Source organism: Brienomyrus brachyistius, chromosome 20 (assembly GCF_023856365.1).
Source record: "Brienomyrus brachyistius isolate T26 chromosome 20, BBRACH_0.4, whole genome shotgun sequence".
In the NCBI taxonomy this organism is placed as follows: Eukaryota; Metazoa; Chordata; class Actinopteri; order Osteoglossiformes; family Mormyridae; genus Brienomyrus; species Brienomyrus brachyistius.
Window position 1 is genome coordinate 14,231,484 of NC_064552.1, and position 284,856 is coordinate 14,516,339.

The following is a 284,856-nucleotide window of genomic DNA, read 5'->3' on the forward strand; positions in this document are numbered from 1 at the left end:
AAATCCTGGGTGTGTAGCAACCCATACCAAAACCACTAACTGGCTAATCGCTAAATGCTAACATGCTAATTGCTAAAAAGGCTAACTTGCTAATCATGAAAAGGAAGCTGGAATATGCCAGGCTGGGCTTGGAGCAGAAGGAAGCATGGCGCCAAGGACCATTTATCACGTTGGAAAAATAAGACTCTTGCATATGTCGTTCTTCTAAATAAGGGCAGGCAGGGTGCTGGCTTGTCCTTTCCCAGGCGAGGCACAGATGTTTAACTCTCCTGTCTGGGAATTATGGGTAAAAAGGGTAAAGGGTACTGGATTTCGACATGGCTCACAAACAGCATTGCTTGCAGAGGAGTGCCATGCTGCTTGTCAAACCGACTGATGAGAAGGAGGCCGTGACCCTGACAGCCACGATCCCGTAATGGTTAGACGCATGTTTGTTTTATTCCCATGTGATTCGATGGATCCCTCCAGTTGATGTCATCAGACGTCAATCTAAATTGCCTGTAATGTGTAATGTTGCGTGTATGTGCCCTGTGATGGATAGGAATCCCATCCAAAGTGTGCCCTTGCCTTGTTCCTTAAGCTGTCTGGGATTGGGTCCAGGCTTGCAGTGACCCTCTACTGGATAAACATTTGGAAGATGGGATTTTATTCTAGTCAAACGATTTCAACATGATGCATAAATAGTAATAGCCACTAGATGGCGATAGTGGCTATAATGGAATCTATCTCACTTTAGTTGGCCCTGCAGAGTTGTACCTCAATTGTAAGTAAATGGATAACTGATCCATTCTGGATTTAGCTGTAACTGTGATGTTTCTAGAAAATAAAGTGTGTCACTTTATGGCAGGGCTCAGGTCTAGACTGGCCATCTGCCATTCTGGTCATTGATGGGTTGGCTGGTATCTTGAGAAAACCTCCCCACCCCCGGTTGGCAAAATTCATGGTGGGGTTGAGGGGAACCCCAGAGTCCCGTGGTGATTTTTAATCCCTGCCCAGGCCAATGTGGTGTGTGGCTCAGTGGATCGGACCTCTACGCCTGAGATCATGCCTGAATGTTGCTGATTTAAATCCAGCGGTCATTTCAGAGTGATGTCACCACTGAGCCCCTGAGCGAGGCCCTTAACCCCCAGTTGCTCCAGGCACTGGCTGACCCTGCTCTATAAATTTCCCGTCCCTTTGGATAAAAGAATCTGCTAAATGCACATAATGTGATGTAATGGTACAAATGCTTATTTACCGTCAGGACAAAAACACATTAAACAGGTCTGAGTTTGCATTGCTCACTGCTGGCGAATACTGAGATGTCGTCTTGGAGTTTGCCTCTCTATCACAACATGCACAGCACTCTGGTCCTGGATCACGGCATTTAACCCTCAGCTGCACCAGGGACAGGCTGACCCTGTCTTGTAGTGTACATAGCTTTGGGTAAAAGTGACTACAAATTATCCAACTAAATGCACCCTATCTGAGGAGCGGTAGATTGTAATATTGCATGTTTCGACTAACAGGGAAAGAATGTTCTAAATGACTGTCCGCCATATACTGTAATTATATATGCTGTAAGTATGTACATTTTAAGACATCGGGTCTTATGTTCCTTTAAGAAGGCCTGTGTGACTTGTAAAAGAATCGTAGATCACCCTTTGACCGGGCCTAGACGTGCCAGGGATTAAAATTAAAATGAATTAAAAAGCCGATTTAAAAAAATGCATATATCCAGTCAACAAGGAACAGACCCAAAAAGATTATTCTCTTTTAAGGATGACAATGAACACAAATATTACCCACAAGCAAAATGACATGGATAGAATATATTACCTAGAATTCATGCAGATTTCCATACGTGTGACAAGCCCAGGATCACAGCGAGACGTCTTCATCCTCATCCTACACACATGATTAGGTCGGGTAGAGAGATTATAGACCTTCCTCCTAAGTGCACCTTCACCACTAGACATCATATTGACATGTTTAATTTCATCACAGCTAATCACTTCTAATGATCTGAAGTGCGTACGGCTGACAAGATGAAATATGTGACTTAAGAAATACATAACTTAAGTTAAAAGTACCCATAATCCTTCAGTTTGACCAAAAAGCTAACGTACTGAATGATGTAGGGCAAGGAAACATTTTTACCCTTCTAATTAGAATGAAATGTTACATTTAATGTATCATACTCTTATTCTACATATTCTTAGGAATGAGAAACGTGAAAAATGTAATCTTTATCTAAAGAGGAGGGAGAACATTAAGAGCACTCAAAACAACACACACACACACACACATGCGCGCACATCTCACACACACACATACACACGTGCACACAGACACACAAAGCACTGGAAACTGAATATATGTTATTTATTCAAATTAATTTTAAAATTCTAAAAATTGTAGAAAATATTAAAGCCCATTTGTACTACCTCATATTGGTTAAAAACACATATTTAAACATGCTGTAGGTTTACATCAGTAAAAAACTGCTCCTTTTAAAAATATGTCATCCGGGTTTTATGTGCATATTTACGTGATTACAAAACAACATACATTAGGTTATAAGAGAGTGAACAGAGGACAGAACTGATGTGGAAAACTGGCTTATTGGAGAGGTGATTGGTAAAATAATTTGGCCAAAGGAATTGGCTAATCAAGACACACCCATTGCTAATACAAGCGTATAATTAAGAACACAGTGAAGCACAAAAACAAACACTGACAAGCAGAATGGGTGGTACAGAAGAGGTTAGTGGTATCCAATTTGGTACCATAACAGGACGCCATCTTTCCAACAAGTCAGTTTGCCAAATATCTTTTCTGGTCACTGTGATGTGGAAACTTGTGGGAGAAATTTAGTCTCAAAGGTTTGGCCACACAAACTACCAGAGAGGGAGCTGATCACCCAACATCAATGCTCAACCTGAATGGCAGCAGATCCCACATGCAATGTTCCAACATCTAATAGAAAGACTTCCTAGAAGAGTGAAGGTTATTATAGCAGCAAGGAGGAGACAATCTTCATATTAATGCCCTTGGTGTTCAAATAGCTACTTTTGGCCATATAATGTAGCATCTGATTCATTTAATCAGAAAAGGCTATAACTAAGAATTACTCTAATTTGTGTACAAGTGCAAAGATCTTGTGCTTTGTAGCAGAAAAAGCCCTCAAAGTGTATATTGCTTAAAGAGTTGACTCTTCACTAGCCCAGCGTATGACTGAAGGAGACTTTGTTTAACTTAGCACAGTGCTTTTTTTTCTCTGTCATTCATTAATTGTAATTTTGGGTTAAAAAAAGTAGAACAATAGCTTTTATTTCAATACTCTTAAAATCCAGTGTATGGGTTTATTTGTACATAAAAGCATAGCTAAGATGTTAGTTCTCTGAAACAATATCCTTTGTTTCCAAGGACGTAAAGTGCAAATGCTGCAACTTTCAGCATGATTTTGGGTCATATGGGATGCATTCTCCAAGACATTTTGTCAGTGTGGGACGTGCATGTCCGGGGGGCGGGGGGGGGGGGGGGGGGGGGGGGGGGGGTTGTGTTTCTTCTTTGGTGAAAGACTAAGGGACAAAGATTAAAAGCCAGCCAGCATTCAGAGACTGGCTAGAAGATTACAGGACCTTCCCATCAACACCATCTTGTCACTTTGATCCTGCTCCAGGGGGTAGCCCCCTTTGGGCTGTGCTGGGTGTATCAGGGCGTGATTTCCATTGGAATTCCTAAAATTACCCATTTTATAACAATGACTGCTGTGAATTGAACGGTGGTATCCTCACGTAAAATAATAGCAACCAAATAAAAGGGTAAGTAGGGAACTATGCAATGGATTATCACCTTACCTTATCAGATGGGATATTTTTAATATGATAAACCATGTGCCGAGTTCACGCAGTGCCGTTAGTTGCAGTTCTGATGAATGTTCCTAAGCAGCTGCATCATTTCTTTCGAGTGAGCACTGGAGCTCGCGGGCCAGATAAATGGGCAACACTGGAATGTGCCTGTTTTTCCTCTGTAACTTTGTTGTGTTGCTCACCTCGCTATAAATCCGTGGTGCTTCTGAAAGAAAGACAATGACAGGGTGGATGGTGTTCGGCGTGAAGAGTGAAGATTCCGATCATAGCGATAAAATCACTTGGGGCTCGGGTTGCATCTCTGAGTCTAATAATAAAGTAGGTAAGATAAATATTCAAATGCTGCTTCTCAGTGAAGTGTATGCTTATTAATTATGAGTCACTGGTAAACTCATAATTGTTCACGGGAAAATTCTTAATGGTGGGCAAGGATTATACTGAAGAATTATACAAACATTTTTAAGGGTATTTAAAGTAGAAATGTGGCTTTATCTCATTTATGAGCTTGTGCAAGAATTTCCCTAAGTGTATCAGCAGTACCGGTCAAGGTCCATGAGGCACCCCCTCAAAGTTGCACCCCCTCAAAGATGCACCCCCTCAAAGATGGTATCTTAGGCGGTCGCCTTTGTGTTGAATTGGGTTGACCAGCAATGTCTATCAGTATTTAGTATTTCAGGTACAACGACTAGTCCTTTCTAAGGAGTTTTGTAGAAAACTCAGTGTTTTAATTGCATGAAGTAAAAGATTAACGACAAGGTGTGCAAAGGGCCATACTATCTTAATTTAAAAATGACCTGTAGGGCCCTTCCTTGACAAAATTAAAAATGGTTTGTTTGATCAAATGTGAGTCCTGTGAGATCTGAGCGAATAAAGTAACATGGAAGGAGCATCAAAGAGTATGTACGCTCACTGGCCATCTGGCGGACGCTCCTGTGTGTGTGACAGATGTGTGGCGGGCGGAATCCACACTCCCACGGCGTAAAGCTCGCCTCAAGGTGCTCCTGGACGACAAGGTCCAGAGATCTCAGGGGCTTCTGGAAGGACCGTGAAACGTCGGCTGTCACAGGAGGACGGGGCGCCAAAGAGGCGCTGGGTTTGTGTGCTTTATAGAAATATATAGCCTTCCTGCGTGATCGTTCGCAAAGTTTCATAATGCGGAAGACTGCTCTGTGAGAACTTCCTTTGGACAGGGCAGAAATTACAGCTCTCGGGTCAAAATTAAGGGGGGGGGGGAGGGTAAGTTGGAGGGTTAATTTGTGCCTTTGCCCCTTCAACCCCCTTCAGCTGTGTCTCGAGGCAAAAAAAAAATGTCCCATGTGTGCATACTGACCTTTAAAGAGTTGTTCATTCATGAAGACACTTTTATAGTTTGTCAGTTGTTATGTTTATATGGATTTAGGGATCATTGACTTTTTAACTGCATGTTGACCCATTTCTGTCATCACGTGATGAAAGTTTCGCGTTAATAAACGCATAAGCCATACATGCATAAGGTGAGAAAGCGAAATAAACTTTTCATTACTGTCTGCGTAACAGCCTCCTTGATGACTAAAACACTTACAGGTCAGTCTGCTTACATGTACGATCAACCATGAAACTGGAGTACGAACCGAAATTTTAATTAAAAATCGATCATCATTAATAATTTTAAACATCGGAAATCGTTCCTTTTTTGCCTTGTGGGACAGCCTAGCTATTTCACGTACACGCCCTCTGACTCCTTTTGTCTCATCAAGTCCTTCTTCGGCTCTCTTCTCTCTTCAGTAGCGCCAACTAACTGCATTGGGTACTTAAACCGTATACCTCAGTAGAACTAGTTTTTAGCCTATTTAGGGTATCAGAATATTGTGTTAATAATGAATTTACAGCGACAGGGCTGGATCGTCTGGATTACCGTTCTTGCTTATGCTGTGACCGTAAAAAGCATTAGTCGGAGCGATCTTTTCCAGTATGGAGAGGACGTTGGGGACACTTTGCTGCAGCAGGGGACTGACCAGAGTCAAGAACTTGCCTTGGATAAACCTCTATTTTTCTACGATGGATCGTTTACCAGTGTATTTGTAAGTCATCAGTCATTCCACAAAACATGCGGTTCTTTCCGCATCACATTATTGAAAAGAAAAAACATATATAACTTTAAACAATCATTCGCCAGAAATGTCAAACTTTTGAATGTATTGAAATGTGGCTGTGGTCTTTTTTCCCCCCTGATTATTAAATGTTACAGTGAGATGTTCTGCCTACAAGTGCATTAGAGCCGGATTTCCATTGTAGCTCTAATTTCCTCCGAGGGCTGCCTGCTAGATATGACAGCAAGTCTTGTGGCGATCCGCAAACTGAGATTAACGAAATATCTTTTTTTTTTTTTTTTTGGAAGTCGAGTAAAATCTAACCATTAAAGCAGAATGTATTGTATTTTTAATCCACTTAACAGTTAACTTTTTTTCTTATAAAAATAAACGTTTATCCATTCGCATAAATATTGTTGAAAAGACGCATGATGATCAAAGATACATAACTGCCTATAAACAGGACTCAGTTGTTGAATTAAATTAGTTTTATAATTAAGGGAGGAAATTTAAGCATAAGGGACTGGGAGAGGGGGGGTCACGTGTTCCTTTCCTGGTGGGTTTTCACCCCGCCTCTGCCGCTCAATGCATAGAACAGCTGTGTGTCCTCTGGCTTTCGGATGGAGGCGTGGGGGTCACATCCTCCGCCTTCCTTCCAGGGTTAACACAGTTTTTATGGGCAGCAGTACTTTCGCGGTCTGTTTGCCCGGTCAGAAGTCGCTGCAGTTGCCCCAGCATTTGGTCATTAAGAGTTATGTGACATGTTTTATTATTAAGTTTACGGGGGGTCGTTATGAGTTCACAAATAGGTGTGATTTTTTGTGTGTATTTCTGAGCTCTTTGTCTCAGGTTGTTTAAAGCGAAAATTAAATGCTTTTGCCTTTTCGCATTGGTTTATAAGGTGAATTAACAGTGAAACCCAATGATCTGAAATTTCAGTATATCTCCCCAATTTTATTAATGACCCCTCTGACATACCACTTGTTATTATGCCTTTTACTGAAAAAAAGAAAACTTTTCACATTTCCACAAGCTACCAGACCCCGAAAAGAGGCGTATTATCTCTACCTGTCCACTCAGCGAAGGAACTGAAAACAACACATACTGGGATATCGTACAAAATAACTTTAAGACACAAACTGTCACAATATGTCACAATATGCAGTGGATATGAATCCCCAAGTACCCCTAAAAGATTACAGCAACTCTTATCTTGCTGATTCACTCAAGAACTGGCAGTTCTTAATGCAGTTAAGAATGGAATGTGCTTTAATAACCAATGGTTTAATCTGTAGATAGCTAAACAATGTATTAAACGTGGGATCTCCTCTCCATTCAAGGTCAATAGTTAACAAGAAAATACTGACAAAAATAAGTGCATGATTGGACGTCCCAAAGTGACTAGATGAGGTACACATTGGCACTAAATTGTCCTCCAAAAGGTGCATAAATGAAAATGGTCATTTAACAACAATTATTCTCTATGAAAATTGAACTGAAAATGCTAAAACTTTTTGCTAGCGTTACTAGCTTTAACTAGCTGTCGTACAACCTATTGTGATTTACTTCAGATAAATGAATTAAAACATCTATCACAGCAGATATTTGCTTTCACAGCTATATAATTTCCTTGGTGTTTGCTGGCTCATATTCTATACCAGTAATACACCTAGTAATACGTTTCATAAGTGAATCATTACACTTTGTGCAACACCGATGACCCTGTGCTTGCCATTGTTAAAATGCTCCCTTTGTGTTGAATGCCATCACTGAATTTTTATCTGAGTGACTGCTCCACCCACCCACCCGCCATCACCACCACCACCCTAACTCCAACAGCTCAGGGCCGAGGTTCTGTTTCTGTAGCAAATGCCTTTCTAGCTTTCCAGCTGGCTTTGATATTACCCCCCCCCCCCCCATCAGCTGCAGACCCTCTGGGACGCATACACGCAGGGGAGGGCTGAATGAGTGTTAAATCCTTTTTACATGCTGTGGGAATTTTTGAGGAGCAAACTTAAGTAGTCCACCTCTACCAGATGATGTAGATCCTCCTCAAAATGGCCAGGTCGTTCATCTCCTGCTGATCTGATTTACATTACAAGTACTAGTCCCCCTCAACAAAAAAACACCCTCTATATGCGTTGATTGTATTAGGGGGGTGTTTATAATTAGCCAGCTGGTTTCAAGTTTACTCTGGTGTGAGATGTAAACAAAAGACCCAGTAGGACTCGACTTCTTGCCTAAGAACCTAAAGATTACATTTCATGTGTCAACAGGTCAATTTAGGTCCAGATGCATCGAAGAGGGTCAACCACAAATCAGACCAAAGCTTTGCTTAACACTTAGGAATCCAGAGAACATGTGTAGAAAATGTCTTGGCACATCTGGAGGGGGTGGCATTGCAGAACGTTTCTCACGCACTCCCTCACCATGCTGTAAGATAGGCCTCTTTCTGTGTTTTGTCTAAACTTGCAAACCTTTTTAGTCTCACACCAGTCTTCAAGGGTATTGGTGGCTATAATGTTCACCTTCTGTAGCCTGATAGCTTGTCAACAGCCCAGACTCACAAAAAGAAAGTAAAAATTGCATCCTACTCAGCCATGATGGGTCTTTGCTGGGGATCTTCTGGAATATTCTTTAGTAAAGCACCTCTCTATTATATTTTTATCTGTAGTTCATGTCCTATTCATCGGAGATTGTCAATTATGCAGTAATTGGAGAATCGAGCATTAATATGCACTTAACAGTTCTACCAAACATATTAGGTCTACATTAGATTTGCATGTTTTTGAAGGTTTTTATTCTACAGTTCTGTCTATAACACCATTACAATATAAACCATTAGTTCTTCTCATGTTAATCTAGTTACCATCAACAGTAAATTATTCTGTAAATAATAGGCATAGACAGGCATCAATAGTCTTTTTCTGTACTTTGATTACTGATATGTACAAAAGACGACCGTAAAGCAGAGGATTTTAAAAGGGTGACATCATGTGAATGTTGATGATAAATTTGGAATAATGAAAGTTGCAGGTGTCAGAGGCAATGGGGCTCAGGCTGAAATGGGCCACTTTTCTCATGAAGTCTGTCTTAAAGGTGTATGCATTTTCCAGTACAACTGCTTTTCCTGGTCAGGGGGACTGGAGCCTCTCAGGCAGCATAGGGCATGAGGCTGGGGTCCCCCATGATGACCTTTTGCAGACCGATGGGGTGGGTTGGGGGTGAGCACAGTAAATGTTTCTGGTCCACATACCCTTCAGTCGGGTCAGCTCTACTCATAAGCTACTGACGATGAAGGCTCCTTTGAAATCATTTGTTTGTCCTTCATGTATCTGTAAGTGCTCCGCCGGTTGCTTGTAAGCAGAATAGCCCCCGAAAGCTGTGCCAATACCATTCAAGGCCACGGATTCTTTCGCAGCGAGCCGTACTGAGCGCGTTCAATGAGCCCACATTACGGCTGTCCTCCGGGGCTGCCGTTCGATCCTTTCCTTCAGGTTCTCTATATGCACGATCGAGATTTCTACACAGAGCATTCATGCCCTAGACAAAGGCAGGATTCATCACTGTAGAACCCACCCGTGAAACAAAGGACGCCATTGTCGGACAACGTTTCGGAGTTAACAATTAATGCGGTTGTTTCCCCCCCAAATTTAATGCAGTTCTTATGTAGCCCAGCGAACCTCAGGCACCCGTCATCCCCATGGTATGTGATGTCGCTAGAGGCCGTCGGCAGTATGTTGTTACAGACGGCATACATTAATTAGCAACCTATGTCACTCCACCCAAAGGCTGCTTTCCTGTGTTTTTGACTATGCCAGTTCTTCCGCACCAAATTAATTGCTACCATCTTAAGACTTTTTAGCTTGCTACAAAAGCACACCTCATACGCAGTTCTAGGATTTGACCCTTAGGACAAAATCGCTAAATGGACTTAGAATAATAATTATTAATGAAGAGTTTTAATTAATTAATAATACGTTTTTATCGTATAGAAATAAGTGTGGTGTGGTGCTTTTCTTCCCAGCTGTGTCTGACTGAGGATGTTTATTACATCACATTTATTTGCAGAGTATGGCAAGGTTCCAAATGGGATGACACCTAACTCCTAAAATCCCCAAATAGTGCTTCTACCTTCCACTGAATATTATATGGTAATGAGCATGCAGGAATCCATCTAAAAATGCCAGCAAACCAGGCATACATGCTCTGTGAATGAATCCACTTTAGACTAGGAAGTCACTCCTCCAGTCGAACGGCCTTTGTCTTGTAATCAGATTTCCACATTGCTGTGAAAGCCCCCCATTGAAAATACCCACCGGCGCCATTTAACCGTGGAAGCTGAGATCAGCAGTCATGACATGCTGACGTGGGCCACTTTTTTAGGCCTGACAATTTGAGGTACCCCTCTGGTGAACTGGTCCTGCTGGGTGTCAACAGAAAGTTTATTAGATTTCCATTTGAGCCATCATGAATTGTATAACCGATTTTTTCCGTTTTCATGGGTGTTGACTGTTGCAAATTGCATATATGACTGCTTACCTATTGCTTTTTCTGCTAACATATTACTTACACCATTGCATTTGTCAATGTCATCCACCTTGCCTTAGACCATCATTGCTCCCTTTGTCCCAGTGATGCCTGCATGCATAATATTCTTGCCCTGTCATTTCATCAACCAATTTGACGAGGTCGCATATCGTAGTGTTATACCTTGTTTACACTGTCTAGCTTGCTGCACTAAAATTACAGAACAATGTAATAACTCTTCAAAATGCTGACATGGAGCAACCTCTGCATGCAAAATGCGTAGATCAGGTGTTCATACCAGCCGGAGGCTGCTAATCTAGCTGTGTAAACACAATGTTCCGGCAATCAGTTAGACAGTGGGTTGTTACCACAGACAAGTTTCCAGACGTTCAGGACAACACCTGAGATACCTGCTGAAAGGTTTATTAGCACTCACAGAAACCTGGAGTGTTTTTGTACTGAATATGCGTAAAGGCTACGGGGGAACTGGGAAGGACACATTCTCATTGATCTTTGGACTTATGTCAATGTCCTTCTTTCAGTAAGGTGCTTGATCTCGAAGACTGAATTTAGTTGCATGAAAATATATGGTAACATTTTTCATGAATGCCTCATCTATAAGAATCTATGAACACATTCATAACAGATTATAGTAACACTTGTGTAATGGGGCAGAAATACTTAATGATAATTCAGTTACTACTGAAGTACAAATTATAAATAAATATAGTTGCTACAGGAAATAAAAGAAAATGCACCACAATTCATTAATGATGAACAAACATGTTCAATATTTCACTTGGGTTATTCATTACTTGTCCCTTCTGTAGTTCAGAAAGGTTTACGCAATTAAACGATATAGTAACATATAGTATGTTCTTGAGATAAAACATGCATCACAATTCATTAATGATGAACAAACATGTTCAATATTTCACTTGTGTTATTCATTACTTGTCCCTTCTGTAGTTCAGAAAGGTTTACGCAATTAAACGATATAGTAACATATAGTATGTTCTTGAGATAAAAGATGCATCACAATTCATTAATGATGAATTAACATGAGATTAGTATATAATTAAGACTTAGTTTATGGTTAATTAAAAGATAAGTAATAGTATAATACTATATTATTTGTGCCATGTTAAGTGGTGCCAGATAAAAATTCATCCATAAAGCACTATAAACATGACGATAAATATTTATAAAAAGCAATAACACATTATAACATAGTCATTTAATGATGCATTATGAAAGCTCAATGAAGCTCTCTTCTATAGTGCACTACAGATAACTTCATAATTCAGTACAAAGCATCCTTTTATACCAACCATTGTAATGGACTATGAAGGAATGTATAGTACATTATAGATGAGAGTTTCATTGAAGCTTATTTAGTATATAATCAACACTATAATGCCTTATGACTGTCATCCTGTTGTGATGCACTGAGAACACGACGGGAAGGGAAGCACCGGAATCCAGAAGTTAGGGTAAATTTGGGATTTAATGGAGGAATCACACACGCGGGAGCATGAAAAGATCCTAGCGATCAAAAAACGTCAATGACAGGACTGGGGGAAGACTAACAAGGAAGCACTTATATACAGAAACTTAATCAGACAAGACTAGGAACAGCTGGCAACATGGGTATTCCACACGAGGTTAACGAGGGGGCGTGGCACACCTGAGGAGTGGCACAATCGCGATGTGATACAATAGAAGATGCGGTAATGCTTTGTTAATCTTCATACTGATCATTATAATCCATTATGAAGGTATCAATACTGCTTTATAGATGACAGCTATAAAGGAAAGTGTTACCAAAAAGGATAAATAGGAACTTGCATTTAATACAAGTACCTACTGAGTATGCAGTACTGTTGATCTCATTCATGTACAGGAGTTGGATATTCCTTGGTATAACCACAACATGCCTGTGTGCTTTCAATTTCAGATCAACACAAATGGGTTTGTTGCCACATCAGAGCCAATGGAAGAGTCGGAGTACCTGGGGAAAATGCCCACCTCTTTTGGCATGATTGCAGCAAGTCTGGGGAACATGGATACCAGCGATGGCTTTGGGAAAGTCTTCTATCGCCAGGACACAACACCCCAAACCTTGCAGAAAGCATCAGATTATATTGCTAGGGCCTACCCAGAAGATGATGAGGTTGACCCTACCACTACTATAGTAGTCACCTGGGAGAATGTGGCACCCCAGGACACTTTACGCAGAGGAGACATGCTGGATATCAAGGTACCAACACTTTTAAACTCACCCTTCGGCAAAGTAGTACTCTAGCCTTCAACAAATGTTAATATCCATCATCTCCCTGTGGTTCTTGTAGAGGAACACCTTTCAGCTTGTTGTGGCATCAGCGGACACTGCCAGCTATGCAATTCTACTATATCCAAGGGACGGGTTGCAGTTCTATTCCACTCCTGTAGGAGGCGAGAATGAGCTCATACAAGTTGGCTTCAGCAAAGGAAAAGTGACCGGCTGGTTCACATGGCACCAAGGACCATACTACCGTGCCACTACCAGCGATGAGGCGTCTGTTAAGAATCTTCCTGAGTAAGCATTACATTTCATACTTACTTGAAGATAAATGTATACTAGGTAAGATTTGTTTGCTTAGATGTTTGTTTTCCCATATTTTTTTCTGGCAAACTTTCAGTAGGTAGCTGCAATGATCTGATGAATGCATCATCGGTCTCAAATGTGATTATTACTAATAACTTTCTTTTTTTTACATATATTCAGCTGATCCCTGTAGACAATCCATTTTTTTCTGCTCCCTTGCAGGAAGACAAACTGTGGAACACGAGGGGTGTGGGTGTTTGAGATCGGGACTTCTCCTTTTTTCACAGTAGTGGCCGCTGGTGAGGTCACTGAATTGGTTGAACCGTGGGAAAGATCTGACACGGAGGAGGGGGAAGTGGAGTTAGTCACCGAATTCCCAGATAATTACCCGGGACTACAGCACATCTCAGAGTGGGTCCCATCAAACTGGGATCAGCTGCCGACTCACCCGTCCCCAGACAACCTGGAGGAGACGCCAACTGTACCAGTCCCTGAGGTTCACTATGAAAATCCACATGAGAGCCCTTCCCAGTACACAGAAGCATTCCCACCTCAGCGTCCCCATTACCAGCCTGAAAATCCACAGGTAGTGGTGGTGGATGAAGGCAATATCAATGTAGATGGTGAGTGTGGCAAAGGAGAAGGTATTGCTACTGAAGAAAAATCTGGTATATTAACGGATAAAGGTTATAGCTCCAAGAATTTAATCTATTCTCTAGTGAAACTGTTTAGCTATACAAGTGGGCGTAAACTTTTGGTTTGGTTGATAAACATTTTTTAAAAGCTGCTAATGGATTGGAAATGACAACCCGAGGTAATTTTTAGGGTGTTTTAACGTTGACGTGCCCTCACTGGAACCAGCTAACCTCACATCCCTCTCCCTCCATACCTGCAGTGTTCTCCTACAATTATGAGACCTGCGCTAACAGACAACACAAGTGCTCCATCTTCGCCGACTGCAAGGACTACTCCAGTGGCTACTGCTGCCACTGCCGGCCTGGGTACTACGGCAACGGCAAGCAGTGTGTAGCCGAAGGTAGACCCCCCCCCTCACCATCGACAAACCTATAGACAGACCCTATAATACATAGATGCAGTATTCTCAATATTCTCGCTGTGTAAGACATATCCCTTAACAATCAATAATTGTGTTTCCTTCTTTTTGCGAGCTTTGTCCAGATTATTAGTAAATTCCGTATAAGTCAAAAAATATGTTACCATGAATGGATGTCACACAAATGTACTTACCATTTTTCATCCTGCAAGACTTCAACCAACCCAGAAATCCAAGACTGGATGACATGTGCTACACGTCGGCCAATTCACAATTTCTGTTTCCAAGTTTTGCAAATTACTTATTTTTCGACTTGCGACAAACATCACCTCAAGCAAACATCAGTTCTTTTCAGGGTTTTCGTTGAATGTTTCCATTAAGGGTTTTGTTTTTCAGTTAGCATCTTCAAAATACACAAAATGGAAATGCCACTTATGATGTTTAGGAGATATATTTCAGTCCAGAGTATAAACCTGATGCAATCAGGCTGTACAGGATTTGCCTGTCATGTCCGCATTAAGTTGTATTTATTAAATTTCAATAGGAGTGAATCAAGTGTTACCTGTCCGTCTCCAACCAGGTAAACCTCAACGGATGAATGGCAAAGTGAGCGGTAGGGTTTTCGTGGGAAATTCTCCGACACCCCTTGTATTCAACAATAACGACCTGCACTCTTACGTGGTGGCCAACGATGGACGAGCCTATGTGGCCATCAGTACCATCCCCTCCAACCTGGGGCCCTCTCTCCTCCCCCTCTCCTCCTTGGGCGGCATCATTGGCTGGGCCTTTGCCTTGGAGCAGCCCGGCTATGAAAATGGCTTTAGCATCGCGGGTAAGCTATCCTGCTGGTTGTTAAGAGCACAGTTAAAGGTTTGAGTAGCTTATTGTCGTCCTTTCATCTTGTGTTTCCTCAGATCTTTTCTTTTCACATGATGTCTAGTTTAGAAATTCCAAGCCTTCTTCCTGCTGGAGAAATCCACCATGTTTGTTGTTCTTCCTTACAAACCCCTAGGAAATGCTGCTGAAGTTCATTCATTCCAGTGGGTTGCTCATCTCCAAAGTGTTTTCTTAGGAAGTTTACTGCTGCTAGAGTTAGATCAAATTAAATCTGGGGCCCACCCTGGTGAGCAGGAGGTTCTCTGTGAGTGGTAACATCCGTCCCCCTTGCTTTGCCATGACAGGCGGGGAATTTACACGCCAGGCAGAAGTGACCTTCCAACCTGGGAATGAGAAGCTGACCATCAAGCAAGAGTTCAAGGGCATCGATGAGCACGACCACCTGGCAGTGAGCACGGAGCTGGAAGGCAGGCTGCCAGAGGTCCCCCTGGGCTCCACCGTGCACATCGAGCCCTATTCCGAGGTCTACCAGTATAGCAGCAACAGTAAGACTCCTTCCCATTTGTTACATTCCCAATCCAGCTCTGTTCTGCAACCTGAGCTTGAGGAAATGAATACTTAACTTTGCAGGCATGCTTATACCCTTTCATCATCTTTAATAAAGCCCCATATATCTGTATGTTTTTTTTACACAACTACAGCAGTTGTGGTTCTATCATACTTGGCGCTCTGGGCAAAACCTAAGCTGAGTCTACAGATGTGCAGTTGCCCCGAGGTGCTCCTGGAACATTGCCCCCCTTGGCCATAGCCCATCTTCCCTAGACTTGATACCCCCATAAGTACAATGATTTTAACTGTTTGATGACTTTAACAATGAACGCTGATCACATCCTTGCCCCACATACAGTGATCACCTCCTCCTCGGTTCGGGAGTACACGGTCACCCTGGTTGATGGCAGCGTCCAGTCCAAGTCCTACCACTGGCGGCAGACAATCGTCTACCAAAGCTGCTCTTACAGTGATGCCTCTGCACTGGCCCATCCCACCCAGCAGCTCAGAGTAGACCAGATCTTCGTGCTGTATGACGAAGTCAATCAGCTCATCCGCTACGCCATGAGCAACAAGATCGGCTCCATCCACAGTAAGCTCTGCATTTTGTGACATTCTGTTTGGGTGGGAGACATAAAACCCAGCTGGCTTCAGGGAAACAGGCATTAAAATGGAGCTCGCTTTGATTTCCTCGCCCTTATTTATATCGCTATTGTTATTTTTGTGCCATGAGGGTAGGGAATGCAAACAGGTGGTCCCAGCTGGAATTTACTGCCTGAAAAAAACTTGCATTGAATTCTATGTTCGAGCTTGACTTCCTCACAGTGATTGACTGCTGAGTACAAGTTGTGACTGATGTGTTTTGTATCTGTAGGAATCCTGCCAAAATAGTTTAAAATTACCTTTATTCCCAATGATCAGACCCCTGTTCACATGGTCAAGTGGTTGACCCAAGGAGGCTGTGAAGGACCCTGTTTTGGCTGTTTGTAGGTGGACCGGTCGAGCAGAACCCCTGCTTCACGGGCAGACATGGTTGTGATACCAACGCCGCCTGCCGCCCGGGTCAAGGAAACCAGTTCACGTGCGAGTGTGCAGCTGGCTTCACCGGGGACGGACGCACGTGTTACGGTGAGGCACTTTCTCATGGCCGCCAGCTCTGTGCACAGCTCCTGCCAGGCATCGTCTTGGGTGATGCCCAGGATCACATGCATGATTTCCTGAATTCCTGCGATTTTCTTGAAAGTTAATGACAATGTGTGTGTGCGTGTGTGTGTGTGTGTGTGTGTGTGTGGGTGTGTGGGTGTGCACCAGAGTATGCATACAGATGTATGTTTATATTAAGCCTGGTTTCTTCCTTCATCACTTCCTTAAGCATGACCCAATATTTTTTTCCCATTTAGTATGTGACAGTCTCCATTGACTCTCGGATCTGTCACAGAAACGTCCTCTCACCCGGTTGATGAAAATGAGCCCTGACCACAACATTCTTCATAACATTCTGCTTAAACAGCAGACTGATATCTCAATCCAAACTTTTCTGTTCTATCAAAACAGCTGTTTTGACGTGGGATTTAAAAGGAAGATCTAAATGGAAAAATGATCAACATGGAAACAGCAAACAGATAGTTTATTTTTTAATTAAGAACCTATTGTAATGAACTGTAATTCGATTAGATTATATATGGGTCCAGTTGACCAGTGTCGGGTTTTACTGTGGTGGAGCACATTGTACGAGGGCATTTGTCATCCACAGACATTGATGAGTGTAAGGAGATGCCCCGGATCTGTGGTCTTCACGCCATCTGCAACAATCAGCCCGGAACCTTCCGCTGTGAATGCACCGAGGGCTACCAGTTTGCCAGCGACGGGCAGACCTGCATTGGTCTGTATGCGTGTAGTCGCACGTGTTATCTGTATTTTGTCGTTTTTTTGGGAGGGTTGGGGGGCTGTTTTTGTCTTCTCCATTTCCTGCAATGTCTTCTTCCCCTTTCAAAGGGGGGGTTTGGAAGATAAAACTAGGATCTGGATGTTTTGTTTCAGTCTGGCCCTGGGTGCTCAACCCATATAGCGCCTGCGTCTAGAACACCTTTGATGTTTGTTGTGTTCTGTTGGAGTCACACCCCTGACTGTGTCACCCCTGTTGAATTTCCCGCATGTACAGCACTTAACTATTAAGTGTGCAGGAAGTGGAGGGGGGGGGGGGGCACTGCAGACAGCAACACTGAGCTCTTGAGCGAGGTCCTTAACAGAAATTTCTCCAGGAACACTGGCGAATCTTGCTCTCTGATCCTCACTTATATGTCACTTTGGATTCTTGCAGAGTCGGACCGGCCCATTGACCACTGCCAGGCTGGCACGCATGCCTGTGATGACCCGGAGCGAGCACGCTGCATCTACACCGGGGGCTCTTCCTACATCTGCTCCTGCCTGCCGGGCTTCGAGGGCGATGGCCGGACCTGTCACGGTATGTCCTGTGGATGTAGAGGCAACGTTCATTGAAGGGGATTTCACATTGACGGGTTGCCAGATTGGACTGAAAAGCCCCCGAACCTTACGGTTTTTCCCAGAACTGAAAATCTCCCAAATGGCATGAATAGTTAAACACTGGTATGCAAAGAAACATCACTGCTTGTATGTATGTAATAATTTCTGATGGAGTAAACACACTGTTCTAAGGAAATACACTGAAAAAACACATTGATTTATGTGTAAAACGAAATAAACAGTTGTAGTTTTTGGACGTGTACCATAGGAAAAGTGAGAGCATTTTAGGAGCTTAAAATAAATGATGCAAATGGTAAAATGCTGGATTGAAGCCGGAAGCACGTTTATGATATATTTATGACACTTATGTAATTAATGTTTATGCCATTTATTTGCTGTGCATGCATAGTTTTGTATTTGGTCTGTATTTATACATTGTAAAGAAAAGGACGTGTTGTTTTTTAAAAATTACATTAGAATCCTCACTCACTTCATTGGCTGCAGATTACAGTTAACAGTTCTGGCCACCCAGCCACTTATCATAAAAGTAGTTATTAATAATTGGCTCTCAGTGGGGTATTCAGTCTTTCTGGGAAGTGGGGTCAGACCCAAACAGGTCCCTGGGGACCCCAGCCCTCTTTCACAATCAAAGGATTTCAAAAACTTTATTTTCCATTTGCTCATGTATAGATGTACAGGGCATTGGAATTCTTGTACGGTTCTCAGCCAATGCAAAGAACAGAAATACACACAGTAACGGAAATACACACAGTAGATATGCATAGCAGTAGGCATAGTGAATACACATAAATACACATGATAATAATAAATATAACAAATATAACGAAATGTAAGTACATTCTCTGCCAATGTATGAATAATTATGTACCCATGTAATAAATATTGGACTAATGTAGATAGGTTGTGCAATATGTGGATATAGAGAAGGTTCTGGCAGTTGTGTGAGTGGTAATGGCGGAGTGCCTGCAGTTGTCAGAGAAGGGGTGGGGGCGGGGGGGGGGGGGGGGGGGGGCAGGGTATTTTATTCCAGCACGAATGTCTCTTGTCCGTGGTCTGACAGCCGTTGGAAAACACTGTTGTAAAAACACTTCCTGTTTGCTCTAATTCTCTTGGGTTGGTGGTGTTTTAGTGGATGTCTAGAGCTTCTCCACCTAAACAGAGAGTAGCCAGGGTGGTGCAGGTCACTGAGAATGACCCACAGCTTGTTCCTGGCGGGTGGAGGGGGGCTATGCTCCCAACGATCCTCTCTGCTGTCTTACTGCACCTCTGGGGGACCTTCCCCTCCCTGTGTGCGATGCTACTCCACCACACTGGTGAGGATGCTCTCTGCAGGTGCCTCCTTCTCAGTGGCCGAGGTATTTTCTAACCAGCTCAGGTTGTTGGTGATGTGCAGGCCCAGAAACCTGGAGCTGTTGACTCGTTCCTCCTCCGTACCTTTAATCCGCAGAGGTTGCAGAAGGGAAGCCTTCTTCCTGAACATCTAGGACTAGCTCCTTGGTCTTCTTGTTTTCCTTCCCCCAGGCAGGCGTCTCACCCACCAACTACCTTATAAAGCTGTTAATAAGCCCTACGATGGTTGTGTCATCTGTAAATTGTGTTTACGGATGGATATGCGATACGAGTATAAAGGGAAAAGAGTGCAGGACTGAGGCAGCAGCCACTAGGGACTCCAGCCCTGATGTTAATCGCCTCTGCTTTCCCCGGCACAGATATAGACGAGTGTCAGCAAGAGCGTTGCCACCGGGCAGCTGTATGCACCAACACCCCGGGAGCATTCAGCTGCCAGTGCCGGCCCGGTTTCCATGGTGATGGCTTCCACTGCTCCTCAGGTAGGTTTTGTTGGGGGGGGGGGTGGGGGCTGTAGGGCTTCCTCACATACCGACAGCCCCCCCAAACTTTCATTTGTATTTTCATGATACGCCACTAGCGAATGTATTCGCATGTGTTTGGATTTCTCGTGGTTCCTGGCCCCAGGTCTATAGAGGCTGCTGTTCATGCTGCAGTGGTTTAGGTGGGAGCGCTCTGCTCACAGGAAACACCCCAGCCGCTCTCTCACCGTCCTGCGCTATTAAACCGCCATCCTGCCTCTTAAAACTTTACACTGCCTGTCACCTCTGTAGACCCCTGCTTTCCAGGAAAAGCTGGAGTGAAGCCGGTACGTGTCGACGGCACTTGGGATTCACGGTGACCCCCAGGCTGTAGGCTAGGTGCATCTGGCACCATGAGTCAGGGGCTCTGCTAGAGATGCCATCAAAGCACGTCATACTGGACCCCCAACCTAGACCAATCTAATTCTGCCCCAGATTGTCCTAAATCCCCTCCCCCCTTCTACGGGTCCCCTGCTATGAGTGCATCAGTCTCTGGCTGCATTAATAAGGTCCTTGCTTTGCTCTCTGTCTGGAGTTTCCTAAATGGGCCCTTTCCTGTCATAAATAGGCCCAGAGGTGCCTCAGTGCCCTGTCTGCTCCCCACTAGGGGCAAACTACCCAACAGCAGAGTACTTAAGAGAGACATACCAGTAAGGAGTGGCATGTGGGATTCCTGGGGGAGGGGAATGTACCGTGTTAAGTGGAGCGCATGAATCTGTACTATCGCAAAGCCGACAGCCCCCCCTCCATCCCCCCCTCCCAGAACAGGCCTGTGATAATGCGAGCCTCGGGGAACATGGCAGAGCAGAGTACCAGAATTTTCTGGAATTGCAGTCTGTTTGAGGCCCGGGGTAGGAGTGTAGGGGCTGGCCCCCTGGCTCACAGCTGTTTCCTTTGCATTCTGTTGATTCTGTGTGCAGTGTAGCATGTACCTTTCAGCCAAATAAGCTAAGAAATGGTCTGTCTTGCATAAACATTTATTTTCAAGCCATATTACACATAATAAAATGCAATGAACTGGCTTGTTCTTCTAGTGCTTTCCCTCTTTTTTCATTCAGCTCTATCCTCTTCCTTTCTCGTCTAGTTTGGATCAATCTGCAGCAGCTTTTCTTTGCAGTCGTTGATGACATGGCGTCATAATGGTGTGTTTCTGTGTTTATTGTGAGGGACACAAGGTGACAGGTGTTGTAAGAATCTATTATGCTTCTGTAGGGCTCAAATGCAGAGTGTGAGGCCATCTGCAGTCATGGCAGTCATGTGCTCTCTGACGTAGCCGGTTATCTTGAAGACGTTCATTTCCTGTGACAAACACATGGATCGTGTGATTACCTGTTTGGTTATATGTTTATTAAGTTAATACGGTAATTGTTGACAAGCAGAATGTTTTGAAGAACATATGAAGCATTGTGGTATTATGGGCAGGATCCTTTCTCTGGAAGGCATTTATCAGAGTGATTATCGGTCTGAGCCCTGCTGCTCTTCCAGCCTTCCTTTAACTGTGAGCCAGGGGTGAAGCCTCTGTGGCCAATCAGAATCAGTAATTATTAAGCTAACTACCTGGGAGAGCTGAAAACAAGGCCTGGATTTGGAATTGAGGGCCAGATTTGACCTAACTCTCACTCTATAAGCATCTCTACCTAATAACCTGCTTCATGCTATGACCTATGACCATGTTACGAAGTGCCTTTCCTGTCTCTCCAGCCCCTGCAAAGACGCAGTGTGAGCAGCACCGGGAAGCAGCCCTGTCGGCCTCCTCCACGTTCGGCCCCCGGGGGCCCCGGCCCATCCCGGGCCAGTACGTGCCCACCTGCGACGCTCTGGGCCGATACGAGCCCATGCAGTGTCACCACAGCATCGGCCAGTGCTGGTGCGTGTACCAAAATGGGCAGGAGATCCCGAGCACCCGCACCGGGCCGGGCAGCGAACCCATGTGTAAGTCACTGGCCTGCTGGGAGTCCGCCTTCCCCCTCTGACGCCATGCACCCAGAGGAGTACGTCTACAATACTCCTTTTGGCTGCATTTCTCGGTGCCCCTAAGCTCACCTGGGCTCCCCTTGCTGTTTCTGCCCATTAGGCATTGACCAGGTGGTCCCCACACCAGTGGGACCCACGACCCGGCCTGACATCACTCCGCTGCCACCAGGAACCCACCTGCTGTTTGCCCAGAGCGGGAAGATTGAGCACGTTCCTCTGGCAGGACATGGCATAGAGAAGAACCAAGCCAAGGCCCTGCTGCACATTCCGGTAAGTTCCGATTGCCACTGTTTGAATGGTTTCAGCCAGTTCACCTGCTTCACAGGGACCCTCATAAATAATTTTGAATGGAACAGTCTTTGTGGTCGTGGGCTACGAGATTCTGCTCTCCGGTGGACATGTTTGCTCACCTTTGTTGAAATCTACTGTGTGGTCAGATACTGACATGAGAGAGCAAGGTTTCCAGAAACATGCATCCCTGTTCACTGCCACAGTGTGTCATTGGCAGCCTCACCAATCAAACCCGTCAAAGAGAACCATGTGAGGCATATTAGGAGGAATGGGGGCTGGACACTGGTTTAACTAAATATCGGGAAGAAATAAAACAATGATTCATCCCAGTGTGCTTTTCACCTCTCCCATTTTGCTCTCCCTGAAACACGCTCAGCCAGGTGACAGCAAGCTCAAGGGTCACAGCACTGGGGCGGCCAGTGTGCAGTGCCACTGGAGCTGGCAGTTAAGGGTCTTGTGCGACAGACACTGTGGCAGCAGACTTTCTAACCAGAGCCACAGAAACAAACACTCCTAACTCTCAGAACCAAATTTAAACCAAATATGGCTGTTTCAGAAAATGCGTAGGACAACAGGAAGGGTGACTCTCTTACCATTTTCTTTGATCTCTGTGCTTTGTGTCAAAAGTAGCATTAATTCACCCTCTGAGAGCAGGGGAGGTAATTCTGGGCGGCAGGATAATGTGACATAATAGGCTGTATCGGGACTGGCTGCTCAATTCTGTCCGAGTGACATCCGTGGTTCCTTGGGAATGCTGGACTTCCGAAACAACAGCTTCAGGAAGCGAATAGGTATCCGGTCCAGTGGAGATGTGGTGTGATGTATTGCAGCAGGCTTCTGGCAGAATAACCATCCACTTACATGAGTATCTAGCAGGTGTGGGAAACTCTGCTGATTGGCTGAGACAGTGTGATATCATGATAAAAACAGCCAATCAAGAGCTATTATTACATGATAGTGTAATGACCTGCAAGCTGGACTCTGAAGTTCACTCACGTTTGCCTGCCCTTCTGGTGTGTTTGAAAAATAAATCACAGCCCCAGCCTCACCAATACGGGTCACCGGACACGACAAGCAGATGTTTTAATTCTTCTGATCTTGACCATGTCCTGGCGATGAACGTCCCAGCAGGGAAAGACTCTTATGAAATGTGCATATATTTTATGGCTCAAGACAGGTGTTTGCCTGTACAGAGGTATTTAAAGATAATATTTTGGGGGAAATTATGTAAGAGAATGATGAGTGAGTCACTTTGAGGGTCCTTTCATTAAAAGGTCGTATTAATTCCAGACTTTGAGAGGGATCGTGTTGAATCCTTCAGCAGGATGTTATTAAAGCTTTCAAACTTATATCCGCTTATTAATTTTGATGAAATAGTCATTACAGTCAGACTCTTCTCTGGTTTTATTTGATTCCTTTCAGCAGTGAGGAATCCAAATAGTATATTTTACTCCATTGCAATCTTTTTCATAACATGAAATTCATATGAAAAACATCAGCCATACACTTCAGACCAGACTAAAGACACAGAGACACAGAGAGTTTGGGGTTTTCCGTGGGAGATGAGTTGAAGCTAAACATTTACACAAACGTAGTAGCACTGTAACTTAATGGAGATCTTGCTTACTCAATGGCTGCTACTCATTCTTACTGTGGAGATGAAGGTTGCGTGATGAAGACTGTAATACCTCTACAGCTGCACCAGATTAGCTTGGATTTAGTCTAACAGAGCCTGAAAAGTGACTCATTTGCATTCACAAGACACATTCGATTTCCCAGAACTTCCACAAGAAAAAATATCCTGGGTCCTAAACCCCTCTAAATATGAATATAACAAGGAAGCAATAATTGGAGCAGAGGTGAAGGTGAATGGTACTTTGTGACAGTGTCTTCTGTCCATCCATTATCCTCCGCTTATCCGAGGTCGGGTCGCGGGAGCAGCGTATACTCAACTAGTTGGTTGAAACAAAACTTGGTCTGGATTTTTACTTTATGGACCTGTCCCTCCACCGCACACACAGTGTTTGGCCATTCTTTTCCTGTTGCTGGGGAAGGCTTCAGAAACAACCAAGGCTTCAGCCAGAGTCTCGGAAAGCTGTAGATGCGTGTGGTACATGTGTTTTCCTCCATCTTGATTGTGTTGACGGTGTGTCAAAAGACCTACTGTATGATGATGGGTAATCTGATCATAAATAAATCTAGTGAACGAAAGCGTTCTTCAGGACGGTCATGGGTGATTGAGGGCCATGGGTGAAGGGCCTCACAGCTGGCGTGAGATTGTTTCGTGCTCTGGAACAGTTGCACCCACTTGAGTAATTTAAATGATGACTGTACGATCTGAAAGCTGATTTTTTTTTTTTTAGATTAGATTCACACATCGAAGGGGCCAAGCTTGACATTTTGGGTGGACGGGAGGTGTGCAGATGGCCCTGTTAAGGAATGAGCAATAGGACGCTTAGATCACTTGCTTGTTTCTTTGTTAGCAAACATTTATGCCTGAATTTTTTCCAGCCACATGTATCACTTTTGCTTAGCTAGTTTGCTTTATCTGAAACGAATTACCATTCCCCACAACATAGTCTGGCTGGTTTCCTCGTCTATACAGTGACCTCTAGACATGCTCTCTGCCTGTTCATAACTAAACCATGAGAAAAAAACAAGTGCTTGCTTATCCTGCAAAAAAAAAAAAACAGATAAATAAAACATTCGAAACTGACTTCCAAACAACTGCTGATTCCCAGGACAAAGTGGTCATCGGTTTGGCCTACGACTGCGTGGAAAAGATGGTCTACTGGACAGACATCACAGGACCATCCATCAGCAAGGCCAGCCTGCAGGGGGGAGAGCCCATCCCTATCATTCTGACAGGTGGGCCTTCATCGTACCACACGTATGTTAGGTGCCGGAAGATGTTTTGAGCTCAGGGTGCTGCAAGTTGGAACAACCAGTAGACTTTACTGCAGTTCTTTTGTATCAACAGAAGTTATCCACAGCTAACAACAAGATAACAAGCATTAATACATTGGCCACAATCACTCTCACTGCATTGCGAGCTAGTTAACATAATACTATGTTTTTCTTTGACGAAAACTATAGTCATAGGCAATTTCAGCTTGCCTACAGTATTCAGCCACTGCATTACCACCAACTACCAGAGGCAGAGCTGAAGCACATTGGCAACCCTACTTCCAGCCCTACTGAAAGCCAGTGTGATTATTCATGCATTTTTTTATTATTGTTGAAGCTCACCCAGCAACTACTTTTATCAAATGGAAAATAGTGCTCTTTCCATATTTACAGTCAGGGAAGTACTAACTCAAAATTTTAGTTGACGGTAACGTTTTTTTGACGGTTGGGATGTGAGGTATGAGTTCTTCTTGTGACGCCCATCTTGATCGGCCCTTGCTGGCCTCACCTCTCCCCTCAGATCTGGAAAGCCCCGAGGGGATCGCTATAGATCACCTGGGCCGCACAATGTTCTGGACGGATTCCATTCGGGATGTGATCGAGGTGTCGTCCTTGGACGGGAATCAGCGACGTGTCCTGATCGACACCGACTTGGTCAACCCTCGTCCCATAGTGGTGGACTCAGCACGTGGGTATGTGTTACATTTTCTTACAATCTCAGACCCTTTACTGCAGGGTTGTGGTCTGTCTGATGATCAGGAAAGAGCTAGTTTTTTGAACCTCCCGTCCAGATCATCCCCTACATTATTAACATGGTATGATCCAAACCAGGTATCTATACTGGGCTGACTGGAACAGAGAAGCTCCTAAGATTGAAGCTGCTTATATGGATGGGACCAACAGACGGGTGCTGGTGAAGGATGACCTGGGGTTGCCCAACGGCTTGACCTACGACCCCCAAACCTCCCTGCTATGCTGGGCTGATGCGGGTGGGTTCCACATATGGAGAACAGATAGCATGTTCAAAAGAATGAATGGCTTGATCACATGACTCTAGATTTAAGTTCCTTGTTTGGCATGTGAAACATTATAGCATTTGAGCTCATCAGACTGTGACCCAAGGATGGCACAGTACCTCAGTGGGTAATGTTGTTTCCTCACACCTCTAGAGTTGGGAGTTTGAGTCCTGCCTGCTTAGTTTGTGTGTCTGGCCTTTGCATGTTTTCCCCAGGCATTAGTAGAAAGTTCAGGTCCAGAAAGTAAAAATCCAGATGAAGAGTTTATTTCAACCAACCAGTTGAATACTCTGTGACTGACTCTTTATACTCAACCGATTGGTTGAAAATAACATCTTGGTCTGGATTTGTACTTTCTGGACCTGAACTCTCCACCTCCGTTCCCAAGTCACCTAGGTTTCCTCCCGCAGTCCAAAATCTTGGATGTGTACTCCAGCTGCATTCCCTGTACTACCTAGGATAGGTTCCAGCCCCCCTGTGGCCCAGACCAGGATAAGCATTTAGAAGACAGATGGACACACTCAACAAACAATACGCCAGTGTTTAGAGAGCCTGTCAGTGCATTGAAGCTTATGTTTGAAATCTTTGGCACTGTGCTTGCGGTTGCTGCCTTTTATTTGAAATAAAGACGTCAGTGGCTGAACTGAATGTCAGGTCATTGTTCTGGGGACAGTTCGCCATGTTGTTCTGTCTGTTATATGGGAAATTAAAATAATCAGGGGTGTCCTTTGGATTGTAGGTACCCACAAGGTGGAGTGCATGAACCCAAGCCTGGCAAACCGGAGAAAGGTGGTGGAGGGCACCCAGTACCCGTTCGGGATTGCATCCTACGGAAAGAACCTCTACTACACCGACTGGAGGAGGTAGTCACAGTGTGCATATGCTGACGAGCTGTCAGTGAAGAGTCTTAATTTTTTAATTTGGAATAATTCCTTTCAAAAGGGTTCAGCTTTCCAAACTAGCCTCAGGAAAGTCTCATTGACAAGAATGTGTGACCTTTCCTGAATTTCATGAGCAAAGAGGCAACAACAGGCCCATTCAGCAGCCGCACGGTGTTGATGTGGAAAGCAGCTTGACCGCACTTCCTTATGAAGAAGCTGTTAGCGTCATGCTAACAGAGAGAGCCTGTGAGAAGGTGACTGCGTTTGAAAAACGTGCTACTTCATCTAGGCTCCTGACTGCTATAGTAAATCAAGGAAATTTATCACGTGACTCAATAGTCCCATAAATGGTTTTTGGCTTAATAATAATAGTCAGTCTTCTACTTGAAATACAAAGTTCAGAATCTACCCTGCCAAGAGCCAGTCCCTCCAGGCCAGATGAAAGGATAAAACGGTGGACCAGACTAAAGTGCAGAACACAGAAAGGTTGGGCTATGGATGCATGACCCTAAGGTTGCCAGTTAAGCAGATCCCTCCTCATAGACTTCAGAGAAACTCTCCAGCTGTACAAATAGACCCTCCCCCCAAGTCTTTGTTCTTACTGATGCTTATGCATGAATAATTAGATAATCATCTTTAACCAGGCTGTGTGAGCGTGTTATCTTTAACATAATATTATGGTTTGCTGCTATTCAGAAATGTCAGGCTAAGAGCGTCTAAAGCAATGGTAACTATTCGCAATTTTCCGGTTTGAGGGCCAAGTGGTGGTGACTCATTCCGATCTAACCTTGATTTGGTCTGCGTTGCGCATCTCTCAAATTTTGTTTATTATTTTTAAAGTCTAACTCTCCTTACTTATGACATCTCTATTATATTTTCACTTTTAATGTCTTCATTTTTCTCTCACAGTTTTATTATGGCAGAGTTGACCACTTTGCATTTCACTGCAGGTTATATGCCTTGAATTTGACAAATCTTTGAATGCTTGGGAGGTGGGAGGTTTATCACCTGCAAAAACATGGCATCAGATCAATTATAATACAATAATAATAATAATAATATCTCAGGGGTGCTCATCAGACTGGGTGCTGTTTTCCAGGGAAGCAGTGATGGTGGTGGATCGGCCCGCTGAGAAGAACACGGACGAATTCGTACCCCAGAAGCGCTCGCGGTTATATGGGATCGCGGTGGCCAGTGTCCAGTGCCCAGCCGGTATGGACACCTCCCTGTTTTTTTGCTTATTTATGCTACTGTGGGATCTGGGGATTTTCAGATGCAAGATTTGGGCTTCCTGAAATCAAGTTCTTTGTAGTTTAATGAATATTAGTCCTATGTGATTAGGAGAAATAGGCGGCAAAAAGAAAAGATGAATCCTTGGCTAAAACATAGAACTAAGGTCCTTTTACTCTCTGGCTTGATGTAGCATGTAGATGGGGGGGGGGTTGGGGGTACTGCTGGCTGTAGGATATCTATGAAACATCTGGCTGTGAGTGGTTTAAGCCACTCTGCCCCTGCCCCCTCCCCTTATCTGGATGTAATTACCAGGGACTTTGGAGAATGCAGCCTTCCTGCACGTTAGCCTCAATGCATTGTCCTAATCTGGCTGTTTGTGTGAGGCTTTCCCAGCCTGATGCTGTGTTTATACCTTAAGGCTGCCCCGGATGCAAAGCAGAGTTCTTCAAAGCAGCACACACTAAACGATCATGACTAATAAGTCTAGTTTGCACCTCAGAACACAGTGTGGAAAGTTTAGGTTCAGAAAGTACAAATCCAGACTAAGATTTTGTTTCAACCAACCAGTTTGAGTATAAAGAGTCACATTGACAAAGAACTTATCTGGTTGATTGAAACAAAATCGTGGTATGGATTTGTACTTTTTGGGGCCTGAAGTTTACACCTCTGACTAGAGGATTGCCATCTGGCTTTCTGGGATGGTGAGTCATTCACTGGCTGTGTTAGTGAAGAACCATCTCTGTCTCGTTAACAGCTGGACTTGGATGTATTTTGTGACAAGAGTTTTAAGAACACGTTTAACACTGACATTTTCTCCGCAGGGCAAAACTACTGCAGTGTAAACAACGGCGGCTGCACACACCTGTGTCTGGGAACCCCTACTGGCCGCTCGTGCCTCTGTCCTGATAAAGCTGTGGGCGTGAGCTGTGTGGAGGGAGAGAGCGGATATTGAGAAGGAAGAGTAGCATAGGAGAGTTACTCCTCCTAACCACAGCCTGGTAGAAGCAGGCCATCTGTCAGTATAGTTATTCAAAACTGAATAAGTAACAGTGACGGACTGTTTTAAAGTGCCTTAAATTTATAACAGAGTTTGTCATAAGTTCCCTATCTCCAATTTACTTTAAATGGTGCTTATTTTAATTGTAAATAAATTCTGCGTAAACCTATTTGAAGATTTCTTTGTGGCGCTCAGCTAAAATAAAAAGACCTCAAGCGTCAGATATTACTGTGAATTTTACAACAGAACGAGAGTAGAGTGGCTGGGGTGACGACCAGAGATGGAGGCTGTGACGTCATACGCAGCAGTACGCCGATGCCTCGCGTGACATATGCTGTATATGCAACTGGTGTGTGAGTGAAGTTTACATTCTGTACAGCTATCCAAATAAAACAACTTTTTATACAGAACTTTGCTGTTTATTATCTTATTTTAAAGATGCCTTTGAAAACGAAAACTCTTCTTGAATGAAAAAACAGCAACAATAAAATGTTCAGGCATTATTATATTAGCACCTATACTTTATTGTTTTAGTTAGTATAATTACATAATTTAATGTTTATTCATTATATCTATCCACCCAGGACATTTGGGCATAAAGCTGTGAACCGGCTGAAACTAATGCTAGCAACACGCACAATTACACACTTAAAGCAGAATTGTAAATATTAAAGACTTTTAGTTAGATGTCAGCAAAACTCTATATATATACTCTATATATAGACGGGTTCGAGTCTCCGCCTGGGTTACATGTGTGTGGAGTTTGCATGTTCTCCCCATGTCGTCGTGGGGTTTCCTCCGGGTACTCCGGTTTCCCCCCACAGTCCAAAAACATGCTGAGGCTAATTGGAGTCGCTAAATTGCCCATAGGTGTGCATGTGTGAGTGAATGGTGTGTGAATGTGCCCTGCGATGGGCTGGCCCCCCATCCTGGGCTGTTCCCTGCCTCGTGCCCATTGCTCCGGACCCCCCGCGACCCAATAGGATAAGCGGTTTGGAAAATGGATGGATGGATATATATAGTGTGTGTGTGTGTGGTCCCCACAATGTAATAAAAATACCTTTTTTTTACATTGTGGGGACCATTTTTCAGGTCCCCACAAAGATCTGTGAATGCAATTGAAAAGCTAAAAATGCCAAAAGTCTCGTATTCTGTTTGGTTACTTATGGTTAAGGATAGGGCTGGATAGGGGTTAAGGTCGTCATGTTGGGATTAGAGTTTTCCCCATAGAAATGAATGGAGAGTCCCAAAAACATATAATTACAAACCTATTTGTGTGTGTGTGTGTGTGTGTGTGTGTGCGTGCGTGCGTGTGTGTGTGCGCGCGCGCGGCAGAATCGAGTTTTTAAAATTAAAAGTAAGTAACAAAAGTTAAACACTAGGTGTCGCTCTCCACCACCTAAACTTTTAAAAGACGGACGCATCTTTCGGAGTTACGGTTTGTTTCACAGCGACTGTTCGAAACTGATCGATAATACCAAATATAACGTATAGCGAATATAACAGTGGAAAAGGTGTGACGATTACAAGGTCCCCTGAATGAGGGACCATAAAAAGTACAACGTAATTGGATTGATCTGGGTTGGGGGGCAGTATAACCTTCCATGGGACCCAAACTCTCTAGTGCTGCCCCTGCCTCCACAACACAGGGTCCGTTATTTAGGAAATCATATATGTGTAAAAAAAAAAAAAAAAAAAAAAAAGATTTAAAAGAGATAATACGGGAACATTGTTTTTTGTTCATTCAGTTTCGCATTTAAATTTAATTACGGTAATTCTTGGACAGTATACTTCACTACCCGGTGTCAGGTGCTAATTACAATGTATTCTCCAAAAACTATTTGGATCTGGTCTTCAAAAAACCGGACTTAATAGACATTGAAAAAAATCACAGAATTTAAAACAGCACTAATTTTTTTGTCTGTGTTGTAGTTGATTAATCATTTGTGGATTTTAATCAAGAGCAGAATCAGAATGATTTTGTACATGAACAGGAAATGTGTACGCACAAAAAGGGCATTTTTGTGATATAAGTGGTTTGTGATTTCTTTTGGTAAAGATTCGCTGTCCTTAATTTATAAATGTAATCGACATAGATGCGCGTTACGTAATCAGTTAAATGAAATGATTGATATGCGGATTAGCCCTTCCAGCCAATTGGATGGAAGAGGCGTAGGTTGTGGGCGGGACTTCCTGTCGTCTTGAATTTTGTGTCAGTTTCACTCTGGCGGATTAATGCCCCGGTGTCTCCTTAGCCTGCGAGCGGAGCTGCAGCAAAGTCCATGTTTTACAATCGGCGATGCCTTTTTAGAACTTTGAAATGCACGAAGTGTTGACGTGAATCTGGGAAACGGATGAAGAACACAACTTGAAACAGTTAAGGCCATTTCTGGTGGTGTAACTTGTCAAGCTGTCTGGACAGGTAACTATATGCATGTACCTTCTTATTGGAATAGAGGTGTTTGCCTCGCTTGCCACTCTAGGTGATTTTAGCTGCTGTCAGTAACCACGTTTTATTGTGCTTGTTAAAATGCTGCAGCGTCGCGTCTCCTTAGTTGCTGGCACAGGCTAAACTTAGGAAGTCTGTGCGATTTTGTTATATCAGAGCCGGCACACTGGGGGGGGGACATTATTTGTTATCGCCATAAGATAATCTTAATGTTGGAAATGTGAGTGGGCGATCGTTGCTTTATCAGGATAACAAACCACCTTACAAGGATGGGCATTACTGAACACATGGGACCTCCTAGTGTAACTTAAGCTGGTTAATGACATAAACTAACACTTTCATTACAGTATGGTTTAATGAGCATCGCACCCGTTTATATACCCACTTTGTAACTGTTCTCGCTTTTATCGTCACCGAAACAGTCCTACTGTAGTTCTTTGTACTCCTTCATTCATAATCCAGCTTGCGATCCGTAGGACGTGTTTGTCTTGAGGCTCCTGGGCACATGGTCAGCAGTCGGTTCCTCCCTGCTTATGGGCGTCCATCGTACGCTGGGTTAAATGCGGGGGCCGCAGGTCTCAGGACCGATCCACCGGTCGGTGCCTCATCGCATGGTACCGCTGATGGTACCGGTTTTTTTTTTTACTATATTGAAAACCTTCAAGTTATGGTTAAATGCATTATGTGATAAAGTCACAGATCTCGTGGTATTATTGTGCTTCCAAATGGCCACCTTTTCTTGCTGGGTAATAATGCATAAACTACATAAAGAGAGTATATAAATATATGCAGCGCTTTCAAATGGGACTTTAGACAAAAGCTGAGAAGGGATTTTATTTGGGCGTTTCAGCTCATATTTCCGTTCTTGCCTCCTGTAGTGAGCTTGACTAAGTTTTCTAGCCATCCTTTGTATAACGTGTCCATTCTTTGTCGAAACACATGTGCAGCAGTCCTTGTGGTCCTTAATTTAGAATTTTTGGGATTTAACCCTTGAACCCAGCTAAGGGCCAAATATACAAATTATTTCTTCTGATTGAACTCAAGTAAAAGGTTCATATGATACTGTGAGTGATAAGAGGACATTTGATCAAAAAATCTTCAGCTCTAGCATTGCAGTTCATCGTTTTAGTGATTCAGGAGCAAAATGCAAGCACTGTGTGGCACCATAGCTCAGTTCTGTTACCACACACACCCCCTGGGTTTGGGGGGGGGGACTTTTCTTTAAGTAGTACAGTTTTTTCCCACAGTCCAAAGACATGCAGCGAAGCTAATTAGTGTCTCCAAATCAGCCCTATCATGCCGGTGCCCTGTTACTGGACTGGCATCCATCCATGTAGCTCTGCCTTGTTCCATATGATTCCTGCCCTGTGACTCTGTACTGGATAAAAACATGAATATAAGACAGATGTATAGCCTTACAGTATTACATGGCTTCTGGGACAGCACACTTTTGTAGTTCCAAAACCACAGTATAAGTAAAACTTATGGGAGTGCCTTATAGAGTGAGATGAATCCATTTTGTTGCTCCCTTCTGAAGTATTTTTAGCTTTCCTGAGGTTGAGGGAATCAGTAACTTCAGCTGAGTTCTGTCAAACTCACTGCCAGAAACTCCCCGTCGCAAAGTCCTGCTCGAGGTCCAGTTATATTGGGTTTCTTTTACTGCAAAATATCTGTCACGGCCAATCAAGTCCTTCTGGCGGATTCACCCACAGTGGAAACTGAATGAGGATGTTCTCCCAGGCAGCTGGGAATGAAGAGCCTTCTGCTTCGACTTGCCATGAAATGTGAAGCCCATCTTAACCAAATCAAGGAATCGCACAGCTGTCTTCCCAATTATGGAACAGAACGGTAGTAGGTTTTTAAATAGTCTTTCCAGACTCTTAAAAGCTGTGGTTAGATGAGCTGGTATCCCTAAATTTGCCCAAGTGCGTAAGTGTGTGTCCTTTGATGGACTGATATCACGTCCAGGGTGTCTCCTACCTCGTGCCCTGTGCTGCCTGGGGTGTGGTCCAGGCTGACTGTAACCCTGTATTGGGTAGGTGTTTATGGGGGCTGCTGTTTTTTATGTTTGGCTTTGTTTTTTTGCAAATAAATATGATTCAACATGAGAAGTTAAGTAATTAAGATGCATCAGGTCGTGCTTGATGGAATCCTGCCTTTTCTGTCCTCCAGCACCCATAATCCCTAAATCTCATCGCTCTCTGTCCCCCAATACTAACGGTGAAGTGATGGACGGGAGTTTACTCATGGGCTTGTATTCCTCGGGCCGGGTCCTTATCAGGTTTGAGGTGGAACGGCATCTATTTTCAGCAGTCCGCATCGTAGGACTGGCAGATGGGATCTGCATATATATGCAAACTGCTCCCGATTCTACACTCAGCAGAAAGCAAAGTGTCACATAATTTACCCTGGGTTCCCTGAGCAGGATCGCAATGATAATCCTATTACACAAGTCTGAATTGATATTGGCCAGTAAGGAGCCAGTATTTGCTGACTAGGTGCAAAAGATTACAGACACTATATGGCCAGATTTTTAGCTACACCTGCTTTCTAATGTAAACAGATTGTTCCTCAAAATGGCAAATCCTGCAGCTGTAACTGAATACAGACACTGTAGACAAGGTCAAGAGGTTGACTTGCTGTTTGATTGAGCATTAGAGTGGCTTAGATTCCTGATCTAAACGGATTACAATTTAATGTGAAGAATGAACGCACAACTCATCTACCGTTGAACTGGTGCTGGCATCTCCTACCTGATGCTAGGTAGGTGTACCTGATAAAGTAGCCAATAACTCTAGATATGTCTAATGACCTAGAGGCTATGGAACATTGATGTGTATGTGAATCTCTGTGAGTATGAGCCCTGTGATTGGGCGGCATCCCGTGTATGTCCCCGCCTTAAATACTGCGCTTCCCGGGATTGGCTCCCGGATCACATAACCCCGCCTTTATGAAGCAGTTATGGATAATGGATGTCGGAGGTTTATTTAAATCCGTGTCTTGACTGTTCATTAGCAGGTATTTTATTTCTGCCACTGTGATCTGTGCATTAATAATAATTAGCAGAAGAATTTTATGAAGTTGCTATGAACTGACAATGAAGGACAATTATTTAGAAACCATGTTGAGCTCCTGATGCTAATATCCATTAGTGCTTGAGGGCCTCTGTCTGGTGTTATTTTTAATAGTCAAGTTAACAAGCCCCAAGTTACAAGGTTCACAGCAGCCATCTACAGAGCTCTCCTGTGATTGGTGGTCACTCTCAAGAATTGTGGTTTGTTACATTTTACGATGACTGACAGCTTAGGTCATGGCACACCGGTGGGGCTTTGATAGAGGAAGAAGAGGGGAGGTCAGGTTGTTTATGGCGACAGTCCTTCAGTTATATATATGTGTGTGTGTGTGTGTGTGTGTGTGTGTGTGTGTGTGATGTTTAGTTAATTTTATGAAATGCAACCACAGGTAGCCCAATGTTTTCCCTAAAAAACAATGCTTTCTGTAATGGCTACAATGTTCCAATGTTCTGGCTACTTTAGGATACGTTGTATATTTTTGACATTTTGTAGCTGTTTAGCGCTGCTTCTTGGCGTTAAACCAGCAATGTTTCAAATGCAGATGGACAGATATCTTTCAGTATAAAGGTCATTGTAGTGCTTCCTGAACACATTTAGAATTTCGAAAAGATTCACTTCATGTCAATTAAAATGAAAAGGCTGCCAACTGCAGCCCCATTAGGGCGTCTGCAGTCATACCAGAAATGAGAAATGGCGGCCGGTCCTTCAGCTGTAGGTGCGTAATGCACGTTCTGCTAGCTGCGTGTTTCCCCCCTTCTCTCATTTTTATTATTTATATGCGACTCTTGAAAGCAAAGTGGCAGGTGAATATTGAATGTTGGGTAAATGTGAAGCTCTTACAGACGTCCAATGGTCAAGAAGGGTTGACGTTTCACCACAGGGTCTTGTCTTTGTACTCATTGTGTGTGTGTGTGTGTGTGTGTGTGTGTCTGTGTGTGTGTCTGTGCGTGTGCGTGTGAGAGATCCAGGAGTGTTTGCAGCAGGTGTATGTTACGGCCAACAGCTCATCCCTCTTCCTCCTAAGTTTTAAGTGCAACAACAGCATTGCTTCCTCTTTTTTTTTGGCTTCCTCCCCCAGCCCCCAGTTGATCTTGTTTACTTCTGTGTTGCTTAGCTGATTTACGTCTGAATTTTTAATTTCTTTTTTTTTGGCCTTTTTTCGGGGGCCTTCTAGCGTCGGCTCTGCATCACCCAGGCCTGGTCGGTTAGGCCCTGTCCGATTGATTGATTGCACAAATGGATTCCTTTACGTCTCAAGTTCCAAGCTTCCACAGCCTTTGTGGGCCTTAACCTGCTTCTTGCTCTATTCAGCCGTTGCGACATTTCATGACAGATCTCACACAAAGACCCCTTTTTACCGATACCTTGTTTTTACTTTGCTAACCGCAAGCCTCAGTGAGTCAGTGCCGCTCGGCTCGTGGTGCCATCACACAGGAACACGCAGTTACACGGTTGTCTCTGTCTGGAAAGTACGATGACCTTATTGGCCATTGCAGTTATGTAACGGTTTCCTTTTCGTTACAATTGCGGCTTTTTTTTTTAAAATTGCGGCGTTACGGTCACTGTTTTCATTCGTGGGAAAAGAGCCTCCCATCTAAAGACAGCATTTCTTATGCTGCAGCAGAGAATCTTCTCCAGCTCAGGGTAGATGATGTCGTCTATGGATTGTGGCAAGATGCAGTTTCTTTTGGATCTAACCTCTTGCTTGTACCTGCAGTCGTCCTTGTTCTCCTAGTCTGGTTTATGGCAGACCTTGCTTACCTCAGTCTAACAGCAGTTTTCTCTTTCCCTGTCATTATTCCAAAGCAAACTAGGGCTTAGCATTTGTTCTTATCCCTCCTCAATCCCCACCCCCCCCCCCCCCCCCCCCACACACACACACACACACACACACACACACACAGTGACCCCAAATAAATTTGACCTTACAGCTCAATAGGAAGTCTGTGCTTGTTTACTTCTGCACAGCTTATCAAAGTCTGGGGAAAATTCAGTTTTTTATGCCCCCACAGAGCTCTCTCTCTCTTTTTCCATCACCTGCACCCCCGTGCAATTCTTTCATGCACCCCCACAGTTTGCATACCACTGTCTTAGACGCTTATACTTTATCTGCCTTATTGCCTTATGGTGCAGAATTTCAAAGTGGTGTCTACTTCAAGATCAAAATAGTGTCGGCTGCTTCTATTTACAAAGAACGGGTTTGGAGTAGAAATCAAGTCTTTGCCACAAAAGGAACCAAAGTGTTTTGTGAATCTGAAACGTCAGGGTGAAGCTTGGTGGTCTTTGTAAGCGGTGTAAGGATGCACAGCCCTTACCGACAGGCTTCTGTTTAGCATGCAATGATGCAGTAGATTCTGCTTTGCGGCTGGAATACTGCAGTTAAGTGGAAAGACTTTATATTCTAGGCAGAAGGAAATGACCCTTGCTGGGGGATTTTATTAGTAAGAGAATGCGTCCTGAGCACTGTGTGGATGGTGAATCCTGCCTTTCGCTTTTCTCTGTACAATCCCGTATGTACTCCCAGTTATTCCTGCTTCCGTGTGACTTGCCATGGGGGTTTGGGGTCATGTGGCTCCCAACAGGAATGGGGTTCGGTCATGAGGTTGGTGGTGGTCATGCATGTTGCCGCACGTCCCCTCTGGCCTTCTCGCCATTATTGCTCATAGAGCAGCAGTCAGTTTCGAAAATCGGTGGGATCAAATAATTTATACCAGGTGTCACGTATGTCATGTACTCCTTTGTACTTGGAGGTGAGGAATACACTGCACGCCCCACATTACAAAGCCCTCAGGCGCTTAAACACATTTTTAATATATTGTTGGCCTTTTAATTCTATTAGGAAAATGTTTCTTCCAGTAAGTACTTTGCAAGATATTGTTATTTAGGTTAAATCAAGGGCAGTTATAGATGTATTTTTTTAAGAAAGCCAATGTAAAGCACCTTATTTAGATTCATATAACTTGCATGGTAATGATTTTATTGCTGTCTGTGTGTCTCTAGTTTTTACTTTCCCGTATTGCTGTCCCCCTGCCTGCCTGTCATTAACCTTTATGTGTAACTTACCTTCCACTATGAATATAGCCCTAGCTGTTTGCAGTGGGTGAAAATTCAATGAACTACATACTGTAAGTGCGTTGCAACCATGTAAGTGGTGGTCATTTGTTTGGTCAGAGGGAAAGAATTGCGGGTGCAGTGTTAAAGATTATGGGACGATACTGAAAGGAGGTGCAGTGACAGGGCTGTTTTGGCGCCTGCATTGATAAAATAGCATAAAACAGCATCAGTGATGGAAGCAGAGAGGCCAGCAGAAACACTGAAGCCTGATGGACCTCCATACAGACACAGGACAGCTGGAACAGAACCCAGACACCCACAGCGGGACACATCCCACTGGATCCACGCTGAATCCAGTTATGCCAGCAAATGCTGATCTTCAAAGGCACTAATTTCCAGGCATCCGTTCTCGCTGCTGCCTGGTACTAACCCAGAATGTTCAGCTTTTTTCCCTCAAGTTTAATCCACCTTCTTCCCCTGTTGACCCCGTTGCCCCCCAGGTCCAAAATTTTTTGGCCTCGTCGTCGTTGAGCAATACCGCTGTAATCGACAGATAAGACGTGCTCAGGGTCTGCATTTCATTGTCGGAGGTGAAGAAAGCCGGGCCCTGATTTCTCTGTCCGCCCTGAGCCCCCCGTGTTTGATGCCAGATCAAGAAACCCCAATGATGGCTCGGAGAAGGCGTGCATTGTGCCTGTTTCGGGTCATGAGGCTGTGGATGCTCCCGTTGCATTTTCCCAGCCCTGGGCCTTAGACATTTCTGGGACTGGGGAGGCATTGTGCCACAACGACGATTTTTTTTTTGGCAAAGTTTGATTCAGCTGAAATGTCATGGAGAGCAAAACTCAATGACTGGATACTTTGAGAAAACCATAGAATAAACAGGAATAGAATATGTTCGATATGGATCTGTCCGCTACTCAGACCAGGATAAGGGGTTGCCAGGTGGTCGGGTCCCTGTATTTGCATTTCTCTGCAGGACTTTAATCCCATGCCATGTTGACCTGCGAAGACAGTTATTGATGCCAAACTGTCTTCTGGCCCCTCATCAGCAGCTGAAATAACAAATGTCGGCACCATTCTCAGGGTCTCCGTACCCTGTTTCTCGTTTTGGCCCCAGGGTCCTGTCACTCTAGCATGTAGCCTGGGAACCAGGCGGTCAGTTTTAGGAAATCAGTCTTGCAGGGCATGTCAGCCTACAGAAAACAGGCTTGACTGAACTCTTCCTTACCTTTGGCCTCATGGTTTGATAAATTATATGGGTTGGCCTTAATTTTTTTTGTCATCTGTCAGTTTTGTTTACTTACAAATGCTTTTTTAGTTCGGTGTTTGGTTTGGCTGATGTGGCTTTTACAGTATGTTTGGATTATTTGGTGTCTTGAACCAGCTGGGCACTAACTCCCTTATTTAATGGGGGGTGGGGGGGGAGGTCAGGGCTGGATATATTTTTTCAGAGGCAAAATTTTACTTCTCCCTCTACCAAGATATTGATGATCAGTTGAATTCCTCCACAATGCAATACAGGTAATTCGAGGCCCTGTCCAACTGCCTGTTATGCCTGTAGTTAAAGCTGGCTTTGCATGTGTATATGCATGTATATATATTTTTTTCTTTTTCATGTCTTTGTCTGGAACCCCTTGTTCTGATCAGGGTCTAGGCAGGTGCCTATTTTACCTAGATTCAGCAGTTGTTATGCAAGCTACTTATTGAGGCTATTGTACTGTCAGAAATAAAGTACCAGTTTGTGCCTTTGAGGGTACAATTACTGTCACTAGGGCTGTTCCCTCATGACTCTACCAATTGCACCCTTACATGTAGGTAAATGACTCTGAGGATGTACGTTAATGTTGTTTTGTACCTTGGGGTTAAACTTGTACCAGGGCTGTACCCTTTTTTCTAACAGTATAGCAGCTCACTGTCAAGCGTTGGTGACCACTAGTCTAGAAGCTATCATCGTGATATCTTAAACCAGCTAGGTGTCAACACCCTTAGCTTAGGAGCTATCATCGTGATATCTTAAACCAGCTAGACGCCAGGACCCTTAGCTTAGAAGCTATCATCGTGATATCTTAAACCAGCTAGGCGCCAGCACCCTTAGCTTAGAAGCTATCATCGTGATATCTTAAACCAGCTAGACGCCAGGACCCTTAGCTTAGAAGCTATCATCGTGATATCTTAAACCAGCTAGACGCCAGGACCCTTAGCTTAGAAGCTATCATCGTGATATCTTAAACCAGCTAGGCGCCAGCACCCTTAGCTTAGGAGCTATCATCGTGATATCTTAAACCAGCTAGACGCCAGCACCCTTAGCTTAGGAGCTATCATCGTGATATCTTAAACCAGCTAGGCGCCAGCACCCTTAGCTTAGGAGCTATCATCGTGATATCTTAAACCAGCTAGACGCCAGCACCCTTAGCTTAGGAGCTATCATCGTGATATCTTAAACCAGCTAGGCGCCAGCACCCTTAGCTTAGGAGCTATCATCGTGATATCTTAAACCAGCTAGACGCCAGGACCCTTAGCTTAGAAGCTATCATCGTGATATCTTAAACCAGCTAGTGGCAGCCTCCCTTCACTTCTCTATCTGGTTCTATCTTCCCTCTCCAGGTCTCTTCTTGGTGTCCAGTGTGTCTCCTGCGTGTCAAGCCACCGCTGCCACAGTCTTCACCAGAGCCCCATGGTCTGAGAATGCTCTGAAGCTTGGGTTAGTCTCATTTTTTCTAGTTTCTTGAGGTTCCGCTGGGTTCCTCTCGCTTGCTTTTCTAGACTGATACTTTCAGTTCCTCACCTTTCACTGTTGCTCTCGTTTCAGCGTTGTTTATATGGTTTTAACTACAAACTCTACAACATGAAAGTGTGAGCCGGTGGGTGCAGGCAGGCACATTTTAGATGCAGCAATGAAGCAACGTTTGCTGCTTGTGGTACATTTTTCATTTTTCTGTCGCAACGGTTGATCGACATTTAAAGTTTAAACTAAGTGTAGGAATATGTGAAATGATGCAGTCATTTAGGGTTAGTTTTGACAGTGGCATGTAGGGGTGTCTAACACAGCTTGGAGGCAGGTTTACTTGATGATCGGTCTCGTATGTCTGCCATATGGTACTGCTGTGCCATAGAGCACTTCCACAGGAGAGCGAGTCTGCAGCTTTCTGCTTAACCCTGTTCCTGATTTGATTGGCTCAGATTTGTTCTGTCTGTGATGATTCACAACTGGAACTGCAACTTACTCGGCTGAGTCGCCTTCAGAACAAATGCGTGAGCAGTCTTGCATGTGGAAGCGGGTAGCTGGACGTGAGTTATGAGGACATGTCCTGAGGCTGCGTAATCAGCGGTGATTTGCACGTGCGTGCGTGCATGTGCGTGCGCGCGCGTGTGTTATGTGCTAAAATATTCCCAGGAAGTTGAAGCATATACCCATGTCACGTTACAGAATGAGCGACACAACAATTTGGGTTCCAGTTTGAAATAAAGATATTTATTTAGGGTGCAGTGTTGTTAGATGTATTCAGTTCCTGTGCTACAACAAAAAGTCTCGGTGTCACATTGAGATGAAAAGGCTTTAATGAGCAAATAAAAACATGTTTTATGGTGTCCGTGAGGTATATTTAATGTAGTACATCACTCTTTGACTATGATAGCATGAAAAACAACATCTCATTGTTACTGTTGAAACTTAATTTTATGGATTTAATTGTTGTGTAACTATATTTGTATCCAGACATGTCATCAGAATTCTATTATTAGACATTTTGTGAAGTGTTGATGCGGTCATGTGACTTTACAGTCATGTGACTGTAAAAGGGACAGCTTGGAATTGGAGCAGAGAGGACGCCCGTAGTTTCATTCTGGAACGTTGGAGGTCTGTGGCAGCAGTGCCTGCGAAATGGTGTGTGGTCTAGCGTGTCGAGCAAAGTGAAACTGAAAGTACAGAGTCCCGCCTCAGTCCTGGTCCCGGTGTTTGGCACGAGACTCGGCTCGGTTCCGCACATCCGTGGCGGTGTGACAGAGGTGGGTGGGAGCGGCGGTGAGAAGAAAACACTGCAAACTGGGTGAAAGCAAGCAGCCCGAGTGTGAGAAGATAAAGGTAGATGGTAATCTAACCCTTCTCAGGCTGTTTCTGTGTTAGTGCTTTTGCTGTTTAAGCCTCTGGCAGGGAAGTTTCCCAGGGAAAATCTTCCCAGCATATCATAAATCTCAGTGGCCAGGAGTTTGCATTATTTATTTGAAAAGGGTCGTTTTTGAGTAATTTTGGACGGTGTTTTTAAAATGGCCTGTCGTGGTAGGAATTCATCATGCAATGTATCTTATTTTTAGTCTTGTTTATTGGCTTATTTGACTGGGACCATGCATACTTCACAGCTTTGACATCTGTAGTTCTTGAGTTCTTCTCTCACAAAGATAGAAACATTTAAATACAGCAAAATGCAGCACTATACGATACAATAAATGCAAAAAAACTTCAGTCGTCTTGATATATTCAACTAAAAAGGGGGCATACAATTGTTATAAATGCATAAACGGACGAAGAGCAGTTAAGACTGAAACACATGACCCTGTTCTACCCTGCACAGATTTGATTACTTGTAGCAGAGGGGAGAGAGAGTATCCTTTTAGTTGAGAGGAGACAGAGCAGTAACTTGCATTACATCTTATGTTGCCTTCCGGTTCCAATCTGGTGGAGCTCCAACTGAAAAAGAATTCTGATCACTTTTTCCGCATTGGTGGAGCAAATTTCTCACTGACGAAGACGCTCTGGGTCTTTTGGTTATTTGTTTAATAAAAAGTGTAACGGCGGAAGTGCCGTGATGTTTGACTCTGGTGTGATCACACCTTAGGCTATCAGATTGAAAAGCAGGAGACCCTACGAAATGTTTCTGGGCGTTAAATACCGCTGCCAAATCGGCAGGACAGCATCATGACTGTGTGTTGTACTCTGCCCAGTAATGACCTGTCTGGCAGTGTTCCTGAGGCAGGTTAAGGAAGTGGTCGCCAACCACCAGTGGTAGGGGTACTAGTTAAGGGGGGCTCTGCAGGTCTTTCGCAACCTTTTTTCCAGGTTGGAGTTGCACTTAGCTTTGCAGTCCAGTTGTAGCTCGGCTTTGATGTCCAGCAAAGTCAAGCCCATTCACCACATGCATCAACGAACAAGTCGGTATTGAGAGTCCCGTGGTCATCGTTTTGATGCTCTGAAAGTAAACATAATAATAGATACTTAATTTTCCCACGGGATCAATAATCTTTATGCCTCCCTCACCTTGCTCTTTGTAGAGTAAGCTGTCCGCCAAGAGCAGCCACCTGTTGGGGCGCCCAGGGAGCTGGGGGTTAAGGGCCTTGCTCAAGGACCCACAGACGTGCTGAGGCTGGGTTTGAATCTGTGACCTTCTTATTACAGACATACAGGCTTAACCTACTGAACCACAAGCTCAGTCAGTCCTGGCATAATTCCTTGTTAGTTCAATCTTTACACTTTCTCTTCTGCGTTCAGTTTCTGGTTAATGTTCTGGTTCTCTGCAGCTCGAGTTCCTCTTGAGATTTTATCATTAAAACGCACGACGACGTCAGGCTCGACTTGGGTTTTAGCGCCTTAGGCGCTAACCGGCCGTCACCATGGCGACGTAAGCAAACCTGCTGGATCGGGGTCATTATCTGTGAAGAATGGGGAGGTTATGCTGCGGTTAAGCCACAGCAAATGTTTTTAAATTTAATTCTGCAGGTCATCTGCTGCTTGTGATTGTGGGTATAAAAGAGGCAGTGATATCGCATTTAACTTTTAGCTGCATTCCTTCAAGCCGTACCGAAGCCCCACCCATGCAATCGCAGGCTGAGTCTGCACGGCCCTCCTGAGCTTGCATGGGATTCTGCACATTTCTCGGGGCATTCGGGATCGCATCCGCATTCCGGGGATGTGCAGTTGGGATGAATGGTGACTGCGAGATGCCCTTGCTGTGAGGATATCTGCATACGGAGACTGACTTCCCATCAAAGGTGCATCCTGGCCTGACCCTGGTTTCCGGGACAAGCATTCTAAAGCGCGTGACTCTACAATGGGGATAAACAGGGACGGATCGGCCGACAGCTGAACGTAGAGAGCGCCTGCCTGTCCGGCACAGTGGATACGTCGCCATTTATATCTGATTTATATCTGATTCCCTGCATCGGATTGTGTCAGAAAAATAGCAACCTTATCAGTTGTCAGATTTATTAAACAAATCCCTCTCTCATTTGTTAGTTTCTTAATTAACAAAAATGTTTATGGTTCTGTTAACAGAATAGTTTATGGTTAATTAGAGATTCCCAGATATTTCACAGTAAAATCAGGGAAATATTAATATTACAATTATAAAAAATATATATATATGGTTATCAGATGCACACTTAAGTATCTGCATAATAATATTGACAATATTAATGTTTATAATTGGTCTGCTGCAGCTGTCGCCATAGCAATGAGGTGCCTCCCCAGTCGTGACTCTCCAGCCGTGCGGATTGGCCGCCCTCGCGGTTTCCGGCATGATGGAGTCCGTGCTCTGCAACAGTGAGTCTGTTCAGTACCGCAGTCCCATGGGGGGTCGTTATAATTCCTGAGCTCGACGAGAAGCCGGGGGGGGGGGTTGGCGTGGGGATGTGAGGATGTGGGAGTGCACCAGCTTCCCTTACCGGAGGACGTCCGGGCTGATCTCCGCAGCCACAGATTGTACCTCAAGCTCAGGTGCCCTTTGTCAGTTTGGTGTTTTTTAGAAGTGAAGCGGCTTCCCTTGCTCTCTCACTACCATAACATGGCCGAGTTAAATTGGCGTTACTGTAGGGCGTCTTAAAGTAACCTTGTAATGGCAGGAAAGTGGCAGCATGGTTGGAAATTTCAGAGGTATCTCGGTCCCTCTGTGTTTGGAACTGCATGCCCGTTCCCACACATCTTGTTCTGTTCTAATAAAGTCTATAAGTCATCCTTGTGAGCTGAAATCGGGGTGTGTCATATGACTGAGGTGGGGTAGGGGGCGGTTTCTGTTCACAGACCTCTGTCTTATGATTCTGCTTTTGGCAGCATTACTGCTTCTCTGGGGGTGTGTGCTTCTGAAAACATGCTATTATATGGCTGCTTGGCCCCTTCGACACCAGTGTCACTTATTTTTATTTATTATTTTACTTCTTCAGGTCCCCCCTCACTGTATGTATTGGTTTCTTCCAGCTGCTCCAGGTTAAACTAATTGGCATCTCTAAATTGGCTTTTGTGTGCTAAAGGTCGACCTCACGATAAGCCAGGAAAAAAAGGCCGATCTTTAAGCATTTCACGCCAGTCGCCATCGGCTGATTAATCAGACTGCATGGCCGATACAGTGATGGCTGTACAGCCTCAGGGCCCCTCGCTTCTCTGGGCTGTAGTGTGGCTTATCAGCACCTACAGTAGGGAACCTGCACAGCAACCAAAGGTTAGAGTGCTGGATTCCTGCAGCTTTCACTTGCTGTCGAATGCCGAAACGATCTCAGTTTTTAAGCATTTTGTTTTGTTACTTTTGTCAGAAATTGAATTATGAAACGTCAAACAGGTGGCACCAAAAGGTGATTATTCTTGTTTTTTGTTTTCTGCTACGTTTAAATTTATAGTGTGGTTAATTTTTTGAGTAAAATTATTAATGGTTTTATATGTTATTCTTTCTAAATAGATATTTAAAGTTAAGCATTTGTTACTCTTTTGCTTTTTAAAATAATCAGCCTAATCTCAGCCATCACACACCCTATACTCCCACTTCCCCCCCCCAAAAAAAAAAAAAAAAACCAGCATGAGTGAATAACCCATATCGGTTAACCTGTAATGTGTGCCCTGCAATGGGCACCCACCCAGCGTGTCCCCTGCCTTGTGGCCAGTGCATTCTGGGACAGGATCCAGGCTCTCCGTCACCCTGTACAGGATAAGTGGCTGTTGGACAGATAGCATGAGTTTAGGAAGTTATTGACTATATCTCCTTGCAGTAAAAAATTTTATGAAAAATTAAAATGAACAATCTGAGTTGGAAGCTCCCTGTAGCCTCAGGATATTTTGAAAGTAGACATTTGAGGATGTGCTGACTCAGAAAAGTTTGAAGTGAAGGGATATTTTATTTGTGCGTGGGTACGACACCTCAGGAAGTCTTCAATATAGATATACAGTGAGATGCCCAGATCAGCAGAGTGACTGAACCCTAATTCTAAGGACAATACGCTCAAAACACAACTTGCATACAAAACTGTATCCTATGTAAAGCCACTTAGACGCAGTATTGCCATGGTGTGTGAGAAAGGCACTAAATAATTAAATGTATTATTATGGTTCTCAGTTTCTTTTAGGTGTCTTTCCCTTCCTGTCACTCTGCCCTAAGTGACTGGATTTTCTTTGTTTTCCTGTTTCTCACGTAATACAGTGCAGGTTTAACCTTTTATGTCAGTGTTTCCCAATCCCTACAGCCGGTCCACGTTTCTGCTCCCTGTCACGCGCTCTGCATTTTTGCTCCCTCCCGGCCAGTAAGCTTGTGCGCTCTTTTGCCAGCCGTACGGCCCATGAACGCCAGTCTCTTCCCTCCCAGCCCCTCAGCAGATGCCCCTCTTTGGCGACTCCCTCTGGCCACCGGCTTGGACATGACCGGCGCCAGCAACGCCCTGGCCCGCGAGTTTCTAACGGACGTCCACCGGCTGTGCAGCGAGGTGGCCCGGCTGGCGGAGGAGGATGAGGCTGAGGGGGAGGACAGCGATGTCCACATGGTGGCGATGTGGAGCTACCTACTCCAGGGTAGAGGATTCCTCCTTCTCAGAACCCTGGACCTCGTCATTGACCAGGTGCACCTTCCTGCCAACACCACCCCCCCTCCTTTCTGATTTCCTCTGACTCAGTGTCGCATTGTATCGCGCCTGTTTACAGCCCCCCAGTTCGAGCCAGATTTGTTCTGGTTCTGCTTTTGGACTCAAATTGAATCTTTTGCTTGCAAGCGATGTCCTTAAATTCCCCTTGGGGATCAGTGAAATCTGTCTACTCATCTATGCTTGTCTCTGTATGTCTCCCTATTTCTTTGTCTGTTTACCTGTCTGTTTGCTTGTCTCTCTGCCTATCTTCCTCTCTGTCCATCTGTCCCCCTATCTCTCTATCTGCCTGTCTCTCTGCCTGTCTTTTTGTCTCTCACTCTATTCTCTGGCATGCATGTGAGTTGCTTCTGAAAGATGAGTTTTCTTCTTTGTGTGTGAGGGAGGAGATCCAGGTGGTCCAGCAGGATCCATGCGGGGAGCCTCTCTGCTGAATCACGAATTTCTGATAGGAAGCCTGTTCTAACCCCCCCCCCCCTACCGGATCTGAGAATAAATAACAGAGAGAAACAAGAGAAAGAGAGCCAGAGGGAGCAAGCAGATAATAAGGGTTCTGAAACTCGCAACCTGCCGGAACCTGCTATGGTTTCAGTCTCTGCCATTCGTTAGTGTTAAATGCGTCAAGGTATCATAGTGTGAAGTATCAGTTTTAGTCATTTCAATTTATATTTTGCTATAGGCATTGGCTTCAGATTGAAACCTCCGCCAGAATCGTTCAAAACACACACCGAGATTGGGAGTGTGCACCTTCCCGCCATGTTTTGGGTCACGTTTGTGCCGTTGCTCTTTGGGTGGCTGTGCTAACTGTAGTTCTGTCCCATGTCATTTTAACATTTCTGCTTAACGAGCCGTGCTCCTATCGAGACACCAAGCCGAAAGCGATATGATGAGCAGCTGGAGGTCTGACCCCTACCCTGCATCCCTCTCCCCAGGATCTCAGCTGCCGTGAGGAGCTGCTGACCCTGCTGCTCTCCCTGCTCCCCCTCATTTGGAGCATCCCCGTGCTGGAGGAGATGCCCCAGGGTAAGTTGTCCTCTCCGCTGATCCGCTCCTTAGCTGGTTTGGATCCACAGGGCTATAACAAAGTGGGTGGACTCAGCGTTCCCTCTCAGTTCCTTAATCTTCAGCCCGGTCACGCAACGCTGGTTTTGATAGTCCGGTCTCATCTAGCTCGTAGGTGCAGTAAGTGGTTTTTTCAGCATGGAATAAATGTATTCTTGACAAGATAACTCGCCTCGTAATTTCGTCGTTTCCTATTGGCTGCCTTATTTGTTGTCACATAGAAACTGTGTCACTTTTGACACAGTCCCTCTGCACAAGTGAATTATCTTTATTTCGTTGATTCCTGGCAGTGTATCAGATCCCTCATGTTTCTCAGAGGAACAGTGATTAGTTTAGTTACACATTTTCAAATGTCATGAATACAACTTAATGAACTGCTGCCAATTTATTTTCCTGTACTTTCACACTGGATCCCTGCAGTCCCTTCTAATGCTGCTGTTTCCTCAACCACCTGCTGGTTGACACCTGGAGGTGACAGGGATGTAATTTCACAACATCCCTTAAAATAAACTGAAATTGATCACCTTCCATCTGCGGTTGAGATAATTAATTAACCTGAGCTAACTCAGGCTTTTTCGTGAGAATGTGCTAACTCATAAATGCCAACCATATTAGTATAAGTGTGCTGGATGGGGTTCTGTAATAAGCAGTCTTCCTAAGAAACTAACATTAGATCCTAGTGGTGTTTAGTTGAAGTCGGCATGTTGTGGTAGACAAGCCGCCGATACTGAGTCACTTAGTAGTTTTCGCTTCTTGTGAAGTGTGCTACAAGATCTCCAGTGCTTGTTTTCTGAAAAAAAACACATTCTTCTTTTAGGTTTCCCACTGTCTTCCATTCCGGAATATTCTAACAGTGATGGATACAGCATGCTTTTGAGATCAGGGAAAGGGAAGGTAGTCTCTGAGGAGCACAATTCTGGAAGACAGTCCTCAAGCCGGAGGAAGTCTCGGTACCATCGGTGCTCTGCAAGGTTTGCATCCCCGACTCAGATCTCCACTTCGGACTCAGACGGTAAATCCAGCAGCCAGACATTGGGATCTGGAGGAAAATATTCTCACCCCAGTGGCCATGTCTCAAGACTTACTTGTTTCCAAGAGCCGTTGAAATCTTTACAGCCTAAGTCCTCTGCAAAGGAGACCACAAGCACCCTGGATGCAGTGCAGCCTGGACAACATCTTTTAGGCCCCCATTATCTGAGTTCAGAGATACCAAAAGACCACGCTACCATTCCAGCCTTCAGCAGTGTGGCTAAGTCGCCTTTTGACCTCTGCCAGGTCCTACTCTCTCTCTTGGGGAAAGTGTACAAATTTGGCACATCCTTCAGACACACCCCCAGCGTGATGGTCACCCTGGTGCCCAGTCTTATTGAGATGCTTATAGACTTTGGGGATGACTGCAGCCGGCACAAGTTGGCAGGTGTAGGAAGAGAAGTAGCCCAGGGCTGGACTGAGGAACCCATCGCCTTGGTCCAAAGGATGCTGCTTCGTGCCATCCTCCACCTCATGATGATTGACATAGCCCAGGGGGAGGCCATGTCAGACCACTTGTTTAGGAATCTGACCCGCTTGCTGCAGGCCACACTGAAGATCCACAGCTATATGAAGAAGGTAGATCCTATTTCCCCCTCACCTGACTTTTCCAGGTATCAGCACTGTGTGCTGCTGCTCTCAGAGTTACTGGAGGGTCTGCTGCATGTCCTACTGGGCTACCTGCAGGCTTCCACGTCAAACCCTGCTATCTTCAGCAAGGTGCTGCAGCTCCTTCATGGGTTTGTGGAAAGCCAGGGTCTGAGGCTCCTGGAGGCTTCCGCACTGCAACTGGAAAGTTTTGCTGGTCAAGACTCGGCAACCAGTGAAAAAGCCTTGGAGCAGGTCAGGGATCTCGTTGGGGTCCTGTTGAGCGTCATTGCGGCTGTCAAGAAGGCCGCCTCGGAACAGCTGCACCAGTCGATCTGCCACCGGCGTCGCCACCGTCGATGCGAGTATACTCGGTTGTATCACCATCACAACATCACTGGTCTTCCGGGTTTGGCTTTGGGGCATGATGATTGCAGTGACCTCTTTGACCAAAAACTTATGCAGGATAGAGATGCACTTCATCCAGGCCCTGGCTGCTGTGTGGCAGCCTGTGCCCACCAATGCCTTCATCTCCTCGAGATCCTCCCCTCCAAGAATTCAGTCTGTTTGCAGATCCTGACTGGGCTGCAAGCAGCTGGTGTCTGCTGCTGCATGGATCCTCGCTCAGTGTTGGTACCCCTGCTACATGCCTTTCAGGCCCCAGGTCTGCTACCCTACCAGTCACATGTGCTAAACATTCTAAGTCGCCTCCTCCTGGAGCAGTTGGGTGGGGGCCAGCTGTCTAAGACCGGCAGGCAGGCTGCCTGCAGTATCTGCACACTAGATGACCGTCAGCTGCTCCTCATGGAGAAGATCATGCAAGGAATCTGTGCCAGTGGCCTCCACATTCCCACGGATATCCCAGATGGTGTTAGGGCCAGAGATGTCCTGTGGAGATGGGATGCCCTGGAGGCCTACCGTGATCTCATGTTCGACAAGGACCGACAGCAGGGCCTGCTGATTGCTGGGCATGTCTGCTCCCTGCTGCTTCAGGGTAATAGTTTGGTGCAGGGTCTGCTCTACACCCATGTTTTCAGCCCTGTGCTGCAAAGGGGAGTTGGCTTGGCTAACTACTCCCGGGAGCTTTGCATTTCCTCTGCCAGTGACCAGTCTCACAGTTTTCACTGCCAAGGCCTGTCCGTGGAGGTGCTGAGCGTCTTCCTGCAAGCTCTACCCAGCCTACTCAAACACAGGTGAGTCACCTCCTTGGATTATGCTTCTCAAGAACCAGACCAAATTGTCCTTTTGTACTGAGCTGCTGGAATTCTCTCACATCTCTTGGTAGAACTTCACAACAGCAATTCAGTTCAAACTGCTATATAATTTAATTTAGAATTGTTCCTTGTATATCATTTTCGTGCAGTCAAGGAAATGGTGCTGTTGCTTTGTTCTGCGGCTGTTTGACGTTTGAAGGGTCTCGCAGCGTAGTTACTCCTTAGCTTTCATTTCCCCCCGTTCTCCAAGTCATGTAGCTTGACACCAAGCACTCTGTCTTGTTGCTGTTCTCCTTGACCCCATTTTGTGGTGTATCCGCAGGGTGATTCGGAACCTATTCCTGAGCAGTAATGGGCTCCACCAGGTGACAGAGCTGATCCACCTGGACCCAGTGAGAACATTCACCCTCAGAGTATTCGAGACGCTGATCCTCCACACAGGAAACCAGCAGGCCAATCCGGCCTCAGGGATGAGACTAGAGACTGAGGAGGTTACTAGTTTCCATAGTCACAAAGAAGACGTGCAAGGTCTCAAGCTCGGCAAGGCCCACCAGAATGGCAGAGCTGAATCTGATGCCTGTAGGAATGATGCCCACCTCAGTGCTAGTAGTCTCTTCCTACGCATGGCTTTCCTATGTGTGAGCAAAGAGGCCGACTCGGATAGGGACTCAGCCAATGACTCAGAGGACACATCCGGCTATGACAGCACAGCAAGTGAGCCCTTGGGGGGCCGACTACCGTGCCTTCCCCCTGATGATGTGACTCTGCCCGCTAAGGACCAGTTGTGGCGGGTGGCTGACGTGTGGTCGGCTTGCCACTGGATCTACCGCTCCAGCCATACCTTCCAGAAGCAGCTCTTCAAGCTGGGCGGCTTTGACATCTGCTCCCGTCTCATGACCCTAGTCATCCAGAAGCTGGCCACCAAGACCAAGGACAGCAGGGGCAAGAAGAAGAAGGATGCCAAGGGGAAGCCAAGTCCAGGCCAGCAAGATTCCCATGACCCTGACCCAGGCCCTGGATCAAATCAGGCCTTTCCAAGTGGTGAGCAGACCGAGTCCAAATGCCAAGAGCAGGTCCGAAAGCTGGAGGAGGAATGGCCGTTCCAGTGTCTACGGCTACTGGAGGCCCTTCTGGCTATATGTCTTCAGGGTGCTGGCTCCACTCTCCAGAAGGTGGACCTCGAATCCTCTTTCCAGGTATGTTGGTCTGTTTGATAGCTCTAATGCCGTCTGGTGGAATTATGTTTTGACTGTGTGATTTCCCCCCCCCCGCTTCAGCCGCAGTCGAAGCAGGAAACCCTGCATGATCTACAGGAGCAGCTCTCCCTCTCCGGCCTGGTGGCTTCTGACCTGGCCATCCCGCTCTTCGACTGCCTGCTGCGTGTGGCTCTGGCTGAAGGGAGCCCCAGCCCAGATGTGGCCGTGGGGAAGGCCGAGAGGGTGAGTACTCCATGTGCGATTTCCCCCCCCCCCATGTTTCTGTACGACATTCATCAGCTTACTTTGCTGAACTCATGTGAGAATTCACAGTACTAATTACAGTGTGCTGAAATCTGACACAGTACTCATTATGCAGAAGCGTGACAGTGTTATCATTACAAAAAAGCCTGACACAGTACTCATTACACATTACATAGTGCAGTAGTGTGTGATGGGGATGCAACCAGCCAGAAGGTTTCACGTTCACGTCATAGTGCTGTTAAGCACCCAGCATACTTCTCTGTGTTGCTTAATGAAGTATAAAGTAGAATCAATCCATAATTTGGGTACTGCCAAATAAATTGTACTCTGCAACATTCTTTTAGCTGTTTTCTGTACACAGCATCCACAACATTTTTAGGTGCAGTGTGTTTCATTTTATATCGTTTCTGAAACTGTGAACGTAGATTGGCTTGAATAATCCTTATTGTTTTTGGTGTGTCCTGAACACAAACACGTCACCTGACTGAAGGCTTTATTGACGGAGACAAATTTGTAGGTTTCTGGTGACATGTGGTGATGTTCACCGTGGCTGTGCGTGTGCGTCACGGCAACAGCAGCCCGCCCCCCCAGCTCCTCGCGCTGTGCTCAGTTCCATGCGTTTTTGTAGGAGCACTTGGGGATTTTTCAGCTGAGCTTCTTCCCTTTGGTCTCATAGAAACTCCAGTCACGCCGGGGGGCCGCGGCCCCAGACGGTTACCAGTCAGAAGAAGCGAGCGATTCCCAGGACCCCCCCGATCAGGTGACGGCAGAGGAGGGCTATGAGGGTGATGCTGAAAGCCACACTGAGGACAGCAGTACTTGGGATCAGGGTAAACTTCCGGATGGATTTTCATTTCCTAATTTTTGTAACATGTTACATGGGAGCTTTCTCACATGGCAGTGATACAAAGGGCAGTTAAGCAAATTCTTGTCTTTAAGTTGCATGTTGTTTGTTTGTGTGTGTGTGTGTGTGTGTGTGTACCTTTTGATGGACAAGCTCACCATCACCCTGTACTGGATGGTCAGTTGGAAGATAGATGAATGTATGGCTGTTATGTGGTTCGTTCAGCTTCGATGTCTTCATTGCAGGTTTCCTGGCTGTGTGTCTGTGTAGTAAAAAGGTCGTTACCATTTTCTGACTCCATATCATGGGACGCTGGCAGATGCTTCTACTTAAGCCCAATTGGTGACCAGGGACAGTGAATAGAAGTTTTGAGGAATGTGCTGGATCCTTGGAGAAGTTATTCTCATCTCTTGGGCACACAGATCAGCTGGCCTTAATCTGCAGTGTGGGACCATCTCCAGTGGGGTAGATGTCGTTTACAGGGCCAGTGTTTCTGCCGCTGCTTTCTCATCGCTGACGTAATTCGTCCCTCGCCGCCACCGTTTTGTACCTGGTTCGTTTTCTTTATTCTGTGGACAGTTTGCATTGATGGGGTCATTGAGTTTATTTGTAGAAGCGTTGCCTGGGTAACCTGTGTCATAAACACAGCTTGCTTTTTTTTCTACTATGGATGACGGTGGATGTCATTGATGTTTTGTTTTATATTGTCTCCATGGGTCAGAGAAGGCAGCTGTTGATGCGGAATGAGATGATTGCCTTTAGGTGCTAAGTTGTCCTTCTTCCTCGATGACACCCTCCTTTGTCCCATGGGCTTTTACTCTGCATTAAATTCGGGATTAAGTGCTGACAGCACGTGGGTCTTTGCCTGGTCTGCAGTCTTCATCATGAGTAACCAATGACAAGATCTTTCCACTCGATAAGCATCCCGAGGCCAGATGAGTTTCTATATTTCTGATATAACCAGTTGGGAGGTTTTTTTTTTTAATAGATATCTGGTCCCCTCTCCTGGTTATTTCTGAACTGCTTCCTTGCCAGTGTTTCCAGGATAGATTGAGGAGGGAGGTGGACTTTTGTAATCGAAGAGTCAAAAACGCCTTTGCACAGAAAAGTAAAATGTCAGACTCCATTCGATAGCAAGACGCCTATTACAGGTCATGCGGCTTTGGTGTCCGTCTGAGCCCTGAGGTTAATGTACCACCTTCCCACGTCAGTGATGCACATCTCCTCCGTCTCCAGAGGGCTACGAGCGGGTCTGGATCTCGCTCTCTGTGTCTGGCTCATGCACCGTCACTCGCATCAGTGAGGTGTGGGCCGCTGACGTATGCCCGATCGGCTCACCCGCGGTGACTCATCCTGCACTCGTCAGTTGCCGACCACAAGGCTCCCGGAGAAACAGCCCATTGCCTCGTGACTCCCTTGTCGACGGCTTCGTTAGTAACAGCTTTTTACACGAGGAGGTGTGGCTTATGGCCAGGACTGCAGTCTTATGAACAGATGCGTGAAATGGCCATAAGGACAAGGATTCCGAGCCTCGGGGAACACTGCTCTGTAACCCTTAACCATTTAGCTACGCCAGCGACTATATGGTACCTGTATGTAGTAGCTATGCTGTCCTAGCTGTGGTTAGGTCTAAAACATTCCAGCTGCGGCAAGATTACCGAGAGCTCGCCACAGTGATACGGCACGTTGCCCCGCATCAGACCCAGTTATCTGAACCCGTGCGTTCTTTGTGGGCCCAGGGCTCATTGCAGAAGTCTGATTGGCCGCCTGCGACCCCACGGCTGATGCTTGTGGAGCTTTGTCAACACGTGGCACCTTTGAGAAAGATTTTGGGCAGCTGGCAGGGGCTGAGGGGGGAGGAAGGATGGGGAGTTCCACAGCCAGCTGCGATGATCTGTGAGAGCTGTCCTCCCTGTCGTCGTGGAGAACGGAGGCAGAGGATCGCCACGGACCTCCCAAATTCTCGCTAGAACCGGAATGAATCAGCGAGCGAGGGGGGGGGGGGCACTGAGATCTCTGTCTCTGTGATCCTGTGGCGCGATGGCGTGTGATGGGACTCCTCTTTCAGGGTGGATTAGGTCTCTCGTGAACTGATGCAGTTGCGCTGTGCTGGCTAGTTCCGTGCCAGTGAGGAGCTTCCAGTGAAGCTGCCAGTGAGGAGCTTGCGTTTCCTGTGAAGATGCTTGGAGGTAATGCACGTAGAGCTGTGTGTGTGGTTTAATACATGTCTAAGCTGCTTTCGCTCTCTTTTTATGTCAGGATAACCTTCTACTTTGCTGTGTGCCCTCTACAGCAGTGGGAGCAGACGCAGGATCCTCGGAAGAAGGCTCGTCCTGGGGTCCCACAGAGAGCCCGGGCCTCTGCGAGCTCCGGAACCCAGAGGTGTGCAGCATGCAGTTGGCACTGCTGGCTTCAGGCTCGCCGGACCTGGGAGTGCTGACCCACGTGCTGCGCGGCATGCTGCAGGCGCTCCGCGGGAACCCCCGCAACGTCACGCTGCTCTACCGGCAGGTGAAGCTCAGTCCCCGTTTCCCATGCTGCCCTGTACCTTTGCTGTCACTGGGGCTGTACCTTCAAGGGTACGTGTACCCTTTTAAGATACAAAAATGGACTTCAAGCAACATTTTTGTGCCATTGGGGGTACATTAATATTGTTTGTACTTTTGGGATGTTCCTCAGAGCCCATTTCTGTACGTTAAAAAGTACAATTACCTACAGCTAAGGGTACAATTAGCAGACCCTCGAGGGTACAGCCCCAGTGACAAGCAAAGGTACAAATTAGTTCCCTTTTTGATGTCACCTCTGTTCTTTCAACCCGTAGCTCACACACCCTCCCAGTTAAACTCTAGCTTCACAAACTATACCCCTATCCTTTCATTCACATTTCCCTTGTTTCTCTCGTTTTTGGTGGATTTTTCTTTATTTAGTAAGTCCTTTTTGATCCCAAACATCTTTGCATTAAATCCTATGACGACTCATTTTCTGCTGCATTTACCATACTGTTAAGGGGTGTTTTGGTTCTGAAGGCATTCTGCACCTCCGCAGGGTGCCGTGAAGACACTTTTGAACGGTTTCCAGCACATCCTGAGCCGGGCCGACCCTTCCTATGAAGGTCAGTGCAAATCTCCGCGTTGGCATGGAGGGCGCCCCCCAGTGGCGGAAGAACGTGACGCCAAGCTTCTGCGTATCCACACAGAGTGTCAGACTATGTTGGTGGAGCTGCTGGTTGCCATGGCGAGCAAAAGTGTCACGCAGGAGGAACTGGTCCTGCTCGTCCGTCTGTTCCTGGAGAAGGCCCCCCCTGTCGTAAGTGCCCCCACACCGCTGCCTCCTCAGAGCCAAAAGCTCACCCCCAGAGCCTTCTCTCTACATGCCACTATTGTGGGACTCTCACTCCCCCCATGCCCAGCCTGGCCTTTATGTAATTCCTTTGCCGAATTGCATGATAGCCCTAATAGATCATCACTTTATGCGTTTCCTTACAACTAAAGATATATAAAGATATATATATATATATAAAGTCATTAAAACTGTTTGGATTTTGATAATCAAAAGAGCTGGGTTTTATTAAAATAAGAATTAGTGAATGAGGTTCCCAAACAGAATCATTTAGCATTCAGAGTAGATGTCACATGACCCACCCCCCCCACCCCCAAATCGATCCCTATGTTTAATGCTAAGAAGTTTGCTGTGCATCCTGTATAGTTGGCATTTTGTGGCTTACTAAGAATATTAGATAATTATTAATTAAATCATTTTCTGTATGAACTTGTACGGATTATTATCTTGCTCTAGAAAAGTAGAGCGGTCAATGCGTTGATTTAGTGAATTTTTTTGAGCAGTCTGTCACAGGATTCTTGCAGGTACACGTCTATTCACACGACTAATCAGTCTATAAATAAAACTGCTGCAGGAGTCAGATATTCCATCCATCTGGCCAGCATGATGGTTAAGGTCGCGGGCTGGTGGGTGGAGCCTATTCCTGGCAGATTCAGGCACAGGTTATATCCACCATCATGTCACCCTCTTCTGACATTGTTTTGGGTTTTTTTGTGTGTGATTGCTGTGTGTGCTCTGAGTAGCTGACCTGCTGAGTGTCCAGCTGTATGAGCCGCCGTTTTTATAAAGACAAGCTTGCTTTTATACTTCATGGCGTCTTTCATGCTTATTACATACTTTATGAAGAGCTGAAGGCCGGTTCTGTATAAAGAGTGGTGTATAAATCCAGTAGAGAGCTCTGGAAACCCAATGTGAATCCTGTCTGTACTGGGAAAGATTTATCTGTCCATCACATCGATCCACCTGACTTCCGGAGCTTGTAGCCCAGGATAGTGTGTGTGTGTGTGTGTGTGTGTGTGTGTGTGTGTGTGTGTGTGTGTGTGTGTATATATATGATTACTTTGAGGTGCTGCAGTGGCTCAGCGGGCAGCTGTGGGTTCGATTCCCGCCCAGCCCCTGGGTATAGAATTTTTATGTCTTTTTCCTGTATTTGTGTGGGTTTCTTTGCAAAGAAATGCAGTAATGTTGACTGTGTTGTAAAAATGGTACTTGTCAAGGTCTGGGATATATTAGAAGGTGAAGTAACATTTGGTACTTGTAGTTGATGTTGAATACTGAAGTGGGCAGGGACTATGATCTGAATGACTTTACCAAATCAGTATGGCCAGATGACCGGGTCAGAGCATCTTCGAAGCGACAAGGCTTGTGGGGTCACGGTCCGTTGTGGTGAGAACCTACTGAAAACGGTCTGAGGAGGGAAAAACCATAAGTACCTCACAGGGTGTGGCCAAGACATGTGGTACAGAGAAACAGAAGGGCTACTGTGGCACAAATGGCAGATTATTTTGATGGTTTTGTGTGATAATGTGTCATGACACACAGTGCATCAAGCCTTGCTGTGTATGACACTACATAGCTGCGGATCCGAGTTGTCAGTTTAACGCATCCCACAGATGCTCGACACATACCCGGCTGTCCACGTGACTCGACAGGAATTCATCAACCCAGCTGACCACCTTCCATTGCTCCAAGGTCCAGTTCCGATGCTTTTATGCCCATTGAAGGTAATTTCGATGATGGACGCGTCTGCATGGGCACTCTCACTGGCCTGCAAGTACACAGGTCCATATGCCGCAGGGCTCGATACCATGTGACGTGACTCATTACTCCCGTGACCATCATGAAACGATCTGCCATTTGAGGCACAGTAGACCTTCTGTTTCTTTGTACCAAATCGAATCAAAATTGGATAAATACATGCACAACAGTACAGCAAACAGTGGTCCATACAAGCAATGAAATGAGTTTCCCCAGTAATTCCCTATAGTAAGTGATATTCAAAAGAAGCGTCAAAGTAAAATAGTAAATAGAATTGGTGAAACGGTAAAAATGTTTTAAGACGAAAATAATAAAATGTAAATGTTCAAATTGTCCATAGTAATGGTCGGATCAGCTACTGTGTAGCCTCACTGTTTGAAGGAAGAAACCTGCAGAGCCTGTTGGTCTGTGGCCCAATGCTTCGGTACAGTTAACTGACAGCAGGAGTGACCACGGTTTGCAGTTATAAGGTGTCTGGGTCCTTGATGATGGAAGCTGCCTTCGTGAGGTATCTACTTCTTTAGATATCCTGGAGGTCAGGCAGGTTGCAACCAGGATTCCTACGGAAGTAGATGCCTCAAGACGGCCAGGTCCATCCACACAGGATAGCCTTTATTCACATCCTGCATTGACGAGTCTTGGTTGCCCAACACCCTATCGCCAGATCGTTCTTCCCTCCTCAGACCACTCTCAGCACGTACTCGCCATGGTCACCCCATAAGCCTAATCCTCTAATATATTCCAAACCTTGACACACACCATCTTTGAGATTATTCACATCACATAGGGGGTGGCCATAATATTTTGGCTTGTGTGTGTGTGTGTATATGGGTGTCTCTGAACCTGGATAACTTTGGTCTCACTTCTGTTGTCAGGTTCAGTTGAGTTTCCTCTTTCTCCTACAGGATGTCTTGCTAGGAGGTTTTCTCCGGGTGGTGAAGGCCAACGTGAACCCGGAACCCCTCTGCTTTCTGAAATTCCCCCTAGCTGCCGAAGACTCCCCTGGCCTCATCGGCCAGTCTGGAGGGCCCAGAGAGAGCACCAGGAGGGGGCATCTCCCCCTAGGGTGTCTGGCAGCTGATGGGGAATCACCAGGACGTTTTGGGGCCTCCCCCTGGCATATGGCCCCTATCCACCTACAGCTAATGGGGCAGAACTGCTGGCCACATTTGGCAGACGGCTTCAGTGTGTCACTGTGGTTGAGGACCTGGTGTGACACCAAGGGGCGGGGCCCTAGCAAGAGTGAGAGTCACGTTAGGAAGCCTGGAGTGCCTCGAGATCTCACTGTGGACATGAGAGGTACTGAAGCTTCCTTTGACACGTTACTCTCCGGCCAGTTGTATGTCATTATTGAGGTTGTGGTAGTTGTCCCAATAAATAAGGAATAAATTTAAAGCACTAAAATGTGATCGAGAGTAGGGTGAACAAGGTGGCATTCACCATCTTTGAACTCTGGTGTATGTCCCAGAAGGAAAGAACCTTCCAGGATCAGTCCAGTTAAGCCCACAAAGCACGAGTGACCATCTGGTAAAGGATGGCTTTCTCCACATCTTCTCCATGGGCTCCAAGGCCCTGATGTTACAGGTGTGGGCCAACCCTACCACTGGGGCCTTCAGCTTCAGGTACCAAACGACACCCCGTGTGTGGTGTGGGGGGGTCCCAATGGACAAGCTGTACAAACCATCACCTTGCTTCTTCTCCCCTTCCAGGGTGTGTGTTGACCCCGGTGACGAGGTGGGCCTCCTCGCCAAGGCTGAGTCCCAAGGGGGCCTGCTGACCCCCGGACAGTGGGAGCACATAGCCCTCACCTATACCCAAAAACCCGAGGGCAAGAGAAATGCCCACGGCAGACTGGCTCTATGGATCTGTGGCGTGAGGTGGGTCTTGAAATATCTTCACTCTCTCTCTGTTGTGAACGTTGTTTGACAACTCAAGGTTGATATCCCACTCAGTATGCTGGTTATCTGTCTGTAACCTTTCTCACTGGGTACACCACTCTTTATTCTCTTTACACTCTTTATCTTTATTTCCTCTTTTCACTTCTACACAGTGAAGAACAAAGGAAGTAATTCAGCCCTGACTCAACCTCAAGCCAAGTGGGCTTGACCTTTTGATAGCAATATGTGGAGAGACACTGTGTGGAGATGGTGACCGATACACCCTGTGTTTTCCTGCTCTTTGCTCTAGGCGGTATGATGTTTCGCTGGACTACCCACTTCCCAGGAAACCCAGCCTGTCCACGGATGGCAACAAGACCTACTGCATGCTAGGACACCGCCATCCAACTGTGGAGGACCAGTGTGGCACTGGGCGTACCTGGGACTTTGGCAGCCTGCTACTCTTCAATGGTACACCTAGCGCCCCTACTCCCTGGCCACTGAAATCTCCCATAGTAACTGTGTCCATGGATACCTGACATTTTCCCATTCAAAGGTCAAAAAAAGTCACTTGTGTCCACCATATATGAACAAACTATGAAAAATAGTGTTGCTATACAATGCTTTACTGTGAACAAAATTCACTGTTTTGGAAATCCGCTTACTCTTGTGTCAGTTCCATGCCTGGTTCCTGTTTTGGTCTCTGATCCATCAAACCATCAGTTGGCAACTCCGGTGGACTGTCTGGCTGAGTGGAGCGGGTGTTTCTCAGATTCTGTGGTTTCCATACTGTTGAGAAAACATGAAATGCAGGAAGGTTTATTACTAGCCACACACCTCCAACTGATGCCAGGTGTGACATCCTGTTTGTCAGATGCAGCTTTCAGGCCACCATTATAAGTGTGCTCACCAGCTGGCTTGGTATTGGAAAAAACGTCCCCCAGTCGCCTACAATTTGAGTTTGACCATTTAATGGCATCTTAGTGTTGATGTTCGCCTCAATGATGTCATTTCCATTTCATTTCAGTGACATTCTTGATTGTCTGGATCAACATTCTCACCCCTTCCTGAAATGTATTCATAATCTTCAGGCTCCAGAATCGAATCTGAGGAGGCCTTCTACCTGTACGCCAGTGGGCCGGACTTCACTTCCATCATGCCGGTCAAATACGGCAAACCTGACCCCAGACTGACCAAGTATGCCAGCGAGGAGGGCCTGCAGGCTGACCCGCGAGTCCTAGGGCTTCTCACCAAGGGCTCGCAAGTGGACACGACACCACTCGCCGTAAGCTAAAGCCATGTCATTCTTATGACCTGCAGGGGGTGCTGGAAGGGGTCAATAATTGGCACATTTAATGAATTTGCTCAATTACTAATTAACGGTAAATTCTTTTTCTGGTTCATCCCAGTGATGGTGGGACCCACCTAGATAATTGTTTGATGTTGTTGGCTTACAAAGGGTAGAATTCCAGACAGTTTTGAGAAACACCTGAAGTTCCTGGTCTCCGTATTTAACTTCAACTCATACTTGTGCCCTCTGAGCCAAATTTTATTGGGAGTAATGGGCATTCAAGGTGACACCAGATCTGTGTTTACAAGGGTGCCTAAGGGTGGAGGTTAATGATTTCCATGACTGTTGGGTTGGTGGGAACTCTCAGTAATGTCAGATCTATAAGTCAGTAATTTTGTTCTGGAATCCCAATGATAAGGAAGTTTTATTAGTGACATTTTCATCTCTTTTTTTGCTTTTAGGAGAGCCTGGCGGTAGTCTATACTGCCAGCAGGCCCGGCTCCTACGCCATCTATGAGCCTGTCGTACGGCTGAAGGGGCAGCCTAAGGTGGTAGCTTCCACGAGGCCTTTCAGCACCAAGGACGTGCAGAGCCCCCTGGTGGAGGCACAGGCCATCAGAGCCCTGCGCCCCACCGAACCCCAGGGCCTCCAGAGAGTCCTTCACCAGATCGGAGGAACAGGCACCTTCGTATTCCTCTTTGCCAAGGTACGAGTCCCCCCCCTCTGAGCCTCCCTGCTCTTGGGCTCTTGGGCCAGGAGAAATCACCTGTGCTCCTTCTGCGCCTCACACCCCGAAGACTGTGGAGCTCAGTGACCGCGAAGAGACCCAGGCCCTGGCCCTGAAGGTGCTGCTGTCGCTGATATGGCTCAACCAGCACCGCGTGGCGGAGATGGAGCGCTGCCACGGCTACTCTTTGGTCCGCCAGGTCCTTGTGAAGCCCAAGTGCATCGTGGGATACCACATGCTGCAGGTTTTTGTGCCTCGTTTATCATATGGGACGAAATTAATTACCATCCACCTGAGGGATGCCAGTTTACCATGGGGAAAACACACACCAACTACACACAGACTACGGGCAGTTTAGAAACACCAGTTGCGCGTATTTGGGTTGTGTGAGGGAGTCTGAATCCCTGGAGATTCCCTGGAAAACGTGAGCAGACCCCCACGCTCTGGAATGTGAGGCGACACTGTTCCCCAACACCTGCATGCAAAGCACATGCATGCAAAGCACTGTCTGCCATGGACATGCACCACCTCGAAAACCAAGCCTGCTCACTTCTGTCACACTAGGACATGAGCATAAGGAACAGTGACATCTACTGATCACTGGGACTGTAGCATTCTGTGCAAGGTCTGCTATCACATTAACATGGTTCAGGATTTAAGTTTGAAGGTAAAGTTATGACACGTGAACCACATGCGGTAGTTTGCCAGAGCATAAATACAACAATAGGCCTGTTTTTTAGCTGCACCGCATTTTATTTTCTCATTTTTATTATTATTTCCAAGAATGCGCTGGGTTTAGTCGGCAGCATGAGAATTACCTTTTTTTGTGAATTTTCACGCTCGACTTCTCTCCTTTAAGACCCTTCTGGATGGCTGCTGCAGCAGTCCCATCCTGTCCCTCGGGGTGGACGGCCGCTTCCACCTGGACAGGGAGTCCACGGCTGTTGTCCAGGACCTCCACCTGCTGTCCAGTTTGCTGCTTGACTGGAAGGTGTGGTCCAAGGCCCAGGTAGGTCCCTGTGCTTAAAGCACAGCAGCTGACAGACACTCCTGTGACCTGAAAGATGCTGGTCATGTACCAGGAGGGAAGGTTCTAGTGTAAAATGACACAGGTGTATGAGTGTTCAATGTTTCAGTCGGCTGAGATGGTCTAGACTGGACAAATGTGTGCTGTCCTGCTGCAATAATAATTACAAAGCAAGGGTCCACTGTTAGGCTCAATCTTGTGCATTGAACCCAGTGTTCACCTGATCTTGGATGATACCTTTTGCTCATACATGTAAACAGTGTGACACCTTTTGTGGTATAATCGCCACTTCGTTCTGTGAGAGGTAGCGAAACACTCCATTGTTGCAGTCTGGAAAAAAACCTCATTGCTGTAGCTGGTTGCTGAAGCAGTGCTCACTTTCTGTTTGACCGTCTCCCTATCAGGCAGGGGTGTGGGCGGCCCTCCTGGAGGCCATGGAGGTCCTCATCCACGCCCGCCACCCCCAGCAGATGTACAACATTCAGCAGCTGCTCAAGGCCCGGGTAGTGCAGCGTATCCTTCTCACCTGCCAGGTGCTGCAGGTAGGCAAGTCCGCAGGCCTCTCCCAGCCATCTCCGATCATGCATTTACAAAACTGTACTGGTCCTGTTTTACATGTATGTTTTTATAACCATGCAGTATCAACTGAACATCTCACGTTTTATTCTGATTGTAAACCTAAATGCCCAGCCTACTGGGGACATTTTCCATTAACCCCAAAGAGGGTTCCAGTGAGCATGTCACTGAGCTTCCCTTTGGGCTGGCCCTGTCCACCCCCCTTAACAGGACGAGCATCTGGCCCCCATCCCCCAGAACGTGTGTGCCTCCTTCGTGAAGATCATCCAGGAGGTGCTGGGGTCACCCCCCGACCTGGAGCTGCTCAGAATCGTCTATGGCTTCCTCCTGGCCGCCCACCCGCCAGCCGACGCCTACGTGTGTCACGCCCCCTCAGCGTTCTGCTTCTCCCTGCACATCGGTGAGCCTGCAGGGGGTGCTGTCGCTCCCCAAGCCTCATTTAGCACCTGCTAAAAGCAATGTTTAGGATCTGACCCATGAAACGCCGTGAGCAGAGTGTTGAGGGAATCCCCGGAGGGTAAACCAAGCTCCGTCTGCTGCATGCAAACAGCACAGCTCATAATATCTCATATGTTACTTAGCATGGCTATTAAAGCTCATTGCCCTTCAGGAAGTAGATAATGTATCATGTGAATTATTTAACATTTAAATAGTGGGGAAGCAATAAAGATGTCTGATTCATGAATAGCCTATGTGGCATGAGGTTTAAGGTGTTATCCTTTAGTATAATCTCATGGACTTCTGGACCCAATACTGCAGTGAATGATTTGTTAATTATGAGGGACAGGTGGGCCTTTACACAGTGTGGCATAAATTTACTAGGGCCGACCCATTTTTTTGGAGGGCTCTAAGTGAAATGATTAATCTTGTTGCCATTTGTCATCTTCTGTCCCATTCTGATGGGCTGATTAGATGGGGGGACCCTAACCAACCTCTTAGTTTGCTTATGCCTCGGGCTGGTCCTGCACGTGACCATTAGTATGGCTGGACATTTTAAATTGCCTTCACCCTTTTTAAAGAAAGCGTAGATGCTGCAGGTCAGTGTAACCCAGTCTGGTCTACAGGGACCTGTAGACAAGCCACGTTTTTGCCCCTACTGGGAGCTAGGAGGGAGCCAAAATGTGGACTGCCTGGCAGGGAGCTGGGAGGGGAGCAAAAATGTGGACTGCCTGGCAGGGAGCTGGGAGGGGAGCAAAAATGTGGACTGCCTGGCAGGAAGCTGGGAGGGGAGCAAAAATGTGGATTGTCTGTGGGTGTCCAAGGATTGGGTTGGGAAACACTGTTGTAGCTGAATCTCAACGTGCTCCCCCCCCCTTCTTGATTTTTCTCTGAAAACCTTTTGCCTGGCACCTGTGTGCTGAAGATGGCAAGGTCTACCAGGAAAAGGTGCAGTCCCTCATGTTCCAGCGGCAGTTCAGCGACGGAGCGAGATCGGCATCAGGGTCCCTGTCCCCCACAGGCTTCGCTGGGGAGCCCCTGGGAGGTAAATGTGATAGGATATGAATCCATAGCAGATTAGGTCTAATGAGTGTTTGTTGGAGTCGGGGGGGGGTGATGCGGGGGTAACAAAAGCAGTGGAGAGTCCAGCCGAAAGGAGCAAAGGAGACTAAGGGGGGACATGATCCAGGTGTATAAAATTGTAACAGGTCTGGATGGTGTTCAGCCAAATGGCTAAAGAAGCAGTTCTTTACACAGCGTGTAGTTAGAGTATGGAATAGTTTTCCTGCTAGTGTAGCGCAAGCTAAACCCCCGGGTTCCTTTAAATCGGAGCTAGATAGGATTTTAACAGCTCTGAGCTATTAGTTAAGTTCTCCCCAAACGAGTCTGATGGGCCAAATGGCCTCCTCTCATTTGTAAATTTCTTATGTTCTTATGTTCAAGCAGACAAGATCAACACTTTGGATGAACCTCGTATTTAGCTTGTAACATTTTCCTGTTCATTGCAGATTACTTTGGTGACTGTCAGACCTCAGGTCCCCATCATCAGGACCACTCCCCTTCTCCATCCCCTTGTCCTTCTCCTGCTGCTGAGGACAAGGTGGCCCCCCCAGACTTGGAACCGGTCCCTAACGACCTGGACGCCGAGCAGGACCCGGCTGCCGGAGGGCTGCTCCTGAGCAGCTGCGAGTCGGCTGTGACAGTGGTGGACTGCCACGTGGACCCCCCGGAAATGGGGCGGAGGGAGGAGCCTGAGGCCGATTGGGAAGGCAGGGACATTGGGGTGGGGGGTGCGGCAGAGGCCCTGCTCCGGCCAGACAGTCTGCTGGGAGTCAGGCCAATCCCAAAGGGCAATCGGAGCGGCTTTGCCGGCTTGCACCTTACATTCCCAGCTCAGAACATTGCCGCTGGCCAGTGGCCCGGCACAGCTGACCGCAACGCTCTCCATGATGATGCCACCGCGTATTCTGTCTCTGCAGAGACAGCATGCAATGAAGCGGACCCCGCTGACAACAGGTATGCCACATCATACTATAAATTCTGTCCCAAACGCCCCAGGTAGTGTGTGATCTAGTTGTGTTAGGACGCTGTGTCTGTGATCAGAAGGTTGTCAGTTCAAATCCCATAGTTGGGAAATTGACCACTGGGCCCCTAAGCAAGGGCCTTAACCCCCCCAAAGGCTTCAGAGACTGGCTGCCCCTGCTTTCTCAATTTTACGTCACTTTAGATAAAAGCATGTGCTAAATAAATGCATGTAAAAACAGACCCTTTTTATGTAAATCCGGTCTCTGGCTATAGCCACAGATTTTAACCTGTAGATATGTTTTCCTGGCATGCATGCTTCTAGTTTCTAGCCTGAATGGTGTCAAACTGGCAGCAGCTCCAGGCATATTTTTCCTTCCAAGCCACGTCTGTCCATTTGGAAGTTTGCTCTCACAGATACTACACCGGGCAGGCTGGGCCGATCCCCAGTGGACGCGGCCCAGAGCCCCCATATCCCTGCAGTTTCACACCGAACCTGGCATTAACTCGCGCTGGTCAGTCTCTGTACCAGCTTGCCACGTATTTCGCAGTCTGTCTGTGTGTAAACAAAGCAGACAGTGTCATGCAGAGCCGCTCAGAACATAAATATTGGCAAAAACAAATCTATTTCCTTGTGTCGACTGGCTGGCGATTATAAAATGCGTGTCATTGCTCAGCCTCTATCCCTTATTTGTGGGTTATCCTGCTGTATCGTGCTGATTGTGCCGTCACACTAGGGGGCAGTGAAGTGCATTTGAAGCACTGATCTGTAATGCCTGCACACATTATCCCTAAAGGGAGAGAGGTATTCTGGAATACTGGATGTTTCACTGTACCAAGAATGCAAGGATCTTGGCAAGAACATTCTTGCTAACTTGCCTCCCAGGAACAAACTGGAGACTCTGTGAATCCAAGGATTTTTACCATCCTATGTACTGCCGTTCTAAGTCCTGGAGCTGGTCTTCCGCATTGGAAGATGATATCAAACGGGTACATGAGAACACAGGAATGGTGAATTACACATATTGAGGAACACCCACTGTTATTCCAGTAGACATGGATACCCAAATGGCTGTCCCATCCAGGATTTCCCCTCCTTGAGCCCTATGATGCCCAGAGCCGGCTTCAGGCCCCTCTACCTTGAGGCTGTACCTGAATTTGAGGATGGATGGTAGCAATAGCTGTGCCGTGTGACTCAGTCAGCACTCTGCTACCCGGACTTGACTCTAATGGACCAATTGCTCAGGGCTCCTGTCCTGTGCCTCGGCAGGCCTGGTGCAGAGGACCGGCTGGCCATGGTGTGCTGCGGCCTGTATGAGCTCCTACGGGGCGTTCTGCTCACCCTGCCGGACATCATGTTGGAGAAGGTCGTCAATGGACTCATCCAGCCGGAGGCCCTCATCGTGCTTGTCAACCACCCCTCGGCCCTGGTCCAGCAGGCTGTGATCAAGGTCGGTGTTTAACGTCACTCCCTGCCCCCGTATGCCAGAGCCAGCGGGGCTTAGAGAAACCAGCTGGGTGTGATATTGCTGTTAACTCAGCCAACACTGTAACCCCTCCATTTCCAGCTGCTGGACGCCTACTTCAGCCGGGCCTTCCAGGAGCAGAAGGAGAGGTTCTTGAAGAACCACGGCTTCTCTCTGCTGGCCAACCAGCTGTACCTGCGGCCAGGCAGCCAGGGCCTGCTGGAGTGCTGCCTGGAGATGGTCATGGGCCGTCCTGTGGGCCTGGAGGAGGAGTGAGTGCCATGAAAAATGGGTCCGGCTAGCAGCTATTTTGTCTATCAGCTTTACCTTCAGAATTTTAGTGAACCGTTTATTGACAAGCGGGCATTTTATATTTCACCCTTCATGTTGGGTTTTTCATTCATTTGGTCCTTCATTGAGGATTTGTGCTACCGGCGTATGACGCTGATTCTGTGAATCCCATGAACCAGCAGTATGATTTAGACCCTGGTTGAAATTGTGTGCTTGTCTCAGGCTGGATCCCGAAGCCCTGGAGAAGGTCGGGCCATTCCAGAAGCGATGTGTGATCTCTCTGCTGGGGCTGATCGAGAGTTCCTTGGGTGACAGCGGGCTGGTCCACGCTGCCCTGTGCACCCTGCTTCAGCTACTCAACGCCTGCCCCAAGCTGACCGACATCCTGCTGGACCACGGCCTTCTCTGCGTGCTCCTCAACACGCTGGCTGCTCTCAACGGTCTGGAGAGCGGGTGAGGGATGAGTGAGGGGGTGGATGGGATCAGGTTGTCAGTAAAATACCCAGTGAGGTGTCAATACAACCTGGGTGTCAAGCTCAAGCTGCCTGTACGACCATTTTTTGATTTTCCGTCAAACACCCCATTATCTTGAATCCTACGGCTAAGCTGTTAATCTGCTTGGGCTCATCCCATGGATGATAACTTTGACCCCCTATTCTTCCCCGCAGCATCCCCCTGGACGACCACAAGCTGCTGGTGTGTGACATCCAGCAGCTGCTGGTCTTCGTCACCATCCACTCCTGCAGCTCCTCAGGGTCGCAGTACTTCCGCATCATCGAGGACCTCGTCGCCCTACTGGGACACCTGCAGACCAGCACAATACCTCGCACCAAAGGTCAGATGCCTCCGGCTTCCTGAGAGGAGGGGCTTGTCTGAGCTAAAAATTTCTGGAACTTATTCCCAGTCTTATCCCATATCTCCACACCATCCCAAATCTGTGCAGAGATGGCAGTCATCCTTCAGTTCCAGATCCTCCAGTCGGCCATTAGGCTCATCAGGACCACGGCAGATCGGGACCCTCAGAGGACGACCTGCCTTGGGGCCCAGCCTGCCATCCAGCAACACACCATCCAACAGAGACCACGGAGCTTTGCGGGTGAGCATGGGCTTGAGGCGGCGGCACATTCAGTATCATGGTGAGTGATTTGGTGAAGCTTATCCCCGGTCCTCCGAAAAGCCCGCAGACGGCTGTCGCTGGCACCCCTGGAGCTGCTGACTCGCATGCGTTCGGTGGCCAGTGAAGAGCTCTCCCACATGATCAAGCGCCGCATGGGCCAGGAGAGCCCAGTGCATGCCTCCGAGGCCGAGTTCAGCCAGCGCCTGCAGAGGCTGCTACTGCTGGCTGTCAACCTGCTCATCTACCAAGGTACCAGGGCACCAAGATGGCTGCTGGCTTCTAGAACATTCCTACTCCTTCATCCTGCCACGTTTGTGTCTTCTGATTGTTTGCCTCGTATAATAAATATTCATGTTCTTTCAGGTCATTTTATTCTTTCGTATATTATTCTTTTGATTAATGAATTCACTGCATTTAGTGCCCTTGCTTGTTTAATCTCATGATCCCCTCCTGCTATCAGGTGTGAGACAGGACCTCTTTGATCTGCTGAATATCCCAGACTCCCCCGTGCCGCAGCATGCCCCGAGTGACCCTACAGAGCCAGGTGCCCCATGGACCCCGGGCATTATGGGTAGTTTCCAGAAGGAGATCTTTGAGCTGCTGATGGAGGGCCTGAGGACTGGCCTGGTCAGTATTCTTCAACGGGAAAGGGGGGGTATGTCCTGAGAGTGGTCACATGACACAGCCTGTCTGGCTTTCAGGGAGGCTTGGGCAGAGGGGGCGCCCCCCGACAGCAGTGGGCACGGATTCTGTGGTCGTGCCGCGACACTTTCCGCGCTCAGTTCGTCCGCCTGCTAGCGCACGCCCTGAACCCGGCACGCCCCCTGGACGAGCGGAAGCGAGCCTTGGGCTTTGTCTACAAATCTGGCCGCCCTGACGTCTTGCGGGAGGCGGTCAGCCTGAGTCCAGAGGTGAGGGGGGTTGTGGTGGTTGGGTGGGCATCGCATGGAGCTGACTTTTTCGCGACACTTTGGGTATGGGGATGGGGGGCTCGGGCAGAGGTTGCAATGCTAAAGCTAATATGGGCTGCAGTACCGCCAACAGCTGCTAGGTGGCACAGTAACACGTCTAGCAAACTTTGACACATGCTAACAGCTACAATTTTCTTTGGGATTAATGCAGTCTCTACCCACCCATACACCTACTTACCTACCGTCCTGCGCTACATGCTTGTTTATGCTGATCATGTGACCACACACTGGTTGGTTGTACCACTGGCAGTAACTCCTGTTTCCTCTCCATTTCCACCCTCTCCCTGTGGCCCCCCAGCTGGCCCTGTACCTGTGCGAAATGCTCTACCACCACAGGGACAGTCTGACACAAGAGGATCAGGCATCCATCAGCAACCTTCTGGTCTCCCCCAAGTACTCTGCCCCCCCGGGCACTGGCTCGGAAACCGACCTCTCAGTGGCCTTCCGAGAGGTAACCCCTTTATGAAGTTCAGTCTCCGTAGCGATGTACCAAACCAGTTTTCAGCACGATCGGCATATAAAAACATGCACAAGGGCTTGCTAATGGTTCTCTGATGTCCGTCTGAGGTATCTTCACCAGACCCTTCATTATTCAGGATCTGCTGAGGTTTGAGTCAGAGAAGAAGGCTTCCAGGGTGGCCTGGGAGAAGAAGACAGAGAGCGCACAGAGGAGGTGAGAACCCAGTTCGGCATGGTTCCTCGATCGGCCCATGACCCATAGAGCCCACTCCCCCTGACCACGTCCTTGCCCCGCCCTCCGGAAGCCTGATGCAGCGGCTCGATGCCAAGTTGAAGGAGATCTCCAGGGTGGCAGCAGACGTGACGCAGGCAGTGTCACAGCAGCAGAGCGCCGAGCGGAAGAAGGTCATGCAGCACATTCGCAGCCTCTGTAAGCTGAGCCTGACGGCCAGCCGGCACTGGCAGTGGCTGGTGCAGCAGCTCACACACGACCGGTGAGTCGGGGTTGCCGGTGTGCCGCAGGTCGGCTCTCAAGGAGCAGTGGTTGTACAAGCAGAGGTGGAGGGGTCCCTAACAACATCCATCCTCTGGCTCATGTTCACTATTTCAGCGCAGTGTGGTACGACCCTGCCTCATATCCCACATCCTGGCAGCTGGACCCCACAGAAGGGCCCAACCGGGAACGCCGCCGCCTGCAGAGGTGCTACATGACCGTCCCCAACAAGTACCTGCTGAAGGAACGCAGGAAATGCGAAGGTAGGCTGGGCCAGACGCCATCACGCATGTTAGCCATTCTGTTCCTGCCTGAAGTGGATTCATTAGTGTCTAGACTCAAGCAGTCTGTTCAGAACCGCAAATATCTCCAAACACCTTGTTACTGCCTTGGTGGATGTGGTTCGGTACCGAACATTAATTTCAGGACAATATCACAAGACGCTTAGCAGCAACACTATGCAGAAAACTAAAGGACACAACAGAAGTTACAACAATGTCATAAAGGAAAATAAGCTTGCGTAGGCGTGCTATTTGCATGCGACTTGCAAGTTCAAGGAAAAGGATGCTGAGAGCGATATGCAGGAAACACCAGCACCTGAAGTAGTTCAGAAGCAAAACCGGTTGTTTACTATAGAGCAAAATAAATGCAAAATAATCATAATTAATAAAAATGTATCGTTAAAAAAAATGCTTTTCCTTCACATCAAATTTGTTATCCTAATTTGCTTTGCAAAATCAGTCGCTGTATCAAACACACCCACCCGATTCGCAGCAACGTACTGGTATGCATGGAAGTTTTTCTTCTTCTGCACATCGTCTTTGATGGCTTCCATGACATGAGTCTGTCTTTCCCCAGATCCAGTCAGGCCCCCGCTCTCATTCCTTTTCGAGGACAGGACCCACTCCTATGTCTCCTCCACTGTGAAGGACAAGGCCACCAGCGAGCCGACGCGGTAGGCCTCTGATCCTGAGCCTCCCTCAAGAGGCTCCCTATCAAGCCTTTTAATAAAAGTGTCCCCTAAATGAACACAGACAGCTGTGGCGTGACTCCTTTCACAGCGACAGTTATGACCGCAGTCATTCGGGCTGCAAGTGCACGGCAGTGTCGTTTCTCTTAATGAGCTTCCTGCCAGAATGCCTTCAGCAATATCAAGCCTTGCATTTGGGTGATGAGTTGAAGGCATCTGCGACCTTGCATCTGAGCATCCGCGGCAAGGGGCCACAAGAATGCTGGACTGAAGTGCATGTCATGTCCATTTAGGTCCACCATGAAGTGTTTCAGCGTTGCCCCCTCTCGGGAGACTCCGGGAGATCTGCTTTTGGGTAAGACTTTCTACTGATGCCATACCTCATAACTGCTTGGCACACATCATTTTTCCCGGTCAGTATGGACATCCACTTTTTTTTTTGCTCTACAGGGAAGTCTGGCATGTACTTTGTTGAGGACCACGCTACCGATACTCCCGACAGTCATGTAAGAGATGCCGGTCTTGCCTCCACCCTTCTGCATTGTCCAGTGGTGACCCATGCCTTATTTGGTTTTGTGTCTTTCTATGAAGAAGTTTGTTTAAAAAGCGTTTACATTAAGTTGTTCGAATTCAAAACAACAACTCCCAATTTGCTTCTGTAGGAATGAGTAAAGACTATTCCTTTAGAGAATGTTTATATTGAATAGCGTATGCAAGTAACCTGCAGACAGATAAGTAGTGTTTTAGGGTTGTGACCCAAGTGTGGTGGTGTGGCCTCTGGAGACGGGGCAGTGGGATGCGATTAAGACAGGCAGCCATGTGCCTAATGTGGGTTTTTCAGATGAATTTGTACTTTGGGCCAGTTACCCTTTAGCAGGAGACTAGCTGATGTGCTGAATGAGAAGGTCAGTCTCTTTGGCTTTCCTGATTGTGAAGAGCATTGCTGCGTATCTTGCCAGAGCCCCCACGGGGAGACGGAGCCTGCATCGTTCTCTTGGACCTATGAGGAGATCAAGGAGGTCCACAAGTGCTGGTGGCAGCTCAGGGACAACGCATTGGAGATCTTCCTCACCAATGGGAGGACTCTGCTGCTAGCGTTTGACAACACCAAGGTAGGTTCAGTATGGTAAGAACACTGACTGCGAGCCTTCCACATGGTGGACAGCAGAGGGATCTCTGTGATATAGGGGGCAGGTTTAGGGATGCTGGGAATTCCGTTTCATTTGGGGGTATGACGATTCAGGAAAAGCGCGAGGAGGAAACACTTTTTCATGAACTTGCCCAACCTGAGTTTTCCTTACCTCAATCTTAATGTAATTTTTAAAGTCCTGTTATCTTTGTCTTGCATGAGTTTGAGATGGTACTGTCTGATGTGCAGGCCCGCGACAACATGTACCACAACATCCTGACCTCAGACCTGCCCAATCTGCTGGAGCACGGGAACATCACAGCGCTGACCCAGCTGTGGGGCTCGGGCCTGATCTCCAACTTCGAGTACCTGACGCACCTGAACAAACACGCTGGTCGCTCCTTCAACGACCTTATGCAGTACCCTGTGTTCCCCTTCATCCTCAACGACTATGCCAGCATGACGCTGGACCTGCAGGATCCTTCTATCTACAGGTCGGCCTTGTCTGTACCTTACTCAAACAGCCCCAGCAATTGTTGCTACAGGTCTTCAAGAACTTCACGCCTAAAACAAAAAAAAAAATTTGCATAAATGTCCATATATACATGCTTGTTGCATAGAATCTGGGCTATGTATCTGAGAGCAATTCTGAACCAATTCATGCACATTTGACTGTATATTGTACCTTTAAGAATGCGTGCTTCTTGCCATAAAATAAGATGATTTAGCTCTTAGTCAGCCCTCCCGAGAACATCTCAACACCTGTGGTGCTGAATGTTGAACATAATTTGAAAATAGCTGTTAGTCTTCTCCAGAAGGTGTTTTAGTCTAACCCACGGGTCAGTCTTTCTGGAGCAGGTTTATCGCTTAGCTCCTGCTCTGAGTAACGGCAATGATGTATCGTAATGTCAGGATGTCTAAGAGGTCATTTCAGAGAACTGAGCCAAAGATACTGTCATCAACGGTAAAGCTTCCAGATATAAAGAAGACTACAGTCAAGATGGTGAAAAAGCTACTTTCCATATCAAGACAACTTTTCATGTTTTTGGACAGGAACCTTGGCAAGCCCATAGCGGTCCAGTCCAAAGAGAAGGAGGACCGTTATATAGACAACTACAAGGTACGTTCGTCTGGAGATATTTGCCGCAGACCATTTTATCCGATTCTCTAGCCAATTGAGCGTGCTGTCTGCACAGATTATGGAACATAAAGCGTTAGGTGTTATGTAGTGCATAGTGTGATTGTGACTCCTTTGGGGACATCACTGATGGTCTTTCAGTACCTGGAAGAGGAGTTTGTAAAGGGTGTACGTGATGACGATCCCGTGCCCCCGGTACAGCCCTACCACTACGGCTCACACTACTCAAACAGCGGGACTGTCCTACACTTCTTGGTCAGGATGCCTCCCTTCACCAAGATGTTCCTGGCATACCAAGGTGGGGGGCACAGCCCATTCCAAGACTGGGGCTCATGAAGGGGGAGGGGGTTCCCTTGGAAAAGGTTGTCTCACCAGTCATCGCTGTCTAGTCTCTTTATGTCCATCGCATTTCCGCAGGTCCCCCTGGCTGCCGAATCAGTATAGCTTTGAAGAGTACATATGAAAGGGGTTGTGATCTTTAAAGCTGTTGATTTTGAAGTATTGTTCTTAGCCGAAGCTGTGAGCATGGCTTTTTAGAATACCCACCTGCCCCTGCCTCCCTTCAGGACGGGCTTTTGTCACAGATGTAAATGACCTGCAGCTTGAGGCCATGACGCAGTGGAGGTAATGGACTCGTCCCCAACTCTTCTGTGTGATCCGACAGATCAGAGCTTCGATATCCCTGACCGCACGTTTCACTCCATGAATACCACCTGGCGTCTCTCATCCTACGAGTCCATGACCGACGTCAAGGAGCTCATCCCAGAGTTCTTTTACCTGCCTGAGTTTCTGGTCAACAGGGAAGGTAGAGATCTATCAGTTAATGATGTTAATGTTGGTATTCTGAATGGGACCTTCTGTTGTGCTAAAGGACAAGTTCTACAAAAAGTATTCTAAGAATAAAATGTTGTCATCAAGATCATATGTGTGTTTCCTGAAAAGATCTGTGTTTAATAGCCGCGGAACATCTTTTGTGGGCTCCGCCCCTTGCCGTCACCCAGGCTTCGACTTTGGCGTACGGCAGAACAGTGAACGCGTGAACCACGTCAACCTGCCTCCCTGGGCTCGCAACGACCCTCGTCTCTTCGTCCTGATCCACCGGCAGGCCCTGGAGTCTGACCAGGTGTCCCAGACCCTGTGCCAGTGGATCGACCTTGTCTTCGGTTTCAAGCAGAAGGGCAAGGCAGCCGTGCAGGCCGTCAACGTCTTCCACCCCGCTGTGAGTCTGGCCTTCACCAGCTAGGACTCTCCTGAAACGTAGCCACTTATAAACTCCCGGCTGTGAGATGCATACACAAACAGCCCAACTAGTTATTACTTCCTAGAGATGCATGATATTTCAGGTAACATACCAGCATTGGCTGACGTTCGTTAAAAATCAAGACGTCAGTATCTGTCTGATGTGTTACCCAAGTAACATCATTCATATCAGTGTCACTACAGATTTGTGGAGCTCAGTGGTTAGACGGTTATTGGTGATATTACACAAAAATATATCTGTTATCGGTACTGGGCAAAATTTCCACGTCTGTGTACCACTAGGGGGTACTCCTGACATGCATCAATGTGCATTCTTTGTGCACCATTCATAAAAACCCTGGTCATCAGTTATGGAAGTCCTCCTCCAGATACTGTTTCTCGCCACATAGACGTATTTTGGGATGGATGTGTCTGCGGTGGAGGACCCTGTGCAGCGGCGTGCTCTGGAGACCATGATCAAGACGTATGGACAGACCCCCCGACAGCTCTTCAGCACTTCCCACGTCAGCCGGGACGCGGAGTTGCCGGCTGCCATGGGGCTCCTGGTCCATCTGGCCTTTCGGGAGAACAGGGAACACGGCAAGGAGCCTACATGCCCGGTATGTGGCCGTGGTCCATGAGAGCCGGACCTGTTAGCCGATGCCAGCATGTTCTTACGGGAGTTTCCTTTCCCCACCTTCTTACCACAGAGCCCTTTGCCCTGGATCAAAGGCCTGAAATGGGGGGAGTACGTGGGCTCCCCCAGTGCCCCGGACCCCGTGGTGTGCTTCAGCCAGCCTCATGGAGAGTGTTTCGGCTCCCTGCTGGCCCTGCCCACCCGAGCCATCTGCGGTCTCTCCCGCAAGTTCTGCCTCATGATGATCTACAGTAAAGAGCAAGGTGAGACCCCCACTCCTGCTCCATTGGGGCGAGCTGAGACGAGAGGCGAAAGATGGCTTCTTGGGAGACTGCCCCCTAGCTGTCCATTTTGGTTCCATCCACCCATCTACCTTTATTCCTGTGCAGCATCTCGGCATCACATTCTTACCGAAACCTACAGATATTTCTTTCCGTAATGTGTTTTGTGGAAGGGAGACAGTGATTGAGCTAAATGATCTGTGTTGAGAGCTATAGCACACTCCCGATATTCAGGACACTCGTGTGGTGATTCGCCTTTTGTGAGTTTGGTGGGGGTGCAGTCGTGCTGCCTCCGCCCAGGGCTGATTGTGTGAGGGAGACCATCTGGAGTACATCTCACACCATGCGCTTTAACAGACGCTATTACCACGCTATTACCGCCCTATCTGATAAGCGGTTATTGAAACTGGGCGGAGGAATCGTAGCCGGAATAAGCAACCCATGTATCACTTTGACGTTCAGATCAATACTGCCTGGTCTGTCTCTGTACATGGACCATCTGGTAACTATAAGGGTAAAGCTATAAGCATAGCAGGTGAAGGCAGGTTGTTTATAGAGGAGGCGAAAAGGGGAGGTTTTTAATACTAAGAGATTTTAACATGAAGGATTTAACATGAAGGATTTAACATGACGGTGGCTCAGAAAACCATATTCCTGTGGAATTGAGCCTCTACAGGTGTTTCTACACTGTATACCTTGGAGTGGTTGATCACAGTGACTAAAAGAAGATGGAATTTTTCTTTGGAAAGAGCTTATCAATTAGGGGTGATCTTCTGCTTGATCCATAGACATTATCAATTTGGGATGATCGCTTGCCTGATTCATATATATATATATATATATATATATATATATATATATATATATAATATTGTCAATTAGGTGTGACCTCTTGTTTGACCCATAGACTGTTATTAATTAATTAATCATGGTCTCCTATTTGATCCTTGTTTGTGCACTGATCTATCTGGCCCCAGGGGTTCCCTTTGAGTCCCCCATTCCCTCTGATGAGAGCGCCCCCCCCATCTCACTGCATGACCATTGCAGGAGTGCGGAGCATGCGCAGTACAGACATCCGGTGGTCTGCTATCTTGAGCTGGGGCTACGCCGACCACATGCTGCGGCTGAAGAGCAGACAGAGCGAGCCTCCTGTCAGCTTCCTGCAGTGCTCCCCGCTGTACCAGGTGAGGCAGGAGCCGGGGAGCGGGTCGGCCGGGAAGTGGGCAGCCCAGGGAGTCTGCGGCCCAGGGAGTCTGGTAGCAGGTGGCCTGTGAAGCGCAGCTTCCTGGGAAGAGGCTCTGCCAGTTAGTCATGCTGAGGGGACAGCCAAGCATCTCAGCCAGCAGCTCCAGTCACCATATGTTAAGAAACGGCACATAAAATTTAAAAAATGCACTTTGGAGGGGGAACCATCCGGTGCTTGTCAGTGCCACTCTCCTTAGACCTCAGCCTTAGATTCTTACAAAATACAAAACAAATTAAAATATCGTATTCAGCTCTGAAATTCTCCAGTTTTTTTCGTCATGTGGTCATTTCCTTATTCATTTCATTTATTCACTGAGAGATACTCGGATAAATGGGGTAAATAGTCAGTTCACTGAAGCACTATGCGGAATGTAGGGAGAATGTACACGACACTGCCCTCTAGCTGCAGCATTTGTACAACGCGTGCCACTGCCTCACTCCTCTTCTCCCTTAGGTTACCAGCTGTGCCTGGGTGCCTGACAGCTGTCAGCTCTTCACAGGCACCAAGTGTGGTGCCATCACGGTATACGCCAGCCGCTTCAGCTGCAGCCCGGTACGTGTGGCATGCCTGGTCCATACCCTGCCAACTGGGTCACTCGGATCGGCTTTGTTTGTGTAGAAACACCACCTGTTAGATGTTAGAACCTAAAGCGCTTCATGCTGCCAATTATTGGCTCCTCTCTGCCACATGGGAGGACTTGCCTTCCCCTGATTGGGCAGCCTCTCTCCCCGCCCATACTGAGTGACCTTGTCTCGCACAGCCTTTGGAAGTGGAGGTGGAGTCCCAGGTGCAGCTGTACGGCCACACAGAAGAGGTCACAGGCCTGTTTGTTTGCAAGCCGTTCAGCATCCTCATCAGCGTTAGCAAGGACGGCACCTGCATCCTCTGGGACCTCAACAGGTACGTCCACAGGCAGCAAAGCTCTGGTGGTGGGAGAAAGGCATCCATAGTCTTCCTAACCTCCAGCTTGTGTCTGTAAACACGTCAGTCTAATCGGGCTCTACACAAGTCAAGCGTGCTTGACCTTGCTGCCCAACACCCCTGCCTCCCCCTCCCACCCCACAGATTGTGCTACGTGCAGTCTCTCACCGGCCACAAAAGTCCCGTGGTAGCTGTGTCTGCCAGCGAGACGACAGGGGACATCGCCACGGCATGTAACTCAGGTGAGGTCAAGGCCCCAGATGAGACCCCCTTTGGAGATGCCACAAGCATGGTACAGTGGTACCTTAGTTCTCGAACTCATTAGACCTCGAATTTCTTAAAAGTTAAAAAAAAAAAGACCTAGAGCTCAATCTGAATCTCAGAAGTCGAACCGTGAACAGATAACTAAGATAACTTGTACGCGCGGGGAAATGATTCACGCGGCACGTCTCTCAGCAGAAACACAGCGTAACTCTTCAGTATCAGCCTCGCATTCGCTGTGATAGCATCGTTTGTTGGTGATAGTGCTGTTTTTATTGAAAATACTGTACTTTTATATCATTTTGGTAGCCATTGCTCACCAAAAAGTTGTGCAGTAGTTGTACAAATGTTACCACCTAAAAGTTTGCGATTTATGAACAAATTAACAAATAATAAAAATAAACTATATTAATTATATATAAATTAATAATAAAAATAAACAATGAACCGCATGGCATAGTCCAGTGTTGGGGTATGGCTTGGGGTTGTCACAATCTGTTGAGCCGGTGTTCTGTCGAGTTGAGCTACTTTTGTCGAGTTAGGCTACCGTAGTGTTAATCAATAGCCCTAACCCCCAAAAAACCCCTAAAACCCTCACCCTAACCCTAATCCCAAGATGGTGGAACTGCACATGCGCAGAAAGGGTCGATAGCAGGTCTCGATAGGTAGCTCAACTCGTCAGGACACCGGGACTCGGGAAGCAGGGACAGGACTCAAGCGACTGGGAAAGCATGAGGTTTAAATGAGAACAGGCAGATCAACACAATGACATCACAATGACCGGACTGGGGAAACAAACTGAAACGCGGACTAAATACAGAGGACTAATGACAACAACCAGAAACAGCTGATGACATGGGGATTCCACACAGGGTTAACGAGGGGGCGTGGCACACAGAAGGAGAGGACGAGCGGGGCAGGGCAGGGGTAGTGTTAGGGTACAATCTTTATCGTTTTGGAAGCCATTAAGAAAAAAAAGCTCTTCCTGTTTTATCCTGTTCATTTTGTGTTTAAATGCTAAAAAAACATTTAGGTGTAATTTTGCCAATCAATTGGTTTTCCATTATTTTTTATGGGGAAAATTCAAGCAGAATTCAAACTTTTTAGGATTTGAACTCGAGTTCTGAACGGATTAAGTTCGAGTTCTGAGGTACCACTGTATATGTAATCCTGTAACCCTGCAATAATGTGGGTGTGAGACACCTGCACGAGTCAGTATGAAGTAGAACATCCGTCTGAGGTCTGTTCTGATATTTCATTTTTTGCAAACGTGTGGTGTTTCATCTTGTTGTTGTTGTTGTTGATCGTTTGTTGCCTTGGAAACCTGGGAGCCAGTGGGCGGAGGCAGTGACCTGCGGCTGTGGACAGTCAATGGGGACCTGATCGGTCACGTGCACTGCAGGGAGATCATCTGCTCGATGGCATTCTCCAACCAGCCAGAGGGCATTTCCGTCAATGTCATCGCAGGGGGGTTGGAGAATGGTGTGGTCAGGTAGGGAGAATCCCTGGGGTTTGATCTTACCCCCCACCCCCCAAATAATGCCCCCAACCGCCCAGGCATGCCAGCTTTGCACAGGATAAACGCCTTCTCATGAAACCTTTTTGAGGCTAACCTAAATCCCACAGGCCTGTGTCCAAGCAACCGTTTCAAAATCCCCCCCGTTCCATTTTAATCACAATGGCTGACTCATTCTTTCACTGCAACATGAAAAGGAGTTTCTCCCCTTTTAGAAACAGATGTTGTAAAATCCTTTAATCATCCTTCGGCGGTGGAGATGGCGCTCGAGATGAATCGCCCAGCTGAATGAAAGGGCCCGCGTGCTAACGTAATTAGCCACGTCGGCCAACTGCTGCCTTTTGGATTCAGGTGTTTAAATAAGCAACACCTGAAATTGCTTGCCAGATAAACGGCCTGTCTGAGAGTGTAGACCGTGACGCCGTAAGCCTTCTGTAGCTGGTGACCCGAACTTGAGTTTACAGACCGGGGATCGCCGATTCCTGCAGCCATCAAGAGCTGTCACGTCTGCACTTGGATCAGTATTTATTCTAACATTAGTGTAAGGGCTATCCCATGTAAGGGCTATCCCATGTAAGGGCTATCCCATGTCCCTTCAGGGTCTGCCCAGCTCACACTTTGTCTTCCAGGACTTCAGAAACACTACTACATAATCTATCTCTATCCCGATCATTCACCGGTACATTAGTACCCAGTTAGAAGCATACCATTCAAGGCTAAGTGTGTGTGCCCAGCCCTGAAATGAACGCAGACCACCATTTTGAACTCCTGAATATTTCAGGCTCTTTGTGAGGTGCACTAAAAGTAAATCTGTAATGAAAAAAATAACATGTCGTAGGGGTTGGTGTACTCTTTTAAAAGAGCCCTGTCCAGAACTAAATGTCCTAAAAGGCTAAACTACTAAAGTGGACATCATTGCAGAATCATTCGTTGTTCATGAGAGATGTTTAGCGTTTGATAGCCGAGACACCCATGCACGGGGGACCCCGGCTCTGATAGAATTGGAATTTAATGATTAATTGTCATTGTTGCCACACCACAGCACACAGTGCACAACGACTAAATGTGTCCTCTGCATTTAACCCGTATGTGACAATGTGACACAGCAGGGGGCAGCTAATTCAGCTCCCGGAGAGCAGTGCTTGGGGACGGTACCTTACTCAGGGTACCTCAGTGGTGCCTTGCTGGTCGGGGATTCGAACCTGCACCTGAATCTTTCAGTTACAAGTGCACTTCCCTAACCATTAAGCCACCACTGCCCAAGAGCTCAACTCGGCACAGAGACACGTGCACGACGGACCCTGACTCTGAGATGTTTTTGTGCCTTTGGCAGGCTGTGGAGCACGTGGGATCTGAAACCTGTCAGAGAGATCACTTTTCCAAAGTCCAACAAGCCCATCGTCAGGTACTGTCACTCAGTCCTTCTGCAACATGTCGAACTGTGTCACCATCCATCCATCCTTCTATCCTTCTTCCAAGTGCTAATGCGGGGGTCTTGAACCTAGTAACATAGGACACAAGGCTGGGATACACGTTACAGGCTATCTCTATCTATCTTTCTGTCTAGTGTGTTCATGCATACGTGTGTGTGCATATATGTATGTGTAATTATATGCAATGCATATGGATACGGAAGTAGAGGAGACAGTGACTCACTGGGTAACGCTGCTGCCACTCACCTTCGGGGTTCGAATCCCACCTCCCTTGCCAGATTTCCCCTCATGGATTTCATCCAAAGACATGCTGTACTGCTAAATATACATGTAATGAACGTCTTTCAATTGGCAAGAGTTTTATGATGCGTGTTTATAATTTGTACTGCAGTAGAATCCCATCCAGGGTGTACTCCAGACTGAGCTCTGCGTTACCTGGGATGGGCTCCATGACCGACGGATGGATGGATTAATCTGTTGCCTAATAACAAAATCTGAATAATAGTGAATAAGTGGTCAGCTGAATAGTATTGAATGATGCTGTCGCTTCTGCCTCCCCACAGCTTGACATTCTCGTGTGACGGGCACCACCTGTATATGGCGAACAGCGAGGGCACGGTGATCGCCTGGTGCCGCCGTGACCAGCAGCGGCTGAAGCTGCCCATGTTCTACTCGTTCCTCAGCAGCTATGCTATTGGGTGACCCCCCCCCCCCCAGTCACCACCCTGTGCCCTCTGTGAGCATCTAAACCAGGAAAAGCAGGTGCAGAATCACCAGCCACTTCAGGATTCTGCCTGAACTTCAAGAGGGGCCGAGTCTGTCCCTGTGCATTAACTACGGATGGATCTGTCTGGTTCCTGCATGTATATATGTATAGGCGTGTGTGTGTGTGTGTGTGTGTGTGTGTGTGTGTGTGTGTGTGTGTGTGTGTGTGTGTGTGTGTGTGTGTGTGTGTTTACAGTTTCGCTTTACATATTCTGCTGTCTGAAATGCTGTTCAGCCCCAGGTTTCTGCTGGTGCGACGTCATTTATTTCCAGCAGCCTGCTGTGAATCGGCCACTTTGCCAGACGAGACCCTGAAATTGGCGCCGCTCCTCAACGGGACTGAGACCTCGTCACCGGTCCGTGGATCTGACGAGTCGGCTTTACCTCCCGCTGAGCCGTGACACTGAATCCGGCAGCGCAGAGGCCACCTGCAGGCTGGGTCCCAGGCCTGGATGTCGAGCGTGCCGATATCTTAGCCCTGTCACTCCCGTCGTGATTACATTCCTGTGTGCCACGCTGGCTCTACAGTGGGTGACGTGCGTGTTCTCTGAACCCTGTGATGACGGGTTCAGGTGTAACACCAAATTACAGTCTTACCGTTTGCCGGCACCTTTCCCAGTGGAGCCTTTGGTTTTTGATCCCTGTTCCAGAATTGCATGAAAGGCTGTGATACGGAGGTTTTCCGGCTGCTAAAGAATGAATCTGGACGCTGGATGGACACCGATGCTGGAAACGACCTACCAAAGATATGGCCTGTGCCGTTTTGCTCTTGTTTTGTTTATTCAGTGAACTCGGCTCATGTGCATGAATCTGTTGATGTCATTTTTTTTGTCATGTTGTGTTTCCCCTTCATCCTTTTGACATGGCATTCCTTTGTTTGGTGTGCTGTTCTTTCCATCTACCCATACTCTTCCTGCAAATTGTACGAGAACTTTTTAGAGAGAAAGGAATAGGAAAAATGGACGGACAGGCGGGAGGGTGGAGTCCACCAGCTGCTGAAATTCTGCTAGTATAGCAGAGATACTTTTCTGCAGTGTTTTGGAAATAGTTACTTGTAGACCGTCGCCGTAATTGGAGCCACGTCTCACAATAAAGTCTCTGTGGACCCACAGAGCTCCGCTGAAGGCTGTTTTTTTTCACGGATCCCGCACTTAGCAGCCTGCACGTTTTAAGATGAGTGGGACAAAAACGAGCTACTATCCCAAGCACCTATCCTCACATGACCTTAAATTTTACCTTTAGAATTGCACCATATCAAACGTGAAGCTGTTTGAGGAATGTGCTGTGCAAAAAAGCAGCTCTATTTTGACAAAATTTAGGTATTTTTAAGAGGCGTTTAATTCTGTGAATTTTAAAGATCTGCCTGAGCATGTAGACAGTTCGTTCTTTTCTGTAGACGTTGCCGCTAATTTTTGTAATTATATGCGTCTTTATTGATGATTGTGGAAATGATGTGGGAGAATGTGAACGCGGACTGTTCCGTGCTCTGTGAGCGATCGAGGTCCTGCCTCACACACAGTTGGCTGGTACCACGTGCCAGAGCAGTACCATAACGTCATCGCGGCAGTGAATGACAGTATGTGAATGACAATTTGCGGTGTTTGATCTCACGACCTGTGTTTGCTTTCGTCTATGAACAATCTCAATAATGCGGTGACTTTGTTATCCGTTATTTATTATTATGATTTTTTGCATACATATTCGATGTAAGAAAGGGTTAACAGTCGAGGGTGGAAAACATTTTCCCTTTAATGTAGCAGGTGGCCTCTTAAAAGCCTTTTAAAATGTTTTTTTTTTTTTTGTTATTAAATTTCATTATCAGAAGGTTTCTTTGTGTGAGACACGCCTTTTCCTTTCCAGTTTTCCGTATGACTCCTACCCGGAACACTTTTCACATAAACACAAATCGTTCTTTTGATATAGGCCTAGGCCTACTCGACTAATGCGTGTGGATATTTTCTGCAACGGTATGAAGGCGGCATGAAGTATCACTGCATAATGTAGTTCAAATATTGTAAAATGTATTTTGTTTTCTTAAACTAATTTTTATAAAATCATGATTAACTTTTCGCGCCAGTTCTTTAACGGTGTATCCCCCTTCACTGTGGAGGATAAGTCGACTGGGTGTGAAAGAGCTTTTTTTTTTTTTTTTTTTTACCTGTCCAAGTACACACTACATCAAGAGAACATAAATGTAAATATTCGTGAAATGTTGAAATGCGTGTGGGCTTCCTTCTAAATCTGGTCGTGTTTTTGCCCCGAAAACATCGGTACCCCACCCATCGGGAACGTTATTCTCATTTTAAAACACCTTACTGTGGTAACCGCGCAAACACCGCTTCGTGTTCCCGCGAAAGCGATAAGTTGCCCTCCGGCTTTATATTCCAGCTGGTCCTTCAACAAAGAATTTATTTCCATAAAAATATAGCCGGATAGACCCAAACTAATTTCGGCTGTGTGTGTGTGTGTGTGTGTGTCTCTCTCTATACATATATATATATATATGTGTGTGTGTGTGTGTGTGTGTGTGTGTGTGTGTGTGTGTGTATATATATATATATATATATATATATTTATATATATGTATATATTTGCGTATATATATGTATATATGTATGTATATGTATTAGAGTGTGTGCATACATGTATGTGTAGGTATATACGTGTGTGTGTGTGTGTGTGTGTGTAGATAGCCTGCTATAATGTGGCCACTACACACTTACTTTATAAGGATGGTCTTCCCTTCTCACTTATAACCACTGAGAGAAATTGCAATATTGCTCGTAGCTAGTTATGACAATAAAATAAAACCGACCGTCTGCATGCAGACCTGACATTAAAAAATAAACAAGAGCATCCTCTACGTGTACCTACAGGTTCTGTCGTGTCATGCTGTTGTAAGGGATCTCTGTTGGCTGTTCGTGACATTAATGAAAATGCTGAACGCTGGTACATGGTAACGTTTACCTGCACCACGGCGTGCATCCCACTTGCCATCAATTATTTCTTACAGTGGTTAGTCTAAAGAGAGAGCAGCTAAAAATGTGTCTGGTTTAGTAATTTCTCAAGAAATCACAACAATGTAAAGAACAGCCGCAAATGAAAATTAGCTAGAAGATGTAGAGGATGCATATCGAAAAATCGTAATTGATTTTTGTCCTTGCTTTTTTTTCCTGAATAAGCCGGTGCCCTAAAATACCACAGGTTCGTATTCATAACTATAACAACATGAGGTACAGAAGCATCAGCTGTATGATACCACTTTCCGGAAAGTCTTTGGTAGATCATCCATTGTACCTATATAATCTATATTGCAGTAGAAAACGCCCCTTCTGGCTGGCGCAAATCGGTAAATTAATATGGTGTTACAAATAAGTCATTGTCTGTGGTTTAGGGACCTGTTAATACAATTATAATCCGACCTACAATTTCAGAAGAATGCTGATTGATACCTTGAGTTGAAGAGTCTATAATGTTGCTTTCTGTGGTAATTAATGGCGAACTAAAACCAACATTTCTTAACGACATTAAGGTGGTGCCCCTGGTTACATAGATTTCAATAAAATTGCGTTGATTTAGGAATATGTCAGGTTGTTTTTATTAGAAACTGGAAGCGGACATAACACAACAAATGGGAATGGATGTGTACCAAAATCTTGCATGAATAAAACCATAATTAAGTAATAACGTAGTATCACGTTGCTTCTAGGTTCATAACACACATTTATTTATGGGCATAGAGAATACAAAAACAACATCGTCAAGGAGCATGGTAGTATAAATAGCTGACGGATGGTTCCTAATTTTTAGTTTCTTTCATAAGTGCTCCCGATCCTTAAAGACGGAACAACTGGGGGACCCGGTGATGTAAACGGTGATGTAAAAGTAAGCAGGGAATCCTAGTTCCCAAGAGCTTCCAACAGCAATGAGCGCCAGTCGGCCGAAGCAAACCTAAAATGCACCGGGATGCCATTTTCTTATTTGTGCACAAAGGAAATGGAGGAGTTGCGGTATCTGATGACAGGCAAAGGGGAATATTTCACACGGACGCTGCGTGATCGCGTTTGAGGGATGTGCACTCCGGAGTGCCCGCAGCCCAGGGCGTGATCGGGAGCAGAGCTGGGTGTGGAGTCGACCTCAACCGCATCCGCCTGATCCGCGTTCACATCCTCCCAGAGAGGTCTTCCCCCAGCCGTATTGTCAGTATTTAGGGGTGCAGAATTGCTGATCGGGATTGGAGTTCAGCCGTAGTCGGGTACACCGTGCAGTTCAGCGAAATCTCCGTGCATGCACGGCGTATTAGGGTGGGAGAAACGCCTGGCATGAAGCTGGAGCATCTACATTGGTTATCAGTCAGCCTGCTAACACAGTGACAGTCGGTGCGGGGTTTTCCTCTTGTTAACTGGGAGCGACTTCCCCCTTCGTTTGTATTAATACTGCTTTTATAGCACTGGAATTGGTGCGATTCCCCCCAAATATCGGATAATCGCTCATTTCAGGTAAGTAAAGCGATACTTGCACGTTTATATTGTATATTTGGAGTTCTCCCCTCCAATCAGGCACAGCCAATAGCTCTGTTCATATCGAAATTGAATATGGTTGCTTAAATAGGAATGAAGCGGGAGGTGATGCTGGTGAAATGTAACAATTGTGTGAAATGATGTATGGTAAAGTCCGAAACGATCTTTCCTGGAAAACGCAGAGAGCTGCATTCGTATCAGACAATGGAGGAAAAAGAACCAGGGAAGCCGCTATTTGCAGTGATACTGTAAATATTTCACTGGAATTGCACTACTTTAAGCTAAACCGAGCTCACCCTTCACAACCTTCGATATATGTTGGGCATAATTAAGCCTTCAGAGAGTTTTCGGTTAAATATTATGTGACATTTTGTTGAAGATTAATGTCTATGCATCAGAGGCACTGGGCGGTATAAAATATCGAATTACTTGAAAGGCTTAATGAAAGTGATCTGGGATCCGTAATGACAGACAGGACCGCTGGCGTAATTTGGATGTTGAGGGGCACCCCCGTGCTATACTGTGTCGACTGTAAGCTATCGTTTTAGATTTTAATTGAATTTAGGCATCCGCCTCCCTTTTTACACCAGGTGACCAACTCTCTCCCTGTGCAGACGCCTTCATTTCAGGATAGCATTCCTTGAAATCGGTCATCATCAGCGATTTTAATTTAAGTTCAGTTTGTTTTAGATGATAGGGGGGATGGGGTTCTTGAGCAACGTAAGAGAGTAAAGTGTACTTTCACTGTCCTCATTCAAAGAGGAAAAGTCGATTATTAGAATCATATCAGAGATTTTCAATTTGGTATCTAAGACGTTAGATCGAATGGGAAATAACTATTCAATTAGTCGCGAGAAACTCAATAAACCTTTTATATCAGGTTAAATTATTGTTACTGATTATAAATGCACATACATATACAGTTATAAACAGTCATTCTTATGTATATAATAGAAGTTGTTTCTTAGTTTTTTTTTTTAATTATCCTTAACCGTTTGTTCTTAAACTGTTAATTATGAGTATGTTTCTCAATGTGCTTTTTCATAGTTATACGTGAAGCGATACTGTGGTGCGTGAAAGTTTTTTTTGTCACCAGTTGACACTCGCGAACATATGGGGGCATTCAGAATAAATAAATAAATCGCTTCAGGAGGAGGATCGTGCCTCATCAGCAAAGGAACATCACAGCATCGTTCGCCAACTCCCTGTGTGAGCAAACGGGGGTCCCATCCCATTCCGGCACTAGCAGAGATGCATCTCCACGGTTCCTGCTTTAAAAATGACTTGTTGACTGACACCTGGCTGCATCTGGCATAGATGCAGCATCGAAGTGCCCTAGCTGCTGTGTGCATTTACTCCATCGGCTCACGCTGGTAAATTAAGGCTCCCGCCTATTAGGGCCTTAATTTTTATTGTGGGTCCCCCGGCGGGACTGACGTGGCCCATCCGGCCCTGACATTGCCTTGGCAACTGGCCTGCGTGGGGTTTATGGATGGTGGCTGACTGCAGCCAGCGCGCTCTTCCTTCCTGGAAAAGGAGGATCTATTTGAAGGAGGATCTATGGGAAGGAGGATCTATTAAGGGTGGCGCAGCTAAGCTCGCGAAGCCTGATTGCTTGATTGATTACGAGCAGCGTTGGTCAGGAGGTGCGGATCCTCTCTGCTCCTGAGGTTTTCTGATAACGATTCGGCATGGGCCATGCATGGCGGATGGGGCGTCGCCGTGATTTGAGAGCCCGGCGGAAATATTAGGGGAATCGAGGCGTGGTTCGTTTAGACGGGATCCTCAGGAAGGCGCTAGTAGTTGGGCGCGGGGGAGGGGCCTCATTCATATTAGCTATCGATCTGTGTCAGGGAGGATTACGTTTAGGCACCACGGTCAGCTTTAGCGAGCCTACTTCTGGCGTCACTGGGAACAAGGTAACCTGCGTATGTCATCTAAAATACCAGTAGGGTCCTGAGGCTGCATACATTACATCCAAACGTATATAAATCAAACTTTACTGACGGTAGGTTTTTAGTATCCATGTAAAATGTGGCATGGCACAGTAACCATGATGCATCGGGGTCTTCATTGCGCTCGCATTAGAATTAGGCTTGTGATGTACTGTGTTGCACAGCGTTAGTGGGGTTGTGGAGCATGGTGCGGAAAACCTACATCTTACTGTGCATGTGATCGCAGATCGGGCAGTGACAGTGATATCAATAGATGAAGGGTGATTTTTTTAAAACTCTTCAGCAAGGAGTTTTCTCCTCGTTTCCATAGGATTCAACTTCCACGCTGATGAGCCGGTTCAGCCTATGTCTGATTCGGGAGTTTACAATAGCTTAGTTGATTCACGTTATTTATTTGTTTTCTTAATCGTTTGGAAAAATACCATCATGTATCCAGCGCCAGGGTGAAATGTCTAGAAGGTATGACGGCATGAAGAAATGGGTACCACCCGTGCCTAGCCAAAATATACAGTATTTTGAATGAATGAATGTTGAGGTATGGTTCAAATCTGTCATTTCACATTCTAAAGTCATGTGACGTTTTCTACCAGTTAAAAGCCTTCTGTTTTATCACAGCTTAAAAAGCAAGAAATTGGTCGTTTTTTGTCGTACATTAAAACCGACCAGCAGTCTGAATTTAATCACAATTTGTAATATTATTTGGTTTTCATTGTAAATATAGATACACAACAGATCAGCTGTATAAATGATTCTATTTGAAGAGACTAGCTCTCGCCTACACCCTGTTGTACATGTGGACACCAGACTGTCAGTGTCATCACAATTTCGCCATACGTTTTACACCATTTCTGGTTAGTTTTAGTTATTATTTAATAATCAGCATTTAATTGTCCAGAATCCATAATTGACCCCACACCAGACACCTAATTCCTAAGCAGCTGTAATGAAACAGTCCTTATTGGAACCATTCATTTGCTCTAATAAATTCGTTATGAAACCGGCGTGTTTATCTTTATGGGTATTGGTGCTTCATTTAACTGATTTCAAAACAGGCCAGCCTATCACGGTTCATGAGCGCAGCCATGGAAGTGGGGAATAGGTCCTCAGCACCAGCAGCAGTGCTGTTTATATTTGGAGTCCCTCACGTTCAATTAACAGATCACTGCTGACAGACTGTCAGCCCCATTACACGTGTATGCCACTGCGATTGGCTGCCATCTTGATGTCGTCATTGGCTGAACACATGCTGCCCTCCGTCGCATGATACATTTACGTGCCTCTATTCGCTCCTCATGTGCCCCCCCCTCCTCCTGCCTGACATTCTGTCATCTCACACTGGCCCTGAAGTCCCCAGGCGGGTCTTTTACCAAAACCGTCCAGCTCCTCTGCCTTGACTATGTCAACGTAGGCATCTGCGGCCGCCCTCTGCTCACAGATGGACTCTGGTGGAATCTGCCAAAGCCAGCGTGCGACTGGAGGTAGCCCAATAGAGCCCCCCCCCCCCCACATCTGTTGAGTACTGAACAGATGTATTTTAAACATCTCATAGCAGATATTCCATTTACACAGCTGGAGTACTGTAGAAGTTGAGTGGAAAGTATTTCACTAATAGGAGCAGAGCAGAACCGCGCACCTGGGAAGTAAATCAGCGTGATTATGAGCTCACTGCCTCAGTCATACCTTCATGTGTTCTAATTTTTTTTCTCTTTTTATCTATTGCTAATTTCTGCCTTTCCCCAATCCTTCGTGAAGGTGTTGACACTAATTAAATATGTATTCCAGTATGAAGTAAATTAGAGCAGGGACAATGTGTTCTCCACCTCTTTGTAAACTGTTAGAGCTCATCGGATACATTAATGCAATTGTTAGATGCTCGTGCAATTGAGGGGGTGGATTCATTAACAGGTAGACAGACCGTTATCCTTGCTTGAGCCTGCAGCCTGTCAAACACCCAGGTGAGCTGCCTAGGGGGCAGATCCTGTAATCCATGTATGTGGCATCTTCAGCTGCTTGCTAGTTATTCATAAAGGCACACTGCTGACCTACCTTACTGCGCTTCTGCGGAGGAGAAATGGGCCCAGGGGACCGTCCTGGTCGCCTCCACAAACATTCTCAAAACAGTCTGAATATGTTGTGTAGCTCTTGCTCCAATAATGCTAACCCTTATTCCTGGGTAGTCGCTGGAAGCTCAGCCTAGCCGCACAAATGCCTAGTCGACTCATTGACAGCTATATGTCTGTAATGTGCTATTTGCCTCACTTGTTTGTCGCTTTGGACAAAAACATCCGGTAAATGGATGTAAAGTAAAAAATAGAAAAAGTAAATATAGGATGTTGGGGGGTACGATGGTGCCGTGGTTAGCACTGTCACTCCACACCTCTGGGACCAGCGTTTGAGTCTCCCCCAGAGTTCTGTGTGTGGGGAGTCTGCATGTTCTCCCCGTGTCGTTGAGGGGTTTCCTCTGGAAATTCCAATCCCTCCACAGTCCAAAAACATGCTGAGGTTCATTGGAGTTACCAAATTGTCTGTAAGTGTGCATGTGCGAGTGAATGATATGTGAATAGATTGGAGCCCCATCCTGGGTTGTTCCCTGCTTTGTGCCCTGTGATGGATTGGAGCCCCATCCTGGGTTGTTCCCTGCTTTGTGCCCTGTGATGGATTGGAGCCCCATCCTGGGTTGTTCCCTGCTTTGTGCCCATAGACTCCGGACCCCCATGACCCTGAATAGGACAAGTGGTTACAGAAAATGGAAGGTTGGGACTTTGGAGTGACCTGACACCCTGTAGTGAAAACAAGCATTAAGAAATGTCTGATGTGTAGCTAATAGATTATGTTCCACCATTGTTGTGAGGCTGCTTTTGACTAAGTAGCCGTGTTTCATGGGGATTTTCCCATGCAAACAGTTTTATCAAGTGGAAATAAAACACTTTAAAAGGTCAGTGGGGTGTTCACAGATTCAAATGGCTTAAGTGTACCAATGAAACACATGAACATTTGCAAATCAACAAAGTATAATATGTTAAATGGAACATCTCAGATTGGAGATTCTCTGTCACTGGTGAGATGACGCTGTTCATCCGCGTCCTTCAACCCGGTGTTTTCCAATCCAATCCTTGGGGACCCACAGACAGTCCACATTTTTGCTCCCTCCAAGCCCCCGGGAGCAAAAACATGGACCGACTGTGGGTCCCCCGATGACCAGATTGGGAAACGTTGCTCTAACCTTTGCTCATATGACCTTGCAGGAGGCCACCATGAAGGATGCCATGGCCAACAACAACACAGCCAGCATCTCGCAGGCGAGGAAAACCGTGGAGCAGCTGAAGATGGAGGCCTGCATGGACAGGATAAAGGTGGGTGGGAGCCGTGCGTGTATATACAGCTAAGGGGCAGTGAAGCTCTACATGGAGATGTTAGCGAAGCGCTGTATCACATTTGCCTGCTGAAAGCCAGGTAGTTTTAACCCGACAACAGAGGAACACCCTCACAGTGGGAATGTATGGGGGGTAATTTCATATATCAGAGGCCAGCTCACATTAGGTGTCTGTCACTTTACAAACACCACAGTGTTTTCATATATTAAGTGCTAGGTAACAGGCACAAGGGGTGGTGTGCGGTTCTCTGGGATAGAACTGTATGAGTGTGGTCTGAAGGTTGTTGGTTCAAATCCCATGCTTGGTGATTTCACCATTGTGCCCTTAGCAAGGCCCTTAACCCTAATTGCTGCAAGGACTGGCTGACCTTGTTTTCTCAGATGTACATTGCTTTGTGTAAAAGCTTCTGCTAGATAAGTATGTATATAATGTAAGTCACAGCTCAAGCGAATGCCATTCAGAATCAGGCGAGTTTCCTCACCTGTAATTCAAATTCACTCTCCGTCTGTAGAGTATCTTCATCTACCCAACTAAAAGTGCACTGTGATGCCAAACAACTGCAGTGATGCAGAGGCTTGGACAGCAGCTGTAAATGTGCAGAAATAAAAACTGAGTTCAAATTAAGGAGACTACCAGTGTCTTCTGGGATATCAATTGGAAAAAAGGGGAACGTTCCTATTTAGGATGTAGGGGCCGGTAACTCAGCATGACTATTCGTAGGAAGCTGTATATCACAATCATCCAACTGTCCAGCCATCCACTTATCCTGGTCAGCATTGCGGTAATATCACAGTCTATTTTCTAAGTTTCCATAAACTGTGATTTGTCTTGAAACATGAAACATCAGTAATAAATATAAATATCCAATCAGTATGCAGGATCTGTGTTGCAGATGCTCCGAGCCTTTCTGCAGGGTCCCTACATCTCCCTACACGTCAGTATCTGTCACTCACTGCTCTCCCCATGCCTCAGAGACGGCAATCGCATCACTGGATGCACATGGAAGTGTCTCGAGTTTACAAGCGCCCCCTTCAGGATAGACTAAGCCAAGGACAGACCTCCACCTTCCCATGAGGCTCAGGGTGAGCTGGACCTGATGCTGCTACCCACCTTCGTGGCAGCAGTCCTGACATAGCCTGTATGTGCAGCTCGTAGGACTACATGCTAGTGAGGGACTCCACACGTGAACATGCGTGTTCGTATGACACATATCCCTGTGACACGCAACACGTATACCTGCGAATGCAGACTGACTGGCTAACCAGCAGAGATGATTTTCACCAGTTCCCTCTGGTTTTTATCCCCAACGGGGCGAGTTGATTTTTTTTCCACCTACCAGAAGGCTGTTATGCCATTTTTCAGCTTTCTTGGTGGGTGGAGTCCTGTAAACTGTGAGACGCACTGTACTGTTTCACGTAAAGACTGCGTAATTAAGTCTAACGAAGGCTGCACTCAGACCGGTGCGATACAAAGGGAATCTCCATGTTATTATTCACACCAGATGTATACACACACCATCTCCGAAATGTGTGTCTCATTGCAGGAATTATGCAAGCGATTACCGTCAGATAGCTGTACTATTATATACACTTCTATTCTGTATACATGGGGAAGCAACCTTTATTAAGCAAATATACCGGTGTATGCGCATGCTCCATGCATTACTATATATATATCGCTTCCAAGGCAAACGGGGCGCGAAGGAATTGCAGGGGGGCGCAGGTGAGGGAATAAAAAACTGAACTCTCTTGGGGGGTGGGGGTGAGACCTATTTTGAAATCGCATTATATGCCAGTAGACATTACACGACAGTAACAAATGAAAATAATTAAAGTTTGTAAAACAGACTGGCACCACGTATCGGATACATCGGACTGCTATGACGAGTAACGTGACGAGGGGGTACGGATGGGAAATTTGTTCAGTTTACTTAGATACTTGGAGGACCCGCGGAGGAACTTCTGCCTGCTAGTTGTGTTAAAAGAACATATTTGGAATACTTCTTTTTGTGTGTGTATGTGTGTGTGTGTGTGGGGGGCGGGATCAGGAGAAATATATCAGCCCTATGGGGATCCTGACAAAAACTTTGAATACCACTGCTCTGCTTCAATCGGATGTTCAGTACGGTTATTTCTTTGGATTCTTTATGTAAGGTTTATTTGCTGTCTTTTTTGCACCGTGAGATTATCTACTGAGTCTTAATTACAGTAAGTAACACGAGGTCCGCCCTCGTCTGTCATCAGGCTGAGAATCACGCAGTAATGCTGACCGGCGCTCACTGCGTCTCTCTAATGCAAAACCTGGCCGCCTCTACTTTAAACACAAATCACGGCCGTTTTTTTTTAAGTGGACGCAATAAGATTCAATAAAAATTCAACCAGCCCTAACAACCTTGATAGTTTCAATCGGCCTACGATAACTGTAATAAATTTTGAAAAACAGTAATTAGTTTTTTGACAAATAACTATTCAAAATATAACTATGAGTATTTACAAGAGCGTTGCTGCGGCACAAAATGGGCATTACCGCTCATATACCTATATATCGTGCTGAGGTGTAGCAGATCCGCTGCAGAGAAGCGGGTTTTAACGGCGTGACCTCTGTTCGCTGGCGATCATGCTGATTATTGCAAATGAACAACCTTGGTTAATTTATCAAAGCTGACGCAGGCAAAAAGCAGATATTACAAGCGTTTCGCAGATTTGCTTCCTGTTTCTTTGGGAAGAGAGCGCTACATTTTAAGTACTATAATATTTCACTGGATAAGCAGGCTCGCAGTGATCTCCCTGCCTTCCAGATCAGATACAGAGTAAAAGCCGTTCCTGTGAAATAACTATTTCTGAAACATCTCGACATACCTTTATATCGGTGTGTGTGTGTGTGTGTGTGTGGGGGGGGGGGGGGGGGGTGAGGTTTATATTACATTGTGGGGACCAAATGTCCCCCACAATGTAATAAATACCCGTTTTTTGACGTTGTGGGGACCGTTCTTCAGGTTCCTGCAAAGATCTGTGAATGCAATCAAAAAAGTAAAAAAAAAGTCTCGTAGTTTGCTTGGTTACTTATGGTTAAGGTTAGGGCTGGGTAGGGGTTACGGTCGTCATGTTTGATTAGTGTTTTCCCCATATAAATGAATCCAGAGTCCCCACAAAGATATAATTACAAACCTGGGTGTTCGTGCGTGCGCGCGCATGACTGTAACAGTTTGTGTGTTTGTTGGAAACGTTTTTTATGCTTACTTTTTAAAATACTTTTTATGCTTCTCTCTTAAATAACTAAAGTGATTCGTCATAAGAATGTTCCTAATTATGTCTTGCCGTTCATACTAATGTGATATCTGTCATTTTCCATAAAAATAATGTTTTTCTTTATTTGCTTTGCGCTAAAGACCTTTTTGGGAAAATTAGTATACTTCAAAATAATAAATATTCTCCCATTTTGAAATGTTCACATATTATTTGGAAAATAGTAGTGCAACATATTTTATCTTGTACGGACATTTATTCTCAGCCATTCTTTGTGAATAATCCTGTTCTTTTTTAAAAGCTTTAAAAAGAAAAGTCAAGTCATTTATTTTAGTTGTTTATAATTTCGAGAGCCTAAAATATAGCAAAATAATGTCAGGTGTATGTCATGAAGTTCAGTTATTCATGTAAAATATTATATAACTATTAAATAGTATTAATATTTATAATGTAAAATAATATTACATATTTATCGGTTATTGTTATTTATGATTTTTAAATGATATCATAAAAATATTACAATTCTTTAGCCACTTGCAATCAGTGTATAATGTGTGTACACGTTGTTGTCTATGAATTTTGAAACAAATACTAATGTACGAGACTAACTATGTACTTCTGTATTAGCATGTTGCCATCTGATGTCAGGTGTCAGTCCTGCTGGGTTACATTTACTAAGCAGTTGCATGTAGATAAATCGAAAAAAAGCACAATTATTTGAATGGTATGTAGGCTCATGGCAAGCATGGTACAGCTAATAGCAGGGATGCACAGCTAGCAGGCAGCTGCGTAATTACAGCCTGCCTGCACCGCGCCGCGCTGCGTGACACGCAACCCAGGAGACTGCTGCCCGCTGCTTTTTCTGTTCCCCATTTGGTGTGAATTCCGAAATGCCACAAAGCTGTTCTAAGCAGCTGTAGGACAGGCGTCCTGATTGGCTGGTGGTTGGTGAAGAGGTCAGTATGGCACTAGCAGAATTATATTCCCCAGGAATGCAGTCAGGGACCTATTCACTCTGACTTGGAGGGGCTGGTTGCTTGGGTCTCTGCTGGTTTTTGTTGAGTGTCAATTGGCACGACATTGGATGGATGGATGGATGGATGGATGGATGGATGAATGGATGGATGGATGGATGCTACAGATTGGCATAGTGGAGGTCGAAGGAACCATCCATGTTGTGGCTCAAATCATAACAAGGGACTTGTTTTCTTTTACTTAAAATAAAGATTCTAAAGGAACCACAAAGGGTCTAAAACACAGGCTGGTAGGTAGAAATGATGAACTAAAGCAGGGGACAACACTGGAACAGACACGGCAAATACAGGGAGCAACACAGGAACAACTACAGCGGAACAACTACACTGACCAACACAAAACTAATGCAAGGGCAGGTACTTCAATACAGACACGATGAGGATAAAGGAGAGAGAGGTGTGGGTAGTGACAAACACTAGGAACAAGCACAGGTGAGGGCGATCAACAGATAAAAGGATCAAACATCAGGGGAGAGTACATGACAAGGGAAAGTGAACAATACTACAAACAGGGAATAAAAGGGACCAAAAACAAGGAACTGTAACAAAAATACAGATATACATAACCAAGAAAATACAAAGATGCTTCCTGAATTATAACTAATTGAGGCTGGTCTCTGGCAACAACCAAAGGGGAAGCCATGATGATATAGCTCAGCCCTTGATGTCATGCAGTGGCCCGGGGAACTAAACGGAAGATAACACCAAACAGAATGGCCAGCGACACCTGCCAGTCAAACGGGGAACTGACATACAAAAGGGGGCAGGAACCGATCCAGATATATAGATAGACAGACAGACAGACAGACAGAAACTTTATTAATCCCAAAGGAAATTGACAGTAGAATTTAAATATGGATATTACTAGATACCCGAGGCCATGTTGTTTGCTATAGAAAACACCTTAACATCATATCTTTATGCATCCATTTTCCAAACCACTTAATCCTTCTGTGTCGTGGGGAGTCCAGAGCTTATCCTGGAAGTAATGGGGAACAAGCCAGTACAGGGGGCCAGCCCATCGCAGGGCACATTCACACACCATTCATGCACACATGTACTCCTACAGGCAAATTAGTAACTCCAATTAGCCTCAGCATGTCTTTGGACTGTGGGGGGAAACTGGAGTACCCGGAGGAAACCCAACGATGCCATGGGGAGAACATGCAACCCAGGAGGGGACTTGAACCCGGGTCCCAGAAGTGTGAGGCAACAGTACTAACCACTGCACCACCATGCCGCCCCATCATACCTTTATACATATTTATATACCTCTGCAGCACTGTGCCCTCTCATTCCCAGGGCTTTGGGGTCAATTCTGACCATGGGTCTGTGTGTGATTCTTGCATGCTCTCCTCATGTGTCTTTCCTGTGAAAAGGCATGCAATTCGTGTCGGCTCTTTGCCCATAGTGAGTGTGTTGTTCCCTGTGATGCTCTCCGGGCTTCCTGGGATGGGGGTCAGGCTCACTGTCACCCTGTATTGGAGAAGCAGTTTAGGATTCTCCATATTGCCTGAAAAAGCTTTTTCTGAAACATTGTCTGCACCTCATGTCATTGGCTGGGAGGAGGATGATGGGGGTCTCAGGTGTGGGCGCAGATGGGCACAGTTCCCTTTCCCGCCCACCCCCTTTGGCACTCTCTCATCGTAGCACCCCCCTGGGAGCCTAGCTTGAAGTCGGCTGTCCTTAGACACACTCCCTTGGTGTGACTCTTATCTAGTGCACACAACTGTGCAGGCGGTGACAGATAGAGCTCCATTTAAAGGGTTATTTAAAAATAAGAATTTCCATCCATACATTTTCTAATTTCTGTTCCAGTCTAGGGTCTCGGAGGCAGCCTGGGGTCTAGTTTGTGAGGTACAGAGCATGAGGAATGGGATCATCCTGGATGGGATGCTTGTCCAACAAATGAAACACACACACACACTCTCTCTCACACACACTAAGGGTGATTTAGAGCCACTAGCTGCATGGCAAATGGAGACGATGCAAACACACACAGAACAGCAATGGGGGGGGGGGGGGGGCGAACCCTCATCCCTGGAGTTGCAAGATAGAACCCCAAAAATAGACATTTCATTCTAGATAAATGCATGTGTGTAGGTTATATGACTTTTAATAGATTATCGTGATTAATTTAGCTGTATGTGTGTATGTAGGCTGTGGCTTGATGTGTCAGATGACAAAATAGCAAAGTTCATTTTACCATGATTTTCTAGTTGCTATTTCAGACTTGCTCTCTCTCCTGCATGTACATGGATTCTCAGCTAAATACAACAGTGCAGCACATCTCCTGGATATTTAGTGCAGGAGCTGAGGGTGAAAGCAGCCATGATATTGCACATAAACATAAAACCATCTTAACAGCTTAATTAAAACATCTAATCTGAAATTGTTACTATAAGCGATATGAATGACACAGTAATATATTAGCTTCTGTGTAAACAGTGCTCCTTCATTAATTCATTTTTACGTTTTACGGTTAGTGAGTATGTCAGACGCAGCTACCCAGAGCGACATATGTGACCCGTACTCTGACAGTCGCTCAGCAGAGCCGCGAAGTAACAGCTTCACCAATTCTCACGATGTGGCCGAACTGTTAACGTCAAGTTATGCTTGGCTGCTGGGCCTTAAGGCTGGTTTAAACTTCTGTGTAGAATCTATTGTGTATAATATGTACACATCAGCCTTTAGACTACTTTACAGTTAACCACCCCCCCCAAAAAAAAAAAACACAACACCACCTGTGTCCTTCTAAGTTCCGATGTCTTGTCTTGCCAGGCACTCAAAACACTTAGCTCAAAATAAAGGGGGGGGGGGGGGGGGTAGGTAGACAAGGACGTAAGGATGATATTTCACCTATTTGTTCACTAGCAGGGTGTAAAGTCTCACTTCGTTTCCTCGATGGTGGAACCTTAAGCCTTGCTGGAGGTGCTTTCGGCTGGTTCTGTCTGGATCAGGTTGGTTTCCTCCTGCGCTGACGCGTGCGTGTGTCTGCATATTTGCATCCCCTAGGTGTCGAAGGCGGCGGCTGACCTGATGGCGTACTGCGACGCCCACATACGGGAGGACCCGCTCATCGTGCCGGTGCCTGCCTCCGAGAACCCCTTCCGGGAGAAGAAGTTCTTCTGCGCCATCCTCTGAAGTCCGTGCCTGCCCTCCCCCCCCCGCTCCCAGAGGCAGGCCGTCCCTGCCGAACCCTTCACCACCTTGGAGTCGACCGGCACCAGCGGGAGTTTAGAGGCAGACGCGACACTGCGTGTGGTTCTGGCCGGGTCACCAGAGGGCTCGAGTCAGCCATCTTTGGGGAGTTCTGTAGCTCTCCGTGTCTCCTTTTGAATCCTTACGCTTCTTTATTAGACAACAGCCGCCTAGAAAGGTCTTTCGTTTACCTTAGCTACTGGATCACGTGGGCCTCAGGAAAATTAAATGATTCACCACTCAAAACACGCTCATTCCGTTATCTTAGCTAGTCCCCAGATTCCTTGGTTGGGATTACCCTCAACCAGCTGACCCAAAAATGGCTTTTACAGGATCCCAATCACACCTGTCCAGAGAGTGTGTGTGAAATATACATCAGTATGAACAATCTGGGGGAAGTAAACATCACACTAGCTACATTCATTAGTACTTTAGCTTTTTCGTAATTCACACTTTTGATATTTTTCTCTCTTGTCCATGATCACAGTAGTGTATAAAAGGCAGGATTTTACTTTGTGTAATTTCAGTAATTACATTTCAGTAATTACATAATGCCATTACAATATGATAATCCGCTATTGTATTATCGTTATTGTGGTACACAGTATTTTTTGCACAGGATCTTTCCCTGTTCGGAGTTTATTATCCAGCTTTTTATGCTTTTTGGTTTTCCGGTTTACAAGATTAACATTCTAGAGGGTCCAGCCTCCTGAGTGCTGGTTCGTATTACGCATGTTTGCAGTGAAGGGTTCTGCACACACAGGTTCAGCAGAACATATTACATCATTTCAGCAGCTGCCTTGGATGCAACAGAAAATGATCTGTATTCATTTGTTCAAAAAGACGCAGATTACACTTCATATACGAGTTACTAAAGTCTTCTTCAATGGCTTATTATCTAAACACAAACGTTAGAAATCTGTAACATATGACTATGAAATCTACTTTTGTATTCCATTATCTGAGTATTACAATATTCACAAAGATCAAACTTTGTATCTGTTTTCCGGGCTCCAGGCTTGAGTACTATTCAGGAAATGCTGTTATCACCGGTTCAATTACATGTACTACAAGTATTAAAATTCAGTTTTCCATACATGCCCCTCAACTTGTAAAGGAGAGATTTTGCTAAATATTTATTGTTCCTTTCTCAGTCTCTCTGTTTAAATACTAAATAGGCTACTATTGACTCATCTTTAATTTATTGTTGAATGGACCTTTTATTACTATACATATATGTTTATAATTATGTATCTTATGTTCGGTATATGCTTGTATTTAAGTTCGCACAATTCCCTAACTAGAAAAGCTATATTAAGATTCACTCTACAATGTTTCTCAAACCATCTGGCCCAAAATAGCAGAGGGATTTTTTTTCCCCACGCATTTTTCTAAATAACTGTCGTTATCAATGAACTGATTATTGAAACTATATACACAGTATTGGACCATTTCCTGCAATGAAAGGGCCCTTCTTCTCATGTTCATCTGATAGCTATTCCCAGAATGTTTTCATAAAGCCATTTTAAAACCTCCCCCACATCCGATTGCTTGCAGATTTTCTTAGGTTGTTTTCCTCTTCACTATTCCTGACACTTCATTTGGGCGATGATGTGCTGTTAGACTCATATACAGTGGCAGAAACATGCATGCTCGTCTGATCACTTAGCCTCCTCCTGTCTTTGGAAAGAAACTGTAGATTGTATTATATGTAGAGTGCCAAGTACGGCGAGTAGGGTGTACCTAATGCACCATTATATCACCGTATTGACCGAAAAGCACAATTTTCAAGTTTTCGTTGTTGTTGTTGATGTTGCTGGATTTGTAGACTAGTTATTTTTACAAAAAAAAAAGATCTACTTTGCAGAGGACAGAGTAACAAATGAAATGCGTCATATTTCTACTGCTCATTGAAAATTAACATTAAAATTGTTTTGTAAGCTGTACTATAGAGAATGTAGCAAAGTATGAGGCATTTAATCCTATGAAGACAGGGACTAGTACTTTGATGTTCACTATCTTCACATTACAATGTTTTTAATGAGAAGCAATTTTCCTTTATGAAAAGATTCCCAGAAATATCTGTCTGGATTAGCCTTTACACCAGGGGTGGGCAATCTTATCTAGAAAGGGCCGTTGGGTATGTGGGTTTTCCTTGCAACTCCCTAATAAGCTTACTAATTAGAGGACTGATTGGCTGAAGTTTGAACAGCTGACCTAAAGCTTATCCCAAAAACCTGCATACACACCGGCCCTTCGCAGATAAGACTGGCCACCCCTGCTTTACACCCATATTTGATTTTTCGTGGAATTATACGATGAGAGTGACTAGAATAAATGATTTGGCTTTGTGTATGTGAGGCTGTAACAGAAAAAGAACGCATGTGAAAATATTTATATTGCTTAGACTATGTCAACCCTTTAATAGATTATAAATCCCAGCCTGAAGGCCATACATTCATCATTTATGAAAATGGGAAAAGTTTATTCAAATGTTGTGCTGTCACTTCACTTGCAGAAAAGGTTTGAGACACACGTGTGTGATCATATCTTAGACCAGTGTTTCCCAACCCGGGCCTCGGGGACCCCAGGCAGTCCATGTTTTTGCTGATGACTAACTGGCAGGTAGTTTGGAGGGAGCAAAAATGTGGACTGGCTTGGAATTCCCGAGGACCGGGTCGGCAAACACTGTCTTAGGAATTCATTGTAGGGATGTTGGAAACTGGGAAAATGTACATTGAGGAGGACAGTTGAAAGATGATTCTTGGGCCTAAATGTAAAGTGTAATTGTGCAATTACAGGTGAAAGTGACATTTTATTATCGACTGAAATTTGGCTTGCATGTTTCTACCTTCTTCTCTGAAAGTGAATAGAATTGTTGAAGTTGAATATATTCCTTCTATAATGTATGTTTGACAGGGGCGGTTTGACACTGTATTGTTAAGTAAGCATAGCTGTTTAGACAAATGCGATTCATGTTAAAACACACTTTTGGCTAAAATCTCAGGCTTGTTTACTGTTTGTTTGATTAAACAAAATAAATGGAAAATAATAAAAGCTATACATTTATGTTTCTTGACCTTTATTTTTTTCTCAAATACTGTTTTCTCTTCCCAGAAGTTTTTAAAATTATTAAACATATTTCTTATACCATTGATATTTTAGAGAAATGTATTTATCATTGGAAAACAATTCTTTTGGTGGTGTTTGGCTGAAAGAAATCAATTTTGGCACAAATGAATCTGTTTAAGGAAGTAACATAATCAGGGCTGTAGCTTGAAATTCTGAGCCCCCTGGAAAAATGTCACCTTCGGCCCCCCAGCCCAATTTTATGAATAATTTTACATATTCAAGAGCCCCTGTAAAGTGCTGGGCCCCCTCAATCTGCCAGGGTATCCAAGTCTCTACTGTGGCCCTGGGCACAGTGGCTCAGTATTTGGTACTCTTGCCTCACCCTCCAGGGTGGGGCTGTAGGGGGCTGTATGGCTTGCATCCCATCCCTGCCATTTGTGGGAGGTTTGATTGTTTCACTATGGCACTATCCTTCTAGTCTAAATAAAAATGTATTGAGGAATTGAAAACCTATTTCTTTGTGTGAAATTTCTGTCATTCATTTGGGCTGTAGAGAGAACAGAATCATCTAGGGCAGCGGTCACCAACATGGTGCCCGCAGGCACCAGGACATCCCCAAGGACCACATGAGTTACCCGCAGACCTGTTGCAAAAATATCTCACCAGTGAGTTTTCCTGTCGCTATTCTTTTTTAATCACATTTGTGTTTATATAGATTTGAAAATGAAAATATGTCAAAAAAAGCATTTAAAACATGTTTATTATACATGAAGTTTAGATAAGCGTAGGAGGGCGTTTCAAACTGGTAGCCATTCGTATGGCTCAGTACCCGTGAAGTAGCTCTCAGTTTCAAAAAGGTTTGTGACCCCTGGTCTAGGGACATGGAAAGACTGAATGAATACAATCTTGCCATATACCATATACCTGCAGAGAATATATCACCAAATAATAACAAATCTAAATATTAGATGTAATAAAGTGAAAGGTCCAATGTGGTGTTATCTGGGTGGATTTTTTTTTTTTTATGAATTAATTCGTGGTCAATTTTGTTGATGTTTTTGTTGATGTCTCTTTCAGCAAAATTCTTGAGTGCAATTGTATTGTATTTACTACTACCATTGATGATAATAATAATGAGAAGAATTTAGTTTCATGCTATTGTACATGACGTTTTCCTTCATTTTGGATATGGTCATTAAAAATGTTTTTTCAGAGTATAATGTCAGGTACACGTTCAGTGTTTTCTGGCATATTTTAAACGGTAAAAAATATGCGGTAATTCGTTATCTTAGCGAAAGAGAATTGCAATAGGCTTGACACGCAGCACATACGCTGCGTGACACACGCAAGAACGCGACCAGCAGAGCGTCATGAAGGGCGCCGCAGATATACAGCGGACGGCCTCCCCGCATTTGCGATCCGTTTGTGTTTTGCAAAGCTATTCCGCTATGAAGATTTGTTTAGCTCACTGAATGAGTTGAAATCTTACCTTTAATAATTGTTCATGAGAAGCGCGGTATTGCTGCTGTTGTGTCCGTGTATTGTGGCAATACTGATCCATGCCTGGTTGAGACTATATAAACCGTCAGGTGGGTCCTCCAGGGATCCAGGTATCCTGATCGCACCGGGTTATAAATTAAGCTTTTGTTTTTACTTTTACTTTAGCGGGTATGAAATTGCCTTTCATTACAACAGATAGCAGTGCTGGTCTTTTCACTTCCGATCATTAACTGCGTGTTTCTGTTAAGTTACATGTGTTTAAACGATGGTTCAGAGAGCGTTGCATTATAGACAGATGACTACTGGTGTAAGGAAAGAAAAAGCAAACTTGTGTTTAATGCAGCAGGTGGGCTTTCGGTCGATGTGCTGGTGGGGATTCTTTCGGCGCGACACCACTATGATCTCAGGGAGGCGATAAGGGAGACCTGGATGGGATATCTCCGGGACCAGCCCTATTTCAGACATAGGTTTGGTAACCGTCTAATAACCTGTGCGCTTTAATGCTTAGACTGTAATTCAGTGAAAATGACTATGAACTGCTGTGCGCACACAGGGGATATATATTTTCCAAAATCTCTTTTCCTGTCTTTGTCCTGTATGTTGTCTTGAAGAGTGGAGGTGAAGTTTATTGTAGGTCGGCATGGCTGTCACATACCAGAGGAGGACAAGGAAGACCCATACTCCTGTACCCTGCTGAACCTGTCAGAACCAGGAGCACATGGTAAAATGTAGAAAAGCTTTATCCACCAGGAGCTCATTGTAACGTGTGATGGTTCTATGAATACACATAATGTCTTAAATTTAAACAAATAATAATTTCAGCCAAAATGGAAATTGTATATGGTAAATATAGTCAAAACTAAAAAAAAACACATGGTGGTTAAAAACGCCAATTTGGATCAAAATTTAAGTAAACTTTTAATCAGAGATAAGCAGCAGTAGGCTTCAGGCACTACTTGTGGTGTGAATTAAACCAGGTAAGCCAAACGCTTTTTAGAAATCATAGATCTTTTCAGTTCGGCTGAAGATGTTCGGTGCATCTTTTCCACCCCCAGTCCTCTTTCCTTTACTGTTTAAAGTGTCTTTGGGGAGGTGAGGGTACCATTAATAATCAGGTCCAGGCCTCCTGTCGAGTTCAAATCAAAGATGAGTGCACCCAGGGCACAGGAAACACTGAAATTGCATCAGTAGTAGCCAGGAGTCTGCTCGGCTGATATTCATGCTCATGTTGACTTTCAGTGGCTGGACAAGAGGTGGAGATTGTCAGCAAGCTCCAGGCACCTGTCCTAAGCCCCTCTGACGTGCCAGTGATCAGCCTCGACTTCAGGGTTCTGCATCCCGTCGTGATCACCCAGTTAGGGGTGTTCCCCAGGGGCCCAAACTGGGAACTCCCTGGGAACCTGTCAGTCACGCTCTTCCCGCTGGATCAGGAGGTGAGCCTGCGCATGGGAGAAGGTCTGATCTCTCTGGAGGTGCGAAATGCTGGAGTTTGGGCTTTTTTTGGTGGAGATTTTGCTGCAATCCATTTACCTCGGAGGTTGGAAGTTGGAGCTGGGAATGACATCATACCCAAGTGTGTTCTAAGATACAATTACACACGTGTGTTTAAAAAATTTCCTGTAAGTTAAGTGACAGCACACCTGGGCAAGTCGGGAAGCCATTAGCAATACGAGAGACCTGTTTCAAAAAGCAAGATTTCTTGCTTAGCCGGATAACTTGTCGGATTTAATTTACCCCAGTTTAAATTGCCTTTATTCACTTACATTTAGCCCAGACTACCTTAAATCTGACTAGTTATCTAGCTAAGCAAGAAATCCTGCCTTCTGACAAAGGCCCTGGTTCTAGCCCCGTTAATTGCTAGCCATTCATGGCAATACCAGTTCATAACAACACATTACTCGGTATTTTGCGCATAAAAATACCGTAGCAGCATGTCCACAGATAGCGATTGGACAGTACTATGCAGACAACTGATTTAATGAGCCACAAATAAGTGCTAATTAACAGTGTTAAACTACAGCTTTAACTTACCTTGCTAAAGGGCGCAGCCATCTTGAATTCTGAGGTTAGGGTTGTGTAGATTCTTCTGATTTTCTGAGTAGGAATTCCAACTTCAGGGGGTGTTCCAGTTGAAATTTCTGACTAAGAACTCAGAAATTCTGAGTTGCGCGTTCAAATGGAACGCAATGATAGAGTGTGTTTGGCTGAAGGACCTGCCCACTTGGAGTGGTCCTATGGTAAATCACTGTAGATGCACTTATTACAGAATTAAATAGCATTTTATATCTAGCATAAATTAGAATTGCTGGTAAAGGGGAAATTTTGGCAACATGGCAACATTGTTTGACAGGGGCAGTAAACATTTATTTTGAGTTAAAAAAATAATTTTTCATGAATGGATATTTCATGCCCTGTTCCCAGGAGCCAGTGATAAGTGTCCAATTCGGCCGTGACAGCCCTGGGACAAACAAGAATGGAGTGTGGTACAAAACGGTGGAGAAGTTTATCCTACCCAAGGTGAGACGTTGACCATGTGTACATCACAGCCTAGTTACCATGACGAGCAGGTCATCACACACCCTCACCCGCTTAGGTTACCCATTTTGGAGGTTATAATTACTACAACTGGAAAAAATAAAGTATTGAAGGACTATGATTGGAGAAACTCCATCATGGAGAGTGATTGAGAACCATGGGTACTGAGGCAGTCATAATAAACATCTCTCATCATCTCCAGGGTTTTGAAGGGATGCTTCTCTGGGAGGCCCTGGATCCGGCCGATCTGACGATGGCAAACGTCTCACAGGTGTGCTGGGACACCGGTGGAGGAGTGCTGAAGATAGCCACCGTAAGTTCACGTTCATCCTCTACAGGTTGCGTTAATTTTCTAATGAATCGGTTACCTCATGATTAATTCATTATCTTTTAAAGTAAGGGTGTTTCCTCCTTAATTGCCAATTGTCACATTCACTATTGCATTATGGAAATAGATAAACCATATTGTAATTCCTGAGAAGTATTTGGTACTCCAGTGTGGGCTCCTGGGATGGATGGATGGATGGATGGATGGATGGATGGATGGATGGATGGATAGCCAGACAAACAATGTTAATTTGGGGTCTCCGGTGCTCCAGGTTGAAGATGGCATATTGCCACACAGAGACGCACGTGGGTTCCCTGGATTAGCAGGAGGATTCACCTTCTCCATCTACGGTACGATTGCATTCCTGAACATCTACATCTGCGGTTGTATTCCGAAACACGTGTGGCCATTCCATGTAAATAGCAGTTTGCCAGTATGGAGTTTGAATCACCTGAGCCAATACAAATCATGTTGAAACTCAACAGGGGAAGAAGGAAGTTGCCTTTTTTTTTGATGATATCATACTGTGATTTAGCACTTCGCTGAAGCTCTTGGATCCCCTTGTAGATACGGCGGGGCTGTCGGAGATGCTGCAGGGGCGCCCTGGCCGGATGAGCACCCAGGAGTCCCTCCTGGCGCAGGAGGAGGAGCTGCTGGAGCAGGAGAGTCAGCGGCACGGCGACCTGGTGTTCGTGGACATGGTGGACACCTATAGGAACATCCCGTCCAAGGTCCTGCAGTTCTACAAGTGGTAAGTCCCTCAGCTGGGGTCGTGGGTCCTTCACAGGAGAAAAGCCAGGGCATGGATCTATATCCTGAATGTATGACAGTAACGGTCGAGTCCATTAAGATGCGCAGAATTTTGAACAGAAGCATGGAGGCCATGTTTGTTCGTTTCTTTTTTTATACACAATAACTTAGAAAGTTTTTTTCAGTACAATCAGCTACTCGTTCTTCAGTAGGTCATTTTATGAAAGAATAGATGTATGAATGTACGTATGGATGGTAGAAATAAGTAACCACTCTAAACAGTGGTAGACAATTTCGTAGAAGCACAGCATGGAGAAAGGACTTTGTGATATACTGTGGTTACTTCAAAGCTGGTTACAAATCATCATTTCCCAAGACCCAAGAGGATAAAGAATTGAATTGCAAGTATATTGGTAGCAAGAAGACAACCAGTATGTTCAGAAATTCACAAAGCTGTATAATATAGCAGGGCTGCTTTTTGAAAACTGTATACGACACACAAAAACACATAACCTAATGCAAGGAGACAAAAAGCTGGATTCTTCAGCAGTGGAAGAAAAGTACCATGGTCTTTTACCCTTTTTCCTACACCAGGATTTGTTAATGATTGGATAAAAACAAAGGATGCCTTCAACCCGTCGTCTGTTGGCGTGGGCAGCTACCTCATGGGAGTCATTAGGTCCAATGAATGCTCTGCATGGTTATCTAACAGGCAAGAATATGAGGCCATTTTATAGGACTAAGTGTACTCCAAGGTACAAACATTGTTCCATCATAGTCCCTCTACTGTAATTCAGTAATGCTTATATAAAAACTACTGAAAAAAATCGAGTGCACATTTGGATGCAATCAAATGTCTGACGTGGCCTCAATCTGGAGATCTGAACATGTCCGAAACGTTTTTGAGAAGTTTGAGTGCAGAATGGTCCAGTATTCCACTCCACACAGTTCAGGACTTTGTATGACTAAGTTCCAAGAAGGACTGAAGTTCCTCTGAAGGTAAAGGGTGGCCACACTCCTTATGTCATCCTTAAAAATATTGTTAGGTATTTTGGTGATTTTTGTGCATTCTCAAGCAGTGTTCTGCCATGAACATGGATACCACAACTTGGTTGAAGTAAATTGATGTTAAAACCTCCAGGACTTCCGGATCCTATCTTCTGAAAATCCTCAGAGAGGAAACTGGCGAGCTTAGAGCGAAGGTGATGGTTATTACAACTCTTGTGTCTTGGTCTCGTTAGGTCACTGAGAAATACTGACTTCAGGCTGCTGCTGAAGACTGATGACGACTGTTACATCGATGTGGATGCTGTGCTGAGGAGAATCAAGGACCGGCACCTGAGCAGGAAGAACTTCTGGTGGGGAAAGTAAGTGCACTGCACTGCAACTGTGCGAACTGTAGGTAGTGTGCAGTTACATGTACATTTATCCAAAGTGACATATGATTGAGGAAGCTGGTTCAACTAGCTGGTGACATTACTAGCTATGTTTTCCTGCACGTGCTCTTGCAGTTACACGTCAGTGTGTTTGCATCATGTGGCCCTCCTTTTTCGGGGCTTGGCTCCAGTTTCAGGCAGAACTGGCCAGTGGATCGGGTCGGGAAGTGGCAGGAGCTGGAGTACTCTAGCCCAGTGTACCCTGCCTTTGCCTGCGGCTCTGGCTACGTCGTCTCCAGGGACCTCGTCGAATGGCTGGCTTTCAATGCAGAGAAGCTCAAGGCTTACCAGGTAGCAAATTGAAGGCTTTTCATTTGGGGATTATAGAAGGAATACATCCCTAATATATTGTTATAGCATGCTTATTGAGTAATTTTACAGTTTAGAAAATTAGTTGTGGATATGGCTGCACGTTATTGTATTGCGATTATATGGCACATGCACGATAATCACCATGGCTTCAGATGATGGGTGTAAACATTTGTCCCAGTTGCCAGCTTTTAGGTACTATACTTGCACCCATAATTTAATAAGCAGATCAGTAGTGTGTCTAAAATATTAACGAGAGGCATATTGTGACGCCCAAAATTTAGTAATCTGTATAAAGTTGGCGTATTCTTATATTTAACAAATGTGCTGGACTTTAAACTGCAAAAAGTACCTGCATGCCACCCACCTCTTTATCACAATATCTTTCATAAGGTGTTCTGGCTGTGAAGCTGTCCCTTTCTTTACCGCTATTTCAACACTCATCGCTTCCACGATATAACAAAAGTAGCATGAGGTGTACTCCGCTAACCGGATTTAATATACATGAGGATTCTGAAAAGCCTGCATCTGGAGAAATGCTTACGCTCTCATTTAAAGCCCTGATGATTATTGCGCATGCAGCATATAATGAGGATTATCACGCAGTGCGGTATCGTGCAGCTTTAGTTGCGTGTTACGAAGGCTAGACAGACCTGAACCAGCTTGGGCCGGATTTGCTGGCCCTGGGTGTATCGGGGGGGGGGGGGGGGGGGGCCTGCATGTTTAACACTCTGCCCATTCCACGTTTCAGGGTGAGGACGTGAGCATGGGTATATGGATGGCTGCACTTTGTCCGGAGAAGCATCAGGTTCACCCTTGATCGTTGAGTCCCACATAGTGGTTCAGCATGACGCCTTTGGGGGGGGGAGAGGCGGAGGGTGACGCTGCTTTCTCTGTTCGGGCAGGACTCGGGCTGGCTCTGTGAGCAGGCCTGCTACCTGGATATGCTGTCCTCCCCCCAGCACACGGCCGAGGAGCTGCGTCTGCTGTGGCGGCGAAAGCAGGCCTGTGGGGACCCATGCGGGTGTCCCTGGGACCTGGACTAAGTGAGGAGGGCATGGCTAGGCCTGGGACCCCCAACCCCCCCCCATCCTCTAAACTGCAAGCTGATTGGTTCTCTTAGCCTTGGTTTCCATAACAGACGCCTCCCCTCAATTTATTAGGATTCATATTTGAACTTATGGTCCTACTGAGTTCTTTCAACTTATTATAATCCTAATGGGATAACCGGTCTGTCCAAAGGGACATTTTCCTGTTTTTTTTCTTTCAGCGAAACTGACAGTCACAGGAGTTAGTGTCAAAAAAATATTTCCTGCTACAAGCAGCCGCTGACACAGGGAGTAGTGCTGTCAATCCAAGTTCACTATTGCAGATTACTTCACTGTTTCCAGGCTATCCCCGACAGAGGTCAACTGCGTACACACACTACTGGTGCTCAGGTGTTTGTCTAAATCAGTCTCAACGTGGGGTGCGTTTCCCAAAAGCATAGTTGCTATGTTAGCAACTTGCGTAATTTGAACTATGCAAGTACGATGCTGGTGCTTGCCGAAACCATAGTCTGGTTCTTGGGCACCCCTAAGCAATCCGAGTTTTTGCTTCCTCCCAGCTCCCGACCAATCAAGAACACCGAATACCTGATACTGGTGTGTTGGCAGCTGGGCGAAAGCTATAATGTGGACTGCTGGGAGGGGGTCCCTGAGGACTGGGATGAGAAGCACCAGTCTAAGGGAAGTAGTAGCAACACATTTAGGTCAAAACAACCTTCTATCCCATAAAAAAAGAGAGATTATTTCTGACGTGACATTTAATTATTATACATTTCATTTAGACAGTAGTTCCAGTAAGCTGTCAAATAACACACAAGTCGTCTTGGTGGTGTGCTTTTAAATATTTAGACAAGCACACTGAGCGTGGGATTATGAACACGCTCGCTGTCTGTTCGTGCCCCTAGTCCTTTATCAGCTCTCTGTGTACAAAGACACCCCTTTGTCTCACAAGCGGCATGGCTGTAAATGCCTGAACGTGGCAGGTAGGAGTCCAGCAAACGTTCAGGCAACAATTAGTCCAGCCTGCCAGACTGTAAATGGCGCGATTGTGTTAAGCAGTCTAAATGGAGCGAAGCCAAGCTTTCCCAGGCAGGGTGGATCCCAACTTCCTCCAAGGTCACCAGTCAATCCTAGGTGTTCTGTCAGGACCATCGGACCAGCACCGTGTCCCCGTCCTCGACGGAGTAGAATTGCAGCGGCTTCAGGTCGTTGTCGATCTCGATCTCCCTGCCCTCCATCTGCAGTGGGACGGGCAATGACTCACAGTCACCCTTAGCTGGTTAGTGGCGCGTCGCGTGATGCCTTGGGCCCCCCCCAGCCCAGACGAGCGGCCCCGGAGCATCAAAGGCACGGCTTGTTTATTATTTCATCACGCTTTTCATGCTAATGACAGGGAGGCACCATAATTCATGAAGAGCCCTGCATTATTTAAGGCAATCCATTAGCACAGAGCAGAGGTTAATGCGATGGTCTGACATTTGGGGTTTTGGCTACCCTGCGGATTTACCTTTGAACTGGTGTACGTGAGCCTCAGCTCCGAGTCCGTGACCTTCAGCATCCGGTGCAGGAGACCCTTCACCTTCTGCACGGTCATGGAGTCTGGCATGGAGACGGGAGGGGTTTTGCCGCACAACATTACCATTCATAGTCCAACTACAGAACCGAACAACGTATTCCCCAAATGACCCCAACACACCCTCCCCCTAATCCATACTTCTCCCACGCTCCCCCAAACTCTCCAATCTCTAGCCCTCCCACCTCGGTCCAACATTGTGTCACTAGTCTCAATGTAGTCCGGTTCACCAGATCTGCGCCTCTGCCTGGCCTTTCACATACCCTCACTAAATGACGCTACATCAGTTTTGGTGTGCTTTGTCTCTAACTGAAATAGGTCCCAGATCATCACCTATACTATGTTCCGGGGAGGTTTGAGGGGAATATAATCAAATTGACATTAAATTCTTGACTGCAGAGAGAGAATTGTGGGTAATCCAGTGTGTTTGGTGCCTGTTTTCTCTACTTCCCAAGGTTTTGTGTCCACCCAGTAATTAAAAAGCACATTCTGGTTTAGTCCATCAGCCTGTTTGTTACATAGTTCTTTGAGAATATTAATATTGCACAGTTTGTCCGTGCAGTTCACCCCATGGGTCTGTGCCTATGGATACTGGAGTATTTGCGTAAGTGATGCTTGTAATTTGCAGAATATCCCACATTTCCTTGTGTCCCCCACTGGGCTGCCATATCTACCTGGGAGCTTCTTCTGGACCGGTGTCCTGTCGGCCATGTCAGGACAAACGAAAGTTATATCTGGGAGCAGAGGACAGACAAATCGTTTCAGGCCATGGAGTTCTGTAGAACGCACTGGCAGACGCACCTCATTTATCTTCACTTGGGATGCCCAAATGGCAAGGACAGAGGAATGAGTCTCCGGCTTTAGCAGGAGACCGTCTACAGGTGAGCGGTCCCATATCTGCTGTGTACCACCAGGGTGACCAACGGGGTTCGTCCCGAGGAAGCAGGGATGGATGGAGGAACTTACTCAGTAACTGGTTTTTCAGCGCAAATGGTTTTTGCCGCTTGAGTTCGCCGTCCTCTGGCGCGCCGTACTCTGTGAATGGAAGACACATGCTCTGTCTATCCGAAAGCAGTGGAGATAGATGGACGGATGGATACGATGGATTTGGTGGGGAAAAGGGCTACAGCAGGGAGGTGCTGTGATGTAATGGACTCATTGTCAGCACATTCTGTCATAGACCAGAGCAACGTGATGTCAGTTTGAAGTATTTTTGGCAGCTGCATCTCTAAGTTGGGGGAAAACAAAGGGGTGAAGTAGACTGGCGGCGCATGGGAGTGTGTTTGGGGTTTTCAGAATGTCTGAAAGGTGCTGTGATGCATCCTGCACCGCCCATAGTAAAAAAACACCCACGCATTTTGTTCTCCTTGCTACCTAGTAGGGAAAGGGAGGGCAGAAGACTAATTTTATGGCTGCGGGATATTCTGAGGGAAGACCTAGAGGAAAACCTACGGGAACCAGACAGTAAATTTGTTTGTCTCCAGCAAACACGTCTAGTCTACATTATATAATTACTGTTATTATTGTACACAATAGGCTATACAATAAACAAACTGCTAAACTGGATCCACAAGTTAACAATGTGGACAGTCTAAGAAGGCAGCTATATATAACATATCTAGACAGTGGCAATTCTAGACCATTTCAGCTGCAGCGGCCAGATGCATTTGACTTCACTGACCCAGTATTACTTACACTAGATTGCTGGAAGTAAGAATGAAAAGAATTTTGAAAACCGTTATTTATGCTATGCAGTTACATTTTACAGTTCTTACAAATATGTAACTCGCTCATTTCTTTAGGCTGTATTGGTTCCACAAGCTTGATAACTTTGCTTTACACTGCAGTGGCTCCACCACCCAGCATAGTCCAGTTAAGAGTCCGTCAAGAAAATGTGCTTACAGTTGCGTTTCCTCCTTTCCCAGCGCAAACCATTTTTGCCCACATACAGCGCCTATCGAAAGTCGTCATACCCTGTGTACATCTATACCTTTTGTATACATTATACCCTGGAAAATAAAATACATTTAGCTAATTTTTTTTGCTGTATGTACACATTTTTGCTCTCACTTAATTTGAACATGACACTTCGTACAATTATTAAAAATCAATGAGTGAAATATTTAGTTTGTGTTGTTAGCGATCAGCCCCTTAGAATGCACCATTCTAAACTGGCTCAGACACAACCAATCAGCTGCCAGCTAATCGCCCCACCTGACATCAGTTGTAGGGGTCGGCTTTCTCAGGAAGATTTAACTACTATCTGAAAAAGAAATAAACATGTTTGGGAAGGTGCTTTCAAAAGGCCCGAATTGGGAGAAAGCTACAAAAAGACTGCAGAGGCTTTACCAATCCATCAATAAGAAGTGGAAGGTGTACGACGTCACCAAAACGTTGCCTAGATCAGGCTGTCCGTTCCAACTGGATGACCGAGCTAGAAGCGCACTGATCAGAGAGGCTACCGAGAAGCCAAAGGCAACTTTGAAGGACTTGCAAGGCTTAATGGCTGGGGCTGGTCGATCTGTGCATGACAACAATCTCTCAAGCTTTACACGAAGCTGGTGTGTATGGCATGAAAAAGTGCCCAAATTCAGGCTCGTCAGGATCGAAGGGAAATGGATGCTACAGAGTACCCCCAAATTCTTGAGGAAAACCCACTGTCCCTCTGCAAGACATGTGAAGATCGGTAGATTCAGCTTCCAACATGACAATGATCCTAAACGTACCGCCAAAAGAACAACACAGTGGCCTAATGACAGGAAGGTGAATATCCTGGGGTGGCCAAGTCAAAGCCCTGAATTAAATCCAATACAAAACCTGTGGATAGTCTTGAAGAGAGCAGTCGATTGCCATTCACCACAGAATTTGACTGAACTTGAACAATTCTGTAAGGAAGATCGGGCGAACATTCCAGTGTGCAAAGCTAGTAGACGTATCCAAAGAGATTGATGGCTGTAATTACAGCAAACAGTGGCTCTACCAAGTATTAATTCAGGGGATTGATGACTTAACCAACCCTGACATTCTGGCTTTTAGTTTTTTAATTAATTTTCTGAACTGTTTGACTTTTTTCTTTTCAATTGTTTGATATTGCAAAATTTGCTGGTAAAGGTTTTTTTGACAATGGGTTTTGATCTCAGGCTGTATGACACAGTAATTACTTCAAAAGGGTATGATGACTTTCTATAAGCACTCTATATAAATGTAAATAATAATAAAATGAATACATTTACTCCAGACCCAGGTAGCATGCGTATTTAGGTGGGCCACGGGGGGGGGGTATGCATATTGTCACAGGGACACTGACCCCCCCCCTGCCTCCCCCAGAACCGCCGTCTCCTAGATAAGGATCAGCATGTGACACCTTTGGCCATCGAGTGGCATCATTAATCCATTCCAATGTTTGTCTAAAAGAACACTGACCAAACTTTATAAAAATACCGGCAATTGGCATCAGCTACCAAAGTACATATATAACTCTCCTGATGTCCCATTTCAACTACACTGTGACCATATTTTAAATTTTCATGTACTTTCTTGTCTAACACCTGTGATCTCCAATAGCTGCCATACAAATTCAAAGGTGTGTTTTCCCCCAAAGTGAGGCGCGAACCACAACTCGGCATCAAAGTTCCCTGGACTGACTCGGGGGGGGGGGGGGGGGGGGGTTAGGACTTGGCCCCCAAACGCCCCCTGCTGTCCTCAGCTGGTGTACTTACTCTGGATGAGGAACTGGAACCGAGGGTGCTCTTCAGTGAATTTCGCACTGGGCCGGTTCTGTTCTGAGTCGCGGTGGCCCCCGGATTCCAGCCACTTGGTGCCAAACATCTTGCAGTAATCCAGCTCCGCCCCCTTCCTCTCCTCCGATGTGACCTAAAGATGCCACCAGGGGGAGCAACAGAGTACAACCTCTCATATTTAACATCATCCAAAGGAGATTGCTGGCAGGACCACCTATGGACATCTAAAAATAATAGCTCAAGAACACGTGGGTATACTGCATTGGGTAGAGGAAACTGTATCTAATGACATTTGTAAGTCTGTACTGACGAAACCATGGAGTTGACTAATACGCCATGCCAGCCTTTGACTGTCCATGCAGGAACATCACTTTGTCTTCCTGATCCCTACTACACATGCATCACTTCAGCAGTAACATTCTCCAGACAGTCTGTCAGTCGCGCACCTGAGACTTGTTCAGCACCTCCAGCTGGCCGATGGAGGCGATGAGGAGCTGCCGGGCCGTTTGGGAGTCCCTCTCTGCCCCCATCAGCGGGTTCCTGTGGCAAGACAGCTGCTGTAGGCTGGCCAGCTTCTCCAGCTCATTTACCACAGACCACTGCGAGAATCAAGGGAGACGAATCACAGGAGTGCCTGTTCCCATAGCGACACTGATAGCAGGCAGGGCCCCTATGGAAAGCTCAATTAGTGAAATTATTGGCTGACTCACATACCAAAAAACTGTCCTATTACCCAATCATAAATTACCCATAATCACCAAGTACAAAATAACTAAAATATTCAAAAAGCTTTAAACACAGGTGCTTACAAGAAAAACTGTGATTGATGGACGTGTTCAGATGATCATTACCTCTGAAATTTTGTTATCATCCAGTGATAGAATCTTCAGTGCAGGAAACATTGCAGTCTTGCCTCCTTAAAATAAAGAGAATCAAAAGGTGTTATACTTTGCCACGGGCCAGAGAAATACTAAATGGATTTCTAATACTATAAACCACAGCCCACATTTAAAATCTAATGGAATAAACTACACTGGCATTCTGAAAGCTTAAAAAGCATCTTGTCACTTTACCTGGACCTACGTCACTGAACTGTAGGGACGAGAGCCCAGTTTCAGCTAAGTTGAGCTTCTCCAACCTGTAATTTAAAAGATATTTTAATTAGTTGTATTTTTCTGTTCAGTACACAAAACACACCGAAAAATCCAACACGGAGGCAGGGATAGTTGAAATGTAGTTGAAATCAGAACAACTGAAGTAACTGGATTGATAGAACAACATGTACTGGTGCAGTGATATAGTGAAGAATTCATTGATAAAATCACCCCAAATTTCCAGAAGTGAAAAAAGTGAGAGAACCGTGGGCAGTGAGTTACTGGAATTAGCGCAGTAATTTAGGCCCTGATTGAGATTCATTCACTCAATCATGGCACAGGTCACTGAGGGTCAGCGGGTTTTGCTAAAGTTAGCAGGTGAACTGTTCAATCCTTAGTTCAACTCCCAGTTTCCTACCTGGGGAGATCAGCTATTTTTAGGATCTCGCTTCCATCAGCAATGGGGTTTCTGGACAGATCCAACACAGTCAGGGAGTGTAAGACACTGACTGGCCTGCATATAAAAAACAAGGTCACCAAGGGTATGTAGCATGGTACAATATTCAGTATAGGATGCTTACTCTCCAAAATCTTACTTCTGCAGTTCGGTGATGCAGTTGTCATTAACGTACAGCTCTTCCAGGAATGGCCACATGGGGGCACACTGCAGAACCTGCGTTGATGTCGATAAACTGTGTGATTTTCTATCGATGTAATCCGATACAAACATCAAAAGTCAAATAACATATTTAGATATAATGTTACGGTGCTCAAATCAGCAGGTAGCAAAAACGATGATAAGACTACAAATTAAACAGAGGAAAAAAATCCCAAAATCCAAGCAGGACAAAGAATATAAAGGTAAGGTTTGAGGGACAGTAAAAGAACAATACCCCAAAAAGTATTTATTGGTCAGATGTGCATATAAAGAGCAAATTAAGACACAAGGAATGACTCAGTTAAATCATCGCCAGTCTACTAGGATCTATCGTTGATGTTTTTTGTGTGCATCCATATTTATTACATTTTAAAAGAAGCTAATCCTCAGCATACTGCTTCTATTCCAACTTTCACCCTTTACCTCTAACTCCAATTACCTTCATTTAGAAATGTCCTCAAAATATATATATTTTAAAACTCTGAGAGATTCTCCACTGTATGGGCTCATCTCCTTACAGGCTAACCTGTATAAACTAAAGGGCCACAGAATAGCAGACAGCTGTACAATGCAACCACAGTAATGTCAGTTCCCACCTCCGACCAAGACATGGCACTGCCTTTAAGCTCAAGGACTTTCAGGCTGGCAAATGCAGGAGCCAGGCTGTGGGGGTCAGCAGGGAGTCTCAGTCTGTTTTCACTAAGGGCAAGACAGAGACATAGACCAAACACAGTCAGGATGCTATCAGGGCATTTTTATTGCATGTAAAAATGATGTACTGACCACCATGACTGGATGTTTTCGCATGATAAAAGCATCTAGAAGGTAGACACAAGTAAAGGTGTCTATTAAAATAGAAAAACTAGCCAAGTTATTCGGAAACACTTTACTTAAAGCAGTCACCATAATGTATCACCATTCATTAAGTATTATAAACTCGGCTATAAATACTTATAAAACATTACACATTATAGCCATGTTTATTATGCATTATGAATGCTCTATCAAGCTCTCATCTATAATGCACTATAGATACCTGCATAATGCATTATAGTGGTGAGTATGAGAATTAAGGACGCTTTATACTGCATTATGAAGGTATTTATAGTGCACTACAGATGAAAGCTCCATAAAGCATTCATAATTCCCATATTACCTGGTTTGTTACTCGCAGAAACAGGAGTTCTTAGCGATATATTAGTGCGCAAAACTGGTGACGATTCTGCAAGTTCATACAAAGGCCACACATTTACAGCGGAGAGCGAGCGTGACGCTAAGCGGGGCCGCTCTGCTCTGCTCACCCCAGCCGGAGCTCCTGGAGACACTGGAGCTGGCGGGTGATACCAGCTACGTCCTCCCAGCAGCACAGCAGGTTGCCAGACAGGTCCAGCGACAGCACATCTGAGTTTGCCTGTTAGGGGCTGAACATTAACCCTGAAAACACAGTTACCAAAACCCAACTTCCATCTAAGGGCTGAAGTAGGGCAGTGTTGGCTGTTGACTGTGACTGCCCCCTACAGCAGCCCTGAAACACTGTCATCCTGGCGAATATACATGTACACAGTGTACATCATTAACTACATGTTTTGTATTTGAATGGTGATGCACATGTTATAAGTGTATATATCTACCTTGTTGTGTGCAGTGGATTTTACGAGTATGCATGTCTCTGCACTTTAAATATTTTAAATCAGTGTTTCTCAACCCTGTCCTCTGAGACCACCAGGAAATCCATATTTTTGCTCCCTCCCAGTTCCCAACACTTGGGGAAGCAGATTTTAGGTGTTTCTGATTGGTTGGGAGCTGGGACAGATTAAAAATATGGACTGTCTGGGGGTCTCTGAGGACTGGACTGAGAAAAACTAAAGAAATAGAAAGATTTATCTGAGTGGTGGCATACAGATTGAGCACGGACACACTGGACTGACTGGGTTGAACTGGCCAGGAAAACAAAGGATACTGGGTGTCATTTCTCTGATTTCATTCTCTGGACCAGGACCACTGACCTCGCAGCATCTGAGTGACACTGCCGTGACATTTGCTACTCTGTCCAGAACACAAAAAGGGGCACACTGTCACGAGGGGACACACCAGAAAACACAGATCAAGAGGAAAGGATCAAAAACAACAGGATGCATGATTGCAGCAATGTAGACACCAGGAATCTTACTTCTGTTTTTCAGAAACAGCTTCAAATCCAATCATCTCCACTGTCCTGGTAGAAATCTTGAGTTGCTCTCCAGTGATGGCACCCAAATCCACCTCATACCGCTGCCTCATTGCCACCAGGTAGGTAACACCAAAGCTGGCTTTTTGTGGACGGATGAAGGAGCCACCGGTTGGATGTCTGTGGTACAAGTCGGTCAGTATAGGAAACACCGCTGAGAAGCGTGAATAGTCAACCACGTGAGCCCTGGGGTGCCTCAATGACATAAAATGTATGGTTGTAGTTTTGAGTATGTTTGAGTATGCCCATTTAACCTCCTACGCCCAACCTAGTCCAGCTTCTGCAGGTCATAACCAGTGGTCTGTATGTAGATACCCCGTGTCATTACCTGCATGTGAAATACTGAACTCCTTCATGTCTGCCATCGTGTTTTCCTCGTTCTGGGTTGTCCCACTCCACACCGAGCCACGCACCTTCACACAGCCACATGAACAATAAGTGAAATTAATAGTTTCTGTCGACGGTGCCAAATACCGCATGGCAATATTCTCAAAAATGACGAACTGAAGAAATGAACTACATTAATGTAGTGATAACTCAACAGCGCAGTAGTTTCAGGTTACTACAAAATCTATAAACGAAAACTACTGTTGAGTCATCGCGCATCTTCTCAACCTAACCGACCTGTGGTGGGAGGCACGGTGCCCACATAGCGCACAGTACCCCGCTCCCCGTCCCAGGCGACCCTTTTCCCCTCCGCATCCCATGCGACAGACTCGACCATGGATGACGCCTCGGGTTTAATGATTCTCATTTGTGTACCTGTGTCATGAGAGAACTCTTAAGCCGGAGTTTGGCAACAGTCGCAATGCTTAAACAAAACGAACGTCACATATAAAAGGCTATTTTATTTTCACTAGCATCATTAAGAAAAACAAACGTAAGATGTACATTAATATGCAGTTAGAGAAAATATAAAGAACTCCAATGTACTGAAGAAGACATCATATCACATCAAAGAGCCACTAAAATATTTTTAGTGAACAGTTTTTTATTCTGTCATGTGACTGAAAAAAACGGAGATTACGCATAGATAAAATATACAGCTTCTGATACTTTTTTCTGTTATCGTGAACATATTAATTAAACGCGTGGTTTACCTTAGTCAAGCTTTCTTTTCTTTATTCATACATATTTTCTAAAATGATCAGCAAGATAGATGCAGGCACTTCGCGAAAAAGTGACACAATCGCTGGGCGACGGCGCGTCAAAATTTCGTCACTGTAGCCGGAAGTGATAGTTGCTCAGTCGTAAAGTAGGAAATGGTGCACACGCCAGTTTTAAAACACGTGCCATGTTTATCTTGCTATTTATGGGGGTGTTGTAAAAATATATATATTTTTGCGATGCGAGACTTAAGAAGCAGCCGAAAAAGATAGATTTCTGGTGAAAATAAGCACACTTACAGAAGCAGCCCTGTGTTTCTCTGTGCTTTTGCCTGGTGGTTAAGAGTAGTGAACCATTAAAGTACGTTTTAGATTTATACATTTGTAGTCTGTCATAACTTAAGTGTAAAAATGCCAGATGTGCCAGGATCATACTAAGGATTTTGTTCATTTATAATGAGAATGAAAAAGAAAGCATCAAAAATGGGCAATGCGTGCATGTTCTAATATACTTTGACCATTAGTTTTGAGCATCGCATTTGTCTTTAGGGAATGCAGAGAATGTACATGATTTAAAGTGAAGGTTGGCGGATTTACGAAGCACAGCCGCCAACGCGGCAGTATTTTTAATAATGCTTAGCCTAAATGTCGTTTCTTACATAAAAACCACACACCCACTTCCTATTCAGATGATAATCCATTTGCGCTGCTGAACCTCTCAATCATAAATAGCCAAGTGCTCGTTACGTACATGGCAGTAGTTTTTTCTTGTTATCTGGTTCGGTGCTGAGGCAATTAGTTACCGCCCAGGGGTGAGTTTCCCGAAGCCGTCTTAACGCTACGTCGTTCGTAAGTTATACGTTAATTACATATAGCTAATAGCGGAGTATAACAACAACAATAATAAAAACAGTGTAATATTTCCTATTTAGGTGCCAGTGAGGCACTGTCTCCTCACACCTCTGAGCTCTGGGTTCTATTCTCCACCAAGATTGCATGTGTGTGGTATTTGTGTGCTCTCTCTGTGTCGTCGTGTGCTTTTCTCCGCGTATTCCGCCCCCACCCCCATCCATTGGCGTGTCCCCCTCACATTTCATAATTATTCGTTTGAAACCCCCCCCCCCACACACACACACACATTTAACATAAAATATTTGTTTTATGCCAGTTTGTTCCCCCCACATTCAAAATGCTCCTGATGCGCCCCCCCCCAGTCCAAAAACATAATGTGGCTAATATGAGTTACCAAATTGCCCGTGTGTGTGTGATGGGTTGGCCCCCCATCCTGGGTTGTTCCCTGTCTTGAGCCCGTAGCCTCCGGGATGGGCTCCGGACCCCCTGCAACCCTGAACAGGATAAGCGGTTTCAGAAAATGGATGAATGTCTGGTTGCCATAACCGACGAGAAATGTCTAGGTACGTGCCTTTGCGAGGTCACCGATACATATACATGTACTCCATTAAAGTTATTTTTATTAACGATTTTCAATTATTATTATCAGCCCCGAATATTTCCAGCTTGCACAACGCACGTTTTTCTTGCTTAGCAAATGAAGATGGTTGGTGATATACATAGTTTGCCGGTAGGCGACGCACTTCCCTACAGTTAAAATTAAATACTTATGGGTTCGTGCAGAGGACGCGGAAACATGAACTGACTCTCTACGGTGATTAAATAAATTGGTGTATTTATTGAAAGAGTGAGAGTGCATCCTTTCCTTTTGGGATATGAGAAAACGAAATCCGTACGAATTGGACGCGCCGGTGTGCTGGCTAAAATACCTCTCCTCAGCACCCAAGATCGGGATGGGTAGAGAGCCGGGCACTAAACAGCCATAGTGCGTCTCACAGCTGGGAAATAATGGCAGCAAGTGAGGTGAATTAATCTTCGTATAAACACCTAGCGCTGTGAGGTATGAGGAGAATTGCTTTCTGAACACAAGGCAGTATCACTGTTATTCTAATTTGCTAGGAGTACAGGCTGCTGGAATATGCTAAATATCATTAGGACATAAATATCGAGTTTTCTGCATTTAGTAATATTTATTCAACAGCAGTAATTAGCGCACATCACTGGATACCACAGCTATCAAACTGTTAGCGGTTTATCAAGATAGCACATGTTTGATTTTTATTAGGTTACTTGCCCCCTTCCTTACCGTCATGCCTTAACAAATAAATATTTAACCGTCTGGCAAGAGATCCACCTGTGCAGTAAGGGAAAATTTAAAATCAATAAGCCCACGCAAACTATGTACATGGAAATGTGGAGAAGCTTTATATATGTCTAACAATATAAATAATGAGAAGATCAATAGTGTTATAAAGCCATAATGGAAGATCTTAGTTACGCGTTAACTGGGTACCGGCATCTTTATATGAATCTCCAGTTCATCCACATAATTGATTTTACACTGCAGATGTTTTTTGGGGTCATGCTGAGAGGGGCTGTTTCCTGTCTCTATCATCCCCCCCAATCCCATTAATAGTAGTGGGACTTCAAATGAACACGATGCCCCTTTGGAGCCAGAGCAGCCGTCACCCCTGACATATCCCTACATTTTTACTCGCATTTCAGCCGATATACCCGTAATTCCCCGTCAACTCAACCGAGCACAGACAGGATATTAAGACGACACGGGGATGTCAAGTTTTCGTTTCCGATTGATTCTTTGTCAGTTCCACTCCATATCCAGGATAAATGCACCTGTCCTAAATGTTAAAATGTATGGTTATTTAAAAATAGGGTAATACGCAACCTTTTCATGCATATATAACTCCTGTGATGTTTATGCTAAGTTGTATTCTGGATATAATATTCTCTTAGGTAATCATTAGTATGATCAATTCAGTACAATTCTCTTCGTTCATTCCCCATTCTCACGAATGAATAAGTGTTTTTAAATGTTTTAGTAAAAGCCACAACCATTACCCCCCTCCCTCCCCCATTCATATTCTTAAAAATCGCGCAAAGCATTGGTCTTTGTGGTGAGTAGCGAAGATGCCGGTGATGAAGGCATTACCGCGTTATACACGACGCTTGTTGCAGTCTTCTGTATCCCAGGAAAAAAATCATAAGATGGGAAGAGTTTGCGATGTAAAATATAACGCTCGATTTTAATAATACAGTAATAATGATGACAAGAAAGCCTGAGGCAAGTTCACATAATGATATAATTAATTCTACAACCATGTAAGAACAAGCAAACTTAATGCCCTTCCATTACACACTGTAGGTCCAAAAACACAATTACATACAGTTGTGTGCTTGTTTTTAGATAATTTTATCTCCTGCAGGCCAGTATAAAAGTAGTAAGGTTGACTTTACTGTATCTGTCAGAGCAGTTTGTATCTATTTAACCTATGAAACCCAATACAAAACAATGCATCTCAATAACAACACAGCACAACTAAAATAGCTAAATATTTTATTTTCATAAAAAAGTAAGGCTTTATTGTGTACGTCCTTTAACACCTTAAATGGTAGAAAATAGCTGGATGACGATGTTCCCTGACACAATATTCTGGGAAGCATTTGAGCAGAGGGACCATTGCAGGGTTCAGGAATCGGCAGGGTGAGGCGGTGTTTTGTGAGGGCTGGGAGATTGGGCCTCCCCTCGCCGCTCAATCCTTGTATAATAGGCTGAGCTGCTCCACCAGGCTCTCCAGCTCGGGGTTACCCCCCATTTCCTTGATGAGCCTGTAGGCCTCGTCCTCCAGCTCCTTGAGCGTCTGCCGGGTGTAGGCGAAGGACCCCACCTTCTCCAGGTAGTCCACGCAGTAGCGCTTGACGTCCACGTTCTCCGTGCGTTGACGCAGGATGTTCTGCACCTGCGTGCTGTCCGGCTGCGACCAGATGGCGTGGATAGTGGGGAAGGAGAACTTGCCCTCGGTGAGGTCCTCGCAGAAGCTTTTGTTCTCGCTGTACTCCTTGGACTTCAGGTTGGCGTAGTCGTCGCGGATCTGGAAGAAGAGGCCTAGAATGTCAAGCAGCGGCTTCAGGTCCCGCTTGCAATTGGAGAAGAGCTGCATGAGGCCCACGGCCAGGCCGAAGAGGCCGCCCGTCTTCTTCAGCACCATGCTGCGGTACTCCTGCTCACTGGGGCAAGTGTAGGTGTCCCTCCAGTGGATGTCCAGGCCCTGGCCGCGGTGCAGCTCCAGCAGCTGCCGGGTGAAGACGTGCACGGCCTCCGGGTGCTGCAGGGTCAGTACCTTCTCCAGGCCCAGGAAGTATACGTAGTTGGCAGAGTTGATGACCGAGGCCACTCCGTAGATGCTGTGGGCTACGGGGAAGCCACGTCTCAGCTTGGAGCTGTCCTCGATGTCGTCGATCAGCAGGCTCGCATTATGGAGCATCTCTGTTACCTCGATGATCACCTGCGGACAGAGAGGGGCAAACCACGTCAGACCATGGAAGAGCATGAGGCTTCCTGCTTTACTACATGTTATAGTATCTCTCCCACCCTCTCCTAATATGAGAGAAACTGAGGAACTGTAACAAGATTCCAATGGGCGAGAAACTCAGTCGTCACCAACAAGTCACCATGCACGACCAGACCTGCTCAGTACTGCTGCTGGACCCCTAGTGTTGCCAGCTGGTGTGTCACCTGCCATTTGCTTCTAGAACATGTGCCCCTCTCACGTCACATCACTTCTGCCGGGGAGGAGGCAGAGGCTGAGGTGAGTGCGGTGTCCTTTCATCTGGGTGGTACCGCGAGCAGATGGCGTCGGTGAGACGCGGGGGCCCTGGGAGGCCGTTAGCCGCGAGATTAATGAACGATGACAGAGAGGGGTGTGGGGACGTGGCTGCACCTGAGCGGACGCTGCACACGGCCCGCGGACGGCAGCTAGCGAATGATCCCATTCATGGACCCGGCTTTCGTCCTCCAGGCAGTCGGCCTCCTCGCCCCTCGGGACCCTGCTTCTCTCAGGCCGCGGACCATGTGACGCGAACACAGATGAGCATCGGGGCTATGGAGGTGGGATTTAGACATCTCACACACGCATGCACTTATGCACACACGCACCCACAGGTTCTGCTCAGGGTGACTGTCCACATCGCTCGCAAAAATCACCACCATGTCATGTTACGACACTGGTCTCCTGTCCAGTGAGACATTAATAATAAACCCTGGGCTGATCACTGGGTTCTCTTACTGTGAACCTACACGAGTAAGACGCCTAAACACACCCACACACACACAGGTGTGTAATTATATCTTTGTGGGGACTCTCCATTCATTTCTATGGGGGAAAACTCTAATCCCAGCATGACGACCTTAACCTCTACCCAGCCCTAACCTTAACCATAAGTAACCAAACAAAATACGAGACTTGTGGCATTAAAAAATTTTTTGATTGTATTCACATTGCACTTGCTTTATAAAATTGAGTTTCCCCTTGCAGGGACAGAAAAAAATGTTCCGCACAAGACCAAAAAAACTGGTTTTTATCATATTGTGGGGACACTTGGTCCCCAAAATGTAATACATGCATAATCCACACACTACAGGAGAAAAACAAAAATAAAATTCATTCATTCATTCACTCTCAATCTACACATTAAAATATAAAAGGAGCTGGCTGTTATATAACGAGGAAAACAATGGCAGCGTTCCCATGGTGACCTGTGATCCCTGTATCACAGCACTTGCAGGAACTGAGCAAATGCTCTAGGTGACTGAATCCATGATCCCCTGGAGTTCCTGTTTTTCTTTGGTAATTGTTACATTGAAGCCACTTTCTGCTTTCGGTGGAGACGACAAGCCTTCAAAGCATTGCCACTTTTACCATCATCCCCTCTAGCAGCATGGCATGCTGGGAATCTGGTCTGACCACGCCCGTAGCCACGCCCCCTGTCGATACAGAGACCATGCTTTAGCTTTTAGTGTGTAATAGCTAAAGGTATATATGCATATGGTTGCCTGTGATGGACTGCAAGCCAAATTCAACAACCTTTACCTGACAACAGGCAGAAAGTAAAAAAAATAAATAAATAAATTAAAAAAATGGTGGATGAGAATTTGCAGTTACTCCACCTGCAAGGACCGACTGTAGTTTCAGCCATGAAGGCCAATGTCCAGGTATTGCCGCCCCCCCCCACCCCTCGAAAACAGCTGCAAGTTTTACTGCAGGATGTTCCAGTCCTTGCACGTGCGTCAATGATGGGGGGGGGGGGGGGGGGGCGTGCCTGTGAGGAATGATCACACCTTGCAAGGGTGTAAAGGCTTTTGGGGGCACCGGGAGGAGGGTCCGAGACCCACCAGAGCCCCAAAGTGTCTACGTTCTTCAGATTATTTACTTGAGCCCTCCCTGAGCAGTATAAATATTTCTTTGTCAGATCCCTTCTTTATGAGCTGAAATATATCCCAAAAATTCTAGCTGAGCTTAGAAAAGAAAACCAACAACAGGGGAGGCATCAAACTGCCTTTTCTGCAGTTTTATTTGAGTGAATTCAGAGGGAAAAAAAAAATGGGAGCAGAAAATAAACAGCGAGCTGAAGCGAAAACGGGCCAAATCTCCGAAGGCCTTTGAAAGCAGGTGTTTCTCCTGCTCGCGAAGTTTTTAATACCTTCACTCCTGTTATACAAGCAGGAAAGAGCCAGCAGCATGACAGAAGGCACCTGCAGCGCCCATAAGAAGTCCAGGCACAATCTGGTAAAGGATCCCATCCAGTACAGAGACACGCATATCCTGACTGGTCTGCAACTGAAAACAGCAAGCATGGAATCTGACAGCTGAGGGCGCTCCGCTTCAGCCAATCGGCCGTCGCAAGCCATGAGAAGGCGGAGTCAGTACTGGAGCAATTGAGGTTAAGGCCCATGTTGAAGGGCCAAATAGTGACATCATTCTGCTGGTAATGGAATGTTAATGGTCAACCTTCTGATCATAGTCCTAACCCGCCGAGCCACCCGCCCCATTTGATGATCAGTGACCTAGATGGGCGGCAGATGTGAGAATCTTCTCGACATGGTGCTGGTGGGGGGGGGTTACACGTTCCAGCCGCTGGCGAGGCAGCAGCCCCCAGACAGCGAGAGTGTGGCTCACGTGACAGGTTCAGGGAGAGTTTACAGCCCTGGGGGGTGGGGGAGGGGGGGGGTCCACATGGGGGCAAAATCACAAACCTTAAATGAGGTCTCTCATTGCGAGGAAATCTCAGCCACAGGGTCTCAGGGACACCCAGCATGCACTTCTGCCATCCAATCACTTTCATGTTGCTATAGGAAGTGTAAACAATCTGCAGTGTGAAATCATTACCGATTGAAAAACATGCAATGCACAGGTAACATAACCAGCAGGAGTCGAGGTCTAAGGCCAGCATGATCACAGTCCACCCCCAGGAATGGGGTTTCAAACACACCTCCAGTCAGTTACCGTGTGTGGGCAGTATTTGGCCAGTAAATCAAGAAATAATTGACAGTATGGCATAACCCCACCCAGCGTGGGTGATCAAAGACCCGCTCTTCACTGTGAGCTGACAGGTTTACGGTCAGAGAACAAGGTCCAACAGGCCATGATATCCTGTCAGGACAGGGAGCATGAGACCAGGCGTCAGTATCAAAACCAACACGCAACACAGAACGTAGGTTCCAGGGGGCCGAGACCCACCCATAGAATGCCAAAAGACCATACTGCTGGGCCATATTACTCCTTAAAGCAGAAACTAGTGACGTGCTGGTACAACAATGTCTGGCCTGCACAGAACCTCCACTTCCAGCAGGGGGCGGCGTTTCCTGGATTCCAATAACAGACCGATTTTAAATGAGTGATCTATCCAGAGGATCACATCTAGGTCCCTGTGGTCAGCACCAAACATTCTCTCCTCCATCGCATGTCTGCACAGCGTCCTTCTGCACAGGAACCCCCCCCCCCCCCCCCCCCCCCGATCTCCTCAGAATGCGGCAGACTATTGCGGAGTGAATTTCGGCAGAAAAAATCCAGAGAAAAAAAAGTCACCGATTCATCCTCATAGTGCTCTCCCAATAAATTCCACCGGGGGGACCCCTTTAGTTACCTGCACGAAAAGGCAGCTGGCAGACGGTACCAGATAAAAGGTTGCTTAACTGATCTCAGAACAGACAGGCCTTTAAAAGGGACACGGTGACATTCTGTCACAGGGCTGGTGTTAGGAATCACCGCCTTTTATCCCCGGTTGCTTTCCGGCACACGTCTCTGATTTGGGTATTGCGATCTTATCTAATACACCCAGGTTTCTTCTATCATCTACAGATCATCATACAGGCCTCCAAAATGTTGATCATGATTCTCTACTATGCTTCCACAGTCTATGCTGACTGGCGTCTGCCGAGTAACGGCCTGGCATGGCATCCAGCGTCCGCTGCCTCATGTTTTGTGCTTCCCAGAACAACCTCAGACTCAGGGTGACCAGGGTTGAAACTAAGTGTTTTTTTAAGGTGGGGACCCTAAGAAGGGCCGTGCACAGGGGCCAACATTATCATTAGCCAACGATACGTTTTCAATCAGTGATTGACAGGAGATTCAATAGCCCCGCTGTCTGTTTGCAGTCACTGTTGGTGCATGGACAGTGCAATTACTAATACATTCAGATGAAAACACAGTGTGTATTGTGCCAATCTGGGACATAGACTGTGGAAGCATAGTAGAGAATCATGATGAATGTAGCTCAATCAAACGGCAATAGTTTAATGCCTACTCGTCCTGTCTGTGTCATTTAAGTTGATACTTAATTACCACCACTTAATAGTCCAATAATTCTATGTTTTATACTTTACACAGACACCGTACCATCGTTATTAATAACGCAAAAGTATTGCGTGGGATTGCAAAAGTACTGAATAGGAATGCAAAACCATTAAAAAAATATATCATCCCACCCTGACCTCTTAGTAATAATATCATAATAATAGTATTAATAATGTTACTAAAATAATGAAAAGAATGATTCAGTGTTTGGGGGGGGGGGGGTGTCACAGGTATGCAGATCTAATCGAATGAATTGCCCCAGCTCTGGTACCCAGGAACGGTGAGGTGAACTGGCTGCTGTAAATTGCCCATAGTGTATCGAAGCACGTGCCCAGTGCTGCATCCTGGAACAGGCTTCAGCTTCAGAATGGCCTTGTTGTTACAGCAGCGTTTCCCAATCCGGTCCTCAGGGACCAACAGCCGGCCCACGTTTTTGCTCCCTTCGAGCTCCCTGCCAGACAGTTTTTGCTCCGGTAGGGAGCTGGCAGGGAGCAAAAACGTGGACTGTCTGTGAGTCCCCGAGGATCAGTTTGGGAGACACTGCTGTACAGAATAAGCTGTTATGGGAGACAGACACCATAAAATGCAGGATTCTGCAGCCTACAGCAACGCCTACTTAACTAGCTTTACCTTTACCTTCACATTTCACTCACGCAGCCTGAGAACATCCCTCTCCTTCATGCACCAGTTCCCTGCCTCTGCGCGACGGATCCATGTTACATTCATCACTTGCTCTGCTGCTCAGCTGATACCTACACTATGGCCTCACTGTCTTCCGCTATATTTCTAACCCCCTTTTCTTGGACCAGTTCCTTTATAAATTACCCAGCAACCCTCACAATCTGGCCTGCTTTAATCCGCCTGGGTGCCACTTTATACATCCCTCACCCACTCTAAGTTTGCACCATTCCAAGGCACAGGTACCTCACCAGTTTGCAGTGAGTTCAGCTACCATCAGCTGACCACATCATCTTGAGACGTCTCTCAGTGCCTAAACCTGAACATCTCCCTTCTCAGAGGGACATCGCAAGCGCATAAGTAAAACAGCTCACTTTTGGCTTCTGACCTCTTGCATGTGGTACAAGCAGAACAATCCGGACACCTGCATGGATACGACCCCCTGATGTCCACCCACTCTCACCTGACTTCTGCTGGGCAGATGGCCCCGCCCGACATCCTGCTTTCCTCCAGGTTGCCAGTGCCCACCTACGCTCCTTGCCAGCCAAGTAGCGGTTAGATGTCATGCTGTCCGACGGCAAGTGGAGGAGTTCAGCGGACGTGGTCCCTCATCAGCATGTAGGCCTTTGCCAGGGGCGATAATCCCACAGTCAATGAGCTCCTACTTCCTCTGACATCCCTCCGCTCTAGGTGGGCTATAACCTCTCCGAAAGGTATTCCTACCTAGTTCTGCCAGTTCTACGAGTGTCAGAGCACAGAAGCTGCTCCTTAAGCCTAAAGGCTTCCATCAAACCTTTAACGCTCTCATTGTGACAACAGTCATTCTGCAAGCCCCCAACTACAACAGTTACACGTCTACATTGAGGTCAAAGATTCTCTTAGAAATCTGAAAGGTCAGGCAACAAGACACTGAGTAAGAAAAAGGTGAAAGATTTTATGTATTAAAATAGACTAATTCTGAGGCGATACACAGGATCCTCACAGATCCGATTCTCATTTCCACATCCAAAGGGTATGATGATATCAAGGGGAAAAATCTACAACATAACACCCGGAAACCGTCGGAATCTGCGATATCGAGCCGATCTTCTAATCCTCTGATGCCAGTTACATTCGGCACTGAGGTCAGTGAAGTGCTGCCGGGCCTGGGAATTGGACTCCATATACCACCTGGTTGTGTTTCCCGCTGCTCAGCTCTCGAAGCACCGATAACTGGGTAAGCAACATTCGCCCGGCTTTTCCCCAGGCTGCAAACACACCAGATTTTACCAGATAGTTCCGTCTCCAATTTGCATATTTCTTTGCTAATTACCCTTCCTTAAATCCCCACACACAGGTCAGGTGTTGAAACTATGAATTTATGCAACGCTTGTGAAATGGACCCAGCTCCTAACTCTAGCACACAAAACTCTGAACATCGTCCAGGGAGAACATGGAAACTCCAGCACACAGCGAAGGGAGCCAGGACTCAACCCTCAGCCCTGGAGGGAGGAAAAAGAGGGACTGCTACCCGCTGAACCACACAGCATTTAACACTTTTACTAGATTTGTACTAACAGAACATATATTTATAAATATCTCTTTTCCCCCAAAGCTCTGCAGCACCGCAGTGCCCTCAGAACACCAAAAATGGAGGACGACGGTGGAGTCAATAAGACCAAAACAGTTAGTTCTGCACGCAGTTTGTCCTGTTCGGTTCCCCTTATAACCCTTTAGTCTATTTGCACACTTCCTCTCACAAGAGCTTCTGTAGATCATACAGTATGGAGTAAACAGGACAACCAAGAATTAATAAAAGAGCAAACTCAGATGTGTGCTTGGCTGTTGACGTGACAAGAGAATGAGGCACTGGGTTCTTCTGGGCTGTGGTCCCAAGTCCTAAAACGAGTCTTTGCCAGAATGGTAGGGAACATTAAAAAAGACGTTTTTATAAGCAAGCTCTGTAGCCACAGTCAACTATGCATCTGTAATCGCGTCATGATTATTTTTCATTATTTTTGGCTTTGGTGCCTCTGACCGGCCTGAAGCAGAACCGCAGAACAGAACTCTGGCAAGTTGGTCAACCCCACAGCCAAGTTTGCGGTTCTCCACGAGCAACATCGGGTCATTCAGCACAATTTAACTGTCGGCTCTGAGCCAGAACTCCGTTTCTGGCAGTTCTGCCCAAAGACCGACCGGCTCACACATCTTGATTCTCTGCAAGAGACCGCGGTGCATGTCTACAGCAACTGGAAGCTTCTGAGATAGTACCAGACATTACAGTTGGCGGAAAATGATGTAGAAGTACATTCAAATTCTAACCACCCGTCTCATACATGGTTGTAGAAAGCCTGAAGCCAGTTCGAGGCAACATTAGGCACAAGGCGGTGGAGCATCGTAGAGAGGGGGGCAGCCCCCTGCAGGGCACACACACGCAAGGGCATGGTTCTGGTTTCAACACTGGTAGGGACCTAATCAACCGCGAACCCTCGCCGCCCTTACACACGCTACCCCTACAACACTGGCACCAACATGTCCCTGTTGTTCATACTGAACTCGACTCCCTAACACACATGCAAAACAGACACTCATTTCTAGACCTCACAACACGAACTGAACATGCAAAACCCACAATGTAGATGTGTTTTGATGTAAAAAATATGAACCTTTCAAGACCCAAAATAAAGTAAAACCAGGCCAACCCACACTGTTGACGTTCTCAATGAACCACCAGCTAAAACGCAGGTTTCCCCAAGGATTCCCAGTCGACACAATGAAGCTGACAGGGATGCTTAGGGGGTCAAACTGTCCTAAAGGCCTCCGTTGTTTATGAAACATCTGCAACACAGAGACGCTCAGGCTGAGTTTGACGCGACCTCGGCTTGACGTCCGTCGCAGGATCCCTTGAAGACGATATCCTGCTGAGACGGATCACACCACAGGGTTGTTGCATCCCTTAAAGCCCGAAGACCCCAGAGAACATGCCAAATCCACACGTCAATCAGCTAGGCACACACTCCTAACCCCGCTAAATCCCCGAGTCCAAAGCCCAGACCCATTTACAAAGCTAAGGAGACCGGCAGCGAACGCCCTACAGCTCAGAGGGTTATACATTTACATTCAAGCCAGGGTAATGGCCTCTTGTGCTGGACGCTAAGAGAATATCATTTTTAAACTGAGTGGAGAGCGCTATCCGATCTATAGAGATAAATATTGTTTTCCTCCGCAGTAATTCTGCGGTAATTACGTCTGGCCGTGTCGCCCATACCTGCTGCGTGACTGACAAACCCCCCAACAGCCGAATTAACTCGTCAGCTCTCTATAGAGGCTGCATGTTCCTCTCGTAGAAGCCAAAGCCATTAAAAGCAGGCTGGGAGAGCTGGAGATGCTCATCAAATCCCATTTCCCTCGGAGAGAGAGAGAGAGAGAGAGGAAGGGAGACTTCTCCCTGCTGGATGGTGCTCACTTGGACACCGATCTAATCGGCCAGATGCTCTCAGTCTCATCCACTGCTGTTTGCTTGCAGGGCCTCTGAACGGACGGATTTAATTGCCCCGTGAAAAATATAAACCACTCCAGCGTGACCGTAACTGCGAATCCTTAACGATGTAATCAGCGTGGTAAAAAGGGACGGGCTAATTGCACGGTGAAACACGAGCACTGTTCCATGCGTAGCCGTGGTCACCACAGGACGGCACTAAATGTTTGGCCGATGGATCCAGTCGCAGTCGTGGGTGAATTTATGAGGTTAAACCAATCGTGGGCTGCAGGGAGGAGCATAGGCAAACAAAATCTTGAAGATCGATTCAGGAAAATTATCCCTTTCCCGACATATATAATTTTACTGCTTATCAGCGTTATACAAAATCAGGCTAAACAGCCACTGACAGACTTTTAAAGTGAAACCACAACGAAGTGTACATATCTGTATCAGCCGACGTAGAGAGATCAGGTCTTAAATCTATATAAAAAATAAACTAAAACTTATAATGTGCATGACATTTCAGCATTCAGAAATCACAATACCTTTTCACCGATTTCATGGATGAGTGCGCCACCTGCAGGTTGACTAGAGTCCAAATTGCATGCGTTTATAATTGGACCACCCAACCTGCGGATGACTCCACAGGCGCTGGTAACAGGACACCCCCAGGTTTCAGTGGCATCCTCGAATTATCCGCTGCTGAAATCCACGGAGCCTTTGCCAAAATCTATTTAGCACTGATCTGGTCCAGAGAAGCATTTGGGACAGAGAGAGACATCAAAAGGCAGGAGCTCAGACTGGCCAGCATATCGGCTTCCTGGATGACGATCAAAAACCTCTGTGATAGCGTGATGCTTAAGGAACTGATCGCAACGATGAAGCTACCCTGGTGTTCAGGAGTGGAAGGAGGGGATTAGGCGTGGTAGGGGCTTGGACCAAAAAGGGGTGGGGCCATTGTCAGGTTCCCCCCCCCAGTCTAACGCAATGCTGTAAAGTCATGGCCAAACAAAGATTTGGGAAACCCTTTACATGGATCTGACGACAGCTTTGGGGATCAGAATTTAAGGAAGCATAGTGGATTTGGAAAGCTAGCAAGGGTCCTGCACATCTGGTCTTTATCATATCCTATATGCCGACATCACCACCAAAAACCCAGATTTGAACTGGGTACTGAGACACACGTCACGCCTGTTCGAATCCGTAACTAACACTTCAAGGGCTTGGTTTGAAAATGCAGCCCCCGTTACCGACAGGATGATGACGAGAGGATTAAATCAAGCGTCTCTCCACTGTATTCGATTTCACTTTCTAGTGCGTGGTGATGTCATCCAGATCTAATGTTTTTCTACCGGAGAAATCACACAAGCTGCAGGCTGTCTGTCCGCTTGGCCACCTTTCCGCTGTGTCCTAAAATGGGGCCACCTACTGGGAAATCACACAAGCTACAGGCTGTCTGTCCGTTCAGTCACCTTTCTGCTGTGTCCTAAAACAGGAAACTGGAAGGCGCACAAAACACCCCTGTCCTTAACCTGCCAAGGAGGACGGAGCCATACAGGGGACCAGGACCCCTGTCTGACGTAACAGAGACCCCATCACTGCTTGATAAGGGCATCACCCCCCTCCCCCGATGAGAAATAAGGGCTAATGTTTACACTTACAATTAAAGAGAAGGGCTTTAAAGTTAGTGACACACCCACATGTCCAATAGTGCTCAGAAATCCATCTTAGTGTCTTTGCACCAAGGCGTTACGCGGATGAAAAATCTCAGCTTTCGGTTCTTGCTGATCTGGATCCTCCCCAAACTCTCCTTCCAGCGGAACAGCAAGCCTCAACAAGCTGAACCAGACCCCCTGACAGTGGCCAGATCCTCAACACCTGTTTCCCATATGAGTATGAGTGAACACAAAGCGCTCTGTGGACACCGAGCGGCGCGTGAACCTGACACATTTACATTTCATTTATTTAACAGATGCTTTATCCAAAGCAACATACATTTTTTGAGAGGGTTAGGTGATCCCTGGAGTAACTGGGGGGTTAGGAGCCTTGCTCAAGGGCCCCACAATGAGTGTCAGTCTGCTAACCACGGGATCTGAACTGCCGACCTTCTGTGCACAGGCACGGAACCCTAACCTGCTGAGCCGCACCCTCCCTGCCATCTCATCTGGTTTCGGTTGGGTCCAGGCTACCAGGGTGCCTTTCAGACTCATTGATCTGAGCACCAAACGACACAGCGTCCCTGGAATGAAAGTAGGAGGCAAGATTTCACAGGGAAATGGATAATGGCAGCAGAAACTGGACCGGGCTTTTATCGGACTTTATTACAAGCCGTGCCACGTAAAGCCGCTCGACCCTGAAAGGAGAAGGCATAGCTGAAATGCACGCAACTGATGGTTCATAACTAAACTGAGGTCAATCAGGAACAAGAGAGAATGATGAATAGCAGGGGTGTAGACTGCTAACCCCAAGGTGATGATTATTTAGGGAACGATTTGATGTATTTCTACCATGATTAATTGATTATGCGATTATTTCGATAACTCAGCGTTAACCGATATATTGTGCATCTCTAAGGCTAACATTTATTTAGCTAGCGAGTTAACTTGCTCAGGCTCTTGACTGCTGCTATCGTAGCTATAGCAAAAAGAATGATTTTTTAGCACCTCAAAAAACGGACGTTTGCCTTAAGCGCAAAGATCGTCAGGTCGCGTTTTCTTTATCAAAATTTCTTTATCGATGAGCCTTAGCCTGCCATTCTATTTTTTGGAAATTCACCTGCTAGTGTTGCTATAATGCACCTCTACCTGTAGCATGTGAATTACGAGAGCATGCAAACCGGAATCAGGAGTATCTTTAAGGCCGATTTTGACTGTAACCAGTTCTGATGTTAAAGATTGATGCGGCTGAATCGTCATCTTAATAATCAATTCATCATCCCCCACATTTAACCCCCCTGTGAACAGTCAACTAGCTAGTTAACCAGTCAGCTGTAAAAGACTAGCATTTACTCAGCGTGAGAGGAGGGAAATATTAACCGGTCCACCTGGTGCCGTTTGGCCAGTTAAGAATGCAGATTTATATAGCAAACATTTCCCAATATGAGATAAAAGCTATAAAGGAGACGTGCTTCTAAGACGTGCTTAAAATGCCGATGTGTCATTGCGTGGAAAAGGAGGGGATTCATCAGGTGAGTATTCATCACTGAAAATGGAGCCTCGTTATGTGGCATCGGGTTAAACACACCTGCCAGAACTGGGCCCAGTGATCGGGGAGCATATTCAGAGCAGAGAGACAGAACAAGGAGAACAAAGAGCCATCAAAGGGCTCAGCTGGTGGAAGTCACACAGCAAAGGAGGCCATGAAAAGGTTACTAAGGCAACAAGCACGATCCCCTCGAAGCGCAGTCAAGCCGATCGTTAAGGAGAGCAGGAAAGTGTGTCTGTAAGGGGAGGGGGATAAAGAGGAGGGAGACCGGAGGACAGGGAGAGATACTCTGCCTTTCCAAGCGTGGGGAGGGGGGCTCCTTTTGGGGGAAAGGGATACAGAGTGAGGTGGGGGGGACATCATGTAAAAACCCGCATTGCTCCAAAGGCTGGAATGGGAACCCCAACTGCCGGGAGATTGGCCTTCGAGCAGAGTGCAATGGCCAGTCAGAAGAGGCCTGAGGGCACGGCCCAAGTAACAGAGAAATTAGCACTGCTGAAGAACAGCCCACCCAATCAAATGGAGCAAATGTCACATGACCTACACACGCCGAGCCAATGGAGACGCAGCCCAGAAAGTCAAACGGACAGAGCCTCTGAATGTGCCAGCACTACTCAAGCATTTACCCAGTAACCCTGATAGTTTGAATCTCCATTTCTTAATGACATTTCAGAAAAACAAGCAGGTGGATCATACAAAACTCCAAGATGGATGGGCTGAAATTATTCACACAGAAAACCTTTTCAAGGAAATGTACATTAACGATTCCCAGCACGCATGCCTCATACATACTTACACTAACAGTCAAAAGTTTTTTTGCATACCGCAGGTTTTTACCACTTTTCCATTTATTTCATAAACTGCAGATTTTTTATTCTTGTTAAAAACTTTGGAAAGTGAACAACTATAAATGAAAATATAAGTCAAATAAAACACGTTTCCTTTATAGCAGGGAAAGAGTTTGTTACAGTGCATGTCTGACATCCTATTAACTGGCTGTGTGGTGATGGCAATAGTTAAATTCTAGGCTGTTCTTTAACTTTAAATGTACTAGTTAACCGTTTCATCCCATGAAACAGAGCAGTGTTTAATGTTCTTTGCAGAAAGAATGTCTCAAATTTTCCCTGCTGTTATAACTGCAGATGTGATGAATCAAATATATGACATTTTCTTGCTAATAAATGTACTCAAATGGTGAACATACTGTACATTTATTTAGCAAGGAATGCTGGGTATATTTTTAATAAATGTTAAGTGAACATGCATAAGTAAAAAAATCTCAGTGCTTGCAAAAGCTTTTCACTGGTAGTGTATCATTGTGGGGACTCTCCACTTTTGGCTATTTCAGTTATCTGATTGCATTCATGGATTTTTACTCACATCTTTGTGGGGACCCATCCATTCATTTCTATGGGCAAAGCCTCAATCCCAACCCCCACCCAGCCCTAACGTCAACCATAAGTAACCAAACAAAATATAAGACTTCCAGCATTTTTAGGTTTTGACTGCATTCACAGATTTTTTATAAAAATATATATTTTTAAGTTTTTAATCACACTGTGGGGAAATCTGCTCGCCACAACGTAATAGTTAAAAAGATGCACACTTACACACACACACACACACACACACACTCCTGAAATGTCAACCTACAGTACTAGGTTTCATATCCAGAGATGTACGTATTGTATCAGCCAACTATCAGTATCAACCGATGGTTAAAAATGAGACGATATTTACCGCCAAAAATTCCACACCCACATACTAAAAAGTCAGAAAGAGAGTCTGCTGGGTGGAATTATTTTAATGATGTCAGAAATGCATTGTGCAAATATTACTCTGCTAAAATTTCACAAGGAGGATCTACTAATTAACATTTCAACTGGACAAATGTGACCCATCACCACGAAATGAGTCTTATGGGTGCAGTTCTACCAGTGCGACTTAAGACTCATTTCGTGGCAACGGGTCACAAATTTGATTGCTCACCTTAAGGCGAGACAGTGAAAAGCATGAAGGATTTCCAAAAAACAAAATCTGCATCAACAAAGAAGGCTGTAGTACTGGTGAACAACCTTAGTCCGTCAGTAACTCAAGCGTTTGATAAGCAAAAGAAAATTCAGTCAGTGCGAAATCAAAATATATTACTTGGAAAATTACAGAGTTGATCACAACTTGATGATCAGGCGTTCTGTTATAAATGTTAGAAATATATAAGATGTGTACAGTTATAAAATATAATGCTCTGATACTGTATGCCATAGTTGGTACTTTGCTAAATTAATTGGGTGGAGAGCCACTTTAAAATTATTTAAGCATAACCTCTCAAACTGGTATCGGCGTCAGTTTTCAAAAATAATCGGCTATCGGTATCAGCCAAGTGCAGCCCGATTCATGTCCCACTTGCTCAGTGAGGAGTTTACATAGCGACAGGTGTGATGAGCGTGACGGTGGCCAGCGGCGGGCATGGCTGAGAGCCCAGGAATTGTTTGGAAAAGCGGTAACCTCAGCACAGCTTGGGAGGAGCTGGTCCACCTCTGAAAAACACTCAGATCACAGGAGGCCTGATCTTATCAGTGACGTTCCTACGATTAACTAGCTCTGTCCCATCTCTCACCGCAGAACCAAAGTCAGACCCCAGTCGCTTATCTGTTTTTTTATAGTGAATTTCTCTATTTGCCTATGGAAACTCAACCATATTCATATTTCAAAAACAGTTTATATACATATCAGGAACATACCAACATGCCATCCCTGCGGGGGTGCCCCAGCCGCTTTCATGTCTGCCCTTACCTGCAGTTTGTCTTCTGGGACGTTGAGCCAGTGATTAAATGCTTGCGACAGTCTCTTCCTCACTTGTTTCCCTGTTAAAATGATAATAATAAAAAAACACATTTAAAAATCACAGTCACCTTGCGTCTTTAATTCTGTGCTGGCTAACATCAGCCTCCCCTCAGGGAGGGACGTCTCGAACAACAGGGACTCGTTTCTGTCATAGTGAGGTGCTCAGAATCTCAACCACTCTGCCTCCCCCAGGCACTTTATGAGCTAATTAAATTCCACCTCGGCGGGACAAGCCGCACACCCCTCGGTCTCCTGACTTGGGCGAGACGAGAGCATGCTGCGTGCAGCATGTGACAAGGTTAGGGGGAGGCCACGAGCTTCTCACAGGAAAACAAAAAAAAAAATCTGATTAATTTGTAGCAGTTTTATGATTAGAGAGCCGCAGTGACGGAAAAAGGCTCACTAGGGGGCGCTGGAGGACGGCCACAGGTCCCAGGTGACATGGGATTCTGTAGTAACTGTCTAGATTAGAGAGAGCTGTGGCCTAGTGATTGTGGCCTCGCTTCAGGGGGGTGATTCTGTAGGTGTCACCTGTGCGACCCGACCCTCCACCCCCCATCACTGACACTTGGCCACCCGCCGAATCCGCCTAGGCCCTCTCTTGGGGGGGGGAGGTGTCCTTGTGTGGCTTGATGGCCCTTCCTCTGCCACAAAAAAACATGGAAGCATTTATCAATATTGCTGGGAGACTCAGCATGCCAGGTTGGGGGGGGGGGGTGCTTTCATTGGCCAAACATTGCTTGGGCTGCTTCGAATGTAAAAGCAGACTATAAAACTGAAAACTAACACACACAATATGATTTACATTTATATATGGAGTACTGTGCAAAAGCGTTAGGCAGTGGAAGATCATGTTTGAAGCAATTTTCCGTTCAGTCAGTGTGTATTTGCTCAAAAAAAGCACAATTTAACATGCAAATTTACAGCAACACTAAACAAACCCCCAGCCAGTTCAAGTAATTTCTTAAAATTTCTCTACCAGCTATATTACTTAAATAAACATCTTATTAAGTTGGCAGACACAATATCATAGTTTTACACTAACAAGAAGATTATTTAATCATCATTTTCTTTGACTGCCTAAGACTTTTGCGCAGTATTGTATATATGTATATTTTTTTGTAACTGGTTTTTCTGGAGACCTAAACTCCTCAGAACAGAGTTACGGATCATGTCGGCCCCGGTTCATTTAACACCAAGCACGATGTGCTCGTATTTTAAGACGGTCCCTGGTCAACTAACTCTGAGTAAAGCCGAGGAGCTTCCAGAGCGTGACGCACTAAATCTCATCCCCCGGGGATCCCCGGAGACGCGGGCCCGACGTCACATCGCAGCCATTCCAGCTCAGCGCGCGATGGATCACGCGCGACGGGACGCGGCGACGTGGATCGGCAGCTTCGTTACATTTCTGTCATTTACATAATGACACATACTGCGGGTCTCAGGGGGTTATGTATGGAAGCCGTGCCCCCCCGCCCTGTACCCCGGTCACAGCGCACATCGTGCCACGACGGCTCGCTGTCACAGCACAAGGGTAAATGACAAGTTAAATCGCAGATACGAATGAGAGACGGAGCAGAAAGGGTAATGCGATAAAGCGCTCGACGAAACTCAATTTCCAGCGACTAGACAATTAACAAATTAAAGCACCGGCTTTATCATAAATAGCACACTGCAATATCGCACAACTGGCCTGTAAATGTTTTATAACTCAATTAGACGAACATACAGCAATTCAGATGCGTAACGCGACAATAACAGACGTCGTAAGAATAATTCGGTCACCCCCCGTATCCATTTTAAGCAACTAAAATTTTGATGACTTCCTCTAAATATAATGGGATATTTTCACGCATACTATCCTAAGCTGCAATTAGTTTCCTCAAAGAAACTCCCAATGAAATCCGGAACAGATTACTACTATTTTCATTTATATCATAATATCGCTTCTATTTATGTAATATATGATCATGGTAAATTATTAGGAAAGTTCATAATTTAAAAAATTCACCCATTTGTCAACTTAACATTTTTAGCTGAAACAGCTCAAACTAAGTCAAGAGGTGTTTAACGCAACAATGACTTTTTCCAAGTTAACAGACTGCTGCAGTCCATAGACGAGAATCATTCAAAAGCTTTGTAATCGGTTTGTTATAAATCAAAGTAAGGAATTAAATGAGAATGACATCGCAGGAATTCACATAAATATAGCCCAGTGCAGCTCTTTGGCTGGGGAGAACATGCATCTTTCGTGCTAAATTATTCTCACATTACAGCTTTCGCGCCATCAAACCCGTCTTGCTATCAAGTACATCACCAATCAGTCCACAGCAGAAGCACCCGTCTTCCAAATTCCACAGCCTGTTTGTGCGAAAATAGAAAATGTGCCCTCATCGGATTGCTAAAAATAATCTGACATCTGAGGCTCGCAGTGCAAAGAATCTAGAACATGCAATTAAAAAGAGAATTTAGTCATTGGCCTTAAATACAAAACTAACTGTACACACTGCTAAAATCAAGTATGGTATCATAAAAGAAACAAAGAAACAACACAACCAATAACTAAGTATTACTTCTTGAAGGATGTCCTTTAAAATGTGTGCGCTGATGCATATCTATACAGTAAGGCGTGCGCGAGTGAATAAGGAGATGGTTTGGGACAAAACTCCAGGGTAACATACACGTAGCTCATGCTAGAGGACTTTACTAGAAGAAATCAAAGTTACTGCAATGGATATTTAGTAAGGAAGCAGTGATTATCGTAACAGTTCAAACTAACGCACACACTGGAGACCCAAACTTCACAAGGAGTCCACTGTGGCCTTGAGTGAGATACAAAATGAAAAGTGCATAGAAGAACACTGTGAGTGGAGGCTACTGGCCTGTGATCATGACCAGGCCGCTGGAAAATGGGCCGTGATTGGTGAACGGCAGCTGATAAGAGATCAGTAAAAGGGTAGCAAGCCGTGGGGGTATATTTTGCCACAAACAAGATGTTATGGACTATGAATCATTTTGGACGCAAAACGTATTTTATTCTGACCTTTTAATGTTCTGGTTGTCATGGGAACATTTCTGACAGTTTTATGCTGAACTTTTATTAGTCTCCATATGTTAGGGCTTCCCTGACAGGATTCCCTTAGTCCTTAGTCTTAGAAACTAGGTATTAAAGCACCCTGAAGGACTGCATACATGCAGTATATTATATTACTTGTGCATGTTGCATTTTAAAGATGGTTCAGGACTTAAGGTGAAACCCCTCAAATGAATAATGAAAGACTTATTTTAGTGACTTGGATTGAAAGTGTCCGCAGCTCGCTAAACGGTGCTCAGATTGGATCTGGGTGCTATGATCAGATCGATAACGAAAAATAAACAACCTGCCTCGCTGCTGGAAGATCCATCCATCCATCTGTTTTTGGAATACGGCTCTTTATTTGTTCATTTTCACAATGCTGCCAACATCTCTATTTGAGTGCATTTTAATGCAAAATAATGCTAATGAATTACAGAGCTACCCCCAAATGTGCCTCGTTGATGCCTTTATCCAATCGATTTGCATAGAAACAAGGCTGATGACTTATTAGAAATCTAACAAGATACTAAATAAACGTGACAGAACGCAAATAAAAATGTGTCATACGATTTATTCCGCCTTGTTCAATTATTACACGTGGGCACCATTGATAACTGATATTTATTAGATTCTCATATTAATGTATGATTAATTTTACAGGAAAATCTCTAAGACTCTGAAATCAAGCATTAAAAATAAAATACAGAGTAGTGGAGGGCTTAATGCTTGTGTAGGTGGGAGAAGTTTGCTATTCAGCCCAGTGTGTGGGTGTGTTTTTTTTTTTTTAAATCTGGACCACATGGACGCAAGACTAAAATGTTTAGCCATCTTAGCAAGGATTACCGTCACCTGTTTAAGAACATCAGATATTACTTTGTGCCCTCTGCAGGGTAGATGTCCACATCTACCAGAAACTAAGTGCTGATCCATTTCTATTCCGAACAAAACCTTAGTGAAAGTATAAAAATATTGCGACATTGACTCCAAAAAAATTGGACCCTGGAACCGTTTTAACTAAACATTTTACGTAATACAAACAATCTATGCGGAATACGCGAAATATAAATGTACCACTAATGACACACAATTCCTGCACTGTAATAAATACCAAACTACATTAAATCTCTGTATCATTACACAAAAGTCACTCCTCAAGATCCACTTATTTTCTGCTGGGGTTTAGCAAGTCATGATTCAGTAGAGGGGGTAAGACCACTACAGACTGTAAACAGACTGGAATAAAACCCCACTGCTTCCCTCATTAAGAAAAAACATCACGTGTAATAAAGGACGAACATGAGTTTCAAGGAGAGGAACAAAGTCAATCCATAAGTAAAAAAATGCCAGGCAGTGGAGTTTTATACAAAACACATGAATCGTAAAACTTGCTTGTGATGTGTGTTGAACAATTTCAAGACCGTAGATTTAATGCAGAGGGGAAATTAAATTTCCCGGCTTAGGCGCAGGGATATAGGTCATTAATTGTGACATTTCCCACTTATAATTACCTGCACTGTAGAGGGTTTCCCTTAATTCCTGAATCACAGGAACCGGCAGACACCAATAGCCTCGTGTACGGAGACCTTTGGCGGGGTCCCGGGCTGCCTCAGGAAACATGCGCGAAGCATGCGAGTGCTAGCCTGTCGCTGCATCCGCACCTCCTACATCATCAACGCATCACAACTCCGCAACATATCTCAGTATTTTTGGTTCTATGTGAACGGAATTAATTGGCTGGAAAAATTGGGTCATGCAAGACCCCGTTTTGATTCACGCACATTATTCAAATAGGACTCCCATGCCAGCCTAACTGATCTAATACCCCCTTCAAGGGAACATGGACTACTGTCGTCAGCAGGATGCAGTGTACATACAAACGCAACTGCCCGTCCTCAAAAATCCATGCAAGGTCCAGATCCATCCATTTTCCAAACTGCTTATCCTACTGGGTCGCGGGGGGTCCGGAGCCTATCCCGGAAGCAATGGGCACTAGGCAGGGAACAACCCAGGATGGGGGGGCCAGCCCATCGCAGGGCACACTCCCACACCATCCACTCACACATGCACACCTACGGAAAATATAGCAACTCCAATTAGCCTCAGCATGTTTTTGGACTGTGGGGGGAAACCGGAGAACCCGGAGGAAACCCCACGACGACATGGGGAGAACATGCAAACTCCACACACATGTATGTAAGGTCTAGATATTGTGTGAAAATGAAAAACAAGATGAGTGTCAGCTCCCAAATAAATATTGTAGATTTCATTTTCCACACATATACTGAAGCAAGCTTGCATTTCCTGCTGCCTTTGCTCTCACTCTATTAACTATTGATCGAAGTAGCTGCAAATCCAGTAATTTGAAGCTCTGTCTTAGTGACGAGTCCTACTTATGAAAGAAGATGAGTACTCCTCGCCTAGATAAGTCAGTCAGTATCCACTCTAAACGCCGTCAGGGACCAAAGTAAGATCAGATTAAGTAATAAATAGGAATCAGTCTTCATGCTCTCAGCTATGGCAGCTTTGAGAGGGAAACACAGAAAAACACAGAAAAATCTCTACTAGGTCTGTCAAACTGAATGCTTACAGACGTTTTACACGGTCTTAAAAAAGGCCAACAGGCTTTGTTTCATAGCTAGAGGAAAAGTAGGGCTTGGTGATGTGCTATCAACACAAGCACGTCAAAAGCACAGGAGCAGGAACATACACCTTAGAGTCGAGAAGCATCTCATCTTAAACCTGTAAAATGCCTACCCACACTGAAACAACTGGCTTGTACAAATCAATAGCCAAAGACCTTAGTAAACGGACAACAAAGAAAGGCATGCCTCCACATTCTGAGTTTTCACCTGAAACAGGAGGGTGAAAGATCATTAAGACTGATGCGACTGAAAGAATGGATGACAAGCAGTTGACATTTTGGTCTTCCGAGACTGTAGGCTGCACCAGAGTGTCATGATACATTCAGATGGCGTCTGATCAGTAAACCAAACACTTGCAGAAAATAGCAACATGACACCTGGAATCAAATGCACAATCCCTACGGTTTGGATGGTACCACCCCCCCTCTCCCGACCCCCTGCCCAGCGGAGGGATTCTTGTACCTCAGTGTTCCGGAAGGACTTACCTGGCAGCTGAAGGAGATACCTGTATGGTTCCAGCAGCATTCTATCACACGCTGCTTCTTTCTTGTCGTCCATCACTGGCCCTTTTCCCCGGAAATCAACAAACCTGTCAGCAAGAACACAAGACGTCACATCAGTCAGCCTGACCGAGACACCCGGAAACCCTGTGAATGTTTGTTTTTTTAAAATCTGCTTCCCTAAGAAGCAATGTCATTGATTTCTGGGACGCAACTTCCAAGACGGCAGTCCTGCTGAATGGCGAGGAATGGTTTGTATGGTTGCTAAGAGACCTTCACGGTGCAATTAAGCTCTTCCCTCATAAGTCTCAAAGAGAGCCACAAAAATAATTCCATGAGACGGCTCTGAAAAATTTAGCGATGATCAAATAAGCGCTCGCACATGCTGCCCTACATACTCAAAGGAAATCGGATTTAACGAGACAACAAGAATAAAGCTTTCCCCCGAACGATCACAGCGTCCCCTTGGAAATTAAACCCCATGGCGCAAATGGACATAATTTCCCGACTTTATATGACATTGTCTGTTACATATTTCACCGGGAAAGTCGAACACTCAGGAAAGGCTTCGTGGATTTCACCCTGAAGGACACCTTACATGACAGCCACAGCTGAAGCACAGATGTGCCCCGTTAATTCAGTATGTTTACCTATCCTGCCTCGGAGGGCATCAGGGCGGCGGGGACAGACTCTCAGCCATTGATCAACACTTCTCCTCCAAGCAGGGATGATATATCAAACCCCACAATAACACAGTTCAACCACTGAGCTTGGGACCCAAAAGCACCGGATCCTAAACTGTAGGGAGAGGCTGTTTAAACTGAGAGTCCCCATTCGTCATCCTGGCAAATGGCCTTTAAAGATTAGTGATACAGGAACCTAAAGACAGGGAGGAGGGTAGGAATAAATGATGTTGACTAATGAGACCACTTTGGCCTGTTCAGAACGTACTTTTAAAAGGAATGACTGATACTGCAGAACCGTAAAATACAGACGGCTTCAATTATTCATTTAAATTGAGCACAGGAACAGGGCTACTCATCAACCACACGTGGGTCTGGTCTGGAACCTTCCATGGACCTGCGACTATGACCATACCATGGACCTACTTGCTAATCTAGTCAATCAAGTTTAACAGCAGGGCCTGGCTCCCTGTTCAGGCTGGAACGCAGTCTTCCTGGTCCTCAAGGCAAACACAGTTTCAACGATTCTAAATGCATTCCAGAGCACATTAGTTGAAGAACGACATCCAACAGGGCAATATGCTTTGCAGTTTTTCTCACCGGTAAACAGGGAATATTGCTGACTCGACAGGAACTTGTTTTATTACCCTTCAGAAGGGAGACCAAAAAAAAGACTGGCTGACTTACTCATATGCATTTAAAGATGGACTCCAGTAGTCCAATTTCTGTGGAAACCTTAGTGCAACAGAGTTCAGTGTTGGACAAGGAGTTGGAGCAAAAGTTGAATGAAATCACTGTTTACCTGGAAGAAAGGCTTGACTTATTACGTAATTAGTCCGAAACTGTTACTCTCCAGAGACCTTAGCATCAGATCTTGGAAGATAATGAAATTATCAACAGGGAAATCCTTCAGAAAACTGAGATTTATGACCGACTCATGAAGATCATGAAGCTAGCAATCCAGACCAAATCTGTACAAAAGATGATGCATAATAGGAAAAACACCAGCAATACCTAGGATAGCTGATCAATTACAGGAACCTAACGAACATCTTCACTGCAGGACTACTGCTGTAGCCCACGTATCAGTGTGATACTACAGACACTGCATTTTACTCAATTTCAGACTGGACAGAACACCCAGACGGGTATTTCACAGAAATTACATTACATTTTTCTGAACTCATTGAGAGTCCCCCGGTATGTACATTACTGCCAATTAATCTCTGTGAACCTTTTGAAAACAGCATTCAATGTATTGTGATATTTAGATTTGAATACAATTTACCCTATAAAACCATTTCAACAGATTTTTAATATAATCAGCATAAGAAGGGCATCCTATTAGCAGTCAATAAAATTGAGGCTCACCCATGACCCACAATGCCAGAGAATGAGTTATAAACTCGTTATAAAAGCAGTTATAAACTCCATTTATTTGTCTGGAGAATGGTATTCAATGACGTGAAGCCTGTCAAAGCGACCTCTATGGTGCCCAGGTCAGGTGTCAAACTGCGGAATCAGACAGTAGTAACTATAACACTCAAAGCTACCAGAAAAGAAAGCAAGACTTGTGCGGTCTTTGTTGAAAGAAAAATAAAACTGTAGATTATGTTTTAATTACCATATCTGTGGTAAAAATCGCATTTCAATTAAAATGTCATTAGAATTCACAATGGTGTCGACCACTAGTTATAACTAATTTTACATACGATATGCCTCTATGTAAACATTAGAAGACAGGACATGTTACTCATACGTTTGTAAACACACACCTGCCTGTTTACAATAAATAAATAATGGGCTGGGGGGGGGCTAAAATTATTAGGGGAGGGAGTTAAGACCTCTGGCCAAAAACCCCCACCATCCTCTTCTGTGCACCTAACAGAATTTACACCCCCCAATATGTGACAAGGAGTAATCATGCTTAAAAATGTTTATCCTTCATTTTCCCAGAAAAAAAAGGCAACCTTTAAAATTATTCACTGCATGAACAGCTAATAATTAATTTAAATGGGACAGACTAATCAAAGAAGTGATTATGCAAGTAAATACTACATATAAAATACATATTACCTACCGTATTAGGATTTAAAAGAAATGTTTGAATAACCAGCCAGAAACAGCCCAAAATAATGAGTGAATAATACATGAATTTCAAAAGCTATTAGGATTCAGAAGACAAATTGCTAGCAACTTTTTGGTGGTTATACTGCATTTATCTGTAGGACATTCATTTACACTGAAACCTTATATATGTATATTTCTCATTTTTATAAATCAATGTGAAGGTAACCTGTGGGCAAAAATCCAAAATACATACAAAAAGTGTGAATCTTTAAGTTAACGAGGAACTGAGGTGGACTACCAAGATTCACCTAAGAAGATCCAACGCCCCCCCCCCCCCCTTTTTTTTTAACTGTCATGTGATCAATCATGAGACAATTTGTATGGTGGTAAAGGATGGGGCATTTCTACTGGCCCGCAGCTTGCTGGACGAAGGTACGACGGGTGACAAGTTTCAAGGTCGGAGACCCTTTACATTTGTTTCTACTCAATTCTCCAGGCTGCAGCTCCAATCCGTGGCCCATCATACTGTGTTATATCTATGGCCTGGCTTAGCGACACGGCCATTCAAAGGAGGCTCCTGCATTCCACTAATTGCCATTATCCTCAGCCCTCTGAGCATTACCCAACAACCAGCTTAGGGTGACTGATCAGATGGGGGAATCACCCAAAAGCAAAAGCACGGTAACTAAATCAGAAGATTAATACTCATCCATTAACTGCAGAGCGGGATATCACTAGGATGAGAATTTATGCCTCGTAATCTCACTCTCTCCTTCACACACATAAGCATAAAGATAAAACTCATCAATTCACATGACCAGTACGTCTGTAGATTGTGGGCGGAAACTATTTTCCATTGGCTCAGCGAGAAAACAAAATTCCCCAGAGTTGATTCTCAATCTGCGGCACCAGTGCCGTGAGAGAGCGCCACCTCGTGAGATAGTAGTGCCAACCCTACTGATTAACGTCTAATTAGTTATTAAACAATTAATAATCCTTCTACATGTCACAGTATTACAGCTTCTGCTGAAACTCTTCTGTGACCAACAAAAAAGTAATGAGAGAAATGCCAGAGAGAAAAACTCCTAATTACTAAATAATCTTTAATCTAAAAATAAACTAGACCTAGGCACAGAGCAACAGTCCATAGTTTAGGAGACAAATGCACAGTGCAGGTGTTTAATCAGGGTTAATGGCCACGTTTGGAAGAGGGTCGGGTACCAAACCGGGACTGAGGCACAGATGCGAATTAACAGCACCAGCACAGGAGGGAAACAGGTTAATTTAATCTCAACTGCTTGACAAAATGACTCATTAATGCCCTCAGGAGAGATTTAACTGTATTGGCTCATCTTTGTATTGGAATGAAAACTTCCCACAAAATAAGTACTTATGAGTTCATTTTGCGAGTATTTTGGCACACATAACAGCATTGACATGTTAACTGGCAAGTATAAAACTGAGGACTGCTAAACACTGAACGTCCTTTATTGTTGTGAGTGAGAGAGGTCTTTATGTTATTAACGGGTATGGTTTTCACCCTATCCTATTTTCGCCATATCCTCATAATATCAGAGGGGAGAGAAATCTTAATTAAATATCCAAGTGGGGGTACATATGGCAAGCAGTACCATTTACACATTAACACAATTGAAGGAGATGGAATTCACATAACGTTCAAATACGGCTTACTACAATCAGCCAAAGTTAAGTAAAATGGCACACTGGGAGGTTTTTACGTAAAACATAAGCAGTCATCCACGCATCTGCCCGAAAGGGGAGTGGATTAGCGGGGAATTCTGCTATGTTCCGCCGAGCGACTAATGACATGGATGTAGGTCACCGGCGATCATCCCAAAATATTACAGTTGTAGGGAAAAACCGTCACGGGAAGCAAGACGTATCTGTACTGTGGACATGAAAATAAGGTGAGCAAAAGTTATTCCCAAACTTCTCATTTTCATTTAAAAATCAACACAGGGATCAAAGAAGGGCGACAATTAATGAAGTTACTACAGAATCCGCCTTCTGCAAAAAACTGCCATCTATTGGAAAACAAAGCTTAATATATTTTCAGGAGCATATTTATATGTTTCACACGGGCGGCGCTGTCATTCAGAATGATTTGCCGCGGTCATTGGGAGCAAATGAAACACGCCGGCCGCAACGAGATATCTCTAATAAAACAACGCTGACAGAAGAGATTAAATCACAAGCGAGCAGTAACAGATAGCAGCGATTGTGAAACGATAGGACGCCATACCTCCGGAATCATCATGAAATAAAAGGAAAAATTAACAATGCTGCGTCCACTACAATATCGTTTATATTAGGGATTATATTACTGCATCAGATAAGGAGGCCGGACACTGGGCATAGCGGCGATCATAGAAAAAGATGGGGAAAATCGGTCTTCTGCTTTTAACATGTAACTCACTTAAGGATAAAAGGACTTTCGGATGAAAATGTAATAGCAAACGAAGGGAAAAGCTCCAGCAAAGGAGAGAATCTTACTTATCACAAATATATTAAGAAACGGCTATTTGTTTGACCCTAAAGAGGGGTTACACGTAAAAGATTGCAAGCTTTTCATTTCATACACCAAGCATAGGCGCTGCTATGCCGTTGCTGCATATATTATAAAAATACGACAGATACAACCTAAGGCAAGACCTAAACAATTTTTCTGCTGAATGATACGAAAGATCACAAAACATACTCAAGTTCACAACATGCTTGTTTTTTTTCCTTTAAAGTAAGGACACTTGCTGTATCCTTTAGAATCACGACTATTTATACTTTCAAATACAAAACTGAATTTTCTTTAAAAAAAAAAAAAAAACCGCACCACGTGTTTATGCGGTACCACGGAAACCGTCAGTAATATGTGACAGCTATACAGGCAGACCGGCTAATAGCTATAGCGGCAGGAAACGGGGGATTCAACAAAAACATTTACAAATTCTATTTATAACTAATGGTTAAAATGCGTTAGTCAGGAAAAGTTTATTAAGCATAATCGATATAACATGCGATTTGTAGCTAAAACGTAGAATATTCTAGACATAATCAATACGTTGGTTAACAGAATCCATGCTATTTAGCTAGCAAGCTTTAGACACGTCTACCTAGACCAGTACCGAAAAAGATACGCAATCATCACTTTAAATATCATCTTTACTTATCAGTTTACACAGACTGTAGGTAGAGACGGACATCATACATAGATTATTGTCCTGAGGAACGCTAGCCAGTAACCAGATGGCGCAAAAGAACAGCAATGTGTTATTTGCCATTAGAAGGCTGCCTTTTGTCTGGCGTGGAAGACAGAGAATTACAACAATTTACGCGATCCGACAATAATACTGTATTTAATGGAAATTGTCGACTGGACGGCGCACAGCTCCACCCACCTGGTTGATCAGCAATTTGCAATCCGGGGGATTTTCTTCACTACTTCCGCTTTCAATATCTTATTCGCTTATTTACTAAACAGGTATGTCTACTTAAATACCATTTCATCTAAAAGAAACGGATTCACTGATTCGAGTCACACAATGTTTATGCTAATTCTTCTCCATACAGAAATACAAGCAGAACAAATCACCCAAACAACATTCACAGAAAAATTGCTACCCCACAATTTACGCCATCGCTTTTTCACGGAAGAAACGCATCGAAGGAGGAGCACTTCTTGGTGCAGCCTGCAAAGGACTTCGGGAGTTGTAGTTTCAAACGGCCTCTTGTCTTCTCGACATATCAAAACCTTTAACGGCACAAGCTTGCTGCTGCCGAAATACATCTCCCATGGAACCCCTGTCTCCGACCAGCTTTTTGCGATATAACCGCAATAAGTGGACCTTGCTTTTATTTTCTAACGGTAGCTGATAATCTTCGCTATACCTGTTAAGCACGGTCCCTTTAACATTCTGTTCCCAACGCAAAACGCAACGGGGCAGTTATCCCCATTACCCGTTTCAAAATAACGTCATTTTCTTCCCCAGTCAGCAAAGGGCGGCGATAGACCGGCTCTGGCCAATGAATGAGTGCATCGAGGGCCGTGGGCGGTGTATGTCTGTCCGTCAGATTGAGAAGGAGAGCAACACAGAGAAAGAGTCAGGCAGAGCCAGCGACACCGTTGGATCTGCATCCCGACGGCGATTCGGAGGTTTACAAAATAATAAAATAAAATAGTTACAATCAATATAAAAAAACACACACGTTATTTATTGATGAACCATCTGCGCTGTTCTTTGATGATCTTATGGAGGAATAATTCATTGCATCAACTCAAAAAAAAGTCAAATCCACAACTCATCCAGCTGGCTAACCAGCAAGTTGTAGCAGGTAGGACATTTAATAATTCAACAGTCCAAATTGCCGAAATCAAAAGAGAGGAGACATTTCCTGATCGGTATCGCTGTGTTTGGTTAGCCAGTTATATTTCCGAAGCGAAGTGGAGCGGGTTACGGGCTAGGAAGGTGAGTTTTTGGACTTCGAAGAGAATGTCGAAAGGAGCCATATAACCTCTCATACAGACGTGTGGATAGGAATGTGATTCCTGTGAAAATTGCAAAACTGTGTCAGCTATAAGTTACAATGTATCCACCAGCACCTATCGCTCCGTAACAGGCGTAGTCCGAAAAAAATGGCACTTTGCATCAAATATCTTCTTGGGGGGGGCGATTGCCTTCGGTTAGGGCGAAAGGAGCCATACCGCGGATCGTCTTGGATTTGTGGTGATGGAAAATGCGCCGTATTTTGAGGAAGCCGCGGGTTGTTTTCGCTGTGGAAATGCTTTGTGCTTACAGGATTATCCGTGTGCCGCTTCCCACAGCCCGTTCCTGTGTGTCGCGGGCACACTGGCGATCATCCTGCTTTCGTGTGTTTGCCAGCTACCTATATGTCACCCAAATTGCACATTTTTAAAACATTACTCCTTCGCTCTCATCACCTTTGGCGATTAAAATCGTTAGTGCTCGGACTTTATTAGAAAAACAAAGCTGGGGTCGGCTTGCTGAAATGAGTAGTTCCAGCTGGCTGATGTTGAACTATCAATAAAAGAGGAGTTGGCTAGTTGCAGTATGTATTTTTTTACGTTCGCATGATTCGGTTTCTTTGTGAAAGGCAGCTGGAATCTTAAGAAAATGTATTTTTAAAAGACGGTTCGGGCTGTATCGGGGAAATTACAGTAGGGGATGGCTTAAACAAAACGCAGTGACATTGCTTAGGTATAGGTGGCTGTCTCGTTAAATTTAGAAAAATGTTGTTTATTCTCCCGCATAGCACAACACCTTCCAACGAATGTCACTTTTTGCCAGTTTTTGGGTCTTTTTGTCTTGTAAATATATCACATATTTGGGGTTGCTACGAAGCCGACTCAGTTTTACCAGCTGTCTAGTTGTAGTCAGCAGTTTGCGACCGAAAACAGATAAAAACCGCGTCCCTAATTTATAAATACGGAGCTCTTATTTTTACATCTGGTTGACCGCACTATATACTTGCTGGGGTGGGGGGGGGGAGTTGGTATCCAGAGGTTTCGGACACACGAATGTCATTATTTGTTGGCTTTGATTCAGTGCAAGTGCGATTCCTCGAATTTCTCACGTCGCAGTCCGGTTATGACAGGGTCTGCTCGCCAGCCAGCGATGCAAAGCTTTCTGAAGAAATATATCATATATGTATATATGTGAGTATCGCGACCAGTGGCTGCGAAAACCCGAATAAAAGGTAGCCCTATACCGAGGGGTCAGGGAGTGCATGTGGCCGACTTTGTGATCTTTGCGGATTTTGCACAGTGCCTGTCTCGTCCGCTGGACTGTTTCTGCCGCACGGCACAGAAATGGCGTCATGCACTCGGCTTCGGGACTGACTGCGATCGGGCACCGCGCAGACCTTCAAGGGGACACGGCGCTGTGTATCCACTGCTCTGTGCCTTTCGATCTAAATCTATTCTTTTAAAGCATACTTCTAAGATATCCGTTCGTGATGCTTTTATGCAGCGTCATCTTTGTTTTAGAGATTCGGTATATTTCTTTGTTCTTTTAGATGTGGAATTTCTAAGCTGTTGATTTGAATTAAAAGACCGTCTTTTTTTCCTTCATAGTGTTGTTTAATTCCCCGTTTTTAACAAGATCGCAGATCAAGGGTGTTGCTGGAGATCAGCGTCGGTTGATTAGACGTGTGTCGAAGCCGAAGGCGTCACCGACCGTGACTTCTTGTACTTTCATCAATCTGTGTGCGTCGCACCATCGTGGACTGGTGATGCTTTGTGAAGTTTACGATGTTAGTCAGCACACGCTCCATTCAAAATAAATGCATACAGGTCATTAGTAATGTAAAGTCGTTAATTTTTCAAAGTGGTTACAATGTCGCGGAACGTATTTTGTAAGTTTAAATAACTTATTCCGTCATGGATAGTCCCCAAAGAAAATTAATTGAAGAGTATACAGCGCATAAAGTTTCATTTTATATTTGTATTATTTAATTGAAACCAGTAGCAACAATTGAATAGCGATTTGGGTATTTACCTGTTCATTAATTCACCTATTTATGTATTGTCACCTGTGGTCTTTCTTATTTTATGAGCAGGTATGTGAGGAAATGCAAATTATTTGTGTGCATCTAAGCTGCTCTGTTCACCATTATTGACCATTAGCTAAATTAGTCCCCATATAAAACGTGTCGTTTGTCCACAATTTTGTATATGATACATTGTTTTTGATTTTAAAGAAAACTTTTTTTCAGTTACAGGCTCGACACCTGGATCCCTCAATACAAGCTGAGGAGTCCTGAGTGAAAATGAAGGTACGTTTGTTTTTCTGTCTGATTTTTGCCAAAAACCCATTAGTGTCATTTCGCTTTTCTGTAAATTTTTTATGACATATGACAGATACTATTTGGGTAATAGACTGTTGTATTATTTGAGACATGTCCTTTTTTGTGTTCAATGTAATGTCACTCTAAACATCGTGGACATATGGTATACCATCCTTAGAGAATTTTGAACTTTGATTGATTTGACTGGTATTGTGCATGAATATTTGATACACACATTCTTTGACCATTAGCCAGGTAATGATGAATGTGGTGTACATAATATTTCATGATGTCCAATTGGTTCATTTCTCCTCTGTCCTCGGTGGCAACGGGTACTAAAGTCACAGCGTTTCTCATTGGTGCTCGAACATAACGATCGCAAAGTTTGCGCACGAGGATCTTTTCCTTGTTTATGTTCCTCAGCTCTGTAACTTTTGTGTTCGGAATGTGACGGAATAATTGACGGAGGCAGGTCGTGCTTCTGTTTCCATGGTAACTGGCTACCGGGTTACTGCCTGCAGGATTTGTCCTATTGGCCTTTGGACTCGCATGAAAGGCGAAGACTAGAATGGGTCTTTTTATTTATTATCATTATTATTATTATTATTATTATTATTATTATTATTATTATTATTATTATTATTACTATTTTTATCTCAGGCGGCAGTCTTGTCGATTAATGTTTGCCGATATAGCGAATGCCTGTGACTTTGATTAATGTTCCTGCTTAACACCTGACTTTTTCCGCAATAGAACTGACTCGCAGACTCTGTTCCGGGAAGTTTCGGCTGTATGATCTAAAGTATTTGTTTGGATCGGGATGGCCCCCGGCAGCCACTAAATGAATGGGACGTATCAGGAAATAACCATTTGTTTTAAGATAAACTGCGGTTCCATTTTTAAATGTCAGTAATCTTGAGCTTGCACGATTAATGTGATCCCATAATTTATACACGGTCCTATTGTTCAGGCGTACCATACAGCTGGAATTTTTCCCGGCATTTCTTTCAAAAAAAGTGCGTGTTATCAGGATTGACAGGGACTTGTCATGTCTCTCCAGTGAAGGGAGCTCTCTCAGTCCCTCTGTTCGTCTCCTTCGGCAGGGCAGACCCGGACATTGAGTGTTCCCCCCCCCCCCCCACCCCGGGGTACCCACCGATTGAATTATTGCCAGCGAATCTTTTCTTTCTTGTCTGGTTTTTGCGTTTGTCTGTTAGAAGGAAGTCCTACAGCGCAAGTTTTCTTTATTTTATACATTTTTATCATCAGTTATTTTTTTTACTTTGATGTCCTGCGGCCTGTACTACAAAGCGTATTACTGGCTTATCGGGGTAACTTGTCAGATTTAAGGTACCACAGTTTAAATGGACTTCATATTCGTTCACTTACAATTTGCCCAGACTACCTTAAATCCGACAAGTTACCCCGATAAGCCGGTAACCCCGCTTCGTAATACAAGCCACCGCTGTGTAGCGGGTTTAAAATCTCTGAGCAACTCATTAAGCCTTGGTAGAAGGTCAGAAATGCCCCTCTGCTGCTGACTGACGACGTATACAGACGTTATGGATATTAGTTGTGTTGAGTTTCATGTATCAGCAGTTGAGTTGTAGTGCATAACCAAGTTTCACATAGGATCCTCCTTTAAAGGAATTGGTGGAGTTTGTCTGAAACTATGAAATGTCAGGGTCAACATCTGAACACTCTCAAGACCCAAATAATTAAGTCTAATGCCGGCTGACGCCAATGTGAAGCCAAAGGCAAACTTCACTGACCAATTCTCACTCTGGGGGGTAGTTTTTCTTCCAGCTTGCAAAGTCAGCGTCCCCTCAGAAGTCGCCTAATGGGTCGACCGGCACTGGTTCCGTCTGTCACTTTAGGAACTTGTAATTGGCTGTGGTAGGGGGCTGGGGAGATAGACAGCTTCATAAAAGCCACCCTTTGGTCAATGGTGATCAGTCCCGGTCTTGGAGGTGTCCTGCATGTGCCCTTTTTGTTCCGCTGCACTCTTAAATAAAGAGCTGTGATTGGGTGTTGATTGAATCCCGATTTAACCCTTTCACATATTTTCTGAATGCAGCTTAAGAAGCCTGGCAAATGCGGAATGGCCATTGGCTCATTCGGATATTCAATAGCGAAGTGCTAGCAGAAGTAAATTCACCGTTGAATCTATCATTTTGACATGCTGTGCCTTTACTTTCAATAAAAGTTCTTTACAGCGCCACTCGCCACTTTATAAATGAGCATATTCTTTGTTGTCTAAATTGGTCTCCAACTAGTTTCCGTTTGTGGTTTGTTGTCTGTGCTAACATTGAAAGAGCCCTTTGGGATGGATGAAGTCTCACGATTTGAGATTTTTGTTTGTCTTGCCCCCCAAAATAGAGGTGGTGCTTCTATCTTACCCTTGCATTTTTTGTTTACTCTAGCCAAGGACCATTATCTTTGCTGTAATGCAGTAATACCCTTTTTATAGTGGGCTGGCAAGACTTGTACACATTATTTTGCAGCAAGGTTTAACTAGCTTTGTTTGTGTTCTGAACAAATATGAATGAAAACGTTTGTTTGGCCTTTAAAATAAAGGTGCCTAATGCGATTTTTTTCAATTATGCAGTGGTTAATGTCTTTCCGGAAAAAATGTCATGGAAGGATTGATTGTTCCTAATTAAGATCAGTGATTTGTCCTGTTGTATGAGGTGCACAGATCTAGCTGTGCTAACCAAGCTTGTCTTATAGTATGTCTGTGGTATAACTTAACGTCATCGCAGACTTTACAAAAAGTTTAAAACCATTGTGTGGGAGTCCTGCTTGATATCTATGGAAGTAAATTTATGACAAAAGTCGTTGATGCAAAAAGCATGTTGTATTACAATAATCAAACAAAAAAAAACACATTGTATTTAATGATACTTGAATTTTTGGAAGCTATACTTTAATGTGAATGTACATTTAGACATTGAATATTCCAACTGAAAATATTTCAGTTATAACTGTAATTGGTAAAATAATCAATACAAAAATATTCGGCTTCCAAAATTCAGTTCCAAAACATACAGATTATAAAGTTCATTTTTATAATTCAGTCACCTGAATTCAGTTTATTTACTTTTGCTTCAAAATAAATTTTAAGACGATAGATTCAGTTGGAAACATTCAATGTGTTTTAATGGCAACTTCATAATTCAGAGGTAATATTCAGTGCTTGATTTTTTTTTTGCTTCGTAAATACACTGCTATAATTTTAGTGTTTTACAATACGGTCCGAATTTCAAACTTCTACATCTGGGACTATTAGGATGAGCAATGGAGTGCCGATAAAGTTCTTCTCTAGATCCAGAGTCAACAGTGGAGCGTGCCATAAACACAAGTTACGATGCACCGATTGACAAAACAGATTTTCTCTGATTGCTGATACAACAGTCCCAAAATTGGCTATTGTCCCATGCCTACTATGTAGCTGTAGTTAGCTTACAAGCTAGAAATCTTAGGAGCTGCCTACTGGTAGCTAAAGTGAGCAAAGTAAGTTTTATGTAGAGATATGCGATAAATCGTTAATAAATCAGTATCAGCCGATATAAGTGAACAGCATCATCGTGTTAGATATGGGTTACGTGTAGGCAGTTCGGAAGAGTCGAGAAATAAGATTTAGTTGTGTTTTTCTGCTCTGTGCTTTCGTATTAATTCTGCTAATTAGTTCTACCTGTTACCGATTTTCGGACAACCTATTAATTTATTTCAGCGGACGATAAGAGGGGAAAAACAGCATTGGAGCGCAGAGGTTTTTTTCGTTTAGCTGTGTTGGGTTTCTTTTTTCCAGTTTGGTTGGAGACGGACGTCGTGCGCAGCAATCGACCTCTGCTAGAACTGGACGCTTTTAATCGCATGGCGAAACTGGTTAACTTTTTTATGCGTTTCTAAAGAGAGGGTTTTATTTGGTCTTTTCCATGTGTGAGTAAGAAGACGAAGGTGTGTGTGTGTGTTGTTTTTTTTTTTTACTCTTTCACTGCCTGCCCCTTAAGCGTTTGACGGGCGGGATGTGAAGAGGACTCGTTAGGCTGGGCTGGTTCGCCAAGAACTGGAAAAAGACTGCTGCTGACAATCGCCCCTATTAATGGGACATATTGGGATTTCCTTTGGTGTGTTTTGTCATGGGTCCATGTAATTAGTGTTTATTTTGAAATTATTTCTGGTATTGTAATTTGCTGTTAAACGTGGCAGCATTGTGGGATTTTGGTTGTACTATTCTTGGTTGTTTGTAAGTTCACCCGCTAAATGTTTTTGTGTTGGAGATTGAATTCACAGAAAAAAGAATAATGTAACATCATTCCATTATTCCGCGCCAGCAAGTTTTATAACCAGCTAGGCTGAAAGATAGGACAGTAACCGACTTGGGGACAGTCATGTCCGCGATGACACAACCAAAGAAAATCTACCGTTCTGTCAATTGGTGCATCATTACTTGCCTCCTGTTTGCTGTTGACTCCAGATCTAGACGGGAACTCTCAGTACTCAACTGCTTATCCTGCTAGTCCCGGATGTAGAAGGTTGATTTTTCAGACCATACTTTAAACTACTGAAATTTTGGCAGCATATTTGTAAAGCAAAAATAAGAAGACTGACTATTACTCTGAATTATGAAGTTGCCATTAAAACACATTGAATGTTTCCAACTGAAAATATTCCCTTGAAATTGATTTTTAAGGTGAAAGTAAATTAACTGAATTTAGGTAAATAAATTATACAAATGCACTTTATAAACTGTATATTTTAGAACTGAATTGTGAAAGCTAAATATTTTTGTATTGATTATTTTAGCAATTAAATTACAATTGAAATATTTTAAGCTAAAATATTCAAAATGTACATTCACATTAAATTACAGCCCCCAAACATTCAAGCATTATTAAATGCAATGCGTCTTTATTCGATTATTGTAACTCAGCATGCTTTTTTGCTTTAACGCCTTTTGTCATTAATTTGCTTCCAGAGATTTGTCCTTTGAGTGTATAATCATTGTAAAGAAGCTCTTGTTGATTATTTTTTTTTTTAGTAACACAAACCATTGTTGACATGTGAAGGCTCACCTGTAGTGGGAGTGTGACTGTCTGAAAGTGCTAAATATTCTGCATAGTAGCATTTTTGTTTACTTAAACAGTACATCTGAATTAAACTGTGCAAACAGACAGGGCCCAGGAATGACACCACTGAGTCATATTGAACTGACAAACTGCCAACTTCACAAACTCCATCCCACCAGACCATATATTATGTAGGTTATAATGCAATAATTATTTTTTCCTTCCAAGTTTACTGCATCATTTTGTCATAGCATGATCCTGCGCGTATCTGTGTAAGTGGTGTTATTTTTACGGTGAGCACAGTGCATTGCTTAACTTTAAGTTGTCATCCGTGCATTCCCAGCCCGTGCAAATTTTAGTCATGGAAATTTTTTGGCCACTCTCGAGCTGCTGGCAGAGACCGGATGATGGGGTTTCAACTGGGAAGGTGCTCATGGCTGAGTGAGCAGCGCTGAGGGTCTGATGGCCTTCTGGAGATGGCCTTGGACTTGGGTGTTTGGCGGATAATAGGTGGTTTGCCGCCCAGCGTGCTTTGGCGCTCCAATGCAATTCTGCTGTCTCCGGGCTCCCTTGATGGTGCTGGAATGGGCTTTAGTCCTGGAGGACCCTTCTGGCCCTGCTGAATTGCTTGTTTGCTTGCTTAACTGTTAATCCCATATATATATATATATATATTTTTTTTTTTATATTAGACCAGGGGTCCAGTTTCTAAGCTTATTGGAGTTTTACTTATGCAAAAATGTTCTGAGGGCAGAAGGAAAAATGATTGGTTCAGAGAGATAACCAATCAGATTGTAGAGGTGGTGGGTCCAAGCAACTAGAGGAGGTGGGAGCAACCAATCGGATGTCTTGGTCCCGCCTCCTCTACAATATGACTGGATCCTCTTTCTGAACCAATCAATTTCCCTTCTGCCCTCAATTTTACATTTCCTTCTTTTTTTATGCATTATCGAGAAAGTAGACCTCCCATGAGCAGTTCCTAACCAAGGTGCCTCCACTGTCCATGGAACTCGCCTGTGTTTGTGCTGACTTTGCGTGTTTGCCTTGTGTCTCTGAGAGAGAGTGTGTTCTCTCATTTCTCCCCACGACCCGGTGTGTTGGCTGTACTGCAGCAGTGCCAGCAGTGTCTCAGTACAATGTCAAGTGGACAGGTGTCTGCCGGGTGTCCTTTACCGCAGCCCTGCTTCAGGTGCCTTTTCAAAATATCCTGATATTCTCACTTCTAGATGTCTGCCCGGGGTTTAGACCACATCAGTGCTTTGGATATGTGTGACCGGTCTGTAGTCTTTCACACTGCATTTTTGGGACTTCTTTTGTTTTCTGTCATGATAACTAAGTAATCGGTATTTTTAAGACAATTTAGTAAATATGTAGTAAATTTGAATATCATAACATTTTTGAGTTGGAAGCAAGCGTATAATAAAAACTATATTTGGGGTGAAACGTGTGTGTGTGTGTGTATAATATATATATGAAAAAATGGGGGAGATTTGAAACTGAATGATACTTCAGTCTTTCTTTGGTTGGTTTCCTGGGCTAATCCTACTCCGTCAAATGGTGCTTCATGGGCTCTTGACAGCGTTACAAACAGTCCCCATAGCTTTAGTTTTACTGCAGCTCATTTTCGGTATTAGATGCAACAATCTCTTGTTTTTCTTTGACCGTCCTGAGAGGATCGTCCAGGGAAATCACAACTAAGTAGTTTAATTAATGGTATTGATCGAAGAGGAAAATGTTACTGTTACACAGGGAGCTGTGACCTACAAAAGTTATGTGCCCAAACTTCACAATGGATTCTAATTTTTTTTTCTTCTTTTGATTAAAGGTGAAGAAGCGTACAAGGTGACAGTATATCATTAATTTTAACAAAAAAGGAAAGATAGAAAAGAATCAGTGTAACATTTATGATGGGAGAACCATTAGGTGGTATCGTGTGTAGACTGTGAGGGCATAGCGTACTATTCCCATAATGCCGTGCATGTCTTTGCGTGTATGTGTGTGTGTTTTTATGCATTCGGGAAGGTAAAAGAGATGGACTGGAAGGTTAAATTGAAGAGGAGACGGATGAGCAAAAAGGAAATTAACTGGAAGGCTTCTGAGTGTTATATTAATCCTTGTATGTGTTATTGTCAGATTCTGGAATTTTTGTAGAATGGCTGCTCATAAAAATTCTCATAACTGGCAAACTATAGAACAGTCTGAGATAAATCATTTGAGAATCTTTCAAAGAGCATAGTGAGGTCATTTTACAGGGGTTAGTTTCAAGTCCACCCCCACCCCCCCCAGGGAAACCAAAACTTTTTCTTAGATTAGTTCATGATTGGCAAAACCAGAGAAGTTATTTTTAGTTGGCTTATTGAAGTGTCAAAATGTACAGCTGTAATGCAGATCAATTTGTTTTACATTACTTTTGGATTTTTGCCAAGTGAGAAGACCTACAGTTTTCTTCTCAACTTGAATAATTTAAAATTCACTGGATCCATTTCACTAGAGCACTGGCAGTGTTTATAACACCTAGCTGTAAATGTAACCTACCAGAAGATGGAAGCTGTTTCAGTCCAACGTCATGGGTCAGCACAAAGTTAAAGAAGTGTTGCATCGGCCTAAACTCATGTGATTTTATATTATTTACATTTTGTCAAACTAGTTTGTTTCTTTTCTGATTTTGAATCCAAATTGAGGTATGCATGGTCATCTTTTGATATGCAAATTGAAAGAGTTCTGATGTTGCAGGGAACTTCATAAAATGTGTTTTCCATCACTTGCAGATGCTGTGTTGGATGCAGTATCTGAATTTGTCTGATTTGTAGTCACTAAGGAATTGATTTTGTTCCCGGATAGCTTTGATAACACACTTTACATTCAAGAGCTATTGTTAAGTTTTCAAGAAGCAACATCTCAAGGTTTCTGAGTAATTTGGCGTCTGGTTTTTACTCGACACATGGGAATTCAAGCCTGATCTGGCCAGGGTTAGTTCACTTTGCCATGGATGTCTTGCAGACGAGGTGGATGTGTATCAAAATATTTTGACTGCTGTCGAGAGCATAATGAATTGCATGTTAAAATAAATGGACTGTATCCATGTGCTCCACACATTTCAATTCGAATGAAATTCTGTCCGTGTCTGAGATTACATCACCCATATAAATGTGGTTCAGAATAGTGTCACATGACCTAGGAGAGCCTTGGATCTCATTGGCCCTTCAGGAGTAAGGTGTGGTGGGATCTGAGTGTGACAGAGCCTCACACTGATGTTCTGCACCTTTCACCGCACGGCATTTACTCTGAACGTGGTCCCCCTGCCTTCCTCTAAGTGATGTAGACGGTAGACTTACATGTCACTATGAAAGGTGGAAAGATGCTGCCTGGCAGGTGTGGGAGACTTCCTGTTGTTAGCGCTGTATTCGGGTGTGTGTGTGAAGCCTTCGCTGTCGCTGGTGTCACGTCTCGTTCGTGTTCATTAGGACCGAACACGCCAAGACTAATGCTGCGTACATGGTGAATAAAGCTGACTGACACTGATTCACGCGAAGCACTTTTTTTTTTTAGCCCACCCCAATTGGTCCATTTTCATTGAACTGTGTGTGTATCTTGTAGTGAATTAATGTCTGAAGGTGGCCTACCATGTTACAAGGAGGCATAAGCAGTAAGTCTAGGCCTACCTCCTGCTGTATCCATAACTATAACCTGGACAGGATCAGTTGAAGTTGTTTTTAGTTGAAACTTTTTGGAAACACCTGTTCTGCAAATAAAAAAATGATTAAAGTCGGTTACTCCAGACCTGGATGATCAATACTTTTTTTCCTGATGTTTGTGTCGCCCAGTTTTTAAATTAAACACAGGACTTCTGTTTAACGGAGGCCTTCCGGGGGGGGGATGGCGGCGGCATAAGAGTAGGCAATTTCCCCCAGTACCGTAATCGCTTCGCTGCGCATCTCCGCCCCGGTACCTGTGGATGTAGTGGAAATAAGGTGAACTTGGCAGTCTGCTGACCCCAGTCTCACGGAGCTCTGCCGGTCAGAGGCGTCTCTCTTCCCTTAGGTCATGTGAACACGCTCACTTTGTCGGGACACTTGAATGGGAAAAAATTAAGCACGTTTAAAATCCATTTTCCGTGTTTCTAACCAATCTTCATTGCTTTTACTTCTTCCCCAAGTAATAGATCATATTCAATTAGCTGTTTTTCTGCTTATCTTGAAACTGCTCCGTCTGAAGGAGCTGGATAAATTAAAAACAAATTGGGAGCTTGTCTTGGTTTTTGTCTTGTTCACGCAGATTTTCCCCTGTCGCGGTGCTCAGTTTGTGTCGGATTTTAATTTACTGCCCGGATTCGCGTTCTTTGTTGGTTTAGATTTATTCTTAGAAAATTCATAGTATATGTTTTCAGCGCCGAGTTTTGTACGCGTTCCGGGACCTGAGTCTGCCCGTTCCGCCACCTTCTCATTTATAAATTAAGCACTGCCCTGTTCGCAAGCCAGTGTTGCCGACCCACCCCCCAACCGCATTACGCCTCGGTCCCGATTACTCTCGTGATTCACGGTTTACCCAGCCTGTGATTTAGGAACCGACTGAAAATGGATCCGCGACGGAAAGACCTAATTATCGCATTCAAAGTTTTGCCTATTAAAGATACCACATCTCTTTAAAAACAGACTGGATCTTATTTTAATAGCTGGGCCTGCAGAGTCGCATTTTAGCGCATTATATAAAAGCCGATTGGGTACCACTGCTAAGTGAGAGCCAGTTCCTGCGCTGCTCCGTGCCGGTGGAGGTAACGGTCCGTCGCGGCGGTTTCCATTCATTGCTGTGCCGCTGATTTACTCGGGATCCAACCTCCTGCTGAGTAATGTTTGGCAGCCCGACAATCACAGCGTAAGCTATGGATCATAAGGACAGGCATTTGACCAGTCTCTGAAATGAACAGATAGGTCACGTTTCAGACATCCAAACTAAGTTATGTATGCATATATGATGTGCGTGTGTAGTATTGCAGTATACGCACGTATTTTTCTTTTTACGAATTTATTTTCCCTGATCCGTACTTTTCTCTTGTATTACTACTCCTCCAGTGACCTCTTTCTTTCTGGATGATTTATCTAATGTTTGATATGAACGTTTCTCCTACGGATATGAAAGCAAACCTTTTGGCACAGATAATTGAGGTGAAACGCGCGTCCCGGCGCTTTATTCATCTGATGCGCTCGGATGTGCACGGTCAGCAGGTAGGATTCCTATAAGGCTGCTTTTTCTGGGATTCCGGGTGAAGATATACAGCACCAGAGGTTAAGGCCGTCCGGGACCCAACACGGTGTAAAGATTTTTTAAATATAATTTTTATTGCAAGCTTAGAAAATGCAAAAAGCATGTCTTTTACATCGCTGAAAGTAGGCAAGCAAACACAGAATAACTAAAAGTCACAAAAAAGAAAGACACGGAAGTTCCTAACAAATCTGCGGAGACAGAAAGTATGAGAAATAAATAAATCCCACTAAAATAGTGCATCGGGGAGGCACATTCATAACGAACAACTTACTTTTTCATCAGTTTCAGAGATTTATGATATTCTTTAATCATCTGTGGGAAATTATTAAATACGGGCATGGTTTTAACACGGTGTAAAGATGACTGTAATGAAATCCGGCTTCGCTTTCGTTAGTATGCCCGTCTGCTGTTTCCGAGGGGGAAAGAGCCGTTCTCGCACATTTCTTCAAAGCGGAGGTTGAAAACGTTTGGACTGCAAGACCTAGCGAATTAGGGGATAGTCCGCTTTTAAAAGATCGCTGGAAGCATGAAGCTGAATTGTAAGATGGACACGTTTAATGAATGAATGTTGCAGTCGTATAGTGATTTTTTTTATAACGCAGCGTTTCTTGCCGCAGGTTAATCCGTTGTATCATCGGTTGTTTTTAATATAATGCTGCAAGAATAAGTTAATCGCCATGTTTGTTTGGTTGTTTTGATGGTAGCTCTCCTGTCGGGTTCGTACATGTTGAGACTGCTGCAGTTCTGATATTTTGGGGGAGCTAAGGTGAGAGAAACGCTGTCTTGGCAAATGTGCTGTTTTCATTCCAGGATGCGCTCCAGAAGCAGTGGGACAGGACTGTTGGACCACTTTCAGCTCCATATGATCCTTCCAGTTCCTATTTGGGTTGAGCCTCTGTTCCATCCTACCTCACCAGTGTACAATTGGCATGTTTATCACACCTGGTTCTTTCAGGACCAGCAGACCTGACTGGTGCATCCTGGACAGTAAACATTTCTTTTCCATGTGTAGAATATGGGGCGGAGCCTTGCTTGTGAGCTGACCCTGACGTTGCATGACAGAGTTCAGTGCTTGATTTCTGGACATGTGCTGATGGTCTCCTCGTACATGTTGACAGGGTACGTATGGTACATAGACGGAGTTGATCCAAAAAAACCAGCACATGTGACCATGTCCGGTTTGCAGTGTGGCTTCGGCACCTGCTCGGTGAATCCAGCAAGCTCCCAAACAGACATCTACACGCCAGCGTCCTGCGCCCAGTATATCCAGCGTTATCTCCAGTAACTGTCTCCCAGCACCTGTGGAAAAACAGCTGGAAATTGCACCCCACCCAAGCACAATTAGGCACTCCTGGAGACCCATACACAGATATTTTGGCCTTTCAAATGTAAGCGTTGTTTATCCTTTAGACGCCTGCCAGTTGTAATAGGCCAGCTGTCGACAGTGATCAGTTACTGAGGCTTCCTGTCACTGATCCTTATGCTTGGCCATTAAGACGAAGAACATGCAGCATCAGTACTGAGATTAGAATTTAGTAGTGGGGAAAATTCATCTGTTCCAATAGTGTTGGGGCGGCTTGGTGGCGCAGTGGCTAGCACTGTTGCCTCACACCTCTGGGACCAGGGGTCAAAAGTCTGTGTTATGGCTCTGTGTGTGTGGAGTTTGCATGTTGTCATTGTGGGGTTTCCTCCAGCTACTCCGGTTTCTCCCCCAGCTACTCCGGTTTCTCCCTCAATCCAAAAAACACACCAAGGTGAATTGGCATTATAGGTTGGCACCCCATCCTGGGTTATTCTGCACCTTGCACCCATAGCTTCTGGGGAAGAATCCAGACGCCCATGACCTTGAATAGGACAATTGGGTACAGAAAATGGACAGAATTAGTGTCTCAAAATCCATCAAATTTCTAACTACTTGTCACGTAAAAATATTGTTTTCTAGGTCAGTCCTTTAATGTTATTGTATGTGATAAATGTAACACTGCCCATTTATTATTAATCTATTAATCTAACCCTGTTCCCTCTTTTACAGGGGGTTCAAATGCGTGTGTGTGGAGCTTGCATGTTCTCCCTAGGTGTTCTCCAGGTAACTCTGGTTGGCTCTTGCAGTCCGGAGACGTGCAATTACGTAAATTGCCATGTCGAAATTGGCCGTAGCGTATGAATGTGCATTCATGTGTGGATTATTATTATTATGGCCAGTGTGAGGTCAATCAGCCTTTGAAAAATTGTTAAAATTCCAGATGATCGTCAAACTTGAAAGGTCACATTCACCAAGCTTTACTGGTGAATAGTCTTTTTTATGCTTTGACATGTTATCAATTTTTCCTGGAATTTCAAGTAAATGAATAACAGTTTTGGCTGTATACACCCACTGCTCATTCAGGATCACAGTGAACGCAATGCTCTCTGCATTTACTCTGATCATCCAATGCAGTCATAGACAACTGAGGGAGAGGTCGTTTATAGTTTTGATTTCCTGAACTGCTGTTAAAGACCCAGCAGTAGTCAGGTTAATGTTTACTTTCACTAGTCTATGCTGGAAATTCGTGGTTAGGTACCTTTACTCCCATAGCTGTATATGAATCGTCACCAGAGATGTGACTCTGAACTTTATGGTGGTAAGTGGGTCTCCCGTTTGCCGTAACCAGACGCTGCACACGCATAGCGGAGAGGACCGACTCAAACCCGCTACCCTGGGGACGTCAGCCGGCGAGGCGCCTTGCTGAGCCTCCCTTCTGATAAAATGAAATGAAACCCATACAAATATAATTGGAACAGTCATTCTGGAAGAAAAAAAAGAATTTCCAGAAATATCCAGCGGCTTATTTGCTATTGTGCACAACTGAAAAGAACTAAATGCGTCAAGGGAACGTACTTGGTCATGAAAACGATTTATTAAAATGAATTACAGTAGACAAAGTACACAGAAAGCGTCTTCATTTCATTGATACGCGTTAAATGAGAAGGCGTGGAAGTCCTCTCCACACGTCTCTCATGATTGCAGAATAGACTCGAACGTGTCTGGACTTTAGGAGGAATTAGAAGCGCGTTTCGAGTGGCAACGAAAGCTGCTTCTCTCTGTATCGTGCTGTCCCAGATTACATGTTAATAAATGTAAATCTGCCTCCTGCCGGCGAACCCCGATGTGAGCGCCGGGCTGATTGGCAGCTTGGGCCAGTGTCCCTAAAGGAAAGGAGGACTTGGATGTTGGGGGAAGCAAGTTTCACTGTGCATTAGTGCTCGCCGAACGTCTCTGCTTTCTGTCCGAAACGTGTAGGTTAGTTAGGCCTACGTATTTATGTAATAGCGGGAAGGATCTGGGTTTTAAGATTAAAAGCGCGAAGCTTTTGGGAGGAGTGGTAAATTGTTTGAGTATTTCTTTCCATCGTAAACACCAAAGCCCAGATGTGACCCAGGTTAAGGTCGCTAAAGCCGGATCCGTCATTGAAACTGCAGCCTTCAGGTTATGAGGCAGTGATCTTAACTAAGCCGCTGTTAATCCAGAATTTATAAAATGTATTTGTTTGTGCCATACTTATTGAAGTGTCGTAATATATGTTATGTATGTCTGGAATATATTTTAATGTCGATGTTTTCCCCTTCATTTTAAATTGCCTGCTTATGTTCGGCTCTGGTAAGAATATTAAGGCGGAGTCAGCTCGACGTTAATGGTGTCTTGTGTTACTCGTCATGTTTATAATGATGGGATGAGCGCATGTTTTGTTTAGTAAGTATTAAAATGATCTTTTTGTCATTTACTGCCGCGCAGCTGTTATCCGGCGGCTCATTTATCCTAAGTGTGCATATGGGAGAATGAACAGTTCCTATAATTACGCAGTTGGTGAGAAATAACCGCGATCATTATAAGCGAATGATGCAGTTCTACAGAAATCGGTTCACCCGTGCCTTGTTTCAGATGGGAAACGTTTCGCCGGCGTCGTCCGTTTACATTCTCTGTTTGGTGTGTGATTTTTTTTCGGTGCCAGATTGATCAGCAAGACGATAAATGTACCTTACCAATGTTATTTAATTTAATTTAATTTACATTTTATTTTTGTAATTTTTGTCGAAAGTGACGTCAAGGAGTCAAACAGATATAGTGTAGGTAGGCTGAGCTTCTAATGATCGCCCAGATACAAGTGTGAGCAGGATTGAAACAAGAGTTATATGTCATCTTCCGAAGAAAGCCAGAACTTAAAAAGATTACAGTTCAATGAGCAGATAGCGAGCAACATTAAGAGCAATCAGGGAACATAAAGTGATATTCGGCTAGTACTTGTATTTTTGGAACAGATGGGTCTCGAGTTATATTCACCCTAAGAGTAAGTAACAGGAGTGTCTTGGTGGTGCGGTGGTTAGTACTCTCACCTCACACCTCTGGGACAGGGGTTTGAGTCTCTGCCATGACTGCATGTTCTTGCCCCCAAGGTCCTGAAACAGGGACCAAACGTGCATGTGTGACTGGGTCTGGCGTTTGGTTGGCAGCCTGTGCTTGTGCCTGTAGCTTCTGCAAGTGGATGGATGGGGCAAGTAGCCGGGTGAAGACCCTCTTCTGGGGATTTGGTATGTATCCAAGTTGCCTTTGTGCCATGTAACAGATTATAATATAAATATGCACTGTGTGTGTGTGTGTGTGTGTGTGTGTGTACATACATGTTTGCACACACACACACACACACACACACACACACAGTGCATATTTATATGAGGTAGCTGTTCTACTCAGAATGGACATCTACTTTGATCCCCTTGGTCACCATGACACGCTGCTTATTAACTAACAAGCCAGATTTCATTTTGAAGAAGAACAACAGGAAAGATATTTGACATCTGCTGATTATAGAAATCACTTCCCACAGGACTGGCAGTTTCTAACGGTGAGACATGGCTCATATTTATCCAGACAGGTTGAACTACAGAAATATCAATTTATTTTTATTTTATTTTTTTAATTCAGCAGGCACCTTTGAGCTATGTAGTGTAGGATAAGAGAACATCACCAGAGGTGGTAGGCTTTGATTAAGGGCCCAGTAGTGATTTGACTACCCTGCCAGCCATGGGATTTGAACCCACAACCTTCTGGACACAGATGCAGGTCTCTGTCCCTTTAAGCAACACAGTCCCCCAGGTAGCCAATCGTGTAATTTACAAAAGAATACTAGTCACCGTGACAATGTCAGGTTTTTGTCCTCAAGGTTCAATATAAAAAATTTTAAAGTTTTAGAGTTTAAGGAAGTATTTATTTTTAGAGTAAATTGAGGAATGGCGTTATTAACAGGCATTTTGAGCCCACTGATGGCAGAGGTTTTCTTGGGCATCTCTCCCGGCAGCTTTAAATGAGAGCTGTTTGGGCTGCATGCCCTGGGTGGGGCCCCCTCCCTCTATAAGGCCTGGCTGCACGCTGCTTCGGCCCACTGCTGTGTGTCTGGATGGTGGCTCTGGCTCCAGCTCCGCCCCCTGTTTTAATTGGTTATTTACCCTATGATGTAATTAAGCAGTGCCTGCTCAGGAAGGTGCTTTTCCCAGTAGCTCTTGGTTAGTCAACTTTTGTGCATTGCCTGGCAGATTGGGAATATTTCGGGAATATGATAACAGTCTTGATTGGGTTTCATGTCATTGTGCCATTATTTGCTTTTGCTGAGATTTTCCTATTTCCTGTCTGTTCTCTTGTAATCTATTTCTGTCATATCTGATCTTTTTTATTTTTATGCTTTTGACATTTTGAAGCTCATGGGCTCAACAGTGAAATCACTCCGCCGACCCTGAGATTTGAACCAGCGCCCTCCTGATCATAGACACAGTATCCTAACCCTCTGAACATTTGCGAATTTAACAGGTGCCAGTTGGTGGGGGGGGGGAGCGAAACTGGGGCACGGTAATGAGTTAAAACAGGCTTCAGACCTCTTTTAAGTACAAGAAAAAGTGAGTTAATGATGAACCGCTTTAATCAGAATCAGTCGCTCATACGCAGAGGTTTGTTTTGGTGTGTTTGGCACTTGCAGGCACGGTAACGTGGACATCCCTCCCATAGGATACACGATGCGCAATGCAGACAGGTCTTTACATGCAGTACACGGAGTGTGCAGAATGCGAATGGATGTATTTACAAATGGAAATGGGACAGGATGAATAAGATGCAGGCCGGAATACAAGTACATCATGTACACACTGCTGTAATAGATTTATGCTGCAGATACTGGGGTATATATGCGAGGTTTGCATTGCTGCCGGGAGCAGGGGACAGTGTAAGTGTCTACAGGGCTTGGTTGTGCAGGAAGCAGCTCTGGTTCTGGTTCTGAGAGACTAGTAGCGGTTCCCTGTGGAAAGTTTACTGAACAGACTGACCAAACAAAGAAGGCTTAATTCACAAAGCAAAGCAGTACCGTCCAATGTTATATACAAAGAGAGAGCTTGGCAGCTGTAGGCCCTACACTCATCTCTCAGATCCACCCAGCTGGCCCTGTTTATCACAAGGCAATTAGTCCAATCAAGGCCAGCCGGGGCCTCGTTTGGCACCGGGCAGCCGACGCGAAATCGCCCCAGTCGAGTACCAGCTCTCTGCCTTCCACCGACTCACGCATGATCTTTCGGCATCTTGTCAATACACAGGCAGAGGTGTTAAATGGAGGGAAACCTTGATTGGGGAATGTTCGTCGGTGTATTTCTGAGCGTCGTGCTATAGAGCGGCTTAATCTCTACAAAGTTCTGTGCTTTTTACATTGTTTTTTTTCAGCATTTATAACAAAATCATGCATAACTTTTTACATAATGATGGCTGCTGTTATCAGCAGTAGTGATTTCTCCATCTTTTGTCTTATCCTGGATGTTTGTCCGTCCATCCATCCATCCGTCCATCCATCCATCCACTCACCATCATACTGCCTCTCTCAGTGAAGCCCTAGAGCCAAACCCAGGAAGTACCAGGCCCACAGTGTGGGTACACCATGGACAGGATACCAGTTCATTGATGGGCGCACACAAGCTCAGAACAGATCCCTTAGAGATACCAGTTAGCCTAATTATCCTAGTGACTCTTGGACCCCTAACTTGGAGGGGGGGAGGCAGCAGAGTTACACCCTGAACCGTGGTGCCTCTCAGCAGCTTCCATTTGGAATATATAATGAAAATATCACAAAAACCTCCAGAAAACAAATGGTAATTAATAAATCATATTTACTCCTCATTCTTTCACACTTGCTATAGCTGGGGTGTGTCAGACCTAAGGAGGCTGCTGACCCGCATGAGGTATCCCATTTAGGCAGATGGCACACCGCTCCTTCCAGGCACGAGAGAGAGAGGCCGGAGTTCACCCTGTTTCCTGTGGTCACATGTCATTATTTAGGGGAAAGTGACTCGCAGATGTCTCGTTAGGCAGACCCGTGACTCTCCTGGGCTCCCCCCGATGAGATTAGGGCGGTGATGATGTTACGGTAATGAATGCCCCTGACCCGGTCAGAGGTCTGACAGCCCCAGAGCGAGGTGTGGACTGTAGAATTGGGCTGTAACCCTTGCGCTGCGGTCGCCTGAGGTGATGACATCTGGAGGGGATTCTTCTGGGAAGGCAGCAGTGTGTCTGACGGCAGGTCAGCTGTCCGTAGCGGTTATCCGTCAGTCCGGTGAATTTGTTTCAGCAGATAACTGCACTTAATAATATTAAGTTTGTTCTGTTTTTTGCTTTTGGGTTGGCTTGGTGGTCTTGTACCTTCAGGGAAGGGGCTTGAGTGACCTGTGTTGTGTGTTTGGAGGTCACCATTTCTCCCCACGTTGCATGTGCTTCCTCAGTGATGTGTGATTTAGGTTAATTGGTGTCTCTAAATTACCCATAGTGCACTATTGTGTGCATGTGTGTACTCTTTGAACAGGTGTCCCATTCAGAGAGGTCCCCAATCTTGTGTCCTGTCCTGTCTGCAATAGGCTCCAGACCTTCTGTAAGCATTACCCAGATAAACTATTGATGGATGGATTACTGCAATAGTAGTTGGTAGTACAAATAACTGCAATTTGTTTTTTCCAAAGCTTGGGCCTTTTGCTCTGCTGAAAGTCTTAACCCAGCAACATCTGAGGTATTTTCAGTTTACGTTACCGTTCTTTCTAATAATCACGTTGATGAATGTGTAATTTCAGAAGACCAACCAGGTGTACGTTTCCGTAAAGCATAGTTGCTTACAATGTTAGCAACATACATAGTTGGGACCATGCAGCTGGACGGTCCAACTATATAAGTTGCTAGCGGGTGTTTCTGGGAATTGTGTCCCTGGTCGTTATTAATTGAGGGTCTTCAAGTTGTTATTCATTTCCAGGCCTCAATTTCCCAGCAATCCTTGATGCTACAGGTACTTAGGGAGACTAGAGTATTAGTTGGCGTCTACGCTACTTAATAGCTGGCCAGAGAGTCCTATATAATTCCATGACCTATACTGTGCTCCCTGGCCCAACAAACTAAGGATTACAAGCCAAACACAACCAAACACTGATTAATTCAAGTACGCATTGATTGATGCCCAGATTTAAAGCCTGGATTAAAAAAAAAGACACTTCATTTTTAAATATGCAGGACGTCACGCTTTTTTGGAGTACATAAGTCAAATGCCGTCTTGGCCAGAGGATAATAGCGGTCCCAGTACAGGCAGCGGTCCCGGGTATTTCAAAGAGCCAGAAGGCTTTCGCAACTTGATTTGATTAAGAAGTGTTTCCCGGAGTGAGTTTAAAAACAAATAACTGCCTTTTCGCCAGATAAGTAAACTGAAGCTTTAATATTTAATGTTACATCCATCCAGCTTCCAAACTTATAGTCCAGGGCCGCAGTTATTAACCTGGAGGCTATGCCAGGAAGCTAAGGGGATGAGGCGGTACACACCCTGGATGGGATGCCAGGCTGTAACGCTCATGACGTAAGAACATGGGCAGGGTCTTCAGCGCCCCCTTCCATATGCTTTACTTGCATGGGGATAACATCAGATCTACACACACACACACACACACTTGTAATTATATCTTTGTGGGGACTCTCAGTTCATTTCTATGGGTAAAACTCTAATCCCAACATGACCAAACAGAATACGAGACTTTTAGCATTTTACATTTTTTTATTTCATTTACAGATCTCTGTGAGGACCTGAAAAATGGTCTCCACATTGTAAAAAACAGGTTTTTATTACATTGTGTAGGACTTTCGGTCTTCACAATGTAATATAACCCTAATACACACACACATGCTCCCAGCTCCCAGCTCTGGAGCTGAGGAGCTACCTTCTGTTCAGTGAACCATCATGCTGTTCTCTTTCAAAGTTATAATTCAGGTTCATTTCTCTAGCGATCTTTTTTGAACCAACGACCCCCCCAATACACCATAGACCAGAGTTGGCCACCTTCTACTCACATGAATAACTAAAAATTGCCTCTTAACTTTTTTGTGTTGTGTGAATCAAACGATTCTGCCACAATTGCGTGCAAGAAATGCAGACCCGCTGCAACAACTCCACTGACCCCCCGGTGGCCGCGGCCCCCCCAGATTGGAAACCCCAGCTTTGCTGTTGGCTAGCTGGCAAATTTCTGCTTGTTCTCTTCGGTTTTAAGATATTTGTCTTCAGAAGTACAACTGGTTTTGACTCGCGTTACTGTGGGGTTAAGCTCTGCTTCTGTGCATTTTTGACCTTCAGCTGCCTCTTTCTTGTAGAGCTCTCGTTAACCAAATAACAATCTGTGATGCCTGAGAATACTTTGTACTTCAGTACTTTACAGACTGGAAACGATGGATGCAGATGTGTTTGGTTCAAAATGGCTTCCAGTTTGGGTAAAGGGCTTCACTGATTTAAGGGTGAAATACCTTCCCCACATGATGTCCTCTTTAATAACGTACTGAATCAATTCTCTGGAAGAGAGGAGAGGTCTTACTGCATCAGCCTTCCAGCATATAAGCTGGAAAAATGAAGAGTGCCAGATGGTCCATCTCCTGCGCTTCAGCAGTGGTTCTTATCCCAGTTCTCGGGAATCCCCAGACGGCCCACATTTTTGCTTCCGTCCAGCTCCCAAAACACCTATACCAGCCGTTTGGCCGGGAGCTGGGAAGGAGCAGAAATGTGGACCGTCTGGGGGTCCCTGCGGACTGGCTTGCGCACTAGGGGGTCAGTCTTAGCCTTAGCTAAGACTTAACTGTCTTTCCAGATGGGCCTCTGGGAAATGGCACGCCTCATATTCATGGGCTTTGAGTCCCGGTCTCACTGCCGGTTCAGCTTAGATCAGCTTTGCCTGGACACCGATTTATGATGGTAATGTTTACCCTGACAGGTTAGCTGGTCACATGTTTCCAGGGGCCAAGGAGAGATGTCAAGGTGGAGCTCATTCCTCTCGATGGGGCCCCTCAGTGCACTTTAGCCATAGTGTGTGTGTGTGCGCATGTGTTTCATTCTGACCTGGTCGTATGCCCACCCACTCTTCCTTCAGACCCTGGAGGAGCCTCCTTACCTGACAGTGGGCACGGACGTGAGCGCCAAGTACCGGGGGGCTTTCTGCGAGGCGAAGATCAAAACCGCCAAGCGGCTGGTCAAAGCAAAGGTAAGACCCCAGGGCATGAACCCCGCCCACCAGTCTCCTGACATGCTCGTCACATGGCTTTGGAGTGGGCGGGGATACATGACACAGTACAGGCTCACTTTCAGCACCAAAGGGCTTTTGAAGGCTGTCTATTAACTCTGATCAGTGGTTAATAGTAGGGAGTTAGGAGTTGGGTAGCTTGTAATTTTTCATTGCCCATTACTTGGTAATTACTTGATTTTCCATCCATCCATCCATCCATCCATCCATGTTCTGTACCCACTTATGCAGGATTCAGGGGGTCCGAAGCCTTTCCCGGAACCTATGGGTATAAAGCAGGGAATAATCCAGGATGGGGCTGCATGTTAATTTATTTATGTGTTTATTAATACCTTTTATTTAAATTAGCCACCATGCTACAGCAGGGACTTGCACAGGTTGTCCGTTTAATGGTTCCTTACTTTTAAGTTGGATTAATAGCTTGCATATAATTGTTTTATAAATTACAGTAACCCGTTCACATTAGCGAGGGTTTGGGGTGGAAGATCCCTGCAAATTTCAAACTTTGTGAACAATACTTAGGTCCCCATAACCTTAACTTTTCTGCTAGTCTGAATAATAACAGAAAAAGTCTATTATCAGTTTCTAAACAAACAGTACTGTAGTGTCAGAGGTGGACATTTCAGATCCAGAAAGTAAAAATCCAAACCAGGATTTTGTTTCAACCGACCAGTTGAGCATAAAGAGTCACAGTCACAGAGGACTCAACTGGTCGGTTGAAACAAAATCCTGGTCTGGATTTTTGCTTTCTGGACCTGAAATGTCTGCCTCTGTGTAGTGTACACTGTACAATTGCTTTGTCATTTTCTATATAGACCTTTCTATATATTCAGCCTATACAAACACCTAAATCAGTGGATCTCAATTGATTTTGCATCAAGACCCACTTTATTTCTGAGTCATTATGTCACAACCCTATTGTTCTTATACATTCATTCCTTCATTCATCCATGTGACAACAAAGTGGGGGGGGGGGTAGTGGTGGGTACTAGTGGTAAAACAAAGATTTCTAGACAAAATTGTCTATCATTGACGACCACAGAAGTCTGACATTACTGAAAAATTATTATTATTTTTTAATTGCACAATACTTGACCCATTGAAAATGGTTCTGTGAGCCACTCTTGGGTTGTGAACCCACTTGTTGAGAACCATTCGTAAATTGTGCCACTGCATGTACAGAGGTACTGCCGCATGCAATGGGAACGCTACCTTTTTGTCCCATTATTAAAAATGCAAAATGAACACTGTGAGAAATGCAAGGCCGGTTGCTGAGACAAAGATGCATGGCGCACTCAAGCCAAGACTTTAATATTAACGATAAAGTATGCACTTATACTACCAGTAATTTTTATCACCATATATATATAATACAATTTTATGTTGTCTGAGTCATCCTCAGTATTATTGGCCTGCGAGTTTCTGCAATCTTCCGGCAAGCTCCCAAACGATTCCCGTTTTAATTTTCTTTGCCAATTCGCAAATAACCGAAACCACAAATGTCAGGTTCACAGGATTCCTCTGTTGCAGTTTAAGTCTTAAGAACTTTCATGCCATCTGGGTAAGCCTCATAAAGACCAGTTTTGTAGAAAATTGAAAATGTATCTGTATATTTGCGATTTTCCGAATATACTGAATTGTCTTTATAAATTTCTGGGAAAGTTTAGGGAATCTAGAGTTTTTAAAGCTGATGGCAAGTTCGTACAGGGCAGCCTTATGTAACATGCTGTGAATGTCTCCTTCCATGCCTATTGGGGAACATTGTTTGCACCCAAACCTCCGCTTTTGCTTTTTGTAAGCTCGTGGGAGTTTTACTTGCACAAAAATATTATGAGGGCAGAATTCAGAGAGAGAACCAATCAAATTATAGAGGAGGTGGGTCCAAGCAACTGGAGGAGGTGGGGCAAAGACTTCTGATTGGTTGGTGTTTCCTCCTCTTGTTTCTTGGACCTACCTCCTCTACAGTCTGATTGGCTATTTCATAGTATAAATAATTTTTTTTTTGTTCTGCCCACATAATTTTGTGTAAGTAAAATTCCCACAAGCTTTTGGTACAGGGTGGCAGGAAAGGGGCAAGGGCACGGGCTGCTGCTGGTTACTGGTGATGACTGTCCGTGAGCAGGGAATGGCTGAATGAGCATTTCCATGGTCCCCGCTGGAACATTTTTATTTACGCTTATTTGTGTGGAAACGGGGAGTTCATTGTTACCCCGGGGAAGGGAATGTTTCATTTTAGGTCCCCCAATCGGGGGTGTGGCGGGAACGCCCTCCAGCTGCGCCTTGTTGAGGTCCGCTGCAATCATGCGGAACTGCCTGTAAGTGACTCACGCTGCTGTATTTCTAGCAGACTGCTCTGACTCAGTACGCAGAGTTGAGCTGGACTAGAACTCGGAGTCAGTGTATTCCTGCAGCTGAAGCCAGAAATGCATGCATGCGTAGAATAGCTGCACACGACGATCTCTGCTTCTGTTACACATGGGAGTAATGTGTGTTATATACCATATAATGACAAAATGAGCTTTGCTGTAGAATTTAATTTTTGGTATGTCTCTTTAAATATTTAATAATAAAAATTTTTTTTAGATATATGAAACTAGATATATAGGGGCGGCATGGTGGTGCAGTGGTTAGCACTGTTGCCTCATACCTCTGGGACCCGGGTTCGAGTCTCCGCCTGGGTCACATGTGTGCGGAGTTTGCATGTTCTCCCCATGTCGTCGTGGGGTTTCCTCCGGTTTCCCCCCACAGTCCAAAAAACATCCTGAAGCTAATTGGAGTTGGCTGGCCCCCATCCTGGGTTGTTCCCTGCCTCGTGCCCATTGCTTCCGGGATAGGCTCTGGACCCCCCGCAACCCAGTAGGATAAGCGGTTTGGAAAATGGATGGATGGAAGCTAGACATGCATTCCAAATCCCTGATTTATTTTAATTGACTGTGCCTTTGTTCTTCCGAAATGATGCCTTTCTTTGGATTAGCAGATAAATAGCATGGTCAGAGTCTGTCGTGTCTGTGAAACATGCCGTGTCTTTGGATGCTGTTTGCCTCGTAGCAGCTTTGTTTTATTTAAGAGGAAAATGTGTCATCTAAGCACTTACCAACAAGTCATCTTTCTGCATTTCAAATTAGCAGCTCAAAACAGCTTAATGTGATGTAATTTAATACCAGAAAAGGTAGCAATGCAAAATGTCAGATGATTATCTCTGCAGAGGACTTTCCTCATGTATATTTAAAAATAAGCACATATTAACTGGCTGTGTATTCAGAGCTTCTAACTAAAGGTCTCATTTTAGGAGGTAAATCTTTGTGTCTTCATAGGTATTCCTTGGCAGATAAGCATCGCGACGATACAAGTGTTAGTATCTGACACTCTGAGAGATTCTCGACGATATTTATGTAGCCCGGGACAGGCAGTTGTTATGCACCCGCAGTCTGGCACCGTGCCAGGAGAGCTTTGCGTCAGAGTCACTGCCACGAATTGATAGATGGTGCAGGAAGTAGTACAGAAGTTGGGAATGGGAAGAATAGAACAAGGCCAAAGGAAACAATGTTCTGCAGGACCTGGAAATGGTTTTAGGGCTTGAGTAGGGTGATGGGGGTTCAGGAGATCGATAGTTGGGATGGCAGGATACCAGAGTTTGGATCAAGAACTTGGTTTAATGAATGATGAGTAAATTGGTCCAAAGGGCTCTGAAGGAGCTCATATTGAGAGCTGCAACCTGGAGGTTCTCCTCGCCTGAGACAAGCCCTCTTATCCCGGCTAATTGGTTGCATCGATGTGCGTCGCCTTGCTTCCGCAAAACAAAACCGCTTTTCCAGAGCACACTGATCGATAGGTAATCAGCCGGGTCTTCAGGAATTGGTGGTGTAGCATGTTCGGTAAACCCCGCTGAACTTGGGCGTCTAGGAGCCGAGCTGAAGTTCCGTGTTGTGATGAACGACCTCTCAGAAGCCGCATTTGCTGGGGCGTCTCGAGTTCTGTGTGTCCGCGCAACTTTTTAAAAGTGTTTATTCTTTATGAAAGGTATCTTGTCTGAAGGTTTTGGGACAGCAATGAGAAACGTGGGCCGGTTTGCTGAGCGGTGGAGGGGGTTTGAAGGGAGGGAGATCAGAGGCACTTTCTGTGAGGGGTTGGGTGGCGGCGTGGGACAGGATGCTGTGGGCAGGCGGCGGAGTCCCAGGCTGGGAGGAGAAGGAGAAGATGAAGAGGGAGGAGGAGGATAGACACAGTGGTCGGTGGTAGCTTCACAGGTGCTGCAGAGCCTGTGGATGTGAGAATCTGTCATCCATAACCGGGACAGCAAAACTGTGAGTGGGACAGCATTCTTGCCTGCATAACACCTAGACATATGCTTAACAGAATCTGACGAATGCTTCCTCCACCTAACGAACCTCAAATGGTTCGTTTGGCTCAGACATTTAATAGCCATGCTCTCCGTCTGGGAATTCGCTACATCACGGCAGTCCTAGTTCAGAACTGCGTTACCCGAAAACTTCGTAGTGCTACGATCATCGTAACTTTAGAGGAGTTGGGGTGGGCCGGATGGACCCTCAGAGAGATTAGCACTCTACGCTTACCCCCTGATGGGGTAAGATCTTAGCAATGTCTCTGTCTTCTGTACAAAAATCGTCTGTAGAGTGAGTGTTTCTCTTTTTAAATCAAGTGTGTCATCCACTTACGTCACTTACAGGACTATAGCAGAATAGAACGTTTGAGGTTTGCATTTCTTTTACGATAATTTCACAGTATTAACTTGTTTCTTCTTTTATATCGGATCGTACAGAACTGGGTGTTGCTGCTAGTCTTAGATGTGTCACAGTTTTAATGTACGCCGATCTCACTGCCTTTATGCTGGATTCGTTTTTAGTTAAAAACATTTCTCAGAAAAGACTTTGAAGCATTAAAATAAGTTGTTTGAATAACTACAGCTCCCCCGTTACACCATAGACTTCCCAGTATCAGGACTGACATTTAGCAGGATCTATATTTAGTGCTTTGAAACCAATTTTAGGTCCTAGAATAACTTTAAAAGCATTTGCTCATAGTTTCAAGCAGAGGTGCTGTGATGTTTAAATATTTAATATTCCTTATTAACTACTGTGCATCAAAAACACTTACGATAAACAGAAAGAACACAAAGGAAAAACGAGTCATTAATCCTCAAGTACAATTACAGCAGTTCTGTTTAATAATCCCTGTGATTAGAATAATGGAGTTCATGATGCCATTGCAGTTAAATCAGACCTTTTGTAGTTTGGCTGCGAATGATTAAAAGTGCATGTATAGATTAGTGAAAGTGAGGTTGTCATTAGGTTTATTTAGTGTGGAATAGTTGGTTCATTCTACGCAAACATGAACTGGGTTATGTAATGTGTCTGTGTGACTCTATCTAGAACAGATATGAACACCAAGTGACGTCTCTCTCTCTCTCTCTCTCTCTCTCACACACACACACACACACACACACACACACACACACACACGTTTGTATTCATATCTTTATGAGGACCATCCATTCATTTCTATGCAAAATCCCTAATCCCAACAGTGACAATCTAACCCCTACCCAACCCTGACCTTAACCATAAGTAACCAAACAAAATACAAGTCTGTTTGCATTTTTAGTATTTTGATTGCAGTCACAGATTTTTAGAAAACTGAAGCCGAAAAAAATGTCCCCACTTTATCAAAATAGCAGGTTTTTACCACATTGTGGAGAAATCTGGTCCCCACAATGTAATAATTACAAAACACACACATACACACACAGTATGGCGGCAGACTGCTGAGCACTGAGCCTCACCCCCCCAGGGCTGTGTGTTTCATTTCAGCCCCTGGCTCTGCGTGCAGCTTCTACTTTTTCTTGTTTTTTGCAGCTTTCTGGTTTCCCCCCTATTGTCCAAAACGAGTGATTTAAGTTGCTTGATATTTCTAAATTGGCTGTAGGCTGTTTATTGTGCATACGGATGGAAGGATGGACACTTTATTAATCTTGTAGATCACTGCAGGTTTACAGTAACACAACACATGCATTTAGATAGCAAGAGGATGTTCCTGCCATAAGTACGCGTGTCCTCCGGTCCGTCAGCGGGCGCCTGCCTCATGCCCTGGACCTTGTGGGGCTCCGGTCTCGCTACAGCCCTGCACCGAATAAGCAGTTCGGAGAGGAGGATGGATGGCTGCACTCTGTGTTTTCTTAGAGATATAAAACTGCATCAGGTCTCAAAGTGCAGCGTAATGGTTGCCTTACTCCTTCCTTGGCCGCCGTCTTAATGCATCGTTGGTCGTATTTCACTATTGTTCAGCTCTCCAGGTGCAGGTTTTGCCGCTATTTCTAAAGCTTTTAAAGCCGTACCTTTCTGGAGAGCTCTTTCCTTGTTCTGCGTCTTCAAGCCCCACGGAACCCTTTTTAAGACGGCTCGCCGAGCGATGCCGGCTGAGGCTGAGTTACGCGCGGCCGCCTGGTAAAACTATCAGTAAGATTCTCCCGCTCTCATCTCTGTCAGCTTTGATGAAGCGTTCCTTGTTTAATAGCTTAGCTGCTTTAATTGCTTTTCATAACCTGGTAGCACACACGCCCACGCACACCCTCCTCTGCAGGCTGCCGTAAGGAAACCTTCATTAAGAACAAGTAACCTGCTTTCTGCGATGTAATCTCTTGCCTAAGGGACTGTTTAATAAACTTTTTAAATAACTGTAGACTGGGGGGGGGGGGGCGGGTGTTGCTACTGGCTGTCACAAGAAGGGGAGGGTCAGGTGACTAGGGTCACTAACCTGTCCACCATGAATTAATGTACCATGTATTTTTGCCCCCATCCACCATATCCTGACAAAAGGCGTCGTTTCCCCACATCTGGTTTAAATGTGACCCCATACTCCCATACTTTTAAATCTAAAAACATGCTTCCCATCCCAAGATGAGCTGTCATCCTCCCCCAATCTGCAGACTAATGGTTCCCTTCCCAGGGAGACGCTCAGAGTAACCGTGTGTGCATGCGTGTGTGCATGCGTGTGTGCATGCGTGTGTGCATGCGTGTGTGCATGCGTGTGTGCATGCGTGTGTGCGCATGCGTGTGTGCGCATGCGCGTGTGTGTTATGCTCGGCAGCATCATGCTCAGGTACGATGACGGCTCCCGTAAGTACGAGATAACAGACGACTGATCGTCTCTGATCTGTCTGCGGATGAAAGCACAGCCAGGCCCCCCCTCCCTCAGAGAGATGCCCACTAGATGGGAATATCTGGCGAAACTGGGAGCCAGACTGGGCTGAGATAGTATAAAGGCAAGAGGAGGCAGCTACATGCTGTAAATGTCAGACATGAAAGACCCCGCTGGTAGACTGTGCTCTGACTCTCACTCCTGGATCACAGGGAATTTAGTCAAACTATCATTTTTATCCTCTGGGAAATATGTCCAGAGTTGGGCTTCTCCGTCTCCCAGGTGGCTTACGGAAAGGTTATTCTGTGCCTCTTTGACAAGTCCAGCCCCTGCGCCCTCCCCCCCACTGAAGGCCACACGTCTCCACCAGAGAAATTAGCTACAGTCAGACCCATGCGTCAGCTACCTGTGAGGTCTGTTATAAACGCCATTAAAGCAATACAGGACCTGTCACTGGAATTTTGAGCTTAAGAGGCCAGTCCCACCTGTGTCCCACAATCCTTTGGAGCAGGGCTGCCCATCTCTTTGCAGCTCCTCTGAGGAACTAGCCAATCAGGTAACCAGGCTGTAATGTTTGAGAAATTAAATGCCAACTCAAAAACTGTTTTATGAAACATTTACGTTTGTAACTTTATTTATCTGACACTCTTTTGTGATACAGCAAACGGCAAATTTTGTCTAGCTGGTATTCATCTTCACGTTCCCTTAAATTATCCTATATTCACCTGTTGGACGTTCAACAGTAGGCTGTCTTGAGCGTTATGCTAAACTCCCGATTAGCATCCCCACCGCCATGTCCGCTTGCCCTCCCTCGGCCGGGAGTTCAACAGTGTGTCCCCGTCTACTAAAGAAGCCGTGAATTTAATGCTGCTTTCAGCCGGCCGCCCTCTGCAATTAAACATTTATGAAAAATCACCGCGACCGTAAGGAGGGCTACGAGCGGCGCAGTCTGCTGGATGGTGTCTGTGTCCCCCCTCCTCGTCCCCCTCCTCTTTCTTTGTGTGTGAGCCCAGAATCAGAGAGCCAAGCATCTTATTATCCTTGTCAGATATCAGCGTCTCACTGCTGGCTGCTGTTTGTAAGTGATGCGCGCTAAGGATGATAGCTGGTATCACGCGTGATGATAGTTGATAGCTGGTGAAAATTTTGCCCTTAATGTGCTCCAGCGGAATGTTTCCTATCCATCTTTTTCTGCTAACTGCTAATGCTAATGGAGGATATAGTGCCAGCCTAGGAACATTGGTTTTAGCTAGAAGCATATCCATTTCACCCATCCTCCAAATCCATACCTCTAGTGCTTGGTTGCTGTGATCCTGGAGGATCTCCAAGGTAACATGGGCACTGGTCACCCTGGAAATTGTGGGGACACCAATCCACTAAGAGCATGTCTTTGGACTGAGGGAGGAAACAGGGGAACCCACAGGACAAAGGCAGAATATACAAACTCCACACACAAAGCACAGAAGGGATTCGAACCCCCAACGTGCTGGTGTCAGGCTGCAGACCTAACCACTGAGCCATAATGCCGCACCCACAGCAGAAACCTTTTTTTGGCAATGATATATTTACAGGCTTTTTTAATAAACCAATCAACTGTAAAAGAGTGAGACCTCAGCCCCCCCCCCCCCCCACTGCTAATCTACGCCTGTCACCTGCTCCATGTCGGCTCACTAAGAGAGGTGGAGAAAATAACAGCCGTATATCCCACGCGGAGCCCAAACAGCCCTGGGAGACGGCTATGGTTGGCCATCCTGGCTGTTACATTAATGGATTTAACCATGCTGCTTTGTATGAGTCATTACACAGATTTATTTTATTTTTAATTCGTCCCGCTAGTTTGCAGTCTAAAGGTCATAGGCAGGAAGCGTAGGATGCCTTTCTGGAATGTTCTGTCGCCCGCCACCCCCCCAGCTCTCTGTCTGAGGGACGCCCCAGGGGTGGGACACCTTGTTTCTGCATCGATAGCCTGTCAGGGCCGTGATCCGGTGGATGGCACTGTTCACACGGGGGGCAATTAGATGCAATAGCAGTACCGGGTCATCTCAGGCCGGGGGGTGGGGGACAGGTAAGGCCTCTCACGGCCGCATGGGCTGATGTCAGATGTGTTTTGATTTTGTTGTGCAAGCCTGATGAAGACTGATTTGGTCAGTTGTGACCAAACTGTGAAACAGGAAAAAATTTGCTACACATAAAAATATTGAGCATATTTTATTAGAGGCATCAGTGGGAAGTAGATGGACTCTCAAACTAGATTCAAATTTGTATTTAATTAACAAGGGGGGGGGGCATGCAGGTTTTACTGCATTTTCTGTTTCTGTGTTCTCAGGTGACCTTTAAGCAGGACTTGTCAACGGTGGAGATACATGACGAGCACATCAGAGGACCGCTGAAGGTAGGCAACCCAGGGATGTGGTGGTAGGGGCCTCTGAAATGGGCACCCCAGGGATGTGGTGGTAGGGGCCTCTGAAATGGGTACCCCAGGGATGTGGTGGTAGGGGCCTCTGAAATGGGTACCCCAGGGATGTGGTGGTAGGGGCCCCTGAAATGGGCACCCCAGGGATGTGGTGGTAGGGGCCTCTGAAATGGGCACCCCAGGGATGTGGTGGTAGAGGCCTCTGAAATGGGCACCCCAGGGATGTGGTGGTAGGGGCCTCTGAAATGGGCACCCCAGGGATGTGGTGGTAGGGGCCTCTGAAATGGGTACCCCAGGGATGTGGTGGTAGGGGCCCCTGAAATGGGCACCCCAGGGATGTGGTGGTAGGGGCCTCTGAAATGGGCACCCCAGGGATGTGGTGGTAGGGGCCTCTGAAATGGGCACCCCAGGGATGTGGTGGTAGGGGCCTCTGAAATGGGCACCCCAGGGATGTGGTGGTAGGGGCCTCTGAAATGGGCACCCCAGGGATGTGGTGGTAGGGGCCTCTGAAATGGGTACCCCAGGGATGTGGTGGTAGGGGCCCCTGAAGGTAGTTATCCCAGGATCACGCTCATGGGGCCCCCAGTACCTCTCAGGCATCACTGCAGAGTTTCTGCTCCATAATGAGCACAGCATAGTTAAGCCTTCATTAGAGCCTGTAATCTCTCCTCACCTAACCTGGCCATGTGGACCTTGGAGCACAGAGCAGGCCACTGAGGCCGTGTGCGACCGACATCCCTGACCCGTCTTTGGCCCTGCAGCCCTCTGATTTGGGGGGTTTGTATTGTTCCCATAGAGCAGCGTTTCCCAACCCAGTCCTCCGGGACCCCCAGTCAGTCCATATTTTTGCTCCCCCCCCAGCTCTCAGCGCATCTGTACCCAGTATTCTGTGTTCAGATTGTTTGGTACAGGTGTCAGGTTGTCCTCGAGCACTGGGTAGAGAATCACTGCGGTACTCAGAGCCATGTCTTACAGTGTGAGTATCACGATATGCAGACGACCAGAGAAACAGTGAGCACACCTCTCTGACAGCAAGGCAGGAAAGCATGTTGAGATAGACTCCTGGTTTATTGCTTTCCTTCAAATTCAGTTTGAATCGACGTCTGAGCTCCGGTCTTTTTTTGGGCGCGCAAAGATTGTGTCTCTGCGCAGTGAATTAAAGTCTCTGCTGCTGCAGGTGGGGGCTTCAGTGGAGGTGAAGATCCAAGATGGGGTGTACCAGGAGGCCACCATCACCAAGCTGACGGATGCCAGCCTCTACACCGTAGGTGAGCTTCGATCAGCTTCACTCTGCTGATACCCATCATCTACCACAGCTTGGTCCTGTTAAATCGCACCGTAGGAAAGAATCTCAAAGCTTTTCAAAGGCACTGATTGGTCGGCATCATCTGCTGACACGAGCGGTTTCGTGTTTCGACATGTCAATGATTTTTTTTTGGGGAAGGCAGCAAGCCCATGCGAACGTCATGAATCTGCACCCAGATGTGACGAGTGTGTCACATGTGTGCCAGGAACCAAGACCCGATAGGTGTGATGTCACAGGATGTAGGGACGGGCTCTAGGGCCCAGGAGCCGACATGCGTCCCTCTCCAGGGGGCGTTTTTAAAGACCGTTTGCTGCCTCCTTGGTTCCTACAGGTCACCTGGGGGGGTAGAGGGGGTGTTGTGTTGGGGGATGCTCTCTCAGCCTGGCGCGTGGGGGCTTTCCTGCGGTTCGTCGCAGAGCACAGTGCCCCCTGCAGCTCATGGTGCATCATGGCACCCCGAGAGCCTGGCTAATTTATTACCGTGCATGAAACCACTGGGAGGTTTCACTGGGCATTTATTTTGGTGATGTACAGAGAGCTTTGTGTGTGAGCTGTGAATGAGCGGAGGACTGTGGGTAATGGCTTGACCCATGCGACTGTCTCTCTCTCGCCCCCTGTGCTGCAGTGTTTGACGATGGCGATGAGAAGACCCTGAGGCGATCATCCCTGTGCCTAAAAGGAGCGAGGCACTTTGCGGAGAGCGAGGCGAGTCCCGGTGACCCCCCAGCCCGTCTTTCGTGGCTTTATGCTTCTGCCTAAAACAAAACAAAAAGCCACTTTGCTGGCCTACTTCTCGTGTTTTCTTACACACTGTAGTTATAATTATCCCGTGCTTTTATAAAATGAGCGTTTCTGCCGTGCAGGGATTTGTGTATTTACATATTCAGCGGGAGTGTCTCTCTCCTCGCTCTGAGAGCCTGAAGCCCTGCGTGAACCTCACACTTCATCACATACAGTAAACCTTAAGAGGGACCTTCTCCGATTTGGGCTGTTTTTCTGCATTTGGAATCTTGCCTGAATTAGACGTATATCATATCAGTAAGTGAGAATGAGATGCTCTGTTTGTTTTCCGACTTGTGGGTTGTTATTTGTAAACTCAAACAGTTCTCACTACATGCTCAACCTCTTTTGCTTGCATCAAGGGATTGTGGGATAATGACAATTAGAAAGGAAAGGAGAGGAAGGAACAGATTGTTTTTGATTAGCTTAGCTTGTCAATTGACTAAAGATGATCATGATTACATGTGGGTAAGTGTTCATATTTTTATTCTTCCGATTATTTTATTATTCTGACTATTGCAGTTTTTTTTTTTTAGTTATTCTTATTTATGTTTGAAGTAAGTCAGACGAGAAAGGTCATCCCGGTGATGATGTAATGTGTTTGCTGTCCTGGTGGGGCGTGGCCTGAAATGACAGTTCCTCTGCTTCTCTCCCTGCCCCAGACGCTGGACCAGCTCCCCCTCACCAACCCCGAGCACTTTGGCACGCCGGTCATTGGAAAGAAGGGCAGTCGCGGCAGGCGCTCCAATCAAGTGTGAGTTCCCACTAGCCCCGCCCCTTTGAAGTCCCGTCCACTCTGCCTAGCCCCACTCTAGAAAGAGGGCCTGTTTTGTCATTGGCTGAAAGGGCTGGCCTATAATTGTCTACCTTTTAATTGCCTACTTACTGGGGGAATAAGGGATCTGCTGTCAGTGGGGAAGGAAGCTTCTGGCCAGTCAGGGTCCCAGCTGGCGAACATCCCCACACCACCCTGTTAAGCACAATGCAGTTTCGGTGTGGTATCCTAATGCACAGTGGTGACATTTATTCCTGAGCAGCTGGCCTGTGGTCTGTGCCAGAGCACTGAATACGGGTGGGGGGTGGTGGGGGGGGGCAAGGCCTAGACCTGCCAAACCCTGAAATCTGCTTTTCTATGTCGCATCACTAAATCCGCTCTGCAAACGCCGCTGCTCGTTCCAGCTCCTCTGTTCTCCCGCTTAATTTTCCAGTTCCCGTATGCCGAGGTCTCCCAGATGCCAGCATTCTGAGCTGGGGCGTCTCTCCGGAATGTTCCTGCCGTTGATTGGGTCCGGTATTGATTTGTTGGGTTTTCACGCGTACATGTGTTGGGCTTAGAGATCCTATAACCATTAAAGGTTTTCTACCCTATAGCATAAACAGTACGTTTTCTGTCCTCGTGTTTTTCCAGAGTCGCTGTCTCTCTGGGATCAAAGAGGTGCTCTTTGGCCGGCCTGTGGGGGCCGTCTCCGTTAATCTCCTCGACAGCCGCACCAGATCGATTTTGCTTAAGACCTCTAAGTTGGCTAAACCCCTTCATTACTCTCGTACTGCTTGTCGGCTTTAAGACGCCCATTTGTTCGCGGGCCACTGCATTCTACTGAGTCCGACGGCCGTCATCGCGCGGGTCTTTTGTCCTTGCTAGTGGTGTCGTTATTAAATTAGGCCACTGTGAGTCGAATTCGAAGCAGTTTCCTTTGGTCAGGACAATAGCAGCTAGCTTAATGAAAGGGCACTTTTAGGTGGAATCAAATGGCTGGTCTGAACCCCAGTGCCTTGTTTTGGTGTTTTATTCATCTCCGATTCTGATTTAAAGCTATGTCTGCTGGGCCGGGTTGGCGTTTCTCGACCAAATTGAGGGCTTGCAATGTCCGTCGTGTGTATCGTAATGCATCTGTGAGGATACAATGCCAGGGGACCTCGGGCAGAGCAACATGCCGGACCAAGGCGCTTGATGTGCCCTCTGATCCAGACAGAGGCGATCTCTGAGAGAGGTGGTCGGGAAATCGTGGAATGAGGAAGCAGGCTTGAGATCACAGATATGAAACTCGTTTTCAGATGTCTTTACACGGCGAACATTAATTACTATGTTCGTTATATTTCGTGGCTTTATTGTCAGAAATATCGGATGCAAATCTAGCTGTTCATCAGGATGCTTTTTGCTTCTGAACTCTCCATTCGGTTATGTCAGCCAATATGATAACCTGAAAGCATTTGTTTTTTCCATTAATATTTCCAGCTTTTTGCGGGTTTAATTGTATTACACCTCATATTCCACCCTGTGTTTTCCTAAATTGCTTCTCGTCTGAGTTTGGAGGTCCGTCTCCCTCTAAGCTGTTTTCTTGTAAGATGCTTGGACCTGCTCTGCAGAGACCTGTCTAATATGGCTGCCTTTCAACTGCTTTGGCTTCTGGGTAATCATTAGCCCCTCACTTTCTTCAGCACAATGAACCATTTCCCCAGTGCTGGGCTGGAAACCAGCTGACAAAACCCTGCTGGAACTTTGGAAGGACTCTGGGGTCTTGTAGCACAAGGAGTTTGGGAGCCTGGCGGAGTCTTTGAGGAGTGTAGCTCTTCCTAGGTATCCGGGGAAGCAGTTTCACACCTCCAGAAAGTCTCCCTATGAAGATTTTGTTGGAAAACCCCTCCAGGATGAGACCAAGGGGGCAGCCTGGGGCATCTCCCGGCATCCCTGTAGATGCCACAAAATCGTTATTTTCTGAAAGAAATATGAGTCTGGTCTACCCTTCTTGATTTATTCTCCTTCTGTAAACTTCAGCTGGTTAAGATTGAGGAAATTCCTGGGATGATGGATGGAATTTCTGCTTGGACATTTATGGAGAACTGTAACCTAGGTCGTGTGACGTAAAGGTTGTTGGAACAGTGAGAGTGAAGATGTGAAGATGTGTTGGCAGCTGGGAAGGTCGCACTGTTCCTCAGAAGGTTCGCAGGTTTTGACTACTTTGAACACATTTTTTATTTAACTTTCATTGCTGTCAGGCTCCAGTGGTCAACTAAAGCAGAAGACAAATCAGGGGAATTAGAGTTAAATCTCAAAATGCAGGGTATTATCCTGAATATTAAGTATTCAGTCTGGATTGTGTTCAGCACCGTGTTACACAGTGGCGGTCTGCAGAGTGTTCAGGATGGAAGAAGCGTTCAGCACCGTGTTACAAAGTGGCGGTCTGCAGAGTGTTCAGGATGGAAGAAGCGTTCAGCACCGTGTTATGCAGTGGCGGTCTGCAGAGTGTTCAGGATGGAAGAAGCGTTCAGCACCGTGTTATGCAGTGGCGGTCTACAGAGTCTTCAGGATGGAAGGAGCGTTCTGCGCTGTGTTACACAGTGGCGGTCTGCAGAGTCTTCAAGATGGAAGGAGCGTTCTGCGCTGTGTTACGCAGTGGCGGTCTGCAGAGTCTTCAGGATGGAAGGAGCGTTCTGCGCTGTTACACAGTGGCGGTCTGCAGAGTCTTCAGGATGGAAGGAGCGTTCTGCGCTGTGTTACGCAGTGGCGGTCTGCAGAGTCTTCAGGATGGAAGGAGCGTTCTGCGCTGTGTTACGCAGTGGCGGTCTGCCGAGTCTTCAAGATGGAAGGAGCGTTCTGCGCTGTGTTACGCAGTGGCGGTCTGCCGAGTCTTCAGGATGGAAGGAGCGTTCAGCACCGTGTTACGCAGTGGCGGTCTGCCGAGTCTTCAAGATGGAAGGAGCGTTCAGCACCGTGTTACGCAGTGGCGGTCTGCCGAGTCTTCAGGATGGAAGGAGTTTTCACCTCTGTGTTGTTCTTTCCGTTCCATTCAGTCTTTATTCAGCCTTTATTTTCAAATTCTCTCTCTATAATTTTTGTTTTGCTCATTTTTAATTTTTAAATATTTAATTGAGGGGGCGGCATAGTGGTGCAGTGGTTAGCACTGTTGACTCTGGGATCCAGGTTCGAGTCTCCGCCTGGGTCACATGTGTGTGGAGTTTGCATGTTCTCCCCATGTCGTCGTGGGGTTTCCTTCGGGTACTCCGGTTTCCCCCCACAGTCCAAAAACATGCTGAGGCTAATTGGAGTTACCAAAATGCCTGTAGGTGTGCATGTGTGAGTGTGCCCTGCGATGGGCTGGCCCCCCATCCTGGGTTGTTCTCTGCCTCGTGCCCATTGCTTCCGGGATAGGCTCCGGACCCCCCGCGACCCAATAGGATAATCGGTTTGGAAAATGTACGGATGGATGGAAATATTTAATTGAACAGGCCCCTGTCCTGGGTTGTTCCCTGCCTTGCGCTTGTTGTTTCTCCAATTCCCCAGGACCCACATAGGACAAGTGGTGTAGAAGATGGATGGATGGATGGATGGATGGATGAACTTGCCTGTAAATGCCGCGGTATTATTGTTCCCTGTCCTTTCACCACAGAGGAGGTGTATTTCATGTTGAGCATTCGTCCTCCTGCCCTAAGATGAGTCTCCGTGTTGCCCTGGCATTAGCCATGTGACGTCTTCCTTTCTTCCTGGCAGCCAAGAAGAGGAGCTGTCTTCATCCTCCAGCGAGGAGGAGGAGGCAGAGCGGCCGGTGAACGACGAGCTGCTAGGAAAGGTGGTGAGCGTGGACTGCGTCGCCCCTGGCGACAAAAAGAAGAGTGCCTGGTACCCGGCGCTGGTAAGCCCCTGGGCTCCAGAACCGTGCGTGTTCTGGATATGCAAACAGGTCAAGAGGCACCATCGGGTCACTCGTATGTAGACGCACCCTGGGTCTGACCCAAACACCTATTTTTCTGCAGTTCTGACCCAAAGGCCTGCATTTCTCCTGCCATAGTCTTGCGGCTGATGCCATCCCATCGTCCCATTAATCACCCCCCCCCCCCAGTCGGCACGGTGATACCTTTGGGACGTGGCGCTCAGCCGCTTTACACACTACATGCGCCTCCTGTAGTGCTTTCTTTCCTTAATGTAGCCAAATGAGCACATTAGCAGCTAATTCGCTCGGGAGGCGAAGAAGTAGGCCCGGTGACTGCCGTCGAGCCCGGAGTTGGGGAGTGTGCGGGTCACTCGCTGGGCAGAGTCTCCCTGCTGCGAACCTCGCACTGAAGCCATATGGGCCGGCCGTGTGACACGCTTACCTCGTTTGGGCGGCTAGCCTTCTGCTTGCTAATGTGTTTCTGGCAGAGAACAGGAATTTAGGCTATTTTTTATTTTTTTTTTTAGCTAAGTGTTCTCTTTGTACAGCAACTTAATCACTTCACTGTTATAGTATTTGCAGTTTTAAATGATTATATTTGTCTAAGATCTGCAAATATGAATAATTAAGTGGCCACTGTGTTTTAGTCGGTTACATTGAGCCCTCAGTCCTGTGGCTCGGGGGTGAGACATTTACCGCGGCCGCAAACGTGACTTGGATGTCTTAAGCATGTCTTCCTCCTGTCCGCTCACCGGCTGCCTGACTTTAAAATTCTCTCTCCCTTGTGTCTTCCCTTCCTGGGTAATTAAAAAAAAAAAACACGACCTCAAGGTCATTTCGCCCGACTGCAGCGAGGAACTGACGATGAAAAAGGACACAGTCCTCGTCCGCTCCTTCAAGGACGGGAAATTGTAAGTGGCATGAACGTCGGCGAGCACGTGACTACACCCCCAACACTGAACAGGGATGGTGCTTTAGTAGCGTCAGACGCACACGGACAAACTGAACAAACGTTCGTTAGATGCTGCAGGAGGTGACTTATCAGCGCTGAATAATGAAATCCGTGTTCTGAGATCCCGTCGCGTAGAATAATGTCATTAAAAACAGACAGAAAAGGTGATGGTAGTATAGTCTTTACAGTGTACAGTCTCTGGTACCCGTGTTTTATTGAGGGGATGAATCCACCCTTCCTCACATCAGACTGGGTGTCAGATGCAGGTGAGAAGCACAGGTGGAAGTAGCCACTGGCTGCCATACCAAAGCCGATGGATTGCACTAATTTCTTATTTTAGCCAGTTAAAAGGAGGAATCCTCCCGTGCTTGTGGTCCTTCATGACCCTCGCTCCCGTGCTTGTGGTCCTTCATGACCCTTCCGGTCGTGTTTGTTCCTGCGTCCTCCAGGCCTCCCTAAACGATTTGGGTACTGGCCATTAATGGGACTGATTACGATGTTAATTCAGCGTTGTTCCACTCCCTAATTAAACATGGCAAGAGCTCCTTTAAGGGGGAGAGACTCTCGCGCCTGGTGCTGGTGTAAGACCATCTGCGGGCTGATTGGAAACGCGGATCTGAGGCGTATTCATGCGGCGGCAACTCTGAGCAGACCCACTCTGCAATCTCAGAGAATTAACCCTAATGAGAGACTTCATTTCAACGGTGAAAAAGTGTAGGAGGCTTGTTATTATAGTGTCACGAACTTCACTTTGATCTGAGGACTTGGATATGTTTCTAAGGTGGGATTTATTTATTTTTACTCATTGGTAATTAATCAAAATCTCACCTCTGCACCTTTATGTGGAAAAGTTCTGCGTTAGAGGCGCTAAAATCAGCTATGTGGCATTTATCCAAATAAAAAAACCTGTTGAGGACTCAAGGAAGCTTCCATCTGCGGGTTCAGGGCCATGTTGCTTTGGGATGCTGAAAGACAGATGTGTCTAGAAAAATGTGAGATGTTTCTGCAGCTCGAACTCCATAGTTCACCCCTCGGGATGTTTGAATGGGCTTTGCTGAATGCTTAAACAAATGTCATTTTCTTATGTTATAAAGATGAATTCATAACTGCACTATTTGACACCTAAAGATGTTACGGACACAAATCTTAGGCCACTTACAAAACTCTGACAAGATGTTCAGGAAACTCAATATATGCTTAGATCAGGGGTGGCCAATCTTATCTAGAAAGGCCCATTGGGTATGCGGGTTTTTGCTGCAACTCCCTAATTACTAATTAGAGGACTGATTGGCTGAAGAGTCCTCACACCTGAGTATGAACAGCAGACCTAGTTATCCCAAAACCCTGCAGACACGCTGACCCTTTGTCGATAAGATTGCCCATCACTGGCTTAGATTATTAAAAAATGTTTTTTTTTGGATAATAAAAGCATCAAAACAGATGTGTGTCAAAATGGTGAGGAGATACTGGTTTGCTCCAGTCCGGCCAGAATCCAGATGTCAGCATGACTGTGGTCTACAGACATAACCCTCAGGATCAGTCCATGTTATTTCTCTGAGCCAGCAGTGACATTCTTTGACACATCTGTGTAGCTCTTGTGCAAATGAACGCGGGGGATTCCCTCAGATGCCTCGATCTGCGGCCGCTGTAAAAAGTACGGCAGGGTGCTCTACTCCTCCAAAACCATTTGAGAGCGACGCTATCCTAGCTAATCCATTCCTGCTAATTAGCATTTTTCCCCTGGGCGTTCAAGGCAGACGTGCTTAGCATGGCTCCTGGCTCATAGCACGCGGAGGAAATCCCCACACGGGGCGGGATCTCCGCCTTGGTATCGGCTGTGTGTGGCGCCGGCCCCCCGCCAGCCCTGCGCTGTGTCTGCTGTCCTCAAGGGGGCGCCTGTCTGTGTTACAGCTACACTGTGTTACGGAAGGATGTCCAGGAACTGGATGACGAAAGTCCCCCTGAAGCAGAGCTTGGACTCAAGGCAGGTAAGGAGGCTTGGGGGGGCGGGGGGCGCGGGGGCACTGACACAATAACAGGTAATCCAGAGAGGGCGTTTGCCTCGTGATACCAGTAAACGGACATTACTCCTCCTGCTGGGAGATTATCTTGAGGTCACGGCTGTTAACAGGAGCCCTTTGCAGTGACCGCTAAGACAGGCCATGGTGGGTGAATAACGATCCTCTCTCTCATAATGACCCATAATGCCCTGCTACATCTGAGACCCCCTTCCTCTAGCATTGTGGGATTCCTCCTGTTTCGTGCATCCTGACAAAACCATAAGGTCTACTTGTTTACACCCTTCAGACACTACCTCTTCCTCTCTGTGTGTATTTTTGACTTAACTGTACGCTAGAGCTTGCGTTAAACCTGCCCGTGTTCAGGCGTGGCGTTAAGAGCGGGCACGGTAATCACCGCTACGGATATGCAGCGTGACGTTTTGCAGAGCGAGGTTCATGCGGGATTATGGGAGAGGCCACGCCAAGGCGTATTAATGATGAGCTGGCCGGCCACGCTCCCAGCGGTATACTGTTATGGCCCATCCCGTCGTGGCGGTATTCCTTCGGGTCATCTCTGATCTCGGAGCGGCCAGTGTGTGGTGAGCACCCTCACATTAACAGGGTTCGCGATCTGTGGGTCGGGAGCTACTTCAACGGTAAATAAGTAGCAGGAGGGTGGAGATAATGGTCATTATTGCCTGATCAGTGGGGACTCTGCAAAGCTAGTCACTGGTGCCATGGGGGGGGGAAGCAGCTTGTTTTATTGAATCTTTTTTCAGTTGCTGCAGTTTGTTAGAGTAATAAGCCTCTTGTGGGGCTGGATGTTTTGTTTGGCCTAGTGAGAGCTGTAGAGGGCTGCCTAGGCCCGTGTTTCTACCCAGAACCCAGCACACCCAAACCAGACAGTCAAGAACGAACCAAACAATGAAGAACACTGAATACCTGGTACAGGCGCGTTGGGAACTGGGAGGGAGAAAACGTGGACTGACTGGGAGGTCCCCGTGCACTGGAATGAGAGAGACTGCCTTAGGCAAAGCACGCCTTTGGACTCATCCTGATCCAGGGGGACTGGAGGACGGTCAAATGTCTGGCAGTCACCTGTGTTTGTGCAAAACCCTATGATAATCTATTGTTCTGTACCTTGCCCCCCCCCCCCTTCTACAGCACTGGACGGGGCTTTGGATTTCCTCCGGAGTGGACTGGTGCCTGCCTCCTGGAGAAGGGAAGTAAAGGAGGACACCTCCAGCAGTGAAGAGGAGGATGTGGATGAGGAAGAGGCTCAGGAGGGGAATGCCAGCAGCGAGGAGGAGGAGGTGCTGTGGGTGGGGGGGGCTTCACGGTTCACATGGCTTAATGGAGCCCCCTGTTAGTGATCGGGTGGGGGGGGCACGGTCCCGTCTAGCGACATTAATATTAACACCCCCCAGTAGTATTTGCTTTTGATTAATTGGGTGTTTAATCTGGAATAAGAGAACTGAAGTGTAATTTTTAATGTTCCAAAGATAACCAGGTAATGAGATGACAAGATTCTGCCCCCTTTAATTAAGTTACTCCCAGCGTCGCTCCCGTTTTCCCAGTGCCCTTTGCTGTGCGTCAGGGATGCTGGAGGGTGCCGGAGTCCATCTCGGGGCAGTCGCTATATCTCATTAATTAAATATGCTAAGGAAGTACCTCGATCGCAGGGCTCTCCTGAATGTCCCCCACTAAAAAACTCTCACAAGATCAGGAAGATAGAAGAACGTACGGTTGACTGAAGGCGCTTGAATCTGTGATCTCCCATTGCTGACGTGTGAGCTGTATTGGGGGTTCCCCACTCTTCCTTGGCTCCTCCCCCTCCCTCTGTCGAGGCTCCCTGCTGACTCTCTGAGGACTTTCTTCCAGGAGGAAGTGGAGCCTTTTCCTGAGGAAAAAGACAACTTCCTGCAGCAGCTTTACAAGTTCATGGAGGACAGAGGTGAGGGTCCTGTGGCATTTCCCAGCTGCATGGAGGCGGCCATCTTGCCAGTGATACGCTGGGATTCATCGTTAATTCACGAATGAACTGTGTGTTCTTAACAGCTAATAAGGTTTCACATTGCTAAAGTGTCTGGCTGTGATTAAATGAGTGTTATATTGGGCATTTATGCATAATGTATAACCATAATATTTATTGTAGAAATGATACATGTCATATAATTATACTATTTACTATTTATCTATTTTCCATAAGTGCTTGAGACTTGCGAAGTTGTGGTGATTTTACTTAATGTGTTGCATTTATACTGTATGTAATGTCATTCATGCATGGGCACCCAGAAAGATTCATAATGAAGTTTTTTTTTTAGTCAGATCAAATTGTGCGTTCAGTGATGAAATTCACTAGTATGTTTCTGTCCAGTCATGGTAATATAATATCGTAATGTGTAAATGGGCTGTTGTAAATGAGTCAGTTATTATAAATTAATTTCAAGTTGAATGTTTTGACCTTGAGCCTCAATCAGGAAAATCCTGGTGACGTGTGTAGACAGAGAGGGTGCTGATGGCTCACACCTCCAGGGATGGGGGTTCGAATCCCACTGCTCTGTGTGCGGAGTCTGCATCTACTCTTAATAGTGTATAAGTTTCTTCTTGTAGTCCAACGATATGCAAATAGGCTAAACCAGTGTTTCCCAGCCCAGATCTTCACGCAGTCCACATTTTTGCTTCCTGTCAGAAATTTCTCATTTTTGCTCCCTCGGAGCTCCCTGTTTGGGGTTCCCTGAAGACCGGTTTGAGAAACACTGGGCAAAACTGTATCTCAGGATTGCCTGTAGAATGTGATTCACGGTGTGTATGTGCCCTGTGAAGGACCGGCATCCCATCCAGGGTGATCACTGCCCCGTGCCCTGAGATGGACCAGCATCCCATACATATTTCCCCAGTGTTGCTGTGGGGTGGGTGAAAAGTTCCCAAAATTGCTCCAGTTTCCCAGATCCCATGGCAACTGACGGTGTCGCCCCCCACCCCATTCCCCCGTCCCCACAGGAACCCCCATCAACAAGCGGCCAGTGCTGGGCTACAGGAACCTCAACCTGTTCAAGCTCTACAGGCTAGTGCACAAACTTGGGGGCTTTGACAGCGTGAGTGTCCCGCTTCTGCCATCCTGCCGCAAATTTTTCTCTCTTTTTGAAGGTTTCCAGATGCTTGTAATGACATCATATTTTCTGTTCATGTGCCTGGTAGCTATTGATAAAGGGCTCTTCTGTCAAACAATCTAATATTTTTGGATAGTGTTATCTGGAGCTAGGGGGTACCACATCAGCCTAATGAACCCTGCTCCCCCTCCCCACAGATCGACAGCGGCTCTGTCTGGAAGCAGGTGTACCAGGACCTGGGAATCCCAGTGCTCAACTCGGCTGCCGGCTACAATGTGAAATGTGCCTACAGGAAGTATGTCTGCTGTCGGGCAGCATGTCACTGTTTTGCCAGCCTCCCTCTGAGCTCTGATGTCTCGGGGGGTGCTGTGTGTGTGTGTGTGTGTGTGTGTGTGTGTGTGTGTGTGTGTGTGTGTGTGTGTGTGTGTGTGTGTGTGTGTGTGTGTGTGTGTGTGTGTTCCCTTTGCTGTAGGCTGTGCTACGCTAACAGCCTCAGTACGCTATGAGTGCTCCCCTCCCGACTGTGCGTCAGTCAGAGCAGAGGGGGGTTTTCCCATGAACTAGGACCCCAACCCAACATCACTACCGCTGGACTCAAACCACCTAACCTCCCCTTTAATTAAAAACTGCACCTTTCTCCTTGTTCAGTGGCCATGACCAGAGAAACAGTGATAGGGAGGTGACAGCGAGGGGGGGGGGGGGGATGGAGATGGGGGTGCTGTCACACCCGGGCCCCTCACTAAAGCAAGCCCCCAAATAGTGAGGGAGGATGACTTCAGGGGCCGCCCTTGCCGGCCATTAGAGTGCAGTGTGTTGAGTTTGATGTCTGTAAATAGTGTGTGAGTGTGTGTCCCATCCTGGGTGTCCCATCCTGGGTGTCCCATCCTGGGTGTCCCATCCTGGGTGTCCCATCCTGGGTGTCCCATCCTGGGTGTCCCCTGCTAGACAGGCAGCTGAATTCCTTGCTGGTGTCTCCCTTTTGCAGGTATCTCTATGGCTTTGAGGAATACTGCTCCTCATCTGGGATCTCCTTCAAGATGGACCTCCCTCAGAAGCCAGTTGAAAAGCAGAGCCACAAGGCAGATGAGGTGAAGGCCGAGATGGACGGAACGGGCTCTTCAGATGCCCCCCCGACCCCCACGCCCTCCAGCCCCCAGCCCCCGGTGGAGCCGAACCCCTGTGAGGAGGAGCAGCCACAAGTCACACAGCCTGTTGGCTGCAAGGTAATCTGCCCCCTACTCCTCCCACCCATTGTGGGGAGGGAACCACTGGGGAAGGGGGGTGGGGCATGGGGTTAAATCATTCTGCTCTGTGCAGGAGGAGAAGACGAGTACCAGTGGGCCGGGCGACAATGAACCAGCAGCCCCCAGTCCAAAGAAGGAGGAGGAGGAGCAGGAGGAAGAGGAGGAGGGCAAGGACTCTGTAAGGAAGGATGACGGACATGGGGACTGTGGTCCAGGAATGGAAGACGTGAAGCTGGAGGAACATGACGACCAGGAGACTCAAGAGAAACAGGGGTATGTCCTTCTCGACCCAACCTCCGTCCCCCTGCCCAACCTTCCCCCCCTCCCCGCTTGACATGCTGGCTGAGGGGGCATCCCTCCTCTTCGTCCTCCTCAGCTCATCCCCCTCCTCCTCCTCAGCCCATTCCACCTCCTCCCCCTTCTTGTCCCCCTCCTCAGCCCGTCCCCCCTCTTCAGCCCATTCCCCCTCCTCCCCCTCCTCAGCCCAATCCACCTCCTCCCCCTCCTCAGCCCCCCCCCCCTTCTCCCCCTCCTCCTACCATCGCTGGCAGCCTCCTTTGTTGTCCCTCCCTTTCATCAGGTTAGAAAAGGTGCGTCGTGGCTCTCGAGACTCTAGCGCGGGGGTCAGGCCCCAGCTCCTCGACCCCCAGGCTGCCGTTCTGGCTCTGGGTCTTTCCCTACTTTTCCCAAAGCGCGTCCCCATTTACTGTGGTGATCAGGTCATGACCATGGCTGGCTTAGCGCCTCAGCCCTTTCCTAGCGTCCTCCATGGTGATTACGGCGAGGTCCTTGCTCGCCCGCCCGCCTGGCCACCCACTCGCTCTGTTCCTTCTGTGCTTTGACAGCCCCCCCCCCGGCTGCGGGAACAGTGCGTGCCGTCTGCCGCACTGGGCAGATGAGGTCACTGCGCCGTGGATGGAGATAGCACCTGCGCTACTGCGCGTCTTTGCAGTTTGTTGGGAGTGACATCACTCTGGCGAGTTCAGGCAGGGCCACAGGCATCGGTGTGGACAGCTGGGGCTCAGGGTCCTCAAAGGGACGGACAGCGGTCTAGTCTAAATCCTGACAATAGTCTGTTGTTAAAGGAGGGGTTTCCTGTGGGGTGTTGGAGCATCACGGCCCTTGTGAGGAGTCATTATGATGACATGCCCCCGTGTGTCGAGATCCAGGGAGGAGCCATCTTTGGGGGCGGAGCTGCCGTTGGGGGGCATGGCTTGTAGCACAGGGCGCTTGGCGTTTGAGCATTCCTAAATTAGACCCCGTGTGTTTTTCTGGGTTCTGCCATGTGGCGGGCGCTTCTGAAGCCCTGTGGAGGCTGCTAATTGGCCAGCCCTCCCCTTGGCATCTTCAATGCCTCCGCCCACGCCTGCCACAGCTGCAGCCTGCCCCCTGCTGGAGGAGGCAGTTAGCCGTGCGTCCAAGACACATGCTGAGGTGGCTGAGGCCTCGTTCTGTAGGTTAAATATCACTGAAGCCGTTTCTAAAAATGTTCCGTTTCTGAAACTGTGGTTGTCCCTGATAGCGCTGTCGAGTGGCTATATTTTTACTAGCTGATGGCAGCCAACAGGCCATGATGGTCTGAGCTGTGGTTCGCTGTCTGTTCTAGGGATGACAGCAGCCAGGAGGGGGAAGGGGAGGAGTTTGAGTGTTACCCCCCCGGCATGAAGGTGCAGGTGAGGTATGGTCGGGGCCGCAATCTGAAGACATACGATGCCACTGTGAAAGAGTCGGACCTGGAAGGGGGAGAGGTGCTCTACCTGGTGCACTACTGCGGCTGGAACATCAGGTGAGGCTGGGATCTGACCTTTCCTCCTACATACCGCTGTGCTGTGAGGTCGTGGCTTTGTCCCGGTTTGGTATTCCCTCGAATCTCTTGGTGTGCCTATCGCCACCTGGTGGCAGCTGTGAGCAAATGACTGAAAAAGTAAACCTGAACCATTTGAGTAACCGGACATGTGCTTCTCCAGCTTAGCGGGATAGATGCCCCTCAGCGCTCCCACAAGTCTCAGCGGTGAGAGAGGAGTGGCAGCCTTAATGAGACGGAGGTTAGGGATACCTCCCCATTAGTCGTCATCCGTGCTGAAAATCAGATGCCAGCAACACACCGTCTGTGGCGCTTGGTCGGTAGCGTTTGCTGAATAGATGGTGCAGCCACCTCGCTTATGACTAACAAGGTTGCCTCCCTCACAGAGAGGCTGCCTCCCTCACAGAGAGGCTGCCTCCCTCACAGAGATGATCGTCATTTCTGTTTTCCTGGTTAACTGACTACCATCCCCTCTCCCCGATCGCCCACATTAGCCCAGTTTCCTCGTCCGGTAGCCTGAATTGTCTCCATTTCCCACCGTCGTGGTTCCGCATCCCACGGGGGCGACGCCACTGTTTATCCTGGCCTCTGTGTCTCGCTCAGGTATGACGAGTGGGTGAAAGCAGACAAGATCGTGCGGCCGGCCAACAAGAACGTAAGGAAAGTGAAGTACCGCAAGAAAATAAAGGTAGGTGCCTTGGGGGGGGGGGGGGGGGGGTTGATAAGAGCAGGGCTCCTCGGTGAGAATCAACGGGTGGACGGAATGTTCCAGAAAGGCTTTCTGTTCAGTGTTTTGCTGGGTCGGAGGAGAAACGGTTATGTGAGGCTGGTCATTTTAAGCAGCACGTCATCGAACTTGATTGTGCTTTGGAAACAAAAGTTTATGAATACATTTATGAAACGGTTTTAATCAGTGGCGTTACCAGGAAGCCATCCTGAGGTGGATATTTGGGTGTATTGGGTGGGTACCACTGGGCAGGAGTCAGAGGGTTTGGGGGGCCCCCTGGTGGGAAGTCGGACCATGACGCAAAAATGCAACAAGGAGTCTCCTACCCTATTTATAATGGGAGCTATTTCTCCAAGGGGAATAACGGGGACAGCCACATATAATACAAGATTACACTCAGTGGGTCAAAGCTGTTAACTGGGCCGAGGGGGAGTGGTCTTAAAATTTATATTTTCTCTTATTGGGGGGATCCTGGGATGATTCTGTTAATTCATTAATGATTGGTTAAATTTGGTTTGTCTCCTGCCCCCTGTCCACTTGTAGCCACGCCCCTGAAATTAATTTATGCGAGTTTCAGGCCGGCCCCGTGGGTTGCACTGCTGCACGGCCTCCCCGTGTTGCCAAGGGTTTCTCCAGTTGCTCTGGTTTCCTCCCACAGTCCACAGACATGCAATCAGGCTAACTGGTGTCTCTAAATGGCCCACGATCCTGCGTGACATCTGCCCACATCAGCCTGGGGACAGGCTCCAGGCCTCCCCAGCCAGAATAATTCACTGCAAGATGGATGATCTGAATATAATCCCATGGTATTTCTCAGTGTCCTCCTGAGCCTTAACACATAGTGTTTTATTTTTAAATTGTATGCTTAATTGACAGAACAAAACGGAAAGGGAGAAAGAGAAGACTGACCGACTGACGGATGGGGAAGAGACCCCTCCCTCGGTGAACAGCCGGCCCCATCGCTTGCCCAAGCCCCCCTCTCACGATGGCAAATCTCTGGAGCAGCCTCTGTCGAAGCCCGTGGAGATCACGTCCATCCTTAATGGCCTGCGAGGTAACTATGTCCGTTAAGGGACATCAGAGATCAGATAAATGTGTGAAAGCTGAACTGTTAATGGCGAGGGTTATTTAAGTTCATTGCATGCTGCTATATTCTAGAGTGCTGTAATGATCAGTGCTGGCCCATAGAGGGCACCCTCCTCATAGTTGCTTATTCTTTTGGCTTCAGCATCCGAAAGTTCAACTGAGGAGGAGAGTGAACATGAGTACGACGACTGTGAGAATGACGAAGATGAGTGTCTGGGGGCCCATGGTGGCCCCGGGAGGATTGCCCCTGACGAGGGGCTGTGTGTGGAAGAGCTCTGGGAGGGAGGCCCCCCACTAGAGGGCGCCCAGAACGTATTGGTGGAGAGAGAACAGACTTTAGGCTGCCAGGACTGTGCAGAGAGCGGCAGGCACAAGACTGAGCTGGAAACTGAGGGGGAGTCGGGTGCCCGAAAGAGGAGGGCAGAGGGCCAAGGGGAGCGCAAACTCAAAGGGGCATGTAAAAACAAGCCCAGGGTTGGTGGCACCTGCAGGAACGCAGACTGGCCACTCAGCGGCTCCCCCAAGAGACCGGAGGACAGAAGCGCAGTCCCTCGCAAAGAGGGGAGCCTCACGTCCAGCAGCAGTTCAGAGGATGAGGATGACGAGGACGGCCCCAGGGAGTCACGAGAGACTGGGGAGCAGCAACAGACCAGAAGCAAACAGACCCCCAACAAGCGGAAAAATGGACTAAAGGAGAAATCAAAGGCAGCGCGACCCGTGGGCTTCTGGGAGGTGTCGGAGAAGAGGCCCAAACTGAGCGTGACTGCAGAGGAGAGGCTGACTGGCGGCACACGGCCCAAAGGTCACAAGGACGTCTGGTCCAGCATCCAGGAACAGTGGCCCAAGAAGACCCTGAAGGAGCTGTTCTCAGACTCGGACACTGAGGCTGCAGGCTCGCCGGCGCCAGCCATGCTGGGCAGCGAGGAGCCCGGAGCCGACCCGGGGCTGGAGGACATGGAGGGGGATGCCGGTGTGGCCCAGGACGAGCCGGAGCCGGAGAAGACCTGCGAGTTCTCTGGCAGTGGCAGCAACTCTGTGCTGAACACACCACCCACCACACCTGAGTCTCCCCATGAGGTCTCGGGCATTGCCGATGTGGACCCCCCCACGGAGCCAGAGAACCCTGCCTCCCCGCCATGCCCCTCCCCTCCCCAAGCTGTAGCCCCTCCCCCACACTTGGCCCCTCCCCCACCCTTGGCCCCTCCCCCTGCCCCACCCTCCCCCTCTGGCCCCACCCCTGAGGAGAGTAGCGGCGGCCGCAGTGAGACAGACAGCAGCGCGGTGGAGGTGGAGAGCCTTGGGGTGGAGGTGCAAGAGCTGGCCCAGGAGGAGAGGGCCAGCTCCCCACCAGGGGCCTTCGACGTGGGCCTCTCCTCCACCTCCTCCTCCTCCTCTTCCTCCTCCTCTTCCTCCTCGAGCAGCAGTAACTGCAGTCTGGCCCTGAGCAGCAGTGGGCAGCTGGAGAGCGAGCAGATGGTCAGAGGTGGGTGAGCTAGAGGCAGAGCGGTCAGGTGGTTTAGGTAGCTCAGGTGGGACAGGTTGTCAGATGATTAGGTAGTTTGGTGGGTCTGATGATTAGATAGTCATGTAGGTCATGTGTAGGGAATCGTGGGGTCAGGTGATCGGTAGGTAGGTGAGTTAGGTGATCTGGTGGGTCAGGTGATCTGGTGGGCAGATAGTTAGGAGGCCTGTGGGATGATTTTTAAAAGTGCTAGTGATCATTGTTTTAGTTGTTAGCTTCGTACAGCGCTCAGAAAATCGTGAAACACCTCCTGTAACAGTCTTGCGGATTTATTGGTTTAATAACAAAAGTCCATTGAGAAGCAGTGTTTAACATGTCTGTGTTGATGTTTTCTTTTTATTAAATGCCATAAGTTTTTGACTGACTCATTTTGCTATTAATTGCAGTTGTGGTCATTAGCTCCCAAAGAGATAATGTTTGGCATATTATGTTATTGCAAAGGTATTACTCTTTTAAAACTATAATTGAGGTTTCAGTTTATTACTACCTGAAATCGATGTTTTCCTTAGAAATACTGATTGCTTCTAATGTGGCATATTTTTGTAAACAATATAGCAATAATTTTGTTATAAAACCAATAAATATGCATTATTTCTACTGAATTAAACTAGCATTCTGGGACTTTCTGTGAGCACTGTGTATACAGTGTAATGTAATGACTTGTGTGTATTTGCAATGGCATAAATCTACAGTCAAAAAAGCTATTTTATGTGTCTCTCTTTCTCACTACCTCCCTCCCCCGTCATAGCTGCAGTGACCCACAAGCGCCTGCGGGAGGCGCCAGCAGGCACTGCTCCCAAGAAACCCAAGCGGAGTCATAGGAGCTCGGGTGTGCAACCCAAAAAGAGCCGGAAAGCAGGTACCCCCCCGCTTTACAGATGAAAGGAGGAGTGGAGTGTTTTCAAACAGATTGATCAACACTTTATCCGCTCTGTCTCGTAATTATTAAATCAATCTTTACATCTCAATGTGTCTTAAAAAGATGAATAGCTGTCTACCCCCCGCCCCCCAGCACACAGCAGTGACAGTGAAGACCAGGCCCCCGGCGACAGCGCTTCCAAATCCCCAGCCTCCAAGCCGGCTGGCAGAGCCCCCCCTACTGGCCACAGATGCCACAGGCCTGCGGACTCGGACCAGCAGCAGCACGGCCGTTCCACCCGCGTGTACAAGTGGAGCTTTCAGATGTGTGAGTGCTGTGCACTGTGCTGCTCCGTGCCTCTCACTGTGGGCTTGGCGCCCCCTGGTGTTCCGCCCACATCCGACCTCGCTCCCTTCTTGCACGATACTGGCCTATTCAGCATGATCCAAACTGATGCTCGATGGGCTGTAAATATTCCTGTAACTTGTCTGTCATATAACTCTTTGGATAACACTTTACTTAAGGCCATGTTTATAGTAATTTATAAACGCATCATAATAAATAATAATGCATTCATAAAGAATTATAAACATGGCTATAAATATTCACCAAAAGCCATAACACATTATAGCCATGTTTATTATGCATTATGAATGCTTTATGAAGCACTCATCTATAATGCACTATAGATACCTTTCATATTTCATATTATAGAATAGTTCATGCACTAATTTTAGAAGGCTTTAGGTGTACTGCGTGTCGGACAGACCTCCTGCCGCCGTCAGTTTTATTTAGCCATGCAAAACATTCATATGTGTGGTAACTACAGTTCTAAATGAATCATTTGTCTTCCCATCTCTTAATAATGAATAGTCTAAGCAATTGTCATGTTTGGGGCCTGGAGGGACTAAGCTCCCCCAGGGTGGTGCCCTTGGCCATGTAGGGTCACTGCCCTCTGCTGTCCTGTGCCCCCGCAGCCGAGCTGGAGAAGATGAGTAGCCTGGAGAGGATCACCTTCCTGCAGGAGAAGCTGCAGGACATCCGGAACCACTACCTGGCCCTGAAGTCCGAGGTGGCCTCCATAGACCGGAGGAGGAAGCGGCTAAAGAAGAAGGAACGAGAAAGTAAGGGAGCATGGAAGGGAGCAATGAGAGAGTAAGGAAGACAGTAAAGGAGGAGTGAGGAAGGAAGGGAGGAATGAGAGAGAAAGGCAAGAAAGTCATAGAAGAATGTGGAAGGAAGGGAGGAATGGGTGAGGGAGGCTAGAAAAGAGGGGAAGGGAGGAATGAGAGAGAGGCTAGAAAGTAGGGGTGAGGAAGGAATGAGAGAGCAAGGAGGAATGTAAGGGAGGGAGGAGGAAGGGAAGAATGATAGTAAGGTGAGGAAGGAAGGGAGTAATGTGAGTGTAAGGAAGAATGTAAGAGAGGAAGGAAGGGAGGAATGAGAGCAAGGGAGTGGAGAGGAAGGAAGGGTGAAATGACAAGTAGGGAGGAAAGAAAATACAGGAGGATAGAAAAAGAAAGTAGAAAGAGAAAGTGAGGGTGAAAGGAGTATAGAATGAATGAGAAGAAGGAAAGAGAAAGCAAAGAAGGAAAGAAAGGAGGAGAGAAAATGTTAGAAAGAGAAATAAAATACACAGAAAGAAAGAGAAAGTGAGTGAGGCAAGAGAAAGAAAGGAATGAAAGAGAAAGCAAGGAGGTGGTTAAAAGTATGAGATGAAAGAAAAAGTAAGAGGAAGAATGACAAAGTAACTGGAGTGAAAAAGGAGCGACTGAGTATGAGGAGTAAGAGCAGGATTTAAACAGAAAAGGCTGCAGTTGAAAGTCAGCATAACTTTGAATTATGTCCGACTGTACAGGTATTAATCATCGTTATGTACCATACAATAGTGTATCGTAATCTATAATGATTTAGCAGTTCTTCTGCTGCACGTTCTCCCAGTCCGCTGGTATAGAGGTGAGGCTGAACTCGCTCTGTGCCGCCCAGGTGCAGTGGCCACATCATCCTCGTCCTCGTCCCCCTCGTCCAGCTCGCTGACGGCAGCGGTCCTGCTAACTCTGCCGGAGCCCATGTCAGGCTCCCCACAGGGCCCAGGGGTGTCGGTGGAGTGCAGGTGACAGGATGCTAGGGGGAACCCGCTTTGCACTCTGCACTTACAGACAGATTCGCCCCACCCCCAAGCTCCATGACCAGGACGAGTCTGATGAATGAGTGAGGCACAAGACTACGGGGGGATAACGCTGTCTCCGCTAGGCGAGGAGGTCTGTTTCTCTATTGACAGCTGTTTTCTTGGGAAGCAAACACTGCACTGAAGTGCACTTTTATCAGCCGGGGGGGTGGGAGGGGGGTTAACCAACAAAAAATACAGTCCACTTGACATTTCTGTTAACGTTACGGTTCTTAAAATGTATTTTTTTCAAGCAATAATTGTTTTGTGTGCATTTTTACGCATATATGTCAGAATGTGTGTGTGTGTGTGTGTGTGTGTGTGTGTGTGTGTGTGTGTGTGTGAGAGAGAGAGAGAGAGAGAGAGAGAGAGAGAGAGAGAGAGAGAGAGAGAGAGAGAGAGAGAGAGAGAGAGACAGAGCACAGAGCGTTGACAGAATGTACACACAAGGAGGACCTTGTGATGATAATGAGATGATCACGTGACCAACGTGGTCATTTATTAACATTTCCGTAATGACAATAAGGAAATGCGGCCGTACATCCTGAATAACTCCCTTGTTATTGAGCACAGTGGGGGGATTAGAGTAGGTTCACATTTAGTCAGTAGTGGTATTTACCACCACGCAAGCTCCTGGGGGCCCCTGTTGACCACAAATTGTTACTACACAAAATATTAAATAAATGTGTTCCTTATTTAGGAGATTATTCGGCAGCGGGGGCCGAAGTGAGGGAGGTTCCAAAAACAGCATCCTCTCCTGCTTTCGGTGCCATGTGCTATGTGACCTTCGATTGTGGCTGAAAGCTGGCAGAAAGGCATTGTGGGAATGTACCATGAGTGTTCTGTGAGTACTTAACATTGACTACATATCGACCTCATCACTGAAATACCTGGACTCATAAAGGGAATCATAAAGCACCAATATAAAATATTTCATTTTTTATTTCTCTAATCAAAACCAGAAGAAATACTCTGAAGTTTACATTTATAAAGATTGCAGTGTTAAGAATGTTCGAAAGCTATTTTATTTGTGATTGAAATGTGTTCAACTACTGATTGATACCAAATAGTTAATATGGCAGTAATTTAAGTGCAATGCTTAAAAAGCCCGAGCCTGGGTAAGGCAGCCGATGGTTCTGTGAAGGTGGGAGAATGTGCGTATACTTGACTGTGACGCCGGAGGCATTTTGGGGGAACGTCTGTAAGCTGTCCGTTTTTTTCCATTCGGAGTACTGTGCATCCCAAACACTTGAAGAGTGCTGCCATCTACTGGCTCTGGACTGCTACTACAGAAAACCAACTCTCAGTAATGTCTCCATACTTTCATGCACACATTCTTCGATTTGCACCGTCTTTCACTCACCGTCTTTCACCAGGGTTTGCGATTGGAATTTAACGTAGCCGGCAGTGTTATTTTTAAGCAGACGCTCGTACGGTCTGATGAAGTCAGCCCCACTCTTTATAAAGTGATCCGCCTTGCTTTAAGGTTTATATATACTGTATATTATCCAGGCAACGAAAGACTTACATTACGGTAAACACGCACTTATGATATGTGTACGTATTAATGTATCCTTCTCATGGACTTCTTGGGAGAGAACCTGATGACCTGCTCTCTTTGGCACTCGTCTGTAATCGTATGCCTTTGTATTACGTTTGTATATTGAGAAGTGTGTTTCAAGTCAAACTATTTAATATCTTGCACACTGTTAATATGTTGAACTTTTCTGTCTGGACTTTTACCGTTTTACTGTAGTTTTGTGTACATCCCCCAGTGTAAATGCATGTTTTATTTGTTGTCATTGTGTGAAAGTTTCATTAAGTGTGTGGGTGTGTTTTTTCTCTTTTTTTAACCCTTGTTCCGTTTTAAAATACTTTTTTTTTGGAATGTCGGCTTTGTATCAAATAGCTTGTGCTCACATTCGAAACATTTTTAAGATGGTTTCAATAAGTATTTTCCAACTTGTACATGGGTTGTAAAGTTTTATGGATCTTTGCAAAAAATCAAATGCTCTTGGAGAGAGACAAAGGGGGCATGAAGCTTATAAGGAAACTGTAAAGTATTTATTAGATTCTTCAGAGGGATCTTGTGTAATTTATTGTACAGATGTAAGCAAAATATGCCTCTGTTGGAAATAAATGCCATAGTTTGTGATGTGCCTGGCTGCCTTCTTTACTCCTCGGTGTAAAACTCTTTGTTTATTGGCTGCCTGGTACGGGGAGACGTTTGGCCAGGACAGGATGGGTGAGCAGATAGAGAATTAAGGCTGAGCAGATGAGGGTAATTCATTCACCAAGATGGGGGGGGGTGTCTGATTTTAATATTTCAACTTATTTGGAAAAAAAAACTCTTGTCAAAATATCCATGGATAGACTGAGTCAGGAATAATTTACATGCCATAATGGTGAGAAACTTTGCCAGTAATTTATACCACATTAAAACACGACAGGCTGAGCAGCATGAATAGCATTATGCTAATAAACTGCGCGCTTCGCCTCTAGAGAAGCTGGTATCGGCTGACTGGCACCCGTATCCACTTACTCAATGAATGAAGACGTGGAAGGGGTGGCACTGCGACCGCTAAGACCAAGGCCTCCTCTTAGTCCCACTTTAAAATTGTAATTTGCCGAAAACCCATAAGCGTGTTTCAAGGACAGAACAGGCTGTACCTCTGGTGGACTCATTACATACTGCATCAAACTCCATTATGCAGGAGGTCTCTGTTACTGGAGTACACACAGCCTCTGAAAACACCATTAGAAAAACCTGCCGTGAGAATGGATACATTTTAAACAAATTACATCTGGAGAATAATGCGCCCATGATGCTTCATTTCCGAACAGCTCTCACGTAGAATTTTAATCGAACATTTCTACTCCACGAATTGTGGTTTTATGTGAACCTGTCTTCACCGACATGTGGAGTGTTTTGACCCGCCAGAAGCAGCCCCATCATATCCTGCCTGAAGCGGTCGTGATATTCTCAGCTGCGCTCTTGCTTTGCTGACCTTTATTCCGGTTTCTGATCTCACAGGCGGACGTCTTGCTCCTTTGAACTTCGTTGTCGGGTTGCCACGCAGCTTTTGGGATTCAGAAATCCGCGTCGCACGTTCGAATGGTGTTGGTGCTCTCTAAATGTCACTGCTGTGGTGCTACACTTCAGATGATCAAACTTTACCATCAGGGAACGATCCCTGTAGTAAGAAGTAAGAAGACCCCTCATTAATTACCCTGTAGCGCCCCCTTTTGTCACGGTGGTAAACTAAGTAATTTTGTACATATTCTATTATTGAGTTTCTCAGCTGTACTATACCTATTACTGACTATTCCGTATACAATGATTTGGAAAATAAAACAAAAGGAAATTAATTATATATAATAGGCGAGTTAAGGGCACATCTATATTATTTTAAATATAAATGCTAATCTTGTAGTGCATGAAATAGTTTTAGATAGAACACGATTCAGCCAGGCTTCAGTGGAAGCAGGGTTTTCATGTAGTTCAGGGGTAGGGAACCTGATCCAGGGAACCTGATCCGGTGCGGGTTTTTGGGATGATGCTCTCAGTCATCCAATAATAAAGCAGCGATTCTCAACTCCAGTCTTTGGAATCCACTGTTATTGGCTGATTGAGAGGCCATCCCAAAAACCCACACCGGCTCTCCATGGATCAGGTTCCCTCCCCCTGATATAGTTGGTCGCAAGGGGGAGACATTGGTGGCCCATATTGGTGCTCAAGAAGAGGAAATTGGTGTCCTGTCCCTGTAAGGCGGTGTTGACTTTTTTTTTTATATTGTATCTGACAGCTCACTCGAGAGAGACGATGATGAATAACCGTAGAAATTTTGATTGATTCGATCCTTTGACTACATTTTGATAAGATCCTAAGATATTAAGCTTGAGTCCTGAGTTCAGATAAATCCTTCAGCATAATACCTTACCTATAACTTATCTTTTAACTTTGGATATCCTGATGTGTTTGTTAGTATTTTTATTATAAGATATAGATGCTTGTGAGATTAAAACAATACAAACAAACACAGTCGTTATAACCTTAACAGTTTGTAAGCTGCTTTATCATTATCATCATCATCACTAGTTTTATCTTCTATTTTTTCCTTTTTTGAAAACAATTTAAATATTATTTGGAGAGTCTGATAGGTTGTTGACCCTCCAAACTGCTATTTACACAAACTTTAACTCATATCAGGCTTCTACAATAGTGTCCCTCAAAGCGCCATACGAAAAACAGTTAATCAGGGTTTCTGCATAAGAGCTGGGAAGTTCCGGCCCAGAAAGTACAAATCCAGACCAAGATTTAGTTTCAACCAACCAGTTAAATATAAAGGGTCACAGAGTACTCAACTGCTTGGTTGAAAAAACAAAACGTGGTCTGGATTTATACTTTCTGCACATGAACTTTCCACTGCTGCTCAGCACTATGTCCAAAGGTCTCATCATCTTCATCATCACCGTCACCTTCAGTGGTACTATACCTGGCTGGTTCAGGATGAGGTGGGATCCTCTGTGCTGTCTCCTGACTCCGGCACTTTGAGCGGTTCTGGATGTTCAGTGTCTCCTGCAGTATCACCCATGACAGCTGGCATGTCACTCAGAATGGTGTCATCGATTCCTGAAGCAGCATCAGTATCATGTCCAGGTTCTTTGGCGAATGCCTCATTGATTGAGATGGATGGTGTGGCAGTCAGCAATGGTGCGTAACAGAGGCTCAGGTCCAGAAAGTAAAAAACTAGATCAAGGTTTTGTTTCCTAGCATCCAGCGTGGTATAGAATAAGATCAGAAATCCCTCCTGTCCTGAAGGTGCAGGGAGTCTCATGCAAGCAGTAGCTCCTCAACACCCACAAATGTGTCCTTGAGAGGTAAAGTGGGCTATCCCACAAAAACAAAGTTTTGAGAAAATGAGCTCCAAAGTTGACATTTTTTCAAAAAATCAGTGTGCCTATACCCTACAATTGATATATATCATAGGTAGCACAGAGGTATGACTTAGATAATAACAACTTATCCAATTGAAAATATTCAATAAAAAGGGGGTAGGGGTCAACAATGTGGGATAGCCCACTATACCTCTCAAGGGCACAAATGATGCGCAGTGTTCCGGAAATCTGTTGTTCCACTATTCAGTGACCTCCGGGATGCCCCTCATCTGTCTCCCTGAAGTCAATATCCCTCCGAAAGGATGCAGGCAAGCGTGTCCAGAGTCAGGTGTTGCTGATGGTTTTCTTGCTGTCGGCAACACGGAGTTGGTCTTCAGGTGCCAAAGGCAACTGTAAAAGCCTCGCCAGTGATAGCGTGGCTGCCAGTGCCCTCTGCAGTAATGGAGCAAGATCAGTGCTTTGCAGGATGGATGGCTGCTCCAGTGACAGGTAAGGCTTAGGTGAGTGTCACGCCAGATGAATGATTTGGCAACACTGAAAAATATATATTTAGTAAACTAAACATTTGTCGTGGACATCCATCCATCCATTTTCCAAACTGCTTAACCTACTGGGTCGCGGGGGGTCCGGAGCCTATCCCGGAAGCAATGGGCACGAGGCAGGGAACAACCCAGGACGGGGGGCCAGCCCATCGCAGGGCACACTCACACACCAGTCATTCTGACATGCACACCTACGGGCAATTTAGCAAGTGTCGTGGACATCGCCTCTGGAATCTCTTTGTAATTTTTCTGCATAAACTCATTATTATAAATGCAGCATTGCCAGCTCTCACACATCCGGTGTGACCCAGGCATGAAATCTTATGGCAAATCGATATTCTTCCATTATATCCTAAAATTAAGTCAATCAAAGGTGTTGGGGTAGTTTGCAAAAGCTACAGTCTATTTTCAAGGTAATAAAACTGTTACATACATGCAAATGTGTGTGCAGACTTGTCTCGAATTGAGAATCTCACGCCAACCAGCTGACCGAAGCTGAAAACCCTGTAGATGATGGAAAACAAATGTCAGTACATTAAACCATTTTCCCCTAACAGGAACCAAAGTTTTTCGGATTCTTTAGAAGCCGGAATTATTTAGCGCAGACACTTGCAGGGGAAACGTGTTCTGAGCCCTAATATCGAACTATTATACTTTACGTGTTTGTCTCATCACGCAAACGGGTATTATACACAGAGACCGTTTTCATATCGATTTTATCGTGTGACTAGATGCAGCGTTAAATTGCTCTTCGTTGTCCTGCCAGTAAAATTTCTCTATTTAGGGCAGATCTAACAACATCACATCATGAAAAAGAAGCGTGCTGCAAACAGGTACGAATTCTCCTATTTTTTGTCACTATATATGCTGTCCATATACCTGAAGGAACTGCAAGTATACATTTCTAAATTAATTACTATGCACGTCTTTTTATGTTTATAATACGATGTTTGTTATGTGTGTAGTCATTTAATTACATATATGTAAATCCAGGCATCCGTCCATTTTCTGAAACCGCCTAATCCCAAATGGGGTCGCGGGACATGTATGTATATTTCCGATCTATTTGTTCTTTTTACGGTTGTTCCTCCACAGGGAAGAAACTGAGACCTCGGCTATCGAGCACTCGCCAGGCGGATATGTGGTGGGCCAAGTGTCCGGTAGCTTGTTCCCCAGTAAATCCACGTCTGACTCCAGTTCCCTGTCAGCTTTATTCAAAACCGAACCATCGGCATCCAGTCTCGTCTTTATTCCTGCACCAAAGGTAAATACCTCAAATAAGTGCTGACAGAATTGCAAGTGTGAGCTAGTAAGTGGTACATTTGATACATTCATTGTATTTTCATTATAGGTTATTATATTTACTGAAGATCTTTGTCACGGTTTTGTAGTTGGTGTCCAAAGCTGCAGAGGTGACCTCCCTGGATAGCACCTCTCCAAGCCAAACATTTGAGAGTAAGAAAAAGAAAAAAGAAGGAAAGAATAAGTCAATTGCAGATAAGAGATTAGAAAGCAGGTCAGTGGCATCATCCCTTCCGTGCGTAACACTTACGCAGTACATTATCGTCATGGTGGAGCTGGGGCCCAGCACTGGCCATGAGACAGGGGACACTTTACATGGGACCCCAAGACACACACAGTCTTCTTCCCTTTCAGGGAAAGTGCTTTGCAAAATGCAGACGAGGACGATGCATCAAAAAGCATGCCCAGGAAGACCAAACGAAAGGCTGCAGCTGTTGCAAAGATGGGATCTTATGAGGATGACGAACCGGCCGAGAAGAAGGTTGTCAGCAGGGCTGAAGAGCGTATAAAGAACAAGAGGACTGTGTTTGTGGGGAACCTGCCCATTAACTACACCAAGAAGGTATGGTGTGTCTCTGATATGGGAGAATGAGCATAAATGCTGGGGAAGGGGTCTGCTCTGCCCTGCCAAGATGTTGCGGTGTGATTACCTCTCCTGTGTGGGTTACAGATGCTGAGCGACCTCTTCAAGGAGTTTGGGGCCATTGAATCCATCAGATTTCGCTCAGTGGTAATGGAACCGTGGAATCTGTCCTCCTCAGCTCCAAAAAATGAAGAATCATCATGGCTTAACTATACAGTCCTTGCAACATTTAACCTATATTACAAAGAAGTTTCCTAGCTTGATGGCCAGTGCTTAATGTGTATGCAATGCAAGTGTCATCAACACTTCCAGATAATTCCTAGGTGAAAATGAACCTTTGCCGTAAAATAACAAAACAAGCATACGATTCTTTAAACTGTAGGCTGTTAAAAATATAGATTGCTATGGTGAAGTTTTGACATAGAAGGTTATTGGGAATGTATGGGTGATGCAGCATTTATGCGTTCTCAGCATGAGCGTAATGTGAGCGCTGAGGTCCAGTCTGCATGTGCTGATTCTGCATCTTTCCTGCAGACACGGGAGGACCTGAAGATGACCCGCAAGCTGGCGGCCATACAGTAAGTCCCCTGAGTCAGGAATCCAGCCTGGAGAACTGGGACCGCTGGAGCATTTGTTATAATGGTGTTGATCTCCTTTCCCTTCTCTTCAGGCGCAAGGTGACTCCCAACCAGAAAAGTATCAACGCCTATGTGGTGTTCAAGGCTGAGGATATGGCAGCAAAAGCCTTAAAGCGGTATGCTGCGGGTGTTTAACAGCGTTAACTCACAAGAGCCAGTGAATGTGATAGTGTCATTTGGATGATTAGCAACACCTGCGATTTTGACCATGAAGAGCAATATAATAGTTGACGAATCACTGGTTACACACTAATTCAGCAATAGATCTCAATCAGAGGCTGAGTCTGTGCTGTAGAATCGTTACAAACCTGAAGATGTGATTGCTTTTAGTGACTGATATTTACTGATGGGGCTGGAACTCACTGGAAGCTGTCACCATCCAGAGAAATTGGTGTATTTTGAGGTCATGCACACTAATCAATCTCGACGATGCCATCTTTTGCAACAGAGGAGCTGGGATTTTATATTGTGTGTGTTTGCAAGGTTTGGGACAGAGATGCATTTTAAGAAAATAACTAAGTACTTAAAATGGTAGCAATAGTAAAAAAAATAAAATAAATAAAACTGTGATTTCTCCGTTGTAAAAGAGCTAGCGCTTTTATTTTTGACTTAAAATGGGCACCTATTCTGAACATCTTAAATGGTATCTGAAGTCTCTAAGAAGACCTAAGAATGTGAGCTTTGTGACTGTTGTGGTTTTGAATGTGATGTGTGAGTCTGATGCCCCGTTATGAATGACTCTGCCAGCTGACAGTCTAACATCTCGTTTGAATGTGTCAGACATGCTTTCATGCTCTCTAACACAATCCCTTTTGCACTATTATGGCACCTTAAAGCTTCTTAAAGTTTTGTTGTGTGCAATCCTCTCTCCCAGTGACCAATAAAAATCCTTGATCTCCTGCAGCAACGGCATGGAGATTGAGAAAGGCTTCCACGTCAGGGTCGACTTGGCCTCCAAAGCGACATCTGTGAGATTCCGCCGGAACGTAATCCGTCCTTAAATCCGGTCAGTACGGAGGATAAACGTTCTTTATTTCATTTCAGTTCCATCACAAGCGGACCATATTTATCGGCAACGTGCCATATGGTAAGTATGGAAATTCAGATATTCGTAACGGCGGGGGGATTGAACGTAGCCTCTGTTCTGTGGATTGGAAGTGACGGGCTTGCGTTTGGATTCGCGCAGATGTCACCGAGTTGTCGGTGCGGCAGCACTTTCAGGAGTGCGGAGGTGTGGAGGGCGTGCGCTTGGTGCGGGACAGGAACAGCGGCGTGGGAAAGGGCTTTGGCTACGTACTCTTTGAGGTGAGAGCCGGCTGTACGCTGAGGGACGCGCCTCTACATCTCTCTCTGAACTAGACTTCACCAATGGGAACGCGGGCCTCATTAGCATAATTATTCACATTGGACGGCTTACTGGAGCTGTGCATGTGGGTCTGAGAGACGGATTACGGGGAATGAACGTGATTTTATAGTGTAGCTAGGAGTCTGAGTCTATAATAAGTTTTGACTCTTTGTTACACGACTCAAAATAGGTGAATCACAGAACGTGACACGCTGTGTGTGTGTGCGAGAGGCCAAACGTGACACGCCATGTGTTCCTTCTCCAGAGCGCCGACGCGGTACAGTTGGCCCTGAAGCTGGACGGCTCTGAGCTTCAGGGCAGGAAGATCCGCGTCAAGCGTTCTGTGAAGAAGGAGAAGGTGAAGAAACAGGCCCTGGGCGCTGGATCAAATCCAGGGGCCAGCAAGACGGGAAGGGGCCAGCACAACCCGGCCTTTAGGGGGAGATCGGGCCAGGGCCCCGGAAGCAAGTCGACAACCCCATTCCGGAAGAATCCAGGGAAACCTAAAGGAGGGAATTCTTTCAGGGGGGAAATGGCCGTGCCTGTGAGCAGCCAGCAAAAGCAGAAGAAAGGACTTAAAAAGAAGTTCAAACCAAGAAAAGCGAAGCACGTTTCATAGTATATGATCTTTTTTTTTTTTTTAACTAATGAAGATGGTTGTTGGAGTGAATAAAATATTTGAAATTTCTGTTTTGTAACCTGGCGATACTGTGAATTTTGGCCTCAGTCTAATACTGAGGGATTTTTTCATGTCATGGTACATTAGGGCTTGTTCTTGCATGTGTTTTAGCCCATTTCCTCAGCAGGTACTGTAAATGGAGCAGGTGTTTATGACGTATAGAAAATGATATACTCCATCCCTGTTGGTCTACAGTTCCCAGAAGGCTACTGTTGTCTATAGCGTGGAATCTAGAAAGGAAAATTCTACTTTAAGTATACATTTCCAGTCTATTTTGTAATTTAATTGCCCCCATATAAAATATATATATACACATACTGCTCACTCTCAGCCTCACCCCGGGCAGCCTGCCTCACCCTGTCATCTTCTCTTTCATTGCTTCTTTCTCCTTTCCTTTAATTGACCTTCGTTGCTGTATTTAATTGCTGCTCCATGAATTTCCTCCTCCATTAGGTTGTCCATACATGTGAACGTCATCTCTGAGGGCAGAACTAAAAATTATTGGTTCAGAGGGAACATGTGATTGGGTGACCCACCTCCTCTACAATCTGATTGGTTCTCTCTCTGAACCAAAGATTTTTCCTTCTGCCCTCAGAACGTTTTTATGTAAGCACAACTCCCACGAGCCCTACGCTTAGGCATTTGTGCTACTCAAATCTCTCACTGTTTCTTGTGTTACGGAGTTGAACTAGCTGTGGGGAAGGGGATGGGTCATGTCAAAGCTGATGCTTCTTAAAACTATTGCAAATTGCCATCCAGCTGAACAGCAGTACGTCTCACCAAGTCACTTCCATCGTCTCGCATATCCAAAGTCTTACGGGTTGCTTACACCTGGCTTCCTGTTCTACGTCACTTAGGGAATAAGAATGTTTGGAGTGACATTACAATACAGATTTCCTGTCACATATTTAATAATTTCAATTTTCAAACAAGGCCTTTCATCTTTTATCTAATTTAAACAAAAATAAAGCTGTCAGAATAGATCGAAAAGAACAAAACCAAATATTTAACACATACATGGCATTACGAATTACCTTCTGGCATCGATGAAATTAATTTAATTGAATCTAAAAATATCCACATTATCAAAAGTGTCTAATCGCACACAATGCAGCACATTCCCCCCATAGGCTTTCAATGTTAATTTCAAAGCGGTCTGCGATAACCACAGAACTACTGCCAAATGCCTCCGCAAACTGGTGTGGCATGCTGCCTTATAAGCGATGCCTCTCTGTAGTGTGTTAACATTAGAATTGTTAGAAATTATTTTCAGAGTGTCAAAAGATAATATTATTTCCTGGTAAAATAGGATAAAGTTGGGGATTCTGGAAAGGACTCGAGTTTTATGAATATGATACGTGCCCAGTAAACACGTACAAGTATTATATCGTCAATAAGTCAGTCCTCGAAATTAGATGCCATAAATAGCATCATATGAGTTTTATATCAATCAATTGACCATACACCTTAAAACAAGCATAGAAATCTAATACGAGAAAGCCTGTGAATAAGAACATTTAAAAGGATGTAAAATAGATTCACACAAAAAGAGCAGGAGGGTGAAACGTCCGTAAATTTAGCCAAAAAATAATTACAGGGTTAGTTGTAATATTTCGTTATGAATCTCTATAAGCTTGTTAGGCATCAAAACTTTATAGTGAGCAGACCATAATTTATCCAAATAAAGCTCAGGGAACCTTTGCCTCCAGTGAGAAGTAGCAATTGAGATACTGCTGTCCAGGGAAATTAGACATTTTCTAAGGTGTTTGTTGTTACAATTGCTACTTTACAAGTTCAGTGTAAACGGATATGGCAGTATCAAATTAAAGGTGAATTACTGCAAACGCTTCGCTGACACAAATAAATCAGATATAATTGCAAACAGAACAGAATAGAAACGCCGTTGTTTCCACGACCAAAGTTCTCCTGCACGTACAATTCCGACTGGTTGGAGGGCTGGTCAAGTCCTGGCGGTCATTAAACAGGTAGGTCGGTAGGTGAGGAGTACTGTTATTACATTTTTGTATATGTTGCTGATTTTTGATCATGAAATACCTCTGGCTCTATATGTACGTTGTTTTATAAATGATCCGTCATGTCCGATAAGCAAATTAGAAAAAAAGTTCAGCCGGTCTTCTGACGAGTAGAGCTACCTATCGAGCCTTTTTACGCATATGCAGTTCCACCTTTTGGGTGTTAGGGTAAAGGTTTTAGGGGTTTTTGGGGGGGTTATGGCTAGGGGTATTAATCAGCACCACGGCCTAACTCGATAAAGTAGCTCAACTCGACAGAACACTGGCATTTAAAGTCTCCCGCCCTTGAACACGCCCACATGAAAAAATACAAGGATGTTACATGTGCTGTGCGCGACGGAAACGGAAACACGCACAATTCCTGCAGCGTTACCGGATGTTAGGTATTTCTACGCGCGTGGTAGGTTTTCCTAAAGATTTGGTGTCATGAGTTCATGCTGATTACGTTCTAAATTATCAATTTTGAATCGTCAGCGCAGTAGAAGGCGCCGTGTGGTTTGCGGAGCTATGATGGGCAGTAAGACGAGCGCGATCGCCGCCGGGGTTTGCGGGGCCCTCTTCGTCGGCTACTGCATTTACTTTGATAGGAAAAGACGGAGTGACCCCAACTTCAAGAACAGGCTGCGAGAGCGTGAGTGTCGGCCTCTGCACCATCCGCTAACTGCAGTACAGAATGGAAAAATTCCTGAAGATCCTGCGTGTCGATCTCCTAAATATTCCATAACATGAAAAATTAGTGATCGATTGCGCCATGCACTGTGTATTGGCAAGAGGAGATGAGACGAACTAGGGCTAAGCCATGCTTTACCCTGTTTTGGTCCGGCTGTCTACCTGCATAGGCTAATTCTGCATGGTGGACAGTCAAACTGTAAAAACCCTTCCTAAAAGTGTCGTCACCGTAGCGGAACTAGGCTATGCCTAGGGATTAAAGTGTGCCTCACAGGCGTGCCGCAGATGAAGTTTGTTTAGCTGTTGTTTGTTCGATTATTCATTAATTTCACTCATTAAATTATTAGTCTGTTTGATGCTGGATTTCACGATTTTCAATTTTATGTGTCAGGAAAGTGTGGTGCCTTGACCTTGAAATGCATATCACCCTGACCTTCATCACGTAACGGCATTTTTTATGTCAGAAACCCGCTACCAGTTTTACTTATTTAGGGCTCTATATTAGTGTGCATTAGGATCAGTGTTGTATTTTTATTTGTTTGCGGTATTTAATCTATTTGTTTGACATCGCTAGGGTATTAGGAAAGGCACCCCATTAAAACGCTAAGACACAGGCATCCCTAACCCACTGAACCACACACCAGGCCTGTGCATATCCTTATTCACAGACTGTGCGGGATTGTAATGTATGATGTCTTCACTTAACAGGACGGAAGAAGCAGAGGGCTGCAAGGGAAAAAGCTGGATTGTCAAAGGTAAGTTATCAATCACTGTGCCTGTTAATGTGTTGAGGTTTTAATTTCACAGTGTTTCACCCTGACTGCGTGCGTGTTTACACCAGAGGTTGCAGTAATTGTTTGTAAATAGCTGAGGACCTCGGGGGTGTTTTCCGTGCTGTATCGGGTGCCTGAGAAATGGCTGAGCGCAGTGTGCTGTCTGCTGTGCTCCAGCTGCCTGACCTGAAGGACGCAGAGGCTGTGCAGAAGTTTTTCCTGGAGGAGATCCAGCTGGGAGAGGAGCTGCTAGCTCAGGGTGAGAGGCGTGCGCCCTGGTGACCAATGGCTGCTCCTGCTTCTCACTAGCGCTCAAGACTGGGTGCAGTGTTTTGCACATGATGGTTTTTACCGTGTTATGAACTAGGTAACTAAGATAAAGGTCTTGCTAGACGCACTTGCAAGTAGGAATACAGGTGCTCTTCGACTTATGATGGTGTTACATTCTGATGAACTCATAAGTGCAAAATATTGTGTTGAATATGAATGCTGTAAACCTGACTCTAAATTAGTCAGATTTACAAAATTTACTAAAGTAAATACTGGTAATTGAAAATTATAATGAACATCTGCTTAAACATGAAAAAAAATGTACAGTGCTTTGTTAAGCACTCGAAAGTATTGTGCGGCATGTCTCTAGCCCAGCAACCAATCAAAATGCAACAATGACTATTGCACTGCAATTGCACCATCGTAAAGTCGAAACATTGTAAGCCGAACCATCTTGGATCTTGGAGTATCTATACGTAGGGTAATGGGAGTGTACATCTTTAAATGAGAAATGTGGCAGTTTTGACTAACGGCCTCTGGACCAATCCCCAGGTGACTATGAGAAGGGGGTGGATCACTTGACCAATGCCATCGCAGTGTGTGGCCAGCCCCAGCAGCTGCTCCAGGTTCTGCAACAGACCCTGCCACCGCCAGTGTTCCAGATGCTGCTGACCAAGCTGCCCACCATCAGCCAGGTGGGGCTCCAGTCTAGGGCAGATGTTCGAGGTTTGGTCCAGGTTGGGCGTTAGGCTGCCAGGTTTGGACATGGTCAGAGAGGTTGACCTAAAGTTTAAGAGCCTCGGAAGAGCATTCTTCAAAACCCCCCCGCAGTCTGCTATGGCTGCTGGGACAAGCAAGAATGCAAAAGCAAACCTAGAAATTCCGCATTTAAGGGCCGTTCCTCTGTGGTTCTTAGCGACGTTTTTTCTGGGATAAAATGTTAATCTTTCTGTGATTGGGGGGGTGTTTAATCTAGGACCCTGTATGCATTCCCTGTTCTGACTTCCTTCCTATCCACAGCGTATCGTCAGTGCACAGAGCCTGACTGAAGATGATGTCGAGTAAGTGTGTATGCTGGCCCCGCCCCCTGCTGAACTACCCATAACCCCCCACCCAACAAACGGCAACAGCTGAATCCCAGCGGAGGATTTTTCCAGCCGTGATCAGTTCTGTTTTTATTTATTGTTGTTTTGGACCCCCCTCACTCATCTGGTTATTCCTATTTGGGTAGCTAACTATCCCACCTTCTGTTACCAGCATCTCTGTCATGTGTCAGTCTGTTTTTTTTTTTTTTTACAATTTTAAGGTGCTGTGGACTGTTGAATTTTATAGCCATTTCAAACAAATGGAGAGCGCAGCAAATGTGACACCTTACAGAATAAATCCTTATACTAAAACCTTAATCACCCCCACTGTGGTTTTCATGCAGTACAAGGAGGTATAGTTAATACACTATATTCAAATGGTACACAGCTTGTTCAATGTTACCTTGTGTCATTTTAGCAGAATTTTGGCTTCTAAGGGAAATATCATCTCTGTACAATACTTTAAGTGTGGCTGTTCCTCTTTCATTGTCTTGATTTGAACACTGACATTATGTAGTTTTTTGTGAAACATGAGACGGTTGGTTTACCTTGTTGTCCCTGGGCCTTAATCCATGAATGTTATTCTCCTGGAAATGGTAGCACCTTTTCCCCCAACATGAAGTGCTTGAATTCACTCCTGAATTCACTCAGTTTTAATTGTCCCACAATCATTATAGTAAAATGTTGGTAAAACTGGTGAGGGTGAGGGTCGTTCTTTTGTCTGCTCTGTTGCCATGTTTTCTTTAGTAGTGTGTTATGAATCTTCCTCTTAGGTTATAATCATTGTCTCTTAGATTAAATTCTGTTCTGAAGGTTTCTGCAAAAAGCTAGTTTTAATTGAGCTTTTAAGTAGTGATGGGCAAATGAAGCTTCATGAACCATTCGCTGTATTTTTTTAACCCACTAGATGGCGGTCTTCGGTTTACTGTGGGGCATGGTTTGAGAACCCCTAGAAAATATAATTCATTTGCCCACTGCTACTTTTTAGCTGTTTAAAGACACACATAACCTTTCTGCTGGAGAATGTTCTGCATGCTGGTGTCCTGAGACATAGTTATTTATTTATATTCTGAGCCCCTGATCCATCAGAATTCACTGTGCACGGTTAACCTCCTTAGATTAAAGGGGCCAGGCTCAGTCGCATGTTTCTTTGGGAGGCAGTCGCCTTACTGTGTATTGGCATTGAACGTCTCTATCTCTTTACTGCTGTTGTCTCGCCTTCAATCAAAGCTGGCTTCCTCTGACTTTCTGCTGAGTTATGCGCCCAATCATCTTGGAGCTCTGGTACATGACTGGATCTGTGACGTGCTGTTCTTTGAATATGACCATGTCTGTGATCTTGGCTTATGTTGCAAAGTGGGATGCTCTCAATTTTTAGTAGAGGACAATACAAAATTGGTATTCTAAGTCAAAACCGTTTGCCTGCCTTGACCTGCATTTCTTATTCAGTTATGAACTGTTCAATTTCTTCATCTCTGTGATCATTTGCGATCTGTGGCCAGAGTAGGTTTTAAACTTAACATAGCTTGAAACTGAATATATATATTTTTTTTCCAAGGTTGACTGTTAAAGGCATGAGGAGAATATTAAAATCTTAATATGCTTTATCTCTGATTGTCTCCTAATGAATGGACTGTGCTTGCCGAAGTGACCTGCATGGATCACTGCACAATTAAATTAAAAATTCAAAGCGATTGGGAAGTTGTGTGTTGGGGGATTGAGGAGGGTATAATATGACCACCAGATGGCAGTATGGCTCCAGTCCTGTGTATCGTCCTTGAATACATCCCACGTGCCTGGGTTCTGAGCTCTTGGGTTGCAATCCTCGGTCACCAGTGTAATACAGAATTCTTCAGTCAAAATCTCTGTCAGGTGTTCAGGGGATATATTTTTTAAAATACCTTAATACTTTTTTGGGATATGGGACAGAGACAAAAATGTTTAAGCTCGCACAGAGAATGTACTGAGAAACAGCTAATCAGACCTTGCTGTAGATAGACATAAGCTATCTTCTAATATTTTAGGGTTAGGGTTAGGGCTGCCCCAGGGGAATCTTGGGGCAGATGTTGGTCTACAGCAGGACATACCCCTCAACATTATTATGACACGTTATGGGTGGTTTAGAGAAGCCTGTTTTAACTAACACTGTCTTTGAACCGCGTGCAGGTCGTGCAGTTCGAACCTCTGACACTGGAGATATGAGGCAACAGGGCTGCCTATTTGAACAATAATACAGTTAATTCTGTATGAAGATATGAGCAGTTGCATTAAGAGCATGTCTTGCCGGCGACCATCAATCCAAGGCTGAACAGTAACTCGGGTGATGCTGAGTGTCCTCGCTGGATGGGTGCTGTTTCTCCGGAACTTTCCACACCCAGGGCTGTGGTGCTGCATGGGTGTGGACGAGCGGATCGCAAGCTTTGGGCTCAGTGGGCGGAGGCCTCGACTCGTGTTTGAATAGGACTCCCTGTAAGGCCGCTAAAGGCCGTATCGACACTGGAGCGTGAAGAGAATGTGGTCTTTATGTATTCCTGACAGATACACGCTCCCAGGGGTGTCCCCGGGATAATCCCCGCCCGTGTCCATTACAGCGCTTCAAGACTGTTTATTGAACCCAGACCGTTAAGTGAAACTGCTGACATAATCGCCCACACGCTGATTATAGTGAGCCGCTCTGGTCATCTTTGGCAGGGAATTCTGGGCCACATGTGCCTGTTTGCACGGCATGGGGAGGGGCATCCGGCCTCCTCCTCTAGCAGCTGACGCCCCTCCATTTTGCCAGGGGGGGGGGTGGTCCATACAGGAGCGGGGGAGCCAGCCAAAGGCTTCCCTCAAAAAAAAAAACCCACTAAGAATCAGGGGGGGGCAGGAATGAAAATTCCTGGAAGTGACTGATGTTTTTCCATAGCCGCCCACATGACCCCCCCCCACTCCCTGCTCTTGGAGAACTAGAGGCCCCGGGAAGGTGGTGGCAGACACAGGTTTAATCACTTGTTTTTGTCATTTACAGCTTTTCTTTCACTGTTTTTTCCCCCCACCCTCTCATTTTTGTGCTTTTTTTTTGTCAAAACCACGTAGGGCTGCGTTTCAAACCAGAGCGGAAATGATCTCACCGCTGGCTGCTGGAGCTCCGGGCCCAGTGCTCGGAGGACCCTGTTCGGAGGATTGTGGCTGCAGAGTCTCATGCGCCCTGTAAACAGCTGCATGTGCACTGCATGCCATGCGCCCTGTGACATGACTGTCGCAAGACGGGACATATGACATGCAACCCACACGTGGCTGTGTACAGCATGTTTTTGGGAGACCTCTGGATGCTGGGCGTGTGAGTCAGTGAGGACTCTGGGTCAGTGTGCCTCTGTGTTAATTAACTGGGGGGGGGGCTATTTTAGGCAAGTTCGTTATAAAGATTAGCCTAATACTATCTGCAAAAGTCAGAAATAGAAAGGCAGGAACTGATGGGATTTTCTCTTTGTGCAGGCACCTAGAGAAACTCCTCCATGTTAAATCGTCCCCTGGACCTGAATTCTACCCCCTCTCTCAATTATTGGACTCGTTCTGGCCTCCCACCCCTAAATGGGTCCCAGTCATGGCCTCAGATTCGACTCGTCTCACCACATCTGCGGCTCTGATGTTACATATGTTTAATTCCTCTGACCCGCTGGGCAAGGGGTGGGATGGGGGGGGGGGGGGGGGGGGGATGAGTTCTTTTGCAAACGAACGACTTCACCAGTGGAGTTTGGAAGACAGAGATGCATCAGGAAAACAAGAGCGACTCCAGGCCTGGGATCTCCACGAGGGAATCCTCACAGGCAGGGACAGAGTGTGTGTGTGTGTGTGTGTGTGTGTGTGTGTGTGTGTGTGTGTGTGTCTGGCGCTGGGTGAATAAGGGCTTTTTGTGCCGATGGGTCCGGCCGTCCCTCCCTGAGCCATGCAAGCCGAAACGTCCCCTTTGTAAGACAGATAGAGGTCTAATTATTTTTATCTCAGTCTGCAGCTGTTTTTCACGGGCTTGGCGGGTGAGCGCAGCTGAGAACCGCCTCTTTACAACGGGAATAAAAGGCAAGGAAAGCGGAGCCGGGGGGCCAGGAGGACGTGTTGGTGGGGGGGGGGGGTGGTGTGTTTCCATGGACCGCAGCCCCTATATATACGTACAAACACACACTTACTGTATATAAATTCATTTGTAGATGTGATTTGTTTTTGAGGAGACCTGGGGAGGGGGGCAGTGTTGGAAAGGAGTGTTACTGGGAGCCTTCAAAGCTGTGGAGGGGGAGGAAATGAAAGGATAAAGAGCAGCACTGTGTGTAGGCTGAGGGGGGTGTTGGCCACTATCCACTGCTTGCTTTGCCTCCAGGAAAGGGTTGCGGGGGAGGGGAGGCCCCAGCCAGCCGCCCCCCCCACAGTGCTGTGTGGCCGCCCTGTTTGCCTGATAAATAGCCGGCCCTGTCCCACTGCACTCGCTCACCCTCCCCCGGCGCAGCTGCCGTGCACCGAGACGCTCTCACGGGGGGGTCACCGCAGGCCATTCCAGGTGGCCAGGGTGCATTATTGCGCCTCCTAGTGGCCGGTGAATGGAACAATCATGAGATGCTACCTTCTGCTAGGCAGTGACTGATATTAATGTTTCTTTGGAGACCTGCACCTTCACTGCACACCTCTGAGGGACCCTGTTGCACCTGTGCTCTGACAGCCATCAAGGTGGGGGGGGGGGGGGGGGGGTCGTGGCTTGATGGAAACATCGAAGGATGGAAAGATGGAAAGAGAGGCCCCTGGTGCTCATAAATGGCATAATCTGCATTCGCACCGAAGAAATAACAACCTGAATGCAGACAAGCTGGTGGGCTCCCCTGTGCTCACAAACCTGCAAGAACAGCCGAGTGTGCAATGCAGACATCCGGCCAGCAGGGGTAGCTGCTGCACCAGGCAGACGGTCGCCGCTCAGACCCATCAAGGCTCTCTGGTGACGGCAGGGAGATGGACAACGGGGCTCACCTTTTACAGTAGGGGCCAGGGGATGGAGCGCAAGGAAACACACAAACAAGGGGAAAAAGTAGCGTACTGGAAACTGACTGTGTGGGTCAGTCCCCCCCCTTCCGGGCCTGTAAGCGATTAGGCCCTTTCCATAAAGCAGCCCCTGCCATCCCCGCTCGCTACCGTGGTAACCTGTCAGGAATGTCCAGCGCTGGCTTTCAGCACCATGGTTACGCCTCCAAGCAACAGAACTTTGGACGGATCTCCACTCCCGGCCCGATCACGGCTCCCTGCACGGCGTTCGGCCTAAACTCAAAACCCAGGGAAAAACGCGATATACTCGAGATTCTTTGCCCTGGAGCGGATTCCTGGAGCGCGGAATCTGAAACCGCTGTTTTTGGGTGACTCGGGAAAACCTCTGCGTCAGCCCTGAACGCCACAGACTGTAAACAACTCCTGTTTTTCTTTCATTTTCTGTGCGGCCACCCTGCAAAGTCCCCACTGTTAAACTCCCATATTAGAATGCTTGTAAGGGGGCCGTTCAGAAATCCTTGAGTTTGAGAGACAAAGAGAGTCCCAGGGCTTTGGGCCCTGCTGGACATGTCATTGTTAGGAGCTTGCAGGTGTGAAAGATTCTGCTGGATCGGCCTCAACAGTCAGGATGTGTCCCGAAGAGGCCACGTCTGCACCCAGGCTCTCAATGGGAGATGCACTGTCCCTTCAATGTAGTGACCCCTACAGGTGGGCCTGGGATGACAGATTCGTTAATTTGCTGCCACTCCACATGTGGGCCAGTCTGCGGGGGGGCGGAGGGGGGCTCTGTCTGTCAGGGACCTTTTAGCCGTGTGCCGAAATATCATGTCATCCTGTCTAAGAGGAAAAGTCGCTCCGGCTTTGGCTATTCTGGGCCAAAAGATGGACAGATAGCTGTGGTCTCTCTCTCTCTCTCGCTCTCTCTCTCTCTCACCCGGTGCTCCCTGGAAAAGCACGGCAGGGCCACGGGGCCCGGAACGTGCTGGAGTGAAGCCGGTGATAATAATCGCAGCTGCGCCGGGATTTAATTACGCGAGCGCCTCGAAGCCGTGTGTCATTCATCTCTGAAACTCTCAGGCACGCTCTAAAAATACAGCATCTGCACGCCCCGGCTGCTAACCATCATGTCGGTGACCCATTTTCCTTCTAACGTCTGAGGACAGAAACATGGGCATGTCCCCATTCCCCCTCCCCTGAATCCCAATCCTACCCACGGGGTACGTGGCCAGTGCTTCAGCCTACTCACTTCCGGGAGTTGCCCCGTATGTTTGCCCCCTCTGTGTTTGCACTCCCTGGAGGCGTCGTGTGCGGCCTCTCCCTGTCCGGGCCTGCCTCTCCTGCTATCGCTCCCCCATCGCCGCAGCCTGGGGGGACGGGAGGGGGTTATCTCTGCAAGCGTCTGACAGACAGGAATAGGACGTGCTGGTAGGATGCCTGCCGTCTCACTTAGAGCAAGATCTAAACAAGCACTATGCAGAGATTCATTTTATTGTTTTATTCTTTACTCTTTAGGGATGTAAATGAGTGCAAAGTGATCCCCCCCCCCCATGCCCCCCCCGCCGAGCATCTCCATAAAGCTTGACGTCCGCGTGCATCCAGCAGACGGTGGTTGTTCCTGCAAGGTCAGCTTTTGGGCAGCTCAGACGGAAGAGAGCCTCCCTGTCCGTCACCGCTAAAGTGTCAGGAAGCGGGCGGCGACGATGACAGTGACAAGGGGCTGTTTGCATGTTTATTTTTTGTGCTGTGTCATCGTGTGATTTAGCAGGCCGGGAGTGAAGGGGAAGAATGTGGCTCTGTAGAGAGTTTCTGTGTGTGTGTGGGGGGGGGGGAGAGATTTTTTAGCTGAAATGTAAAGCTAGGTGCCTGGATTTTGGGCCTAAATGTTATGTGAAGGCGGGGCCAATCACACGCTGCCATAGGCCGACCGGGGGGGTGGCTGTGGTCCTCTCTATTTCCAAGGTGCTGTTTTTCTTTCCTTTTTGGCCCCGTGTTCATAGCGAGAGACGTAAACAAGCACGTCAGGTGCACAGCTCCAGTCCTATAGCGCCTTTCTCGTGCGACATCGCCGTGGTCCCGCCCCTTTCTACCGGATCAGCCACTCCTCTTGACTGGGACCTTGCATGGCCCGGCTCGCTCATACTGCCCCCCATCCCGGCGCCGCCCCCCTTCCCTCAGCAGCCCCGCAGAGGCCGGGCTTCCGGACCCGGCCGAGCAGAACCCTCTGAATGGTGGATTATAAACAGATGAATGCAGGGCCTGTCACCGGGGGCCCCGTCTGAAAGGGGGGAGCCGGTGGGAACGGGGCCCCCGGCGGAGGGCGGCTGTTTGTCATGGAGGAAATACTGTACAGAATTATCTTTTGGCAGAGCTGCCGGGATGGGGGTTACCGATGGAGCAGACTCAGTCAGAGAGGGAAAACAGTTTGAGTCAAAAACACGGCACGTTTCCTGGAACACGAGGCTGGAAACTGGGGAAGCAGACTTGCATTTCCTCGGAGACAAACATCCATCCATCTCGTCTGGAAAAGCTTGGCCTGTATGTTCCCATCTCTCCCTTGCTGGAGCCGGCGTTCAGAGTTCGGCCATTTTCCGTGCACCCGACTTCACGTTCGGCAGAATCCGGCTTTGCGCTTGGCTGTGCCAAGGCGTCGACATGATTGCCTGAGAAGCTCTGCTCTCTTCCGGATTCTGAGCCGTTTTCCCTTTGGCTGGAGTGAATGTTACCGTTTGATCTACGCGTGTCGTCCTTTGGGGGGGCGGGAGGTGTGATTGTCCCTCCCCCGTCTTCCCTCCTGCCTAGCCGGTCGCTCTGTGTGATCACTGAATGTGACAACCGCCCTTCCAAAGGCTTCCAAAAGCCCCCACCCCATCCTGCCTTATAACACAGCGCCACCTTCTGGGGACCTGCGCCCACGCCCACCCTGAGGGGTCCCGTTTTCTGGGCATCAGTAAAAGCTGCCCACACACCTCCAGAGGCAGAAACATCTGTCAGCTCCTCCAGTGGCCTCTGTCTCCCACTGTGTCTCTCTCCTTCTCTCTTTATTTCTCTCCTCCCTCTCCCTCTCTTTCTTTCCCTCTCTCTGTCTCTCCCACCTGCCTGACCGGCCTTTTACCTTACTTTGAATTTCTCGTACATTTCCGGAACATGTCAGAAGAAGTAAGAAAAGGTAAAACAGAGATACAGGATGAGTCTCCGTCGGACTTGGACCCCGGCTGTTCCAACTAGGCCTCGCTGCAGCCCTCAGCGCAGACACGTGTAAATGACCTTCACTCAGGTCCGTTGAGATTCTGAGAAGGCTTCCCGAGCCAGGAGACGACATCCTGGTTCTGTCGTACGTCTGTCCTCATCCCCTGGTCGGGGGACAGCCAAGGGTTCACATTACATTCGAGTTTCAGCTGCCAAACAGATGCTTTTATCCAAAGGACTTTGTCATTTCGGCTCAGTTATGCAGGTGGATTTTTTCACTACAGCGATGTAGGTGTATTCATGGTTCAACAGCAGGACTTTCGCTGGGATCAAGCCTCAGGTTCGAGGCTTCATACTAACACCTGGTATGAAAGGGCTGCAACATTAGCCTGGCACTAGCTTGCATTACTATTAGTCTTAGTGCTGGTACTAACTGGTGTTAGCATTAGCATTAGTACTGGTACTAGCTGACTGTTCTGTGTCCATTTGTGGGGTATGATTAACATCCACGATCTGTGTGACTTACAGCTGGGGTACACTGGGATGATGCCCTCCCCACCCCACTGCCCATCCCAGGGAGAGAGGATGTCACATGCAACAAGCCCTTTCACTAATGAACCTGTTTTTTGGGATCTAAATCAGCCCCTTTTCCCAGAAGCAGTGCCCCCGAGCGGGGGCCCCAGAAATAGAGCTGGGGAAGGCGAGCTGGGACTCTGGGGCAGGCAAAGGCCAGGAAAGTGGAGACCCTGGCACCAGGCCCGACTGCCAGCTGCCCACGTCGCACACTGCCAGGGCACCCATTAGCCAGAGGGCCAGCTGGGTTAAATGAGGCCAAAGGGCAAAGCTGGGACCCCGGGAGGCAGTTCACACCCCAAGCCAGCCCGAGGTTCATCAGGTATTTTGATGACTTCCAGGGTTGTGGGTTCAAATCCTGACACTGCACTGGGAGTGCATGATGTACCCGTGTTGTGTGCTGCAGGTACAGTCCAACTGACTTCAGGGCCTAAATGGCAGTCAGAAATCTGGGAGAGGAGGGCAAAAGTGTGAGCTATTAGCCTGGCACTAACTGGCGTTGGCGTTAGCATTAGCAATAGTGCTGGTACTTGCTGGTGTTAGCATTGGCAATAGTGCTGGTACTTGCTGGTGTTAGCATTGGCAATAGTGCTGGTACTTGCTGGTGTTAGCATTAGCATTAGTGTCTGTGTACGGTAGCTGGCTGTCTTGTGTACATTTGTGGGGTGCGGCTAACGTCCATAACCTGTGTGACCTATAGTCAGGGTACCACGTGGGGGTGAGGCCTAAGGAGAAGCTCCAGAGTTTTCCAGAGCTCCATAATGAGAGCTATAACAGATAAAGGGACTTGGGCCCTTTTAAGGGGCTCAGGTTTCCCGCCCCCTCGGCGGCGATCCCCTCCATCTGAGGCCTCGGCCTATGGCGCACATGAAGGGACAATCTTCAAAAGGGCCGCGTGGGAGAGGGGCGGGTGTTTAGATGTCATTTTTCATCGTCAGACACGTGCCTTTGTCGGCTGTCTGGAACTTTCCGTGCGGGGAGGAGAGGAGCTGCAATCTGGCGCCGGTAACAAGGAGATAAACTGGGCCGTAAAAGAACTGGAAGAGGAGCTTTAAAGTTGGCAGGAGCCTGGACCTATTTCAGCTCAGAAAGCTGCGCTAACAGATGGAATATCAGAGAACGTGGAAGGACTCGAGATCAGAGCTCAGAGATGGCCTGGTGACCTGCCGCTGATAACGCTTTTCTGTCCCTTAATCCTCAGCCAGGCATTTAATTTAATTTCCCCGTGACCCAGAATGTTCCGCCTCTATCCATTCTATCTCACCCCTCACCCCAATCCGAAAGGATTTCACCAGTGTCTCCAATGCAGTCTGAGCTACTGGTCCCAGTTAACCCTGACCGGGGGGGGGGTGTCATCAGTACCTCCCTCATAAGCAGTGTTCTCCTGGAGTTTCTGACACCATTTGTTAATCTTTCGGAATGGCATCCATTTTTTAAATGAACATTTTAAGGTAATGAGGATGGAGGTTTGGGCTCTGATGTTGAGCGACCTGACAGTTTTGTGCAGAGAGGAGCCCGGAAAAAGGAAAGCGATCTCCGTGTGCACTCTTTATTTTTCAATGTAATTTCTAGTAAAATATCCATCCATTTTCCAAACCGCTTATCCTACTGGGTCACAGGGGGGTCCGGAGCCTATCCTGGAAGCAATGGGCATGAGGCAGGGAACAACCCAGGATGGGGGGCCAGCCCATCGCAGGGCACACTCACACACCATTCACTCACACATGCACATCTATGGGCAATTTAGCAACTCCAATTAGTCTCAGCATGTTTTTGGACTGTGGGGGGAAACCGGAGTACAAGGAGGAGACCCCACGACGACATGGGGAGAACATGCAAACTCCACACACATGTAACCCAGTCGGAGACTCGAACCCAGGTCCCAGAGGTGTGAGGCAACAGTGCTAACCACTGCACTACCATGCCACCCCATAGTAAAATATCCCCATTTCAAAAACAAATGATTCTTAATACAGTCAATGCCTTTGTGATGGAGAATGAATTGTGAATTAAGAATGAATTGAATTAATTAATTCCTGTTTGTTTTTTAAATAAATAATGGCAACATTCTTATGTGTTTCAACAAGGTTTTGGTGAGAATCAGTTTTTTTAACAGCTGTCATTATATATGATACATCCTGCTTATGTACATGTACTAGACAAAAAAACATATCTTTTAAATGAATGAATTTTTAATTAAATGAGAATTCCTGTGGGTGGCGCCGTGCCTCACCTCCAGGGTTGGGGGTTTAATCCCCCACTCTGTCTGTGTACAGCTTGCACCTTCTCCCTGTGTCATGTGTGTTTTCTCCTGTTGTCCATAGACTGACTGAAATCCCTAAATTGCCCTTATTGTGTGAGTCTGCATGTGTCCTGTAATGCACTGGCATCCTGTCCACGATGTACCCCAGCCCTGTACCCTGTGCTGCCTGGGATGGGCTCCAGCCCCCCCCCCCCGCCCCCCAATTCCCTGATAAGGGGTAGGCAGATAGATAGATACTGTAGGTTATTTTGGTTGTTAGAAGGCAGCTGATATAAATGTCATAATAGTTTAAAGTTTTGATAGATCTGTTTCCTCTCAGTCAAATGATGGTGCCTACTTTCACTTTCTATGCTATTTTATAGTTTATCATAATAATGGAGCCTTATAAACTCAGACAGTTTAATAATGCCCATAGTTATAATGCCAGAATGACAATAACATTGTACCCCTGTGCCACAGTATGGCAACACCATCTTTGCCCGTCAGTCGAGCCCAAGCCCACCGAGCCGGACTCTGCCACATCAGCTGTTCCTTCCCTGCACCGTAATCCCCTCACACATTGTCAGGGTATGACTAACCTCCCCCCTGACCCCTGACCCCTGACCCCCAAGCCCCTCTCAGTCCCCCCGCGTCGATGAGCTGCTTTGGCTGTTGTGCAGATATGAATAATCATAAGACTGGAGCCCGGTGGAGTCTGACAACGTGTTTAATTTAAAAACTATACCACCAGGGCTATTTGCATATGAAAACCTCTTTGATGTCTTTATTCAAAGTGCAGGTCTTTGAAGTTCTCTGTGTTTCCGTGTTTTCCTTACTGAATTATGATAAAGACGCATGAAGCTAATCACTGGTGGGTGGGATCAAGGACCGGTACCTCAACAACCCCCATCCCCCCACCGCCTCGCCTCTTAATCTGCCTCCCCGTTGTACAGTACGCTTGATTTGGACTGACGCATCGCTGATTAATGAATCAATTACTCCGGTTTGTTCTTGGCCCGAATGCGGCTTTTGATAATCCACTTGACGCAGCATGGACCTGTGGCCAGGAGCCAGAGAGCTGAATTAGCATATCCGTCGGCCCTTGAGATGCGACTTGACAACTCTTGACCAAAGTGGGTTCCCAGCACAATTATAGCTGCCGTAAGATGCACGCCGTCTCCTCCTCTGTGGATTGGGAGACAACGAATGCTTATGAGAGTAGGTCGCTACTGGCTCTAGCTTTCATTTTAGCTATAACTGTATCTGTAATGTAAGTTTTACCTTTAGTTTTCACTATAACTTTTGCTTTACCATTAGGTTTAGCTTTAATTTTAGCTGTAACTTTAATTTTAGCTGTAACTTTAGTTTTAGCTGTAACTTTTGACTTAACCTCAATTTTTCCTTTAACTTTAGCTTCAGTTTTAGCTTTAACTCTAACTTTAGTTTTAACGCTCCTTTTAGGTATAACTTTGTTCTATAACTTTAGCTACAATTTAGCTTAAATGTTAGATAGTTTTAGCTTTCGCTTTAGTTTTAGCTATAACTGTTGCTTTAATGTTAGTTTTAGTTTTAGTTGTCGCTAAAACCTTTGCTTTAATAATAGTTTTAACTTTAGTTTTAGATGGGCAGTTTGCTGCTAAGCCTCACAGCCAGAGTGTGTCTCTGTCCTCCATTCTCTGTGTTGACAGTGTTAGTGGGTCTAACTGCAAAATGGCGTCAGCAGCTCGACGCTGCTTTGGTCTTGACGCTAAAAGCCCTCCCCATCCCAGCCTTTACTGCCCCATCTCCTGCAGGCTTCTCCTCTGCCCCTGTCTGCCATGGATGGCCTTCCCTTCCCTTTGTTCATTCTTGAAGTGCGTTCATTGACGTTCATTTACCCCCTGGACTCAATCCCGCCTCAATCCTGATTTAATCCCAACTCAATCCTGATTCCATGCCGACGCTCTGTCCCTTATGACAGTGTTCCTGAGTTTCATGGACACCCCGCAGTTTCTGTCTGACTACAGAGTGAAGCCTTTGATGAAATGCTCTGAGTGTACGAGCGGATTGCTGGGGGCAGGCGTGGGAGCTGCTGCTCCTTGCGTCATGGTCACGAGAGCCTCCCAGTCCCCACCGCCCAGCTGTGACAGCACGCTAGTTAATGACAGGCTTGCTGGGGGGAAAAGACATTAATTCTGAGCTTGTTTTGCATCGTTTTACAGAACGCTGGTGCCCCTACAGGTCTGGAGGCCTGTATGTTAGAGTCCTAGGGGGCTCCCCACTGTGACAGGGCCACCTGCAGAGGACAGACAACCTGCTTTGTTGTCCCCTTTCCCCCCCCCCACAGTGGGCCAGCCAGAGACATAGAGTACCAGCAGGTCCTAATAGGGTGAATAATTTATGCACCGAGGCAGAATTGGGGAGGTGGGCTGGCAGGCAGAAATAAGCACACTTCATTCTTCTTTTTTAATCAATTGATCCCTTCGAGGAAGGGATACGGGTAACCATGGCAACGGTTACAGAGTTACCCAGCATTCCGGGCTTCGGTCCGCGTAGTAACAGAGGGTCCTGGGGGCAGGGGCAGGTAGGAGGGTGAAAATGGCACGACAAGAAATGGAGAAGCTGCAGGAGCCAAATTATGGAGGGGAATTTGACAGACTGTCAGAAACGTGTCCCGCTGTAGCATTTTACTGCCTGACCATGTCATCTTAACACACATCACATGCCTCTGCGCCTACTTGATGCTAGATACAAGGCGACTTATATCACCATAAAGAAATGACTGTATTTCTAAAAATAATATGATGGTATTCCAGAAATGTGAATATCTGTGTGCCGTGATATTTAAATTTGTTCCACAAAGTCTGAATCATTGGAGGGAGAGTTAAAGCCTCCCACTGCAGTGCTTAGATGTCGGCCTTCTTCGATGAAAAGCCTCGCCGCTGGGCTGTGGCCACGTGCTGCTCTCTGCCCACCATATGCATATGAATGTCGCCACGGACCCTGAAAACCGCGCCGATCAAAAGCTCGGCTGGGATCTCTGCCGCGGCCGTCCAACCACAGAAAAGAGCCCTTCCACATGTATGCGTTCCGTCGACATGGCAACGAGGTGTTCCGGACTGGGACCCGGTTGCCAAGTAACGTCTGGCCGATGTGCGCGGGTGCATGGAGATTCGAGGGTGGGGTTTGGAAACTCAAATACCCCGTTATGGTGGGCTGAATAGGAAAAATAAAAAATAAAAAAAGAGAGAATCTTGTTGAATAGGCAGCGAGTTTCGCTTTGATGTCCCTCTCGCTCCTCACCTCTTCTGCCAGGGAACATCATGTGTGTGAAACTCCTGTCAGGCTCCTCAGCCCGGAAGCAGCATCCTGACCTTCTACAAGTTCCACAGCAACCGTGCCCGCAAAATTCTCGTGATATTCCTTCTTCAGCATCCAAATACCAAGCATTTGGCATTCCTAGAATTAAAGCATTCTGTTTTATTTTTCCACAACTGTATTTCTGAAACGAATTCACTACTTGTACCTCAGTTTTTTTTCTCCAATTTACATATTTATACATGTAAATATTTCATTGTGTTGAGTAACTGAGGGATGTCCTTTGCTCAAAGTTACACTGTGTATATCAGTGTGGACACCAGGCTGCCTGCTAATTGCAGTGGTTTGACAAAATGACTCGATCAGAAGTAGGAACAGGAACCGGAACATGAGGACTGGAATATGATTGACCTAAACCAGAAAATACTCTATAAAAAAATTTAAGCGTTTAAAGCATGTCAGTGTGACCTGAGCTCTTCATCCAATTAGTATAAAAGAATTAAGGCCCTGCCGCATGAAAGTTAGACAAGGTAATGCATCTGCAGCTAAGCAGGTTTGAGCCAGGCCAGTGCTTGGATGGAAGACCAACTCGGAAAGCTGGGTTGCTGCTGGGAGAGGTGTTGGTATGGCCAACAGGTTAGCCCATCCTGGGGTCAGTGTGGATCCCAGTGCCCCAGTGCAGTGACGGGGACACTGCGCTGTAAAAATGGTGCCTTCCTTTCGATTAGATGTAAAAAAACTGACGTCTTGGCTGTCCGTGGTCATAAAAAATCCCTGCGTATCTTTCAAAGGAATAGGGGTGCTACAATATGCTGACTAAAACTGCCCACTGTGGCCCATTCCAAAAAGATCCCCCCTAAATCATCACTCTATGTCTAATAGGTGAATTCTCTCCTTCCCCTTCACCACTTTAACTACAGTGTGCTGAGTGTACAGGTCCAGTATGGCTGCTGTCGCATCATCCGGGGGGGGGCTACACAGTGGTGGTAGTTGAAGTGGCTCCCCATTGATTCTGTAAAGCACTTTGGGTGTCTTGAAAATGTATTAATGTAGCATTCATTCATTCTAAAAACACCAGCCTGTAATAGTCAGTGTATTAGGTCCATGATGCATTGTTACAGGTGGCATGGTGACGCAGTGAGTAGCACCCCTGCTATCCAGGGATTGAGGGTTGAAAGCTGCCCCTTTCGTTTATGTGTGTGGAGTTTGCATGTCCTTCCTATGATGTGTGGGTTTCCTCCTGCAGTTAGGCTAACCAGCATCTCTAAATCGCGTAGGGATGCCCTGTGACGGACTTCAAAAGTGGATGAAAGATAGATGACTGTATCTGAATCTTTTATGCACACTTGTTTAACCTGGAATCAGGACAGACCTTCCCCAATGGATGCACATGGATCTGTACACACTCCATGCCCAGCAGTCAGCAGAGCATGCAATCACTGGAGGCTCCTTCCACTGAGACACACATAGAGGAAGAGCGAGGAGCCTGTATCGTTTATGCACGATTTTATGCTTTGGCAACATGGCACTGCATGTTAAGAATATCAGAGTTTCAGGTTGATATCATGGATACCAATGGTGACCCACACAAGAAGAGACCTGGGAAAGAGCTTGAGCCTTGTTGAAGAGGGCGTATACAGGGGTGGGGCTATAGGGGCACTGGCATCAGCATAAAGCTGATTGGCCCCTGAGATGACTCTTCCTGACTCACCAATCAAAACAAATTGTCTGCCCCTAGGTATAAACTATGGCTCTTCTTATCCCCCCCACCATAGAAAATCTTAGAATCGCTCCTGCCAGGTGGACAATGTTTGAATCATGTGACACTTTATCTGTATGTTCCCTCACAGCAATTTTTTATTTTCTGCGTCGTTTAGGAAAATGTCACCTAGGCCGTGGAGATGCGAGACACGACGCAGGAGCTGAAAGTGCAGACTCAGGTGCACACATGTGAGACAGGGGCGAGGTTGAAGACGCGACGTCAGCACCGCTTCATGTGAAAATGCGTACCACACCCAAGCGTGCGGCCGCCGGGGAATCACCGGCTGAAAGTCAGCCTTGACACGTGCTTTCCCACGCTGACTGAGTCACGCAGCATGATCACGATAGTCGGCTGCCTGCGAGGAGCGCAGGGTATGACGCTAATGTGCCATGCAGGGCAGTCCAGGGTTAAGAAAAGCGTGAAATCAGCGCTCTGCCCCTCTTATTTGTATGGAAACAGTGGAAGAGAGCTTGCTGACTTCCAGTACCTTGCTGCAATCACAATATACCAGAAGGCTAATGGAAACGGCTCACGTTTGTTATGGAAACAAAAATGCGAGTAGAATTTTAATAGGTCCGAGAACGGGTCCTTTGACACAGACAAACGCTGCCGTTCAAAGATATTACTAACTGTCGCTGCAGCCAAACAGTGTTCCTGAAAATATGTTTATCAACACCTTCATCTATGAATTCTGTCTGAGTCAGAGCTCCTCTCGATATTAATATTAAACATAATGGCCTCTTTCTGTACTCTAACCATGATGGAGGCTGTCAAATGCGACCAGATTTACGTACAAAAAAGATACATTATTTAAAATGCAAACTTGCAATATGACAGCCCCGGTCTCTTTCAAAAGGTTGTTCCCCTAAAAATGTGCGAAAACCCGTTGCTTTAGTAGAATAAAGGAAATGCAGGAAGTAATCTCTTTTACTGACAGATGGTTAAAAAACACAAAAAAAACGCATAATAGTTATCATTAAAAAAATAAAATTGAGGATGGCTGGATGTTCTTAACAGGGATAATTGTTTATTTCCAGAAATAATGTAAGAAAAATACACAAGAAGACTCAGTAAATGGGTTTGAACAAAACGACACATTACTGTAAGAATATACAAATACTCCATCTGTATTTAAATTTCATGTTTATTTGGCCGACACTCTGGAGACAGATAATAAAGCCTTAGAAAACATAACTGTCTTCATTTGTTAAGATTTTATATGTTTTTTTAGATGATGGGGAAATGAGGCAGAATTCTAAATGCACATTAAAAATTCAAACTGTTACTGCAGATCTGTATGCTGTATGGACTGGGTAGTACTGTCAGTAATCCCTACTGTATGAGTGTTTCTGTAGTTAGTGGGGATAACCAATGCGATGCAGGCATGATATGCAGGTGGCAGCCCGCTTGTGTAATGTGGCAGTCCTCACGGGCTCAGAAGATGCATGATTCTTCAGTGCCTTGCACATGTCTCTTGTGTCAGTTGCACATGTCGTTCCATAAATCGTCCCTATTCGAGGAGAAGAGCGAGTTTCAGTCCACCGTTCCATCGTCATAGCCAAGAACATCAGCTCTTTATAGTGAGTAAAGATTCTAGACCATTATTGGCCGTGGACAACAGGTGCCCTGGAATGCGTGCTTATTCAGCCACACACAATTACTAAGAAGTTAAAACTGATCGGGCAATGCTGAACAAAACATAGTACCAATAGTCAAAAACATTAGAGAACTGTGCAAAGACTAGACAATACGCTGACAAAGTAACTGATTAAGTGCCGTAACTGTGATATAAACAGCCATGGATATGACTGTCACGTGAAACGTTGGTATTGCAAATACGAATGGCTTGGAGACAAAAGCTGCTCATGAATCTGGTAGTCAGTGTTCCATTGCTGTGAATCCTCTAGCAGACTACAGGGGGTGATTTTTGGCAGGAGTGGCAGGGGTCTGGAATATGGCGGTTAGGAAAAGGATGATCCAATCCTTATAGGTTTACTGGGTTGAACTTTAACCTTTTCATGGCTATATGCACGGCATCAGCAGGTCCCAGTGGTCTATCATGGATGTTTGTTACAGGCAGAAATATAGCTTCTCACTGGAAAGACCCAGTAGCAAACAATATCGTAAGACTATAGCTGACTTTGGAATCTCTGCTTTAGGGAAAGGAAGTGCTTTGCTGGGTTAAATGGTTTGAGGTCATTTTTAAAGATCTCCAAATGCCTCCTTCTTTTCAGACAGATTTATGTCTGCTACAAAATGATGTCTCTATCATTAGCTGCACAACTTTGCCCTCAAGGTAACCTTCCTTGGCATGTCTCACCAAATGATTAATTGTCGGGACAGGTGTCACATGACCGCCAAACCAGACGTCCCTGACTGCTGAAACGTGCTCGTCGATTCTGTCCAGCATCATTATGTCAAGAGAGGGCTTGTTCACTTTTCACACGGATGTCAGAGGATTCAAACCTGGCAAACCTGAGGAAAGGAGAGGAAATGGGCATGTGAAAAAAGGGGTGGCGATTTTAGACGACAGCACCCCCTGGAGGGGGGGGGGTGTGCATTTACCCAGATAGCTCCACCCCCCAAGAAGGCTTCCACTCACTCAACACTGTCGTGTTCCCTTTGGCACGCTGTGAGGTCTTTACCCGATTGCTCAGGTAGGGGGTGGGTGGTTCACCTGAAATAGCCATCATCATCAAAGGAGTCCTTTTAACGAGAATCCATTTAATAACATAACTTCAGCTAAACAGAAAAGCAACGCTTTGTGCATATTTTAGCTATAAGCCACGCATTCCATCGCGTATTTCAAATGGAAAGACGTCTTACGAAACAGAAAAACATGCTGTCTGCATAAAGGGACGCCTCACATTCTTTCCTGTCTACCGCTTTGTTTACGTCAGGAAGAATCATGACGTGTGACATTAACTCAGACTCTCGTGACATGCCAGGGTTACACTTTGGTATGAGACGCGGTGTCGTCACCTGCCTGCCCCATGTCGTCTTGAGAGAGTGCCTGTTTGTGTTGGACCCTGGGCGACTCCTCCGCTTAAAGCCTCTCGCCTGATGTCTTGTTTTTTCTTCTTCTCTGTCATCTATCCCCTTCATCAGCTGAAGCTTTTCACACAGCTCTCGCCAACGGCGCCGCCCTGTCTCTCAAACCGAGAATGACGACTTTATAATGACTCCCCAAGCAAGGTAATTTGTTAAAGAGGCCATTAAAAAAGTTAAATGACATAGACTTATGCATTATAAGGGCTCCCTTCATGGGGCAAGAGCCCCTGTCCAGCAGGCTGGGAGCTATTCAGTTTCAGTTGGAGTTAACACCACCGCAATATGGAAAACATATGTACCGTCCACCGGGGATGAGGCAACTCCTGCAATCGACCTCCAATCGGCTCCTCGCACGCTCTCTGGCCTGGGGAGACGTTTGAGCGGCAGTTTCCGTTCCGGTGTGGAGCAGACATTCCAGACACCCTCCTTTGCGAAAAACACACCCGCCGTTGCTCGGGGTCGCAATGTCCCAGCAACCAAACAGTGTCCCCCTGTTCTGCCGAGACTTCAGAGGAGTTAAGGATGGGATCCATTAAGGTGTCTGTTTTCGGGGGGTGGGGGGGGAGGAAGGTGCCCCATCTTGTTTGGGTGATTGAGTACAGCTGTTGCTGCAGGACACAGCAGTTCAAAGGGGAAAGAGGTACTGGGAAGGGCTTGGGGTATCGGTAACATCAGAAGAGCATGGGGGCAGTGTTAGGGGAAGCGTGACCTTTCCATGGATTGGAGGATCCCTCTTCCGAGAGGCAAAGTGCCCAGACGGAATCCACTATCTGCTGGATCCCTTTGGATCTGCACAGCTAGACATACCAGAAGCATTGAGGGTTTGATGGTCATATCTCAGACACTTCAGATTTGTTTTAGTTTTTTTTTTTAGTCTTCTTTGGGTTAAATGATCTGAAAAACAGACAGTTCAAGGGGAAGCAAGTATGGAAAAGGCAGCCACAACCGTCACGCTACTCCAATGACGCTAACGCTAAAACACACAGTGAGCCAGGCCTGCATTTGGCCTGCCCAGGGCCCATTCTCATTCCGGGCTCACTGCTGGCAGGCCTCAAGCATAACTTTCCGGAAGGCGGAGTCTCTCTAGCGTCGTCAGGAAATTACAGAGACGCGTTCCGCAGCGGTTCAGAGAGCGAGCGGATTGTTGGACGTATCCGAGCGTGGGGAGAACTGACATGGCCCTTAATGAGAAACCAGAGCGCTGGAGTGGAAATGGTATCCCACAGTGGTGCGGATGGGGCTAATGGGACCGCGGGGCCCTCCGCTGGCCACCTGATGGATCTCGCCCCTAGCTCGTAATACCATGTGTTGCGTTGAAGGGAGGAGCAAGGGGTAATTATAGAGCTTGCTGTGACAGTCTTCCATGTTCAGCCTTGCCTGCTCTAAAAATACCCCGGTGGCAGCTGGAAAAGGGGGAGACATCCTTAAGATCACAGCTATGCCCCCCCCCCCCTTGAGGTACCCCTGCCTCCCATTCTCGTGAGGTGCTGAAACCCTTGCTCTTCGGACACCTTGACGCGGGCCGGATCGCTGGAATCTGGCAGGAAATGACAGGCGTACAGAATGGTGGTGGGGAGTGTTTTAGATGGGGGTGGGTATTTTTATGGCTTGCAGAGAGGCCGACGCAGCCCCCACTTCAGCGTGTAAACAGGACGTCGAGCCTCTTCTGGAAGCTTTCAGCTCGCGGGATGGTGCTGCTTATTTTGGGAAAACCACAGCAGTTAAATCCCACTGCTCATGATGAATACTGTCTGTCTATATGTATGTATATCTGTATATATAGAAAATTTGCCCAACTCTCCAGTCAACCAGAACCTTATGGGATTATAATCACACAGTGGGACCTTCGGGGCCTTAGGTGAACACTGATATAGATTGAGGAATCATATTCGAGGTTTCAGTGTTCGTTTCAGAATGGCTGTTAGACCAAGCACTAAGGCTGGCTGGCCACTACTTTCCTGGTGTTTATTTCACCCCCCCCCCAACCCAGCTTGGCGGTGAGTGACCCTCCCAGGCTGAAACGCTATAACGGGGAAGTTAAAAGCCGCGAAAGCACGACCCCAAGCACTTGGATGGCCTGCGAGCTACTCAGACATCTGTAAACGATTAACCGGTGCCGTTAATGTCTCGCACAACAAGGCTGGCCCCCACTGAGTGGCTGGCCTGGGGCGAAGGGGGGGGGGGTGTTATTTTGAGCTCGTTTCCAAGCACATCTTGGTAAAAGCTGAGGTCATGAATCCTCTGCTTTCTATTGTGATTGTTGGTTAGTAGTCAAATATCATGGATGGAAAAGCAATAGAAGGACTCGACTCGATAACGTCAAATCGACCCGATGCTAATACAGGAAATAGCCATTATCTCGAGTAAGGGGGCGAAATGGAGGATGCCATTATGGGTTAAGGAATGTCGTAAGATTTTGTGTGTTGCTTAGCATGCGCTTGAACGCGCAGTTCCTAAGACCATGAGCCCGTCTGGCTTGAAGAGGACTTATGTAACAGGACACATTTCCATATCTGAACGGGCAGCCGTGATTCGGCAATGGAGGACATGATTAATGCCAGTCTCGCAGGCTCTCTTTATAATTCCACAGCACTGGCTCTCCAGCCTTAATGTCCAGAACACGTTCACGGACACTGCCAGCCTCCTCCACCTGTAGCACTGTTAGCACCCCACTATGCAGGCATGAAATTGCGACTGCAAAACCGATATGCTGTCATGTGCTGAAGACGTTTATTCAAACTACAGGCATAGTTGCAGAATTAGCGGCTCAGAGATACTGTAACGTTACAGCTTAGCAGACCATGTAACTCAGACATTGCTAGTATTCAGGTTTACATGTGGGGTGACTCTCTGGGTCAGAACACTGTGCTTGTGATCAGATCGCTGCTGGGTCAGCAGAACAATTTTACCAAAGGCCTCTTGACCAGTTGCTCTAGGGCAGTTGTCATCGACTGGCAGACTCTAATCCGGCCCAAGCTACATCTGAATCTGGACTGTACCGTCAATTCATCCCTCTCCCCATTCAGCAAATTTCTTTGGATGCCATGGACCGTGGAATTTGGGAAATAGTTTGAAATAGTTCGGGACCCCAACTCTAGAGATTGTGTGACACGGCTTTCTCAAAGACACATGTATTGAATAATAGAATCTGCTAAAATAAATAAAATGAACTCGCCCTAAAAAATGGCACAAACAGCTACTCTTGCAGGTACCTTTTTCCTGGATAGTTTCAGTTTCTCTTCCACTCGTTTGACCTTTCTGCTTCGCTTCACATCATGTCGCTGAAAGGGGGCCTTCATTTCCCCTTCAGCTGCTCTGGTCAGTAATGCTATTTAGCTCTGGCTAAATCAAAGGTTAAGAAAAAAAAAACAAACTAGCCCTGATTTCCTGACCCACTGTCCTCGCTTCCCCTCACCGGAGCCTCCCACAGGAGGAGTGGCGAAGGAGAGCAACTGTGTGATTTATGACGATAAACTGTGTTGGTGAAACAAGGCATGTACCATCAACACTCTCAGGGCTAGGCCTGCTAGCTCCCTAAGGCAGGAGAAATGTTTATTCCTGGCCCAGCAGACAAGAAAAAAGGGCATAAATCAATAAAATAAACTCACAGTAGAGGGATGTGAGCAGGGTGCTAGGCTGTGGCTATAGGTGAGAGTGAGAAACGATCTGAGAAAACGGGGAAGTGGGAAGCCCATTAGCACGTTAGCTTGATGCTAAATGACACAAAGTAGGCCTTCTAACTCTGCAACATATGGCTAGCATGATTTGTGGTGGGTGGGTGGGGGGGGGAGTCTGCAAAGATTCTTTGCAGCCCCTAAGGGAGTGCGTGAGCCCATGGTACCGCATGGGGGGCACGTGTGTTCGCGTGAGCATGAGGGCGGGTTAATGGGATCCGGGTGCCGGTCAGCCAGGCGGGGAAGGCAGGAGGGGCACGATGGTGGAAGGAAATGCCAGCAGTGTGTAGGACGCCTTCCTGTGATCCCCCCTCCCCCTACCTGTAACCCCCCCCACCCCCACACCTGTACTAGGTAGCGGAAATTGAGGCCTGGCAGTCCCCCCCTGAGTTAAGCCCCCCCCATCATTAGCTGACCTGCAGGATTACTCGCTGAGCGCTGAGGTAACCCCCACCCCATAGCAACCATTTGGCAAGGATCTCCCTGTGATGGAGTCTTGCTGGAATTCAGCCCTCCGACCCATCGGAGGCTGGTAATGGGACCATCTCAGGCTCCGCACGGCAACGGAAGGCTAATCAGCCCTACACACGTCACCGAGCAGTGCTGGCACACAGCTGGGAGTCGGGAAAGGCTACATGCAGCCTTTAGTCTGTGATACTGAAGGTGGAAAATGTAGAATTTGATTTTTAAATGATGTGGTTGAGCTACGTGACAGTCAACAAGGTTTGCCATGCTTGGGGTGCCATCCAACATGCTTGTACTTCTAACAAGAAGAAGAACAAACTCTAAAAGAATAAAGAATAAAAGAATAAAGAATAAAATTCCCAAAACTCGCTCAGTGAATTTTTTGTTGTTTTTTTGAATACTTATAATATGTCATAGTTTCAGGAACCAAAACTCACTCAGTCCTCATGTAATTCAATAAAGAACTTCCGTTACATTTCCAAAACTTCTAAATCCACCGCTGTACAGTCCTATAGTCTTATTCTCGACCACCTGTACGCTTATTGCATGTACAGTAAGATGAATCATTCCTCCACTTGTCATCATTTAGGATATGACTTCATTTTTCTGAATCTGAGTTAGATAATTCATATTGAACGTTTTCTTGACATCTGGAAGTATGCTGGTGCAAAATCTCTGCCACTGACGTAACAAGACCCCAGCTGCACTGTGGAAACGAGTCCAAACATTTCACCGATTGAAAGATCAGTTCGGAATGCACCGACAGTTTCCCGTGACTCATTTGCGTGCCACTAAGACATCCGATCCGGAAGCGGGGAAGATGTGCATCCGAACTCGCTTCCAGAACCATCCACTGGAGATGAAATGTGACAATCAAAACCTTATGGTCCCATAAAGCTCAGCCCTTGAATTACAAGTCGTGCCTTTTCTGTGCCTTGTTTAACATTCTCTTGTTTCAATTTTCATTTGCAATTACAAGTTCAAATACCTCTTGATTTAAAAAAAAAAACAGAGTGGATGAACCGAATGAAACAAAATTCGTGGACTGAAACTGATTCACTTGACTGTGTAAATGATGCACATACTAGAGAGGGTTAGATGTCTGACCTCAAGTTCAGAGCCAAGAGGAAATAAGGAGAACAGCTCTGACAGAGGATGAGGACAGACATCCAGTTTTGTGTGACTGATTAACGGATGGCATGCAACTGCTCAAATGAATTGACATTAATTGTTCAGACTACCTGCAAGTCCTCCAAGAGAGGACCATCCAGGATCAAGCAAATTTAAGGAGGCTTTGCGTCACAGTATCTTACCCCCCTGCATCTAATCTAGCATCTCAATACAGAGCGTTAATTATCCGACTTCACAAATACACAACAGACTTTATAATAGAACAGAATACCTTGGTATTCAATTCAGGGTAAAAAATACGGTGTACATACCAAACAATACATAAATGTATTAGCATTGAGAATTCTACAAAGATAAAAAAAGACTGAATGAGGAGTAAAAACAGAGCTAAACTTTGCACATTGCTGTATTTCATAATTCAGTCATTTCATTTATTTATTTGAAATTTATTTCATATATTTATACTTTATACACATTCTGTTTCAGCCATTTTGTCTATTTATTTCATATTTCCTCTATAAATACATACTGTGTGTCTACAGTTCAAAGTATGTCTGCTTGGATGTTTGTGAGTGCCTTTGTTTTCTTTTATTATGTTTTGTTTCGTTTCGTTTTGTTCTGTCTAATCCTGTTATATGTTACATGTAACTGACTGAATGGGACTGGTAAGAATTCAGACCGACAGTGTGAGATGATGCAAGGCTTCAGTGTGGTCTCATCAGGTGTCTGACAGCAGACACCCCCCACCACAGCTTTCCTTTGAGGTACCTGGAAGAGGGGCAGTGGCCTGATTTTTGAGCAAAGAAACCCCAACTGTCTGGTCCGAAGGTGTGAAGCTTTAGGGTGGAGGTGGATGTCCGACTGTCACCCTCAGCACGACAGTGGGGTTTGTCTTGACGTGTGAAAAAAAACACCCCCTGAAGCATTGCTGGGAAACCTGCAGTGGGGGGTGGCGGGGGTGGGGGGTCATTATTTTTTAATTCCATCAAAAGCCGACACTCGCTTGAATGAGCTTCTTAAAGAAAAATCTGCAAATTTGAGCTGAAGACATATTTTCTCTGCCCTTTAGTGGAGAGACTGATGAACCTCAACTGACAGTTGCGTCAAAACCTAAAAATAGCTGCTCGTTCCAAACTAGATGAATTAGATACAGGACATATTTGGCCTGAATATGTCCTGCACTCCAGTGTTGCTGGTTTTTATTCCTTGATTCTTTCCAAGGATGTCGTCCTACCTTAGATTGAATAATAAAGTAGCAAGAATAAATAATAATCTATACTGCCTGGCTAATAAAAGTCACCGTTTGAATTTAAATCAGCAAGTACTTAAGAGCCAATGATTGGATCATTATTACAGCTCAGCAACGTTACGCAGCAATTAAGTGAAGTCAACTGAGTACCCGAATCTACCGAAAGGCCAGGTTATCCCATCAATGGATTTTTTCTTTCCTGATGGCGTGGGAATATTCCAGGATGATAATGCTGATTCATCTGGCTCACATTGTGAAAGAGTGGTTCAGGAAGCATGAGGAATCAGGTTCACACATGAATTGCCCACCACAGAGCCTTGACCATTGAAAATCTTTGGGATAAAGAAAATTTTAAGGAGTTCAGCTCACCTATCATCAATAGGAAATATGAGAAATGAATGCAAATCTGGATGAAAATAAATGTTGTGATGGTGCATAAGGACGTGGAAACAATGGCATGGTGAATGTGCACCATATTAAAAGCTAAAGGCGGTACAACGGAATATTAAAGTGTGACCGTTTTTTGGCCAGTCTGTCTGTCTGTCTGTCTATCTATCTAAAAGTAGGTCACTGATCCATATTTAAACCATTATGCCCAGTTTTCAGTCTTACTGGTGGATGGAAGGAACCTCCTGTCATGATGAAGATGGCCTGTGACTCCTCTTTTTTACTAAACAGAGGTAAAAGTCCTATTTGGCGTTAGTGGCCCTCAGTGGAAAATCCCCAGATGTCACACATCTGACACGTCTGTCAGCTGTTCGCATCTAATGAGTTAAGCCAGACAAAAAACAAAAAAAAACGACTGAAAACAGAAGCAGCCCGCGGGCAATGCTTAGAGGGTACCACTGCCTTTTTTCCGAGGCAGACCTGCATCCCATAGTTTTACGGTTCCCATGTGCCTGCCAGGATGGGGGTGGGATGTTCACAAAACTGTCGAGGTTATTTGTGTGTAGTTCTGGTTTATTTACGTTTGCCAATGAGATAATTATCGCTGTGTAAAGATTCAGCACTGCGAAACAAAACCCTCTAATCCATTCGTCTACGTGCTGGAGAGCAAACAGGAAGCATTTTTAAACTGTATTTACACAGGAGATAATTACCACGGGGCTAATCGAATGTTTTCAAGGTTTTTATGAGCAACAAAAACCATCTGCGGGGCGCTAACAGTTTTCACTTCACCGTGAGAAGTTGTGTTCTGTGGCCATTAATGAGATTTATTTGTTAGAGCAAATACTTTTCAAAAGGACGTAGCTCCTTAAAAGTATTTTTTTCCCTCCTGTGGCCCGGTGTGGTATCAGTCGCCGTTTTCTGTGTATCATACTGGGACCACTGGCAGAATGTTTTAAAGAAGATGTTGCTTATAATCACTGTATGGTTACGCTTCTAACACATGCTTGTCCCAAGCACCATCAAACTTATAACTGGGTTCTGCTAGTTCATAAGCAATTCAAACACCATTGCCAGCAAAAGGACAACCATTTTCTGCAGGATTTCACCCTCTGACATCACTGGGATGATCCCCGAGTTTACATTTGCGTTTCATTACATTTATTCATCCATGTGAACTTTCTCTCGCAGACTTCCCATGCAGCGATGTTGACAGGCAGGCTCCGTTCTGCTTTATAATCTTGCAGTTTAAAGTAATCCTCTGCTTTTGGAAAGGAAAGAGGAGTCGCGTGAAAGCGGGAAAGACCGACTGCTGATCTACCAGCCGGGAAATCAGACTATTCACCAAATCCAGCCGAAGTGCCATTTGATGATGGCGTTATCAGATTAGGCTGTAATTCCCCGATTCGGTCAAAGGCTGCCACCACATGATTTGTCTTTTAAAATACTGTCAATAATAAATATATGTGGTATTTATAGCTAAACAGGCCACAGCCCTGCCCTCTCTTGATGTAAGGTTGTAATAGGGTTTCACAAGCAGATTTAGTGTGATGTCATAATGGACAGCTATCCCTTTGTGTTCCCGTTTCCCCTCAAAGCAGCCTCTTCTGAATGCCCTGCCCATCGTCCCCGCATTGTGCCTGTCGGTAAGCTGACCCCGCCCACACGGCATCGCGCACAGCCAGGCCCCCATCTGTGGGGCCACCCGATCCGCTGTGAAGCCTCGGGTCAGCTCCTCTCATCGGATCCGGTTGCCTCGGTACAGAGGCTGGCGGGGATCGGATTCGCAGCTTGAATGGAGAATCTATATTGTTGCATGTGAACAGCCTGGGATGGCGGGGGGGGGGGGGGGGGGGATTTGGGGCAGGCAGGAAGGAACAAAATAAGCCTCAAAGAAGAGTCACGACCCAGATACACAGCCGGTGCCTTTCCCAGGTCCCGCGTCCCATCGATCAGGCCCGATTCAGTCCAGCATGTGCCTCTTCCCTTTCCGTACAGAAGCCCCCACGGAGCCGGAATCCATTTTTAACAAGGGCCCCGGTGAGAGATTTCAGCTTCCCAGTCAGGGATTCATTGAGGCTCTCCTGCTAACAATAGTGCTGCAGCAATGCAGGATTTCCTTCCCGAACGCGGTCTCTCCCTCTGCCGTGTGGAACAATCGCTGCCAAAACAACAGAAACAGCCATTGTTTTACTAAATGAACATTCTTGTGCTTGGGTGGGCAGCTGGCCCAGGTCTGTTTAACCGTTCGCTGTCCTTTGGTCTCACCTGAACTTGGTCACCTCTCTCTGTTGCTTTGTGGTGACAGGGCACTATGTGACCCCCCGCCCCCCCTCTTCCCCGGGTCCTCTGGAGGTGGGGGTGTAGATGTCTGTAATACGGCAGCAAAATTAAAAGGGGGGTGTCTCAGGCAGGGGGGGCCTCGCTGCAGGATGAATCGGCCCTTGGCCATAAGGCGCTTTTGCCGGCTGGGAAACAGAGCCGCTCCCTCTACCCCGGGGGGGGGGGCTCCCTTTCTGTGCCTTCCCCCCTCCCCCCTCAGCTCGGGTGACGCGTCCAATTCTTCCTGTCAGCCATTCGTCAGGCCAGTCAGCTGTGCAGGCTCTGACGCAGCCCTTAGCTATTTACCGCCCTGCTGGACGGCTTAAAAGGGACGACGATGGCCCCATGGGAGTGCTGAGTAAGCAGCCCGGCACTCAATGGATACGCTGCCCCCCCCCCCCCCCGCTCTGTCTGAGCCGTTGTTTTGTTTACCCTCCCCAGCCTCCGCTCTATTCAAGGCCAGATATGGATTTTTTTCCACTCAGTCTGTGCTCGGGCATGATCAGAAAGATCAGAAAGCCGGACTGTTGGGTGGGGTGGAGGGGGGGGGGGGTTTCGATGAGGTCAGCTATCCCTGACACGGCTTGGCTCTGAGGATGGGGAAACGGTGATTACTCTTCGTCCCGGTTTCCACTAATGGCTGCTGATTTCATCCTCTCTGTCTTCGGATTCTAGTTTTCTGAGCGCAGTTTTTGAGTTTGCGGTAAGTAATTCTCCATATTTCATGATCTAAAATATACATTACCTCCATAAGGATACTTCGTAATAGTGTACCGAGATGGATCATGGCGCCGAGGGGTGTCCCTGCCTCATGCTCAGTGCCTCTGGACTCTCTGCGATCCTGTCCTGGCCCCTCAAACACGGATGGATGGATCGACTATGGTGAAAAACAAAAATGTTAAAAATATGTTTTAGCAGCATGTGCCTGTACTGGGTCAGGGAGTCTGGCACCTGGATCCACCAGAGTCCCAGTAAGCTGAGCCATTAAAGCCCAGAACCAGCCATCTCATTTCACGTGGACAGACTGGTAAATAAACGTTGTTAATTAAAGGAAATCCGGAACAAAACAGACCATCTTAGCAGAGGATGGCTTTTGGTCCATCAGCCTCCAGGCTTTGGACCCTGCCCCTGCGTGCCACATCACACTACCCAATTTTCATTCGCACCCTGATCACATCCTCGCTCCTCCACCTTTTTCATAATTCCGTCATTTCCCCAGACTCTTTGTAAAAGTCTCTCTTCCACCCCTCTGTGTCTACTTGCCAGGTTGCCGTTACAGCTCCCGGCCAGCTTGAGATGGGTGCCGGTGTTTCAGGTGTCAAGGACGTGGGCTGGTGACTTGAAAGCTGCCGGTTGAAGCCCCACTTGGGATGGAGGATCCTGAGGCTGAATGCTGCTCAGGTTAAATGGATTACAGCCTGCAGGTTGGTTTCCATAAACGCATCATGAAGACATTTAATTAACGCCTTAGCCAAAGCAAACAGTCACCGTTGACCTGAGGGAAGCGGTACCTGTCCTTCTTGTGTTCTCTGCAGGCCTGTCCTTAGAAGTAGAAGCATCTAATTAGTGTCTGAGACATAGACCTGGATGTGTAGCAAACGACAGCGAGAAGGAGATCTGCTCTCGTATGGGGGCCCAGAAATCACTATCTACTGGGGAAAAAATGATGCATCATATCGATTCAGGAAGCTCAGAAGAGTATACCGTTCGTTTCTTGCCCGTATCTTCAAAGACGAGATGAGGACATGCTGGGGTGGCTCCTGTCCGTTTGACGTAAGCGTCTCCCACACGTCTCAAATAGCTCACGCTACTGTGGCATGAGAGGGGTCCGGGTAAGGAAACACCCCCTGTTTGGCCCACTTAATGGCATCGTGGTGGACTGTTTCCACCCATCGCTTGATTAAAAACCAACGTTAAGGGGGAACATATGCCCACGTCGATTCAGACGAGCATTTCGGCGAATGCGACGAGGTCCTTTCCTGTCACCAAAGCCAATTACTGGTGCGAGGAGTGATTTAAGATCCGGGTTTTTTTTCGAGTGGGAGATTTAATTGGCGCGTCTAAGGACGGCTTCATTTAGCCACCATCAAAGCTTGAGGACTGTCAGCTTTGGGGTCTGTACATAGGTCTGGTCATTTGTTTTACAATTAAGCTAAAGCTGCTTGTTTGACCAGCTGGAGCAAATTAGGGTGCAGGAGGACAGGATTTACATGTGGAAATGCCGCTTCATGTGTTCGATTCTCAGAGGCATCTGTCGGCAAAACACCCCAAAACAATGATGGAGGGCCAATGAGATGGTTGCTATTTGGCTGTGAGCATGCAAGCCAAGCTCTTAGCTGTTAGCAAATACGTTTAATTCCAAGCCCCAAGTCCACTACACAGATTTTACAGCTAATCTCTGATGCTGGGCGTGACCACAATTAATAAAACACTTTAATACATTTTAATTGGGGTTAATGGAAATAAAATACATATGCAGCAAATAAATCAATTAAAAAACAATTAGACTGTCCACACCAAACGTGTCTGTTGAGAATTACTGTCTACCAGACCTCAAAAACAAACTCGATCTTCACCTGCATATAAAACAATTAACAAACGATATATTTATGGAAAAACACACATGGCAGAGTAAACGTGGCGCTGGCTTGAAGAGTGGATCTGATTTTCGAAGGACGACGCTACAGCAAAACAGTGAGCGCTGAGCTAAACACACATCTGCGCTCCCCAAGCATCCGTGGGCGTTTCCTGCTTTCAGAAGAGCTGCTGCTGGCGTCTATCAGATCATCTTGGTTGCTGAGTAAAACTGGTAGGAGGGACACCAGGAAGAGAGGCCTTTCCGAGCCGCGCGGGTCCTGCCCGGCTTCCTGAAACACTCAGCCCTCACCGCAGGTACATTTACCACATATCATTAAATGGCTGGTTTCCTCGAGCTACTGAAACACCTGATTTAAATGAAACACAATTGGATTCCGGTAACTAATAAAAAATGTCTGCTTGGGATCTCAGTGACATGGCTTTCAGGGTTAAGGTATTCAGGCTTCCATGCTGGTGCCTGTGGAATCTCGCGGCATCTTTAGCTTTCAATGGGTTCTGCTGTGTCATTCAATCTAGCTCCCGCTGTCCAGGTTGGGTCACATCGGCTTGTCCATGCTAACAGGGTACAGCATCCTAAAGGAGGATGAGCAGGGCAACTCCACCTATGCACTTGCCACAGACTAAGGGGAATCCCCTAATATACACATAATATACCATAATATACCATAATATACCATAATATACCATAACCAGGTGCAAAAAACCTGAACAGAGAGAAATCACTTTCTAACAGTTATTCTGCTTTTCATGTACTGGGTTATGGATGGATGGATGGACACACGGATGAATGGATGGATGACAAACAGGACTGATGGATAAATAAATGGATTGTCGAACAGATGGATGAATGATGGACGGATGGAAGGATGGATGAACAAACAGATAAGTGGATGGATGGATGGATAGATGAATGAACCAAAGGACTGATGGGTAAACAGATGGATTATTGAACAGATGGATAGATGGATGGATGGATGGACAAATTTTCTATTTTTTTAGCTATGATGTCCCCCTCAATGATGACATATCCTCTGACTTATTTTTTTATCTTCAGGAATTTCCTGGAAGAAAATAAACGATAGCTGGTTGACTTAATCAGATCCGCCCTTTACTGGAAATCTGCAAGAGCAGCACAAATGAGTTAATTCTGTACACAGTTCACACACATTTTCCATAGAGGGACCTCTGCTACAACAGGCAAACCACCACATCTCTAAACTTCATGCAACAGAAAGTGAGTAATACATTTTTTAAAATGGCATTTTAAAAAGGATAATTAAGCACTGAGGTATTGAACAGTGGCTGAATTCAGCCAGCCAGTCACTGGGAAGAGATTCCAGCATCTTCACTTCATCTCCCCTCGTCATCAGCCTTTGCTCCACTCAAAATGCTGTTGGTTCACACAAGAGTTCTTTCATAATCACAGCTGCTGCTTCATTTGCCATCGACGGTTTGTTTTTACACCAAAAGTCTTCCTCTCACCTAAATAGCACTACTGTGAACAGCTGTCCCATCCCGCATATAACCACACAAAACTGCTCCGAGAGACATCTGTTCTCTCCATTTATTTTTAGATCGTTTCTGTCTTGTATCAAAGCAATTTTGTGTTCTTCCTTGGTAAGGTCACAAACTGTAAACATTTATGTGATGTTTGCCTAATGATATAATGAAGCCTGTGACCTTTGAACCGCAGGCCCGCGATAATTGAGGCTAATGAATCGGCCGGCTCTTACCGGAGGCGAAAGGGGTACACAGTGTCTTCCTTGTGTGTTGATCCAGACGGCCTTCTGGGAAATTTCCACAGCCAATGATTGAAAATGGCCAACTGGCAGTGGGGAAATGGGCATCCCGTAGGAAATGGGCCCGGCCTTGTTATCGGCAAGTCGATAAGATATCAAATAAAGCGAAAGGATAAAAAAGAGTGAAATCTAGCTAGCACTGGTGACGTAAATACCGGCCACATCGTTGACCCATAAACAACATTTACAGCTCAAGGTGGACTGGGTCCGCTCGGGATAACCTGACCTGCCGTTGTGACCCCAGCATTGTTTTTATAGGGTTTTTTTTGGAAGTTTTGCATATGCTAGTTTGGGTATCACTTCACTCTGGTTTTTAAATGACATAAAAGTCCCCAATGTGCCGATGCAGAAAGGTCTTTTTGACTGTACATCGCATTGAAGAGCATCTGGCTCCACGCCGAGCATCGCCACGTCCCGACTAACAGAGACACAAGGGGAAGCACACGACCACATACCTGTATGTCCTGCACGGTCATTTCTAAACCCAACTGACACCTAGTCGTTACTTAAATTACCGAAAATGATAAAAAAAGAAGAAGCAGAAGTTTGAAACAATCATATGTAGAAGATATATGATGCTATAATGATGTAGAATAATAAAGAACATTGAAAATTATATTTCCTATTCAGACTAACGATCTCTGCTTTCCGAATGGTAAACTCTCAGAATTTTGACCAGTGACCAGTTGCTGCTAGTAGTGAGCATCCCGCTTTCTCAATTATATGTTGCTTTGGATAAAAGTGTCTGCTAAACAGGTTAATGTAATGGCACGTTTTAAATATTTGTGGCAGAGATTGAGTTCCTGCTATCCACGGGACTGATGGAATACGGGGGACACTTATTCTGTCTGGCTACACTCTCCCATGGAGATACTGTCTATGTTCCTGACATTTCTTCACGTTTTTCTCTTTTGTCACAACGCTGGCGATTCTCGCCGCGATTTCTCGCATGCTGCCATGGAGGCCATCACTCGCTTGACTGACGCGCTCAGAGGATTAACCCAGATGCGTGTGTGCTAGCAGACACATCCCAGGGCTCGGTCTCTGCGGCGGGAGACAGTTTTAAAATTCAGGGACCTAAAACTGCTGTCGCGCCTGAAAAGGAATTTCCGGATTTGGAATCTGCCATCAATCCAAATGGAAATGTCACTAGAGATTTATGAAAAGGGGGGTCTGATTTTATTGAAAAAGAACACCATTTAATGCTATTAGGCTACATTGATTTTGCAGGAGGGCTAAAGCCCCCAGAAGGTCTAAGGGTGTGTCATTCTTGGGAAAACAAGGGTTGTGGTGAACAACCTGAAAATTATTACTCACATGTTCTTTGGGAGGAAGACTCTGACCCCAGAATTTTAGCCAACCATTATAATTATAGTGTTAAATGAATACTGCATTACATTTTAACAAAGATTCTATCGATGTTAGCACGATAACATTACCTAAACATCTTTTTAATGTAATTAATGCTGAGAAATATTGTTTTATAACAGAAATAGTATTTTATAGAAGTGCTGTATTTGTACACTGCGAACATGTCATCCAGTCTTAAACCCATGACCTTTGAATGTTTCCATATCTTAGTTGTAACATTCAGTAGACGTTCCTAGAATGAAAAATTGTTAGTTGGGAAGCCTAACATTTGGTCTTTGGCTAAGATGTTGTGAAATGACTATAGAATGATACAGTAGTGCATACTGAAGAAGGTCCTGTGTATGTTTTTATCTCTCCTGGAAACGGACATACTTTCACAGAATGAAGAGCAGCGGCCCTTAGATGGGTCCAAGCAACAAGAGGAAAATGAACCAAGACATCTGATTGGTTGGCCCCACCTTCTCTACAATCTGACTGGTTATCTCTCAGAACCAATAATTTTTCCCCTTCTGCCTCCAGAACATTTTTGTGTAAGTAAAACTCCCATGAGCAAAGGGAATGCAGTGACATTTGCTGAGGCTTATCTGCGGAACCGGGCTCCATGGCAGGGTTACAAGGAGAGGTAAAGATGGAGGGAGAACTGTGACAACTGCGGTTGATGAATAATGATTAAAAAAAAAAAAAAACAGGGTTGAGTCATAAACCAATGCTCAGCGTCCCTTTGAAGCTCACCGCCGGGAAAGCTCCTCTGTTCCCGCGTAAACATTGTCGCTGGCAGAAGCGCTCTGCGTCTGTTCGCATACGGAAAGAGAAACGCCGTTTTGAAACTGATTAGGAATGATTGTGCTTTTTCCCTCGTGATCGTTTCTGTGTGCGTGCGTGCAGCACACAGGGGCAAACTGCGACTCAGATTCGATTCCCTCAACTCCATGTGAACGAAGCTCTTTCAAGTTGGTTCCATTTGATTCCGACTCCGCTGAAAAATTCAGCCCCGAATCCGGGCTTTGAAGTCGACTCTAAGTGTACTGCAGACTGTGAGGAATCTGCCCCAGACTAGGAGGGAAGGTTCCGGAAACTTTTTGTGTTTATGTTCCGCCACACCTTCGCCGTCTCTTTAAATCCATTCCATCCGAGGAGGCGTCCCGCACTTATCAGTTAGCCCTGCGATATGCCTATCACCAAAACGGGATTACGGAACTCTTATTCCTATGACACTGTACGCATGCAAAGGGGCACTTCAAAGCTATCAGCAGACATCCAAAATTTGGCAGGTAGACATCTTTTAATGTCTAACTATGTTACCAAAGACCTGCTTGTGAATGAAAACCTTAATCACAAAATAAAAACCAATGCAATGCATATCACCGAATGCCTAAAAACAGGAGTCATTTTATCTTTCCAGCATTTCATAATTCCATCCATTCAGATTATGGGATTAAATTCTCTGGAAATATCAAATCAAATTAACACTTTCTACTTTTAGAAATCAACCTGATCAGAGCACTTCAATCAAGTGTATTTATGTTACCTACCAAGGCGCTTAGATTTACAGGTAATCTGCGTGCTGTGGTTGGAATAGCGCTGCTGAATTAGGTTTTTCTTGTAATCATGACATGGGAGTTGGACTCCGACCCAAAAGCTGCACTCAGTACAGTCTGAGCAAATTGGAAATTCAGCCAGATTAAAATTTCCCTTTTTTTAATATATGTCCTTCGATCATGATTTTTTTTTTTTTTTTTTTTTTAAATACAGTCAAAAAATCCCAGAGTGTTTTGGACTTATCAGAGTGCAGGGGCTGCTTGAACCCCTCACCCCTCTGTCAGACAGGTTTGCCTTAGTGTGAAAGGCCAGGTTCTGATAATTTACTTCATTTACCATTATTTTAAAGACATGCTATTTTTGTGGGCGTGCTTACTTCTCTATTACACCACAGTTTTATGTTATTGCACATCATCTTCCTAATATAACTAATGAAAAAAGTAGATGTTCCACAAAGTAAAGATGTGAAGAATAGATATGAAACAGAGTGACTCACCATACCACTTCCTTCTCTGTCGGTGCGGGTCGCAGAAAAGAAATCTGTTTTAATATCGTCTAACCACACAACCATCCAGTACATTTGTAAATAAAATGATCCTTTATTTGTCATTTGCACAAGTACACTGGAAATGCTTCTTCCAGCGGTGGACATTTCAGGTCCGGAAAGTACAAATCCAGACCGAGATTTTGTTTCCACCGACAAGTTGAGTATCAAGAGTCGCAGTCGCAGAATTCTCAGCTGGTTGGCTGGAACAAAATCTGGGTTTGGACTTTGAATTTCTGGACCTGAACTGTCCATCTCTGTTCTTTTAACATATTCCATCTTTCTCTCCTCTGAGACATATACACATATATATATATATATATATATATATATATATATATATATATGTGTACAGCTGACAGAAAAGCTTGGGGCCCAAACAAAGGGTCAGTCCATTTACCCAGCACCCCTGGAGTGCCCAGCGGACATGTGACTATCCAGCCAAAGACAAAAGCCAAACCAGTCACCTTCCGGTCACAGGTATACAACACACACATAACCCACTGCGCCACACACTGCATATTTTTTCAAAGGCTCTGGACAAGTAACTAATCTATACTCAGTTTCTTACTCTTTAAGGTCATTATTATTTGCTAAAATCAATAATAGTATGTTTTTCTTACTTGATTAACCTTCATCGTTGGATTTTTAATGGGCCTGCTCTTTCATTCTATTATCGCCATGGACAACAGCTGACTGAAGTTTTAGACCTATTAAATTGCATATTAGCCATGTACACATTTGTATATATCAATGATCCTTCCATATCTGACAGACAAATCCTGCCTTATCCTTTTCCCTGCCTTTTATGGCATCTTCTTTTCATGCATCCTTCGCTCACGGTTGGAGTTCCCCATATCCCATAATACAAATCACACACTAGTGCAGATTGTCAATTGATTCAAGTCCCTTTTTAGTTTGCTCATCTTCGACTCGCATAAAGATCCCTCCCCACGTCAGCCAGTTATCCTCTGACGTTCTCTAAGGCGCTCATATTATTTCCTGACTTTTATTTTGAAATTGGAGTTACGCTGTTGCCGGGTGATGTTTGCGCCCGCTGGCTTTTGGTGGCCCGTGTAGCGATACGGGAGGCGGTGACTCAAAGGGAGGGCGCGTCAGCTTCTTGTTACCGTAGTCTCTCGCCCCAAAGCCCAGGCAGTGACTTCCTGCTTGTGAGAGTAGAAGGGGGAGGCACAGGAAGGGGCCAATGGAACAGCACGGATCAGGACGCGGACACGCCCACCTGGTCTCATGCCCGGTGTAAACAGGTCAGCGAGGTAGGGAGGGAGGGGCACATGATGCTATTTAAAAAGAAGACATGCTTCAGCATTGCCGGACCACTTTCTGCCATTGGTGGAACATGTTGAGGAAACAAACGGTCGAAGCCAGATGACATTTCACTAAATGGGATATGAACCACGGCTTCAATAGCAGAAACATGGCAAACAAGAAGGCCGACACGTGATTCTAATGACCCACGGAGAAGCAGGGAGCAGCGACATAGCGGCCGGCCGGGTTTCACTATGACCCACCCCTCCGTGTTCACAGGGGGGTATCAATAATGCAACCATGGCCAGATTAGGGGGCCAAAGGCTTGCGGTCACACCCGGTTGAAATGGGACCGCGGTTCTGTGGCTTTTGGGGTGGGGGGGTAGGGGGGGGCGCTTATTTCAGATGCGATCACTTTCCATTTACATGGGGGGCAGGAAGAAGGAAAAAAAAACACAAGAAGCAGATTTCAGTTGAGATAGTGTTTCCTGCACGGTTTGAGAGGCGTCCAATCCCATCAGGCCATTGATATAAATTAAGAAACAGTGGAAACCACCCATTGTCAGATACAAACCGCATCAGTGCGTAATTTTTATTACAGGGCGTCGAGGCCCCGGGGGAAAGTACTAGGGTCAGAAGAGGTTTCAGACAGGGCGGGGACACCGATCACGCTGTTTCACAGACATCCTTGGGGGGGGCGGGGGTGACAGGGGAGGGCGGTGGTGGCAGGGACTGACTCACCTTATTATTCAGAATCATGTGCCTGTCTTCAGTGTTCACAGTGTTACGGTGCGTTAAATAGCCCTGACGTGCGCAGAGGAATGCGGCCCCCGGAATATCGTGATGGGCGTCACATGGAAGAAGCGCGAAGTTTAGCAGAAGGTGCTATGAGATCTGGGTAACACTTTACATTTAGTGCACCTTCGTAATGCATTCATAGAACATTCATAAGCAGCATGCAAGTACACCTTAACATCCTAACAGCTTTAACATACATTAATAACAAACATTACATGATTATACAATTATATTGTTTGTTTTTATTATATAATGTTTGTAATTAATGTATATTACAGCGCTTAAGGGATGTTAGGATGTAAAGGTATACATGTATGATGTTTATGAATGTTTTATGAATGCTTAGTGAATACATTATGAAGGTGTACTGAACGTTTTATGAATGCAACATAAAAGCATTATGAAGGTGTGGTTAATGTAAAGCGTTTCCAAGATGTGTACTGCTAGCATAATGCACTATTTCTCAATCTGGTCTTTGGGGACCAGTCCACATTTTTGTTATTGCCCAAATTCCAATGCAGCTTTACCAAACAACCGAATACCTGATACAGGTGTGTTGGGAGCTGGGAGGGAGCAGAAATGTGGACTGTCTGGGGGGTCCCCAGGCCTGAGCTGAGAAACATTAAGGATAGCGGTATACGGAGGGAGCATTTTCCCTGTGCCTGTCCGCGGAGTCGGGCTTGATGCTTTTGCGTACGCCGAGATTCCCCAGAAGACGTCACAGACAGATTTGCATGAGCGATGAATGAAAGGACATGGATTTATGACCAGAAGGCCTCAGTGGTTGTGGTGGGGGGGGGTGGGAGGAGCGCGGGGTGCTCTTAACCTGAATTACATCAGCAGTCACCCCCCAACCCTCCCTGTACAAAAGATCAAAGGCAGAGCGGGCTGGGTGCTGTGGGGAAGTGATGTAAAGAGAGAAGCTCTATTAATATTCACGATGCTGCTGCATTGTTCTGCTGCAAGCAGATGGTGTTTGTGCATGAGACGCCTCTTTATATAAGAAGGACGGAAATGGGGGGTCTCTGTCGTCACACGGCCCAGACTGGTGAGTCTGAATCTGGCTCCACACGCCCTCCCCACCCTGTTTTGTGTGGGTTTCCTCTACCCCCACCCCAGCCCATTGTGGGCACCCAGGAAACGCCCCGGATCACCGTGGACGTAATGCGCATAATTATGGCTAAGAGGTTGCTGAAAATAGGTTGGGAGTAGAGCGCATGATGATCTGTGATGTGGCGGCGAATGCTATTTGGCTAATTACGGTAAAATGCCAAGTAATACATGAAGCCTTATGACCGGCACTCTGTCAGCGGTCCTGTCTGCTCCTGCTGTGGCACCATCTGTTTGACCTTAAGAGAAACCGAAGCCGATTCCCATCCGATCAGGGTGGCAGTCTTCCCGGCCGAGTCCTTCTCTGGCTGCCTCTCCACACAGTCAGGTATATGTAAGGCAGAGCTTCTCCGTTTGATGCCTCTGGGGCCGCGAAGCTCACGAGCCCCCATCACAGTATCTGTAAACAGGGGGCGTACTTTGATCCCAGAATTACCCCCCGACCAGCACGTGGTTTGGAGCCGTTTCGCAATTTACATGCTCCTTACAACATTAAGGCGAGAAGCCAGCGGTTGTTTGTGAAACAAACCCGATAAAACATTAACCACTGTTTGACTAACAAACGCTACCTTTTTTTTTTAAAGTGCATGGCTAGTCTCATCTTGCGACACTTTCCGATTTCAGTCTTAGGATGCATTTTCAAACGCACTTTCGTGCTTTTCAGCGCGGGGATGCGAGTTCGCTAATTACTGTGTGCCTGCTCTCAAAAGGACGGGTACCAACATTCAGCACAGTCCGGGGAAGTTCACATCCGGATCTTCTTCTTTTATTAACTTATTTCAGAAAGTTATGAAAACTCCATTTTTGTCCCAGTGTGGAATTGAGGTCACACTAAGCATTGTTTTTCTACATTTATTATTTTTTATATTATTGTTTTTAATTTCCATTGAGTTACATAGTCATTTTCTTTTCTAAAATTGTCATACAGATTTTCACACATTTTTTAAATTTCTTTGCGTTGTTAAACATCACAGGTCCTGTCTCTGATTTACTCAACAGGAATTTTCAAAGTTGCGTTATCGGTCGGACACGAGGGGCCCGGACCGGCTCACTTTAAGCGGTACCATCCCGAATGTTCCTCCTATAGTTCCTCAGTGACGCTCTGTTTCCAGTATTCCCAGGGGGAGGAAATTCCGTATATTTTTTCCGCGTTTAATTATGTCGTGATCCCGCTAAGCAGAGCTCTGTTTTCCCTCGTTACGGCTCTTTGTTGTGTGTGTGTGTGTGTGTGTGTGTCTGCGTGTCTGCTTTCCCTCTGCACAGCAGACCTTATTAGGGGCTGCTGTCTGCCTCTTACAGCTGCACATGTGGCACATCTGGATCCAGCCATGACTCATTTAGTTTTTTTTTTAATGTTCTACTTTCCGCTTCCATGGCGACTGGCGAATGTTTGTAAGAAAGCCTTTGAAGGCAAAGAGAGGGAGCTCAGTGAGAGAGTGTGTGTGGAAGGGGGGGGGGGGGGGGGTTGTGGGCGGAGAGAATAAGAGCTTGCTCTCAGATATTGGCCTCCGTCCAGTGTAACCATACTGCAAAGCCAAATTGAGGCCTTTGGCAGCCCACCAGGTTTCAGAAAACAAAGATGTGAGCTTCTCATGTTGGCAGTAGGGCTCGCTTGGCATCCTTTTCGCTTTCCCAGCATCCCCTGCCCTGGCGGCCTGCCAGCCCTCCCTCTGGGCCTGCAAAAAGGATTAGGAAAAAAAAGACAGACTTGTTTTTCTCTTGTCTCCTCACTCTGCCCTAATGACATCACCCCTTCTGCCTCCAGATGCTAGCCATCCAATACGGCTTTTCCTCTGCCGTGCGCCATTTTGTTTGAATCTGCCTTCCATTTTATAATTGTTGTGAGCCGTCATTATGCTGGAGTGTGTAGGCCAGTCACACACGCCGGCGATGCTATCGGCACACGCTCGTATTGTACCGCAGAATATCACCTCGCTACTACATTTCTGCGTTAAGTAGCACTTTAGCAAAAGAAGAGGCTACATCGTGGAGAGAATGTGAATATCCCGAGTGAGACTTTTGGTGCTAGAGATGCTGGAGGGTCACGTGACTGACCATGTGACCGATGCACATCCCCGTGATGGTGAGAAATGCAGAATCCTTCGGCTGCCATCGCTAAGAGTGCCAAAGCAAGCAGGACAAAAACAAGTGACACAGAAACCAGCTATTCATATCACTTATTTTATTTGCTTGCAGAGGGTTGTCTGCCTGCAATAGTAACATACTATGCCCCTCTGTAGTGACTTAGTTCAAATCTCATTACATGTATTGTTTGGTAATGCTGAATGCTATGTATGTGCTATGTAAAATAAATGCTATGTATTTCTGTTTTTACTGAATGACTCGATTTACCTCTCACAGCTCACGGCTGAGAAATTTCCAAGTCTGGTATCTCCCTTCAAAAATAATTTAAAGGTCTTACGTGACTCCACCAAACCAGCTCATTTGCTGACAAATTTCAGTAAAACAGATTAAATGACTCAATATTTCATTACTATAATTTGATTGTTTTTCATTATTTTTGCAAAATACTGTAACCACTTTTTAAAATAAATAAATAATTGTGTATATATATATATATACATACATATATATATATATATATATATATATATATATATATATATATATACACACTCACCGGCCACTTTATTAGGTACACCTTGCTAGTACCGGGTTGGACCCCCTTTTGCCTTCAGAACTGCCTTAATCCTTCGTGGCATAGAATCAACAATGTACTGGAAACATTCCTCAGAGATATTGGTCCATATTGACATGATAGCATCACGCAGTTGCTGCAGATTTTTCGCCTGCACATCCATGATGCGAATCTCCCGTTCCACCACATCCCAAAGGTGCTCTATTGGATTGAGATCTGGTGACTGTGGAGGCCATTTGAATACAGTGGACTCATTGTCATGTTCAAGAAACCAGTCTGAGATGATTCGAGCTTTATGACATGGTGCATTATCCTGCTGGAAGTAGCCATCAGAAGATGGGTACACTGTGGTGGACATGGTCAGCAACAACACTCAGGTAGGCTGTGGTGTTGCAACGATGATCCATTAGTACTAAGGGGCCCAAAGTGTGCCAAGAAAATGTCCCCCACACCATTACACCACCACCACCAGCCTGAACCGTTGATACAAGGTTATTTGAGTTACTGTTGCCTTTCTATCAGCTCGAACCACTCTGGCTATTCTCCTCTGACCTCTGGCATCAACAAGGCATTTTCGCCCACAGAACTGCCGCTCACTGGATGTTTTCCCTTTTTCGGACCATTCTCTGTAAACCCTAGAGATGGTTGTGCGTGACAATCCCAGAAGATCAGCAGTTTCTGCAATACTCAGACCAGCCCGTCTGGCACCAACAACCATGCCACGTTCAAGGTCACTTAAATCACCTTTCTTCCCCATTCTGAAGCTCGGTTTGAACTGCAGTGGTTCGTCTTGACCATGTCAACATGCCTAAATGCATTGAGTTGCCACCATGTGATTGGCTGATCAGTAATTTGCGTCAACGAGCAGTTGGACAGGTCTGCCTAATAAAGTGGCCGGTGAGTGTATATATATCATTATCTTATAAAATTTGGAATAAAATCACTGACATATTCATATTTTCTTTAGGAAAAGGAATGGAATGTTCCTGGAACTGCTTTCACCCGTCATCCACAACCATTTATTCAGTACAGAGACTCCAAGGCCTATCCCAAGAATCACAGGACAGGGGACACCCAGCAAGGGCTGCCGGTGCATTGCAGAGGAACTCTTTGGCGTAATCGGGCAGAATAACTGAAAAAAGACTCAACTATCCGCTAAGCTAGCTAGCACAGCCTGGCCTCGTTCTCATTGGCTCAGCTGGTCCCAGAGCTTACCTAACTCCCAGAATGCATCGCTGCACATAAACAGTGCTGCTACCTTGACATTGTTATTACAGTCTAATGAATGAACATGTCAAAGTTATGTCTGCTGATCATCACCCACTGCTGGGGTTTCTATCAACAATTAGCACCAATGTTCAGAGCCTTAATTTACCAGAACTGTAGCAAAACACACGCATGCAGAAGGAAAGCCTTTGAGACGTTGTTACCGCGGCAACAGGCCTCACGGAGGAAACAGGCTTCCGCGCACCCCCCCCACCCCCCCACGCCGGGAGGTCACAAAGGCTTAGCTCCGATGGTTCATCAGAATGTGACGTGATGATGGCTACTCTCACTTCCCCATGGAGGGTCCCCGCTGTCCCATGACCTGTGTAAGGCTCTCTTGACTTAAGCAAAACAATGCAGAGCTTCCTTGTCAAATCTGCTGCCTGGATGACTCATCCGGTGCAGATTTGTCCCCCCCCCCACCCCCACCAAGCCAAATGACCAAATGAGAGCCCTTCCGTAGCAGGTTTCCGGGCCTGCCACACCGCAGTGTGACCCTGCAGGCCGTGGTCTCCTTAAAGACTCTGCCGCTTACTTCACGTTAGTATAAATATCTGCTGCAGCCCATCCAATGCGGAAGCTAATTATTACTTGGCAATTAATCACTGAAATAAATGACCCTCCCTTTCCTACTCCATTAATGAAAATAAAGTACCGTGCTATAGAACAAGTTCCCAACGAATAAACTATTTAATTGCCTTAGGCACAAATCTTAAATGGTATTACACAAGGGGTCGCCTTTTCTGCATAATAAACAGATCTTTAAGGTTGCAGTGGGAACTACAGCTTCATCTAAAATAAATGCTAAAATAACAATGTCATAACCATTGACTTTTAATACAATTTAAGTAAAATAAAAACTTCTGTACTGTCTGTCTAGGGAGTGGAATAACAGGAAAGGAAAACTTTGCGAGTGATTATGATTTTTTTTTGAGTGATTTGTCATTTAGACGAAGTAAATTAGTGCTACTTGTGGACGCAAAATCACAGTGGGCCAAAGTTACGTTTTCAGCATTTCCAGCAGCCAGACGTTCGTGCGGTGAGGCAACTTCAGGTGTTGCTGAAGTCAGGAGAATGGAGGAGTGCTGTGACGTGGGTGCTCTGACCTGACTGCGCTTTATGGAAGCAACCTGAGAAACGCAGTCACCCCCCCCCCCACACACACACACACATACATATGCACCGCGCGGAGAACAGAGTTGTAAAACTGGAGCAGAAAAATAGCAACATTGTAAACAGGATGTGGCTTGTCACCGAGGGTATCCTGATAAGAAGCCGGTTTCCATGGTTACGCTTCCCTGTAAAAGGCAGAGATCATCAGAGAATGCTTGGTTACAAACAAAACAATACCACCATCACGGTGTTTACAGTGTACTGGTGTACAGTTCACCCTGAAAACTGGCTCATCTTCAAACGGGGCTGGCATGACCTTATACCTGCCTATACCGTCTGCTCAAACATTACGGAAAATACTTTTAACTTATCAAAAAGGGCTATAAACTCGAGTATAAAATGAAAAAAGCATATCGTTCAGGCCTCTGTTATAATTACATCCGGGATGAAGCATTACACTTATAATGTTTTGTGATGATAATTACTCAGTTTTTTATTATTTTTTTTTTGCCTGGCAGGGATAAATTAAAAGGGTGCAAAGGTAAAACCATGAATCGACTGAAAAAGGAACAATTGCACTTCGGTGTGGCCTGAGCTGAACACCACCCAGGCCAACAGAAATGGGTACCCTGAATTAAAACAAGAAAAAGGTTAGATGCATGTAGTATTTATCCTCATTCAGTATTTACCCCTACTGTTCAACATCATGTTCTACCTGCAGGGCGGCGCTCTACTGAAATTAAGTACACATTAACGACTGCCGGAGCCTGAAAAAACTCCTGAAAACGAGAACTCAGTGGAAAAGAAAAATCCTCCTCTTGAGTGTGACACGTTATACAGCATGTGGAGGGAACTTCAAAGTAAATCCGTAATGAACGGCGGCCACTGATTAAAGACGCTTATTTAAAAATTAAAACACTTAACACATCAAAGTGTGCATCACAAAGCTATTTATCAGATAATTCTGTGCAAACGCTTCCCTCCAAACAGCACATGCACCTGGCCAGCCTCGCCAAGCCTGCCCCAAGCGGATTAATGGCGAATAAATCCCTGGCGATGCCGCACGCTCCACACCCGACACTGGGGCCAAGGTGACCTTGACACGTGTCAGATCTGATGACTTGGCAAGCCGGTGCAGTCTAAACCGAAGCACTGGTCCTCGTCAGCACAGCCACCCTCAACCCCCACTCCCCTGGGGTGTTGCTGCCCTGTTGTGGATTGGGGTCAGAGTCCATATGATGAAACAAAAGGGCTCTGAAGAATATCAGTCAGCAAATCCATCAATACCCATCTGTGCCCTTTTACCTCTTTCATGCTGGCCCTGTTCTGTAATCGCCAGATTGGGAGGTTTAAAGTGGAACATAATCAATAAACTCACACAATATCATCACCCAAAATGAGTCTTCCCTAAGTAGCTGAGGTGGGTAAGTCTCCTACTTACGGTGTTGACTCTAAATCAATAGCGAACTATAAATGGCCTTTATAGACGCTGTCATTAAAAGGAACAGTTTTTAATTGATTGTTTTGACATGCGACGGTATTGAGGAAGAACCTCTGATTTATATCGATCCGAAGGACGGTGTCAGGTGATCACTGTTCCCAAAATAAAAGTAAAGGAACGGTGATGGTGTAAGAGCTGCTCGTTCATGATTCATGGCACACATGCCGACGTGAGGACATGTGAGACGCATCATCAAAACAAGCCAAGTTTGAGGCAGAATTTCAGGCCGAGCTATTTAACCGGTTACACAATTACAGACATAATTTTCAGCTTAGGTAGATTTAAGTTACGTTTTATGCTTGTTTCTATAGTCATTGCAGAGATTAATCGCGTTCTGTGTTCCCTGAAATTGTTTACCAAACTATGACACGATCTTGTATCATAACAAATACTGAGCAGAATGAAATATATCTATATTTTCATCTGTGTCATGATGTCACAGTAAGTCATGCTGATTGGTGGCCAGACTGGGACGATAGGGTTAGGAGCAAATTGCTTGGCTCCCGCTGACTTCACGAGGCCTCCTCTCTTAGCTGCCTCACATATTCGTCCTGATACATACCGTGCTGGGTGTCAACACACCCTCCCCACCCCCAAATCCCAATCCAATCAGCCACCCATATGTCTCACTCCGAGTGACGTGGGCCCGAGACAGACGGCAGTGAGCTGCGCCATCAATCTGCCGGTATATGTCATCGGCCGGTCTCCGTCCTTGAGAGTAGGCCTGTAATGCCTTAGGATAGCCTAACCTCATGCACTACGGACTTGGGGTAGCTGAGGGACGTTCCCACTCCGATTAATGGATTAAGAACCTTTAGTGAGCAGAGAATTACCTTATGGACACACTGGCATGGTTCTAGGAAGGATAAATGCACAATTTTAACCAGAGACAGCAAGCGTCCAACAGATCTGAATGTGATCACATTCTATATGCCACAGTTTTAATTTCTAAGATATCATGGCCATTTTTTAGTATCCCATTAGTCTTGAAAACACGACTGTCCGCATGTAAATTTAAAAGAGCCGTCTATAATTACAAAATCCCCCATGACATTATTTCCAATCCCTGCATTCAGATGCCGAGCACAGTGGTGTCAGATAAACAGATATTTCCCATCAGACACTTCTGCAAGAAACAAATCTACGGCTATTTGTGTGTTACAGCTCAGTAATCTCCTGATGTCAACAGTAAGTGGAGCCCCTCATACTAAGGGACGCTGTAAATAAATCCTTTAATCTGCTAGAAACATATACATCAGGGCAATATATCTAACACTTTATTTATTTACTGGCATTTATAATACTTATTGATTCTTTGGTATTTGTATTCAATTTTTCTTTGTTCTATTTAAAATGAATACGAAAGTGAACGATTTAGGAATCATAAATTTTATTACCAGGGAAAATAATACTTTATTGCATAATTATTTCATCTGGATTTAAAAATTCAGCTACCTGTAACTTCTGCCTATTTTTTTTTCACTCTCAATCTGAATTCAAAGAAAGCAAACAATGCAGGGTCCAAGACCAGCAAACATAAATGTCTCTTTCAAATAAGAAAATAAAAGTTACCGTACATGTTTAGCATTTTAAGAGGTCATAAAGGTCAGTAAGAGTACCGTGCAATCCTTAAAGTGTCATAAGCAATGCGGGAATGATAATTTCCTCATTTAAACAAAAGCTGTAACTAGCCCACGAACAACCGTTTTGCGCATGTCGGCGGACTGTCGCGAGCCAAGTCATTGTTGTTGTTGCGAAGACGGATCAAATATTTCAGTACGTGACTGAACTTCTCACTTCCCTTTTCGATAGTCCTCAGTAGAGCTTATAAAAACATATCCTGCTCTCGGGGCTGTGGATCACAGGCGGATTGCCTCATCCGAGTCACCCCAGGTTTTTAAAAATTACTGTCAGTCACAAACGTTAATATAAATCATCCCTGCCACTATATACTATAAGTAGTAACCTATATAAAAACATCTAGACTTCCATGTCATATTTAGAACAAAAAAAGACACCCTGTATCCGGAAAAAAATAGCAGCGTTTGTTTGTTTTAATCTGGTCTAAAATAAAGTTACATGCTTCGATACAAATGCACATACAGTCTCTCCGGTTTCCGATGACCCACTGCAATAAAACAAAACTAAGTGAAATTACTTGTCGGACTGTGGTGCGTGTAAGAGGCAAGAAGTCTGCACAAACACTGTTTACACACCTGCATTGGATGCGGTTAAGACACGCTCTCGTTTAAAAACCAGGAAATCCCCGCGTCAAAAGATGAAACCTACGCGTATTCCTTAAAATATATTCCTGCCATTTTCTAGCTTTCAACTGCATGTTTCAGTGAGACTTGCAGCTTGCTGTAGATCACCGTTTGCGTATTATCAATGTTTCAAACGCATCAAATGCACAGTCGTTAGAATACGGTAGCCTTTGGGCTAAAGCAAAATAAATCAATAGCAATTACACTCTGGATCTAAACCTTAAAATTAAGTTTAAATGGTTATAGGTTTTATCATAAAAGTTCAAGTCACTTTTTACGGAACCGGAAAAAATCGTTTCAAAGTTACATATTTTAAAGAAAAACTTTATATATGCATCTTAAAATGGAAACAGCGACCCTTTACAATAAACTTAGATTTTTTTTAATAATGTCCTACACTTCGCAAACACAATCTGAATCTTGCTTTTTCATCAACGTGCATGATTATGAGATAGAGAAAAAAAGGGGGGGGGAGAGTGTCAATGTGCCTGAGTAACATGAGCTGTTTTTGCACGGTTGGCCGGAGGCTCCACAGTGCGTGTGTGACGCAGAGCTGGCATTCAACCTGGAATGTGGATTCGCTGAGCGAAGCCCAGAGTGCCAGTCACGGCCGGCGAGCAGCGCGCATGCGCAGAGCACGGCCGCGAACCGGAGCGCGCTGGTGACGCCATCGCCAGCAAAGTCTGCTCGCTTGAAGGGCATTAACGCTTTGCAGTCTGGAAATGTGTTATCGGTACCCTTTTCCGTGTTTTAATCGGTGCTTTTTATATTACTGTGCATAAAAATATTTCAGGGACACGTTGGAAATTATGTGATCCGTTATTTTATTTGTCATTCCCCATAAAGGTTTCAAAATGTTGAATATCCGAATGTAAATCAGGTAAGAAAATTATACTCTTTTCCAAATCTTAAGCAAGTAACCCCATATTTACGCAAAATAAGGTTTCCAACTTAAAAATTAAGAGGAATAAAGTAAAAAATACATTGAGATTGATTAGTAAATCGGCTTCAAGTCTAAATCGTGCAAAAATCTCAACGGTTCCCTTACGCTGCATGTAAACAATTCTTGTTAAATGCAAAGCGTAGCAGGGGCCGATATTTATCTGTGAGGCGCGCAACATTCAGTTTCTCCTTCACGTCTGAACTAACCGTCGTATTCCTGGCACAGGTTCAACTGATTAAAAAAAAGAAATGGGCCGAGGCAGGGAACGCGCATGCGCAATACTGAGGAGGTGGTGGGGGGGCGGGTTGTCGAAGAATCAAGTAAATAAGCGGAGCGCGAGCCGCAGGAGCTGCGCGGGCGGGAGTAGCGTGCGGTATGACGTCACGGGGCGCTGTGAGCTTGCTGAGAGGTGAAGGCGCAGATAGACGGAGACGCGCGGTTGTAAAGTGCGCACTGCCATGAACTTCTGTTTGTAACTTCATTGTTGTTGCATCTGTCAGGAAGGGACGAAAACCAAAAACAAATACGCGTATATCGCGCCACGTCCGCCTTTTACACTCGGAACACGCTTGGAGGAGTTACTGTGTGTTTTCTTGATTTCTTTCCTCTTTTTTTCCGCGCAAACTTTTGCGAGAAGAGGCGATGTCGTCTGCGGCGGTCGCTGCTTCTAGGAGGCAGTCGTGTTATTTATGTGACTTGCCCCGCATGCCCTGGGCTATGATCTGGGATTTTACCGAGCCCGTCTGCAGAGGATGTGTCAACTACGAGGGAGCGGATCGTATTGAGTTTGTCATCGAGACGGCTCGCCAGCTGAAGAGGGCTCACGGCTTCCAGGAGGGGAGGTCTCCCGGTCCGGGGAAGCCGCAGCTCTCGGGAAAAGACATTCAGTCTATCAACCATACGGCCGGGGACCCGGGATCGCGGCCGCCCCAGCCCTTGGATCGCTACCCCCTGGCGTCGGATCGGCCGCCCAGACTGGGTCCAGAATATCAGCCGGGAAGGCAGGCTAATGGCATTCCCGTCCCGAATGGATTTCCTAAACCAGACGACCCCCCCGAGCTGAACCGACAGAGCCCCAATCCCCGCAGGACTAGCACCGTCCCCCCGAACCTGGTGTCCCTGGTTAACGGAAATATCCCTCCGGTACACGCTCTGAACGGCCGCTCCTCGCAGATGGGGATCCCCGGTGTACTGGCGGCGCCGAGTCCGGGCGAGCTGGGCGGCAAAAGGCCGGAGGACATGAAAGACAAGCACCGCCCGGACAGCCTGTCGGAGATCGGCGACTCCCACAAGAGGGCTGACGACTGGATGAACAAGGGCAAAACAGTGCGGGACCTAATGGCTCTCCACAGCTTCGACAATCGCTTCAAGAAAGACCACGCAGCCATGCAGCAGAGGGTGATGTTGTACGAGACGAGTGCCACGGCTACCAAATCAGGTAACTAACATTTCTGCACAGTGAAATATGCAGCAATGAGCAGTAATGCATGCCCTGCGCCGCCTTGCAGCAGACCTGCATTAAAACTGCTTGCTAAGTAAATGCTGCCTTCTGCACCTGTGCAATTTCCAAGCGAGTTTAGCTGCGCTCCCCGTATACTTTTCTCCGCGAGTTAGTAACTGCCAGGTTGCTGGAGGTACATTTAGAAGTCAGTCGTGTCTTTTCATTTTCACTTGCTTAGTTTTGAAAGCCCTGCTCACGTGTTGCTTTGCCTCTTGTGAAACCCCAGATAGGGGGAAGCACCCCAGGAACGTAAAGAGGAAGGCGTCGCCGGAGCCTGAGGCGGAGGGCACTGCGGTGAAGGTGAACGGCGAGGGCCAGCCCTGGCTGCCGCCTCCCGCGGTGCCCCCTCCCAGCTTCGCCACGCCGCCCTCCACCATCTCGCCGCATGCACGCGCCACCCCACCCGAGGCAGCTCAGAACGGGCAGTCCCCCATGGCAGCCCTCATCTTGGCAGCAGACAACGCAGGCGGCAACGGCTCGCCCAAGGACGCCAACCAGGTGCACTCGACCACCCGTAGGAACAGCGGTAGCCCCCCGTCACCGTCCCAGAGGAGGCTGGCCCAGAGGGACGCCCCTGTCTCAGGGACACCGCATGTGCCCGGCTTGGACCAGGTGCACCAGCAGAGCATTCCCGACTCGTCCGTGCCGGGCAGTGTGCCCCTGTGCTGCACACTGTGCCACGAACGTCTGGAGGACACGCATTTCGTCCAGTGCCCGTCCGTGCCCTCGCACAAGTTCTGCTTCCCCTGCTCCAGGGAGAGCATCAAGCAGCAGGGGGCCAGCGGGGAGGTGTATTGCCCCAGCGGGGAGAAGTGTCCCTTGGTGGGCTCCAATGTACCCTGGGCATTCATGCAGGGCGAGATAGCCACCATCCTGGCTGGAGACGTCAAAGTAAAAAAGGAGAGGGACCCTTGATTTTATGCTCATAAGGACAAACAAACAAAAAAAAAAAATAAAAACTAATCAAATATAAGTAAATAAGTATAAATTACACACATACCATCCAAACAAAAACTAACGGACTTGTACAGTGGACACAAGGGGAGTGTATACTTCGTAACCATGGCTGTATAATTTTTGATTTTTGAATACGTTGTGTTTCTATATTTTTGAAGATAAAAAAGGTATGTACTTGTTATAATGGACTTCCTCTGCTCCTTTCTGTTGATGTTAAGCGAATTCTTGATGTATCCTCCGGTCTGGTGGCAGTTCCTGTTAAACGTAGGATGTGAACATGCGTTACTCACATGGCACTTGGCGAATCTCAGATGCTTCTAGCTGTACTTGTATGCACTTGTTTTAAAAAAATTGCCAAATACAATTTCTGACCTTGTAATAATAACGAAGTGTCTGTGATGTGCTTATTGCCCGTGCAGGCGTGCATGCATGGGTGGGGGTTGGGGTGGTTAATGTCCAGATATTGGGTCCTAGAGACTAAGCCCTTGCAGCGAGGTGGAAAGTGCAGTGCTGGAATGACCTCGAGATGTAAACACTTTGTTGCATCTCGCAGTAACATGGGCACAAAGGTTGTGGTTTTTCCTGTTTGCTTTTTCGTTTTTTTTTTTTTTTTTGGGGTGGGGGGAGAGACCTCAGTCACTGTCTAAAGTGTGCCCTTCCAAAAATAAGCCGGTATTTGCGTTGTAGAGACCTTATCGAGGTCGTGTTACTGTAACTGAATGCCTTGACATGACCCATTGCCCTGGCTCTCCTAAGAGTCTCTCTTAACCCTTGAGTTATACACTTTTTTTCCCCCCTTGTTTTCCTTTGTTTATATATTGTTATTGTAATTAATGTCACCATGTGTCATGCTTACCCCCTTCAGCTATGTCAAAAATAACCTGTATGTGCTTAACACGCACTGTTAACCATATCAGTACTAAGCGTTCTGTCTGTTCTGTGCCGCTTTTGGTCATCCTGCGTTAATAGAGGTGGCGTGAGGGTGATGGGTCTGAATTCTGCATTGGCGAGAACATGAGAATGAGCTGCGTTCTGCTGGGGGGTCGTTCCGGCTTTTCACGGTGCCATGAATGTACCCAGAGATGTCCCGTGGCAGGTTATTTCTGTGCGGTCTGACTTTGCTGTCTGGCTTCGTGGGGGGCGGGTTACCTACCATGTGAGAATGGGAACACGGTGCTGAAAGTGAAACCGTGTATGTTTTTAACGGCTTCGGACGCCACAGCAGCGCAAAAAAACGCAGTGCAGACCCCAGTGCCGTGTTTTTATCAGGCATCTGTGAATCACACCGTCTCCAGCAAGCGAGACATGGAACCGGGGGGGGGGGGGGATTTGGGACACATTGAGGCTCCCGGCAGCGAGTGTGAGGCCGCCCGTACATCATCACCTGTTCGTTCGTCGTTGCATAATGATGCGTTTTACTCTCGCCATCCTCCTGTGATGTGTGACAGGTCAGCCTTTGAGCAACTTTTGGAATTTTAAGTCTTTTGTCCCTTGTCCAGCTTCCACCCTCCCCTTTCATGGAGGGCATCTTTTAAATAATACAGGCAGATAATATATATGTAGTCTCCTGGTTGCAGTAGAACAACACAACGAATGGCAAAGCTAATGATTAGCAGAGGTGTTAATATTCTGTCTTGCATTTTGTGTCTAATTTTTCTTTTACTTTTTAATGTGATGTGTTCTGGCCCTGTTTATGAATCCTCACTGAGGGAGAGATGTAGCCATTTTGGTCTAAATAATTATGAGGTGGCAATTATCAGGTCTCTGAAACGGGGGTCATTCAATGAAAATAAGTAAATGGGGTCACTTATCTGTGAAATCCCCATTAATGTCGCCGGTTATGGAAGCCACAAGACCATGCAGTTCGTCAGGGTGACCAGAGCTTGCGCGATCCGCTGCTTTCATGCAGCGACTGTACCTGCGATGTTAGGTCCTGGTTAACGCCCACCCTGCCAAACACGATGACGTAACACTTCAAAATGAGAATCGGCGCAATGCAAACCGAAGGACGTTCACTCATTTCGGGTCATGTGACGGAAACACTGTTTTGCATATGATTTTCATCTTTTAATTGTATCTTACAATGTAATATCTGGTTACACGATATATTTGCTACTCTTACTGTCTTAGGTGACCTAAAGCTATCTCTTCAAGAATAGTTTTGAAGGGATAACATTTGTATTGTCCTACTTAACTTGGATCTGAGTGTCTTAGCCTGTTGTCAGACTTTCCTATCTTAAGGGGCACAAAAGTCACTGGTTTGGTTGTCTGTGGGCACGAATGACACCGCGCATGTGACACGTCACGTGTGGGTCCGCGTGTAACCCTAACCAAAGAGGACATCGCTTCTCTTCTCCACAGTGTAATGCGAGCAGCTGAGAGCAGGTCGGCAAGAATCGACCTCGAGGCCTGGAGAGCGTCGGTACGGAAAACGAAAGCGTCGACGCATGGCTAAATGGAGAGACTGTCATCCCACCTGTGGGGTGTGGGGGAAGGGGGGGGGGGGGCGGTATGTTCTAGCAGTCAGCAGCACATCAGGCCAGAGTGGTGTCACTGTCACTTTAAATTCCAACCGGGTGGGCTCCCTTCTCTTTATCTGTCACTGAAACTCAACACCCCAAGAAAGAATCCCGGCCATTAGAGATTAATAGGCCCACTCGAATTACACAGCACAATTCGGAAAAGGTCCATAGACCTCCTCCTCTTTCATTGTGTCTGCTCAGCGGACCTTCCAGGTGCCCCAGTACAGTTCCCCGTGCGCAGTCACATATTTCTAGACCATGTTCTTCGCGATGAAAAGGCGTAAACATTCAAAGAATGCCGATCGTGCTCCGCATTTGTACGCGGATACCTGTCCTTTAACTATTATTCTGGTCTAAATGCAATATTCAATTACTTTTCAAACATTACTCACTGCCTTAATGAGTGTTTGTTGGATGACTCACACAAACCCCAGTGCCCAATAATTTGCTGCTTTCTATAATTAAATATGTGAGTCCATCAAATTGCCATTCAGTGACATCACAAAATTAATATAAAAAATAATTTTCTTCCGGTTTCTGCATACATACCCTAAGATCTTATATGAACATTTATTAATATGTTATAAGAGCATAATACTTTCTTTGTGGTAGGATATTTAGTAATGTTATACTGAATAATTTTTATTTCCAACCGTAATAACCCAAATAATAATCTAGTGCTTGGGATCCATAGGCTTGACTGGGAGTCTCTGGGCTAGATCCTCACCCTGAAAGTCCGTGTTCTCTGCTTGAAGATCGTTCAGGTGTTAACCAGGCATCACATGGTTCAATTTATGTCCATTTGTTTCTCATGCAGGCTTTTGAAGCAGATTTCCTCGTGACGTTAGCATGCTAGCCGTTTAGCTATTAAGCCCGTTGCACGCTCCGGTTTGCATGTCGTCAGGGGAAACCTGCACAGTCATGGCTGGTACAGAAATTCAGTCAAGGGGGTGTTACGGAGCCTTGGGAGCAGCTGTATGAGACACTTGAAAAGTGTAGCTGATTTTACTACCCTGTAGCTTATTTTTGAAATTTGTGGCCAAGCGGCAGAATTCATGCTTAAATCTCGTGTCTCTCTGCAATATACGTGCCCTGGTTTCTGTTGATCTTGCAGTTATTTGCCCAGAGCCAGACTGGAGGAGGGAGCTTCATGAATGGGATCGGAAAGGTCATGTATCCAATATAACGTCAGTGCAGCGTGACGGCCAGCGGCGGAGGCGGCCCAATAGGCAGGGCGGCGGCCCCCGAGTCCTGCCTGCCACATCGGCAGCCTGATCCGGCTCACTCAGGGTGTCCTGGACAATGCCGATCTTGGGTGATTTACAGAAAAAAACAGAAACACAAGCACCCACACGCGTGCTTCGCACATTCCACGAGTTTGCAGCCGTAGTCAAAGAACAACATTGAAGGGAGCAGGGTGGGTGGAGTGAGGGGGGGGGGGGGAATTCACCAGCTGCACTCACTATAATTAGACAGAAAACAGACTGGCTTCTGCTGCCATTAATCACCAGCATCCAACTCCAAGAATGGAATCTGAGTTCTGTTGACTCGAAGCCTTTATCTGGAAAGGGTCACGTCCAGCCAAATTTAGTGCTCGCATACGGCGGTAACTTTGGACGTGTCATGGTGAGGTTCTGTTGCCTGGTTACCTTTCGGAAAAGTAAACAGAGGGTCTCTGGATGCGTCCCTTCAATTCACAAATGGGGAGACGTTTCTCATCTCAGCCTGGTTTCCATTTATGTGCCCGCCCCCAAGATACAGCAGGAAGTTACAGAGCTTGGGAACTAAGAAGGAAGGTTGATAATGAAATCAAACCGACATGCAGCGATTTCTTCAGCACCGTGTGGTGTTCTGGTCGTACTTTGATGTGCGGTTCAAGTTCCCCATGATTATACCAGTGCCCCGCTAAAGTCTGACTGATATTAAGGGTTTTTAAGTATCCAATTGAAGCTGGCCAGTATGAGATAAGGTTCTGAGGATTGGAAAGTCAGGAGCTCGGCCAAGCTACGAGAGGAGATAACATATGTTTGTCGTCTCCTGTGACGTACGTTGCCTTTATCTTCTGGAGGGTAGATCTGAGATCGACAGACTCCATTACTACTATTTGGTCGACCTCGAGTCAAGGTTACAGAAAGTGATGAATTGCTTCATACATCGCTGGGGACCTCCCACTGCTCCGTTACCGGTGCTACAGATCGTTCTCCGCTGCTGACTAAAATCCCGTGCGCCATTAGCAGCACTGCAAACAGAAACACAGTAACACGGATATAACTTGCAAAGTATTTTATTAATGAGTATTTTATTTGTATTTAACAGATGCTTTTGTCTGAAGCGACAAGAGTGTTGGTGTTGTAGAGTTGGGGTTAAGGTTCTTTGGTCCAGGGCTAAACAGTGATATAAGGATTTCATCCCATGACCTTTTGAACGCAGGTACAAAGTTACACATAGTCCCCAATCAGTTACATTACAATATTACCATATTCAATATTGCAATATTCAGTTACATTTGAGTAGTAGTTAGATGTATCAGGCTGACTGCCTATTTGCATTTCTCTTTTCATAGTTTATGGAAGCAAAACGTGCTTCTATGGTGTTGTAATTGACTTATGTTTGTTTTTCTTTTGATGTAGTGCTTTTCAAAGTTTCGGTTTTGGCACTTGCTGGAATCACCGCTCGTCTGCTGTTTGAAGAACGGATTCCTGTCTCATGTGAGGCGGCTCTGGGGAAAAAAGGCTTTTCTTTGTTTGCTTTCGAAAGCCGGTATCCCGTTTCAGGAAGCGCCACCTCAGATCAGTCCTCCTGAGCAGATATTTCACGTCCTTCCTGTCTTTCACGCGTCGCCGGGGAAACGGCCACTTCGGCCTGGTTATTCTCCAATGGCGTGACGGAAGGCAAGCGTGTCTGTGGGGGATTTGTCCTGCGTTTGCTTCTACAGGCCTATAAATGCAAACTTTGTAATCGAACATCGCACCCCGTGTTGACTACGGTCCCTGGCCTTGCGGATAACGCAGCCCGACCCCTGAAGCCGCTTGTTAATGTGTAACAGGTCTCAGCCGGCGCTGTTTGATTTGCACAGTACAATCTCTTCCGTTGTTAAAGCGACACAAGCCTTTGAACTCTTGGCACTCTCTGATTTTAGCTGAGTGACCGTTGGACCAAAACCAATTAAAACGGCAGGCCTCTGTGACGTCAGACCCCAGTGATGAAACTGGTCTCCTCGGAAGTGCTGGGAATGGCGAGCTGTGAACTTCTCGTGAAACGGAATACTCAGTTCCCGTGTCTTAAATAAATTTTTATGCGATTGGCTGATGACGAGGTGTTTAGTTTAAACAAACGTTTGCTTGTCAAATGAAGGATTTTTTCCCTAGCTTGGTGCATCGCAAAAAGAGTACAACAGAGTCATGCCGCTATTTGTGGTTTCTAATATCTCTTCACTCCTAAATTATGCATTCATCGTCCCAGAAGGAAAATCAAGCCTTCTGGCCTTCTGTTTTATGAGCGCGGTCCATTGATCAAGACAGAACCCATGGTCCTCGTCATAAAAACCGGTATCTGTAAATTTAAAAAAAAAATGTTTATCTATCGACACAATTTCAGCCGCCCCAGATGTCAGCCACGGGCGGGGGGGGGGGATGCAACTCAGTATACTCAATTTCTTGGCTTTTGTCCGACGGCTCGGTGAAGGGGTCATGATGGAGGCAAAGTCCAGCCTGACGCCTGGGTGCTTTTCTGATGTCAGTGTGTGCTCTGGTTATCGTGTAATCTAGCTGTTTAATGATTGCTAATCTGCTTTCAAAAAAGTTTATTTTCTACTGATTTTCCTAGGAGTTGGTGCATCATGCATTAATTAGTACCCGCTCTGAGTCGTACGTTTTTATGATATCAGGACAGTATAATGTTCATCTTGGAACTTCAAGCGATAAATACTTAGTAGTGTTATTTAATTTAATATAAATAGTAAAATTAGTATTGTATTATCTTAAACGCTAAAATATGGAAGCAAAATGCAAGTTCACTTTTCAGCAGTGGATTTTCAAAAAAAAAAAAAGTCTTTTGGGAGCATTTATCATTCACACAGATTTGTAATTATATCTTTGTGGGGACTCTCCATTCATTTCTACCGGGAAAACTCTAATCCGAACATGGAGACCTTAAGCCCTACCCAGCCCTAATGCCCTAATGTCAATCATAAGTAACCAAACAAAATATGAGGCTTTTGGCATTTTAACTTTTTTGATTTCATGAAAAATAGTACCCACAATGTCAAAAAATGGGTTTTTATTACATTGTGGGGGATATTTGGTTCTCGCAATGTAACATAAACCTAATCCACACACACACACACAGACACACACACGCACACACACATGTAGGGTATACCTATACTTATGCTGCCCGCTCATTCACTTTTATGGGAAAAATGCTAGCGCTAACTATGACAACCTTAACCCCCACCCTGCCCGAACCATAACCGTAAGTAACCAAGCAAAATACAAGTGTTTTTTTAGTTTTTTCATAGCAGTCACTGATTTTTATAAAATAGTGTTTTCCCTTATGGGGACCAGGAAACCAATTTGAAAAGAAGTGGAGTGATGGAGTATTACAGCAGACAACCTGTCCTCCATAGTCCCCAAACCCAAACCCAGCGGAGATGGTTTGGGATGAGCAGCTGATGAGTGCTCAGCTTGTGTAGGATCTCCCGCAGGAATGTCGGAAAATCATCCCAGGTGGTCGATTCATGAGGCTGCAAGAAGGAAAGTCAACCGTTGCAAGGCGGTTGTCAAGGCGGTTGTCAAGGCGACGTCCGGTTACTCTGAAATGATGCTTCATTGTTCCATATATTATTCTGTAATGTAGAAATCGGTTAATGAAAAGAAAGGTGTGTCCAAACTTTTGTATTGTACTTTGTCTCAAATGCATTGCTAGGATTGTCATACATAATCAAAAAAAAAATTATTAGACATTCATTTTACAGTACTTACTTGGTGTTTTAATTTGAGTTTTAAAGGGCTTTTGTGGGATTTTGTGTCCATTAATTTCCATGACATTTTATCAGCACTAAAGGAATATTCCCCTTTCTGTGCTTGGTGACTTTTATTAGGCGTGCAAATATTATTTACAATTGCTTTCCTGGGTTTCCAGCTGTTGCAAAATTTATATGACTGGTATAAAACTTTCCAGAAGCATCCATCTCCCTCAAGTTAAAAGTAAACTAGATTTGAAATCTAACTGATGTCTTTAAGATCTTTTGGGAAGCTGTCTGCAGATATATCTGGCATTTTCTCTAGCAATAAAGTGCTAAAAACACCATTTTATTTCATTTCATTCTGCAGAACGAGGCGTTCCTGCCAGAGACAATGTGCAATCATGAGTAAATGGCGCTTTGAAGAGCAGACTGCTGTTTTGCTTTGAAGCGATGGGACGGTTCGGTGTCATGGGAAGTCCTTGACCAGGTAGCAACGGAGAAGGCCAGTGTGGTGACTGACTTTGAGGTTTCTAAGAAACCTGCCTTTCAGAAAAACAAAACAGCCAACCTTTCCCATATGCATTCACAGGATGTTCTTTGAATCTTCAAAAGAGATCTGAAGAAGGTTTTTGGTACTGAAACGGTGCATGTTTTCCAGTTCTGGTAGAGGACAATAGGTCTGCGTTTTCTTTGACCACATAGTCACCATTGCACTGTAATCATACATGTACCTAGTTTGAAGCTGAAACATGTTGTGGGGTGGAGTGAGACAAGTACAGATTATGTCTTTTTTTAAATCAAGGGAATCCCCCCACAAGCCCAGAAAACAGCACCAGCAGAGTTATACTATTCATATTTTGCCAGTCATTTATGCTGCTGGGATTTTGTTACCAGTCTGAACTTTGTGTTCTAGACTGTTGGTGACTGGCAACCCAGTTAGCAACTATTTACCTGATGGAATCCATGGCTACTATTTGGCGCTCAGAATTTCTCCTGAAATCCAAAGTCCGGCTCCGTTTTCCTGGAGGGGAGAGATAAAAAAAAAAAAAAACACCATGATCACATGGAATAGTTCTCAGGGAAAAGTAGAAACCGCAAAGCATGTGACACAGCGGTGAGAGGAATTACGACAGAGCTGGATAAAATTCCAGTGACACTGCGTGGAGTTTTAACCTTTGCCAGGCTGGTGAATCGTGACTTTATGACTTTTTTCCCCAAACCCATTCACCCATTGTCTATTGCAATTCATAGTTTGTTTAATTAATATCCTGTACGACGCAATGATTAATTGTCACGACCCTAGGATATCAAACAGAGAGAGTTTTTGGTTCATGTCTCTGGTATGTAACAGGTAGAAATTTCCAGTCCAGACACTAAAATTTTGTTTCAACCAGCCAGTTGAACACCAGTTGACTCTTTATACTCAGCTGGTTGGTTGAAACAAAATCATGGTCTGGATTTTTACTTTCCGGATCGGAAATGTCTTGTGTGTAATTAGTTGTTATACAGGCTTCCAGGTGAGGACAGCGCCATCAGCCTTTTTACATGCCTGTATTTAGACCCTTTAAAACATCTGATTTGATTTCAGGCGGACAACTGGCATCATCTAACATTTTGGTCCAGGTTATTGAACGCATCCTATTCCAAATGAAACTATAGTATACATTCAGGAGGCATTTCATGTCTATAGAGGAAGTGATTTGAATCAGGTTTGGTTTCATCCATTCATCTATCCATCCAGCCATCCATCCATCCATCCATCCATCCACCTTAGATGGGATACTAACCAATCACAGAACACTCAAGCATAGAGATGGCATTTCACTTAATGGCATGTTTTTGGACTGTGGGGGGGGGGGGGGGGGGGGGCGACCGGAGACACAATGGGGGACCCATCCAGGCACCCAGGGGCCCTACATGCACAGCCGTTGTCATCCCAGCGGAATCTAACATTTCACAACAAAGAAGAACCAAACCTCAGCCATTTTGCATCAGCTGGACGTGACCTAACTGTCTCACTGCTGCAGGCTCATGCTGGAGATAACATGCAGTAAAACATGCAGCCTGAGCTTTTGCAAAGTTCCCAAAACAATAGTTTCGATAAAATAATGAACGATAAGTTTGATGGGAAGTTCCCCCGAATTCTCACTCCACAATCACGTCTGTTTCCCCTCATATAGGGACGCTTCCATTCATAAAAAAAGACATACAAATAATGGAAAATGAACAAAAGCCATGAATGGATTTGCAGCTAACATTTGTTTCCCTTCAGAGCAAAAACATTCTTTTTCTGTTAGAGTAGAATCACCTGACAGCTGACATGGCTGGTGGATGTAAACACAGCGGAGCAGCACGGCCTAAGTTGGCTAATGTAAATCGCTTAGGGGAGCAGGGTACAACCAGCCGGCCCGCGAAGGACAGCGAGCTTGTGCCCACGTCCGTGCCGACGGCATGCTGCAAGGCTGATTAAAATGCGACTGAAAGGGCTTATTCTTTACAGTTTGCATGACTAATGCGCCTTCTGCAATGGAGGCTTCTAAATTTAGCGAGTGATGTCAAGCGGGAGCCTGGATGCTCTAGGCATACTGTACAGGGGACCGTCATTCACATAATGGCTGAAATCACTACTGGCCTTGTGCAGCAGCTGCTCACCTCGCCGAAATTCCCTACTACATAAAAACGACAACATTTTTTTGGGAGTTTTAATTCTCTCTCTCTCTCT

At 45.8% G+C, this 284,856-nt stretch overlaps 10 protein-coding genes and 2 long non-coding RNA genes across 29 annotated transcripts; 9 read left to right on the plus strand and 3 right to left on the minus strand.

The window, feature by feature from the left end:
- The first annotated feature begins 5,555 nt into the window (after nucleotides 1-5,555).
- Nucleotides 5,556-29,562, plus strand: nid1a (nidogen 1a). Its single transcript, XM_048988144.1, has 20 exons — nucleotides 5,556-5,914; nucleotides 12,411-12,713; nucleotides 12,805-13,031; nucleotides 13,263-13,663; nucleotides 13,936-14,076; nucleotides 14,675-14,926; nucleotides 15,276-15,476; nucleotides 15,839-16,072; nucleotides 16,471-16,608; nucleotides 17,234-17,362; nucleotides 17,801-17,944; nucleotides 19,695-19,814; nucleotides 21,555-21,785; nucleotides 21,928-22,097; nucleotides 24,860-24,986; nucleotides 25,546-25,717; nucleotides 25,857-26,014; nucleotides 26,781-26,904; nucleotides 28,022-28,134; nucleotides 28,977-29,562. Exons 1-20 carry the CDS (start codon nucleotides 5,711-5,713, stop codon nucleotides 29,105-29,107), a joined length of 3,720 nt encoding a protein of 1,239 aa, XP_048844101.1. The 5' UTR covers nucleotides 5,556-5,710; the 3' UTR covers nucleotides 29,108-29,562.
- A 1,808-nt stretch (nucleotides 29,563-31,370) lies between these two features.
- LOC125715621 (lysosomal-trafficking regulator-like) lies at nucleotides 31,371-84,230 on the plus strand. Of its 7 annotated transcripts, none has more exons than XM_048987379.1 (53): nucleotides 31,371-31,574; nucleotides 40,337-40,433; nucleotides 46,288-46,537; nucleotides 47,491-47,581; nucleotides 48,438-50,430; nucleotides 50,774-51,647; nucleotides 51,729-51,890; nucleotides 52,588-52,741; nucleotides 55,049-55,266; nucleotides 55,801-55,867; nucleotides 55,952-56,061; nucleotides 58,758-59,151; nucleotides 59,321-59,474; nucleotides 59,562-59,729; nucleotides 60,040-60,200; nucleotides 60,821-61,014; nucleotides 61,482-61,727; nucleotides 61,819-61,992; nucleotides 62,608-62,757; nucleotides 63,180-63,317; nucleotides 63,562-63,751; nucleotides 64,715-64,834; nucleotides 65,298-65,805; nucleotides 67,058-67,262; nucleotides 67,380-67,549; nucleotides 67,791-68,021; nucleotides 68,237-68,403; nucleotides 68,512-68,664; nucleotides 68,746-68,934; nucleotides 69,146-69,312; nucleotides 69,387-69,596; nucleotides 69,955-70,107; nucleotides 70,253-70,329; nucleotides 70,421-70,609; nucleotides 70,726-70,871; nucleotides 71,467-71,563; nucleotides 71,872-71,933; nucleotides 72,029-72,084; nucleotides 72,538-72,690; nucleotides 72,957-73,201; nucleotides 73,761-73,827; nucleotides 73,987-74,143; nucleotides 74,510-74,650; nucleotides 74,847-75,064; nucleotides 75,495-75,704; nucleotides 75,795-75,984; nucleotides 77,050-77,186; nucleotides 77,702-77,800; nucleotides 78,009-78,148; nucleotides 78,314-78,411; nucleotides 79,766-79,922; nucleotides 81,280-81,351; nucleotides 81,943-84,230. In XM_048987379.1, the coding sequence occupies exons 3-53, from the start codon at nucleotides 46,340-46,342 to the stop codon at nucleotides 82,079-82,081; spliced, it is 10,959 nt and encodes a 3,652-aa protein (XP_048843336.1). In that variant the 5' UTR covers nucleotides 31,371-31,574; nucleotides 40,337-40,433; nucleotides 46,288-46,339; the 3' UTR covers nucleotides 82,082-84,230. The 7 variants fall into 7 exon arrangements, with proteins under 7 accessions (XP_048843336.1, XP_048843337.1, XP_048843340.1 ...); XM_048987380.1 differs by having other exon boundaries at nucleotides 46,296-46,537; XM_048987383.1 differs by lacking the exon at nucleotides 40,337-40,433.
- A 1,763-nt stretch (nucleotides 84,231-85,993) lies between these two features.
- On the plus strand, nucleotides 85,994-102,538 carry LOC125715973 (guanine nucleotide-binding protein G(I)/G(S)/G(O) subunit gamma-4). 2 transcript variants are annotated; one of them, XM_048988154.1, is made up of 3 exons: nucleotides 85,994-86,643; nucleotides 91,865-91,972; nucleotides 99,288-102,538. In XM_048988154.1, exons 2-3 carry the CDS (start codon nucleotides 91,874-91,876, stop codon nucleotides 99,414-99,416), a joined length of 228 nt encoding a protein of 75 aa, XP_048844111.1. In that variant the 5' UTR covers nucleotides 85,994-86,643; nucleotides 91,865-91,873; the 3' UTR covers nucleotides 99,417-102,538. The 2 variants fall into 2 exon arrangements, with proteins under 2 accessions (XP_048844111.1, XP_048844112.1); XM_048988155.1 differs by lacking the exon at nucleotides 85,994-86,643 and adding an exon at nucleotides 88,143-88,583.
- Nucleotides 102,539-103,909: 1,371 nt separating this feature from the next.
- On the plus strand, nucleotides 103,910-114,060 carry LOC125715739 (UDP-GalNAc:beta-1,3-N-acetylgalactosaminyltransferase 2-like). Of its 3 annotated transcripts, none has more exons than XM_048987599.1 (12): nucleotides 103,910-104,134; nucleotides 104,389-104,512; nucleotides 104,657-104,766; nucleotides 105,285-105,478; nucleotides 106,467-106,562; nucleotides 106,783-106,893; nucleotides 107,180-107,258; nucleotides 107,476-107,659; nucleotides 108,900-109,025; nucleotides 109,226-109,385; nucleotides 110,155-110,211; nucleotides 110,309-114,060. In XM_048987599.1, the coding sequence occupies exons 1-12, from the start codon at nucleotides 104,050-104,052 to the stop codon at nucleotides 110,447-110,449; spliced, it is 1,467 nt and encodes a 488-aa protein (XP_048843556.1). In that variant the 5' UTR covers nucleotides 103,910-104,049; the 3' UTR covers nucleotides 110,450-114,060. The 3 variants fall into 3 exon arrangements, with proteins under 3 accessions (XP_048843556.1, XP_048843557.1, XP_048843558.1); XM_048987600.1 differs by having other exon boundaries at nucleotides 104,392-104,512; XM_048987601.1 differs by having other exon boundaries at nucleotides 110,155-110,225; nucleotides 110,309-110,446.
- On the minus strand, nucleotides 110,680-120,999 carry tbce (tubulin folding cofactor E). Its single transcript, XM_048987598.1, has 17 exons — nucleotides 120,842-120,999; nucleotides 120,366-120,503; nucleotides 120,070-120,154; nucleotides 119,685-119,861; nucleotides 119,475-119,560; nucleotides 118,816-118,915; nucleotides 118,111-118,213; nucleotides 117,453-117,529; nucleotides 117,275-117,370; nucleotides 116,836-116,900; nucleotides 116,614-116,678; nucleotides 116,209-116,361; nucleotides 115,742-115,895; nucleotides 112,989-113,057; nucleotides 112,697-112,756; nucleotides 111,957-112,048; nucleotides 110,680-111,687 (listed from the first exon to the last, which is right to left on the minus strand). The coding sequence occupies exons 2-17, from the start codon at nucleotides 120,493-120,495 to the stop codon at nucleotides 111,592-111,594; spliced, it is 1,608 nt and encodes a 535-aa protein (XP_048843555.1). The 5' UTR covers nucleotides 120,496-120,503; nucleotides 120,842-120,999; the 3' UTR covers nucleotides 110,680-111,591.
- Nucleotides 121,000-123,944: 2,945 nt separating this feature from the next.
- Nucleotides 123,945-152,394, minus strand: ggps1 (geranylgeranyl diphosphate synthase 1). Of its 2 annotated transcripts, none has more exons than XM_048987028.1 (4): nucleotides 152,141-152,394; nucleotides 145,960-146,063; nucleotides 139,706-139,776; nucleotides 123,945-125,223 (listed from the first exon to the last, which is right to left on the minus strand). In XM_048987028.1, the coding sequence occupies exons 2-4, from the start codon at nucleotides 146,030-146,032 to the stop codon at nucleotides 124,471-124,473; spliced, it is 897 nt and encodes a 298-aa protein (XP_048842985.1). In that variant the 5' UTR covers nucleotides 146,033-146,063; nucleotides 152,141-152,394; the 3' UTR covers nucleotides 123,945-124,470. The 2 variants fall into 2 exon arrangements, with proteins under 2 accessions (XP_048842985.1, XP_048842984.1); XM_048987027.1 differs by lacking the exon at nucleotides 152,141-152,394 and adding an exon at nucleotides 151,951-152,131.
- A 438-nt stretch (nucleotides 152,395-152,832) lies between these two features.
- Nucleotides 152,833-210,408, plus strand: LOC125715479 (AT-rich interactive domain-containing protein 4B-like). 7 transcript variants are annotated; one of them, XR_007384081.1, is made up of 25 exons: nucleotides 152,834-153,074; nucleotides 155,475-155,534; nucleotides 176,327-176,437; nucleotides 185,958-186,023; nucleotides 187,222-187,312; nucleotides 187,976-188,055; nucleotides 188,793-188,884; nucleotides 192,620-192,761; nucleotides 193,611-193,690; nucleotides 195,643-195,719; nucleotides 196,896-197,045; nucleotides 197,611-197,685; nucleotides 198,735-198,829; nucleotides 199,042-199,139; nucleotides 199,830-200,067; nucleotides 200,162-200,361; nucleotides 201,695-201,874; nucleotides 202,496-202,580; nucleotides 203,496-203,673; nucleotides 203,848-205,188; nucleotides 205,976-206,086; nucleotides 206,240-206,413; nucleotides 207,064-207,210; nucleotides 208,073-208,347; nucleotides 208,954-210,408. XR_007384081.1 is itself a non-coding variant. In XM_048987023.1 (24 exons), the coding sequence occupies exons 2-24, from the start codon at nucleotides 155,529-155,531 to the stop codon at nucleotides 208,201-208,203; spliced, it is 3,945 nt and encodes a 1,314-aa protein (XP_048842980.1). In that variant the 5' UTR covers nucleotides 152,834-153,074; nucleotides 155,475-155,528; the 3' UTR covers nucleotides 208,204-210,408. The 7 variants fall into 7 exon arrangements, 6 of the variants coding, with proteins under 6 accessions (XP_048842982.1, XP_048842980.1, XP_048842981.1 ...); XM_048987023.1 differs by having other exon boundaries at nucleotides 196,896-197,044; nucleotides 197,613-197,685; nucleotides 208,073-210,408; XM_048987024.1 differs by having other exon boundaries at nucleotides 196,896-197,044; nucleotides 197,616-197,685; nucleotides 208,073-210,408.
- A 3,858-nt stretch (nucleotides 210,409-214,266) lies between these two features.
- On the plus strand, nucleotides 214,267-218,250 carry rbm34 (RNA binding motif protein 34). Its single transcript, XM_048988119.1, has 11 exons — nucleotides 214,267-214,527; nucleotides 214,790-214,958; nucleotides 215,086-215,210; nucleotides 215,351-215,558; nucleotides 215,667-215,726; nucleotides 216,114-216,157; nucleotides 216,250-216,333; nucleotides 217,122-217,185; nucleotides 217,262-217,304; nucleotides 217,404-217,522; nucleotides 217,828-218,250. Exons 1-11 carry the CDS (start codon nucleotides 214,502-214,504, stop codon nucleotides 218,179-218,181), a joined length of 1,296 nt encoding a protein of 431 aa, XP_048844076.1. The 5' UTR covers nucleotides 214,267-214,501; the 3' UTR covers nucleotides 218,182-218,250.
- A 2,300-nt stretch (nucleotides 218,251-220,550) lies between these two features.
- On the plus strand, nucleotides 220,551-223,768 carry LOC125715894 (mitochondrial import receptor subunit TOM20 homolog). Of its 2 annotated transcripts, XM_048987936.1 has the most exons (6): nucleotides 220,551-220,674; nucleotides 220,749-220,905; nucleotides 221,652-221,698; nucleotides 221,894-221,975; nucleotides 222,539-222,681; nucleotides 223,007-223,768. In XM_048987936.1, the coding sequence occupies exons 1-6, from the start codon at nucleotides 220,597-220,599 to the stop codon at nucleotides 223,049-223,051; spliced, it is 552 nt and encodes a 183-aa protein (XP_048843893.1). In that variant the 5' UTR covers nucleotides 220,551-220,596; the 3' UTR covers nucleotides 223,052-223,768. The 2 variants fall into 2 exon arrangements, with proteins under 2 accessions (XP_048843893.1, XP_048843894.1); XM_048987937.1 differs by having other exon boundaries at nucleotides 220,618-220,905.
- A 16,515-nt stretch (nucleotides 223,769-240,283) lies between these two features.
- On the minus strand, nucleotides 240,284-242,320 carry LOC125715803 (uncharacterized). Its single transcript, XR_007384185.1, has 4 exons — nucleotides 242,118-242,320; nucleotides 241,738-241,812; nucleotides 241,456-241,610; nucleotides 240,284-240,645 (listed from the first exon to the last, which is right to left on the minus strand). It is a non-coding gene; the product is annotated as an uncharacterized LOC125715803 (long non-coding RNA).
- Nucleotides 242,321-251,864: 9,544 nt separating this feature from the next.
- LOC125716055 (uncharacterized) lies at nucleotides 251,865-256,407 on the plus strand. The gene is made up of 3 exons (XR_007384248.1): nucleotides 251,865-252,117; nucleotides 252,681-252,838; nucleotides 252,950-256,407. It is a non-coding gene; the product is annotated as an uncharacterized LOC125716055 (long non-coding RNA).
- Nucleotides 256,408-272,530: 16,123 nt separating this feature from the next.
- On the plus strand, nucleotides 272,531-275,031 carry LOC125715733 (interferon regulatory factor 2-binding protein 2-A-like). Its single transcript, XM_048987593.1, has 2 exons — nucleotides 272,531-273,626; nucleotides 273,916-275,031. The coding sequence occupies exons 1-2, from the start codon at nucleotides 272,831-272,833 to the stop codon at nucleotides 274,602-274,604; spliced, it is 1,485 nt and encodes a 494-aa protein (XP_048843550.1). The 5' UTR covers nucleotides 272,531-272,830; the 3' UTR covers nucleotides 274,605-275,031.
- The last annotated feature ends 9,825 nt before the right edge of the window (nucleotides 275,032-284,856 follow it).

What these genes read in the sequence shown, in the direction of transcription:
- nid1a (XM_048988144.1), top strand. Translation starts at nt 5,711, where the DNA reads ATGAATTTACAGCGACAGGGCTGGATCGTCTGGATTACCGTTCTTGCT. An exon ending in CAAGATCGGCTCCATCCACA is followed by an intron (nt 16,073 to 16,470) that starts GTAAGCTCTGCA and finishes GGCTGTTTGTAG; the next exon opens with GTGGACCGGTCGAGCAGAAC. An exon ending in AGGCCCTGCTGCACATTCCG is followed by an intron (nt 22,098 to 24,859) that starts GTAAGTTCCGAT and finishes GCTGATTCCCAG; the next exon opens with GACAAAGTGGTCATCGGTTT.
- LOC125715621 (XM_048987378.1), top strand. Translation starts at nt 44,176, where the DNA reads ATGAGGTGCCTCCCCAGTCGTGACTCTCCAGCCGTGCGGATTGGCCGC. An exon ending in CGGTCAGCCTGAGTCCAGAG is followed by an intron (nt 69,597 to 69,954) that starts GTGAGGGGGGTT and finishes GTGGCCCCCCAG; the next exon opens with CTGGCCCTGTACCTGTGCGA. An exon ending in CGCCACGGCATGTAACTCAG is followed by an intron (nt 78,412 to 79,765) that starts GTGAGGTCAAGG and finishes CCTGGGAGCCAG; the next exon opens with TGGGCGGAGGCAGTGACCTG.
- LOC125715973 (XM_048988154.1), top strand. Translation starts at nt 91,874, where the DNA reads ATGAAGGATGCCATGGCCAACAACAACACAGCCAGCATCTCGCAGGCG. An exon ending in CCTGCATGGACAGGATAAAG is followed by an intron (nt 91,973 to 99,287) that starts GTGGGTGGGAGC and finishes TGCATCCCCTAG; the next exon opens with GTGTCGAAGGCGGCGGCTGA.
- LOC125715739 (XM_048987599.1), top strand. Translation starts at nt 104,050, where the DNA reads ATGAGAAGCGCGGTATTGCTGCTGTTGTGTCCGTGTATTGTGGCAATA. An exon ending in GAGACTATATAAACCGTCAG is followed by an intron (nt 104,135 to 104,388) that starts GTGGGTCCTCCA and finishes TGTTTAATGCAG; the next exon opens with CAGGTGGGCTTTCGGTCGAT. An exon ending in GTCAGAACCAGGAGCACATG is followed by an intron (nt 104,767 to 105,284) that starts GTAAAATGTAGA and finishes GTTGACTTTCAG; the next exon opens with TGGCTGGACAAGAGGTGGAG.
- tbce (XM_048987598.1), bottom strand. Translation starts at nt 120,495, where the DNA reads ATGAGAATCATTAAACCCGAGGCGTCATCCATGGTCGAGTCTGTCGCA. An exon ending in CACCGTGCCTCCCACCACAG is followed by an intron (nt 120,155 to 120,365) that starts GTCGGTTAGGTT and finishes GGCTGTGTGAAG; the next exon opens with GTGCGTGGCTCGGTGTGGAG. An exon ending in AAAATAGCTGATCTCCCCAG is followed by an intron (nt 116,901 to 117,274) that starts GTAGGAAACTGG and finishes TTTAAATTACAG; the next exon opens with GTTGGAGAAGCTCAACTTAG.
- ggps1 (XM_048987027.1), bottom strand. An exon ending in GTATCTCCTTCAGCTGCCAG is followed by an intron (nt 139,777 to 145,959) that starts GTAAGTCCTTCC and finishes TCATTTTAACAG; the next exon opens with GGAAACAAGTGAGGAAGAGA. An exon ending in TCCCAGAAGACAAACTGCAG is followed by an intron (nt 125,224 to 139,705) that starts GTAAGGGCAGAC and finishes CTCTGTCCGCAG; the next exon opens with GTGATCATCGAGGTAACAGA.
- LOC125715479 (XM_048987020.1), top strand. An exon ending in TACTGCGGCTGGAACATCAG is followed by an intron (nt 201,875 to 202,495) that starts GTGAGGCTGGGA and finishes TGTCTCGCTCAG; the next exon opens with GTATGACGAGTGGGTGAAAG. An exon ending in AAAGAAGAAGGAACGAGAAA is followed by an intron (nt 207,211 to 208,072) that starts GTAAGGGAGCAT and finishes TGTGCCGCCCAG; the next exon opens with GTGCAGTGGCCACATCATCC.
- rbm34 (XM_048988119.1), top strand. Translation starts at nt 214,502, where the DNA reads ATGAAAAAGAAGCGTGCTGCAAACAG. An exon ending in CCATCAGATTTCGCTCAGTG is followed by an intron (nt 215,727 to 216,113) that starts GTAATGGAACCG and finishes TCTTTCCTGCAG; the next exon opens with ACACGGGAGGACCTGAAGAT. An exon ending in TGGCCTCCAAAGCGACATCT is followed by an intron (nt 217,186 to 217,261) that starts GTGAGATTCCGC and finishes ATTTCATTTCAG; the next exon opens with TTCCATCACAAGCGGACCAT.
- LOC125715894 (XM_048987936.1), top strand. Translation starts at nt 220,597, where the DNA reads ATGTGCTGTGCGCGACGGAAACGGAAACACGCACAATTCCTGCAGCGT. An exon ending in AAAAAGCTGGATTGTCAAAG is followed by an intron (nt 221,699 to 221,893) that starts GTAAGTTATCAA and finishes GCTGTGCTCCAG; the next exon opens with CTGCCTGACCTGAAGGACGC. An exon ending in AGAGGAGCTGCTAGCTCAGG is followed by an intron (nt 221,976 to 222,538) that starts GTGAGAGGCGTG and finishes ACCAATCCCCAG; the next exon opens with GTGACTATGAGAAGGGGGTG.
- LOC125715733 (XM_048987593.1), top strand. Translation starts at nt 272,831, where the DNA reads ATGTCGTCTGCGGCGGTCGCTGCTTCTAGGAGGCAGTCGTGTTATTTA. An exon ending in TGCCACGGCTACCAAATCAG is followed by an intron (nt 273,627 to 273,915) that starts GTAACTAACATT and finishes GTGAAACCCCAG; the next exon opens with ATAGGGGGAAGCACCCCAGG.